Here is a 288,358-nt window from a genome sequence, read left to right as displayed (position 1 = left end):
TTTGAGCGGTTACCGTAACATTATATGGTGGAGAAATTAATATAAATGTGAAATGCAAGAATATGTAACGGTAGTTTTACACCAAAAATTACTCTAAAAAACACGCGGTTGAGCTATTTTAACTCTCCTTAAAATACAGTTTAAAAACTTAACCCGAAATCAAAAGTACTTTTTCGGCCCTCAGCGAACACTTCAATGCTTTTCGTAAGCAGACCCTGCTCGGATTTCTCGAACAGTTTTGAAATAGAGTTGTTTCTCTTGAAGCTCTGCACACCGTGTGTGTGCCCGGAAGAACTTATGTTTGTAGACAAAGGTTTTTTGATAAAAATCAAAACAGTAATTAATTACAATAAATAAATAAAATCAGACCACATGAAGCGTTTAGACATATTATTGTTTAAAAAAACATTGTTTAAATCCACTATAAAAATACTGAATTTTTTTGATAATAATCAATAAAATTGGTTGTCTGTAAAGTCTGTTTACGGACGATAGTTTAACGTGACAACTTCATAACAAAACATTGATGAAATTATTGATCCAGAAGAAAAAGAAATATATACGGCCTGAGACTGAGCCGTAATAGGTTTTTGCAACCAAACCATTTAGGCATTAAAAATATTATATTCTTTGAGGAAGAATTTTTTTTTAATTTTCCTATCTTTTGTATGATAAAATCTACCTCTGCATACTTTTATGAACAAAATTGAATCATTGTTATTGAATTATCACTATTTTGTATGGATACAAAGGAGTGAAATGAAAGGTACAATTTAATTAATAAATTTACTTTTATTTGCATTCATTAATTCAAATATATTTATTACTTTTGAAATGTTGCATGCGCCGTATTTATTTTTTCAAGTACAAAAAGAAACTTCGCAGCTACCGGTATTCGAACCGACAACCCTTAAAGTGGAAGTTAGCGATACTGACAGCACGGCCAAGAGGCCATACTTGAAAGGTAATAGTTTCAGATGTTATATACATATTTATAAAAATTTTGTTCACGGTATAGGAATAATATTATTTCGTTTTTATATTACGATTTTATATCAAATACGCATCCCAAATACACCAAACGTATTTATAATGTGTTACAATATTTTTTTTTAAAACATTGTGCAAAAGATCCCGGATGTAATTTGAATTATTATGTGTAACTGTAAAACACCATTGTTGGTTCAAAACGTAATTGAATATTCAACATTACTTTTAAATAACCGTACCGATTGTGCTGAAAATCGGTGGACGATCGTTAAATTACATAATATTAATAATTCAAACGACGAAAATATGATTGAAAAGTTAAATCTATGGTTGTTCCAATCGAGTGGAAGAGAGATGCCATGCATGCGTACAATGAGCATGAAGAGAGATGCCACGCATGCGTACAATGAGCAAACAGGACACATCCGTAGTGGGACACTTTTTCGTGCGTGCAGCCGGCGCTCATCGATTTATTAGACGTTGTCACGTCAAAATCATTGTTTATTGCGATGTTAGTTCAAATGTAGTTAAGAAGTTTGTGATTTATGTAGATCCTACGCAAGGTATTCGGGTTTGCGAACCAATTTTTACAAAATAATTGAATGTCAAATGTAGAAGTTTTTAAATGAATTATATATATATGTATATGTATATGTATATGTATATATATATATATATATATATATATATATATATATATATATATACACACACACACACTAGCTGCAGTATCCGGCGTTGCCCGGGCTGAAAACAGGGAGAATGGGACCTTTTACGAAATCAGATGTAGTTAGTAATTCTATTCTTAATTTGAATGTCAAGTCTGCAAAATAATTTATATCACTTTCAGATCCCGACAGACGTTGTTCTGCCAGTGTATAATGATTTACCTGTATATATATATATATATATATATATATATATATATATATATATATATATATATATAAATTGGTGGTCGGTATGTAATCTAGACTCTTAAAGCACTATAGAAAAAAGCCGAAAAATAAGAGATTACTAATATTGAAAACATTCTATTATCTAGCTAATGCTCGGCATGCATTGCAATGCCTCAATCAGTTTTGTTTTGTAATATTTTTGAAGTAGTTACACATATACAAATCATCTATCCCTCTCTCTAAACATATATTTATCTCCATCTACATCTTTATATATCTATGTATCTCTCTATCGCTATTTACATCTTTATATATACATATATACCTCACACTATTTCTATCTCTTCTATATATAAATATCTATATAGCTCTATACATCTATATAGGTATCTCTTTATCTAACCCATTTAATTCTCTATACCTCGCTCTATCTCATCTTATCTCTGTCTTTCTCTATATCACTCTATATATATATAAATATATCACTCTATCTCTGTATATATTTTATATTAAAAAAATTGTGTCATGCGTGCGCACCTTTACAACAAAAACAGACAAAGTGTTGAGCAGGAATTAGCCTGTATATGAAGTGGTGATTGAAAAATTATAAAAAATTCAAAATATTTTCAAGGAAAATTATACGATTTCGCACAGAACCGCTGCGAAGAGAGCCGACCGCGCGAGGGAGCCGCGCTGTGACATGGACTCCCCTCCCGCCCGCAGTGCTGCTGCCGGCTAGCCGAGCGGGGTGTGGGCGGGCCGCGGGAGCAGGGGCAGGCGGGGGTGGGACCGCGAGCGTCAAGAGAGACACCACGACGACGGACAGTTGCTAGTTACTGAATTACAAACATAGAAAAATTAAAATATGTTGCTTAAATAATGTGGTTAATAAATAACGCTGTAGAAAGTAGCCTATGTTCATCAGGGATAATGTCGGCTTCTAATGGAAGAATAATTTTTCAAATCGGTCCAGTAGTTTCAGAGACTATTCAATACAAACAAACAAACAAATCTTTCCTCTTTATAATATTAGTATATATTTATGTATATATATATAAATATATTTAATGTGTAACATTCTAGGTCTTGGAATACGTCACTTGCTATGAGTAATCCCGTGACTGTGACGGAAGTCTATGTACAACCACAATGCTGCCATCTGTGGCAGATGTGTCGAACCAAATATTACAATTACAAATGGAAAGTTTAAGTAATTAAATATTTAATGAAATTTAACACGATGTCAGCATTTTAATAACCGTTTTTGTCGATAATTAGGTCCAACACAGGCGTTTAGTATTTTTCAAGTCTTTTCCGTTTTTTTTATCGGAGCCGTTTCATAATAATTAAACATTTCCGTCTGCTAATCGAATTGTTCGAATGTCTACGTAGCCACGTTTGCGATTCCAGGAGCGCATTCTAGTAGTGGGTGCGAAAATACGTGTAATTCGAGTTGAGATATCTATTTAAAAAAATATATATAACATATATTCATAACGCTTGGCATTATTAAAAATAATTTTACATTAAATGTCATATCTGAGACCCAAGTTTCGTATAAGAAGTGTTTTTGCAAAAGTATAACCCATGAATCTGCTTGTTATCAAGGTTGCATGTTGCACATCACTGGCGAGTTCTTAAAGACTCGCTCACATGTTTGTTTCAACATCGCTTGATTTGGAGCGACAAACAATTACCTAGTAGGTCTACATACATCTACTCGCACTTATCACACACTGATCTACCGATAGGAAAATTATCTCATAAGATATTTTTTCCTCTAAAAAGAAGTATAAAATAACAACTTCCCAATTATTAAATTTGAAATACAATGATTAATTAATTTGAGACAAACTGATACAAAATAAAATAAAAACTTTTAGTAGACAATTAAACGTCCGAACAAATTCTTTTTAAGTATGATCAGCAATTCATGTTAAAAATTTTGTTATAAAACATAATGCATATCTGTCAAGATTCTATGTCAATTCTTAGTACTGTTGGTGTGCTTACTCGCACTTCAGATCCCGTTTTTTTAATTCCTGTGTCATAGCTCGATACTGCACAGTCTCATTTTACTGCCAGGGCAGCCAACCCACTTCACTTTGCGCTGTCTGAGGGACAATAGCCTTTTTCTAATAGGCTACAGCGACTCCTAACAGAGTTGCCTGTCAGGCCATTAGCCGCTTGTTTCTTGTCATTTAAACCTTGTCCTTTCTGTTACGTTGTCAGTGTAATTATTGGTTTCCCTGTTAGTGCCGTCACTTTGTGTTTTAACCTAGAACCTGGGACCTCACTTCGTGTAGGAGAGAAAATAGTCGTGTTTCTAAGCCACTTTATCCTTTTGGTGTTCGCTGATTATAAACTTGACTCGGGCGTTGCAGTAGTGACATGTACCCACAACAACACAACAACACACCCATGTTGTCCCCGAACAACACAGACAACACCCGATGAAATATTCTTCACGAGAAAATTATATTAAAACATATATACAAATTTCACCTTGAAAATATTAGTTAATGTTATTTATTCCCTTTTCAAATTGAAATTTCATAGAACGTTAAAAAAATTAGGAAATTTTTTGCAATAAATCAACAATTCTCCGAATAGTTCTTTTTTATGACAGTGTTTGCTAAACCTGCAAAAACATTGTTAAAAAAACAAAACTTCAAAAATAATGTCGGTGTGGTTACAAATTTTCTAATTAAAATAGGAACTACGTATTAAGTTATAATTTATTTATAGTGGCGTATAACTAACAATTTCAACAAAGTCTTCAAAGAGTTTTCTTGCCACAAGACAATTGTTGAAAGTGCAACTGCGAATGCAACATCCCAACTTTCTTCCGTGTTCTACGATGAAACGAAACATCCAACAGCAGTATCAACACAAGACTGAACGTGTGTGCGGAAGGATTCAGTTGAGCCAAACTGTCAGTTCGGGCTCAGCAGTCAGTTCTGGGAGCTGGAATGATCATGTGTGGGGGCCTGGAAACGTACTTTACCTGCGCCCGGCACAGCAGGCAACCCGCACATCAGAGCATATGCTCGGGTGGCGTGACACGCAGGCGACGCCATTACAAACCAGCAGAAATACAACCGGCACAAATTATACCTTTAAAGCAGTTTTCCTCATTGAAGGTATTAATAATGTTTGCTATGCACATGCTATTAACATTTTTGCTTAACTAGTATGATTTATCAGGAATTATGTTGAGCAGTGTGATTGCAAGATAGATTATTATGACCTCACTTCCTACTACTCAGACTGGAGTCATGTAACAACGAGACAACAACATGGCTATCCACCATGGCGCCTAGCTGCAGTCTGGTGCTGTAACGGCTCGCTTCGCTAGACACGTGTGCTGGTGCCCCTTGTGTACCTGGTGAAACTGGTACCACTGGTGCTCCGGGTAATCCTGGTAATCCTGGTGATCCTGGTGCTACTGGTGATCCTGATGCTACTGGTAATCCTGGTTCTCCAGGTGATACTGATAATCCTGGTGTTGCTGGTGATACTGTTAATCCTGGTGTTTCTGGTAATCCTGGTAATACCTCCTGGCGCTACTGGTATTCCTGGTGCTTCAGGTGATACTGATAATCCTGGTGTTGCTGGTGATACTGTTAATCCTGGTGCTTCTGGTAATCCTGGTAATATCTCCTGGCGCTACTGGTATTCCTGGTGCTCCAGGTGATACTGATAATCCTGGTGTTGCTGGTGATACTGTTAATCCTGGTGCTTCTGGTAATCCTGGTAATATCTCCTGGCGCTACTGGTTTTCCTGGTGCTACGGGTTATCCAAATACTAATAGTAATCCTGGTGCTTCTGGTGATACTGGTAATCCTGGTGCTACTAGTAATCCTGGTGATAATGGTGATCCTGATGCTACTGATGATATTGATGCTACTAGTGATCCTGTGTATGTAGGTCCTAAATGATAGGTTCTTAATACGATCCCCAAAACTCCATTTCGTAAATGCAATTTTTTTAAGGTAGATTCTAAGTATGATCAACATATAATATGGAAACAATTCTTTAAATGGTTTTATTGAAAAAAATTATAAAGTTTGGTAATCATATCGTTTATAGACAATCCAATTCAATAAAATAAGGAATTAAGATTATTTTCATATACATTGAAATAAAAAAATATTTTAATTACCTGAACGACCAGGCGCATAAATCATTTAAAAAAACGTTTTTGCATATTTCCTAAGCTTTAAATTCATACAATTATCGTGAGTCTGATACAATATTGTTCTGTCGCTTGGGTTGAAACGATTTTCTCTCATAGGAAACGAAGGATTTTGTTATATGGAAAATTATCCATTTATATCCAAATTAATAATTTTTAGCAACGATCAGCCAAGAGCATTTGGTAAATGCAATTTTTATAGTAGGTCCTCAGAATGGACAGTAAAATAATCGAAAAACATTGTACTACACGGCAATTGTGTCACTAGTTAGATAGTTTTAACATATTGTCATTACTAGACAATTTAAATCATTATAGAGTTAGGAAACAAATTTTACTCAATTTTATGGAAATATAAATACGAATTACGTAAAAAAAAGAGCCCGACATTAAAATCGCTCAAAGAAAGGTATTGCATGTTTCGTAAACTTTAAATTGGTGTATTTGTTGAGTTGTTGACCGCTCAAGCGTAGTGTACACGCACTGCGGCAACGCTAACAGTCGCTAGGTATTGGTTCACACCGCGCAGGTCAGAACATTTCTACCTGCTCTCAACAAACATACCTATTTAAAACTATAAAAATATGAAACAACGTTTATTTAGGCGATTTTTTCTTCGGGTACTTCATATTTATGCGTTATATAATTTCATTCCACGTGAATTTGTATAAAATCATTTTTCTTATTATTATTTAATAAAGTTCATATTTAGTAAAACATATTTATACTTTTCTTAATTTTCATAATGTTTGTACTTAATTATGGTTTGGTTTACTGAATGCAATATTGTGGAGCGTTCAAGGAGCTGTCATTTAGGACTTAATTGCAAGTTTTCGGTGATACGCACAAGATATATAGCGATAAACTTTCGGTAAGTTATTAAGCATTGAAGAATCTACCAACTGTGCTGAAATCCAGCTTGGGGAAATTTATTCTAGAGGTTTGTGCCTTTTTAAGTCTTCGTTTCCTGGGCCATCCTCTTCGCTGTGGCGTGGACACTGTTCAACCTCCACCTCCGTCGGTCGTGTGACCTCAACTACCTCCTGTATGCTGGTTCCAGGGCCACTGGTGCCTTACGCCGGCCTATCACGTGGCCAGCCAGGACCTGGGACTCCGCCATGCTCCTGGAGGGGACTCCCCTCCGTGTCATCCAAGGAGGATTGGCTACGATTTAGTATTTAGAGTTTCTTGAACTAAAATACCTACGTTAAATATTTTCATTTTCTATAAAGCTGAACTCAACAACGATCCGTCTCATCCGCCCGTCACCAGTCCGTCAACCACGAGTCACGCAGCCAATCAAATGCCCGGGAAAATCCCACCGGCCTGTCCGTAAAAACCTTGTCAAGCTTTACCTTTCGAAAGACGGGCGCTGGAAATATAACCACAACAATTTGCGAAGAGCATTGCCTTTATTTATTTTAGTTCGATAATTTGTTAAGACGCTTCTGTATTACGTTTTTGACTTGTCTACGAACACGTTTTATTTTTTCATATTTAAGGAAAAAAACTCTCTGATACACAAAATTGATTTATAATGCACTCTAACATTTAAATACATATTTTAGAGTTACATAAACATTAATAAGTGGTAAGCGTACTTTATCATTGTGTATCGCGCGGCTTATTAAGGGACGAGGAAATTCCAGCCCTACACTAATTGACAGGCGGACGGGAGTACAGCTGTACGCTAGTTGACGGAAGGACGGGAGTACAAGTGTACGCTAGTTGACGGACGGGAGTACAGCTGTACGCTAGTTGACGGACGGGAGTACAGCTGTAAGTTAGTTGACGGAAGGACGGGAGTACAGCTGTACGCTAGTTGACGGACGGGAGTTAAGCTGTACGCTAGTTGACGGACGGGAGTACAGCTGTACGCTAGTTGACGGACGGGAGTACAGCTGTACGCTAGTTGACGGAAGGACGGGAGTACAGCTGTACGCTAGTTGACGGACGGGAGTACAGCTGTACGCTAGTTGACGGACGGGAGTACAGCTGTACGCTAGTTGACGGACGGGAGTCCAGCTGTACGCTAGTTAACAGACGGGAGTCCAGCTGTACGCTAGTTGACGGACGGGAGTCCAGCTGTACGCTAGTTGACGGACGGGAGTCCAGCTGTACGCTAGTTGTCGGACGGGAGTCCAGCTGTACGCTAGTTGACGGATGGGAGTCCAGCTGTACGCTAGTTGACGGACGGGAGTCCAGCTGTACGCTAGTTGACGGACGGGAGTCCAGCTGTACGCTAGTTGACGGACGGGAGTCCAGCTGTACGCTAGTTGACGGACGGGAGTCCAGCTGTACGCTAATTGACGGACGGGAGTCCAGCTGTACGCTAGTTGACGGACGGGAGTCCAGCTGTACGCTAGTTGACGGATGGGAGTCCAGCTGTACGCTAGTGACGGACGGGAGTCCAGCTGAACGCTAGTTAACGAACGGGAGTCCAGCTGTACGCTAGTTGACAGACGGGAGTACAGCTGTACGCTAGTTGACGGATGGGAGTCCAGCTGTACGCTAGTTGACGGACGGGAGTCCAGCTGTACGCTAGTTAACAGACGGGAGTCCAGCTGTACGCTAGTTGACGGACGGGAGTCCAGCTGTACGCTAGTTGACGGACGGGAGTCCAGCTGTACGCTAGTTGACGGACGGGAGTCCAGCTGTACGCTAGTTGACGGACGGGAGTCCAGCTGTACGCTAGTTGACGGACGGGAGTCCAGCTGTACGCTAGTTGACGGACGGGAGTCCAGCTGTACGCTAGTTGACGGATGGGAGTCCAGCTGTACGCTAGTTGACGGATGGGAGTCCAGCTGTACGCTAGTTGACGGATGGGAGTCCAGCTGTACGCTAGTTGACGGACGGGAGTCCAACTGTACGCTAGTTGACGGACGGGAGTCCAGCTGTACGCTAGTTAACAGACGGGAGTCCAGCTGTACGCTAGTTGACGGACGGGAGTCCAGCTGTACGCTAGTTGACGGACGGGAGTCCAGCTGTACGCTAGTTGACGGACGGGAGTCCAGCTGTACGCTAGTTGACGGACGAGAGTCCAGCTGTACGCTAGTTGACGGACGGGAGTCCAGCTGTACGCTAGTTGACGGACGGGAGTCCTGTTGTACGCTAGTTGACGGACGGACGGGAGTCCAGCAGTGACCGTGAGAGCGGGCAGCGCCACGCCGGCTGGCTGCTGACCCAGTGGCGGTCCACAGGTCATCGACCCCGCGCAGGTAGCAGGCCCGGCCCTTTGTTCTCGGAGCTGTGGCAGCCTCCTGCGGCGAGTAGCGGTCAAGTGCTGATCCCCTCATTAGCACCTGCCAGGTGGTCTGGTGGTCTGTCGAGCTACTGAAGACACTGATCCCTCACACTTCTTGAGGATCACCCTAGTTTCCTCGCCAATATTCTTAGTGGCGCCAATGACCTTGGACGTGCTTCGAACAAGCACGGACAAGCTCTCTGCATTACAGCTTTCAAGGGTTCCTGCAATATCTCGTGCTTCAGGTTGTACTGTTTACACACGTGCCTGGTTGTAACTTTGTGTCTTAATATAACATGGTTCATTCAACTGAGAAGGGGCCTTTAAAATATAATAATAGGAAACAGCGAAAAGTTGTTCAATTCAAACTCAAACATAAAACTATAAGGGTTAATTGAATTAAATGCAATAATTTTTTTTTGTATAGCCTCCGTGCAGTCACCGCCCCAGTAGGTTTTACGTTTTCTTTTCATATATTAAAGACAAAATTTTATCTTTTAATTAAATATTTTAATATATCGATATTTCTCATCCAATACCAAAAATGTGTGGCTAAGATACGGCCAAACAGAAGAAAGGAATTGGCTCTCATCAAACAACAAATGTTTCCGTTAAATGGCATTTTTAATTTCCAAATTTAATACAGGTTTATGTGAAAATTAGTATGACAGCTCAGGGAAATAATTACTCAACATTTTGCTCCCGCGGAGTACCGAACACATAGTTGACAGTTTAAAAAGTTAAACAAATTTTGTACAAGCCAAATTATTTTTCACGGATTTATTTGCAATGAATCACTAAACAAACATGCATTAAATAAGTCGAAAATAATTGTTAGTATGTATGTAAAACAAATTAACGTTCTTATAGTGATCTTCTCTTTCAGGATGTTGGTGATATTTTAATGATCTTAAAGTATTGGTGAAATGAACTAATTATTTTTTTACAATAATAACAGTTGGGTTTATACACTTTTCTGACAACTTAATTAATTATTGTTTTTGTAGATTATTTATGTCATGATTAATTTGTAATGTTTTTTACTGAAATGAAATTTAAACTGAAACAATAATCTTTTAATTCTTCCATTTATATAGCAGTTTTACTAAAGAAATCATATTTAGAGTTACATTAAAATTTTGTTTTATAACTTATTGAATTTTGTGTTTTAACTTGTTTTAATTAATATTTCCATTTCAAAATTATAAATATTTATAATACTTAATTTTAAAGCGGAAACATTCTTTCACATTATTTATCATTTCCACGTCAAATAATATTGCTTAAACATTTAATAAATAAAAACAATTATTAATAACTTTTAGGATTATATTTGAACTTAAAATGATAGAGCAAGTGAAACAAATGTTTTTGCTACAAAATTCAACCTAGTATTATTTAAACATCCGTTAATAAAAATCTGGCTGAAAAGCTATCAAATGATAGGACACATAACCGAATTTCATTACCATAGCAAGTGATTTAGCTATTTAATTTATCAAATGATAAAGTCAGTTACTTAAAAATAATTGATACGTGTAGTATGAAATTTAATTGACAGTTTCGCCAATTAGGATACGGCCATATGACAAATCTACGTTCAGAAAAAATCGGGTTAGAATCCTGGTCCAACATAGCTCATGTTGGTGTCCCACGACATCCCACAGTTGTTGGTTGCACTGGTGTGCACTGGAGGCCACGCCCAATATTTGTCACCTGCGGTGCACTCCCAATGCATCCCCACTTGTCACACTGTCACCGAGCACAATGCTGCAAGGACAGCACCTGTTTTATGTCACAGCCACAGCTGTACATTAAAAAAAGGGGGTTGTCTGTAAAGTCTTTACGGACGATAATTTTACGTGATAACGTCGTAAGAAAACATTGAAGACATATGTCACACTTTTTAATTTTCAAATATTATTTACAATTTTTGCAAATTTAATTTAAATGATTTGTTCTAATATAATTACGAATATTTAGTTAAAAAGCCCGCCTTAACCTGTTTGATATTATATAAGATTTTCTCGCACAGTGGTTGGCCGGTTTTTGCACGACAATTTTTCGTGCGTGCAGCCGGCGTTTATTGATTTATAAGAATTATCACGTCAAAACGTGAAAATCCAATCCGTTTTTTTTATTCACACAAGTACACAAGAAGTCATTAGAATATTTGGCTTCGAAAATAAGAAGAAAATAAAAGAGTTAAGTGCTTTGTTTGGAAATTTTGAGATTAAACATTTCCTTTATTCATTGCTTAGTTATGACTTATTTAAAATTAAACGAGGAAGCGGGTATTTCTTTAGTATGTCCAAAATGATATAGCGCTGTCTGAACACTAATAAATTTGGCACCATGAAAATAAAATTCTTTGATTCATCAAATTTATTCTTTAACTTACTAATTATGCCAACTTCAAACCTATGTGACTTGTGTGCGAGGTGGTAATACGAGGCGTGACCTTACAGCGTGCAGGACAAGCTTACAACTGGGCAGGACACTCTTACAGTCGGGGAAGACATGCTCTTAGCCAGGAAGGGCAGAATTATAGCAGGAATTGACACATTTACACCTGGGTAGGTCAGCCTTACACGTGTGCATTACAGCCTTATACCTAGGCAAGATGTTCTTGCATCTGGGCTAGACAAACTTTCAGCAGGACAGTTCAGCGGGAGAGTACCACAAACTTACCGATGGGCATGACAGCCGTACAGCTTGGCAGGACAAACGTGCCTTAGAGCCGGGCAGTACAACTTGTGACCGTGTATGGTCACGAGAAGTTAAATTAAATTTCCACCACCAATCATTTAAGGACATGAAGAAGCTTACCTTTCATGTTGACGTGTAGGAATAAACTGACATCTTGTGACGTCACGACTCATAGATAAGCTACGACTGTGCGCGGCAGAAGACAGTGCACTTTCTAACAAAATACCATAGACAAAGTGGAGACTTCATTCCTACACAACATCGAATTCAGTGTTACCAACTCCGGATTTAGCAAGAAGAAGAATAAATCCCGGAAATTGGTTGTTTATCGATTATGTGAACTGGTATGAAGATCCTTCTAGAGCATTCGAAAATCATCTCTATTAATCCCAAGATTGGAGGGGCAATAGGAGTGAAGGGGGGGGGGTGAGAAATGGGTATAAAAGCCCGGAATTTTGATCAGTTAGGCATGGAGCAGCAGGACCATCACCAACATCATCATGAGGCATTAGAGAGAGAGAGAGAGATTGACAGAAGGCAAGGTGTTTTGGAGAGCTAAGTATGAGTGTTGTAATTATTTGTTATGAAATGGCCAGTAGAGTTTAAAGTTTTGATAATGATGAAAAATAACTTTGAGTAGTATCTGTTGGACTTGTGTTTTGTGCGAATATGATGCACCTGTTTAAACTTAGTGTCGCCTTAAGTGTTCATAATGTGGATTGGCACTTGGTAAAATTTGCTGCACCTCCTATGCATTTTGCTTGTTTTTGGCGGCCATATTGCTTTCAATAATCTATTTTAACTCTCCAAAGATATATTCCTTACGAGTTGTAATAGTTTGTTTATGTTTGGTCTAAAGACATGAAGCATTTAAATGTACCTTCTAATAAATGTTGGCTCTTCTAGCCTAGAGTTTGACACCAAAGAAAGCATTAAAGTCAGATATATTTTTGTGTGTGAATTATAAAATATTTTGTTATTTATGAGATATATCTAGTGATAACAGATCTAACTATTTTTGTACTATTTATGAGATGTTACTGTTTAACAATAAACTTTTGGAAAATATATTTGTGTTCGGTCAATGTTTTTGCCACCTTACATTTTTCAGCATAGGTTTTGATTTTGGTTTTGATTTTGAATTAAATATGCAGGTTAGGCCCCATCTGGGCAAGTGTTACCTTGTGGAAGGAAACAAGAGTATGTGCTAGCAGTGGGAGTTGGGACTCTGATGGGGCCCGGCCTCAAACTTTGCAGCTAGGCAGGCCATCCTTACAGCCTGTCAGGATAGCTTACTCAGCCAGGCATGACAGCCCCGTAGCCATACAGCTCAACCTTACAGCAGGGAAGGACATATTTACAGCCAGGCATGATAAAATCACCGCTGGCAAGAAAGCCTTACAGCCAGGAAAGACAAACATACAGCCGGTCAGGACAAATTTACAGCCGGGGAAGGACAGCCTAACAGCCAGGCAGCTGAAACTTACAGCCGGGGAAGGACAGCCCAGCAGACGGGGAAAGACAGCCTAACAGCCGGGGAAGGACAGCCTAACATCCAGGGCAGGACAGACTAACAGCAAGGGAAGGACAGCCCAGCAGCCGGGGAAGGACAGCCTAACAGCCGGGGAAGGACAGCCTAACAGCCGGGGAAGGACAGCCTAACAGCCGGGGAAGGACAGCCTAACAGCCGGGGAAGGACAGCCCAGCAGCCGGGGAAGGACAGCCTAACAGCCGGGGAAGGACAGCCTAACAGCCGGGGAAGGACAGCCCAGCAGCCGGGGAAGGACAGCCTAACAGCCGGGGAAGGACAGCCTAACAGCCGGGGAAGGACAGCCCAGCAGCAGGGGGAAGGACAGCCTAACAGCCGGTGAAGGACAGCCTAACAGCCGGGGAAGGACAGCCTAACAGCCGGGGAAGGACAGCCTAACAGCCGGGGAAGGACAGCCTAACAGCCGGGGAAGGACAGCCTAACAGCCGGGGAAGGACAGCCTAACAGCCGGGGAAGGACAGCCCAGCAGCCGGGGAAGGACAGCCTAACAGACGGGGAAGGACAGCCTAACAGCCGGGGAAGGACAGCCCAGCAGCCGGGGAAGGACAGCCTAACAGCCGGTGAAGGACAGCCTAACAGCCGGGGAAGGACAGCCCAGCAGCCGGGGAAGGACAGCACAGCAGCCGGGGAAGGACAGCCTAACATCCGGGGAAGGACAGCCTAACAGCCGGGGAAGTACAGCCTAACAGCCGGGGAAGGACAGCCTAACATCCGGGGAAGTACAGCCTAACAGCCGGTGAAGGACAGCCCAGCAGCCGAGGAAGGGCAGCCTAACAGCCGGGGAAGGACAGCCCAGCAGCCGGGGAAGGACAGCCTAACAGCCGGTGAAGGACAGCCAAGCAGCCGGGGAAGGACAGCCTAACATCCGGGGAAGGACAGCCTAACAGCCGGGGAAGTGCAGCCGAACAGCCGGGGAAGGAAAGCTTAACAGTCGGGGAAGGACAGCCCAGCAGCCGGGGAAGGACAGCACAGCAGCCGGGGAAGGACAGCCTAACATCCGGGGAAGGACAGCCTAACAGCCGGGGAAGTACAGCCTAACAGCCGGGGAAGGACAGCCTAACATCCGGGGAAGTACAGCCTAACAGCCGGTGAAGGACAGCCCAGCAGCCGAGGAAGGGCAGCCTAACAGCCGGGGAAGGACAGCCCAGCAGCCGGGGAAGGACAGCCTAACAGCCGGTGAAGGACAGCCAAGCAGCCGGGGAAGGACAGCCTAACATCCGGGGAAGGACAGCCTAACAGCCGGGGAAGTGCAGCCGAACAGCCGGGGAAGGAAAGCTTAACAGTCGGGGAAGGACAGCCCAGCAGCCGGGGAAGGACAGCCTAACAGCCGGTGAAGGACAGGCCAGCAGCCGGGGAAGGACAGTTTAACAGCCGGGGAAGGACAGCCTAACTGCCGGGGAAGTACAGCCCAGCAGCCGGGGAAGGACAGCCAAACAGCCGGGGATGGACAGCATAACAGCCGGGGAAGGACAGCCCATGCAGCCGGGGAAGGACAGCCTAACATCCGGGGAAGGACAGCCTAACAGCCGGGGAAGTACATCCTAACAGCCGGGGAAGGACAGCCTAACAGCCGGGGAAGTACAGCCTAACAGCCAGGGAAGTACAGCCTAACAGCCGGGGAAGGATAGCCTAACAGCCGGGGAAGTACAGCCTAACATCCGGGGAAGGACAGCCTAACAGCCGGGGAAGTACAGCGTAACAGCCGAAGAAGTACAGCGAAACAGCCGGGGAAGTACAGCCTAACAGCCGAGGAAGGACAGCCTAACAGCCGATGAAGGACAGCCCAGCAGCCGGGGAAGGACAGCCTAACAGCCTGTGAAGGACAGCCCAGAATCCGGGGAAGGACAAACTAACAGCCGAGGAAGGACAGCCTAAGAAGCCGGGGAAGTACAGCCTAACATCCGGGGAAGGACAGCCTAACAGACGGGGAAGTACAGCATAACAGCCGGGGAAGACAGCCTAACAGCCGGGGAAGGACAGCCTAACATCCGGGGAAGGACAGCCTAACTGCCGGGGAAAGACAGCCTAACAGCCGGTGAAGGACAGCCCAGCAGCCGGGGAAGGACAGCCTAACAGCCGGGGATTTACAGCCTAACAGCCGGTGAAGGACAGCCCAGCAGCCGGTGAAGGACAGCCCAGCAGCCGGTGAAGGACAGCCTAACAGCCGGTGAAGGACAGCCCAGCAGCCGGGGAAGGACAGCCTAACAGCCGGGGAAGGACAGCCTAACATCCGGGGAAGGACAGCCTAACATCCGGGAAGGACAGCCTAACAGCCGGGGAAGTACAGCCTTACAGCCGGTGAACGACAGTTTAGCAGGCGGGGAAGGACAGCCTAACAGCCGGTGAAGGACAGCCCAGCAGCCGGGAAAGGACAGCCTAACAGCCGGTGAAGGACAGCCCAGCAGCCGGGGAAGGACAGCCTAACAGCCGGGGAAGGACAGCCTAACATCCGGGGAAGGACAGCCTAACAGCCGGGGAAGGACAGCCTAACAGCCGGTGAAGGACAGCCTAACAGCCGGTGAAGGACAGCCCAGCAGCCGGGGAAGGACAGCCTAACAGCCTGTGAAGGACAGCCCAGAATCCGGGGAAGGACAAACTAACAGCCGAGGAAGGACAGCCTAAGAAGCCGGGGAAGTACAGCCTAACATCCGGGGAAGGACAGCCTAACATCCGGGGAAGGACAGCCTAACAGCCGGTGAACGACAGTTTAGCAGGCGGGGAAGGACAGCCTAACAGCCGGTGAAGGACAGCCCAGCAGCCGGGGAAGGACAGCCCAGCAGCCGGGGAAGGACAGCCCAGCAGCCGGGGAAGGACAGACCAGCAGCCGGGGAAGGACAGCCTAACAGCCGGTGAAGGACAGCCCAGCAGCCGGGGAAGGACAGCCCAGCAGCCGGGGAAGGACAGACTAACAGCCGGGGAAGGACAGCCCAGCAGCCGGGGAACTACAGCCTAACAGCCGGTGAAGGACAGCCCAGCAGCAGGGGGAAGGATAGCCTAACAGCCGGAGAAGGACAGCCTAACATCCGGGGAAGGACAGCCTAACAGCCGGTGAAGGACAGCATAACAGCAGGGCGACCTTCAGAGCAGAGCGGCGCCGCTCCAGATGAGCCTGAGGCCAGTGTCCTGCTCGGTCGGGCCGTGGGCGGAACTGCGTCCAGCTCCTGGTCAGGAGGGGAGTGGGGTGACTGGAGGCAAGGCGCGTTCACGGCTCACTCGTCCTCTGCCCGGTCTTACTTTCACAATCCAGTTATAGCCCAGTCGCCCACCCGGTCACAGACTAACAACACTATCTCACAGGAAACTGCAGTCAGCGTGCGTACAGTGCCTAACTAAAGTTTAAGTCCACTGTCTTCTTTAAAATATAATTACACTAGTTTAAAAAAAAATTAATTATAATTTCATGAAAATTTGTGAATAGAGCAAAACATTAGACATCTATCCACACTAAAAAAAAAAAAAAACATTCTGTTACGACATTTAGTTATCAAGTTAAAGTTTTTTTTTTTAAATTTTCGACACTTTTTATAATAACTTACATTTTTAAGTATCATAAATGTTGTAAATACTAAAACATTTGGTTTATTTCTGTATCAACATTTCCACCCTCCCCCCCCCCCCCCCCCCATTTAGGTTAAGATGTGTAAAATCATTTTTTTTAATTATAATCAACTTTCTAAAATTTGTTTTACACAAGAAATTATTATTTTTTTTTTACCTTTTGAAAACTATAGGGTTCAAAACAATGAAGTGTATTTGAAGGTTTAAATATAAATAAAAATGATGTAGAATAAGTAAGCTAGCGAGACTTTGTGGACACCATTCGTAGCTTGTTGTACAAGCTATTGATTGTGCCTATACTATCTCGCTAGCTCCAAATACAACATTTCTATTAATATTCAAATCTGTGAATACACTTAATTGTTTTTTTTTTGCCTTATGTTTTTCTTCTTCAAAATGTTAAAATATATATAATTTCTTATGTAAACAAATTCTTTTAGAACATTTTTATTTTTTAAAATGTTATTACACATCTAAAAATACTGAAATTAATTGATACTGAAATCAACTAAATGGTTTAGTACTGTGACACTATTTTCTTGGGTGCATGACGATTTATCTACACTGCAGGCTCCTGCAGCATCACGCGTTGCCTACGTACAGTCTCCCACAGCGCGATGAGTTGCCTACACCACAGGATTTCGGAGATCTTTGAGTTACCTACTGCACAGACCTCTCGAGCCAAGCACGTTGCCTATACCACAACTTTCGGGGCGTTGTGCGTTGCCTATTCCACAAGCTTTCGGAGCGTTGCGCATTGCCTATACCACAGGATTTCGGAGCGTAGCGCGTTGCCTATACCACAGGCTTTCGGAGCGTTGCGCATTGCCAATACCACTGTCAGCAATTGTAGTGCTTTTAGTGACGTAAATTTTATGAGTATTATTTGAATCACGAAATGTTAGAATTGCTGTAAAGCTAGTGACATTCAGTGGTACTCAAAATAAAATCATAAGGTGGGTGTTGTATTTCATTGAGTACCGTTCTTCTACTGATCAAGTTAAGGTTTCCAAATTCCAGTTAGTGTTTATCTATGGGTGCCGTAATTGTAATAACAGCTGTATTTTAAATGATGTTCTTTATAGTGTACATGTAATATCAGTCATAACTTTAATGGGTATAGTTCTGTGAGTGCCGTTTTGTCAGTGAGTGTTTTATTGTAGTAATTTAGGTTTAGTGTCATAACGGCAGTAGTGTCGTCCTGTGAGAAATGTAGTGTTAGTGTGAATACTGCACTGGTAGCCGTGCAAGGTCATGGGGTGTGTACTGATAGTGTTGTCAGTTCATGTAACGCGGTATTGCTAATTTATTTATGTCAGCGAGCGTCGTGTTGATTGTATTTGAATGTCAAAAAATGTCCGTGGTGTTTTTTTCTATATTTTTATATTAACTATGGTTTTAATCAATTTAGTAACTGTCGTATGTTACATTAAATTTGAATTAAAAATAAAAGAAAGTTCATTTATTTTATGTAAAGCTCCCAGTTTGATAGATAGGGGTCGTTAGAGATGCGACACTCAACAAAACAATGCTGGTTAACGGAGAGGAAATTATTTTGGGGCTTTAAGGAACCTTCCAAGTGTTTGCAAGTAACTTTTTTTTTGGGAAACTATTGTAAACTAGGGAACAATGTCCGGGCCAGGAAGTGAACCTGGATTTCTGAGATTCCAGTCCTGTGTGTTGACTTCACCTCAGTGAAATATGCGAATGAATTACGCTTTTACGTCATCTTGCCGAGGTTTCCGAGACTTCTTCTCGGGCGTGCTGCTTGAACGCATTTCCGTTCCATTCACGCAATCACGTAGACCGAAAGCTAATATGTTTAAACATTTAATATGTTGTGGAACTTAAAATAAAAGCTTTACATAGTTTCGGGAAAAATTCCGGTTCACGCGTGTATAATAATCGTACAGAGCAGTTTAATATTATCACCATTAAAAGTTTATTGAGGTCCAGAACACAGATTCTACTTTCAGCACGTGCTACATGATGCGGAGTTTTCCCGCTGAAGAGCGTCCAACACGTGGCGATATGCGGTCCACAGATCTGGAGCTCCACACGGAGATCATCCCTGGTACAGTTGCAAGTGAGAACGGCACAGATACAGATGTTTGACTCTACTTGTGTTAAGGCCCCCGCCCACCCGGGCACACACACGGCGCGCAGAGCTTCAGGAAAAACAACGCGATTTCAAAACTACTCAACATATCCCAACGGGGTCTGCTTACGAAAAGCATTTAAGAGTTCACTGAGGACCGAAAAGTACTTTTGATTTCGAATTAAGTTTTAAAATTTATTTTCAGAAGTGTTAAAATGGCTAAAACGCATGTTTTCAGAGGAATTTTTAGGCGTGAAACAAACCAGTACAGATTCTTGAAAGCACTTAAGGGACTTGCATCACACCTTTATCTTCATTTCTCTGCCATATAATGTTGTGGTCACCGCTCATGTGCACTGGGAGAAGACTGCGCCAGTCCGGAGGAGACACCAGCATCCCGCCTCACTGGAGCTGTTGCGGACCGACGAGAAGAGGGCGTGTCGCCGGAGGAAGCAGAGCCTGACCACGCCCTGCGGTGCAAATAAACAACATTGGACTAGCCAATGATTGACATGCCCAGGCTGGCAGCACAGTGTGTCGGACATAGATGGCCGCGGTGGCTGGGGCAACCTGGCTGCTGCGGTCATATAATGATAATTATTCTTTCATGTAACTTGGCTGGCTGGCAGCCTGGCAGGAAACGTCTAAAGTCGCCCCCGAAACAACCAGTGCCATCCAAAACCAATGCGCACAGCAATGTGCAAGCCCCCAAACCCCCGCACGGTAGACTCTTTTCTGCTCTGTCCAACTCTTCTTCCGGAATTATCCTTCTGTTTCCTGTAATCAACCTGCTAGCCAATAATGCATGAACTTTTGCATCCCGCATGTAAGTGCCCAGGGTTTTCCCTGTGTCCATGCAGGTTTTACCTGGGCCCAACTTATCTAGTTTTTAGTCTAGAATAGTCAGTGAGGGGAGTTAGTCATGGCACCAATTGCTGCCATGGCTGGCCAATCCCCTCCTAGCACACGATGCATGCTACCCCTCCTGAATGGCTTAAACCCTGCATGATAAGAGCGTATAGGCTTCGGCCTGAGACGCACTTAGAGTCTCTCCCTAACCCAGACCCCTCCCAAATACACTTAGATTTAATTTAGGTTAGGGAAAAGATAGAGCCCGGGTCGTGAACGCGCCCTAGCCGCGCCATGCCGCGCCGCGGTCAAACCGGTCTCCGGCGCACGCGACGCGCGCACACAAGTGCCAGTGTCGCACGCGGGACAAGTTCACGGATATCCTTCCACGAGAGGCGAAGAAAAAAAAATTGTTTTTCAACTCGTTCGAAGACCGTGACCTTGGAGGCCGGCTGAAGTGTTCGGCCGTTTTCTATTCGTCCCTCTTCTCCCGCGCCCCTTCCTCCTCTACCACTCTTGCACGTTCACCTTCTCCAATCCGTGGACCACATCTCGCAACGTGTAGCGCTGGCGGCGGGAAATTCCGCATCATGTAGCACGTGCTGGAAAGTGGACTTCAATTAACTTTTAAACTGCTCTGTACGATTATTATATACGCGTGACCGGAATATTTCCCGAAACTGAAAATTTTATTTTAAGTTCCACAACATTTTCGATGTTTAATCATCCAAGCTCTCGGTGTACAGCATTTGGTAGGAGTAACTTCGTGGCTGGAACGGAAGCGCGTGATAACAGCTACCCTGCCAAGATATCTCGGAAACCTCTGAAAGATGGCGGGGAAGCCTAACTCATTCGCATATTTCACAGAGACGGACGGGATCCCACAACTCAGGACAGAGACCAGCAGGGACCTGCGTACCAGCTGAACTGTTGCGTAGGCGTGTTTATATTGGGGAAAATTCAGCTATAAAAAGTGTGAATATTTCTGTGCTTGTTGCGTGAAAGGGGTTAAGTCCGAAATCACAGTTTTGAGAAAATCGCGATTGAAAATTATCAGGTTTCTTGAATTCAGTTTTTTTTTTTTAGCTTTATTAACTGTTTTGGAAACTCATTTATTGTTTTAAAATAATACACCCAGCAGAAGCTCCGAATTTTGCAAACTTGCCTGTGATAATAACTCATTTTTAACCATTTTTGGCTTGACCCCCTTTACGCAACAAGCACAGATTTATAAAAGTCATGAAATAACATACGAATGTGACAGAAATGTAAATTTTGTTATATTATTTATTACTGCAGATGGGATTCGCTGTGAATACGCTGACATATTGCGGTGTTACCATGTTAAGTTAAGTGAACACAGATGCAGAGTCAAAGACCAGGCTGTCGGGTCGCCTTGTTCTGCCACACGATGTATCCTCGCTGGCACGCACGCACGACTGGAAAGGGAGCAGTTCACGGCTTATCTGCAGCCAGCAGAAGAGAGAGCGAGGCGCCTGTGGCCACTACATCTCGCCTGACCGCGTGAGGCCGTTCATTAAGCCTAATGGCCACGCGCGGTGATACAGCCTACGCCGACTCCTCAAAACATACCACTGTGTTCGTCCGTCGTTCACGCCGCTCTTTCATCGCTCTTTGCGTCTGTGCTCGGCGTGTGTGTGTGTGTGTTTTTATACTGCTGCATCCTCAAACAACCTCTCTCTCTATCTCTCTCCACACGCCTCGCCCACAAGCACCGTGTTGCTGAAGTGAAGCACTCGGCGAACTTGCAGAATGTTCTTAATCCTGCTTCTTGGCTCACTGAGTGTTCTCAAAGGTCTTTCGACCATTGTTATTTCCACCCCTTAACAGTAATGGTTAGATGTTTAAAAAAATATGTTCCACATTAGTGTTTTAGATAAAAAAAAGTCTATATTTTGCAATAAATAAAAATTTGCTTGATAGAGTCTTAAAAATAAAACTATTTAAAAAAACGGGGTTGTCTTTAAAGTCGGTTTACGGACGATAATTCTACGCGATAACGTCATAAGAAAACATTGATGAAAAATTGCATACTTTTTAATTTTCAAAGATTATTTACAGTTTTTTTTAATTTAATTTAAAAAAATTGTTTAAATATAATCACGAACAATTAGTTAAAAAGCCCGCCTTTACCTGTTTGATATTATAGAAGATTTTCTCGCACGGTGGTTGGCCGGTTCTTGCACGCTCGGCTCAGGCGGAACGTGACAATTTTTCGTGCGTGCAGCCGGCGTTCATCGATTTATATTTACGAATTTAATATTTTACATCATACAAATTAATGAATTATTTTTTATTCAAACCCTGTTTTCTTTACCCATTGTAGTGATGTTTCGTCTTATAAAAAATTGTTTCAGAAAAGATTTTGGATAAAAATTATAATATTTGGATACAATATGAACCGATTCAATTATGTGCCTACAAAAGAAGTTATAAATCTTTTTTTTTTGCCTCCAGCCCTTGTTTTCTCCACCCCTTGCAGATGTAGATGGTCGTATGAAAATTATGCTTCGATAAACAGGTTTTTGACATTAATCCAACGAGTTATAATACGTACAAACGGATGCGATATTATTTAATTGATATACTTATTCTTAACCAAAACTTTGACCACAAACAAAAAGTCTTCAGAGAAAAGCCTCAAAGGTTTTAGATTCTTTATTTTTTGCAAAGTTGCTGTTCTAGAGGGGTCAACTGTGTATGCCAAGCCATACCTAAGTTGTAAAAGTGTCACACCAGACTTTGAAAATAGGTTGTTGTAATGAATGTGTTTTAGTACTACCACACGTCTGTTTAATATATACATGTAGACTTTACCAAAATGTTACATAAACAAGAAAGATTTATTTTACTTGTAAATGTGTTCGTCCGATTTGCATGTCAATATCTGGAAATCTCACTGGTACTACCAAGGAAAGCTATAGAAGATGTAGACTTTCCCCGAACACATTAACTTTGTTTTCTTTTTATTTGGCACAACAAGGTTAGCAACTACTATCATCTTTTATAGATAGGCTTGAATGCTTTTAAAAACGAATACACTCGTTTTTATCGACCACGATGTCAAATATAAAGCCCCATAATTTATCTAACAATAAGATCAACATATTTAATTATTCCAGGCATATCTTTTACAATAGCAAACATATTTAAAATGAAATAGGCACGTGTTTAAATTTTTATTTAAATTGTCTTCTTTATGAAATGAAAAGGAGATAAGTGTGATTCCATCATTGTAAAAAAAATCCTCGGAAAATCTAAAATAGAAAATCAGATAATTAATCAAGGAATCTAGAATTAAAAATTTTGAACATAACGATATGTGCATCGGTGTTTTTAAAATAATCTTTTATTTTAATTTAATTAAAAATGTTTTATAAATAAACATTTTTTACTGATGTTTTAGCATAAAAAATACGGATTTTCATGATAATAACCATAAATAAATGTTCAACGCTGTTTTTAAATAATTTTTGTTAAAATTTTACTAATTTAATTTTTTTATAAATAGTAATTTTTTCCCCGAATTTAAAGGTTTATTATTACGAGTTTTCTATAACGTAACGAAAACTGCAACGGTTACGTCATATTTCTAAATGGTGGTCATGGCATCCTTATTGACGGCGTCTTAGAGAGTGGCTTGTCGCAGGGGAATTTAAGCTACTTATGTAGTTCTAAAGCTGTTGACATTTTTGAGGATTATTGCGGGAAATTTTCCTTCAATACGGTAATTTTTCCCTCGAAATAGGGGATTTTCATTAGGAATTTTGGTAAATGTTTAGTCATTTTTGTGTAATTTTTATGAAATTTGACACCAAAAATGGCCGCTGTGACGCCAGAGAGGTCGGTCATTGACCTGCTCTCTGTTCCTCAACTCCAATCATCGTAATTAAATATGAACTGCCACCATATTTTTCATAATGATTTCTCATGAAATACTTCTCCCTGATGGTTCACAACACATGTGGTTGGGGGGACCCTAAAGTCAGTATTAGTATTCAGTGCCATGCATAACAAAGCATCTACAAATAACGAAATGTATATCTGCTGACTCCTCGAGACGCAATATTTAATACGCCATTCGAGGTAACGAAAAGGCATAGTTTCACCGTAGTCGTTAGCGTGACAATAATATTTAAATCCATACTAATAATGAAGTTGTTCCAGGTAAAATTCTGAACACTGAATAAAATGAAGAAGAAATAATGTACATAGCAATTTAGATTACAAAAACAAAAATTTAAATGGGAACTTACATTATTGCAAAAACCAAAAATGTAAACGGCAATAAATATTATTGCGAAACCAAAACTGTAAATGGTAATTTGCATTATTGGGAAACCAAAAATATAAAAGGTAATTTACATTGTTGCGAAACCCAAAATGTAATTTTTTTTACATTATTAAGAAACCAAATCTCTCTGTTATTCTGTCTGGCTGTACGAGCATCAACATAAAACTACTTAAAAAAGGTAATGAAATTTTTTTTTAATTAAAGTTCTTTGGCTGACTTGAAAACTAGGCGTATATACAAATACAGTATTTCACCCAATAGGGTGAATAAGATGTTACTATCATATAAATTAATTATTTATATCTCTAAAACTATTCAAGAAAATGAAAATTTTGTCCCAATAATTAACATACAATAAGACTGACAAAATATCTAAATTTTGCGAAAATCAATCTCTAAGGAGTGATAAAGTAGTAAGTTTATTTTTAAGAATAACATTTATATCTCCGAATTTAACTAAAAATAATAATTTATGTTGGTTACCAATAATAAACATACAAAAACTACCAACCTCAAATTTTTTATTTAGCTAAATTAAACCCCAAATGTATGGAAAAGAGTTAATGGTGCTTTTATATTTAACTACTATATCTCTTAATTTAATTAAGTGCAATCAAAGATATTAGGTACAAATAAAAAATGCGTAAAATACCAATAGCATTTTTCATATTTTACCAAAATTCTAACTCTTATGTATGATTTTAATATTAATAATTATGTATTAGATTTTGATAAAGTAAAAGATTATATTCGGTACCAATAATAAATATTCTAAATATACCAACCACTAATTTCATATTTAGAAAAATGCAGCCCATAAGGGTTGAAAAAGATAAATTTCGTTTTGGTATCAATAATAAACAGAAGAGAATTATTAACCACAATTTTAAAATTTGGTAAAATTCAACCCATAAGGGGTTAAAAAGAGGTAAATATGAATTAAACGATAATATCTAATAATCCAGATCTTGGTTATCCGGTATTCCCTAAGCCTCTCAAGGCCAGTTACGAAAAACCTTCTTTTTTTTTGTTATTTTATAAAAGTTCATTACCGCTTCCTTTCCCTCCTTCCCTGAATTGTGTTGCTGTCTCTTAGTGTCCGTACTGTCGAAATAAGTTAAAAGTAAAAAAAGTATAACCTTGTGGATCAAGAAAGAAATTTTAATCTTTTTCCAGAAATTTCGTATACAAAAAAAATAAGATCGTGATTTTTTGGAAGTCTCGTTAGTTTTCAAAAAATATAACTGTATACATTTATAAATATATTTTTCAATAAGAATATTACCTAAAAATAAATATAAATATACATTAGAGGCTGTACAAAGTTTATTAACTTCTTTTCGCCCTGTTGCTAAATTAAAAAAGGATAAAAATTATTGTAAAGAAAAGTAATTCAAAGCTAGGAAAGTTTTACATCATTAAAAAAGTTCTAAGAGCAAAAATGAAAGCTATAACAAGAAGTCTTAATTATTGTAAGTTTTACACACAGGCACTTACAGAAATGTAGGTGTACTTACTTAAAATAAGTAGGTATTGGAGTCATTAAACCCTTCAACTCTTGTTGCATTAAAATTATTAATACACTCGAAAGAAAAAGAGAACCTTTGAGTCTGGTAGGTGGGTGTATAAATAAGAGAAATGTAAATAATAAAAAACTATATTTTATTTAAATTAGTTAGAATAAAATACAAGGCCGTTCCAGGCACGCATTTCCAAAAAATAAAAATAATTATGGACAGCTAGCGGCGCCTGTAGCATGGCCGGCAAGAGCAAAAGTTTCTGACGAAAAAAAATTAGTTCGCTCGGCTTTTTAGTGGGATGAGTTAAAACAAAAAAAAAGTCAGGACCACTGAGTGTCCGTTGCTATCTTCGCAGATGTTTATAGGGCATGCAAGCATCAGCAGTACAGGATGTATCCTACCGTACTGGAGATACGAATATCCTGCCTCTTGGAGTAATTCTCCGTCACCGAATCTTCAGAAATACGTGGCCGCGATGTCTTAACAACGTTTTAAGACGTCAATCACGTGCCCGCAGTGAAATTATTTATCACTATTAACGTTTATCGGGAACCGCCAGATAAACGCATCCACTAGCCGCAATGGCCACCACCCGATGTTCCCATTTTTAAAGGAATAACGGCCAACCGGAAACTGACCGTTAACGAACTTTTTAATTTTTAACGTCAAAGTCAAAAAGTTGTAAATTTACCGTTAATATCCTCCGCAGGCCTGGAAAACGAAAAAAACACACGACCAAAGTTACTGTTTGTTTTTCCAAATCTTGCAAAAAAAATAACTGAGAAATAATCTGGCAAGGGCCTCGGCGGGCTGCATACGGCCAGAACACTGCGCCAGAAGCTCTGTAGCGCACTGTACCGGTACATTATATATAAAATCATCAGAATGGCTCGTTAATACATTTGATTTTTATGTACTTATTTTTTTAAGTATCAGTTTTACAAATAGGAACATGAGAACAGTAAATTGCACTTATCTCGTGCTACAATCCCGGTCAGGTAATACAACTGACACATAAGAGACCTATTGGACAGAAGATAAACTGGTACACTACAGAGCTACACTCTCAGTCTGGTGGTACAGATGGCCCACTAGACAGCTACACTCTCAGTCAGGTGGTACAGCCGGCCCACTAGACAGCTACACCCTCAGTCTGGTGGTACAGATGGCCCACTAGACAGCTACACTCTCAGTCAGGTGGTACAGCCGGCCCACTAGACAGCTACACTCTCAGTCTGGTGGTACAGCCGGCCCACTAGACAGCTACACTCTCAGTCAGGTGGTACAGATGGCCCACTAGACAGCTACACTCTCAGTCAGGTGGTACAGCCGGCCCACTAGACAGCTACACCCTCAGTCTGGTGGTACAGATGGCCCACTAGACAGCTACACTCTCAGTCAGGTGGTACAGCCGGCCCACTAGACAGCTACACTCTCAGTCTGGTGGTACAGCCGGCCCACTAGACAGCTACACTCTCAGTCAGGTGGTACAGATGGCCCACTAGACAGCTACACTCTCAGTCAGGTGATACAGCCGGCCCACTAGACAGCTACACTCTCAGTCAGGTGGTACAGCTGGCCCACTAGACAGCTACACTCTCAGTCTGGTGGTACAGATGGCCCACTAGACAGCTACACTCTCAGTCTGGTGGTACAGATGGCCCACTAGACAGCTACACTCTCAGTCAGGTGGTACAGATGGCCCACTAGACAGCTACACTCTCAGTCAGGTGGTACAGCCGGCCCACTAGACAGCTACACCCTCAGTCTGGTGGTACAGATGGCCCACTAGACAGCTACACTCTCAGTCAGGTGGTACAGCCGGCCCACTAGACAGCTACACTCTCAGTCTGGTGGTACAGCTGGCCCACTAGACAGCTACACTCTCAGTCAGGTGGTACAGATGGCCCACTAGACAGCTACACTCTCAGTCAGGTGATACAGCCGGCCCACTAGACAGCTACACTCTCAGTCAGGTGGTACAGCTGGCCCACTAGACAGCTACACTCTCAGTCTGGTGGTACAGATGGCCCACTAGACAGCTACACTCTCAGTCTGGTGGTACAGATGGCCCACTAGACAGCTACACTCTCAGTCAGGTGATACAGCCGGCCCACTAGACAGCTACACTCTCAGTCAGGTGGTACAGATGGCCCACTAGACAGCTACACTCTCAGTCAGGTGGTACAGCCGGCCCACTAGACAGCTACACTCTCAGTCTGGTGGTACAGCCGGCCCACTAGACAGCTACACTCTCAGTCAGGTGGTACAGATGGCCCACTAGACAGCTACACTCTCAGTCAGGTGATACAGCCGGCCCACTAGACAGCTACACTCTCAGTCTGGTGGTACAGATGGCCCACTAGACAGCTACACTCTCAGTCTGGTGGTACAGATGGCCCACTAGACAGCTACACTCTCAGTCAGGTGATACAGCCGGCCCACTAGACAGCTACACTCTCAGTCAGGTGGTACAGATGGCCCACTAGACAGCTACACTCTCAGTCTGGTGGTACAGATGGCCCACTAGACAGCTACACCCTCAGTCTGGTGGTACAGCCGGCCCACTAGACAGCTACACTCTCAGTCTGGTGGTACAGCCGGCCCACTAGACAGCTACACTCTCAGTCAGGTGGTACAGCTGGCCCACTAGACAGCTACACTCTCAGTCTGGTGGTACAGATGGCCCACTAGACAGCTACACTCTCAGTCTGGTGGTACAGATGGCCCACTAGACAGCTACACCCTCAGTCTGGTGGTACAGCCGGCCCACTAGACAGCTAGAGACAGGCGTGCCGGAGACAGCTGCAGGCGGAGCTGCTAGCGAGAGGCGGCTGTGTGGGAGTATCCTGGTGGTCTCGGCTATGAATAGCTGCGAGCCCCGACACGCTCCAGTGGTGAAGGTCACCACGTAGCGACCGCGCGCCTCAACACTCGCTACCCGCCGTCTCTACTGCTGCACTCTGAGCTTTCAGTGTTTGCCGAGGGCCGAAAAGAACTTGTGATTTTGGATTAAGTTTTTAAACTGTATTTTTAGAATGGCTAAAATGCATGTTTTAAAGTAATTTTTAGACTTAAAACGACCGATACAGATTCTTGAAAGCACTTAAGGGACTTGCATTACAGCTTATCTTCATTTCTCTGCCATATAATGTTACGGTCACCGCTCATATGCACTGGGAGAAGACTGCGCGCCAGTCCAGAGGAGACACCGCGCTAGAAGCACCATCACCCCGCCTCACTAACACACATACACACCTGACGAGGCGGGCGACTCAAGGCTCTGTCTCCCACACCTTCGAGATTTTTTGTCTGCTGTTTCGTAATTACGTTCATCTAAGTGCTACTTATAAAATTTCACTTGCATTTGTTTTTCTGCCACAAATGGTTTCAACAGGAATATTCACGTAGTGAAATATGTTTGTAAAAATCTGCGCAACTTACGCGCCCTCCTACATTCATGACACCCTGCGTGAATGTGTATATGTATGTATGTATATATATATATATATATATATATATATATATAATAAAGAATAGTTTTCCCCTGCCAGGTAAATGAGAGTGTGTCGAGGAACATGCCAGAGCTGATTGGGCCGGCGCCACTCTGCATGTCCGGTCACGCACAGAGTGGTGGTCAAGGGAATGGTGGTGTGGAGGGGGAAGGCCTTGCCAGTGGCTTCATGTTACGAGACCGCGGGCTGGTCTCCGCACACAGGTGTGTGTGTCACTCACTCCACAGGGGCTGGCAGGCTCCCAAGGTCCAGCACCCTTGTCTTCCCTGGCCGTTACCTACCATATCCTGGCCTCTCCCCGCTGCAGCGCGCCTTCTGCCCTTAGAGCAGACCCTGTCTCGCTGTGCTCTGTGGCCAACCACACGCCACTGTAGCGCAATTGTTTTCTTTCTCGAGGTTAATTTGGAATGAAAAAAATATTGTTACGAACGTGAGCAAGGCCGCGACACGTGCAGGTGCAGAGCTGGCTGGCGGCTGCCGCAACATGATATGCGCCGCGCGCGCCTGGAAGAGTACAAGGATTGTCGCTTTACCCCCTCCTTCCCTCCACTCCCCGCGCGCGGCGCCCTGCCTTTGACACGTAACTGACACCTGACAGCTGCGGAGTTACGCGAGCCGCCGACACGTGTTTTCGAGAGATTTCTGCCGTCGGGACGCCGCGGAATGACGCGACTGGCCCCGGCCGCGCTCGGGAGTTCTGGAAGGTGTCTGGGCCTTTATAAATGTTTGCCCGGGACGCCGGCTTTAGTGGCAGTGGGGAGTTCAGAGAGAGAGAGAGAGTCAGTAGAGTTGAGGCAGCGAGAGTTCAGGCGGGAGCTTTCCCGCGGCGGAGTTTCGGGGCGATAGTGTCGTGGGTGCGGCGGAGTTCCGAGAGAAGTTCCGAGCGAGGCGTCGAGCGGGATCCTCGGCGAAGGGAAGTGCGACGGCGGCGGCGGAGTGCGGCGACGGAGGACCACGAGGGATGCTGCGGCGAGAGTTGCGCCAGAGGTGCGGCCCAGCGAGGTGTGCGGTGTGTAAGAACCGAGTGACTGGGGAAGCAACATTTTTAAGTACAATTGATCAATTGGCATTTTTAGAGTATTTGCTAGTAATGTAAATAGCGTCAATAAATAAAACTGTGTGTGTAATAAAATCTTTAATTGGGCTATCCTTTGCGAACCCGCGGTAAATCGTAACATTATAAAAAAAAAGGTGGTTGTCTGTAAAGTCGGTTTACGGACGATAATTTTACGTGATAACGTCATAAGAAAATTTTGATGAAAAATTGCACACTTTTTAATTTTAAAATATTATTTACAGTTTTTGAAAATTTAATTTAAATAATTTGTTGAAATATAATCACGAACAATTAGTTATAGAAATAAACTGAAATCAAATAAATGTCAATAAATTGTTAATTTGAAATGACGAAATTGGACAAATGAATCAAATTTTTTAAATCGCTGCTTTTAAAAAGCCCGCCTTAACCTGTTTGATATTATAGAAGACTTTCTCGCACGTTGGTTGGCCGGTTCTTGCACGCTCGGCTCAGGCGGAACGTAACAATGAGTCATGCTTTTTCGTGCGTGTATCCACGGTCATCGATTTATAAGACGTTATCACGTCAAAAATACATTTTGATGCTGTCTTTTATTAAGAGCACCTCTTAATAATACAAAAACTACACTTCCAAAAGAGATGTGATTTTAAAGACGCTTCATTGGTCTGAACCGTTTTTACGAATCACTTTTTTATAAATAACGTTATATTAGAATATTTATCTACACTGAGCGAAGCAGATAATTCAATGGAATGTCTTGTTGAGTTTAGTTACCAACTTATACGAATAGTTTCTCCTGTAAAAAAATTTTGAATTTAAGATAGAATTTTTTTTCCCTTCAGGATTCTGTATTCGTGTGTTTTTGTATTAGAAAAATCAAAAATTAGTTAAGATTAATTAAAATATATAGTAAATTCAAGGTTGGTATACAAAATGAGGTTATTGTTGTAATCGAGCCAATATGGCCAGAGAGGGCGTCACTAGCTGTACTGAGCACCAATAAGGGACAGCAGTGGGACAGCAGTGGGACAGCGGGACTGCTGCTCGCTGCTACACGGGCCTCACCGAGTTGACAACAACTCTCCCTGGCTTCATGTTGCTGCTGAGAGCGGTTCCCGTCCTGTTCCTTGTGCTGCAGTAAACAATCATACAAGTAACACATTTCTCAACTTTTGTTTGACGTGAATACGTCTTTAAAATTGCTTCCTTAGTGGGAGGCGATTTAAAAAAATGAAAAATAACAAATTCGGAAGATACAGTTTGGTGTTGCAGCCACATATCTATCATCTCCATCCAAAAATTTAATGACACCAGTGGATAGCTGAAGAATCAAAGAATTCGTTACGCCAAGTGAGGACTGTGACGCATCGCGCGCGGTGGAGGGGGAAGCGCCGCCATTTTGAGGTCATTTTGCTGCGTTTCGAGATTTTTGAATCGGAGGATCTACGACGTTAGTTTGCGTTTTAATCGTCAGCTCTCGTCAAAATTTATCGGTTGCATATATAAAACATTAGTGTAAAATAGTTACAGTGTATAAATATAGTGTTAAAATAAAAAAAACGTATTATATATTTTGTATAGAAAGTATTACCTGTTACATACACATATTCACGTACAACACACGGCCGTGTCCATGACACAGCCACCCCCCCCCTTTTTTTTTTGCTTGTAACGGAATGAGATTTAATATTGTTAAAAATGGGTGTTAAATAAGTAAGCTCGCATTTTGGTCCCCCCCCCCCCCCCGGCCGCAAGTACTACTGGTATCCACTGGCGAAGCTTCTGTTGTTTTTCTCTGTGTGCTCCCGGTTATTCCTGGCGAGACTTCTGCTGATTTTTCCGAGTGATTCTGGTTATTCCTGAGAAAACATTCGCTGCATGTATTTTTTCTCTCTCGGAATAATACAAGCAATTTTATTCAGAGTTTCGTTTAATTAGTTGATTTCTGTTACTATAAAAGCACTTACAATATTTTTCATCAAGTTAAATTCAGACAAAGATTCATTACACAGACGATTACTTTGACCTAAAACAGCTGAGATGCTCTATCATGCGAACTGGACGTGTTAGCCTGACCAACCAACCGATATGCATGGACACCAACTGGTCATTTTAGCCTGAACACAAACTGTAAGTGCTTAACCACCTACAAGACGTTCCTGGTTAATTGACTGTCACGTGGAGATGCCCTGAAAACATGTCAAGCCATCCAAAGGGCTAGCTTCTCGTTTTAAGAAGACTGTATAAATATAGAAACACTTGTAATTTGCTTGTATTTTGTACTTGTATAATTTAAATAATAATTTTTTTTTATTTTTAAATTTTTTTCGCGAATCTGTCACTTCTTTTTAGTAAATTGATGTGATATTTAATTCATTTTTTTTTGATCAAGGATCGAATCGAGGATAGGAATCGACCGAATAAGTAAATTAATGAGTCATTTATTTTATGAAATTTGGAAGTTCGCCCTAATTCCAAGCTTATTAATTACAGAGATTCTAGATGGCGGATCCAAGATGGCTACCATATCGTTATATTGTCTTATTAAATATCTTTCTTGGCGTTAGAGGTGGGGTTCAGTCCGGCAGTGGCTTACTTAAAAGATGGATTAGTCACCATTTTTTTGCCCTCGCCGAGTTCGAACCGAGGTCTCCATGACATGAAGTACTTTTTTTTTCTCATAATATGTTTACACTTTTAATTAATATTTTACGAATTTTCTTCCCCAGTTTTCTAAGTTAAGATTTGCGAACTTTCAAGATGGCATCCTTGGCATTACTATTCAAAAGTCCGGATGTTATAGACTCCAAGATGGCAGCCTCCCTCAGATGACAACAAGATGGCTGACATGTCAGAATCGAAAAAAGTGACTGTAGACATGAAATTAACATTCAAAATGGCAACCGTAACGAAACGTTCACCTATCGTGGAATGGTGCGCTAAATTTCAAGATAATGATTAAGGTCAAGTTCAAGGTCAAGGTCATCCAAGATAACAGCCTCCAGCAGTCGACAAGATGGCGGACATGATGTCATAATCGAAAAAAAAATTATTGCGTTGTCAGATCCAAGATGGTGGACGTACGCCAAGATTTAAACTTGTGACCGTAACGAAAAGTGAAATTTCAGAGCTTGGGGCATTCGATTTCAAGAGATGGCCGAAACGATGATAGCGGCCTAGTTGAAAGATCAAGATAAAAGTTCAAAGTCAGTCAAGGTCAAAGGTCAACGTCAAGGTCAATGGAGAACATAAGCCGCTAGTAGTTATGGACCCACCCAACAGATAGCGTCACATGTCGCGCGAAACATGGCGTCAGTTTCCACTGCGAGAGTCGCAGTTGTTCTGTGATCGCACCCGCCGTTGCAAGCAGTTCGAATCAGAGATTAGAGAAAGTAACAGATGGAGCATAAACACAGTTTGTAGGTCTCTCTGCTGATACGCCCCTCGTGTCCTTGTTATTGCTATTTATTAAAATTGACAAATTGTCGAAAAACAGGCCTTGGAAGTGGCGGGCAGAAAAGAAATAATTAAGAACAAAGTTTAAACATCAGAGGCGGACACGGGGTGGGTCCAACGAAAATTTGTAAACTCCCTATCAAGACCTGGGAGCATAGTGTGGATCGTTATTGCCTTAAGTAATAAAAACAAACAGTTATGTTTATAGGCATCCTTTTATTTAAGATCAAAGTTTGTTTTCAAGATTTTCTGTTACAAGCTATAAAGAGAAAATACTTCTATCATTGAACCATTTTTAAAGAGAGCTTATTTTACCTAATCATTTGCCGACCCGGGCCGCGAATAGAAAATTATTTTTCCAACACATCATTCTTAAATAAACCTTAAAGTTTTAACATTTTACAATAATCTGTAATCACCATATTAGCTTATCATTTGTTAATTATAACCATTTCACATATACAATTTCGAGATGGATGAAGAGACCAAAACTGTTAAACTGGTTAGAATCTGATATCTGAAATTACATTTGGAAATTAAAAAAAAAAATTTCACTGGCACTCGCTCTCACGAACTGAATATTTTCTGGCGGTTCGTAGCTGATGGTGAAAAGGCCGGGAGTGAGGGCTTCCACTAGCGAAACCACCAATTCAAAATTGGAGGTCGCCGGGCTTCCTTAGTTCCCCATGATGGTTTCCTTCTCTTTGGGGGGGAGGGGGGCTAGGACCCTGTCTGTGGACAGACCAAACCAAAAAAAAATTAGATCTGCACCACAGACAGAACAAGGTCGGGTCAGAAAACGACCGCAACAGAGACAAACTTCTAAGGACCGAAGAGAGAACTTACCAAAACAGGGTAGTAGTTGTTAGGCGAGCCATGTTGCCTGGTAGGAAGATGGAGGGCGATTCGCGGCCGACGTCGCGGTTAAAAAAAAAAAAAAAAATGTGGCACCAGATAAGAAATTTGGTTCGCGGAGAAACTTGGATTACTACGTAGAGGCTATGCTGAGATGACTAAAATAAAAAACCAAAAGGTAAACAGGGAAACATCCCTTTTCTGATCAGACTACATGTTAGTACTGCTGCTCGGCGTCAGTTATGATTTAACTTGACGGAGCCCGACACGCGATCAGCGGACTACCGACGCGGTCGTTCCAGAGTGCGGAGCAAGAGTCCCCTCACATCCGCGCCGCGTCACTAATTCAAACAAGGTCTTCGTCCTAGAGGGTGGGGGGGCGTCGGAAACCTTCGGCAACTCTCGTCGTCCGGCCCGAAGTGAACTATCGTAAAAGACTTCCCTCTGTCGGAGTTTGCACGCACTAAGATCGACCAGGGGCGAGTCGCGGTTCAGTCGACTTAAAAAAAACTACACCCTTATGTAACCAGATAAATTAAAAAAAAATAAAATGTTCCAAATTAATTTAAAATTATAGTAAAAATTTAAAAAAATGTGTCTAAATGCCTAATTTCCGGCACACTGCTGAAGCCAGGGGACGTAAGGGGAAGCAGGTCGCCGCTATATTGTTCCATGAAGAAAATCGCATTTTCTCATAAGTTATGTATGTATGGTGGTGGAAAAGTGCATGAATATTAAACAAATAAAGACTGCTGACTCGAGAAAAGTGATTGTTTACAATAGTACGTAGTAAACTACATTTCTGTACACTATATAAACAAATGGCCGCCATCTTCTTACGTGAACAAACTGGCCACAGTGCTCAGAGCTTATGGTCCATCTGTAACTTCCTCTAATCTCTGGTTGGAATGCCTCGGAAGCGCGGTGTAGTTTGGGCAGGGAGGGAGGGGTTAGAGCAGCTGGCCGGACACTCCGCCAAGGCCGAGCCCTGTCGCACTCTCGCGCTAGTCGCCGCTTAGTTGCTCGGATATGACATTCTGATGGTCACCAGTGGCGTAGCTTAGGTGACTGGCGCCCCTGGCCAGAATTGAAAATGGCACTCCCTCATGGATTAAAAGAGGGGGGGAGACGGTTCAGTAACGCTAACACCCTCCCCCCTCTTCAGATGCCCCTGATGGGGGCCATCCCTGCCACCCGCTAGCTACGCCACTGATGGTCACATGACGATTATCGGAAGTTTTCACGTGTTTGGTGAACTAAGTTACGGTGGGGTCTCCGTTTTCGAAGACCGCTTATCGGCAGAGCCACAACTCTAGTAGGCTGTTGGAACCTGTGGCTGTGTCATGGACACGGCCGTATGTTGTACGTGAATACGTGTACGTAACAGGTAATTTTTTCTATACAAAATATAAAATACGCTTTTTTTTATTTTAACACCATATTTATACACTGTAACTTTTTTACACTAACGTTTTATATATGCAATCGATAGATTTCGATGAGAGCTGACGATTAAAACTCAAACTAACGTCGTAGCTTCTCCGAGTCAATCTCGAAACGCAGCAAAATGACCACACAATGCGTCACAGTCCTCATTAGCGTAACGAATTCTTTGATCCTTTAGCTATCCAGTGGCGTAATTTAATTTTGGATGGAGATGATAGATATGTAGCTGCAACACCAAACTGTATCCCCCGATTCTGTTATTATTCGTTTTTTTTTTATTTCCTCCCACTATGGAATAAATTTTAAAGACGTATTTACGTCATCAAAGATAGGTAACTCGCTTTCAAAATGGTGGACCGAAAGCTGGTGGCAACAGTAGGCTTTAAAATGGATCTTAACGCATTTACTGGTGATTCACCACGTAGCCTACATTACATTTAAAGTAAATTTTAAATACCTGTAAGAAATTGTGTTTACTTTCCTATTATTCAAGTATAGGTATACTTTTAGTATATAACATAAAATGCTAGTATATAATACTCAGTATATTACAATGAGTTTGCTCGCACGTATGGCAAGACACAGTACACTGATCTGATTCACCGCGACGATATACCCTTTTCTCCGGGAACACGAACATGTATCGCCTTGCGCGAGAGCTATCCACCTGACCGTTCTCTATTCGTGACCCACACACACACACACTTGGCAATCATAACGATTTGTAGGCATACGCCTGTCGTCTATTTATGTTTAATATCCGTTACATTTTTTTTTTGAAAGACATCATTCGGATTTTTGCGGAAAATAAATTTTCGTCACTTTAATTTACATAATGTTAATGGTGATATGAATGAAATTATTTTCAATAAAACTATTTTTAACCAATTTTACCCATTAATAAGCCTGGTAGCTTTAATCCAACAAATTATATTCCTTTCAATTCTATTTTTTTTATTATGTTAAAAAATTACAAAAACTATTTAGTGAGCACGATAAGTGAAACACAAATATATGCTGGCTAAAATATAAACACGGAGACACAAGGCCGCCTAGCCGTGCCCGCTGGGGTCCGCACCAGGCCAGACTCCCGCCGCTCGGCATACTGCCCTTGCAGCTGAAGGTATCCTCGCTGCAGGCAACCCCCGCCCCTCCCCTCCCACCCAAAGGCTCGCGGTACCATTGGGTGCGACAAATTACGTAACGTACCGGCGCTATGTTGGTCACGAGGAGCCTCCATTTGTTTATAAATACGCGTGACTGTGCGCGCTGCACTAACGGCGAGGGAAGACACCGTTCCCGACACCGCTCGTCGGCACTGGCGTGGTGCGTCAACGTGATCCAGCACACTACACCAGAGCCCACACCACTCCCAGAAATATTGGCCGCCAGAAACCAATATTTGTTTGTAAATACGCGTAACTGTGCACGCTGCACTAACGGCGAGCGAAGACACCGTTCCCGACACCGCTCGTCGGCACTGGCGTAGTGCGTCAACGTGATCCAGCACACTACACCATAGCCCACACCACTCCCAGAAATATTGGCCGCCAGGAACCAATATTTGTTTGTAAATACGCGTGACTGTGCACGCTGTACTAACGGCGAGGGAAGACACCGTTCCCGACACCGCTCGTCGGCACTGGCGTGGTGCGTCAACGTGATCCAGCACACTACACCATAGCCCACACCACTCCCAGAAATATTGGCCGCCAGAAACCAATATTTGTTTGTAAATACGCGTGACTGTGCACGCTGCACTAACGGCGAGGGAAGACACCGTTCCCGACACCGCTCGTCGGCACTGGCGTGGTGCGTCAACGTGATCCAGCACACTACACCATAGCCCACACCACTCCCAGAAATATTGGCCGCCAGAAACCAATATTTGTTTGTAAATACGCGTGACTGTGCACGCTGCACTAACGGCGAGGGAAGACACCGTTCCAGACACCGCTCGTCGGCACTGGCGTGGTGCGTCAACGTGATCCAGCACACTACACCATAGCCCACACCACTCCCAGAAATATTGGCCGCCAGAAACCAATATTTGTTTGTAAATACGCGTGACTGTGCACGCTGCACTAACGGCGAGGGAAGACACCGTTCCCTGAACCGCTCGTTGGCACTGGCGTGGTGCGTCAACGTGATCCAGCACACTACACCATAGCCCACACCACTCCCAGAAATATTGGCCGCCAGAAACCAATATTTGTTTGTAAATACGCGTGACTGTGCACGCTGCACTAACGGCGAGGGAAGACACCGTTTCTGACACCGCTCTTCGGCACTGGCGTGGTGCGTCAACGTGATCCAGCACACTACACCATAGCCCACACCACTCCCAGAAATATTGGCCGCCAGAAACCAATATTTGTTTGTAAATACGCGTGACTGTGCACGCTGCACTAACCGCGAGGGAAGACACCGTTCCCGACACCGCTCGTCGGCACTGGCGTGGTGCGTCAACGTGATCCAGCACACTACACCATAGCCCACACCACTCCCAGAAATATTGGCCGCCAGAAACCAATATTTGTTTGTAAATACGCGTGACTGTGCACGCTGCACTAACCGCGAGGGAAGACACCGTTCCCGACACCGCTCGTCGGCACTGGCGTGGTGCGTCAACGTTATCCAGCACACTACACCATAGCCCACACCACTCCCAGAAATATTGGCCGCCAGAAACCAATATTTGTTTGTAAATACGCGTGACTGTGCACGCTGCACTAACCGCGAGGGAAGACACCGTTCCCGACACCGCTCGTCGGCACTGGCGTGGTGCGTCAACGTGATCCAGCACACTACACCATAGCCCACACCACTCCCAGAAATATTGGCCGCCAGAAACCAATATTTGTTTGTAAATACGCGTGACTGTGCACGCTGCACTAACCGCGAGGGAAGACACCGTTCCCGACACCGCTCGTCGGCACTGGCGTGGTGCGTCAACGTTATCCAGCACACTACACCATAGCCCACACCACTCCCAGAAATATTGGCCGCCAGAAACCAATATTTGTTTGTAAATACGCGTGACTGTGCACGCTGCACTAACCGCGAGGGAAGACACCGTTCCCGACACCGCTCGTCGGCACTGGCGTGGTGCGTCAACGTGATCCAGCACACTACACCATAGCCCACACCACTCCCAGAAATATTGGCCGCCAGAAACCAATATTTGTTTGTAAATACGCGTGACTGTGCACGCTGCACTAACCGCGAGGGAAGACACCGTTCCCGACACCGCTCGTCGGCACTGGCGTGGTGCGTCAACGTTATCCAGCACACTACACCATAGCCCACACCACTCCCAGAAATATTGGCCGCCAGAAACCAATATTTGTTTGTAAATACGCGTGACTGTGCACGCTGCACTAACCGCGAGGGAAGACACCGTTCCCGACACCGCTCGTCGGCACTGGCGTGGTGCGTCAACGTGATCCAGCACACCTCTTCCAGCAGGGTTGTGCTTCTTCATTGTGATCCTGTTGCAGCGGCACGCGTGTTCCAGCAAGCCTGAATAATTTTCTGGGTGGAACGATGTTGGCATGGAACAGCCATCATCATTGTTGGGTAACATGGGTGTGGCCGTAGAGTGAGATAACCCACCACTTAATGGATAATTCTGCCCGCTGGGAGTATAACTCGGATCTCCTTTGGGGAACAAATATTGTCCTGACCACTTAACCATCGTCGCATCTGACAAATTTTTTATTACTCTCGTCTATTACTGGCACGGTGTCAACGAGGTCTAGACGTCAATTAACATTAATAATGATCGCAGGCTTTCACGGCCATTGTCTGCATTTTCCTGGCTTCTGGATGTAGGCCGTGTCAGGTAATTTTCTTGCGACGTTTCGGCAGTCATTTCAGCGGCCATCATCAGGTAGACTAAGTCTGACTGACTGGTGCAAAGGATGCAGGTCCTTTTATACCCTGGTGTTTGGGTGGCTGTTTTCTGGTTGACTTTGCTGGTCGGCCAATGTCAAGCTTCTGGCTCCTGATTGGCTGAGGTGGTTAGCCAATGGAAGGGTTTTAGGTTGGGTGAGCTGGCTGGCCTCTTCTGGTGGAACTGCCTTAATTTCCTCCAGGTATCTATTTTTCAAGTTATCCACAAACACATGTGCCCATATTTTGCCAAGCTGGTAGCCATCTTCCCTTTATAAAACCAGGATACATGTTTTATAAGCCATAGTAAAAAATATTAAATGATAAATCCAAAATAATATTTGCTAAAACGTACCATAAAAATAATACATTGAAATCTTACTTAAAAGTATAAGGCCGCCAGAAAAATTATTTTACATTTACGAAATAAATATAAGTATCCTATTTAAATAATTATTAACAAAGAATTAAAATAATGTCTCTTAAAGTTTTTTAATTAATAAATTTACTAAAAGGATCCTTAAAACATTTAATATTTCATAATCTTCATGATCTTACGATGAACGCACAGTGTTTAGTTTCAAGCTTAATACATATAATGTCCATTACTAAAGGGTGTAACTTCCACATGCCTGTTACAAACTGCAGAAATCGAATGCAGACGCAAAAGTCATTAATGTGACTCGGTTTTCATACTTCAACTCCAACATGGCTAATCACCCACCAGCACAACTAAAATTCAACTTGGTTAATTAGTAAAACGTATCAGCTATGTTCAGTGAAAATTACGTAAAATTGCTACCACACTTATAACATGCAGTTCAGTGCTCATAATATTGCTCATAACATTATATTCAAACAAATAAATTACCGTTCGTACTTCAAGGGCTGACTAGCAACAGAATTGTTAAAATTGGATTTTTTTAATTTTTCTCAAAACCACACTTCCCGTGCAATTGGACGTGGCTGTGCAAGGGAAACTACTCCTTCAGTGCACTAAGAGCGTGAACTACAACTACTAGAAGCAGCCGGTAGACCTACTTCGCGCTGCGATGCTGGAGGTCTCGACGTGACGTCACATCGGGCTGGCAGTACAGTCCGCTCCGCTCGCAACTGTCCACCCCAGCAGCGCGCTCGGATTGGCCGTCCACAGCCTCATGTGTGCTCACGTCACACGTTCTGTCGTTTCATCCTTCTCAGGCGTTAGCATATTTATAAAATGTATAATATTTTTTTTTTTTTTTTTCAATTTTTTGAACTCTAGCATGAGAGCAACGGAGTGGTTTGCTTTTGCGGGGCACTAGGTCGACCACAGGGCGTGTGACAATCTGTTACACAATAGTAGTAAATTCTGGGACAGTGTGTAGAGGTTAATTTTATTTTGTGCACCTTGCTGCCGGTATAGAGCACAATATTCATCAATTGATGGAAAGATTTGGGGTTACCTTTGTAAAAATTTCAACTTCTATAGCTGAGTAATCTGTTGTTTTCAACGTTTGCATTACATTATTAATATTTAATTAAGAAAAGCGGTCGGCCCATTATACTTCCTGCCTTTTTATTTTAATACATATAACTTTTTTTAACTTGATGGACCGGTTCGTTGAAAAATTATGAACAAACGATTAAAGCTGCCTTTTTCAATTTTTAATGACAACCTTAAAAAGTTGTACTAATGCTGGCTGGACTGCCTTAAATATTTAAAGAAATATATACATACATAATTAGTATTACTTAAAAAAGATACCTTTATCTCAAAAATGTGGCGTGGCTACTGGCCACAAGATAACCACACACGTAAAATGGAAAATTTCGTTACAGTAGCTCACTTGCAAACAATCAAATTAAATATTAATCACGGATGTTAAAGTTTAAATATTTCTTAACAGAGGATGGAAGACAATATAATAAATAACGATAGCTAGAATAGGCCTCATTTTCGTAAAAAAAAAATTATATTTTTCATATTTTTAAAACTTTTCAGCTTCTCAACTAATATTTGTTTTTACTATTCCTAGGGACTGGAAACATTCGCGGTTTCAATGACCACTAGGATAGACTCCACGATTCTCTATGTACTCGGGCAACTATCACCTGGTCATTGGCTACCGACTCGGGACACCTGTTTACTGCGATTCTTATGATTCGATACTTCTTTTGTTGAGTGTTTGCCATTGGCTCAGAGTCTTTCAGGTAAATTGCGGTCCAATCACTGACGCAGCATTAAGAGTGCGCGATACATGTGGTTCCGAGCAGCAAAATCGACGTTTGCGGTGGAGCAGATTCTGTAAATACCATGACATAAATTGGATTTTGGTAAAATATTATTTACAGAGTAAGGATGGATCTTAAAATGTTATTACTCGAAATTTCGATATGCGTCTTATTTTATTAACTAATTATTCCTAAAAACGGCGAAGTTTAGTAGACGAATGCTAGTATAATTTGATTGGAAATGGGAAACAAAATAATAATATTATACAACACATATGTGTGCATGAGTTAGAAACAGCAGGATACATTTAGAAGCAATACCAGCTGAAAAATCTGTTCCGCCGTAACCTTTGTAATCGGTAGACGAAGAACGAATTTTACACATCGTAGTTCATGCGTCCACACACAGATGTCGGGCACTCCTCACGCAGAGGTTCATTGCAGTAACACATAACAGATGTCGCACATGTCGGAGGTCGTCACTACTTGTTTTGTTGTATCGCGCTACCACAAAGCCACATTTTTAAATTGAAATAGGTGGGAAACGCTGCAATTGGTGGCAATAAGACGCGTTTTAAAAATAATAGTGACAAAGGAAACCTGCTTCTTTCTGCAAGGCGGAAAAATAAAAGTTAGGTAACTTATTTTTAAATTAATGATATTAGTTTGTTTTTGATTTCAAAATCTTTAAAACGATTGTACAACACTTTCCATGTATCTGAATATTTCAAATAACAGCAGCGCAGAGACTGTAGCATCCGAGACGGGCCGCAGCGTGGGAAGATAGCGCGGGAAAGGGCGGGCGGCGCGGCGCCGGGCTAGCGGGGCGGGCCAGTGCGCATTCCACGTTCACACTAGAGGTGTAAAAGTAACGAAAAAAAGCGTACCTGTATGTATTTGTTACAATAACAATCAGTACTCGTTACTATCGTATCGTTACTCGTTACTTCTGATACCGCATAACATGCAACGAATCAAGTCGTATTGCGTACGCGTACAGTATGACGTCGCGTAAATAATAATGAATAGAATATATACAATTAACAATATTTGATAAGTAACAGTTTTTGTTAACCAAGAAACAATTAAATCTCATTAGAGCGGCTTTATTATATTATCGCTTTTAAGATAATAAAAAAAATGTGAAAATTCGCGATCATAAAAAACAAAACATACATATTTCTAATTTGTAAAAAATACTTTCTTACGTTGTTTCTGTTCCAATCTCAAACTTTGTCTACACACACAATACCTTTAATAAACAGTAAAAAACTTGGACGACGAATTTCCAAATTATACTTTACTTAATAAACAAACATCGTTCCTTGTAACGTAAATCCATCGAATATGCGCGCGCAAGCGTGAAACATACGAAAAATTCAAGTAACGAAATGCAGCCGTGTGTAACGTTTCGTTACTCGTATATAGACGGCGCACCCGTTACTCAGTAACGAATACATACGGTTTGCTACAGCTCTAGTTCACACGCTACGGCCGGAGGTTTCCCCCCCCCCCCCCCTCGTTTCAGTAATAGTCGTTAATATTTAATTATATGTTGTTTATAACGACAAAATACACACAAGTAATACCAAATATATTTAGTTCGAAAAGTTAAAGAAATAAAATGGAGGGAAAAGGGGGGGGGGGGCAAATGGGCCAGCCCCGATTTTACAAAGGCAGCGATTTTACGAATGCCATCCTTGGAACCGTGAGCCAAGGGCGCCCATACCCATGAGCAGGGTAGGGCTGTGGCCGCCTCCCCCAGCTTTCAGGAAGAGGAAAAAATGTATGGGTTTTTGAGGATTTTTGGCAAATTGTAATTTTTGACACTTTTTGTCAATTTTTGAAGGTCTGCCCCCTCCCCTTACAAACTATTTTATAGTCTGGCCCCCCTTACAAACTGCCATATGGGCGCCCTTGCCGTGAGCATACATAAAATCTTGGTTCTAGTATTATTAAAATGTGGAAACTAACAAGTTCTAGTGTTTTCTTAAAAAACGAACTTGAACCCAAATTTGTTGACACGAACTTGAACCGAACTATTTTAAAGTTCGGTTCGAGTTCGAAATTTCGAACTTTCGTACAGCCTTATACAATACTACTCTTCAAATGCCACACGTGAATGGAAACTTATCAAATAAGCGTAGCATAGCAATTATATATCGCGTCTATTAAAAACATTAGTTTAAAGAATTTAAAACATTTATCCAGGACTCTTTTTGGTCATTACATATTTGGGATTGCTACATCTGGACACACATTAATGTTAATTGTTGCTGACATCACATAACACAGTATAAACAAATACTAAATGTCCAAAAAATATACGCCACAACTGCATTGCCAGTTCACTATCTAGCACTAGCTGCCGGCCGGCCGAGGTTGACGTGCGACCTGAAAGATAAGGTGTAGCGCTGTAAGCAAATACCGCGTCTACCATAAAAGGCAAGTGAATGGGTGTTATGGGTTTGACAGAGGGGAAATAGGAAAGGGAGTAGGGCATCGTGTTGTGAGGTTGTACGGGCCAGCAGATTTTTTCCTCATAACTGTAGTTCCGGATAACTGGATGCCGGATACACGGGGGAGGAGTACAGTTTAATATAATATTATAATTACATCCTAAAATGTTATTGGTCCCAAAATGTTTTTATCAGTACGCAGTGTAACATAGTTACACTTATTTGTAAGTGAGGAGTATTTCAAACTTTTGGGCACGGTAAACGAATCTTACGAGATGCTATAGCTTCAATTATTTAATGTGTACTACTTTTGGTGGTGAAGACTTTTTGTACCCTTGTTCTGTTTTGTGCGAGTACATTACAATAATCGTAATTTTCACCGCGACTGACACTGGAGAACATTGTAAAAAACCTCACGTGTCTAAAAATTTTATAAATACGCATGAACAGATGAATAGAAAACAAATTGCAATGACTACTAAAGTGCTATTCCAGCTTCTTTAACAATTAATCGTTAATTTGTGGTATCTGTGACATATTGTTTTGACTGAAAGGTATTCATCTGCTATAGCCTCCTACATAACCTCAATGTGTGGCATTGGAAGTTACCCAAGGACACTATAACACATGAAAGTTTCAGATATGTCGGATCGTTTACATTTGCTGTACTATGTTATTATGTATTAACCAAAGGATTAGTATAAATTACTATAGAGACATGAGAATATGTTGCCTTTATAACCAAACATAATATGTTAAAAGGAATTAAAACTTATTGGAATAAACCACTGGGAACAAATAACAGAAATATCAGATTGGTGCTGGTTGTAATTATAGGCCTTTGTAAAAACAACAATGTAAACAAACATCAATAAAACAATTAACATTTTAACAAATGTTATTGGGTATTATATATTAAGTAACGAGCTCGTGAACAACTAGGTACGTACCAAGTATTTATATTAGATTTAAGTAAAAACAGGTTAAGTTTATCAACAAATATTATTAAAAAAATAATTCATCAAACAAATATTAAATTATTGAAGTCTTCTTATAATTCTTTCTTCATAATGAAAATTAATTGCCGGAAATGTTCCAAAGTGTAGAAATCAATATTATTTCGTTGATTCAAGTTCAATAGTAGAAACTTGCATGATGATCACGTAGAAGTTTAAAACAGTTACATAACCTTAATATAATAATAATGATAATAATGAAATTTCTGGCCTTTGTTTTGAAGAGGTTAATTCCCAAAAATGAATTTAGATTCCTGGAACACCAAAGCCAGGATGAGGCCCATGACTCGAACCGCTATGGAATGAAACCACAAAAATATTAACCTCCAAACATAAAAAATAATTATCATGGGATACACTTTTCCCACAGACGAAACATTTACTCACCCAAAACGGCGGTAACAGATAAGTTATTACATTTTGTGGTGGTTTTTACATCCGCACCAAAAAATTACATGCCAAATGGCCGAAAAGAAATTGAAAAGGGCAAGGTAAGTCTTTTTCGTTAGACACGACAGAAATCATAGAGTTTACAATAAGTAGAATTATACAAACAAAACAAAATATTCATAGAACCAGTATTGTAGTAGTGTTTCCCTTACACATTTGATTATAATAGAAACAAACACATTTAAGACATTATTAATTAAATAGCTACACAAAACCTTAACATTAAGATAATGAAATATGTGAAGATAAATAAATATCAAATACAATCTTTGCATAAATATATTAAAATTTATTTAACATGAAAGATTAAAAAAAAGAAATGTGAATAAATTAATTACCTACTCATAAAATCACGAGTGCCATACCTAGAAACGGCACACACTCCTCCCCTCAAAACAGACGCTACCGTCTTAAAAAAAAATTTTTTTTTTTAAGTTGCCATCAAAAACAATTCAATTTACCCAAAATAAAGGGAGACATAAGAATTAATGATGTTAAAAAGAAAAGACTATATTAAATATAGAAATCAAAAATAAATCATTATACTGCTGAAGAAACAAACAGCACAGACACGAGCATAAAACCCCTATATATTTACTGAGAAACAACAAAATATTCTCCTTATAAACTCCATACTCAATGAGGAATATACACCTCTTCATACAATAATTAAAACAAAATGGGGACTACTCACCCCTTCATATTAAAAAAAATTATTTAAATGCTCGCTCAATAAAATACCATAGAAAACTTGGTCTCAGAATTGACATAAATTAGCTGAACGTAGGATGCTCACATACCTGCGAGAGAAAAATCTCAAAGCTAAAGTGTAAATTAATCGAAGATCAGACTACCAAAATACCGAAACTTTTTTATGTGTGATTGTAGAACAAACAGGACAGAATGGTGGTACAAGTACCCAGGACAACCAGTTACATACTATATATTTAAAAGAGGACCATACCTCATATAAAAAAATGCCCGTCGGCTTATTCAGAATAGTGGGGACTCTTTACCTCCTACTTATTCAGCTTAATGGGGGGTCTCCTACCTCCTCCATATTAATAAAATTGGGGATTCTCTACCCCTTGCTTATTACAAAAAAAATTGGGGATTCTCTACCCCTACTTAAATCCTGGTCACTAAAATCCTGATCTTATGATACCGCTCTGAAGACTGCAGCTCAAACAACACATGAAGATAAACATGAGCCCAAACGAAAGGAAACAAAAATCTTTAAAATGCTTATTTAGCGACAACACAAAATTGAAAATAAAACAAAGAAAACGGTCGTCCAAAGATGAATGACTAAGTCCCATACCTTAGGCACTCAAGAGATAATTTAGTACCTGCAAAAGCAAGCTTGACCACTAACACAAAATATAACATGAATAAAGTTACGATTCAGCCAAGGTTAAGTGACTAATAAAAAAAGAACTGCCTGCAATGTATTAAAAGAAAAAATTGTTGAGAAGAAATCAGTTGAAACCATACCTTAGAATGAAGAATGTGTCACTATACGACAATCCCACCAAGCAGAACTCCACTACACGAAATTCACCAGAGATGGCTGAAACGGTGAGTCGCAGCAACACCGAGCCGAAGCTGCAACCACCCTAGCAAACTTCATGCAGCAGACACCCCACAGGAGAGATGTCCTACAGCAACAACCTAGTACACAAAATCAAAACAAGAAGGAACATCTAAATTCAAAACCAAAAAAACTTGCAAAACAAAAAAATTGAAAAAATGATTAAGTTGATGACACTACACGGTGTAATGTGTGGAACACATGTGAAATAGCTGTATCGTGTGGACAGATGTACCAGACACACAACACCTACACAACACACCACATCCCCACATGAACTAACACACACATAACCTATAAAACAGAAATTTCAAAAAAATATATGTTTTGGATGACAAGACAAGAAACAAAACGGATATATTAAAATGTTATTTTAAAAGATGACACTAGCAAGATAAACAAAATAGAAAAGCACTGAATCAAAGTTAGCACTCAAAAAAAAATATTAATTATTATTTAAAAACAAATAAACTCACAAAATATATTAACCTAAATTTAAACTATTATTAAAAATGAGTGATTGTATCTTCCATGGCAGATATATGGTTTGATAAAAAAAAGACTGAGGCCTGCAAAAATGAAAAGTGCTGGTGAAGCCTAAACACTTCTCAACAGGACTTGGCACTGGCTCACTGGCTCTGGCTCAGAGGACCTGCCTAAAATAAAAATTGACCAAAGTCGACAACACAATTAAAACACCACCCAAATATCGTCTGGAAGTCACTTACTCCCAGAATAGAAAATTACATACATACAATACATTAAAACTATAAAACTCTTAATAGTGCTTAAAGAAAAGATTCAAAAGAGAAAACGACAAAATTCTAACAAGACAACCACTGACCTTTTACTGCATCTCACTGAAACAAAATAATTAAAACAAAATAAAACAAAATAATGAAAATAAAAATAAAAAAAATTAATAGGCTCAAGAAAAAAATTCAAATGAAGATCAAACACAACCTGAAAAAAATAACTACTCAAATACTTGATTCAAAGATAAGTTTACTGGAAATTAAATACTTATAAGACAACTTCATTACCTCAATTATTAACTTGTGCAATGAAAAGCACTAGAACACACATTAAATGAACATATTAGGAAAACGGCAAAATGTCTCTGAAAAGAAATTAGATAAAATACATACCCAAGATGACCTACAACAAAACATGGGCAAGGAAACAACATAAGAGATTATTAAAACAACCTACTATAAAAATAACTTATTAAATGATGGCAACAATACAAGAAAATATACCTATCATGGTTAGATTATGAAAAACGTGCCCCAAATGATGATACACAAAAGTAAACAAACATTACATCAATTAAATATTACTGAAGAAACCACAGACTTTTCAACATATGGCAATCTGCAAAAAAAAATCAGAAACATGGAAATATTATGAAAACGAGAAATAATATGCAAACAATTCTCTCACGAACAAAACCTGCAATCTTATAAAATTGAAATATCATTTAGAATTATATTAATAAAGAATATGCAAATTATGAAATTATAACAATTTATAGGTTAAAAGGAATAAAAAATTTTAAAACTCTAAAATAACTTGCGACAAATTAAACGACAATTACCAAACATAACCTCAATCTTACATGATTAACTAAAACAGAAAAAATCAGTGTTGATATTAATCTAGTTGATACACCAAACCCTAAATTATGTGAAATGGACACAAAAAAAACTCATGAAAACCAAACATGAAGATGATAACAAAATAACTTGTACGAAAATACATACCCCAAATACCAACTAATAACCACATGATTACTTGAACATAAAAATTCAAACTAAGAAAACCCTATAACCAAACTTGTTCCCCAGAAATAATATTTAAAAAAAATTAAATGTTGCAACAACTTAAAAACTAGTACCATGGTTTTTTATTTATTTATGACTCGAGTTCAAAAGTTACAAGGAATCAAAGACTAGGACACGTGGGTGATCAGTCCACGATCAACTGAGTCAAAGACCCAAATAACAAAACAACGCCAACAGTAGGACACAAAGTTAGGCGGCCGTTCCTAAACAATGCACACTTAACTGAAGACAACAAATTATACTTAAAAAGAATACTTAATAACTTACCCAAAATAACCTGTAAACTACATGATAAAGGCAACACACTGGTGTAAACAACAGGACCAACAACCACACTGATTCAAATATAGCCAGAAACTGTAAATAGAAAATTGGCTTATATTAAGAAAGATGCATACTTTAAAACAAAGTTTAGATCTCTTGCAGATTATATGTCACTGAAGACAAAACACCTTAGAAACTGAAAATTAAAACCGACGAGAGAAACATAAGAAATCAAAGAAATCTCTTGGACAATTCTAACTTCATAATGTACCTTATAAGGAAAACACTTAAAACTAAAAAAAAATAATAGATTGCCATAAAAAAAAGATTATTAAACAATAATTACCATTAATTAAATAGCTAAAACAGTACTTCAAGATGATAGCTTGGAACTTATTTTAATGTTAAAACTATGAAAACATAAAATTCGTTAATTTACTCAAAAAAAAAATTTTAAACTTAAACAAAAAAACACAACAAAACATTTAAGGTTATAAAATCTTAAAATTAAAATTATGATTTAGTTTCTTCACAATTATATATATAAAACAAAATAATAACATAGTAAACAGCAAACCATGCTTTGCTACCATTTTGTGACATATTGTTTTGACTGAAAGGTATTCATCTGCTATAGCCTCCTACATAACCTCAATGTGTGGCATTGGAAGTTACCCAAGGACACTATAACACATGAAAGTTTCAGATATGTCGGATCGTTTACATTTGCTGTACTATGTTATTATGTATTAACCAAAGGATTAGTATAAATTACTATAGAGACATGAGAATATGTTGCCTTTATAACCAAACATAATATGTTAAAAGGAATTAAAACTTATTGGAATAAACCACTGGGAACAAATAACACAAATATCAGATTGCTGCTGGTTGTAATTATAGGCCTTTGTAAAAACAACAATGTAAACAAACATCAATAAAACCATTAACATTTTAACAAATGTTATTGGGTATTATATATTAAGTAACGAGCTCGTGAACAACTAGGTACGTACCAAGTATTTATATTAGATTTAAGTAAAAACAGGTTAAGTTTATCAACAAATATTATTAAAAAAATAATTCATCAAACAAATATTAAATTATTGAAGTCTTCTTATAATTCTTTCTTCATAATGAAAATTAATTGCCGGAAATGTTCCAAAGTGTAGAAATCAATATTATTTCGTTGATTCAAGTTCAATAGTAGAAACTTGCATGATGATCACGTAGAAGTTTAAAACAGTTACATAACCTTAATATAATAATAATGATAATAATGAAATTTCTGGTCTTTGTTTTGAAGAGGTTAATTCCCAAAAATGAATTTAGATTCCTGGAACACCAAAGCCAGGATGAGGCCCATGACTCGAACCGCTATGGAATGAAACCACAAAAATATTAACCTCCAAACATAAAAAATAATTATCATGGGATACACTTTTCCCACAGACGAAACATTTACTCACCCAAAACGGCGGTAACAGATAAGTTATTACATTTTGTGGTGGTTTTTACATCCGCACCAAAAAATTACATGCCAAATGGCCGAAAAGAAATTGAAAAGGGCAAGGTAAGTCTTTTTCGTTAGACACGACAGAAATCATAGAGTTTACAATAAGTAGAATTATACAAACAAAACAAAATATTCATAGAACCAGTATTGTAGTAAAGTTTCCCTTACACATTTGATTATAATAGAAACAAACACATTTAAGACATTATTAATTAAATAGCTACACAAAACCTTAACATTAAGATAATGAAATATGTGAAGATAAATAAATATCAAATACAATCTTTGCATAAATATATTAAAATTTATTTAACATGAAAGATTAAAAAAAAGAAATGTGAATAAATTAATTACCTACTCATAAAATCACGAGTGCCATACCTAGAAACGGCACATATCATATGTGGTTTTCTACTAAGATTATGCTTCATTTCAAAATAAATTTTGACGTACTTTACATAGTAAATTAAAAATACTTATTGGTGGAAAATAACTTGAAAGTTTATGTATTTTATCGCTCAAAGACTTGTTGGAACCTACAGCTTCGAAGCAATTCGATACCCCGAAGATCTTAATGAAATTTAAGAACAACCGTTACTAATACTTATCTTTATAACACTATCTAACAATGTTTCAGAACATCAAATACAGCTCCGTAGGCGCCAATACTTTAGCTACTAGCGACTTTAACAATCGCGCACCGTTCGTTCACTATTTGTATTCAAAATGAAACTATTATCTATTATTATTCAAAGCATCTGTATAATTTCATTTAATTTATTTAAAATCCGACATTATAGGTTTGAATTTATCTACAACATTAATTTATTCCAAGTCAAATTCTCTAGTTACACAAGAAAGTAATCTTAGTAACATTTAGCATGTTTGAATGCAAGTGGAGCCAGGTGGATTAACTTCCCAGTTATAGTAGAATAATGTAATAAAACGGCTACTTCATTATGTATTTATGTACCTAGATGCGTACGATTTATGAAAAAAAATTTGGTTAGTTGAGCTTTGACAAGTGCCAGTTGTGTGCATATTAACTCAAACAACAGATGTTTTCTTTTATGTTGTTTGAAATATTCATTGTAGCAATCATAATTGTATCAGTGTAGCCTACATATTGTTAGTAATTAAGTATCTTATTGTTCTTGTAACTTTAACCCAAAATATATGTTATGTGCGGTATTGTAGGGTTCAATATAAAAATGTGTAAGTAGACCTATTATAAGAAAGCATGCTTTAAAACCCTCCAGTTTGTAAGGTATATTCATTATTAATTTACATATATAGAATAGTTACCTAAATTAAAATGATATGTGAATATGTTCCTTACTATTTTTAACTGTATAAATTGAAACAAAAATTTGTTTTAACTACGATGCATGTACACAAGATAGGCTAACTTTCAAAAGAAGATTTGAATGAATACAAGGTTTCGCCAAAGTTATTTTCTGATGCAAGAAGTACATAGTAAATGTGTTTTTGTGTGCTTTAATGTAAGACCTATCCTACTGTAAATTCATTTCATATCGTTAACTTAATGTATACTCCATAATATTTTATCTTTTCTGCACACATTACTTATTATTTTGTGGATGCGAATTGTAAAACTTCGATTCTTGCAAGGGCCGAACACGGAATGTCAACTTTCTAAAGTATTCTATATACATTTTTTAAGTTAGTAATGTATTCTATATATTATATGTGTAAAATTTTTCACCAGACCACGTCTAATAAATCAATGAACGCCGGCTGCACGCACGAAAAAGTGTCCCGTTACGCACATTGTCCCGTTTCTCTGTGTCCCGTTGCGCTCATTTTATATTGCTCTTTGCTAACCTGAACCTCCTAGCATTGCGACCGAGTCCGTGGCGTAATTCTGTTTTCATGCATTTCAATGTAACATTTTCATTGCTCTTTGCTAACCCGTTCCTCCTAGCATTGCTGCAGAGTCCGTGGCGCAAATATATTATTTTTTCCTTCACATCATCCTTGAAACACTCCCATTCGTTTCCTACTTTTCCTATCATCGTCATATCCTTAACAGAATAACACAGATTGGAAGAAGTTAAATAGCAAACATGTATAAAAGTTATAGTTAAAATAATCTCTTCGTTGAAGTAATAAACATATTTGAAACCATGAGTGCAAATAAAAGTAAATTTATCAATTAAATTGTAGATTTCATTTCACTCCTTTGTATCCATACAAAATAGTGATAATTCAATAAAAATGATCCAATTTTATTCATAAAAGTATGCAATCATTTCATCAATGTTTTGTATGACGTTATCACGTTAAACTATCGTCCGTAAACCGACTTTACAGACAACCAATTTTTTTCCTGTATTCCATTTATATATATCTGTGTGTGTGTGTGTTGGTGTGTGTGTGTGTGTGTAAACTTTCTAATGCATTCTATATACAATGTGTATCTAAAACATACAGACAAATTCTGGCAGAATATTCCTGGCGAAAATACAAGACGAAAACCTGTGTACCATACTTTTTTCTCGTAAATGGATTCGGAGTTTTGAAACCCCAAAAATAAAATTTTCCTATTCTTGAATAACTTTGCACTGCGTCTGATGATTTTGTAGAACGCAAATTGTTCACCACGAGATACGTGGATTGTAATGAACAGTGGCGTAGCCAGGATTTGTGTATGGGGGGTGTTATGAAGCATGCCCCCCCCCCCCCCCCGTATTAAAGCGGTGGTCTGGTGGTCCTCCCCCAGAAAAATTTGGATTTTAAGGTGTAAAATAGTGCTATTTTAGCAGTTTTCGGTACTTAAATTTAAATATTGTAATGGTAAAATTTTTATTAATTTTCAATATGAAATTTGTTTGAGTGATGAATAAGAAATTTGATTAAATATTTGGTGCTAAAGGGGGGGGGGGAGGGGTTTGAACCCCTAACCCCCCCCCCCCCTGGCTACGCCCCTGGTAATGAACATCCTTCAATGAATATAACGGCATTTCTGTTTTAGCAAATTTTATCACCTGAAAAGCTAATAAAAAATAAAAAATAAACCAGGGCAGGCATTACAAAGCACGTTTGCAAGGTGTAAAGTTTCCTTCCTAAAAAATCATATGCCACAGTTTACTTACTGATGATGTTAATTTCAAGATATGGAAAATTCCATTTTTGGAGGTTCGTAACTCGATTTATGAGTAAAGTGGTTATTAGGCTTTCGTCTTGTATTCATTCTAGAAACAGCCTGCCGATGTTTGTACGTATGTTTTAAATAGTCGTTGTGTATATATGTCAACTTTATATGTATTCTATATATATGTGTGTATTATATATATATATATATATATATATATATATATATTGTGCTCAATAACCAAGAGTAAACTTACTTTGGTTAAGTTGCTGAACCTATGACTAGCCAATTGAAAGAAAACGCTACGTAACATGAACGAAAAAGAAATCTAAAGTAATACATAATTTTTCACCCAAATTTATTACATGTTTCAATATTAATTTTCGATGGGCTCTTTCGTGGGCATCTTTATTGGAAGGCCGCGGTGTGCTCATTAGCTGTTACAGTCTCTGTATCATATTTAGATATACGGTAGCTTCAATTACAGAACAGCCACTGAGCGACAGGCAGCAAGCCCTCCCACACCTTAGGCCGCGGCCTTCCAACGCGAATGCGAGTTCAGTAATTGAACCTTCAGAGGTAGTATATACATAGGTGGGTAGTTACAACGACCATGTTCTACGTTTCTACGTTATAGGTATGTGAAAAGACAGAAGTGTTCTTTCTGTAGCGAGAAGTTGGCTCAATTTCAATATAACACAATAATTATATAGTGAACTGTCATTCAATTTCGAAAAACCGATATAACTTCCATTGAGATGAAGTCCATGTTGTACGAATTTTGACATTCACTTTTTTAGAAAGTTTCTGGCAGTCCAATAGTTTTCTGGTAAAATAAGATCTTTGCAATCCTGTTTACAGAGACCTTTCTCACAAGCTAAACGTCAAAATTCGGACAATGAAATAGATTATAGTAGTTCTGTTTAAATTATGATTACCAGTTGTGATTGCAATAATAATAATTTATGTGTAATATAATGTAATGCCAGTAACATTCACTTTTAAGTTCACTTAATTGGTTACGGAGCAAATATTATGTTCATCGATAAAAAAAAGGTATTCTTAATTATACACAACATACATTTATAAAAGTTAAATTAAAGTTAAAATTAAAGAATGGACATTTGGATTTAGAGAAAATATAGAAACTAGTATCTAGGTCCATTGCGGGGGGAAAAAAAGGACAAATTCTTGTTTGACTTTTCAATCAAAAACGTAGGCTACACGGACTTCATGTTTTTTTTAAAACTTCGAAACGAAATTTGGAGAAACAATTAGCAAATGTTCATGTAGAAAATAGTACACTAGCAAACTGATTAGAATAATATTTCCTGGAGTAGTTCAGCTTCAGTTGCCTGAGCCAGTGTCTAGTAATTCGGGTCAGCCAGACAACGCTGACCAGACAGAGCGGAAAACTGTTCCAGCCTATCAGGGCACGCCATTGGTATTAACGCAACCTCGCGCGATAAGAGCAGAAAAAGTTGAGGTCAAGCCGATATTTTGTAATGCGGAAAGTGCCGAGATCGGTGATTTTTCAAAGTTTAATATGCTGTTATCTTCTTAAACTATTAACAAATTATGTTGTGTTTTATTCTCTACAAATCAACGGTACATTTGTTACAAAACACGAGTTAGAAACGTCAAGTGTATTAAAAAAGGTATAAATAAGAAGTTTCGTTCTGAAGTTGTCAGGCATATGACAATACTAAACTATTAGGTATGTAGTGTAACCTTGTACCGAAAGTTCTATTTTTTTTTGTTTCGCTTGCAGTAAAATGTAAAATAAACATGAGTGATAAATTTACTTTGTAATATTTTATGTACCAGAACTGTTGTACGGTTTTTATTTAAACGAAGTGGTGTTGCATCACACAGTAACATCCACGGACGCCGAAACAGTTAAGCATAAAAACGGCGTTCCTTTAAACGAAAAAAAAAAAGTTCTATCCGCTCTGCCTGGTTATGTATGAAACGGGCGTTATAGTTGAGTGTCGTCTTGTGCTTCTCAGCAAATCACAAAGCCGTTGCGTTGGCTGCTTCAGCTGACTCATCCCACCCCTATCAGCCGTCCTTCTTCTTCTTTGTGTCTCACTTACCCCCCCCCCCCCCCCCCTTCCAACCGGTGACATTCCGTTTTCCTACTAGTTCGCGGTATCTCCACTTGGATTCGCTCCATACGCCCGTGGCAGAACGCAACGCTATCCTACGAGGAAAAAATGAACCACTTCAACTGACCGCGCGCGAGAAAATATTATCTCCCACGCACAAACGAGTTTGGATTCCAGCCTGTCTCGAAAGGAATCCGCGAATTTTTCCGGTCTCTAACTATTCCTGTTCTAGAAGGCGCTTTAAAATGTCTCAAAAAATGGCAATGAGATGATAAGACTAATAAGTTGCGGCTTTCAAGACAGCCACTTTGTACTGACACTTTTCCGTACAGTTATCATATTTTAATTTGTGACATTATTTTAGTAATTACTGTTGATATTTATCTATGTCTATTTTTCAATACTAATATACGGTCTACTATAGTCGAACGCTATGATATTTTGTCTTTGGTGAAAAGGGAACAATGTAATATGTGAAGTTTGATGGATATGAAATATATTTGTTCATTGGAAGAAAATGATTAAAAAAGAAATATGTCTGAGTAAGTAATGCTTACATGCATTTTATATTCATTGGATCCTTACAAAATCTACGAATATAAAATATAAATTATTGGTTATTCTGCTGGACAATGAATTACGGACAGTACATCGAATAGGTCCAAATCGGGTTATGATAATAATTAGTCCCATATGAAATTAAAAATATTTCAGTAGTAAAATAAATTTTATACCAGGATAACCTCAATTGTGAAAAAATACACCGTAAACTCAGGGGTATCAGTGTAGATTCTTTTTTTGAACTGATAACGCTAGCCACACACATATATATATATATATATATATATATATATATATATGCAGTTTCGTATTTATCTAACTTAGGAAATCTCTGTGAATTAATGTAAACATATAAATGTGCAATAATTAGAACTCAAGACTTTTAATGGAAAAGGACACTTGATAATTTTCTATAAGTCCCAGCCTAAATTCCTGATTATTAGCAAGAGATAAATGCTCACGAATTAGTATTTAACTTACCATTTTTCAACTAAATAGTCAGTAACAAAGTTTCAAGTAACATTACAGAGAAGAAAAATTTTTCTGGCGCCAAACGTGGTGGCCGTCGTTATAGCGGTGTATATAAATATAAGTAATTGTATTATCCAATCCAAGGGAATATTATATTGATCATTTAAAGATTTGTTGATCCGTATTAGTCATGTCTCGATCGGGACAATCTTCATATGCATTGAGGAGTCGCACAGAATTCATCAGTGAGGACAATCTTGTGGAAAACTCTGACAGTAATACCACTTCTGTTCCGTACGACGAACTGTCCACTGTCAGATCATTAGTAAATAGAGCGGAATGTGAACTGCAAAACCTACAGACGGGATTGGAGCGGAAGGTAGAAACCGCTGTTTTATCTACATCAGCGTGTCAGCAAATCCATGAAATAGCAATAGAACCTGTAGATGCAAGGTCTGCAGTAGCCGCTGAGACTACGATACCTGTAATTGCTAATGTTCTGGAGGCTGGTGGTATGTCCCAGATCATGGCCATGCTATCCAACCTACACACAGACGTGGCTAAGAAATTGGACCAGAATCAAGCTGAAATCAGACAATCTCAGGCGGAAGTGGTAGGCAGAGTGGAGTAAGCTCAAGCTTGTTTCGAACAAGTTAGCTCAGAAATAACTGCAAAATTCGAGCTATTGCAAATAGAGCTACACCGCAGACTGGAACAAGACAAGGTAGACACAGGAATAAAAATTACGCAGCTAAGAACTGATATGCAGTCAAGCTTGAATGTGCTTGAATCACGGTTAGAAAATCATTTGGCCCAGCACAATGAGCAAGTGGAACAGACAGAACAACGAGCATCAAGTCTTCTAGCTTCTGCTACACGAGAACGAGAGGAGATGCAGTTAGCAACCGATGTGTGAATACCCGAATGGAACAAGTGGAAGTGGTGACTGCAGTTCTACGATCCAAGATTGATGAGCTGGCATCAACACCAGCACTTGTTACTACGTCATCCAGTTTTGTGCAACCGCCCATGGCTGATCCACTGATACCTACTGATAGGCAGGTGCAAGAGTAGTCATCAGCTACAGTCTCATCAAACACATGTAACACACCCCAGTTCACGCACATGCAGGGGGCTACACGAGAAACCATGCCTGCACCTACACAGTTAGATACAACAGTGGAAAAGTCAGATAAAGACACAACGGCAGTCCAGCATACTACGATAACGCAGGTAAATCCTGTCACTATGTACCATCACCCCGCTAAACACTGGGCTGAAGCCATGCCTACATTTGCAGGCAGGGTGACCGAAAACCCCATGCGTTTCCTGAAAAGGTTCGAAGATTACGCCAAGACATTCGACTTACAAGAGAATGAGAAACTCAAATGCTTGAACAATGCTTTAAAAAATCAAGTGTACTACTGGTGGGAAATTACATCGCCCCAAATACAGACCTTTGGACAGTTCAGAGAAGCATTTAAAACACAATTCTGGAATGTCAAGGTGCAGAGTAGTATTAGAGCACAGGCTCACACTGATAAATACGACCACAAGAAGGGCGTGTCATTGGAGATACACATAGCCAATGTCTTCGACAAGACCAGATATTTGGATTCTCCAATGATCCGACGAATTTGTCACAGCCATTCTGGGACAAATGCCTGTGAAGTACCAACAACAGCTGATTGGAAGGCATTTCCAGAACCTTACTGAGTTTAGGGATGTGCTCATCAACTACGATAAGTTGGAGAGGCTCAACAAGTTTCAGAATGTCCGAGAAGAAACCAGCCGCCCGCCGGCATACAACAAGCCAATGCCAATGAATACTTATTGGAAAAACAAAGATCGTGGACCGCGACGGGAGGATCGCCAGCCAGCGGTTAATACTATGAGTTGGTGGAGAATCAACCAAGAATCCCAGGACTCCCAGACTCCGCCTGGCAAGTACAAGAAAGGCGGATCCCACAAGAAGAGGACTTGGTGGTCGAGAGGGAGGAAATGCAACAGTGACGACGAGAATGCATACCAGTCTGATGTCCAAAAGAGTAAACCGAATAGGCGTGAGTCGTGGGCACCCAATCCACAGTCACCCAGGGAATACTATGACAGGAGGCAGTATCAGTCGGATGACGAGAGAGAGTCATCATGTAAGCAGAGGAGGACTGACGACCGCCATTCACGTGGTCACAGTCATGAGGACACTCTGTCATGGAACAAATCCCCATCACGCACACATGCAACAGGATTTAACCCATCCGTCGGTGGTAAACCAATGAACACATTACAATTCACCACTTACCCACCTTCTTTCACGTAACATCCTCCATCCAACTACATATCCGAATTTCCAACCCAATGAAACATGAATCTTGTCGCTGCAGAATTCAAGACTGCAGTAAACAGCGCAGCACAGGAAAGAACCTGGACACCGAGGAAAGATGTCTATCCATCAACATCGGATGGACGTGCGGATCCCAGTATGTTAAACTAAAAAGGGTCCCGATGGTATCGCCCCGGATCGAGGTCCCTTATCCAGGCTCACAGCAGCCCGGTACACAGCTTTGTGACACATGAGAAACTAATATGTACAGTGTTGTTAAGAGAGAATGAAAGAGAATTCCTATATCATGAATCCGATGATGACTTGCTACCACAACTTGCCAGGATGTGCCCAGGGATAAATTTTCAAGTGTGTGGTAAGGATGTAAATGCACTCATCGACAGCGGAGCAGAGGTATCTTGCATCAGTGAAGAATTGGTAACCGTACTGGAGCAACAAGGTCAGAAGTTGCCCAAGATACCTGTTCCTGCAATGAAGATATTGGGGGTGACTTCTCGAGCAAGCCCTTTAGTCAACCGGCAAATATTTCTTAGAATATATGGACTAGGGTCACCCAAGAACTTGATGGCACTAATGGTGAAAGGATTGGCCAAACCACTTATTATAGGAGCTGATTTCCTGTATAAATTTGGCATAATCATAAATTTCCAACTGTGTACGATATCGGCCAGTGATTGTTACACTCCAGTAACTTTGAACCCTAATTGGCATGTTAGAAACAGCCAGATAGGTGTACTATGCAACCAGCCAATGCATAAGCAGGAATACACAGAACCACTTAGTACTGAGCTTGTGGCATCACTTGAAGACTTGCATAATGCCTTAAGGGAGGTGAAACTGGTAATGCCACGGCAAGTCAACCAGTTATTCTATATATTGGCTAAATTTCAAAATGTATTTTCGGACAAACCAGGCTTAAACAGGTTCTACCAAGCCAAGATTAAGGTATACGAGGACCAGATTTTCCACCGAAAATCATACCCAATCCCTCACAAGTTCCTGCAGGAAGCTACAGCTTACCTACAACTGATGTTGGATTGGAAGATAATCAAGAGAGAAGCCAGCCCATATGTAAATCCGATGGTATGCGTCAGCAAGAAGGATGGATCTGTACGCTTATGTTTGGACGCTAGATCACTGAATGACATAACTATAAAAGACCGAGAATCACCTGTGCAGACGTCTGATGTATTGAGATTATATCAAGGTGTGCATTTCCTGACAACCCTAGATCTCTCGTCAGGATACTGGCAAATACCCCTTGCACCTGAGTCCCAACAATATACAGCATTTCTGTTCAGAGGACAACAGCATATCTTCTTAGCACTACCATTTGGACTGTGTAATGCGGTAGCAGACTTTACTCGTTGTCTTAGCACTACACTAGGACATGAATGCCAGGAATTTGCCAGGGCATATGTTGATGATATATTGATCGCATCATAAACATATGAACAGCATCTGCAGCACATCCACACTGTTTTACATAAATTGCAGGATGCTGGTATGACGGTAAAACTGAAGAAATCAGTATTTTGCAGGGAGGAACTTCCTTTCCTAGGACATATACTGACCCCAGAAGGGATAAAAACATCTCCTGAAAAACTGCAAATCATTCAAGAGTTCCCTGTGCCTAGAAATGTGAAACAGTTGAGAGCATTTCTAGGTATAGTGGGATTTTACAGAAATTACTCTAACAAGGTGGCACATATGGCAGTGCCTTTGTTTGATCTCTTGAAGAAAAACAGAACTAGGAGTTGGGAGGCAGAGCAGCAAGCCACCTTCGAAAACTTGAAAACTTTATTCCTACAGGAACATGTCCTTTTACACCCAGTGCAAGGTAAACCTTTCCTCCTATACACATATGCTTCAGATACTGCATTAGGGTGTAAACTCGCCCAGTGTGACGCCAGTGGTGAAGAGAAAATGGTAGCCATGGCGAGGAGAACACTGAATGCAGCAGAGAAAAATTATACTGTAACTGAGCGTGAAGCACTTGCTATAGTATGGTCACTACAGAAGTTCCGGGACCTGCTGTTAGGAGAAACAATTAAATTGCTAACCGACCATCAAGCCCTAACGTGTCTGAGGTCAGGCAAGCTGTTTGGAAGCCGCATCACACGTTGGTTTCTCCTACTACAAGAGTATGATATTCAGATCGAACATATTAAAGGATCTGCAAACACAGCTGCAGACTACTTAAGCAGACTCCAAGAAAGTGATAATTCGGAAACTGGGTCGGCGAACAAACCTAGAGAATTTCTAATAGCATTGAATTCATCAGTCATAATACAGGAAAACATCAAGCTAAAGCAGCTATTAATAGAGTTGCCAACTAAACAAAAGGAAGATGAGTACTGTAGCAAGATAAAACAACAGTTGAATAGCAAACCACCTACACATCCAATACACAGACACTTCTGCGTATCAGTAGAAGGAGTGTTGTTTGCCCATCCAAAAAAAAGAACTTTGTACGAAAGCAACTGGAAGCCGATTATACCCGCTAGTCTGCGGAAGGAAATATCATGGGAAGTGCATACTGCACTTGACCATGTGGGCAGCAAAAAGCTGAGCGAAGCCCTAAAGAGACAGTTGTACGGGCCTAACCTAAAACGCCAGGTGTTGCAAGTCACCAGCACCTGTGATGAGTGTCAGAAGGTGAAACCCTCTGGGAAAAACTCCATGGTACTTTGCAAGCCATCATACCAAGTGCTCCAATGGAATTGGTAGCGTTAGATTTGTTTGGTCCATTGCCCAAATCGAAAGGAGGGGTACAGTATATTTTTGTGATAAAAGACATATATACCAAATATACTAAATTATTTACTATAGTAAATCCGACAGCCAAAGTTGTGTTGGCTAAACTGAAGTTATTTATCGACAACATTGGAAAACCTACTGCTATCTTATCCGATCATAGTACACAATTTACTAGCATAGTCTGGCAGAAGGGTGTAAGAAAATTGGGATGTATACCCACTATGATATCAGTGAGACATCCTCAATCCAATCCGGTCGAAAGACAAATGAGATCGCTAGGTTGTCTGTTGAGATCATTTTGTCACAATGCCCAGAAATCATGGCGTGACAAATTACCCTACATCGAGTGCATATTAAACCACACTGTACATTGTACAACCGGAGTAACTCCTGCGGAATCCTTAAGCTTGGATAGGTCGGTGGCGATACGACCTGATTACATACCCAGATGTGACAACGACACAGATCTAGAAGAACTACCTACAGGGGAAGAGGTAAAAAGCTTCATTAACAGGAAACTAACCTCTGAAGCAGCAGCGAGAGCCAAGCGCAAGCCTGTTTCGAGAAAACAAGGATTTGAAATTGGTGAACTTGTGTTACGAAAGAGCATGCCTGTCAGCCGCAAGTGGATTGGCGTGACTAAGAAGTTGTTTTTGCTATTCGAAGGTCCCTACCAAGTCACAGGGAAAGTACATGAGAACTGCTATGCTTTAGCTGATCCTACCACTGGTCAGTCAATAGGACGGCATAATATTACCCAGCTACGTCCATACAAACAACCTGAGATCAGGCTCTGATTTTGGCCTCAGTCAACAGTCAAGTAGTCAAAATGATATGGGGTGAAGCAGAAATACTGACAGCTGAATATTTATTTGTTGATTATAAATATGTGTGCATTAAAATTATGTGGTAATACGCCAAGTGTGTACTTATGTGATGTGTGTATTAAAATTATGTGGTAATACGCCAAGTGTGTACTTATGTGATGATGAATTGCCATCACACGCATAGGAAGTGTGTGAAGGCAGATACCTGTACCAATTTATGATGGAAGTGTAATACCTATCATTTCCCTGTGTCGAGGCGAAAGGTAGAAGCCCAGCCCGCACTGAAGGGAATATTGCAACAGTGTATACTGACAGAGTTCAGTAAGTGTCTATACCAATGTATATGTGTAACACTGTACATGTTGTTTGGTCACACCGAATGTGTGATTGTACATGGTATACTGCAGATCAACGACTCTACTGTGTGGCAACAGCATCACTATCATACACATCAAGCTGTATTTTACATGGTACTATGTTATTGTTTATGAATTGGAAAAGCTGGAAGAACATATGCAAACACTACCTATTATGAAGATTGCAAAAACTGACGAGTATGCCTATGGGTTGGAATGTACAGGACAAGCTTAAAAAAAAATCTCTTTTGTCATATGGCCAATGCAGCAAAGCCTATTGTAACTTGTATAATGAATGTAAACCGTAATGCAAACTATTTTAGCCTATTAACCGTTATTGCTATTGTTAATTTAATTAAGTATCTATAATAAACTAATGAGAACTAGTTTTAATGACAATTAGTAAAGAATTTTTTGTTGATGAAACAATTTTCGTATAATCTAATATTGATCTGAAGCTGATACTAATTCGTGAGCAAACGTTAAGAAAAGAAGATATGGACTAGTAACGCTACACACAATCGTGTAGTAAGGGCTGTATAAACACGAGTGAGATCAGGAGAATATAAGCAGTGACGAAGGATAAGGTGCGACCCACCTGTGGCGAGTGTTGTGGAGCTGGCCGACAAGAGGTGCTGGGTGCCACAAGCATGCCTACTGCCTCAGTCGCGCGCTCCCGACCAGCGGCGGCGATTGCCTGTATTGACGTCATGCCGCGGCAGGTGCCGAGGGACCGTGATGTCACGTAGCCGTGCGATGATGCCGCATGGAAACGCCCGGATGGTGAGCGACAGGTGTGTCGGGGTGCCGAGGTGACATCTTACCCAGTGGTACCCCAACTGCTGCACTCCGTCCTGGTCGGTGAATACATGCAGAATGTGTGCAACGAGGTATAATATTTTTTTGTCGTCATACTCAACTCATGTATCCTATCCACTTCGTGTTGTGCCATCTTTTTTTTGTTTTTTTTTTTACCGAGCAACGATTTACTTTTAACACTTCTCCGGCCGTGTGAATGGTAAAAGAAGGTTTTGTGTAAGACGATTTGATTGTGTTAGCAAGCCGCTGGACATGCATCCCACATCCAAATCGCCTGAAGCGGCTATTCTGTTCTGACACTTTTCCGTACAGATATGATATTTTAATTTGTGACATTATTTTAGTAATTACTGTTGATATTTATCTATGTTTATTTTTTAATACTAACATACGGTCTACTATAGTCGAACGCTATGATATTTTGTCTTTGGTGAAAAGGGAACAATGTAATATATGAAGTTTGATGGATATGAAATATATTTGTTCATTGGCAGAAAATGATTAAAAAAGAAATATGTCTGAGTAAGTAATGCTTACATGCATTTTATATTCATTGGATCCTTACAAAATCTACGAATATAAAATATAAATTATTGGTTATTCTGCTGGACAATGAATTACGGACAGTACATCGAATAGGTCCAAATCGGGTTATGATAATAATTAGTCCCATATGAAATTAAAAATATTTCAGTAGTAAAATAAATTTTATACCAGGATAACCTCAATTGTGAAAAAATACACCGTAAACTCAGGGGTATCAGTGTAGATTCTTTTTTTGAACTCCGACTGATAACGCTAGCCACTTATATATATATATATATATATATATATATATATATATATATATATATATATATATACTAGCTGCCCGACCCGGCTTCGCACGGTTGTATTAATGGGGGAAAAAATGAGACCAAATTTCTTATTTACAGTTATAATAAATGAAATAAAATGAAAATTAATTAATTTTGACAAAAACTTAATACAATGCTTTGTGAAAAAACGAATAGCACCGATGGTTTCCCGACTCGAGCATGCAACGTTGTCATGGAGACAAAAGTACCCACTGTTTCCCGGGCTTAAACACCAATCAACATTGATAATCAGTTTATTATGAATTATAAATTATTAAGACCATTAATCGAAATAAATACTATCCTATCTCTCAAGTTGTAAAAAATTACACATAAATGCCAATTTTCATCGAAATCGGTTAAGTGGTTTAGGAGTCCATTGAGGACAAACATTGTGACACAAGATTTATATATATTAAGATATGCAGTTTCGTATTTATCTAACTTAGGAAATCTCTGTGAATTAATGTATACATATAAATGTGCAATAATTAGAACTGAGGTTTTTTAATGGAAAAGGATACTTGACAATTTTCTATAAGCCCCAGCCTAAATTCCTGATTATTAGCAAGAGATAAATGCTCACGAATTAGTATTTAACTTACCATTTTTCAACTAAATAGTCAGTAACAAAGTTTCAAGTAACATTACAACTTGAAGATTTATTTACACCGAAATGCAGTGCAGTATCGACAAACATGTACTTATTAGATTACCTATCAATTTTGGTTAAATGTCTCTGGCGGAACAGGCTTGCATAACCTGTTCAGCAGAGACGCCAAGGTAAACTTCATGAATTGCTGGCGCGTTTTAAATCCGTATTGAAGTAGCAGATAAGAACTGTCTGTATAAATGGCGACAATAAATATAAGTGATCTGAATGTACTTTTATTATCGGGCTTGTCCCTTTGCCGGGATCTTCTTTATTTCATTGTATGTGTGGTTTCTTGTTCTGAGAAACAATCTCTTGTATTGTTCTTTAGTGTGTAAATTATAATATTTGATATCGGTATATTATATCCAATCGGTATAATAAATATATAATCGGTATAATATTTGATAATTGTGAAATGTAATCTCGTGAAACTGTTTTACAGAAAATAATGTGTTTGTATTCCAATATATTTATTTTCATATTTCCATATTTTCATTTAAACTAAAAACTCCCATTCTATTGTCTCGTTGTGGTTTACAATCAATAAGTATCAAACTTTGCTTTATGGTTCTCGTTATATTTAATGATAGTTTGTTTTTCTTGTATTATATTGTTTAAAAAATGGCTTCTAGGATAATTTCTGGTTTTTAAACCTGATAGAACCTAAAGTTTATATCAGAAAAATATGGTGACAAAATTGTGAACACTATAAATATTAAGAATTCCTATTGAAATTCACTAATCTTTGCTAATGTATTGTAGTTAGAAAATTATTTGTTTACTGTTCGATAACGATCTTTAATAAACTCTAAGCGGGCCTCATGCTTACACAAGCGATCATCAGATGCCAGTATAGTAGTATATAATAGCCGGAACTGGCACTGGCGCTGGCGCGTGGAGCCTGAGCCGGTGTCCGCCATATTGGATTGTGACGTCACGGCGGCCATCATGGATGAGTGTAACAGGACACAGCGTAACGGGACAAGTTTGACCTTGACCTTTGACCCTCAAAATTCGCCAAAATTGGGCAAAAATTGCCCAGAATTCCTCAAAATTCGTCAAAATTTACATTTCTGTGAAACAAATTCCGCCAAAAAAAATCTCAAAAAATTCCTCAATTCAAAAATTAGGATTTCGAAAATCCTCAAAAGTCATTTTGTCTTAGAAAAAACCCAAATTCCTAAAAGAGGCTTAAGCATCCTTGTTTACAGCCTCCGATAAGCCTCTTACGTCATCTAGGATTACGACCGCCATCTTGGATTATGTCGTCACCGTTGCAGTTTCCGTTACGTCCGCCATCTTGAAAATCTTTATTTATTATCCGATTTTAATGAAAAAAAATTTAAAATTTATAAAAAAATTCACTTAACAAAAATTTTATGAAAAATATTTAAAAAACCAAACATTAACGACACGGAGTACGGAGTCCTCGGTTCGAACCCGACGAGTGCAAAAAAAAATTAAAAATGGCGAAAGGCTCCTTCCCTCACAGTGGACGCAGGCAGACTGACTCCCACCAATGTTTCATAGCATATATATCGTCACCTAGTATGACGTCATGTACGCCATCTTGAAATTTGGACGCTATCTTGAAAATCTTTATTTATAATCCGATTTTAATGAAACAAATTCCAAAATTCATCAAAAAATTAACGTATTTGAATTCTGTTTGATTATATCGATGCACGTCCTTGGTTCGATTCCCGACGAGAGTAAACAGTCGATCCTTCCTCCATGAAAGCTACCTAGACTGATCTTCCACCACCAATACCAAGGTATATATCGTCAACTGGTATGACATCATGTCCGCCATCTTGTCTTCATCCGCTGGAGACCACCATCTTGTTTTCGTCTGCTAGAGTGTGCCGATACCATGTAGTATAATTATCTGGTCACCACACCTTTGACATTGACCTTGAACTTTGACCTTGACCTTGAAACTTGACCTTGACCTTGAACTTTGACCTTGACCTTGAAACTTGACCTTGACCTTGAAATTTGACCTTGACCTTGAAATTTGACCTTGACCTTGAAATTTGACCTTGACCTTGAAACTTGACCTTGACCTTGAAATTTGACCTTGACCTTGAAATTTGACCTTGAACTTGAAATTTGACCTTGACCTTGAAATTTGACTTTGTCCTTGTCGACCATCACGGACCCGACATTTTACGTTCAGTAGATGCTACCAGGAGCTACCACCTGCTGGAGTATGCCATCTTGTGTGTGTACTTGTATTATAGAGTACATTTCCATCTGGATAATTTTATTCTAACCCGCTACAGTGCAGTAATCATTTATTACTGTGACACTCGCCATCTTGAAAATCCGTAATTTTAATGCTAGAGATTCGGGAAAAAGTTCAAAATTCATTAAATAATTCACTCATTAAAGTAATGATTGATTGGATCGACTAAGGTCCTTGGTTCGATCCCTGGCCGATACAAAACAACTTCATTTTAAAAAAAATACTAAAAAAGCGACAGGTTTGAGAAAATAAAAACACCACAAGTTCTTTTAAAACAATTTTATTACATAAATTCAATACACTACTACAAGTACAATAGAACACTGACAAATTACCAAAGCCTTTTGGATTCCTCGATTCAAACAGTCTTCTTATTGTACGGACTAAGCCTTTTACATGACTTTAAAAGTCTATCCGATCCGTCCATCACCAGAGCCAGAGACGGACTGAAGTTCATAGCACTTATATATGGTCTCATTAGCCGGTACAACACATGAGTCAAATCAATAACCATGTTCATTATACGCCTCGGAGCATTTTTTATAATGACGATGTAAGCTATCGAGACGTGAAATTAGTTTATTGCACTTATTGCACTGAAATTGTATTCTTTGAACATTATTAGAACAACCGCTTCTTTCATGTCTGCGAGCATTTGAGGTGATAGTAAATGATGCACCACAGTATTTGCACTGATGCGAAGTACGCTTTTCATTAGCGGAAGAATCCATTGATGATGAAACTTCGGATGATGGTGGTATCACATCTGTTGAAATCTCCTCCAATGTTGACGTCGTCGTTGCCAACGGGATCTGCTCCAACATCGTCGGCGCCGACGTCATGGTTCCCGTAGTCGATGGTACATCCTCCATCGAGTACAACGTTAAAGACGGTAAAGATGCCATCGAGGTCTCAAGAACAGCTAATTGACACGACTTATGCACCAGAAGAAACAAACTAGGTGATCCTTACACCGCCGACGTCAGTAACAAACTGAGCGTCCTGCTGTCTAGGACTCGCTTATATACATGCACCGTATGGAATAATACGCTAGTCAAATCAAGAACCATTTACAATAATACTAGAGTCAAATCTACAAATTAAAAAAGAGGTTCATTTGATCGAAAAAAAAATTCGATCTCTCCAATATACGCCAGGCTCCAAGAGCTACAATTAACGACATCAGATCCATCTACATTTTGCTCCTATGCTTCAATTGACCATTAGCTGCAAGTGCTCCAACAGCTCCATCAGCTACAACACGTAATGTACGCAAAGTACGCACAATACATAAAATTTACATGCAATAAATGTAATGATCACACAATACACACAGGAAACGGAACGCACACAGAGTACACACAGGAAACGAAACGTACACACAGTACACACAGGAAACTGAACGTACACACAGTACACACACACAGGAAACTGAACGTACACACAGTACACACAGGAAACTAAACGTACTCACAGTACACACAGGAAACTAAACGTACACACAGTACACACAGGAAACGGAACGTACAAACAGTACACACAGTAAACGGAACGTACACACAGTGCACACAGGAAACTGAACGTACACACAGTACACACAGGAAACTAAACGTACACACAGTACACACAGGAAACTAAACGTACACACAGTACACACAGGAAACTAAACGTACACACAGTACACACAGGAAACGGAACGTACAAACAGTACACACAGTAAACGGAACGTACACACAGTGCACACAGGAAACTGAACGTACACACAGTACACACAGGAAACGTAACGTACACACAGTACACACAGGAAACGGAACGTACACACAGTACACACAGAAAACGGAACATACACACAGTACACACAGGAAACGGAACGTACACACAGTACACACAGGAAACGTAATGATCACACATACAGTAGCGGAAACACACACAGGCTTAGTTGGAAATCAGAATACAAGAAATAAAAACATTAAATTTTTACTTTCAATATTTTATTACTTCTCAACATTACACAAATACAAGTAAAAGAAGCCATTATTGTATGTAGCCAGCTTTCCTCAGTTCTTTGAGTATGAAGGTTATTTCTTTGATGCACGGATAGTTTCCTGCACAAAGCGAGCCATGTAGAAGTCTTAGCCGGTCAACCAATATGTTTGGATCTTTCCATGATGTGTAATCAATCTCTTCTACCACCATCTTACTTGCTTGTTTATTATAAATACTTTTAATATCACAATCATCCCAGTGATCATAATAAGCATTATCAGATTTATTTATTATAACACGACGTTTCCATCGTTTCGGTCTCAGGACATCGCCACATTCTTCGATCTTGTCAGCTCTAGGTGCTTTATCACAGTCTATGCCTTTGTCAACAGCCTCAGAGTCACTGTAACAATCACTGTAGAAGACATCCTCTTCACCCAGATTACCGTATGAATTCGCTATCGATGATGTCGAAGTGTCTTCATCGTCTTCATGCTTCCTTTTTATGAGTCCATCATTTTTACAAAGAATGGAGGATCTACTGAATATAGGCTTGAATGTATTCTCACTTTTCACGGTGTTGATACTTCCATTAGTTTCAGTCTTCCCGAAGCCATTAGCATCCTTCAATTTATGTTCTTCCTCACGATCGGGTGAGCTAATACCATCACGCTCAGGACAAGGAAAATTATTGTCATAATGCAGATCACTCTTTTTTAGTCTAGTGGATCCATCGGTGTCCTCTATGCCGTAAGTAGTCTTGACTTTACATGTTCTACCATGTCTTTTTAAGCTGTCAATTCGTGTTAACAACCTGCTACAACGATTACAGCTTAACATGTTGCGTAGTGGGTTTCTAGCACAATCATTCTTCTCATGACGTCTAGCATTCCTTCTCATGACAAAATCCTTGCCACAGTATCTACAGCGGCTTCCTTCCGATTCAGCTATAGATAACAAACCACGATCCATGGTAGCTTCTGTGACTAATGTTAGATACAAACTGTCAGTTTTCTCCAATTGGAACCATTTCTTAAATAGAGTTTTTGAAATATTTCATCAGCGAGAGTTAAGTTATCTAATGCAAAGCAAATTGATGCAAGTAGTTCCGGCTGTCGTCAACAGATGACGCCACGTGTTGCTTGCAGGTAAATAATATATATTTCATTAATGTGGGATGCGGAACGCTCACTATCGATCGCAAAGGGAGGTTGGCTTCGATAGTATCCAAGGAGAAAAAAGTTCGTCCTTCCTGCTAGTGCTTCTCAGATTTCTCACGGTCCGCAATCTAGGATTACGACGTCACGGCGACCATATTGGATGGGTGTGACCTTGACCTTTGACCGAAACCGCAGGAATGATCGCAAGCACACGGATTAACCATCAAAATATTGATAAGAATAATCAGGAGCACACAGAGAAAACCATCATAATATTGGCAAGAATAATCAGGAGCACACGGAGAAAACCGCCACAAGTTTTCTTTGATATCATTAAAATTTAAAAAAAAATTAATAAAAAACAAAAAATAAAAACGAAAAAAAATTTCAAACATTCTGCTAGCTTGTGAACTTCTCATTGTTGAGCAAAGATAGAGTTCTAGTACAAGCCAGAATGTTTGAATTTTTTTTTTGTTTTTATTTTTTATTTTTTATTAATTTTTTTTTTAATTTTAATGATATCAAAGAAAACTTGTGGCGGTTTTCTCCGTGTGCTCCTGATTATTCTTGCCAATATTATGATGGTTTTCTCTGTGTGCTCCTGATTATTCTTATCAATATTTTGATGGTTAATCCGTGTGCTTGCGATCATTCCTGCGGTTTCGGTCAAAGGTCAAGGTCACACCCATCCAATATGGTCGCCGTGACGTCGTTATCCAAGATTGCGGACCGTGAGAAATCTGAGAAGCACTAGCAGGAAGGACGAACTTTTTTCTCCTTGGATACTATCGAAGCCAACCTCCCTTTGCGATCGATAGTGAGCGTTCCGCATCCCACATTAATGAAATATATATTATTTACCTGCAAGCAACACGTGGCGTCATCTGTTGACGACAGCCGGAACTACTTGCATCAATTTGCTTTGCATTAGATAACTTAACTCTCGCTGATGAAATATTTCAAAAACTCTATTTAAGAAATGGTTCCAATTGGAGAAAACTGACAGTTTGTATCTAACATTAGTCACAGAAGCTACCATGGATCGTGGTTTGTTATCTATAGCTGAATCGGAAGGAAGCCGCTGTAGATACTGTGGCAAGGATTTTGTCATGAGAAGGAATGCTAGACGTCATGAGAAGAATGATTGTGCTAGAAACCCACTACGCAACATGTTAAGCTGTAATCGTTGTAGCAGGTTGTTAACACGAATTGACAGCTTAAAAAGACATGGTAGAACATGTAAAGTCAAGACTACTTACGGCATAGAGGACACCGATGGATCCACTAGACTAAAAAAGAGTGATCTGCATTATGACAATAATTTTCCTTGTCCTGAGCGTGATGGTATTAGCTCACCCGATCGTGAGGAAGAACATAAATTGAAGGATGCTAATGGCTTCGGGAAGACTGAAACTAATGGAAGTATCAACACCGTGAAAAGTGAGAATACATTCAAGCCTATATTCAGTAGATCCTCCATTCTTTGTAAAAATGATGGACTCATAAAAAGGAAGCATGAAGACGATGAAGACACTTCGACATCATCGATAGCGAATTCATACGGTAATCTGGGTGAAGAGGATGTCTTCTACAGTGATTGTTACAGTGACTCTGAGGCTGTTGACAAAGGCATAGACTGTGATGAAGCACCTAGAGCTGACAAGATCGAAGAATGTGGCGATGTCCTGAGACCGAAACGATGGAAACGTCGTGTTATAATAAATAAATCTGATAATGCTTATTATGATCACTGGGATGATTGTGATATTAAAAGTATTTATAATAAATAAGCAAGTAAGATGGTGGTAGAAGAGATTGATTACACATCATGGAAAGATCCAAACATATTGGTTGACCGGCTAAGACTTCTACATGGCTCGCTTTGTGCAGGAAACTATCCGTGCATCAAAGAAATAACCTTCATACTCAAAGAACTGAGGAAAGCTGGCTACATACAATAATGGCTTCTTTTACTTGTATTTGTGTAATGTTAAGAAGTAATAAAATATTGAAAGTAAAAATTTAATGTTTTTATTTCTTGTATTCTGATTTCCAACTAAGCCTGTGTGTGTTTCCGCTACTGTATGTGTGATCATTACGTTTCCTGTGTGTACTGTGTGTACGTTCCGTTTCCTGTGTGTACTGTGTGTATGTTCCGTTTTCTGTGTGTACTGTGTGTACGTTCCGTTTCCTGTGTGTACTGTGTGTACGTTCCGTTTCCTGTGTGTACTGTGTGTACGTTCAGTTTTCTGTGTGCACTGTGTGTACGTTCCGTTTACTGTGTGTACTGTTTGTACGTTCCGTTTCCTGTGTGTACTGTGTGTACGTTTAGTTTCCTGTGTGTACTGTGTGTACGTTTAGTTTCCTGTGTGTACTGTGTGTACGTTTAGTTTCCTGTGTGTACTGTGTGTACGTTCAGTTTCCTGTGTGCACTGTGTGTACGTTCCGTTTACTGTGTGTACTGTTTGTACGTTCCGTTTCCTGTGTGTACTGTGTGTACGTTTAGTTTCCTGTGTGTACTGTGAGTACGTTTAGTTTCCTGTGTGTACTGTGTGTACGTTCAGTTTCCTGTGTGTGTGTACTGTGTGTACGTTCAGTTTCCTGTGTGTGTGTACTGTGTGTACGTTTCGTTTCCTGTGTGTACTCTGTGTGCGTTCCGTTTCCTGTGTGTATTGTGTGATCATTACATTTATTGCATGTAAATTTTATGTATTGTGCGTACATTGCGTACATTACGTGTTGTAGCTGATGGAGCTGTTGGAGCACTTGCAGCTAATGGTCAATTGAAGCATAGGAGCAAAATGTAGATGGATCTGATGTCGTTAATTGTAGCTCTTGGAGCCTGGCGTATATTGGAGAGATCGAATTTTTTTTTCGATCAAATGAACCTTTTTTTTAATTTGTAGATTTGACTCTAGTATTATTGTAAATGGTTCTTGATTTGACTAGCGTATTATTCCATACGGTGCATGTATATAAGCGAGTCCTAGACAGCAGGACGCTCAGTTTGTTACTGACGTCGGCGGTGTAAGGATCACCTAGTTTGTTTCTTCTGGTGCATAAGTCGTGTCAATTAGCTGTTCTTGAGACCTCGATGGCATCTTTACCGTCTTTAACGTTGTACTCGATGGAGGATGTACCATCGACTACGGGAACCATGACGTCGGCGCCGACGATGTTGGAGCAGATCCCGTTGGCAACGACGACGTCAACATTGGAGGAGATTTCAACAGATGTGATACCACCATCATCCGAAGTTTCATCATCAATGGATTCTTCCGCTAATGAAAAGCGTACTTCGCATCAGTGCAAATACTGTGGTGCATCATTTACTATCACCTCAAATGCTCGCAGACATGAAAGAAGCGGTTGTTCTGATAATGTTCAAAGAATACAATTTCAGTGCAATAAGTGCAATAAACTAATTTCACGTCTCGATAGCTTACATCGTCATTATAAAAAATGCTCCGAGACGTATAATGAACATGGTTATTGATTTGACTCATGTGTTGTACCGGCTAATGAGACCATATATAAGTGCTATGAACTTCAGTCCGTCTCTGGCTCTGGTGATGGACGGATCGGATAGACTTTTAAAGTCATGTAAAAGGCTTAGTCCGTATAATAAGAAGACTGTTTGAATCGAGGAATCCAAAAGGCTTTGGTAATTTGTCAGTGTTCTATTGTACTTGTAGTAGTGTATTGAATTTATGTAATAAAATTGTTTTAAAAGAACTTGTGGTGTTTTTATTTTCTCAAACCTGTCGCTTTTTTAGTATTTTTTTTAAATTGAAGTTGTTTTGTATCGGCCAGGGATCGAACCAAGGACCTTAGTCGATCCAATCAATCATTACTTTAATGAGTGAATTATTTAATGAATTTTGAACTTTTTCCCGAATCTCTAGCATTAAAATTACGGATTTTCAAGATGGCGAGTGTCACAGTAATAAATGATTACTGCACTGTAGCGGGTTAGAATAAAATTATCCAGATGGAAATGTACTCTATAATACAAGTACACACACAAGATGGCATACTCCAGCAGGTGGTAGCTCCTGGTAGCATCTACTGAACGTAAAATGTCGGGTCCGTGATGGTCGACAAGGACAAAGTCAAATTTCAAGGTCAAGGTCATATTTCAAGGTCAAGGTCAAATTTCAAGTTCAAGGTCAAATTTCAAGGTCAAGGTCAAATTTCAAGGTCAAGGTCAAGTTTCAAGGTCAAGGTCAAGTTTCAAGGTCAAGGTCAAATTTCAAGGTCAAGGTCAAGTTTCAAGGTCAAGGTCAAAGTTCAAGGTCAAGGTCAAAGTTCAAGGTCAAGGTCAAAGTTCAAGGTCAATGTCAAAGGTGTGGTGACCAGATAATTATACTACATGGTATCGGCACACTCTAGCAGACGAAAACAAGATGGTGGTCTCCAGCGGATGAAGACAAGATGGCGGACATGATGTCATACCAATTGACGATATATACCTTGGTATTGGTGGTGGAAGATCAGTCTAGGTAGCTTTCATGGAGGAAGGATCGACTGTTTACTCTCGTCGGGAATCGAACCAAGGACGTGCATCGATATAATCAAACAGAATTCAAATACGTTAATTTTTTGATGAATTTTGGAATTTGTTTCATTAAAATCGGATTATAAATAAAGATTTTCAAGATAGCGTCCAAATTTCAAGATGGCGTACATGACGTCATACTAGGTGACGATATATATGCTATGAAACATTGGTGGGAGTCAGTCTGCCTGCGTCCACTGTGAGGGAAGGAGCCTTTCGCCATTTTTAATTTTTTTTTTGCACTCGTCGGGTTCGAACCGAGGACTCCGTACTCCGTGTCGTTAATGTTTGGTTTTTTTAAATATTTTTCGTAAAATTTTTGTTAAGTGAATTTTTTTATAAATTTTAAATTTTTTTTCATTAAAATCGGATAATAAATAAAGATTTTCAAGATGGCGGACGTAACGGAAACTGCAACGGTGACGACATAATCCAAGATGGCGGTCGTAATCCTAGATGACGTAAGAGGCTTATCGGAGGCTGTAAACAAGGATGCTTAAGCCTCTTTTAGGAATTTGGGTTTTTTCTAAGACAAAATGACTTTTGAGGATTTTCGAAATCCTAATTTTTGAATTGAGGAATTTTTTGAGATTTTTTTTGGCGGAATTTTTTTCACAGAAATGTAAATTTTGACGAATTTTGAGGAATTCTGGGCAATTTTTGCCCAATTTTGGCGAATTTTGAGGGTCAAAGGTCAAGGTCAAACTTGTCCCGTTACGCTGTGTCCCGTTACACTCATCCATGATGGCCGCCGTGACGTCACAATCCAATATGGCGGACACCGGCTCAGGCTCCACGCGCCAGCGCCAGTGCCAGTTCCGGCTATTATATACTACTCAGTATGTTTGAATCTGAGTCTATCCGGTTACCTAACCCTTCCCATTAAATTACAAATTTAGCTAACTTAGTTGCCTTTGCGCAGCAGCCTGTGGATATGCTAACATTCGGTCTTGAACACTATACTTATTGCTAACAGTCAAATGACAACACTTATTTTATTGCGAGCAGTCGAATTGTAACACTTCGTTCATTGCTAACAGTCGAATGGAAATTGTTCGTGCATTGCGAACAATCAAATGAGAAATCTTCGTTCATTTCAAATAGTATAATTGGAACACTTCGTTCATTCCGAAATGTCAAATGGGAACACTCTGTTCATTGCTAACAGTCGAATGGAAATACTTTGTGCATTACGAATAATCAAATGGGAACTCTTCTTTCATTGCAAACAGTATAATGGGAAAACTTCGTTCGTTCCGAAATGTCGAATGGGAACACTTAGTTCAATGCGAATAGTCGAATGGGAACACTTCATTCATTGCGAACAACCTAATAGGAACACTTCGATCATTGCGAACAGTCTAATGGGAACACTTCGATCATTGCGAACAGTTGAATGGGAACACTTCTATTATTGTGATTAATTAAAAACTAGCATGAACTATGAACAGTCTATAAACTGTCCAGGGGCCAGAAGCGCACCGGCCTCAGATTTGGAGACAAGAACTTGCGATGCCACACGTCCGCTTGCTTTACCAGCGAATAAAAACTTTCTGTCTGTATAAATAAAAGTTTAATTTAACTATTAATAATTTATATTTTTACATAATTTTCACTTTTTAAATTTGTGATTTGTTTTATTGTTGTACAATTTTCATAATTACTACACACACAGTTTCTGTATGTTTTATTTTAATAAAATTGTATAATTTTTTTGCAATTTTTTTTAAGCATACTTGACGTTCAAAAGAGGAAAATTAATGTCTACAACTAATTTAGCAAATACTAACCCTATTTCCCTGCACAAAGCCGCCTCACTCTGCGTCAGGTCGAAATAAAATAATAACAGAATGTAAGATTTAATTAGTGTTGAGATCCCTAATCTTGAGGACATGTATCCCCCCCAGCGAAAGAGATGCTCTCTGATTGGTGGCGAGGCGACTGCAGCGTGGCACGGCAGCAGGCCAGACGTGCGCCGATAGGCACGCGGCCCACAGCTGGTCGTCCTTCGCACAGTTACTGCAGCGCCGGCCATCACTTCCCCTCCGCCGCTTCTACTGCCGTCCTCACGCGGGATGCGCGGGCTGGTCCACGCAGCATCTCCCACCCCCTCGATGATAGTTCTACTATCACAATAGTGCCCATACATTTCCGAAACACTCTACGTTGGGTTTGCCCAAGAAAGTATTCATTATGGAAAAACCACTTAGTGGTTGAAAACATAAAAAAATACTTTTAATCTAAGATCAGCAAATGAAAAAAAAAGTATCTGACATTAAAGTGGTATACCATGCAAATTGGAAAAAACTGGAATTATTGTTTAAAGTAATTTCATAAAAGTTAAATAAAAATCTTGTGCTTATATTATTATAGCAGTAAATAGAACAAAGCTAGACAATGAATATTTTTATCAACACATGGAATCTGAGTGAAATTGTGACACGTTTATCAATGATAGCTACACATTAATTTTATAACTATAGCCTAAAATAAGATCTAAAATATAGTTAAAACAAATATAATATATTAGGAACCAAGAAAGAACAACCAAAAGACTTATTTGAAAATGCTTATGTAGAAAACCCCCACCCGGAAACCCAGGAAAATTTGTAGCACATAAATATAATTTTTTTAGCAGGTTGAATTGTCGTACATGAATACTTTTAACTTGGTATGTATTGGAAGTTATTTTTGTACAAGAGTCAAGAAGAAATACAGTGTTGAAGGGGTAGGCAACGATCTCGTGGTCCTTGCTTCATGCGTGGCTGGCACTTGGTGTGTATGTTGTTTCATTTTCAATATGATGTACTTCTAGAGAGGTGAAAGGTTTTAAATATGGTTTACATTAATAATTTATTATTTTGTATTATACGTCGTAATTTATTAGTTGGGGATGCAGTTTTTTGAAAATCAAAACTCATATACTTTTTACCTACTGAATGGACAAAATTTGAATAAATAAATATTAATAATTAATATTATATTATAATATAATATAGGTAATTATAAAATAATATTATAATATAATATATTAATAATATTTGAATAAATATTAATTATTATAATAAACTAAACCCCTGCTTATTATTTAACCACAGTAAATATTTACAGGACTGTCAAAGATTTTGTTTGGTTTTTAAGCAAGGAAAAAGCAACTCATACTTAGGTATCTTACTTATATCTAAGGGTGGGAAATAAAGAATGATCATCAAGCATAAAAATAAGTAACCAATCTAATCAGTATTTCGGATTTCACATCTGCGATAAATAAACGGAATAAGATTGGTTTCGTTTGGTTAAAGGATAAAGTCTCATCCTTATTATATAGTTTTGAATATGCACATAGACACCCCTGTGGGAAAAGAAAAAAGGGGTGAAAAGTAATAATAAGCATAACTGAGAATGACTTCATATTTTAGGTAAGATTTTTGATAAGTTACTTGTACTTCACAATAAAAATAAAAATGTGGTTGTTTCAAAAATCATAATGTAGCTATAAATAGTACGATGAAATTGTTAATTTATTCTAAGAATAGCTAGTGGCAAAATTAATTAAAGCGTAAGTGTTAAAATGATATAATTTAAATTAAAATTAAATAGGCGCGTGTTTCACAGTTTTGTAAATTGTCTACTTCATGAAATGCAAAGGAGGTAAGAGTGATTTCATTAATGTAAAACATATACAACAATTAAACGTGACTTATAAAATCAGTTATTTAAGCTGAATAAAATATATAAAGGCCTACGAATAACATCTTAAGGAAATTTATTTCTTAAACTGTTTATTGATTAATGAAGTAATTCAAATACCTTGTAATTCAGTGTGTCTATTTCTTTAGTTAAAATGGTTGGAATTAATCGCATACCTCTCTTAAAATGGTAACATGTAAGCAATATTCTGAAATTGTGCGAGCAAAGCAGCGGGCTACTGGGTAGTTCAAAATAAAATTACACCTGCTTCACTTTCAAGGAAACATTTTTTGTGTGAATTATGCGGTAACTATTTCTAATCGGGTAAACTTTGACTTTAACGCTGTAAAAAAATGGTTATCTTACTTAAAAAGTTATTTGCTTAAGTTATTCATCTTTAAAATAACTTACTAAGTAAGAAAAGTGTTTTTTTTTCAGTATGACATAAAATTAACCCGATTAGAATTTTTTTTTGATGTATGAGTTTCCCGAATAATTTTTTTCCCCAAACGTATAGCATGTTTGATCCTTTTTTCAATAGTTGTCAATATTAAGGTTGTTTATGATTGCGTTGCATAGCATTTTAGTCACTCTAATAATTTGTGGCCGGGTGGGTATTTAAAACGTTTTGAAAAGATGCCTACAACTCGAAGACGGTAGGTCGTGGAACAGCCTGTACGAACCCGTGGAAACATGTAGGTGTGTTTCCATCGAGATGTGCGACCGAATGGAGGGATAGTCGGGCGACATGCTCGCAGGGGCGGGCTCGTGCGGGCAATGCGAGAGAAGCGCATAGAGTGTTCCGAATTGTTCGAGCACGGCTCTACCAGCGGTTCTTCTGATGCGCTGTTTGTGGCTGTCTTCCTTCTTCCTCATATTCTCAATAGCATAGAACACACCGCCCTCTAGTACATCACCGGTTGAGTTCGAGTATGTATTAATTATGATTTGTGCTTGTCTAGTTGTGTTATGTCATCACCTTACATATTGTTACGATTTATGTAGGGAGAACTGGGTTCATAAGCGATGGCCCTATTGGTTTTTTGTACAGCGTTATTAATTACCAATACCTATTTACATCAATAATACATAATTCCACTTATAAATGTCCGATCACAAGTCAGTGGCACTTAAAAGTGTTTACTCGTCATTCACTCATGTCTGTCAAGTCCCGCAGTCCGCACTCCTCACTGGAGCTAGGCTCGACAGTGGTTCGCCACTTACCTCGCGCCTGTCCACACACTGTCTCTCGCCCTCTTCGCCGATGTCGCACTTCCCTTCACTCGCGGAACTCTCGGAACGGCCGCGAAACCGTCGCGGGACTCTATCGCCGAACTGCCGCGGAGGCCGGCGTCGCTGCTGAAGTACCCCAGGGGCACCCTCCTCGAACCGACGAGAGCGGCTGTGACGAGTCACGTCATCCCGGGCCGACCCGACGCCCGAACAGTCCAGAAGGGCGGCGTCAATTCACGCTACTCCACGCGGCGGCCCGCGGAATTTCCAAGGCCGCTCAGCGATAGATAACAGTGCCGCGGGAGGACGATGCGTGTTGGTGGGAAGGAGGGAGGTAGCGACGACCCTTGTAATCCGGCCAGGCACGCGCGGCTTGTTTTATGTCAGTGGACGGCGCGTGACGCCAGTGGTCGCCAGCCAGCTCCGAACCTGGCGTCGCGGTCTGGTCTCTCGCGTTCTCAACAATATGTATCATGACTTTTAAAACCACATGTATGAATTTTCGTTGGAACTCTAGATGTAATATTTTTTGGCTATGGATTTTTTTTTTTTTTTTTTTTTTTTAGCTTCCTTGTGCATTTAAAATTCGCTTACTGATTGAATCACGCCTTCTTTGTCAACATGTAAAACATATTTTAAAACTTTTTTTTTTTTAATTTTCCATGCGTGATTGACTTCACCACATTTTTCTTTTACATAAAAATGTCTGAAACAGCTTTTTTTTTTTCTGACTTTGACGTCTTTCAAATGGGGATTAAACCACGTGATATGAGGCGAACCTGATAACTTTCAGAACGGGAAAATGTTCTCGGTGAAATATGTGGTGATCGGGACGTGATGTATATTCCTCGCACACTATGCTAATTAAATTGAAACTCTTAAGACCAGTTAAACCCGCTACGCACTTGACTGTCGCTGTTTATTAGCGGGCTGTGCTGGCAAATGTATTGTTGACTTTGGACTTACGCCAGCCCGGCGTGACAGCTGAGTTTAAATATAAAGCTGTTCGTGAGCTCAATGTCATTTTTTATACAATGTCAAACACGCTTATTTTTTAAACCAATACTTTAGTTTCAAAAGCTGTCCTGATTTCCGTAAATGTTTTGTGTTGTAATATAATATATTAGTGATGAAACGGTTAGCTGTTTGGCCGGATACCGGAGACCGGATATCCGGCCGAACATTACCGACTGGCGCATCGTGACGAGCGAGCTTAAGAGATCGGGCGGACTCGGGTTAGTTCGGGTCTTTTCGTTCATGAGTCGAAGTTAGGAAGTGTTTCAATGACCCGTTGATTGACTGCAAACACGATCTTTTGAGGTTATTAAAAAACTTGCTATTGTAGTTTGAGATTATTGTAAGAGTATTTTTTAATATAATTGTAAACTGATTTAGCGACGAAAAATTAGAATCGCTTATTAAAATACTGCCTTTATGGGAATTTTTTGATGTAAACAGTGACGATCAATTGTTGCTGTTTAATTCTTATGCAACGTTAAAATTTCTCGAGGTGGTGAAAGAAAAAATAATGCAGATATGTACCAAACAAAACGAGTTTATATATATTTTTGCTTTTAATTCATTCATGGCGGGTACCTACAAAATATGAAAAAAACATGATTCAAGAATATTTTCTTAACGTTTTGGTGTACATTTTATATGCTTTTATATAAAACATAAGTTTGGAAAATATTCTGACTCACCCAGACAATACGGTAACAACAAAAACATTTGCACCGACTTTTAGATTTTTAATTACTTTTCGTAAGGCACGTTTGTAATAATAATTTATTTCCCCTTTTTTACACTTTGTTAACAATATTCACTTAATTAACCAAGAAATTTAGCATTCACGAAAGCAAGCTTGTATGTGAGTGCATCTAGTCACTTCCAATTACATGCGGTATTTTGATAAATGTAAACATTTATAAATTTATAATAACTGAGAAATAAATATATAAAATATAACCTATGAAACCTTAAATTTTTTATAACGATGAAAGTTAAGAAAAGCAATTTATTAAAAATCAATATAATGTATAAACAAAAAACGTATCTATAAATTATAACATTGGAAAACGAATAAATGAAAATATAATTAAATAAAAATTAGTATTTAAAGTAAAGTAGAAGTAAAAAGTTATAACAGTAAATAAAACTTACCTAAATAACTTCATCAGTTAAATTATCTAGCCAAATATTAACATATTTATTTATGTGAAAATCATTTTCAGTTTTTATTTTTCCAAGAAGTGTAACAACCACTTTTGGAAGCAAAAATTCTAAAGATCTCTCAGATATTGTTTTATGAGCAAGTTTTGTTGACGGTATCCTATTTTGTCTAGGTACTTCTACCATGAACAATCATATAAAAACAAGACATGCAGATGAATTCCGTGCGCTTAATGAAGATACAGCCGCTGTCTTGCCTACTACCATGCCTTCAGCCATTTCAGTGACAAGTTCGTCTTCAGTATCGGCTGAAGCGCCCGCCGCGCTTCTGTGACGTCATCTCCGTGCCGCAGCCTTCCTTTCCTTCTCCCCTCTTAACCCCTCTCCGCCTCAAGGTGCCAATTTCCCCTTCCCTTTCTTTCCCCCTAGCCTCTCCTCAATTGTAGCGACTGCAACGCCATCTAGCGAATAGTATAAATGAGCGCGTATAACTTTTAATTGTCTATTTCGTGGGTCTCTCTTGGTGGAAGCAGGTCGTCTCTGGCCCGGTCGAGGGGCAGCTCGTCTAGGTAAAATTCTTCAGGAGACGGAGTTAGTGTGTGCACACGATGGCCGTGCGAGTAACGTAAATATTAAATATGCTTGCCAGCCTTGATTTTCATGTAGCCATCCCTTTTGACTTTGACCTTCATTTAATTTATTTTTCTTTGTGCTGGAAGCATTTGCTTACTCCCTCCTGCATGTGGTTTTGATTTTAGTTGCTGCGCGACTTGCATTGTCGGCAGTGGACTCTTAACTTATTTCAACGGCATCCAGACCACGCTTTGATTGCTTTTGGTTTAGAAGTAAGCACGTTAAGTGCCCGATGCCGCCCTTGTATTTGTTTTTTCGTAAGAGCTTTCAGCTCCGTATGACGTAATTTTACGCATCGTTTTGCCTCGATTTTGCCCTCTTTCTTTTCCTCCCAGCTGTACCCCCGACCGGAGCCATTTGGTTAAGGCATACCCCCCGTGATCTAGCATATTTTTTGTTTGAGCACTTCTCTGTATTACGCTTACCTAGCCTTGGCAGTGAATGTCATCATGACGAGACCCACTGAAAATTGTAGCTGTAACAAACCATGTAACCGATCCCTCGCTTCACTCTTGGGCTTGCATTTCTGTCCGCGGGACTACGCTCTCTATGAGTAATAGATATTTAATATGTTTTTTTTGAGGAGTGCACAATTAACGTTATATTAGGTGTTGGTTTATTTTGTAGTACATAATTCCTTGCCCCTACACGTGTTTGGACCGCTCGTATAGTCTGTATGTATATTGAGTCAGTTCCTAAAGTTGTTAACAGCAACGTACGTCTTGTGAATCACGTGTGTAATGACATAATGTTCACTATGATTTTGGTCTTCGCTCGCCTCCGGGCCGTAACGTAATGCGTACGCACGTATACTTGAATATTGGTTTCTCTCCTCTCTTATAGTGTGTGGTAACTGAGTCATAATTTCGCACAGAACATGAGAAAATGTCTATCCCCATTGTCAGAGGCGACTGTTTTATACTGCATGATCCAGGGCATGCCTAGGAAATTCAACTTGTAACGGAGAGAGAGAAAGAATATTAACTTGTTGCTTGTTGCTTGTTGTTTCGTACGACTGTAAGAGATACGCAGTAGTAGTTTGTTTGTTGAATCAGAGTACATTGGGCACAAGGTTCAGCCTAGTTTTTTCCATAAGTAAGGACTCAGTAAAGACATAAGGAGTGAAAATCATTGTGAAGGGAATAAACTATGCTAATTGTATTTGCTACGCACATGCCTCTAGCTGGCATCGAATCCGTTGACAGTGTATGTATATGTGTTAAGTTTGCGAAATTATAACGTTGTTGAGTGCGACTCATGTTCTTTATTTGTATTTATGATTTATCACTTTCTGCTTAACTGTCTTTTCTAGCAAAGACCCCACACACGATTTTCTTGTGCCCCCATACACTTCGCTTGCATGAGTAGGATAATCAGTAGGAGTGTTTGGTGGCGCATGGATGCACCCTGGTGGTATGCTTAACTGGATACCCCCACGCTGCAAATCTGCGCTACTCTGCTCTTTAGGCAGATTATAGTGATAAATCCGTTTGTATTGTTTGTTTCGGTGCACCATGGCCGTCTCCGTGAGCTGGGTTTACCAGTTGCACAAGACCGATTTGGCGCTGCATCTCGAGGAAAATGGTCTGCCCTTGGCGGACACCGATACCGTCGCCGAGATGAGGGCGCGTTTGGTTGACTACCTGCGTAAATCCGCAGGAGCCGCATCTGAAGTCACGACCAGGCAGCCCCCAGCTGATGTGAGTCCTTCCTCGTCCTCATTTAACGTAAAACTTTTTTTGCCGCCCTTAAAACCATCCCGTTCCTGGGTGGAAGTGATCCCAGGCAGATCTTAGATTTTGTGATTAAGGCTGAGAGCCTGCATAAATTAAATTTAGTTCCACTTGAGGCTTTTCTGAAAGCACTCTTAAGTAAAGTTACGGACATCCATGTACCTCTGTTAAATGAGGCCATTGCTCAGGGTACGAGCTTTGATAAGTTTAAAAAATCACTGGTATGTTCAGTGTGTCCGCCTAGGGTTCTAGATGCCTGTAAGAGGGAGCTAGTGTGGCGCTTCCAAAACCCTGATGAAACCATTATGGAATATGTCACGTCGGTTACCGCGTACGCGGGAGCCTTAGAGCTGGGTACCCCGGAAGAGGAGTTTGTCCAACTTATTTTGGGTAATTTGGCCCCCGTGGTGTGGCAGAACTGCTCGATGCTCGCTCCTCCCACCTCGCTCGCAAGCCTACGGACTTGGGCGGGCGAAGTGGAAAGTCGCCTTGTTTCTCTTGCTAAGTATCAAGCTGAGTTCCCGGCAAAGCGCCCCAGCTCGGTGAAAAATGACTCTCGTTTTGACGGACGTATTTTTACGTCGCAGTCCGCCCCCCCCGTTCTCACTCCCCGTAGCCCGAAACTCCGTGACGTGGCAGACACCTCCACGCCTCGTGCGTTTGACAGCCTGCCTCGCGGCGAGCGTTCTGCCCATTTCACGCCTGGGCCCGAGGCGCGGGCCGCAGCTCGCGCGGCCATGAGTTTACCGCCTGAGGTAACCGCGCCCGTGGGCTCGCGGTCCGCGACCTTGACCCAGTCACGGCAGCTAGTGACCTTGGACACCCGCCGCGGAGCCGGCAGGTGTGCCAATTGTAGTGCCTTTGGACACGTCACGTATGAGTGTACTGTTCCGCGGGTGGAAATAAATCAACGTAGATGTTTTCGGTGTAAGGCAGTGGGACATTATAGGAGCGACTGCACGGGAACTGAGAGACAGCCTCGTGCGGAAAACTAATCTGGACGGGACGGAAAAGAGGTCGTATCCGTCGGCTACTCAAAAAATCCTCTGAACCCACTCATTTACATTTCCTCCCAATTAAAATTCAGAAACATTTATTTCCAGCCTTAGTCGATACCGGTGCTACCCGGTCTGTTATTAGTGAAAAATGTTTCATCACATTAGTGCAGTTGTACCCTCAACTTTCACAACGAGTTGTATCGGATGATTCCGTAAGGAATATCGTTGTCGCTAACGGGCAAGGCATACGCACATGTAAATCTATTATAATTCATTTCAAAATCCATGGATTTTCCTGGAGTTGGCCGTTTGTCGTTGTCCCCGGGATTTTGCCGAATCTAATCCTTGGCTTAGATTTTTTGGGCAAATCACGCTGTCGACTCAGTCCCGCCAACCATGAATTGCAATTTGATTTCGCTCCTGCTGTAAAAATTCGTTTGCGTCATGAGGTCCGCGAACCCATAGTTATGAGTTGCAATGATTCCGATAACGCGATGCGCGATCAAGCCATCGCCGCTCTCGTGCGGGAGTTTCCTGACGTGATAACACGTAAGATCGGCAGATGTGACATCTTGCCTTTTCGTTTTCATGTTACCGACGAAGTGCCCGTTTTTGCCAAATATTTGAAGGTTTCTCCCCCTAAGCTGCAGGCCATGCGCGCCATTATCGACAGATTACTCGCTGCCGGCGTCGTTACCACTTCGACATCCGAGTTTTGCACCCCTACTTTTTTGGTTGCTAAGAAGGGGGGCTCTGAGTGGCGCCTTGTGCATAACTTTAAACCTCTCAACAAGAAGGTAATTCATCCAGTTTGGCCAATACCGACGGTAGAGAGCGCCTTACAACACTTGGGTAAAGCAAAAATATTTTCCATCATCGACCTCAACGACAGTTACCATCAATGCTTGCTTGATCCCGCCTGTAGAAAATACACTGCCTTTTCAACCCCTTTTGGCCACTACGAATTCAACAGAATTCCGATGGGTGTAAGTTTCGGGAGCGAAGCCATGAGCCGTGTTCTGGACCATGTGCTAAGCGACCTTAAATACAAATTTGTTTTTAACTATATCGACGACATAATTGTATATAGTAATTCATTTTCAGAACATCTTGATCACCTTAAGCAAGTCTTGGCACGTCTGAGAAACGCGCATCTTACTGTTAATCCACATAAAATTTCCTTGGCACAAGACTCAGTAAAATTTTTAGGCTATGTAATTTCAGAAGGGAAACTTCACATGGATCCGGATAAGGTCGCCCCCGTGGCTACTTTTCCGCGTCCAAAGACTTTGAAGGGAATTCAAAAATTTCTCGGCATGCTGGGGTATTATGCGCGTTTTATCCCAGATTTTGCCACGATTTGCGCGCCGTTGAATCGGTTGCGAAAGAAAAACGCTGCTTTTGTTTGGGGTGAGGAACAGGAAACGGCCTTTCAATCTCTAAGAAAATGTTTGTGTTCCGCCCCCGTGTTAATTCTCCCCGACTTCAATAAACGTTTTGCCCTGCAGGTTGATGCTTCCTCAGTAGCCCTTGGAACCGTCCTCGGACACATGGAGAACGGAAAATTGAGACCAATTGCTTTCGCAAGTCGAACCCTCTCAGAGTCAGAGCGCCGCTTGGGCACCTATGAGAAGGAGGCCCTTGCGTGCCTTTTCGGACTCGAAAAATTCGAGTGTTACTTGGATTGTAGAGAGTTCGACCTGTATACAGACAACCAGGCCTTAAGTTGGCTGTGCAATCATCCCTCGCAGCTCGGGAAGCTTGGGCGTTGGATACTGCGGTTGTCAAAATTCCGATTTGTAATCCATCACCTAAGAGGTGCGGAGAACGTTGTGGCCGACAGTTTATCTAGAATGTTCAACCCGGATGATTTTGAAATTGATAACCCTTCCCCCCCGGATGCGGTTGAGTTTATTTCGGTGTGCAAAATCTTCCCCGAATCCTTCATAAACCTGAAAGCCTGCCAGCAGGATGATCCTGCATGTATTCGAATCCGGAACGATTTGCAATGTGGAATGGCCTTACCCTTTGCCGAGAAGGATGGGTTGTTAGTGTATGCTGGCCCGTCAGGACGAGCTCAGAAAGTTGTCGTCCCTGAAAAACTTAAGGGTATGATTATCACATATTTCCATGCCTCACTTGTGGGTGGGCACATGGGAATAGATAAAACATATCGTAAAATTGCCCAACATTTTTTCTGGCCAGAAATGCGTCAAGACGTGCGCGATTTTGTACGCGCCTGTATTGACTGTCAGCTATCAAAGCCCCCACACAATGCTAAAGTAGGGCTTTACTGTGCCGACGCTCCCGTCGCCCCTTGGCAGGTTCTGCATATTGATATTTTCGGACCGCTGACGCGATCAAAAAAGGGCAACGTATGCTTATTAGTAATTCTAGATATTTTTACTAAATTTGTTGTTTTAACCCCCCTTAAAAACATGAAGGCGTCGTCCATAGTAAAAGTTCTTAAGGAACAGGTGTTTAAAATCTTAGGCCCGCCGTGTATTGTAGTATCAGACAACGCTAAATACTTTCAGTCGAACTTATACAAAAATTTCTTGTTTGAATTTTCTGTAAAGCCGGTGTACAGTTCACCGTATTTTCCACAGGGAAATATGAGTGAGAGAACCAACAAGGTTCTCAAGGGAATTTTCACTTCGTTCTACCGCGCCGACCAGACACTCTGGGACGCCGATCTTGAACTTTTAAATATTGGTTTGAACGCAGCTCATCACAGTTCTACAGGGCATCCCCCCTCCGTGCCTTTCCTGGGGAGGGAACTTACCTTACCCTTGCTCAACCAGTGGGGGTTGCCACCTGTCGACTCTAGTTTGTCAAGTGTAGAGTTAGATCGTGTCTTGGAAGACGTTACTAAGAATTTAGCTAAGGCTAGGGAAAACGTGGCACGAAATTATGATGCAAAAAGGGCAGCCCATTCATTCACTGTTGGCGACGTGGTGCTCTGCCGCTCTTACGTTTTGCCCTCATTAGCGGCTAGCCTAAACGTCAAACTTTTGCCGCCCTATGATGGGCCGTTTTTGATTACTAAGTTTTTAGCAGCTAACACTGTTCAGTTACAGCTAATGAGCAATAAACGTAAGTGGCGTAAGGCACACGTAACACAGCTAAAGCGTTTCATTCAGTGATTTAATGCAACGTTTTGGCGGCTAGTGGAAGCCTTGAGATACTTAAGTTTTTTTTTTTTTTTTTTTTTGGTGTGTGTATTACTACTTTAGGTATGTTTTCTAATTAGATTGTAGAATTGTTAGTAACAGATATAGTGTTCAGTCGCAGTTCAGTTGATGATTACAGTTTCCTTCAAGCGCGCGCGCCTCCTTTCTACCCCTCCCTTGGGCTGTGCGCGGACAACTCTACGAGAAGCCTGCTACGTCTCTGCTTTGCCGCTGCCCCTCCGCCCCCTACGCCGCCAGCCCTTGACTGCTGCGGGGTGAGGAGACTGTTGGACGGCGTGGAGATCTGGTGACAGACTCTCCGCTGTTCGGACGCCACCGCCGCCGCGGTTCAGCTCTAGAGGTATTCTCGGCCCGCCAGAAGACGTCTGCGGGAAGGATGCTGCAGAGTTCCGATGTCCGCCACTTAGCGCTGAGTGGCTGAGACGAGGAAAAGCGCCGAGCGCTGCCTGAACCCCTTGCAACCTTGTACCGCCAGAATAGGTCACCTGATACGGCGCTTATCGTTTCTCTCTTTCACTTCAGAAAAAAATGGAGGGGGACCTGTCAGCGACACGTCGGACGCGAGTCGCCTGTATTCTACTTGTGCAGCACCAAGGAGATCGCGGTCCCCTGTTGGAGCTGCCACCCGTCGCACCGCTGAAACGAACACGTTGCTGCCCCCCTCCAGCGGCACGATCCGGCTAGTTTCAAGTCATTTCTACATCGTCTGAATCAAGGCGTTCGCAAGATACAAGAAGTTGACACATGTCACAAACACTGAACTTCAACACGACTTTAAGCTCGGGCTCACAGGGCAGAAGACTTCGTAAGGGGTGGGGGTTGAAGCGCCCGCCGCGCTTCTGTGACGTCATCTCCGTGCCGCAGCCTTCCTTTCCTTCTCCCCTCTTAACCCCTCTCCGCCTCAAGGTGCCAATTTCCCCTTCCCTTTCTTTCCCCCTAGCCTCTCCTCAATTGTAGCGACTGCAACGCCATCTAGCGAATAGTATAAATGAGCGCGTATAACTTTTAATTGTCTATTTCGTGGGTCTCTCTTGGTGGAAGCAGGTCGTCTCTGGCCCGGTCGAGGGGCAGCTCGTCTAGGTAAAATTCTTCAGGAGACGGAGTTAGTGTGTGCACACGATGGCCGTGCGAGTAACGTAAATATTAAATATGCTTGCCAGCCTTGATTTTCATGTAGCCATCCCTTTTGACTTTGACCTTCATTTAATTTATTTTTCTTTGTGCTGGAAGCATTTGCTTACTCCCTCCTGCATGTGGTTTTGATTTTAGTTGCTGCGCGACTTGCATTGTCGGCAGTGGACTCTTAACTTATTTCAACGGCATCCAGACCACGCTTTGATTGCTTTTGGTTTAGAAGTAAGCACGTTAAGTGCCCGATGCCGCCCTTGTATTTGTTTTTTCGTAAGAGCTTTCAGCTCCGTATGACGTAATTTTACGCATCGTTTTGCCTCGATTTTGCCCTCTTTCTTTTCCTCCCAGCTGTACCCCCGACCGGAGCCATTTGGTTAAGGCATACCCCCCGTGATCTAGCATATTTTTTGTTTGAGCACTTCTCTGTATTACGCTTACCTAGCCTTGGCAGTGAATGTCATCATGACGAGACCCACTGAAAATTGTAGCTGTAACAAACCATGTAACCGATCCCTCGCTTCACTCTTGGGCTTGCATTTCTGTCCGCGGGACTACGCTCTCTATGAGTAATAGATATTTAATATGTTTTTTTTGAGGAGTGCACAATTAACGTTATATTAGGTGTTGGTTTATTTTGTAGTACATAATTCCTTGCCCCTACACGTGTTTGGACCGCTCGTATAGTCTGTATGTATATTGAGTCAGTTCCTAAAGTTGTTAACAGCAACGTACGTCTTGTGAATCACGTGTGTAATGACATAATGTTCACTATGATTTTGGTCTTCGCTCGCCTCCGGGCCGTAACGTAATGCGTACGCACGTATACTTGAATATTGGTTTCTCTCCTCTCTTATAGTGTGTGGTAACTGAGTCATAATTTCGCACAGAACATGAGAAAATGTCTATCCCCATTGTCAGAGGCGACTGTTTTATACTGCATGATCCAGGGCATGCCTAGGAAATTCAACTTGTAACGGAGAGAGAGAAAGAATATTAACTTGTTGCTTGTTGCTTGTTGTTTCGTACGACTGTAAGAGATACGCAGTAGTAGTTTGTTTGTTGAATCAGAGTACATTGGGCACAAGGTTCAGCCTAGTTTTTTCCATAAGTAAGGACTCAGTAAAGACATAAGGAGTGAAAATCATTGTGAAGGGAATAAACTATGCTAATTGTATTTGCTACGCACATGCCTCTAGCTGGCATCGAATCCGTTGACAGTGTATGTATATGTGTTAAGTTTGCGAAATTATAACGTTGTTGAGTGCGACTCATGTTCTTTATTTGTATTTATGATTTATCACTTTCTGCTTAACTGTCTTTTCTAGCAAAGACCCCACACACGATTTTCTTGTGCCCCCATACACTTCGCTTGCATGAGTAGGATAATCAGTAGGAGTGTTTGGTGGCGCATGGATGCACCCTGGTGGTATGCTTAACTGGATACCCCCACGCTGCACGGCAATAAAAGCAATTCACTATGACAGAATCATTCGAAAGGAAATTGCTTTGGGACATAAAAGACGCAAAAACCAGGAAGTACCATTATTTAATACCATAAATAATTGCGCTAGACAACGAGCCATTATCCATAGTAGAAAGAACCGGATTCACTATACTCGTAGAACCAGCTTTGCCCGCTATTAATTGCCAAGCTACCTGCAGCAGCGTGTATAGCAAAATACAGTTTTCTGATGCTGGCTGTGTCTATGAAGACAAGCGAAACCGTTTGTTGCCTCTTAATGCAGAGAAATTTGTTTTCATGTGCCGTACTTTGCCCTTAGTGCAGTTTTAGTACTATTTTTTTGTTGTAAAATAAAAATATGGAGATTATACTTGTTATGTGGATTAAATAAAGTACCTATATTTTATATTTCCATTATTTTTTGATCCAGTTTCCAGCCGGATAGTAAATTTAGGTCGGATAGGCCGGATACCGGATATTTACCGGATATCCGTTTCATCGCTAATATATACATACATATATACACACATATTCCTGTCCTTTTTAGTATTTATCTCTGCTTTGTGCTATTTACAGACACTAATAGCTTTAAAAATTTTCTTTGGTGTATTTTTTTTTACCTTATAGTGGTTATATTTCCCTAAAAATATTTCATGCTTATAAAACGCACAAATGCGCAGTTTGAATAAAATTTGCATGTTTCATATTTTATTACTTTAACTAGTTTTTTTTTAAAATATATTTCATCAAATCTTTTCCACTATTTAAACAGTAAAAATTTTAGGTATTTATATTACCTTGCATTAAAGCTCTATCACATTTTTATCGCAAGACATCCGCAATTAGTCTTCACGGTCGTTCAGGTAACACAAAATCGTGACCCGAGTAAAAACCTTGCAGGCGGTGATCGTATCGAACAGAGCAGCTCACATAAACCATCCTGGTATTTCTCAGCAGTTGTTCCTGCGTCATCAAGCCCCGGCAAGTGGTGGTTAAACTGCCATTGTCTCATGTAACTGACGGTATGACTCTACGCTAGTGAATTAAGATTTAACAATACAAACTAAAGCCATAAAAAAGATTGTAGATGTTTACTTTCAAAAGATAGGTGTAACGTGGTTATTATGACAAAAATCTACCTAATTCAAAAATATTTCTGAAAAAAAATGTTCTTAGTATTCTATCGTAACAAAATGATTAGCTTTTTTTTTGCACATTATTTATCAGGTATATTAAGTCTAATAGAACAACGAATATACGAATAAAAGTAACACCATTAAAATTGAGTAATACCCTTGAATAAATAAACTTAATCAGCGAGACAGGTACCGCCAGGCAGCTGCGGTGCCACATCTCCGGAGATGTGACGTCACCGAGCTCAGGCGAGATGATCGGTAGTGACCGTTCACACACTACCTAAGGGACGAGAGTCCTTGGTAGTGTCCGTGCACTACCTGAGGGACGAGAGTCCTTGGTAGTGTCCGTGCACTACCTGAGGGACGAGAGTCCTTGGTAGTGTCCGTGCACTACCTGAGGGACGAGAGTCCTTGGTAGTGTCCGTGCACTACCTGAGGGACGAGAGTCCTTGGTAGTGTCCGTGCACTACCTGAGGGACGAGAGTCCTTGGTAGTGTCCGTGCACTACCTGAGGGACGAGAGTCCTTGGTAGTGTCCGTGCACTACCTGAGGGACGAGAGTCCTTGGTAGTGTCCGTGCACTACCTGAGGGACGAGAGTCCTTGGTAGTGTCCGTGCACTACCTGAGGGACGAGAGTCCTTGGTAGTGTCCGTGCACTACCTGAGGGACGAGAGTCCTTGGTAGTGTCCGTGCACTACCTGAGGGACGAGAGTCCTTGGTAGTGTCCGTGCACTACCTGAGGGACGAGAGTCCTTGGTAGTGTCCGTGCACTACCTGAGGGACGAGAGTCCTTGGTAGTGTCCGTGCACTACCTGAGGGACGAGAGTCCTTGGTAGTGTCCGTGCACTACCTGAGGGACGAGAGTCCTTGGTAGTGTCCGTGCACTACCTGAGGGACGAGAGTCCTTGGTAGTGTCCGTGCACTACCTGAGGGACGAGAGTCCTTGGTAGTGTCCGTGCACTACCTGAGGGACGAGAGTCCTTGGTAGTGTCCGTGCACTACCTGAGGGACGAGAGTCCTTGGTAGTGTCCGTGCACTACCTGAGGGACGAGAGTCCTTGGTAGTGTCCGTGCACTACCTGAGGGACGAGAGTCCTTGGTAGTGTCCGTGCACTACCTGAGGGACGAGAGTCCTTGGTAGTGTCCGTGCACTACCTGAGGGACGAGAGTCCTTGGTAGTGTCCGTGCACTACCTGAGGGACGAGAGTCCTTGGTAGTGTCCGTGCACTACCTGAGGGACGAGAGTCCTTGGTAGTGTCCGTGCACTACCTGAGGGACGAGAGTCCTTGGTAGTGTCCGTGCACTACCTGAGGGACGAGAGTCCTTGGTAGTGTCCGTGCACTACCTGAGGGACGAGAGTCCTTGGTAGTGTCCGTGCACTACCTGAGGGACGAGAGTCCTTGGTAGTGTCCGTGCACTACCTGAGGGACGAGAGTCCTTGGTAGTGTCCGTGCACTACCTGAGGGACGAGAGTCCTTGGTAGTGTCCGTGCACTACCTGAGGGACGAGAGTCCTTGGTAGTGTCCGTGCACTACCTGAGGGACGAGAGTCCTTGGTAGTGTCCGTGCACTACCTGAGGGACGAGAGTCCTTGGTAGTGTCCGTGCACTACCTGAGGGACGAGAGTCCTTGGTAGTGTCCGTGCACTACCTGAGGGACGAGAGTCCTTGGTAGTGTCCGTGCACTACCTGAGGGACGAGAGTCCTTGGTAGTGTCCGTGCACTACCTGAGGGACGAGAGTCCTTGGTAGTGTCCGTGCACTACCTGAGGGACGAGAGTCCTTGGTAGTGTCCGTGCACTACCTGAGGGACGAGAGTCCTTGGTAGTGTCCGTGCACTACCTGAGGGACGAGAGTCCTTGGTAGTGTCCGTGCACTACCTGAGGGACGAGAGTCCTTGGTAGTGTCCGTGCACTACCTGAGGGACGAGAGTCCTTGGTAGTGTCCGTGCACTACCTGAGGGACGAGAGTCCTTGGTAGTGTCCGTGCACTACCTGAGGGACGAGAGTCCTTGGTAGTGTCCGTGCACTACCTGAGGGACGAGAGTCCTTGGTAGTGTCCGTGCACTACCTGAGGGACGAGAGTCCTTGGTAGTGTCCGTGCACTACCTGAGGGACGAGAGTCCTTGGTAGTGTCCGTGCACTACCTGAGGGACGAGAGTCCTTGGTAGTGTCCGTGCACTACCTGAGGGACGAGAGTCCTTGGTAGTGTCCGTGCACTACCTGAGGGACGAGAGTCCTTGGTAGTGTCCGTGCACTACCTGAGGGACGAGAGTCCTTGGTAGTGTCCGTGCACTACCTGAGGGACGAGAGTCCTTGGTAGTGTCCGTGCACTACCTGAGGGACGAGAGTCCTTGGTAGTGTCCGTGCACTACCTGAGGGACGAGAGTCCTTGGTAGTGTCCGTGCACTACCTGAGGGACGAGAGTCCTTGGTAGTGTCCGTGCACTACCTGAGGGACGAGAGTCCTTGGTAGTGTCCGTGCACTACCTGAGGGACGAGAGTCCTTGGTAGTGTCCGTGCACTACCTGAGGGACGAGAGTCCTTGGTAGTGTCCGTGCACTACCTGAGGGACGAGAGTCCTTGGTAGTGTCCGTGCACTACCTGAGGGACGAGAGTCCTTGGTAGTGTCCGTGCACTACCTGAGGGACGAGAGTCCTTGGTAGTGTCCGTGCACTACCTGAGGGACGAGAGTCCTTGGTAGTGTCCGTGCACTACCTGAGGGACGAGAGTCCTTGGTAGTGTCCGTGCACTACCTGAGGGACGAGAGTCCTTGGTAGTGTCCGTGCACTACCTGAGGGACGAGAGTCCTTGGTAGTGTCCGTGCACTACCTGAGGGACGAGAGTCCTTGGTAGTGTCCGTGCACTACCTGAGGGACGAGAGTCCTTGGTAGTGTCCGTGCACTACCTGAGGGACGAGAGTCCTTGGTAGTGTCCGTGCACTACCTGAGGGACGAGAGTCCTTGGTAGTGTCCGTGCACTACCTGAGGGACGAGAGTCCTTGGTAGTGTCCGTGCACTACCTGAGGGACGAGAGTCCTTGGTAGTGTCCGTGCACTACCTGAGGGACGAGAGTCCTTGGTAGTGTCCGTGCACTACCTGAGGGACGAGAGTCCTTGGTAGTGTCCGTGCACTACCTGAGGGACGAGAGTCCTTGGTAGTGTCCGTGCACTACCTGAGGGACGAGAGTCCTTGGTAGTGTCCGTGCACTACCTGAGGGACGAGAGTCCTTGGTAGTGTCCGTGCACTACCTGAGGGACGAGAGTCCTTGGTAGTGTCCGTGCACTACCTGAGGGACGAGAGTCCTTGGTAGTGTCCGTGCACTACCTGAGGGACGAGAGTCCTTGGTAGTGTCCGTGCACTACCTGAGGGACGAGAGTCCTTGGTAGTGTCCGTGCACTACCTGAGGGACGAGAGTCCTTGGTAGTGTCCGTGCACTACCTGAGGGACGAGAGTCCTTGGTAGTGTCCGTGCACTACCTGAGGGACGAGAGTCCTTGGTAGTGTCCGTGCACTACCTGAGGGACGAGAGTCCTTGGTAGTGTCCGTGCACTACCTGAGGGACGAGAGTCCTTGGTAGTGTCCGTGCACTACCTGAGGGACGAGAGTCCTTGGTAGTGTCCGTGCACTACCTGAGGGACGAGAGTCCTTGGTAGTGTCCGTGCACTACCTGAGGGACGAGAGTCCTTGGTAGTGTCCGTGCACTACCTGAGGGACGAGAGTCCTTGGTAGTGTCCGTGCACTACCTGAGGGACGAGAGTCCTTGGTAGTGTCCGTGCACTACCTGAGGGACGAGAGTCCTTGGTAGTGTCCGTGCACTACCTGAGGGACGAGAGTCCTTGGTAGTGTCCGTGCACTACCTGAGGGACGAGAGTCCTTGGTAGTGTCCGTGCACTACCTGAGGGACGAGAGTCCTTGGTAGTGTCCGTGCACTACCTGAGGGACGAGAGTCCTTGGTAGTGTCCGTGCACTACCTGAGGGACGAGAGTCCTTGGTAGTGTCCGTGCACTACCTGAGGGACGAGAGTCCTTGGTAGTGTCCGTGCACTACCTGAGGGACGAGAGTCCTTGGTAGTGTCCGTGCACTACCTGAGGGACGAGAGTCCTTGGTAGTGTCCGTGCACTACCTGAGGGACGAGAGTCCTTGGTAGTGTCCGTGCACTACCTGAGGGACGAGAGTCCTTGGTAGTGTCCGTGCACTACCTGAGGGACGAGAGTCCTTGGTAGTGTCCGTGCACTACCTGAGGGACGAGAGTCCTTGGTAGTGTCCGTGCACTACCTAGGGACGCCGCGCCGTCCTAAATGGCGACCACACGCTGGAGGAGGCATTGTATCATATCGCATCTTGCGACCGATCATATCCCTGCGGCGAGAACTTATCCCCGCTGATTTGAATGTTCGTGTACATGTACATTTTTTTCGTTAAATGTGTGTCCTGTGTGTGCATTGCATGTTCGGTGTGCCTTGCATGTCCATTGCGTGTCCTTTTCTGTCGGTTGTGTGTACATTACGTGTCCATTGTGTGTCCAGTGTGTACAATGATTGTCAAGTGTGTACATTGCGTTTACATTCCGTGTTCGGTGTGTACATTGAGTGTCCATTGCGTGTTCGTTGCATGTTTGGTGAGTACATTATGTGTACATTGCATGTACAGTGTATACATTGCATGTTTGGTGTGTACAGTGTAAGTTAATTACGTGTTTGGTGTGTCCTTTGCGTGTTCATTGCGTGTTCAGTGTGCGCATTGGGTATTCATTGCGTATTGAGTGTGTGTATTTCGTATTCTTTAACATTCGATGTGTGCATTGAGTGTTTATTGCGGGTTAGGTGTGTGCATTTTGTGTTCATTGCGTGTTTGGTGTGAACATTGCGTGTTTATTTCGTCTCAAGTGTGTGTATTGGTTGTTAATTTTTTTGTAAGTAAAATATAAATGTTGAATGCCTACATAGTTTACAATAACACAACCAACGGACTTTTTCATGCATTAAAAGTTATTGTAACTATTTGCATAGCATAATAATTTTCTTTTATTTAATCACAATAACAAGTAATACAAGAAAAATACAGTGACAAGAATAAAAATTATGACATAATCCGAAACTACGGCCTTAACGTCTGATTAAAATATAATCAATAAATTGCGTGGAAAATATTTGGTTATCAGATTTGTATTCCCAGTATTAAAAAGGATTGTGTTTAATTTGCGGTTATTTATTTTTCTGACTATTAAAGATTATAAAATGTATTTCAGAATAGTTTTGCTATCACAAGGATATACTCTGCGCTCCGGTAAGCTTGGCACTTGCCGCGGTCTTCAGGGGATAAGTTACACTCACTACACGCTCAGGACAGACTTCACCTGCTAAACGTCAGCCCGCGGTATGTGCGCACTTGATTGTTTCCCGTCGCTCACTAAAATTCCACCTCAACGTGCCCAAAGAAAAATAATTTCGTTGGTAGATAATACCATAATGAAGTACGTAAAAACTAATAGAAGTAACTAGCATAACTCTTTTTGATTTCGGACTTAAAACACGCATTAATATACATGAAAAACAAGAATGAAATGAGTGAAAAAGAAAATTATATATTTCCACAAATGAATCACTACCCCCAAATACAAAAACGAGCATGCGTAATAAATAGACAATAGAATTAAGTTTAAGAGTGGAAAAATTAATATGGAAATATAATATGAACCAAATATAAAAAATAACGCAATATTTTATTTGTATAAACAAACGTTTATTAACAGCGCCACCAAAATAAAACGAATTAAATAATTTGCATGGTTTGCACCAGAAACGAAGATATTATTTTAATTGATTAATAGTTGTTTTTTTTTTTCGCATTTTCCAAGCGATTTGGCCTTCGAAGGATAATGTGCAATGATTAAAAGCGGGCTCGTGTGCGTTGAAAATGAATATTAAATTATATTTTACGACACTCTAATGACACGAACATGAATATTTTAAAACCTAATGGATGGTGTGGTTTGAAGAGAAGGTAGCGTCGTGCTATTGTTTTGGACGTTAAGTAGACAGCAAGTGTTCGGCGAGCCCTGGGTATAACCTGTCAACGTCGTGTCTAACACACCTTCAGTAACTGACCTTCTGGATAGTATTCTTGTGGCGATAATATTTATCGGGGTGCAGGTATGCGAAATTACATTAATCTGAGGCCAGTCCAAGGCCTCTCTGAGCCTCGCCGGGAGAGAGCCTCAACAGTAGGTGCCAACCTCGCGAGCTGCCACGAGGCTCGTGTGAGGCTGGCCTTCTGACAGCGCAGAGCGCAGTGGTGGCCGCGGCAGGTGTTGACGCCTCCTGCACTCAGCATTCCGTGCAAGTAGTGTACACACGGCAGTTCTGCACCAGTCTTACGTGCTCCTCCTATATTTATATTTCAGCATGTATTTTTTATCATTTTCAGCCGTGCCAAGAGATTATTGAACCTACTAGTTAGCGATCAAATACTCATAAAACATTAATCAAATTAGCCACATCTTTTAATGTAAACGTATTCTATTTAAGTCCTTTAACTGCGGCACACATAGAAAATGCGGATTTAAAATAAGTTCAAGATTGACTGAGCCGTCAGAAATTAACGTGTCACACAAAATTGCACGGTCTTTTCTTTTCCCACGACAGTTACTATCAGAAAAAAAATCCACTAAGTTGTGGTCACGAATGTTGAGGGTAGTCTCTCGCCCTCTTCGCCGATGCCGCACTTCCCTTCACTCGCGGAGTTCTCCGAACTTTCGGAACTCCCGCGAAGGCCGGCGTCGCTGATTAAGTACTAGTGTGCCGTCTTTCCAGAACCCACGAGAGCGGCTGTGAAGAGTCGCATCATACTGGGTCGACCCGACGCCCGAACTGTCCAGGAGGGCGGCGTCCATTCACGCCACTCCGCGCGGTGGCCCGTAGAATTCCCAAGGCCGCTCAGCGATATATAACTGCGCCGAGGAAGGAAGATGCATGGGGTGCGGATGGGAAAGGGGGTAGCGAGGACCCTTGTAATCCGGCCAGGCGCGCGTGGATTGCCTTATGTCAGTGGACGGCGCGTGACGTCAGTGGTCGTGCAGGGCCGCCAACCAGCTGCGAACCTGGCATCGCGATCTGGTCTCTCGCGGTCGTAACAATATATTATAAAAATAATGAAATCATTACTAGTTTTTAAACTACATATTCTTTATGTATTACTATTCTGGAGATATTTTGGGCGTATCCTTGATTTTTTTTCCTGTCTTTATCTGACTTGCATGAAGTCGAAAAGCAACAACTTGTCCTGGCATGCGAGTCACAGTTCTTCAGTAGGACAGCTGATAAACACAACAATTATTTGAGTGTTCATGTATTTATATAGTAATCAATTAAATCTTCAGAGCAATTGGTAATCTGGTTTACAAAAATTTAACGTTAAGTAAACAATATGATACAACGAATATTATATTTAACTTTCTATGTTTTAACATATATGAATATCAACTACAAGCAAATATTGTAATAGGAACACTATGATAAAATGGTAATAAATATGCGAGACAAGTTACGTTAGCGGACTTGGCGGTGTGGAGTGTACCTACATTTTTTTTTTACAATAAGTGTTTAACGTGCGAGAGACTAGTAACTGTTGTGACATCTAGCAGTGTTGTATGTAAAATAGCTAACATGCAATGCAATAAGTGTCTCGTGCTTCGCCAACGCTATTTGGCCAGCTCTTCCCATATTGTCCTTAAACGATATATGGCTTTATAAATAGGTAATTATAGCTCACTAATAAAATATTTAGCACCAATAATAAGCAAACAAACATTCCCAATAAAATTATACCATTTTGAACATAATTGTATTCTAAGTGATGTCTCCGAATTTATTCCAGAATATTAAAATATTGTGGGTACCAATAATAAACATACTAAAATTACAAACAAATATATTTTACCATTTTGCGAAATTTAAACATTTTAAGGGGGTAAGAAAGGAATGTAAGTTTTTAGAACCAAAAACGAACACTTGCAAATAAATGCGAACTAGAAAAGAAACAAAGAAAAAAAACCTGAATCTATTGTTACACATTTCATAATTTTTGACGTGACAACGTCTAATAAATCGATGAACGCTGGCTGCACGCACGAAATTGTCCCACTACGGATGTCCCACTACGGATGTCCCACTACGGATGTCCCACTACCGATGTCCCACTACATGCGTGGCATCTCTCTGGTATGTTGCGGACGGTACAGAGAACTCGGCCGGCACGTGGTGGCGTACTGGTTTGAGGTTATTGTTGTGCACCGCGCCACGGGAGTATATTCGCAAGGAAATGGCGTTCTTACAAGTACGTATTATTTTAATTAATAGTGTAAATCAGTATTTTTAAACAGTGTTGTATGAGTATTGTTTTAGCTGTGTAACTAAATATTTATTGCTGGAACAATACTTTTCACGCTTTAGTTTGAAATTGGTAATTATTTGTCATGAGTTATTATTTGATCAACTAAATCACACACCGTATTATAGTTATGAGCCCACGAGCGTGTAAATATTTCGAGTCCAACAGAGAATGTGCTAGTTAATAGAAAATCAAAAAAATATCGTGCGTGGAATATTTTTAATTTAGATCATCTGAAACAATTATTCTCAAAATGGACTCGTGGTCGTGTGGTTAGCGTGGATGACCAAAGATTATCGGTTCGAATCTCGGAAGCTGTGAATTTTTTTTGTACTTGTAAAAATAAATACGTCGCACGCAACATTTCAAAAGTAATAAATATATTTGAATTAATGAATTCAAATAAAAGTAAATTTATTAATTAAATTGTACATTTCATTTCATTCATTTGTATCCATACAAAATAGTGATAATTCAATAAAATTGATTTAATTTTATTCATAAAAGTATGCAGAGGTATATTTTATCATACAAAAGATAAAAAAATTAAAAAAAAAATTCTTCCTCAAAGAATATAATATTTTTAATGCCTAAATGGTTTGGTTGCAAAATCCTATTATGGCTCAGTCTCAGGACGAGTATGATATTTCCTTTTCTTCTGGATCAATAATTTCATCAATGTTTTGTTATGACGTTGTCACGTTAAACTATCATCCGTAAACCGACTTTACAGACAACCAATTTTTTTCCCCTTCATTGATCTACGTCTTTTAAGGAGGTGAAAAAGGGGTAAGTTTTCATTTATTTTAAAATAATCCTATCTCCTTAACTTAAGACTTAAGATAAAAAGTAAACAAGAAAATAAAAATTATATTTTTACAACTTTACAACCCCAGGGGTTGTAAAAGGTTTAAGTTTGATTTAAAGAGAAAAATTACATATTACTGAATCTACTATAATTAAGGGTAAGAAATTAAAAGTGATCAGAAAGCATATAGAGTTACGAAAAAGATTTATTTAATTTTTTCGAATTTCAACTTTTAACGTTGTGGAAAATATGTAAGTTTTAATTTATGATCAAAAAATCGCATAACTCTATAGAAAATAAAGTTGTAGGCAAGAAACTGGGAATAACAAACTTAAATAATTACGTTAAATGATTTTACTAGTTTTTGTTATTTGACTTCAAGGGCATTGATACGGTGGCACGTTAGTTTTTATAGTAATAAATCATATATTCAATCAAAATTAAGATGGAGTTAAGAGCCTGAGCAAAAATAATGTAGGTACCTTATAATGAATAAATAATATGTTTTTATATTTACTTTTTTTCTATTTTTGATCGCAAAATGCGTGAAAAGGCGGTCCATTTGGTTTTATTATAAAAGTTTTATCTATGAAGCTAATCGAGCGGGATGTACGTTATGGCATAAGACTTATAAACAAGCAAAATCTACATACGCTTTTTTTATTCCGTGCTCAAGTTCTACTTCCTAAGGGGAGAAACATTTTAAATTTAATTTTAAAATAAAAAAATATACTTTTCTTTTCTGACCAAATCAAAGTTAATTTAAGAAGTTGTAAATCATTAATAAACGTACCTTAACCTACTTTTTCGTATTTAACATTCTCCGAAATATCACACCTTAAGTTGTAACAGGGGTTAATATTATTAAAAAATAAGATGATAATTTATGAAAACCGTTAAATTTGTATTTGCAAGTTAAATGTCAAGGCAATATAAATGTAAATTTATTATAACTATTTTGGAATTTACATTTGCGGTAATAAACTAGTTTGTTTAACGAAAACGCCATATTTACTTGGTTCTAAATTTTTATATTGGCATCCTTGTAGGAAAAGAGGAAAGGGGTAACAATTTTGGGATTTATTTTTAAAATATACTTAGGATAATCAACAATTAATTAATACGTTATGATAAATTTTATACCTGTACTCTACATTTCCAATGATGATGTCATTGTATCATATATCTTAAAATTTTGGAAGCATTTGTAATAAGGTGAAATTATTTAATTATTCTAAGTATAGTTTTGAGCACGACAAATTAAATTTTTAGCGTGAACGATAGCATATAATTAATTGAAAAGAAAAAGTTGCATATTTCAGAATTTTTTACAATGTCTACCTCATGAAGTGGAAATGAGGAAAGTTAGAATTCACCAAAAGTAAAATATAACCTTGAACGCACTATAACGGAGGTTATAAAATATGATACTATATAGATACTAAAAAAAATTGAAAAGGCCTACACGTTAGCACTTAATCATTCTGAAACGGTTGGTTGTGAACTGAATCTTTTGTGCACCTGACAATGTATTGTGCCTGTATCTGTTGTAAAAAAAATTGTTTGGAATAAATCAGATACTTTTCTTTCAATGGTAATATGTCAGCAATCTCTGAAATCGCGTGAGCAAAGCCGCAGGTTTGAAAGAAAAAAACTGAAAAGTATAAAAAAAAACAAGGTAGTAAAAGCTACTTCTGAGCTACAGTATTCCTCTCTCGGGCTACTCATTCTGCAGCTAACCCGCCTGGAACCAGGAAATAACTGCTCGGAGCGCATTCCTCACAAGGCCTCCTTCCTTCCCCCCGAGGCGCGGCGACCTTGGGCGTGCGGCGGGCAACTCGCCGTCCACCAGCGACTGGGAGTGAAACAAGCCAGCGAGCCACGGAGGCCGCGGTAATGGCGACCAGGAGGCGACTGCTAGCGCGGGCGGGCGGGCGGAAGGAAAAGACCTTGCGATCACGTGTTGCGGAGCAGATTTTCGCGAGCCCGTGGGCACGAGGGGGGAGGGGGCAACCTTGGCATTTCGCTAGCGAGGCAGGCGTCGCAGTTCTCCACGCCCGCACCTGCCTCTGAGCATGCCCCCGGAGTGTGTGGGCATTGGTAGCATGAGTCCCGGAGACTGCCAGCGCGGGAGACGGCGGCATGGGTCTCTGAGACTGCTGGCATGGGTCTCTGAGACTGCTGGCATGGGTCTCTGAGACTGCTGGCATGGGTCTCTGAGACTGCTGGCATGGGTCTCAGAGTCTGCAGACACAGGTCTAGAAGTTGGCGGCGCGGGTGTAGACGTTGTGGCGTTTCAGCCATTCCTCCTTAGTTCCCCTTCAGTTTAAGGTTTATTTCTGTTTAATAATTGTTATGAATTTATTTTTGATGAACGGAAATTTAATGTCAAGTATTGACTTTATTTTAAGTTTCGTCAAATACTGTTATAAGTGTTTACGTGAAGATTTATGCCTTGTTTTTTTTTTTTTTGTAAAAACAATTTTTAAGTTAGAACTATGGTTCTATAAACTTTGAAAAAAGTTGCCAGGATGTGAATCAACATGTGGTATTTTAGCATTTATTTGTAAGTTATAATTTAGGTATGTTCGTTAGTTTTGTGGCTACCTATTTATTTTTTAATTTATGTTAATAGACATTTTTTAGTTCAGGGTGATGTCTTTCTTGTAATAATTATTTAGGTCTAGTCCTTCCTTGTATGCTACAATTTACTTTACGAAAAAAAAATTTTTTTTTTTGTTTAAACTTGGAAAGTTTAATTTTGTACATTTATGAACCAGGCTTTCAGCTGTCGACCTCAATTTGTGTAAGCCACGTCGATTCTATAAAAGCGGAGGAAATTTGGGCTCGTCACAGAAAAGCTAATATTTGAAAACAACTACGAATCCCAGAAAGGTTATTTAATATTACTTCCTGGTTTCTATGTCAGAAGCAATCAATATATTACATTGAGGAACTGGAAAGTGCATTTCAGTGTACCTAATGGTAATTCATAGTAATTTATTAACGTCCGTGTAATTGCGCGAAGGCCAGAATATAATGAGCTACGGGAAGGGGGGGGGCTTTTATCAAGGCCAGCAAGAAATGGCAAGTGACCATAAACCATCAAGACCTCCGGACGAAACTACCAGTTTTCGAGTCGTAATGATTGCCCATAATCATACAAATTAAAATATTTACAAGGATATGCCATACGCAACTCTCTCTATAGTGGTAGAATTACAAAAAATATCTCTCTATATCCTTCTTATTAATAGTAATGTAATTTCTAAAGTTTTTTTTTAAATTTACGACTTATATAATTTACTATGAAATCTGATCATGAATTTCATACACAAACATGCGATAAATAGCAATCTTTGAATACACCGCTGCACTTTAATCCAGTTAACACGTCACTGCGTACGATGAAGAACATCCAGACTTGTAAAATATCAAAATAATTATTGTGTCATTGTGAAAGTTGATCTCAAAATTCTTGTATGTGTAAATTCTAATATGTTATTGAGCTTAACATAATTAACGCATATAAGAAATACTGGCACTACAAATGAAAAACTGTTTGTCATGTAAATCTTTGTTTTAATATCAACAAATAAAGCAAAATTCGCACTGTTGGAAAATAAAAAAACTGCATTCACGTTCGAAGGTAGTAACATGCAAACATGTATACATATAAGATATATTTTGTGAATACTTAACTACTAAATTATATTTACGACTACCTGTGCAAAAGGGGCTTAATATTTGTAACTTGAACTTTATATCTTTCAGAAATGCAACCAATATGAGACATAGTTTTGCCAGTTACCATATGCGTTACAACAGCTAAGAAAATCTGAGTCAGTGTGTGGATCTGGCACATGAGAACTACCGCAGGTTTGTGGACATTAACATTCTTCCCTCAACTCTCTGAATACACAGAAGCGACCAAGGTAACTGTAAGGAAGCGATGTCATAGACATACATCTATACTAATATTATAAAGCTGAAGAGTTTGTTTGTTTGAACGCGCTAATCTCAGGAACCACTGGTCCGATTTGAAAACTTCTTTCAGTGTTGGATACTTAGTACATTTATCGAGGAAGGCTATAGGCTATATTATATTATCAATAACATTAGGGATCCTTACTAAAAGTCCAATTTAGAATCAAATGCGTTGAAGGGGGTTAGATACAACATGCTGTACACGTACGAAGTGTGTGTTGACGATGCCGCAGGCGCTAGAAGTTAACGACTATTACATTGTTAGTGCAGTCCTCATCACCGTTGAAATTTTGCGGGTACTTTATATATCAAAAATTGCCTTTTTTTCAAGTATATATATTTTACAGACTTGAAACTTCACAGTAATGTTCCTTATGTTACGCAGTGTGGCCATAGGTGGCATGGCCACTTGATTTTATATTTATTTTAATTAATGTTGAATTATGGCTGTGACGTAATTTTAGTTTTAGTATTTGCCCTTTTTCTTTTTTTATAAGTATTGGTCCTTTATAAGTTTTGTTAATCTTATTTTTAAATATGTTTTTATATTATGTTTTTTTAAATGGTTTAGTTTCTTGATATTTAATTATATCGTTTTGGACTTTGAATCATAATACGGTGTACGACGCTCCCCCCCGTGAAGATTGAAATGGACTGTTCCGAGGCAATAAGGTGGTGGGGGAAATACGTCAAGAGGGACGGAATGAGCTGTATGAGGGAGTCGTCAGCTGATCGCCGTGGTGGACGTGTATGCGCTTCGGGCGTGACGAGCGCGGGTGATGGCTCGTGGTATTGGGCCGGCGGGGACTCGTGAATTTTTTTTAACATAAATCAGCTGGCGTATATTGAACTTCGGGTAATACTTAGATTGTGGCGGGTGCTGCCAAGAGGATGAAGAGTCTACGCTACTTTTTTCGTTAATGAAGCATTTAGCATGTGTGCTAAAGTACAGCCGGCTAAACTCCGGGCCAGGAGGTCCGGGGTGGGATGCGACGTACAACGTTTAATCCAAGTAAGTGATTCCGGCTCCGAACTTTTGCCCCTGTAACCCCGGGGCGTTGATATAAACTTTGCCCACCATAACAGTGAACAATTTAAAAATGTTTTTTTGCCAAAAGACCCTAATTCCCACGTCGAGTGTATGTTGCGTCCTCGTACTCATTTTTACCGAACCTTCCATCAAGCATGCCATGAAGCGCCGTAAAATAAATTCACCCGGGTGTAATCAAGATGTTTTAGAGAGACATTAATTTTTACTAACTTTTACTTGAATAGTATTGTAATTTATTATTTATACATATATATATTTTTAGAACGGTTTTTGTATCAATGTCTGAATTTATTTATGCGTTTAGTGCAGTATTTATTATTTATTGGTATATATTAAAACGTGGCTATATTAAAAGCCTCTATAACTTTATAGTGCAAATGGTTTTAGATATAATTGTAATTTTTTTAATATTTGGTCGTAACTTAAATCCCTTACCATGCTCATGCGCAAATGGTCTCATTAAAGTTTTTCACATTTCGAGTAATTATGTTCTTTTCATTTTAAATACTATTAATCTGATCTCTTCCTTTTCTAAAAACCTTTTGAATAATTTATTTATGAATTTTGGGGCACTCGTTTTTTGGAGCAGCGTGCAAAATAATAACTTAAAAAAAAAAAACAAGATTGGAGTGTTGAAGGCTGTTCCCAGACGGGTGTCTAACTTGTGGTGGTGTGACACCGGGAGTGTCAACCGCGACAAAGTGCGCCACTCTGCTGGGAAGAGCAGATTTTTAATAGTATTTGCGACTATTTTGTGTTTGAGCATGGCGACCTCCTGGATTTACAAACTCCGTAAGGAGGAGGTGGCAGTAAATTTGAAGGCGGCTGGGGTAGCTTTTAGTGAAGACGAGGATATCGATATGTTAAGAAAGAAATTCAGCAATCACATTAAGGGCGGTAAAGTTGGTGAAGATAATGGGGAAAGCGTAGGGGAAAAGGACCTAGTTTTTCACGTAGAGAAAAAATGTTTTTTAGAAAGTATTTATCATATCCCGGGATTGACTTCTGGACGCGCGGAGGAATTAATTGAATTTTGCCTAGCGATTGAGCAATTAAAGGATTCTCAATTTGTAATTAAAGATCACAACTTGATTAAATGTGTGATGGGAAAATGTTCAGGCGTGGCACGTGAAATATTAGCTAAGGGATTATCTGATAATTGGAGTTGGGAGAAAATAAAGGAGATGTTGTGGGAGAATTTGTGTTCCCGGCGGGCAAAGCAGATGTGGCTTCATAAATACGTGTGGCGGTTTCAGAGTCCGCTTGAAAGCACGAGTAATTTTGTACAAGATATTTTACGGCATGTTAAGATTTTTGGGGTAAAGCTGTCAGAGAAGGAGCTTATTAGTTTAATAATGGAGAACATGTGTCCCCAAGTGAGAAGGGAGTGTTCATTTATTGAGATACCCAAAGATGTTAATGAATTAGCTGGTTGGGCTATAGAAGTAGATAATGTAAAGAGTGCGCAGGAAGAGTATGAAGGTCTTGGTAGTAGCAAGACGTCTAATGGACGAGAACACGCGCAAAGGCCCAGGGATGGAGGCGATAGGAATAGTTATAAAAACTATGTTAAATGCTTTAAGTGTGATAAGTTAGGACACTTAGCGAGAGAATGTCATGAGAAATTGAAAATTATCAAATGTGAATTTTGTGGGAAAAGAGGGCATTTAAAAAATAGGTGTTTTAAATGGTTGAATAATAAAGAGGCCGTAGAAAAAGTGGATGACCAAAGTAACAAATAAGGTTATCTGGTTGGATAGCTACTTAAACTAGATAATATCTAGTTTTTTGTAATGAGTATGTAAGTTTAGGAAAAGTTTATTAAATTTTGTTTAGTTTACTGATTTAAGTTTTCCATAGTTGTACCTGTTCCACGAGTGTGTTCTAATTACGTGTTGTTCTATCTTGTGAAGCATCTTAATTGTGCCTTGAGACTGTTGAGACTGTTTCTAATACTCTCCTTTTCTCTAATTTTCATACTTGCCTTATTATATGTTGCTTTAAGTGTTCTAGACTTACGTGGAACATAGGTAGTTGTAAGATTATGTATTTTAGTTACTATTTTTAGATTTTTTTTTTTGGCCGGGGAGATTTGTGGCCATAGGTGGCATGGCCACTTGATTTTATATTTATTTTAATTAATGTTGAATTATGGCTGTGACGTAATTTTAGTTTTAGTATTTGCCCTTTTTCTTTTTTAATAAGTATTGGTCCTTTATAAGTTTTGTTAATCTTATTTTTAAATATGTTTTTATATTATGTTTTTTTAAATGGTTTAGTTTCTTGATATTTAATTATATCGTTTTGGACTTTGAATCATAATACGGTGTACGACGCTCCCCCCCGTGAAGATTGAAATGGACTGTTCCGAGGCAATAAGGTGGTGGGGGAAATACGTCAAGAGGGACGGAATGAGCTGTATGAGGGAGTCGTCAGCTGATCGCCGTGGTGGACGTGTATGCGCTTCGGGCGTGACGAGCGCGGGTGATGGCTCGTGGTATTGGGCCGGCGGGGACTCGTGAATTTTTTTTAACATAAATCAGCTGGCGTATATTGAACTTCGGCAAATACTTAGATTGTGGCGGGTGCTGCCAAGAGGATGAAGAGTCTACGCTACTTTTTTCGTTAATGAAGCATTTAGCATGTGTGCTAAAGTACAGCCGGCTAAACTCCGGGCCAGGAGGTCCGGGGTGAGATGCGACGTACAACGTTCAATCCAAGTAAGTGATTCCGGCTCCGAACTTTTGCCCCTGTAACCCCGGGGCGTTGATATAAACTTTGGCCACCATAACAGTGAACAATTTAAAAATAACTTTTGCCAAAAGACCCTAATTCCCACGTCGAGTGTATGTTGCGTCCTCGTACTCATTTGTATCGAACCTTCCATCAAGCTTGCCATGAAGCGTCGTAAAATAAATTCACCCGGGTGTAATCAAGATGTTTTAGAGAGACATTAATTTTTACTAACTTTTACTTGAATAGTATTGTAATTTATTATTTATACATATATATATATTTAGAACGGTTTTTGTATCAATGTCTGAATTTATTTATGCGTTTAGTGCAGTATTTATTATTTATTGGTATATATTAAAACGTGGCTATATTAAAAGCCTCTATAACTTTATAGGGCAAATGGTTTTAGATATAATTGTAATTTTTTTGATATTTTGTCGTAACTTAAATCCCTTACCATGCTCATGCGCAAATGGTCTCATTAAAGTTTTTCACATTTCGAGTAATTATGTTCTTTTCATTTTAAATACTATTAATCTGATCTCTTCCTTTTCTAAAAACCTTTTGAATAATTTATTTATGAATTTTGGGGCACTCGTTTTTTGGAGCAGCGTGCAAAATAATAACTTAAAAAAGATAAACAAGATTGGAGTGTTGAAGGCTGTTCCCAGACGGGTGTCTAACTTGTGGTGGTGTGACACCGGGAGTGTCAACCGCGACAGCAGGATGACATTTTCTGAAAATTAGATCCCATGGGTGGTTAAAACCAGGCAACAGTGGCCGTAGCGAAGTACGGGTACATCAGTTGTACGTTGCGTGCACGAGTCGGGAAACCATCGGTGTTATTCATTTTCTCTCCGGTACATTATACAGCATTGTAATAAATGTTCACTGAATTTTTTTTTTTTACCATTACTGTAAATGGGAGATGTGGCTTAATGTTTTTCCATTAGTATAGCCGTGCGAAGCCGGGTCGGACAGCTAGTATATTTATAAAAGCGGTTGAGTTACAAATTTACAACATTATTTGAAATAATAAAAGTTTAAAAGCAATTACGCATGTACTTAATAAATGAAGAAGAATATTTCATATACAAATTTATTTTATTTATTACAAATGTTTTACTATAACGGCTACATTTACTGAGTTAAGTAAGTCAGGGTTTGTGAAAATATTTTAAAATACATTTTTCTCAGTACACAGAAAATCACCATATGTGTATATAAGAACTAAACGTGGTTGGTTAGTTAGCGCATCTGAATTTTTAACTCTGGGATCACGGGTTTGAGTAATAATTATGGCATGAGTTTTTCTAGAACCAGCTTACGATACAGAATTAGTAAGTTGAGAACCTTTCTCCTGATAAGTCACTTGTGATAAGGCATAAACGTTAATATTTTCCAAATTAATTCAACCAATCAAGTTTGATAAATAAATAATTACTTAAAATGGACAGATTTATATTTAAGACATCGTTTTATGCAGAAACAGGAACGACCAAGGGAGCTACAACAACTGCGGTAGTAGACACTGGAACGAGGTGCATGGATCAGGAAAAATTTGCAAACATGAACCATCTCACCAAGGATGAGACACCAAATTTCGGGATAGACGTCGTCGTAGATCTTGAAACACTATTGGTACGATAGCGGACCGACGCGGTGGTAAGTACTTCGGTGTGGTACGACCTATGATCTGACGCAGGACTGCTCAGAATCCCTTTCTCAGATCAAGTAGATATGGCATTCCAGATAAATATCGTGGGCGATGCGAATCTTCATGTCTCCAGCATGGGCCTCAAGGATTAGGTTCTCAATGGCGTCAGTTCAACTCTCGTCTCGTTCTGAAACGAACCCTTCTCTGTTTGGTTGTTGTAGCAACCCCAAGAGCTGTGTGCTTAGAGAAAATTTGCTCAGCCAGCGACACTATGGAATAGAGAAATAAACTGAAAAATGTTTGCCTAGTACGATGCTGGTATGAAACGGAATAAATACTCCAAATAAATAATAGTTTTAAAAAAACTAAAAAACACGCTTTATAATAGAAAACCAAACTAAAAAATAGAAAATAAATTTTAATAAATTTGAAATAAGAATAGTGTAAAAACATTTAATAAATATAAATTAATAATAGTGTATATAAGAAAAAAATGTATTTTATTAAAAAAAGAGTGGGGTGCTTTTTAAGATATTATCGAAATGATAATCCTTCTACTCATATATGTCAATAAAATATTTATAGCTATTGACACCATGCACCATGACAGCCAAAAAAATGAAATTAGTTTTTGTGATAGAAATGCAAACCATACCATGAAGTAGACAGTGACATTGCAGTTAAACCTAAAAAGTTTCAGTTCTGCAATAAATTAAATTCTCCTTATTTGTACAACCCAAAAACGTTAAAAATATAACTTTGTCTGCTAATTATGTAAAAAGGCTGTGCTTTATATTTTTTTTCATTTCGTGAAAGGTAAACAAATAAAGTCTAAAAGTTGTTCAGTGATTAATATAAATACAAAATCATGATCTGAAATGGGAGGCACCACCTTTAAGTCATTTTAACTTCGATATTTTTTTTTTTTCGAGTCTCAAGTCTTTACCAAGACTAGAAGGGTATGAGCCCAAGGCTGTCTTGGCCTTTTTGAGCGAAGCCACACGGGTCGCTAGCATTCATTTTGTAAGTGATGCCCAGTTTTTGAAGGCATTTCTGAGTAATGAGGTGGTGACTCATAATGACTCATATTCTCAGATTGCAAACAGATTTTCTGGAATTTGCATGCCCGCCCAGAGTCAAATAAGAACTGCGAGAGTGAGCTTGTATTGCGTTTTAAGCGTCCTTATGAACCCGTTCTGGAATTCATCTGTTCCGTTGTAACGTATGCTGGCGTCCTTGAACTTCAGTTATCGAAATCCACGCTTGTTCAGATTATCATGAACAATGTATCTCCTCTAGTGTTACAACACAGGTTACTCTTCCCTCTAACCTTCAAGTGTTACGTGGCTGGAGTCGCAGAAATAGAAAACCGGTTATTAGCCTTAGCCGTGCATAAATATCTCGAGGATTGTCCGTCAGGGTCTCACAGGGCTGTTGCTAAGGCCGGGAATGAGATCCTGGTCGTAAGGGACGCTTGCTGAGTCAAATCAATAAAATGTAATCAGAAACCGGCACGAGAATAAAAAACTAGTGTACCAGAGCCCGGCGCGACCAGGAGAGCTAGTTTAACTGAGCCCAGCGCAACTAGTAGAGCTAGTGACAGCTCCCGGCATGACCAGGAGAGATAGTGTAAGAGAGCCCTGTTTAACCAGGAGAGGTAGTGTAACATAACCCAGCGAAAATTGAAGAGTTAGTTGAAACAGAGCCTGGCGTAACTAGGAGAGTAAGTTTAACTGAGCTGGGCACGACTAGGAGAGCTAGTATAACTTAGCTCGGCGCGACCAGGAAGTTTAGTGTAACAGATCCCGGTGTGACCAGGAGAGCTAGTGTAAAAATTCCCGGCGCAACCAGAATTGTTAGTGTAACAGAGCCTAACATGAATAGGAATGCTAGTGTAACAGAGCCTGGCACGACAAGGTGAGCTAGTGAAACTGAGCCCAGCACGACCTGGAGAGCTAGTGTATCGGAGCCCGGCATGACTAGGAGAGTTAGTGTAACTGAGCCCGGCGTGACCAGGAGAGCTAGTGTAACTGAGACAATGAGAGCTAGTGTAACTGAGACCATGAGAGCTAGTGTAACTGAGACCATGAGAGCTAGTGTAACTGAGACAATGAGAGCTAGTGTAACTGAGACCATGAGAGCTAGTGTGACTGAGACAATGAGAGCTAGTGTAACTGAGACCATGAGAGCTAGTGTAACTGAGACCATGAGAGCTAGTGTAACAGTGCCCGGAGAGCTAGTGTAACTGAGACAATGAGAGCTAGTGTAACTGAGACCATGAGAGCTAGTGTAACAGAGACCATGAGAGCTAGTGTAACTGAGACAATGAGAGCTAGTGTAACTGAGACCATGAGAGCTAGTGTAACAGAGACCATGAGAGCTAGTGTAACTGAGACAATGAGAGCTAGTGTAACTGAGACCATGAGAGCTAGTGTGACTGAGACAATGAGAGCTAGTGTAACTGAGACCATGAGAGCTAGTGTAACTGAGACCATGAGAGCTAGTGTAACAGAGCCCGGAGAGCTAGTGTAACTGAGACCATGAGAGCTAGTGTAACTGAGACAATGAGAGCTAGTGTAACTGAGACAATGAGAGCTAGTGTAACTGAGACCATGAGAGCTAGTGTGACTGAGACAATGAGAGCTAGTGTAACTGAGACCATGAGAGCTAGTGTAACTGAGACCATGAGAGCTAGTGTAACAGAGCCCGGAGAGCTAGTGTAACTGAGACAATGAGAGCTAGTGTAACTGAGACCATGAGAGCTAGTGTAACAGAGCCCGGAGAGCTAGTGTAACAGAGCCCGGTGCTGCTGCAGTAGCAGGCGCGCTCGGGCGAGAAGTTGTACTGTCTGTTTGTACACTCGGTCAAGAACTGCCAAGAGCCCGTCGTTAACCTTGACCAACGCAATTGCTTTCGTTGCAAGCAAGTAGGACACTACCGACCTCACTCCCCGGGGGAACTAGTTGCGACCGCACAGTCCGTGGCCGGCGCGATCGCAAGTTTAGAAAACCCACTGACTACAATTTTCTAAATCGTGTGCCCCAGCACTTGCTTAGCATGACTTGCCCCGCCCTGGTGGATACTGTTACTTAACGAGAGAGGTGTTTCCGAAACAGCTCGTTCAGCGCTAAGTTTGCGTCGCTAACCAAGAGATTTTGAGTTCGTTCAAGTCTGTGTTGCTAAACATTGAAAATATTATTTTTTCCTGGAACTGATGGTTTTTTTTTTTGGTTGTCCCGAGTATTTCGTACAGAATTATACTTGGACTTGATTTCATGGGCTGAACTCGTGCTGTGTTAAAAATCTTTCCTCACGTGATTTGTTTTGGTTTTACTCCTACGATATAAAATTTATTTGACCTCGCTAGGTGTCTCGCCCTTTGCCTCGATTGTCGAAGTTGCTTATGACGATTCTCGTGGAAGCAAGGTTGTAGGGTAATTGGTTCAATTATACCCCAGCGTTTTAGTAAAAACGTATTGATAAATGTGTTGTATTGCCATTTAAATTATATTTAAAGTATCGTACAGATCATACACCTGTGATTTCTAAACATAAATATTTCTCCTTACATTTTGGGCATTATGAAAAATATCATAAGGCGGAAGTTATTTCCCCGAACGTTTCTGATTACAGTAGTCTCACTTTTCCGATACCAAAAAAAATTAGTGGAGAATTTCGCATGGCACTTAAAGTCATTCCTTTGAATCATAAATTTATAAGAAACGTTCTGTTTGCCTACTGTGGAAAGCACCCTTTCAATATCTGGGAAAGGGAAAATTTGCCACCTTCATCGATCTCAATGGTATGTTTCATCAATGTCTTCAGGATACGGCATGCCTTCTGGACATTCCGGGGACAATTTCAGTTTATCAGAATTCCCATGGGGTTGAGCTTCGGAAGCCAGGCTTTATGCCTAGTTTGGGATCACGTTTTACGTAATGTAAATTTAAAAAATAATTATTTAAATACATGAAAGATATTATCGTCTACAGCTCCATCTTCGACAATTATATGACACCTTCATGAGGTGTTTACTAGCCTGAGACAGGCTGGCTTATCCGTGAACCGTGATAAATTATATCTCGCCACTAGCTATGTCTAACTCCTTGGCTAAGTCGTTATGGAAGGCAGATTGTAATGGATCCAGATAAAAGCGCAGATGTTGTCATCTTCCCCCGTGTCTAGATCTCGAGGGATGGGCAGCGCTCTTCAGGCATGCTTGGCCGTTAAGCCCCATTTATTACAATTATGCCTTGGTTTGCGCCCCCCTTTACAGACTGCGTGAGAAAAATGCTGACTTTCTTTGGAAGTATGAACATGCGAAAGCCATCAATAATCTTAAAAACCTATTTACTTCACATCTTGTAATAAATATTCCTGACTTCGATAAAAGATTTGTTTCGCATGTCAACGCTTCGTCTCTTGCCTTAGAGCTGTGCTTGGACAGAATGAAATAGTGATCGGTGACAAATTGCTTACGCTAGTCGTACATTTAACAATACCCTTAGGCGGCTCAAACTGTAAGGAAAGGAAGAGCTTGCATGCCTGTTCGGGGTGGAAAACTTTCAATCATTCTTAGATTTTCAGGAATTCGATCTGTTTGATAATAATGTCTAATGTTAATCACTATGATTCTTGTAGACCATTGTTTAAGAATCTAAGGATACTTACTATGATGTGTCAGTATATATACTCATTAATTAATTTTGTAGTTAAAAATAATGATAGTTTTGATAATAACAGTGCAATACACACTTATGACACCAGAAATAAATCCGACTTGCATGTGCCAAGTAATAATACATCAAGGTATCAAAAAGGTGCAATGTACTCTGGCATAAAACTTTTCAATGCACTCCCTCATAAACTAAAAGCAATCTCCCATTGCAACCCAAGACTATTTAAAGTTCTACTCAAAAACTATTTATTAGAAAATTCATTTTATACATTAAATGAATATTATAATAATGTTAAGAATAACTACTGATGACTTGATGTAAGTTTTTGGACATACGCCATTGCTAAGAACTTTTTCTGTTGAAGAAAAACTAATAAATAAAATAAATAAATAAAAATAAAAATACTCAAAAAAAGAGACAAAAAACACACAAAATTAAGCAAACAATTGCTGTTGTCAACAAGGATATGAACACCACAAAATATTCCGAAACAGGAATATGGTCAGCAAACAAAGAAAAACAAAGAAAAATGTACTAAGAGAACGAAAAAATCCCCACAAATGATGACAACACAAAAAATATTGAAACCCAAAATAATTCAGCACAACAGTTGAAGCGAGACAAAAAACATGACAAAACGAAAAAACAAACAAATACAATAGTTTAACCTAAACAGAAACAAGCCGCACCTGTGTTTCCGTACCATGTGCGTCTCTGCCTGAGGACGGGAGCAGATAGCAGTTCCCGAAACGTCGCTTGTTTCTGTTTAGGTAAAACTATTGTATTTGTTTGTTTTTTCGTTTTGTCATGTTTTTTGTCTCGCTTCAACTGTTGTGCTGAATTATTTTGGGTTTCAATATTTTTTGTGTTGTCATCATTTGTGGGGATTTTTTCGTTCTCTTAGTACATTTTTCTTTGTTTTTCTTTGTTTGCTGACCATATTCCTGTTTCGGAATATTTTGTGGTGTTCATATCCTTGTTGACAACAGCAATTGTTTGCTTAATTTTGTGTGTTTTTTGTCTCTTTTTTTGAGTATTTTTATTTTTTATTTTTATTTATTTATTTTATTTATTAGTTTTTCTTCAACAGAAAAAGTTCTTAGCAATGGCGTATGTCCAAAAACTTACATCAAGTCATGCACTCCCATTGCACAAATCTTTTAAAGATAACATAACTACTGATGATTTTTTTGTATATTGATGTATTTATATTTTTGTTTTAATTAGTACTAATTTAATGTGATATTATGATTTAATTAATTTGATTGTTTGTATTGTTCATTTTTGTTGACTTTATTGACATGTTCTATATTCTTTTAAGAATCTGTTTAACGAATTTTGGAAATAAAAAAATAAAAAAAATAAAATAAAAATCAAGCCCTCGGTTGGCTGTCTACCCCGATAAGCTAGGGAAGTTAATACGTTGGGTAATACGACTATCCCGTTTCCGTTTATAAAATTCAAATCTCAAAGGACGTGAAATCATGGTTGCTGACTCGCTCTCACGAATGTATAATTCGTACGAATTCGTTGTATAGTCCATCCACGGTAACCTCCTACTTTTCTGAAGCCCTGCTTTTCACCGGATCTACTTTAATGTCACTATGTATCCTTCCGCCGTATGTAAACAAAAACATTGCCATGTGACAAATGTCAAATGGTTTGTTTACAATCACCAGCTGTCAAAACAATGTGTGTATGTATGTATATATATATATATATAAAAGTAATTTGAATATGATCTAAGTATACATGCATATGTTCATAACATTATTTATGATACCCAATGGTAAAAATATTAAAAAATAAGTTTGTTAGCTAAAGAAATAACATATAATTTAAAGTAAATTTTTAGGAGAATATATAAATTTACAACATTTATGTAAGCAATAAATATCATCATTTAGTACAGTTCAACACAGTTTTCTGCATCTGAAAAAAAAAGTATTGTAAATTATACATATGGCTGTCCATCTAAGCAATCTGGAAAAGACTAAGGATTGAAGGTTTAATAAAATTAACAAATTCAGATGAAAACATTTAAAAATGAATTTTCTTCTTTTATTTAATAAACCCCTACCATTTTGCCGGTTAAGGCCACAAATAAAAATATGGTTATATACATTTTCCTGAGTATACTTATTAGACAAAATCATAATTTTATGAACAGTAAAATTGTGGTGAAGAATTGACAGTAATTTCTATACCACTTATATGCATTATTTATTTGTGGCCCTGGATGGGGACTGGCTTTTTGTTTTCCAAGTAAGTTCACTGAAAAATGAAGACACACAACAAAATAAAATGTTTCACATACACCTATACGAATCCAGAAATGAAATTTAATATTCATTTCATAATACGTGTAATATAAAGTTAATACATAAAGTTCCAGTAATCAACATACTTCATGGGAATGCATAAAAGAAAAAAAAAATGTTTCAAACCCCAATACTTACAGTTGCCCAGGTGTTTATTACATACAGACCTCAATAAGAACACCCGGGTAAATCATCAAGAGGAACTGCCAGTACTTCACTGTCTCCATCTACTTGCTGTGTCGTAACCTCAAATTCTTCGCTGTCACTGTCTTCACTTGAACTATCCTCGCCGAGGTGGATGATGAGTGGAGGAATGGTGCCGCTGTCTAAGTGGACTTCTCTCTCCCAGTCTGCTTGAATTAGCTTCTCCACGTGATCCACACACCTCGCCCATCTAAAAAAATTAATGTATACAGTAAAACCTCTATATAAATGACCTGTTTATAGCAAAAACCACTCTATAACAAAATATGTTTGTTTCTGTCAAAACGGCATAGTAAACAATGCATGGCATGCTCTTTATTACATACAATTTTGAACTCACTCCACAAGAAAGTATTTTTAAACACAACAAAACTCGTTTAATGTGTTTTCCTCAACTATCAAAGCTATTATTTAATACTTGAAGTAACATGTTTTGTTTTATGTTATCTGAAAAAAAAAAATTATAGTGGTTTATTCAAGATATAATAAAGCTGTAAATATTATATATGTTATCAATAAAGGCTTAGAATGCATATGATAAAATATTTATTTCATAAGTTTTGTGTTTGTTTTTGGTTAAAATTTGTCCCAGACAAAAACAGTGAGATATAGCGAAAATTTAATTTTTTGAATAGTTTTGATGATTTACTGTATATGTATTTCACTATAATAACATAACTTTTGAAAATACTAATGTGCAAGAACTACATGTGTAAATACCTATTCAAGTTCGCTAGATGAAAATATTCAAAATTCTCTACGTTGAAATTTTATCTGAATATTTAAATCTGCCTACAGCACTGAACCCACCATAACTTTAAAGTCATTGACACAAGATTAAGCATAACAGAAAGTAATATCACAATTACTAATAAATACAAAACTATTTATGGAAATGAAACAATTGCAAATGGACTGCAATTACAAAAAAAAAAACCTTGCAAATAAGTCACCACTGTTAGATCTAGAAACTACACAGATATGTATGAATCACATGGGAATAAAATTACAAACACAAACACAAACACGAACACAAACACATATATGCAACACATTTTCAAAACGACAACTACACAAATTCAAACCACTTATTTTTACCAATTGTTTTAAAGCTGTATTACTGGTATATGAATATACACAAAATGATAATCACACTATACACACACTAGCACACAAAGTTATCAAAAGGAATGGTAGGACCAGGCTGCTAGGCAACAATACTTACGTATTATGTAAAAATGTATGGTAAGGGTTTTGCTGAAGCTTGAGGAATGTTCTACAGGAAAATAAAACAATTTCTACTTCAAAAGGAATACCCCATTGGTCATGCAACATGAAAATACCTCTCTGGTGTGGAAGCATCAAGAGCCTCTTTCCAGATGGCTGCAACTGCATCATTGTCAAATCTCTTGGCCCGCCCCACGTTACTATTGTAATGGTGTTTACATTGAGCCCAAACTAGTTCGATTGCATTATAGTGGCAGTGATAGGGTGGGAGTCGTAGAATTTCGTGGCCATAGTTACGAGCCAACTCGTCTACCTCATATCTGAAAAGTGTGTTAGAACAAGGTGTATACGTAATTTTTTGCAACTATCTCACTTTTAAAGAAATGCTGTAAAAAAAACGAAATAATATACCGTATTCGGGGCTTGTTTTGTTTAGCTATTCTCAGCAGCTCCACTTTCAACAAATTATTTTCATGTTTTATCCCATTCTTCTCCAGCCACGCGATCAGTGCAGCCTTGGTCCAGTTCGTTGTAGGTGTTTTCTCAACCTACGTTGTGCCAACATTTAACTAAATACTCAAGTAGCTGATAAGAATTCATGACAGTAGAACCCTGTTACAATTTTACTGCTTATAAAGTTTTCCTGCCTATAATGTATTATTTTTCAAGTCCAATATTTTCCCTATAAGGACAATGTATTTAATTCCTGGATATAATGTTTCACAAATTATGCGTTTCGTGCTTGTAATGTTCACTTCATAAAATTTTAGAAGACGAAAAAAATTAAAAGCCTTTGTCTATACTGTCTATGTATATGTGTATGTTAGCAGTTAACTGCCTGTTGACACCCTTGGAAAACAAATAAATTCATAAATTTTAAGCCATTCTGTGTGTTTTCAAATGTATTCACTTAAATCACATGTTCAAGTGGCAAAAGAACTGGACTTAAGCATTTCCACTGTAAACACTGTCGTGAATTATGACAATTATACAGAAATGAGACAATTTTACAGCAATGAGACAATGTGTAAGTAAAGACAAAGCAGATAGAAGCTGGAAGCACCATGATGTTAAAGAAAAATTGTTTTTGGCTTGCTACAAGCAAATTGGAGCATCAAATATATCTTTATGCAGCTTGTTGAGTCCATTGGCAATAAATCCACACTAAAAAGTACTAAATTGAATTTCCTGCTTATGTTTTTTTTTCTTGTAGCCCCTTAAAAACAAATTATAACAGGGTTCTACTGTACTTATGCAAAGCAAACATGTGTTTTGGCATATTGTCGTAATGAATTTCTAAATTTAACAAAGCATGTTAGTTTAGTGACTAGAAATTTTTTTGAAAATATTATTTTAATTTATTAAGTAGGGCAACAGAGCATTCATAAAGTGGGTCCTTTTACCAAACAAGTAATTATGTCATTTTCAAATGCTGTTTGCAATAAAAAAATTTTATTTGGTATTTCAAACCCTCTACTAAATTAGTTTGCACTACAATGTAATTCAATTACATTATATATATATATATATGTGTGTGTGTGTGTGTAATCAATTTCAGCTCAAACATTATAGTTTATAAAAATGTAGTGTAGGCATACTATTAAGATAACAATTATTGCTGGCAAAATGTATTAGTCTCGAATATTCGTACTTATACACAATAATAAACACATGTAAATTTTTCACATTACAATTTGAGCAATAAAAAGACACTGCTTTACCATTGCACATACCTGGGTGCTGTGATATGAAGCATTGTCCATTATGATGACACTGGGTTCCTCAAGATGCACCAACATGTCTTCAAACCACATCAAGAAAGTTTCCCCATTCATCTCGCCATGATAGTCTGCAGTCTTCTGACCTGAAACAAAAAGTAATCCTGCTCCTGGCACAAAGCCAGTGCGCCCTCCAGCATTAACAACAATAAACCTTTTACCATCTCCAACAGTACGTCTCTTCGCAGATTGTAGACTCTTGTCCTGCCATGACTTTGATACAGTTCCTGAAAAATATATGAAATGGAAATGAAATACTTTGTATTGGACCACAGAACAAATTTTCAAATAAATTAATGCCTTGCCTCTCTGGAAAATCCATGTTTCATCAACAAATATGAAATTGGCACCTCTTTCTTTTTCTTCTTTATACTTTCTCAAGAAATCTATTCGCTGCAATACTATGTTTTCATTCTCTATCAAAGCTTTTCGTCCATCAACAGTTTTCCATGAAAATCCCATCTTCTTTAACAATTTATGAAGACTTGATCTTCCACCATAATAATCTATTTGTCTTTCCCTGATTTCTTTCAAAATGGTGTCGACTGTAACATTCAAACCTGTAAATTTATTGCATACATTAACAATACATGAAATAACAGAGGTACACAAAACTAAGCGAAACCACAACCCCGTAGAAGATAATTTAAGTGCACAATTTACATTTATTAAATAGTTTTAATAAACTTACATTTCAAAAATACTTTTAAATTAATGGTAAATATTTACTTGGGCGGTATTTCCGAAAACAAAAGTTAAAAATCCGAAAATACCTTTATTTTATGCTCTTCAACTTCCTCTTTTCATTAAAATCGGCGGAGATTAGAAATTCCAAATACTTTAGGAGATATCGAATTTTTAAATTTCAGCACAAAACCAGCGCATTCCTGTGGCGTGCGTGCACCATTGTTTCTTGTTTACGTACGAGTATCTATTTTTTTTATTGGATAATGATGTCACGTTTTTGTTCGTGATAGGCCAGAATTCAAATGAACTAATACGTGATTATTTAGTTCAATTATTGTTTAAAACGGTGTTTAATTACCGCCTCCAACTTAGGTGAGTTTTTAACGTTTCTAATTTTAAAGTCTTATTTGTTATTTTGATATTGTTGCCCAAGTAATAAGTAACAAAAAAATTTACGTGAGTTGTTACTGTACATCCTTTGTTACGGGTTTGTTAGGTAAGGTCAGTTACATTATAAATAATTTAAAACTAAAGAATAATTAAAATTAATTCACATTATTTTTAATATCACCTTAGTTTGAAAGTATTTATAATGTAACTGACCTGACTTAATCGACCATTTTAGTTTTAAAATATTAAATTAAAAAATTTGATATCTCCTAAAGTATTTGGAATTTCTTATCTCCGCCGCTTTTAATGAAAAGAGGAAGTTGAAGAGCATATGATAAAGGTATTTTCGGATTTTTAACATTTATTTTCGCAAATACCGCTCAACTACATATGATGAAATTTAAAAATTCGATATCTTCTAAAGTATTTGGAATTTCTTATCTCCGCCACTTTTAATGAAAAGAGGAAGTTGAAGAGCATAAAATAAAGGTATTTTCGGATTTTTAACATTTTTTTTCGGAAATACCGCCCAAGTAAATATTTACCCATTAGTATTTCAGCATTCAATTTAGCAATCAATAAGTTACAAGCTCTACACTGTGTTGTAGGTAAATGTTTTGTATCGTGTATCCCATGTGATCCCTAGATCTTTATGCATGAACCTGTACATCCTATTGATCGTGTGGTGCATGTTTTTTTTCATTTATTCAGATCAAAGATCCTGAACATAATCAAATATTGTGGTATAGCAAAAATAATTATCATAAGTTTAATAAGACATATATATTTTCATTATTATTCAACTTTAAATCATAACTCATTACTACATCACAGGTTTTTATTTTTGGTTTTGTACAGGATTTTTAAACGTAATAAATTAGAAAAGCAAGCATCATCAATCACAGGATCAATATTTGCAGGATCATGCGATCAGGATCAATGTATCGAATCGGATACGCGATACTAAACTTTTACTGTTTTATAACCTTCTGTTACTTCATACACAAACACACAGTTTGTCTGGCTAAGTTGTGTTTTCATATGATACTTCATTACAATGAAGTAGGACTATTGTTTATAAAATAACAATACCCCTATATTTTCTAAAGGGTTAGGCGGGGCATGACACTATTTTGCAATAGAATATATATTGTACTGGACCCTGCCACACAGTACAATTTAGCCAATTAAGTATCCCAATTTTTTTTTAATAACCATGCTTGCTTAGACCACAACTCACTAATTTGTAACCAATTACTGCTAAAGCGCACAACTGGATATTATTGATACTGGAAATAGTCATTATTTAACCTTCTGATACATCATAAAAGTTGAGGTTATTTAATATGTATACTGTGTATAACGATATAAACATTACTTGTAGTTTTAGAATGTAACAATTTTCTTTCTATCTTTAACCTAACCTTAAAAGGACGTGTACGTATTTAATATGTTGCACAATATTCTATATATCAATACCATATCAATAAAGAAACCTAACAAACCACCCAAAAATGTTAAGTATTTTTAAAGGACAGATGATATCGGGAAAAAAACTGAACCGGTCAATCTGCATATGGATATATGAAATGAATACAATTAAGTAGGGCCTACCCCAGTGATATCGAAACTACTCTTCAGTATCAAATTTTTACCTTCAGCGTACATCCTGTAAATTGCATTCCTGATTGCATTTACTGTGAAATCGTCGACTGTGTCAAGTGACTTTCCTTCCTGTGGCCTTTTTTTCCTCTTTTTTCCTGGTGTTGAAACTTCTTCAATGTCTTTCTTGTAGTACCTAACCAAAAAAAAAAACATTTGTCATATAACACTTTTCCGGGGACCCGTTCACAATACGCAGTTAGGCAGTGTTCCAAATATGGCATTTTGTCACAAATATTTGCTTTGTGGTCACTAAATGGAAACATTACAGACTTTGTCCACGAAATTAATGAAGTGTTTTTTATTTATTTTGTGATCTCCCAAACAGATGAAAAACTAATTAAATGCAAATTATAAAATCACTCCCTTATGTTATAGTTAAACCTATCATAAAGTTTATAAACATCGTTATAAACAAACGTGTATCACACCCATAAAAATACTTGAAAGTGCCTATATTGTTATTGTTAGGACCTGAGTAGGCCTAATATGATTTTAGGTTAAGTTTTCAACAGAGACGCCACATGGCGGTGTTGTCGCACACCAAAAAATATAAATTGGAAATAAAACACAAAAAACCTCGTGAGTTAAAACACAGGCCGACAATACTTAGGACACAGTCGATATTTTTTTTACGTGCATGAAAACGAAAAAAGCCTACTTACTTGAGAACAGTTGACTTTGCGATGTTGAGAAGAAACGCGGTCGTCTGCGTAACGTCACATTTCTTCAAGTCGCCTTTCCTAATTAAAAGATATAAGTTCTGAGCGACGTTAATGATGTCCATCTGACGCTGCGACGAAGTAGCTTTCCCCATCCCGGAACCAATTACCATTACAGCAATCACAAGAACCACACAAAATATCAAAACGATAACAAATTCCATCATTACAATAGTAGATAATAAATAATATAACAAAGTTAAAATACACAATATTAACACAAAATCCTGAAACACAAACTGTACGTTATTTCACGGTCAGTAATATATTAAAACACACTGCAAAATGGCGTACAGACTGCAGACTGCTTAAAGAGCTGCTGAAAGCGGCTGAAAGAGAAAACAAACAAGTGACTATTAACATTATTAATGCGCGACCACGGTTTCGGCACGTAATATTTTTTTACCGTTAACATAACGTTTTTATTTCACCAGAGATTTAAAAAAATGTTCAAACTTAACAAATACCCAAACAAATTCTTAAATACACGCGGAAAGTCAAAAAATATATATTTTGGCTATGGAACTATTTCGTTCTAATCATTGCCAACACACCACTTCTCTCACTGTTTCATTTACACACATGCGAGATCATTAATATTAATAATATTGTACATAGATAGTTACTTTTTTTGTAAAATTTTATTTAACATCATTATACGGTAATTTAGTGTTAATGCATGTTTAATATGCATATGATGGAAAGTATTTTTGCAAACGAACCAAACATGCTGCATCCTGGTGTGTTTTTTCAAAGGTTCGTTTAAAAAAGTAGGAGGTTACCGTGGATGGACTATAGTTTGTGATTTGCCTGAAAACATGTATGCGGGTCTCAGTAGTATTTTTCCGGAGTCCTACATAAATTTGCGTGTATGTAAACGTGGTGATAACTTTTGATGTGATTTTCGTGTCGAGAAGAATTTTCCCTGTATTGAAGAAAATGGTTCTGATTTACTTTACAGGAAGAATGGTCGTGCTCGCAAAGCTGTTGAGCTGTCGCTTTTGCTTCCTGTTGTCCTTAAATACTGTAAGGAGTCATCCAGGCATTGATAAAACTCATAAGAAAAACAGCTGGCCATGTTTGTTGGCCTGAGATAGGTCAGGATGTCCGCCTGTCCACCCGGCCACCGCAGTGTACAGTACAGTGCCGAGCCACGCACAGTCCCTTCACACGCGCTACACACTGGCAGTTTCAGTCCCTGGCGGTGCCTTTTCTCTGTTAGGTCGAGGAGAACGAGTATTTCAACCAGCTGGTTCGTCATAAACCACTTTCAAAACATAAAGTATCACCCAAAAAACAACCTTAAATGGCACAAATCTGCAAAATCAGATGAACATAACTAGAAGCTCTGATTGGGCTCAAAGCAAATACAAAATTACTTAATACTTTTTTCGCACCAGTGTATCATAAAAACTTGGTCAAATTATCCCGACAACGGTAAGCTAGCTGCTTTACATCTGACAGTTTTCCCATTGAATCTATCACCAAACTTAGTAAAGTATATTAAAGAAATAATATATTAGTAACTAATTTGGTATAAAAGCATAAAATAATTATTTATCAACAAACTATTGCTTTTCAGACCTCGCAGGAATTTATAGGTACATATTAACTTTAAAATTAAATTTGTATGGAATACTGTAAAATACTTAAAAAAATAAATCATTTTAAAAAATTCAAGGTCATTTCGCAAAATCTAAAGATCCTGCCCAGGAAAGTCGCTAAATACGGCGATCGTGTTCACGACTCACAAAAACTTGCCACTTTCTCACGGTAACACAAAGTTTATGTTTATTTTGACAAGTTCCATAATTTTAATCGACGTGTTTTCAACAAAATGTGATCCAAGTCGTGGACAACGCGAAAAGCCTTTAGCCGCCTGCTAAAAACTGCTGTCGTAGGTCTCGCAAACGATTTTACGTGCTGCGTGAAACAATTTACATTTTGAAAATGTAAAATAGAACTTACAGACGATATTGGCAAACAGTCATGGCCTGAAACTGGACTGCGTGCATGGAGTCGCGAGGTCCAGGCGACAGTCTCCGTACGTCTGGCTGATCGAGAGCACAGCTGTCGGCCCATCCATTCCTGTGCGTGGCCGGGAGGGTCTGACTTCTGTCCAGACACACATCACCTCGACCCAGCGGGACTTCACCTGCTGGTCCGTGGGTTGAGAAGCTCCCTTGAAGCAGTCCGTTCCTGCGGGGGAAGCCTTATTTTCACAGACTAGAGAGCCAAACGCCCGATCGTACATCTTCGGTTGTTGTTTTTGTTCATTGTAAAAGGTTAGTTTATGTACATTATAAGTACTTTAAAACATTGTGGACGGTTGATTTGGTTAGGATAGATACATTAAAGATACTGTGAAATCATGTAAACGGTTTCCTAACCCTGGATAGCTACATATTAAAAAGTTATTTGATAAGCAACCATAAAATGATTTTACAGTATTTTTAATGTAGCTATACTTACCTAATATAACCAATCATCCACAATGTTTTAAAGTATTTATAATGTAGCTAACCTATTCTAATCGACCGCAAGATTTAATGCCACGCCGGTTTATACAATGGGATAGAATGGAAATAAAAACGTGAGCATGAACTTCTGGGAATATCGGGTGTGGCTCTCTCGTCTGTGAAAAGAAGGCTTCCCTCGCCTGAGCCACCTTCCGACCGTTCCTGCGGGCTCGATATTCGCTCGGCCCCTGGGAGGGCAACTACCCGCCGTGCGTGGCAGATGCACGGGTAGCCGCCACTGCTTCGCCTATCCGGGAGACCCTGTGGTCTGCTCTTCGCTTATCGTGTTTCCATTGTATTATTAAATACACAGTTATCCATTGGATCGATAATTTTATACTACGTAGGCATTTATCCTCTGTTTGTTAAATTACTTTTTAAATAAATGCATTTACACGAATTATCATGGTTAATAAAAATAAAACTTTTTTTTAAATGTACAACTATCCTTTAATAATTAATAATTTACAGTCAGCTAACTATGAAGTAATAATATTTTGATGAGTTTTGACAAGGGGGGGAGAACATTTTATTAAAACTGTTTGTCAATTTCAGTATTTTTCAAGTCTATATATATATTTTTTCATCAAAGACGTTTCATTGTATAATTATAGTTTCATAATATATATTTTAGTTATATAGTTATATATTTTTATAGTTATAGTTTCATTATATAGCTCTGCAAATCAAATACGTAATTCTATAGTTGACGTAGCTGCAGAATTTTCAAGGCCGCTCAGCGATAGATAACGGCGCCGAGACAGGACGATGCGCGGGAAGGAAAAAGAGAAAGGGGTAGGGTGGTGACGACCCTTGTAACCCGGCCAGGCGCGCGTGGCATGTCTTACGTCAGTGGACGGCGCGTGACGTCAGTGGCCTGGCGTGGCCGCCAGCCAGCTCCGAACCTGGCATCGCGGTCCGGTCTCTCGCGGTCGTAACAATATATTATAAATTAAGTGGTTTGAACAATTCTTTGACTACAAATAATTTGACACAACCAATTGAGTACTAAGTATCAAATGAATCCTGGGAAATATAAACACAGATAGGGAAAACGTTTAAACTTTTATACAAGTTACACGGTTTCATACTATTTAAAAACCGCACATTTATGATGATCGGAAAGGATAAATAATTTATAGTATAAAGTGATGTGTTCATATTTTTAAAAATGGAGAGAAATGTAAGGTGAAGTATATGTATTTGCGGCAGACTGACTAGCTGGACCTCGCGAGGAGAGCGCCGTGTCTGAAGAGAGCGCCGTGTCTGAAGAGAGCGCCGTGTCTGAAGAGAGCGCCGTGTCTGAAGAGAGCGCCGTGTCTGAAGAGAGCGCCGTGTCTGAAGAGAGCGCCGTGTCTGAAGAGAGCGCCGTGTCTGAAGAGAGCGCCGTGTCTGAAGAGAGCGCCGTGTCTGAAGAGAGCGCCGTGTCTGAAGAGAGCGCCGTGTCTGAAGAGAGCGCCGTGTCTGAAGAGAGCGCCGTGTCTGAAGAGAGCGCCGTGTCTGAAGAGAGCGCCGTGTCTGAAGAGAGCGCCGTGTCTGAAGAGAGCGCCGTGTCTGAAGAGAGCGCCGTGTCTGAAGAGAGCGCCGTGTCTGAAGAGAGCGCCGTGTCTGAAGAGAGCGCCGTGTCTGAAGAGAGCGCCGTGTCTGAAGAGAGCGCCGTGTCTGAAGAGAGCGCCGTGTCTGAAGAGAGCGCCGTGTCTGAAGAGAGCGCCGTGTCTGAAGAGAGCGCCGTGTCTGAAGAGAGCGCCGTGTCTGAAGAGAGCGCCGTGTCTGAAGAGAGCGCCGTGTCTGAAGAGAGCGCCGTGTCTGAAGAGAGCGCCGTGTCTGAAGAGAGCGCCGTGGTGCCGTGCTGGTGACTCACGGGGCGGAGACAATGCGGCGTCGTGCGGCGTCGTGCGGCGTCGTGCGGCGTCGTGCGGCGCGCACGTGCTCATTGGGCTGAGTCACTCGCCCCGCCCCCTCGCGCCGGCCACTCACGAGTCCTGGCGCGCCGCCATCAGCCGTGTCTCCTCCTCCGCTCGCCCTCGGCCAATGGCCCGGCTGCAGGCCTCTGGCGCTCTGCCGACACCTTGCCCGTCAGCCAGGCGGGTGTCTCACAGTCCATGCGCAGGGCCCGTGATGCTTCAGTCAACAACCCCAGCACTCGGCCCATTCCAAAATGCCATCGACTCACCAGTTGCAGTTATTTCTTTCATCGTTACTGTTTCTTACAGGGTCCTATGTCCTAATCTGTATGGCAAGAGTGCGAGAGTGTAAGATGCGAGGGTGCTATAGGTTGTCGAGGGTGCTGATGGTGCTAGGGGTGCTGAGGGTGCAGAGGGTGCAGAGAGTGCAGAGGTGGAGCGCGCGCGGGTCGCCAGGCAGCAAGTGGGTCAGCAGGTGTCCTTGAAGGCCGTGGCTAGAGAGGTGCAGGTGCAGAGGCCAAGCGGCGCTCTGCCGTCCTTGCAGAGCACACAGTGTGTTCCCTCGTCAGCTCAGTTCTCCACCGGCCACGAGGACTACATGTCTGCACTCTTGCGAGGTAGTTGTGTTATTAACTACCTACTAGCTTCGCTCGCGCCATTTTATAATACTGCTGAAATATTCATATTTAAATAAAAGTATGAGAATAATTCCAAAACATTTTTCTAAATAAATAGACACAAAGAACTTTACGTAATTAATTATTTACGTTATATATGCTAACATTCTTATATCCACCTTTTTTTGCTCTGGAAATTAGAATTTTTTATGATAAATCATAACTTTTTTTTCCTGTTAATTTTTTTGAAAGACGAAATCATGAAAACTTAAAAAAAATTGTAACTACATACACTTATTGTTCATTGTTAATTTCTAACCCTTAGGTCCAGTAGATTCGCAAAAATGCATTTTTTCTTTAAACCAAACTTAACCCCTTTACACCCCTTAGAAGCGGAATTTTGCTCATAAGATAAATTATAATTTTATAGTTTATTGTTTTTACTATTAAAATACCTCTTACATATTAGTTTCAAAAATACGATTTTATTTTTAATAACTGAACACTTAACTCCGTTTTCACTCCGATTATAAGACAAATTTTTAAAACTCAAAAAAAAAAAAAAAAAAACCAATGTGTTGCATGATGCATGTGTTTTAGTTTCAAACTTCTTAAGCTAATTGAATTTGAAGTGTTAGGTTTTTTTACTTCGAAAACACACTCACCCTTTTTACCATCCTTAGGGTTTAAATTTCGCAAAATGGTATATTGCGGTTGGTGAAATGCGTAGGTACGTTTTATACTGGAACCAAAAAAAAATATATTACGCTTAATTTAATCCAGAATAAGTTAATAATTTTAATATCATACTTACACATTTTCACCCCTTAGCAGTTTCATTTTGTAAAATGGTAAAATTGTGGTTGGTAAATATCGTATGTTTACGTATTATTGGTCCCTTGTATCTTTGGTTAAGCCTGATTAGTTTAGAACATATACTTAATTATCTTCAATTAATATTTACCGCTTTTTCACACCTAAGGGGTTGATTTTTACAAAATGATAAATAGAGGTTGGTAGTTTTCTTAAGATAATTATTGATACGAAAAATAATTTATTATGCTTAATTTTATTCGGAAATATTAACATTAATTTAAAAACATATTCATCTTGCTCACATCTTAGAGGTTGCATTACGCAAAATATAATAATTTTTTGTAATTTTCGTATGTTTATTACCTTTATTAAATTTGGAGATAAAATTATTTATCTTAAATACAAACTTACCTAATTTTCAATGTTTTAATAAGGGTTTGAATTTCGGAAAATATAAAAAATTGTGGTTGAAATTTCGCATATGTTTATTACTAGTATCCAATACAATTTATTACGATAAATAAAATTCGGATATTTAATTATCATAATTTAAAACATAACTTAACTCTTTTTTCTGTTAGAATTTCGGTAAATAAAAACATGGTTGTTGGTAGATTCCGTATGATTATTGTTGGTACCCAGTATCACCTTACGCTTTATCAAATTCAGAGATAACATTATTAATCATAATAACATATTCACCCCTTTTTCGACCCTTAGGGGCTCAATTTCGCAAAATAAATATTGTTGGTAGTTTTTTATGTTTATTAATGGTACCCAACATAATTTATTACACTAAATTAAATTCGGAGGTATAGTTATTATATTAAAACATTCTTACCCCTTTTTCACCCTTAGGAAAAGAATTTCTCAAAATATAAATTTTTATTGTTAGGTTTGGTATGTTTATTATTGGTACCCAATATCATTTATTACGCTTTATTAAAATCGCAGATATTATTAATCTCAAAAAGGAAACCTACATATTTTTCACCTATTAGGAGTTTAACTTATGTAAATTATTGGTACCGAAAATCTTTTCTTTCGATTTATTAGTTTTAGAGGTATACATAATTAATTTAATAAAAACCACGTTTACCTCTTTTTCACCCCATTTGGAATAGAATTATGTAATTATAAATAGCCTTGTTATTAAGTTAGCCTAACGTCTTTCTAACCACAGATTATCTTAAAATCGGTTTTTATTTTTTGCGTGATTCTAAAAAAAACACAGATACAGTTTTATACTAGTATATATAGAAAAGTAGAAACCTACAAGTAAACATTTACAATCACAGGTGCAGATTCACAAGTCACAAGTTGTTACTACAATTAATATAATTTTCATGTTTCATTAAGTTGCTTGAAACCTACATGAACTTGTAACATGTTACAAATTTAAACTAATATTAAATTAAAAGAAATATATTTATAATTATAATTTGTGTTTCATGTGGAAGTAAAATGGATAGGCTATACCTTTCACTGATATTAATGAAGATAATAATAGATTTGCTGAGTATAGGAGATCTGCTATTTCAGACCCAGGATTAATATGGTATTGGTGCAATTTTTGAGTTTAACGAGGGATTCCCAATAAAATCAATTGGATTTGAAAAACTTTGTGAATATATTGGACATTAACCGGGACACCACTAAAGAGTAATAATTATCTGTCCAGCGACTTTTAAGGTATCTTTATATCTAAAAATACGTAAATAATCTTTTTATTTATACACATATGTCCACCTCCATATATTTCATGAATCACGTTGTGGTACACAATAATTATAAAATTGTATACGCTGTTGTATTGAAGTGTATTAGTATTACCAAAATAAATACCTAAGACTAAACTCAGAGCAAAAATTATTGTACTTATTTATCATAACTTAACCAGCAATGTTATTTAATTTTCAGTTTTGCCACAGAATATCGCTTATTTACATACCATTAATTTTTCCTTTACTGAAACTGTGTCTGAGAATGTACCGAACAAAATTTCTGTGCTCTTTAATTTTCTAGAACACTCTCTAATTGGTAAGAATTTACGGGTTATTCCAGCCTACATTTAAGTGATTGTTACGCATAAGAAATTCAAGCGAATAAAAATCGGAAAATGGACGTAAGTACATTTTTGGTAACCATTCTTTGGAAGGACATGGCTATATTTCAAGCTGTTTAATCGGTAGTTTATCGTTCCGACGGACTTCGGGTTGATTCAGCTAGCAGCGAGAAGTGTTCAGCGGATATTTGAACAGTCTGGTGCTTCATGACGTCACTACCGGGTCGGGACAATTCATTTCCGCTTCCCCGAGGTCACGTGTTTGTTCCCGTTCTTCCCTTTCCCTCGAGTACTCCTCCCTTTGAGTCCCGTTCTTCCCTTTCCCTCGAGTACTCCTCCCTTTGAGTCCCGTTCTTCCCTTTCCCTCGAGTACTCCTCCCTTTGAGTCCCGTTCTTCCCTTTCCCTCGAGTACTCCTCCCTTTGAGTCCCGTTCTTCCCTTTCCCTCGAGTACTTCTCTTTTTGAGTCCCGTTCTTCCCTTTCCCTCGAGTACTTCTCCCTTTGAGTCCCGTTCTTCCCTTTCCCTCGAGTACTCCTCCCTTTGAGTCCCGTTCTTCCCTTTCCCTCGAGTACTCCTCCCTTTGAGTCCCGTTCTTCCCTTTCCCTCGAGTACTCCTCCCTTTGAGTCCCGTTCTTCCCTTTCCCTCGAGTACTTCTCTTTTTGAGTCCCGTTCTTCCCTTTCCCTCGAGTACTTCTCCCTTTGAGTCCCGTTCTTCCCTTTCCCTCGAGTACTCCTCCCTTTGAGTCCCGTTCTTCCCTTTCCCTCGAGTACTCCTCCCTTTGAGTCCCGTTCTTCCCTTTCCCTCGAGTACTCCTCCCTTTGAGTCCCGTTCTTCCCTTTCCCTCGAGTACTCCTCCCTTTGAGTACCGTTCTTCCCTTTCCCTCGAGTACTTCTCCCTTTGAGTCCCGTTCTTCCCTTTCCCTCGAGTACTCCTCCCTTTGAGTCCCGTTCTTCCCTTTCCCTCGAGTACTCCTCCCTTTGAGTCCCGTTCTTCCCTTTCCCTCGAGTACTCCTCCCTTTGAGTCCCGTTCTTCCCTTTCCCTCGAGTACTCCTCCCTTTGAGTCCCGTTCTTCCCTTTCCCTCGAGTACTCCTCCCTTTGAGTCCCGTTCTTCCCTTTCCCTCGAGTACTCCTCCCTTTGAGTCCCGTTCTTCCCTTTTCCTCGAGTACTCCTCCCTTTGAGTCCCGTTCTTCCCTTTCCCTCGAGTACTTCTCCCTTTGAGTCCCGTTCTTCCCTTTCCCTCGAGTACTCCTCCCTTTGGGTCCCGTTCTTCCCTTTCCCTCGAGTACTCCTCCCTTTGAGTTCCGTTCTTCCCTTTCCCTCGAGTACTTCTCCCTTTGAGTCCCGTTCTTCCCTTTCCCTCGAGTACTTCTCCCTTTGGGTCCCGTTCTTCCCTTTCCCTCGAGTACTCCTCCCTTTGAGTCCCGTTCTTCCCTTTCCCTCGAGTACTCCTCCCTTTGAGTCCCGTTCTTCCCTTTCCCTCGAGTACTTCTCCCTTTGAGTCCCGTTCTTCCCTTTCCCTCGAGTACTCCTCCCTTTGGGTCCCGTTCTTCCCTTTCCCTCGAGTACTCCTCCCTTTGAGTCCCGTTCTTCCCTTTCCCTCGAGTACTTCTCCCTTTGAGTTCCGTTCTTCCCTTTCCCTCGAGTACTCCTCCCTTTGAGTTCCGTTCTTCCCTTTCCCTCGAGTACTTCTCCCTTTGAGTCCCGTTCTTCCCTTTCCCTCGAGTACTCCTCCCTTTGAGTCCCGTTCTTCCCTTTCCCTCGAGTACTCCTCCCTTTGAGTCCCGTTCTTCCCTTTCCCTCGAGTACTTCTCCCTTTGAGTTCCGTTCTTCCCTTTCCCTCGAGTACTCCTCCCTTTGAGTTCCGTTCTTCCCTTTCCCTTGAGTACTCCTCCCTTTGAGTCCCGTTCTTCCCTTTCCCTCGAATACTTCTACCTTTGAGTCCCGTTCTTCCCTTTCCCTCGAGTACTCCTCCCTTTGAGTCCCGTTCTTCCCTTTCCCTCGAGTACTTCTCCCTTTGAGTCCCGTTCTTCCCTTTCCCTTGAGTACTTCTCCCTTTGAGTCCCGTTCTTCCCTTTCCCTCGAGTACTTCTCCCTTTGAGTCCCGTTCTTCCCTTTCCCTCGAGTACTTCTCCCTTTGAGTCCCGTTCTTCCCTTTCCCTCGAGTACTTCTCCCTTTGAGTCCCGTTCTTCCCTTTCCCTCGAGTAGTCCTCCCTTTGAGTCCCGTTCTTCCCTTTCCCTCAAGTACTTTTCCCTTTGAGTCCCGTTCTTCCCTTTCCCTCGAGTACTTCTCCCTTTGAGTCCCGTTCTTTCCTTTCCCTCGAGTACTCCTCCCTTTGAGTCCCGTTCTTCCCTTTCCCTCGAGTACTCCTCCCTTTGAGTCCCGTTCTTCCCTTTCCCTCGAATACTTCTCCCTTTGAGTCCCGTTCTTCCCTTTCCCTCGAGTACTTCTCCCTTTGAGTCCCGTTCTTCCCTTTCCCTCGAGTAGTCCTCCCTTTGAGTCCCGTTCTTCCCTTTCCCTCGAGTACTTCTCCCTTTGAGTCCCGTTCTTCCCTTTCCCTCGAGTACTTCTCCCTTTGAGTCCCGTTCTTCCCTTTCCCTCGAGTAGTCCTCCCTTTGAGTCCCGTTCTTCCCTTTCCCTCGAGTACTCCTCCCTTTGAGTCCCGTTCTTCCCTTTCCCTCGAGTACTTTTCCCTTTGAGTCCCGTTCTTCCCTTTCCCTCGAGTACTCCTCCCTTTGAGTCCAGTTCTTCCCTTTCCCTCAAGTACTTCTCCCTTTGAGTCCCGTTCTTCCCTTTCCCTCGAGTAGTCCTCCCTTTGAGTCCCGTTCTTCCCTTTCCCTCAAGTACTTTTCCCTTTGAGTCCCGTTCTTCCCTTTCCCTCGAGTACTCCTCCCTTTGAGTCCAGTTCTTCCCTTTCCCTCAAGTACTTCTCCCTTTGAGTCCCGTTCTTCCCTTTCCCTCGAATACTTCTCCCTTTGCGTCCGGCGAGGCAACCCTCAGCTTCAGACTGTGCTGTGCGCGGGGGCTACAACTAATGTAACTAATGGATGTTGTAAGTTATTATCTTCGACTTGTTCAAAGTTTTGTTTCAGACCGCCCTTCTAAATGACCACCTAGCTTATGAACAAGCCTTTTCACGTTTCCAGCTTAATTTGTTTTGCTTGGTTGTTGGCCAGTGAAAGATCTTGTGTGCTCATTTCGGCCACTATTTATTTATCATGATATTTTGAGCAGTTAAAACAGATCACGTAACATGCTGGAATTTAATTTAGTATTTTCAACCTGTGTGAATCGATTAAGTTGATTTTAAAATAAGCGTAATGTTATATGCAATGATGGATTATTTTATCATGCAATGAGCAACGGTAAAATATAATTAGCATGGATCATTCTCTTGTTTAGGCCACTTGAGTACTCCCTTTCAAAGTCCCTTAACTGCAGTCATAACTTTGGGAATTGTTCGTTCGCATGTAATAGTTTTCTGGTTCTTAATGAGTGGCTGGGGTGATGTGGTTTGGGAGATCGCTATTTTGAATTGATAGTTGGAGTTGGATAACACAGTTTAATTATGCAGTGTGTTGTAAAACTGGGCGAGTGTAAACTGGCCTTGAAATATATTGCGCTCCGATGGTTTTGCTTAACGAGGCGTAATTTCATTCGGCAGTTAGCTTACGTGAAGATCTATATTATTTAATGCTGTACAACCTTGGTCCAGTGGAAACTAACTGATAAAAGAATCAAACGCTTAGAATGCGTGATGTGACGTATGCTTGTTTCAACGTTCATTGATGAGTACTGATATTTGTTTTCGTGATTTAATGCAATAAAACTTCGTAAGATTTTTTTTTACATGTAAATCGTTATCAGTAAATAAAAACAATTAATTAATCATATATATCATTGGCTGCATTATGACGTCGATAAACTGCGACACCGATAGACCGATCGCGATTTAAGTTGGCAAATCAAAGTGTTTTTTTTTGTTGTAACTCTGTGCTAGAGGGCGCTGCAGCGCATCAGCTTCTAGACCGTTCCGCCGAGAGCTTCACGCCGGGCTCTGCGGCTGGTGAGGCCGGGTGCCGACAGGGACGCTAGGCGCCGAGCTGCAGCGGCAGGACGGACGCCAGGAGGCGCCAGGCGTGCACGGCGTCCAAGTCCAGCAGGTCTCCGGGGCGCAGGGGGCACGAGGGGTGGGCCTCGCCGCAGCTGCCGCCCCCGGCAGCCCCCAGCTCTGCCGCCCCCAGGTACAGCCCGTAGCGACACCCGCCCCCGGCGCCGTCTGGCCTGCGGACATCAGCAGTTGCGCTCCTGTATCCTCACTATTCATACCTAGGAACTGGAAAAAATCCGCGGTTTCAATGACCACTAGGATAGACTTCACGATTCTCTATGTACTCGAGCAACTATCACCTGGTCATTGGCTACCGACTCGGGACACCTGTGTACTGCGATTCTTATGATTCGATACTTCTTTTGTTGAGAGTTTGCCATTGGCTCAGAGTCCTTCAGGTGAATTGCTGTCCAATCACTGACGCAGCATTAAGCTAAACGAGTTTGGATTCCAGCCTGTCTCGAAAGGAATCCGCGAATTTTTCCGGTCTCTAATCATACCCCTTTTTTTTAGTAAATGAATCCCTGCTTCATTTATTCAGACATAACAGTTTTTTTGGTCATACAACTTCTAAATGTGGAGAAAAATAAAAATAATTCGCCTATGTGTCTTAATATTTAAAATTTCATGATTCGGCAAAATGATTTTTTTTCTCCATGATATTACAGAACTAGTATGTAAAAATATTTAATATAATTTTATATGTATACCAATATTATAATTTATAAAAAAACTCGACTAGGTGGATTTGAAATTATGGTATGTTTAATTTTATTTATACCTTCCAAGTGAAATTTTGAAAATTCTTCAAAATTAGTTTGTAATGAAAAATATGTTTCTTGTTTAAAACTAATTAATTAGCTCCCACCTGATGTAATACGGTGCTTTATATATATATATATATATATATATATATATATATATATATATATATAACCTCTTTAAATGTTGGTTTTTGTAATGCAATAGAGCCTGGTGTTAAAGTTAGTCAAACAACCAACGAATAAATAATAAATGCTACTTGAAATGCGTGAAGGAGTTTGGTTTGATGTCATTATAATCAGACAAACAAAAAAACTTTTTTTTATATACAAGTAAGACAAAGATTGTAAAATGACTTTCCCTATCAATTAATCTATTAGTATACTTTTTTTTTAAATTTGTTTTGTAAGATTTTTTTAAAAAAAACCAACCGCATAAGAATGTGTGGTTTAGGATGTTAGTCTGGAAAGGTTTTATATTCAATCATGTGATACTTAATTGTTTTGTGTTCATTGAGTTAGTCCGTGTTAAGATGTCATCCTTGAAATGTTGTTCTCGACATGTTAAATAACATTGTAAAATAATTTCGACGCAGCGATATGCCAAAAACTTCGATATTGACATAAAAATTGTGTAAATGTACAGCCCTAGACAACTATTTATAGGAATTTATTTAAAATTATTTATCAAACTCCGAATTTTATCGTTTATTATTCAAAGTTCTTTAATTTATTGAGTCATCGTGATTTACGGCATGGCCTCTTCGACGCATTTCGCTGAATTTCCTGAACTGCTTGCTGTATTCACTGTTTGTTCCCCGACAAGAACAAGTTTCAAACAAATATTTGTAAACCGTTACCGCGCGCTACTACAAGCAACCGGACTCACACGCTACATGGCATAAAAAAACTACCTCATGTACAAGGAAGTTATTCCCATGTGTTGGTGTTCCTCTATGAGTACGTTGTTTCACATGCGGTCACCGTAACAAACCAACAATCTATTATAAAATGTGATGTGATAATAATGTAAGACGTGGGTATAATAGTAGCCGTCATGACCTCTGACCAGCATCGTGTGATTTGTGAGTGAAAAGTCCGACTGTTTCAACTCACCGACTGTTCTGAACGCAAGAAAACCATGCATACAGTCATCGTAGAAAGTATCCAGTCACGATCTCATTTGCGGGAGGTAAAAAGGAAGAAAACACGGGCATTTAAACGTCTCGCCTTGAGCACTGATCTATACAGTCTCGACCCTGAGTCGCATGTTTGTTTATTTGTGTTGGAAACGGCGGGAGACGGGAAACTGTGGGAAGTGGAGGAGAGAGCAGAATAACTGCCCAAATGTTCACATCGTCACAGTTGGTGCACAGAGTTAAAGTAAACGAAAGAATTTTTAAACTCTTAAATCACGTGGTTACATATTATTTGTTATTAAATCAGCGTCAAAAACTAACTTTAATTTGCATGCAAATAACTAATAGAAATTATAAAATTAAAGGGCTTGAGTATTATTAAAAGGATTAATTAAATACTCAGTTTTCAATGTTATAGAAAAGCGTATATAAAATTATTTATTTAATTCAGTTAAATATTAATATATTTTGATAAATAATGAAAATCAGTAAATATGCTGAATGTTTATTTTTATTTGTAAATATTAATTATTTATTAAATATTAGTGTGAGTTTGAAAGATTTGTTCAATTGGATGCATGACTTGATGTAAGCTTTTGGACATACGCCATTGCTAAGTACTTTTTCTGTAGAAGAAAACTGTTATGGGATATTATGTGGTGTTTATATCCGGTTGACAACAGCAAATTTTTGCTTAATTTGTGTTTTGGTCTTTTGGGTATTTTTTAGTTTTCTTCTACAGAAAAAGTACTTAGCAATGGCGTATGTCTAAAAGCTTACATCAAGTCATTAGTGTAAGAATTGTTAATATATAGTGCAAATAAATTAAACATGAAAACGGCCATGAGACTAATTAAACCTTTCACAGACACTCCCTGCCAAAGACAATGGAAACTTACGAGCAACCTGACATCGCTATACATGCTTGAACATGACCTCATTTAAATCAATACGCTTGGAAACGCAGTTAAGAAAGTTTATGAACACAATTCCTATCACTTATATTCACAATAAATAAATAAATGTTTTTAATGATATGGACCAGTATTTAATATCAATCACTAAGGTCTAATGTTTAAAAGCACATGTATACTTTTTATTTGTATGTAGCCTTTCTTCATCCTGTCAATTTTTGTTGCATGCTGCGCGCGCTTTGTGAAAATGTACTGTCATCATTTTTTTTTTCCATAACGCGCCTAAACAAGTTTAACTTTAAAAATCATTCTTTCTGCAAAGGTGATTGTGATTAATTCTACCTATAATTTGGCCTTGAAACTAAAGACGCCATACTCACAGGGTTTGAATGAGTACATGAAAGAAAATATATCACGTTTGGCACATATAATAATTTCTTGTTTTAATTATTTTTTATGTTAAAAAATACTAACTTAAGATTTTTTTTAGGAAATACGTCATAGTTGCACAGGATATTTAAATAAGTCATGGCATGGATTTAAGTTATAACAAGGAATGAAAAGAAGTATAAATGTCGAGGTCAAAATCATGATTAGAATATCTGACTTCAGAAGTTTAAGGTTTCTTTACATACAATTTTTAAAAGGCTTAGATTGTTACTTTATTTATTATTATCGATTTATTCACTTGCCTTCTTAATGGTTTGTATTATTTATCAAATATTTTATTAAATATAACGCAGTTAAAAAGAGTCGTAGAACCAAACAAAATAAAACACTGCTTTTATTAAATGGCGGAAAATAGCAAATGTGATTATAGGCACGCTACAATTTTTGTTATCTGATTGTAAGTCATATCAATTTAGTTGGGGGGGGGGATTGTGAAAACGTTTTGGATAAATAATGTATTTTTTTCTTTTGATATATTTGGAATGAGTTGTCATCTGGTCATTAGAACCAGATACTTAAAAACCAACATTAATCAAGAACACATATTTAACACAATATTTTGAATGCAATGAATATTTCTAATGCAGTTACTCATTATAATGAAATATCGGATCCTTGCTCTATAGACAATGCAACAGATGTTAACGTAATAATTTTCAACAGTCAGTACCGCGTTAACATATAAAAGATTCCTAAATGCATAACGTACTCGAGGTGGACAGACTAACAATAAACAGTGTAGAAGCATGTGTAGGATGTAGGAGAGGCCGGAGTGTAGGAACAGGGAGTCACTCACACCAACTGCCTCAGGAAGATGTCTGCCACAGGGAACAGCTGCTGTCTCTCTGCCGACAGCTGGCACATCAGCTTCTGTCGACACTCTTCACTGTCCACCTGTGGAACACAGGCACACTCGCCCTAGGAACACTTCCTGTAGGCTTCATTGCTCTTCACTGCTACGTCTCTCCAGGCCTTTTTCAAACTGACCCCCACATTCACCCACAATTGTCTCTCCTTAACCCTTGAACCTTTTTACTTCTCTCGTCACGTTGTGCATATCCTGAACATGTTTCCCGTTCTCTATTTCTCAAATACAACGTTGTGGAACCTATGCATACAGGAATGAGATAAATTTGGCGTTGATTAGTAACTTTTTCACTTTTAATAAAATTATTAAAAAAAAATTTAATGACTTTTAACAAACAAAAGTGTGAACGATATTTTGTAACCCATATGCTCGTTCTAAACAATGCTATCATAAGTTAATTTATAGGCCTAGTAATTTTTTCTATTTGCCTTTCTTTTTCGCTTCATTTTGTTTAGGCGTAGTTGCTGGTAGTTTTGAACAAGTTTTGAACAAGTTTATAAAACCATAAATAAAATTTAAGTCAAATATGACAACTGATGTATTGTCAAACCCCATTTTATGTCCGTATTTTACTAGAATTATTTATTCTATAAGATTTCAAAGCAGCTTTTAAAACATTTAAGAGATTAGAATACTAATTATTATTTAATTATTATTATTTATTTCAACAACAACGATATTCAGTGGTCGATAATCTTAATATGTATCTTGCCAGGACTACGACTGTCAGAGCCAATGACAAATGCCAAGTCAATGTTGTAGGAACATTTCATTAAATTTTTTAAGATGATTTTTCAATAGGAGGTGAGGGCAAATATTCCCTCCTCGTCGCTGAGTTGTCACAGTGCCGCTTAACAACAGCTACTTACAGTTAAATGTACCAACCAGCAAGAATTCTGCATTCGATTGCAAAGAGGCATAAAAACTGCCGACTTCCAAGGCGAACTTGTTAGATAAGTAATTCCGTCCTTGTAATAATGAACCGTTTGTCCAGCGGAGAGCAGTGGTAGTCAAACGACTGTACTGAGAAGCAGGTTCAACTGAGCAACATTTTACAAACATCTAATACGGTAATTATCATTTTTGTTTGAACATATATATTAAATAAGTATTTAAATAACGCCTCCAGGCTCAAGAAACCGTGCGTCCAAAAACGTTTTTTTTTTTTTTTTTCAAAATGTTCAAACATTTTCGAATTATTTATAACACAAATGAATCAATTTTTTCTTTACTTGCATAAATGGTTTCCTGTACAAATATTTTCTGAATTTAAAACTTTTTGGGGTAACATTTATGTCCATGGAGTAACACACGGAGTTTTTACTTTTTTTTATAAATTCGACCGCTAAGGAGGTGCGAAGTAGATAGGTTGGGTTTTAAAATATTAAGTTATATATCCGAAAAAATTAAAGCCGGGGGTTAAAAAAAGAAGTAAAAACCAGGTACACACAAACTAAATTAGGTATTGTTTATTTTTTAATTTTTCAAAATTCTGCTGCAAAAAAGTGAAGAGTGACACGTTAGGTTTTATAAAATAAGACAATATCTTCTAAGCAATCAAGTGGGCGGTAAGAATTTGAGTAAAAACAAAGTAAATAATAAGTTGGGTGTTTATTGTGACCTCTATTTTCGTCATTTGACTGCAAAAGGGATGATAAGGGAGTCTCAGTTTGGTCTGATATAAAAAAATTATCTCTGACAATAATTCAGTAGTAAGTACCTTTAGCATTCTGGTTGATTTGTAAACATAAAACATCTTGGAAAACTTATTTTACCACTTTCCAAAATTCTACACCTTAGGATGTGGAAAAGGTGCAAATATTATTTCATTATAGAAAATACCTGGTGATGTAAATAAACTTAATTTAAAACATTGGTAAATATAACATTACGAACTAAAACTACCTTCAACTAACTACACGTTGATTTCAACAATTTTCACTCTATAGTAGTTATAACAAGGGTTGAAATTGCTTATGAAAGAAAAAAAATACAACATCCACTTACTATCTATAATAAAAATGAAACTGTTAGAGGCGAAAAGTCTGAACATTGAATGACATGATAAAAATAACTATTGGAAATGGCTATTTTTTGTCGAGAACTAAAAAATTATATTTTTTAAATTTTTGTCAGTTAGTCTGTTCGAGCATCACTCGAAAAATAATTGACGGATTTTGATAAACTTTTTTTTTATTGGGAAAGGCTTTAGCTAACTTGAAAACTATACTATATATTATTTCAGAATTCCACCTGTAAGAAGTTGAAAAAATTGTAAATATGGTTTTAAGATAATTAATTATATCTCTGAAACTAATAAAGCTAAATTAAAGATTTTCGGTAACATACGAAAACATCAAAAAAAAATTTAAATTTTGGAAAAAAATATCCTAAGGCATGAACAAAGGGTAAGTATGTTTTAAAGAATAATAAAGAAACCTCCAAATCTAATTAAGCATAATAAATGATATTAGATACCAAAATTAAATGATAATCAAAAAAACACAATTTTTATATTTTGTAATTTAAAATCCTAAGGGGAGAAAAAAGAATAATATTGTTTTAAAGATAAATAATTATATCTCAAAAATTAACTAAGCGTGGTAACTTATATTGTGTGACAATAATAAAAATACGAATATAAACAACCAAACTTTTTATATTTTACCAAATTGAACCCCCAAGCGGAGAAAAAGGGGTAGGTATGTTTTGAAGACTAATAATAACTCCGAATTTAATTTAGAGAAATAGATATTATTGGGTATCAATAACCAATACGATTAAAAACCTCCACCATATTTATATTTTGCAAAATTCAACCCCTAAAGGGGTGAAAAAGGTTGTTTTTTTAGTAGAAATTATATCTCAGAGTTCAATTAACTATTATAAATTATTTTGGGTAGCAATAGTAACAAAACGAAAACTACCGCACACATTTTTTTTTTTTAATTTGCGATATTCAACAGCTAAGAGTGTGAAAAACGGGAGTAATACGTAATGGCCGTCCGGGCATATGGTTCTGGTTCGTGGATTGTTGATGGGGTCAACGACCGTACGACCTCTGACGTCACGGCGGCCATATTGGACTCTAAATTCCTCAAAATTCTTTGAAAATACCCTATTTCAACGGAAAATTTTCCCGTTTTGAAGTAAAATTTTCAATAAAAATTCTAAAATTCCAAATGTCCTCATTGTGACTTAAATTCCCCTTGGGCAAGCCTACAATGAGCTCCTTTGGGGACGCTTTAACTTTGACCTTGACCTTGACATTGAACTTTGACCTTGAGCTTTGAGTTTGATCTTGACCTAAGATTTTGAACTTGAACTTTGACCTTACCTTGACCGTAAGACCATGAATGTAAACTAAAAATTCTTTAATTTATGACCAAAAATGTCCGAAAAAATTTTCAAAAAATTAAAATTTTACTTCAAACGTTGCACTTTTCGTTACGCCCGCCATCTTAGATTCTAGAACATTAAAGTTTTCGTTACACCTGCCAACTTTGATTTTATAATGTTGCAATTTTCGTTACAGTTACCATCTTGGAAGTGTATGACATCATCGTTGCACCTTCTGTTATGGTTGCCAGCTTAGATTCTTGAATGTTGCAATTTTCGTTACAGCCGTTATCTTGAAAATCCGTAATTATTATCCGATTTTAACAAGAAAAAATATAAAATGAATAACAAATGAATTAACAAAATTAAAAACCACCCCATTGAAATTACGTATTTTTAAAACAATATATTAGGGTAATATTTTTAATATTATAAAAATTAATTAATAATAAAAATTTAATTTAAAAACGCAGTTACGTCATGAAGTCCTCGGTTAGAATCCGGCGAGGTCATTCGATTAAGGTGCCGATGGATCCTTCTTCCACGGAAGCCACCGGCAGACTGACCGATCACTAATGCAAGTCTTGTAGTCCTGTAGCCCCGGCAGCCTTGAGACCTTGTAAAGACTCGTAGACTCATAGGCTCGTATTCCTAATGCCTCGTAGTTATGTGGCCATGTAGACTCGTAGTCTCATAGCCTCCAAGTCTTTTAGTCTTGTAGCTTCGCAGCCAAGTCACCTTGTAGCCAAAAGTTGCTCGAGCAGTATAACTGCAGTTATACCTAAGACTGGTGGAGTTGACATTTGGAGCCAATGCATTTTGGATGAAGACTGTTGGAGCCAATTACTTTTGTTATACCGCATCTTGCGACCGATCGTATCCCTGTGGTGAGAGTGTCTCCCGCTGATTTGAATGTTCGTTCATATGTACATCCTTTTCGTTAAATGTGCTTTATTATTGTTGAATTTTCGTAAAAATGAATGTCTTTAAGTTAAATGTGCTTTCCTTTTTGTATTGTTCTTCCAAATGTGCTTCCCAGAGTGCTTACTTTCTTAAATGTGCTTTAAAATGTGCATACAAATTTGCTTACTTTTTTTTTAAAATTTGCTTCCTTTTTGACGACTGTGCCTTCTTTATATTATGTGCTATCTTTTTGACGATGAGAGAATCGATGTCTGTCCTCAGGACATGATTGGCTTCGTGGCTCGGAGACGACTGGTATATAAAGCTAACATTGAAGACGACCTTATTAAAATGTTGGTCGCGAATCGAAGGATAACACCTCTTGGTTCGTAGATGCTTGGCTAAAGCGCGTGATTTTGTACAGTATCGACGGAAAATAACTTTTGGCTACTGACTGGATGTGTTTGACCACCTATTGGATGCGTCTAGCAACCAACTGGATATGGCTGGCCACCTACTGGCCACTGAATAGACATTCTGGCCACCAACTTGGCATACCTAGTTACTAACTGGACGTGATAGCATTTCCAACCTCCTGGTCATGTGTGCATGGCCACCGACTGTCATGTGGAGATGCCCTGCAATAACTCGCATCGCCATCTAAGAAGACTTTCAACATCGAGAAACGCTTGTAATTTGATTGTTTTTTTTTATTTGTCATTTTCTGTAATAAGTTTTTTATTTGCCATTTTGTAGTTTTATATCCACCCTGTATTTTTTTGGTAATTTTAATTCAATTATATTTTATTGCATATACAGCACGGATCGAATCAAGGACGTATATCGATCGAATCAATCATTATTGTAGCAAACGAATTTTGAATTTTTCCATTATTTTCACCAGGTTTCTGCCTTCCTTGCACGTCTGAAACCGAACAGACCCACTAAGACGACACAGGCCTGCGCAAGCATAACACTGTCACCCCTAAGCGCAATGATCCGGTTGGCGCATCTGTGCCTTGTCAAGCAAAAATACTTATCATTAAAACTTCATTAAGAAAATCTCTATCTCCACGTACTTACAGCGATGTCGAACTATAATTAATTCAGAAAAATTTGAAAATTAATTTACTAATTTTTTACTTCTGTGATCATAAGAATGGTTTCAAAGAGTCGGGTAGGTTTGTTCAATGTTATCTAAATATTACTGTTCTTAAGGGGTCACTATGGTTACATTTATAAAAATAAAATGTTTTTGTCTTACTGAACCTTGAAAGGCAGAATAGTTTGATAAATATGTAAAAGAAAACGATCGAGGCACTGGCACATGTTGTTTACCCACAAGGGTCAAGTTCCTCAGTAGCACACAGACTCGTAAAGCTGCGCGGCAATAGACGGGTCTGGACATGCCTGACGCAGCGTGCGGGGCGGGAGGGGACTGCACAGCCTCTACACAGAGACAGGTGTTTCAGCGCGGGATATTGTGCAGTCTTGCACACTGAGGCGCGTGTTCTGCATGGCGCCTCAGCTGCGCTAGAGCTGTGCAGCGGCTACCAGCGCCCCAAGTGGCGTCCTAGCAACCTTGCCCGGGGTTGCGGCCTTCACAGGCTCCGACCGTCCTACCACCCCTCTCCCCGCATCACTGCTTCACTTTTACATAACAAGGTTCATATCACCGGCGGCCAACAGCATACGCGCCTTAATAGCTCTTTCATCATCAGCACTTGCCCGTTTGAAATAAGTTGTTTACTTCCGGAGGTGCATCCTTTGGCATTTTTGTTAAAAAAAATCTCAAACAACGTCAATATTTCATGAATATTCCACTGATGCACCATCATGCCGTTATGACATAAAGTAGGTTTATTAACCAGAACTGTGCAATTATACGTTAGCGCGATGTGATTCTGATTAGGTTCTATACTCTCATATTTTCCGCATGACATTACTCTGTACATATGAGAGTTTAAGGTGTTTACAATCTTACTTATCTTACAAATACTTGTTAAATTTAAAAAAAAAATGGTGTGCGTACTTATGTACGTACGTTAGAAGTTTTACTTGGCGTATTAAACAAATAACTTCAAATTTGCATTTAATAATTAATAGAAATAAAATGACTGGAGTAATTTTATAAATATGTTTCCTAAAGTATAAATTCAATGACGTTAAATAATTTCAAAGCTAACATTCATTTTTAGAGAAATAAAATAATGTAAATTACTGGAGTGATTTTGTAAATATATAAGTTTTGTCGATTGAAGAGTTTTATTTAATTTAAAAAAAATTAAATACACAGTATTAAATATTAGTATAAACACGTGAAAAATTAATTACTTCATTGAATAAAATAAGCTAGACTATTTATTCAAGAATAAAATCAATCAACATGCTAAATATTAATTCTTATTTATTAGTTTTAATTATTTATTAAATAATAATATAATACATATTATTTATAAGGCAAATACATTATACATAAGGGCACATAACTTCACAAAATCTCCCATGGAAACAGCCATGAGACTACTAAACCTTCCCTAGACTATCCCTGCCAGCGACATTGAAAACTTCCAAGCAACCTAACAACGTTATTCGCATGAGAACATAACCTTACCTATGTGAGTACAATTTAAAATAAACATGAAAAAGTTTATATATACACTTTTATAACGTATATTTAAAATATCTAATTTTTTTAATGATGTAGACCAGTATTCAATGTAAATCACTAAATTATGTGATTTAAAGCACATATATAATTTTTATTTTTGTATAGAAATTTTTCTGTGCGTCCTTTATTTCATCCTGTGAATATTTCGTTTAAGGTGCACGCGCATCCTAGAAATTCACTCATTATTTTTCCGTAAAGCGCCGTTAGTAGTATAAAAATGATTTAATTATATTAAAGAATTTTAAAACTTATTTCATAGACAAAACAATTGAAAATCAATTCCGAATAATTGCTAAGAAGTCACATAGTGACTGGGCCTATCATGTATTTATAATTCATTGCTCTTAGATTTACAATTCATAATACAGCTGGTAATAATTTTTCAATGATCCTGTATTGCAGAGAGTTGTAGTTGGCTGTGTATGTGTTTCATACTTAATAGCACACAGATGTTCAATTCGTAATACAGCTGTAAACACTCTTGAAATGATGCTGTATTGAAGGTAGTTGTTGCTGAACTTGGGTAGTTTTTGGAACCATTTCTTGTGGTTGGTCATCACCGGCCGCAATGTAAACTTGGTTTCGACGATGTTTTGTAAGTTAGCCCCTGAACGTGACACCGCCGGCAGAACAGCGAGGTATCTCTGGTGGCCTACCACCCCAGCATGCATTATCTACAGCCACACCAAGGCTCGCCCAGCCGTGTGGGTGGAGGGGGAACCACGTGACCTCACCACCCCTCCTTCCCAGGAGGCGGGGAAGTAGCTCCATGCTTCTGGATGGTTCGACAAGGAAGTAGTAACAGCCCAAGGAGTATATATAGGCCGGGGTTGGCCTGCAGTGCTCAGAGTCTTCGGAGCGGCGCGGCGGAAGAGGAAGATATCACACCCGACTGTCACCCGACTGTCACCCGGCTGTAACTCTGCCCGTCACCACGTCAACCAGGAAGGTCACTCTGCAGGAGATAGCCGCAAGAAGAGGTAACTGGTCACTCGTTCAGAGACTCGCCGATGCGACTCACTGAGCGAGCTGCTACTCGCTGAGCGAGTAATTACTGAGAACCACTCAGTGGAATTACGACCTTTGGGTAAGGGCAAGTTGCCGAAAAGACACGAAAATACACGCCGATGACAGTTTTTTTCATAAATCAAGCGAGTGTGAGTGAGGGAATTTAAGTGTATATTTATGCTAGAAGGACACATATCGCCGGATGCTATGAAAAGGACTTAAATTGTGACTGTGGCAATGGCTGACAAAAAATGGCAGTGCAATGATAACCCGAATTTGACTTTCATAACAGACCTGAACTTGGTGTTGCCACAAAGTTAAATCTGGTGAAGTGTGACGAGTTTATAATGCTGGCAGAGTTTCGTAGTGAGAACAATGTGGAGGAATTTGCATTAGTGATGAAACGAATATCCGGTAACTATCCCGTATCCGGCCGGATGGTAAATTTAGGTGGGATAGGCCGGGTTCCGGGATAATAAAAAATCGAAATATGTACGTAAAAATTAAAATCACCATATTTTCATTTTACAACAAAAAAAAATGGCCAGTCAACAGAAGTGATAACTTAAAACTTTGTTTTTAAATGTGTAATATGACATTCCTACGTCAAATGTACGTAAGAAAATGATTTTGGTATTATATCAGTACGATTTCAGCATGATATAATTTATCCTTAAATCATTTTTAGTCACAACAGATGTCAGTGGTATGTAAAAATTACGTAAAAATTCATTACCTAGCTATGACTTACCAGTGATGTCAGACCTAGGTCATGTATTCACGTAGTAAAATCAACTTCACTTACTGCTACTACAGCATGACGGTGATGCGAACTCACAAGATTTTACCCATCCAAAAAAGAGTCCAACACGCACATGACACAGTCGAGTATATACAATGTATTAGTGTATATATGCGTATACATGTACACAGGCCGCTGCGATTCGCCAGTCTGGCGCAACACGTCACTAGCATGTCGGTGACGCAAACCCATAAGTTTTGCCCCTACCAAAAATCGCTCAACGTGGCTAAAGAAGTTTTCACTTCAAAAATAGTACTCGTACTGCACTAAGGGTAAATTACGGTACATGAATACCAATTTCTCTGCAACAAACGGTTTCGCTTGTCTTCATAGACACAGCCAGCTTCAGAAAACTGTATTTCGCTATTCACGCTGCTGCAAGGTTATTTGCAATGATAGCGGGGTAAAGCTGGTTCTAGGAGTCTGGTGAATCCGGTTCTTTCTACTATGGATAATTGCTCGTTGTCTAGCGCAATTATTTATGCTATTAAATAATGGTACTTCCTAGTTTTTGCGTCATTTACGTCCCAAAGCAATTTCCTTTCGAATGATTGTCATAGTGAATTGCTTTTTTTGCCGATACTGAAGACGAACTTGTCTCTGGGATGGCTGAAGGCATTGTAGTAGGCAAGACAGCGGCTGGATCTTCAGTCAGCGCACGGAATTCATCCGCATGTCTTGTTTTCATATGATTGTTCATGGTAGAACTACCTAGACCAAATACGATGCTACCAACAGAACTCTGCTACAAACGTGCCTTTCGAAAAGTAATTAAAAATCGAAAATTTGGTGTAAATGATTTTGTTGTTATCGTATTGTCTGGGTGAGTCAGAAGATTATTCAAAAACTAGGTTTTATATATAAACATATTAAATTTACACAAATAACATTAAGAATTTTTTTTCATTATATTTTTTTTTGTTTCTTATTATGTAGGTTCCTGCCATGAAGTTTTCAATAACAAAATAAACTTGATAAACTCGTTCTTTTTGGTACGTAGCTGATTTTTTTCCTTCGCTTCCATGATAAATTTTAACACTGCATAACAAACAGCAAACTTTTGATCGTCAAGGTTCATATCAAAATATTCCCTTAAAGGCAATCTTATGTTTACAATCTTTTCATTTCTCGTCGCTGAATCAGTTTAGCATTTTAATAAAAAATACTTTTATAATAACCTTAAACTAAAACAGTACGTTTTTCTATTAACCTCAAATGATCGTGTTTGCAATCAACTCAACAGGTCGATGGAACACTTCCTAACTTGGACTCATGAACGAAGAGACCCGAACTCACCCGAGTCCGCCCGATCGCGTGAGCTCGCTCGTCACGATGCGCCAGTCGGCAATGTTCGGCCGGACATCCGGCTATCCGCTTCAAGTTCGGCCGGATATCCTGTATCCGGTATCCGGCCAAACAGCTATCCGCGTGATAACTAGTTTGCCTGATGGTAACTCTCCATGACCAGCGCCGACGAGTAGTGAAGAGCGAGTTGCGGCAGCTGAGGAAGTCATCTCAGGAACCTGGTGTCCCGCACTTGGTCCGTGGCAGCGCAGTCCGTGTCGAGTGTGCTAGCAGGAGGGCGCCACACGGGACACCGCTGCAGTTAGGCCCTGGAGTGGTCCCTTTACTATCGACTGTCTCTAAGGCTAGTGTCCAACGAGTCATAACCTGAACAACCGAGGGGCTTGACTTCAGGGTCATTTTAGTTTTCACGTCAAGCAGTTATAATAACAGCTGGTTTCATAAAGGATGCCTCATAACAAGTGTTCGTTGTGATGAAAATGCAGAATTATAATATTTCAGTAATTATTAATTTAGGAGTTAGGTTAATTGTATTTGTCTTATGAATAATCTTGCACTGGAAATAACTTTTTTGTCTCGGAGCCTTGTTCAGCCAGTTGCTCTACGGCTCCTTTATGACCTTTTGGAGGTGATTTGTAATTGTTTACTGTTGTATTAATTTAAGTTATTCGCTTCTCTGTTGTACTAACAATTGTCTCACTTTTTACGACGAGGAGCTAATAAAAATTTTAATATTTGAATTGGTTTGATATTTTTTTTTATATTCAGGATAAAGTTAGACTCTCTGTTAACTTTGACATGTCTTTGTTTATATTTGGGCTTTGTGGAGTACTCTCAGTAATCGCACGCAGTTTTACTTAATTCAAGAATACATAAAAGATCTTTATTTGACTTCGTTAAAAGTTTCAATAATATTTCGTGTGCTTCTCACAACACTGTTTTAGTGTTCGCTCTATTCAACCCTTCCTCCTGTCAGTTCTCTGGGGGGAGCAACACATTGACAGTCTGGGGGGGGGGGGGGAGCAACACATTGACAGAAGTCGTTCCCCCAATGACAAGTCTATCTGAAAGTTTGTGAGCGGTGTTTGTTCATACGCACTGCAGCTCAAATGTAACATTACAAATATAGGCACTATCACTGTGCAGGTTGCTATAAGGAAAACATTACGATAGTCATTGTGTAACCCCTGACTGTGTGATGTGTGCCACTTCCACAGTTGGGGCTTATGTTGTGTCGGGTTTAACGACGCCATAAGGCGAAATTGAATGCCTGTCATTGGTACGTGTCACTCATTGCAGTGATTTCGTTTGTGAGAGAACATAAGTTTTCACTGATTACCCTTCTGGATAATATCGTGAAACTGAGGGAATATATAAACAAGTCTTTTCAGAAATGAAAAATTCGAATAGGAATTAAGAGTAAAGCTCGCAACAATCACTTTTTAGGTTATAGTGTTTCACTGTTTTATAATTAGTTCATTTACAAACTATATACGTACTATACTCTTTATCAGACATGCTGTGATGTTGGGATTAAAAAAAAAATGAAAGTAGTTTCACATATATTAAAATATTGGTTAAAATTGATTTGTATGAAAATTAAAATAATTTCCGTTAAAGTAATTTGTGCATGTGACCTTTTAATACTAATAGCATGAAAATATTTAAATATATTTTAACCTACGAGGCTTGCACTGCAGTATCTTGTGCTTGTGAGGTCTGTATCTTTTAATTTTATGTCCGTGTTTGCAGTTTGCAAGTGTAGTGAATTGTTGACACTATTTGCTGTCAGGAAGTTCTTTATTATTCAGTTGTAAAGGATGATAATGTTTTTCAAATCTTAAGCTCTAATTATAAAAATGTGTAAATTTATGGTAAGTGATTTATAGGAAGCTATATTTCGTACGACCACTCGCCGTCGCATAGAAACAGGTTCCCCCGAGGTGGGATCGCAGTTTGTTACTGCCGTGTGCTGAGCTGAGTGGGGTGAGCTCTGCCAGGGTCCAGCATGATGCTTCAAGGTCAGCATGCACGCATAGCGCACACGTCATGCATCCGGGCGGCTCGTTTCTCAACGCGGAAGCCGATTACAAAGTTCGCATGGCATGAAGTGATAAATATAACGCATTTGCATATTTCAAGAAAAATTTTATTTGTTATGTTTTTTCTTTATTTCCACGGACTTGAAATGTTGTTTTACACTTGATTGTCAAGTAAAGCCAGTTGTGTTATGTTGGGGATTCTTTAAGAATCTCAACACTTTCTTCAACCCAGCTACTTGCTCATCCAAAAAAATATCCAAAATTAAAAGTAGGTCTTCCATTAATATCATAGACAAAAATCTCATAAAAATAATTTATTACTTAACCAAACTGTATTCATACGGACCATACTCGTACAGTGAAATTTATCATGCTTTACATATAAAGTTTCGATTATGTTTATTTATCAATATAAAATTCACAATTTATAAAAAAAATTGGTTGTCTGTAAAGTCGGTTTACGGACGATAGTTTAACGTGACAACGTCATAACATAACATTGATGAAATAATTGCATACTTTTATGAATAAAATTGAATCATTTTTATTGAATTATCACTATTTTGTATGGATACAGAGAAGGAGTGAAATGAAATCTACAATTTAATTGATAAATTTATTTTTATTTGCACTCATGGTTTCAAATATGTTTATTACTTTAACGAAGAGATTATTTTAACTATAACTTTTATACATGTTTGCTATTTAACTTCTTCCAATCTGTGTTATTCTGTTAAGGATAGGACGATGATAGGAAAAGTAGGAAACGAATGGGAGTGTTTCAAGGATGATGTGAGGGAAAATGGCTTACCCAACACCAAGATGCAGTCAAAAATAATATATTTGCGCCACGGACTCTGCAGCAATGCTAGGAGGAACGGGTTAGCAAAGAGCAATGAAAATGTTACATTGAAATGCATGAAAACAGAATTACGCCACGTCAGTTCAGGTTAGCAAAGAGCAATATAATATAAGCGTAACGGGACACAGCGAAACGTGACAATGTGCGTAACGGGACACTTTTTCGTGAGTGCAGCCGGCGTTCATCGACGTTGTCACGTCAAAAAATGTAACACAGGTATATCATCTATGTACAAAAGGAAGAGTTTATATGTCTACCTTTCGTGTAGCTCAGAGGAAATAGATACACAATAACTCATAAAATTGCTATTTCTACTGACATTTTTTTCCTGCGTATAAAACAAACATATTTTAACGTTTGAAGAGTTTAATTACTACTTACTTTTGATCAATAATTATGTAATACAATTTTAAAATACCTAATGTTAAAATGCAACATTTTCTTATTGTTTCTATTGTAACTTTAAGTAAGGGGCCACGACTCAAAACTATTTTAAGCTATCATAAAATGTAACAAGTAACTGTAATACTCTATATTTTTTTTAAGTAATGGTTTAAATGGTTTTGTCAATGAATTTTAATAATGTTTTACGATCATGGCAGATCTTAAATTAGTGAGTTAAAATAATAATTTTAATTTAAACTTTAAGCTCAATCATTAAATTTTTTGATACACTCCTTTTGAATCTCTTTGATTCCGTTTTTTTTGTAATATGGCCTTTCTAGACGGCAGTTTTGGTCTCACATATTCACTCAACGCTGCAGTTTGAGACTCCATTGAGCCTCCCTCACACGCCTGTTGCGAGGGTGGCCTAACCCAGGCAGAGGAAAGTGGCTGATAACTACTATTATAACTCAGCATCGATTAAGCACTTAGAGAACGGAAACTGCGGTCTGAGTTTGAGAAATTTTGAGTGAGGTGAACTTTCGGTGACGTTGCGGAATGAAATAGATATTCCACTGAGAGACTTTAGTAGCTAACTGCATTTCCGCTATCAGTGGCGTAGCCAGGATTTGTGTATGGGGGGTGTCAAGAAGCATGCCCCCCCCCCCCCCCCGTATTAAAGCGGGGGGTCCGGGGGTTCTCCCCCGGGAAAATTTGGATTTAAAGGTGTAAAATAGTGCTATTTTAGCAGTTTTCGGTTCTTAAATTTAAATATTGTAATGGTAAAAATTTTATTAATTTTAATATGAAATTTGTTTGAGTGATGAATAATAAATTAATTAAAGATTTGGTGCTGAGGGGGGGGGGGGGTTTGAACCCCTAACCACCCCCCCCCCTGGCTACGCCCCTGCCCTCTATGCCTGCAGTACAACGTACTGTCGATTAGAACTTAGAGGTAGGCCTACACCCAATGGAATCAGAGGACTGAAAGTGTATTTTGAACTATTGATTGAATATTCTGAATGCTTAACTCTGGCTTCACAATTACTTTGTCAACATCAATCACCTACAGTTTTTAAAGTTTGTGTCTTAGTGTAAGAATGGATGGGCAAGGAACCTTTGCACCAGCACTTATTCGTGTTGTTTATCAGCCAGTGATATGACGTGTGTGGGAGACAGGCTCCAAGCCTCACGGGTGGTGTGGTTCTCGGGACCCGCTGGCGACGTCACCCACGCACCGAAATGCTTTCCAATTGAAACAGCTTGGCGGAGACGTCTTTCGACGGTGGGTGATGTGTGACTGCTGGGTGATGTGTGGCTGCTGGGTGATGTGTGACTGCTGGGTGATGTGTGACTGCTGGGTGATGTGTGACTGCTGGGTGATGTGTGACTGCTGGGTGATGTGTGACTGCTGGGTCAGTGAAGCCCGCCCCTTGTGAGTGACTGTGGTCTCAAGCTCATTTGAATGCCTTCTCGGTTGAAAGTCGACGAAACATTTGAAGTTTTTGATTCATAATATTTCACATTAACTGCTTTTGTATGTGTATATAAATTATATAAAAAATATTTCCGCATCGCATAACCTTATTTGAACGTTCTATAAAATATATTTATTTTTAATTTAACTTGTACGGGTTAAAAATCGTTTCTGCAGAAAAAAAATTGGCATACCTCGTGTTGTAAAGTGATGGCTTAGGATTTGGTGTGATCACAGAATTTTATTGACGATATTTTAAATTCTTCTAAGATCTGAAAAATAAAATTCTTTGTTCCGGAATGATATATGCTAAATGTGGCAGACCCGTTCATTTTGAATCGGGATCGAGCATTTGAAAAAAAAATAGTATGGTTTTTCAAAAGCTATTGTTTAAGTCATGCTTTATCCTTATGTACAACATTTGGAAATGTTCGTGAAAAGTGTGTTGTGTTTGGATTTAATTACTTTTCTATATTTAAAAAAAAACAGCTTTCTCATCACGAGTATCATATCGGGGCTAGCAGCGAAGCAAGTTTTTATATTTGTGGAGAGGACTGTGTTGAAGTCACGATCACTCAAGTTCAAATCAAGATCTTAAGGAACTCCAATGGAGTAACGTATCTTTCAACGTCATTGCAGGTAGCAAGATATTGGCCTTAATTTTTTTTTAACAGGAATGTTTCCAAAATAATTTTTTTTCCAAACACGTTAAAAAGAGTTGAGGCCATAAGTAGGTGATTTTTTTTGTCAAACCATGTCAGTTTCCACATAATAAATGTCCAAGTCGATTTATGATCGCACTGTTTCGTGGAAGAAAACACGCTGAAACCAAGACGTTCCGACGCATGGGTACACGAATGGTGTGCTGAAACATACACCTTCATTATTCGCCGCAGATTGTTTTTTCCCCGTCAGGTGGCTTATTGTCTAGCGAGCTGCTATCCTTTTCACAGACACCCACACATAACCTCTACTTCACAACAAGAGGCAGCGGCCTGGGACTCCTCGCAGGGCCTTGGTTCGATGCTCGGCTCTGGCACGGGGGCCTACCACTTGTCCGAGTGACCACTTGTCCGAGCGGCCAATTCTCCGAGCTCTGAGGGGCGGATGGTGTCTCCCACCCGCGCGACCTTGCTCCGCCCTGCCTCCTCCTCGACAGCCAATCCCAGCACGGCAGATCAGCTCTGACAGTTCTCACACTGGGAGGAGGCTACCGAAACTAAAACTGCTCGTACAATTACGTACATGAAGCGACTAAGTCGGACAGACACGGCCCTAGTCGCCCGCAGAGCAGACCCTCGCTCTAAGCAATCGACTGAAGCAGAGTCACATTTAATAATAATCAGTTCTCCGAACTCCTTTTGTTCGAAGGACCACTTAGCCGTGGTGACACTGTGTCGCGGTGTTGTCTAGTCTGAGCAGCTACGACCGCCCTGGCTGGAAGGGAGGGGGGAAGGGGAGAGCCCCCCCCCCCCGAGGGGCCAGTGCTGACTGACCTTGTGCCGCAGTTAGTTCAGGAGCCGGGCTGACCGGAGCTATAGTGCAGAGTGGACTAGTCACCCCCTCCCCGCCGGCCCTGGCACCTGGGGGGGAAGTAATAACAGGTGTCCACCCCTCTCCCCCACGCACTGTCACTCACCGCCCCTCAAGCCACACTAACCACATAAACTTTCAATCTGGAGCACTTTTCTTGAAGTATTTAAACATCCGCAAACCAATTTTTTTCTGACTTTTCTTACAGATAAAATGTATGTTCTACTTTAATTTTCGAAAATTTTCAAATGGCGTTGCCAGAGTGGGCACCACCTGTGTGACTGTGAGTCATCTGGGAGGGATGTGGTGGTTCGTTTGTTTGGTCCAGATGCCAAAAATCAAGAACCAAGAAAACAATCGAATCACAATTCGATTTGTTTCGATTATTCTTATATTTTCTGATGGTTTATTCGATGGTATCTGATAGTTTTAGGATCGAGTCGTGACTCACCTGTAACCCTTCCACGACCCACAGGTTGGGAACCGCTGCCCTATGCCATCTAGTGGCAAGGGCTAGGAACTAAGCCCCCCGCCTACTTGTGCCTTTCCGGGCAAGTTTGTTTACGCATTGTCCCCGTACGAGGCAGGCAGTTGTTCTTGGGCCTGTCTCCACTGAACTTCGTCTGAGCACGGCGAATTACTTCGGGATGTAGTTCTCAAACGAACTGGAGAATACTGCCAGACTTTGATACTTTCCAAATATGTACTGTAGTGCATCTCTTTGTCGATCCCTGGGTTATCATTCACCAAAATTTGGCATCTTCACCGTTCGTCATGGTGTGCCGAATAACCCACCCTCAGTACTGGTAAGTGGAAGATATTATTTGTCAATTTTATCCCTGAAAATATTTCTCTTCGCCTAACGAATTGCCTGCATATAGTTCTTTTCTATATTTAACTCTTCTTGGTTTATTGTGCAGTGGGTACCAACTTCCCCACATCGACTTTTGGACCCATCTGTACCACTTCTATCTTTCAGTTTCGGCATCCGCCTTCAGATCGTGTTTCGATGAGCGGCTCTCCCCACACTCCTGCTTGCAAGTCCAGCTCAAGTCAGCTACTGGTCTGTGGTACTTACAACCACAGATAAGGTGAGACACTTCTGGTGTCTCATGTTATTATGTTTAATGTTTAATTATGTTTAATTTTAATGTTAACGTAATTTTTTAGTTAATGCTTTCATATTTATTTTTATTTATGTCTTCAAAAGTCTCAGTTAAAATTAATCAAAGACTTTGGTTTTCCGTGCGGCCATTTACCTCTGTTGAATGGACTTGTCCAAGTATGAAAGAGGGGGAATTAGCGGAGGGAGGTGGATGACGTCACGGGAGTGTGACGTATGCAGGAGAGAGACTGTCTGGACTCTGGCGACGACAGAAGCTTGCTGGCATTGACCGACGACGGAACAGCTGATAGTTCCATGAATATGGGGTGTCGGTGTAGCTCCGTGCACGGGGGTATGGACGCGACCCACACGGCCGTTGTTAGCTGTTAGCCGTGGAGACTGCTACGCGGCGCCGTCACTGCAGCGGCCTGGATCAGCTGATTTTTTTATAATTTGGAAGGGACGGCAACGTATTTACCGTAAGCAATCTTAAACATCTCGTGAGTCGCGAGTGTTAATGCACCTCGCCCCGAAGTGCGGAGACCGCTGCCGTTTGACTGTGCTACATGTGTCACCTATGTCGAGTGTACAGCCCGGGTACTCGGAGGCGCTACAGTGTTGGTAAATTTCTACTACACGGCGAGAATTACTGTACGTAAAACTTTAATTTGTTATTGGTGGAAGAAGAAGGTGGTTTGGGACGGTAGGCAAGCTTTGGTGTGGACTCCCCCTCTCCTCCGCGTCCTTCAAGTACGGACTTAGACTTATGCGAAGGCAAGGCCTTGGTGTTGTAGGTACTATGCCCGGCAGATATCTTGGCGTCTGAGCTCCCTAGTCCTGTCTGGAGAGGAGGGGAGGGCGAAGAGGAAGCGATACCCTATTGTCAAGGTCAGCGGCCAGGTTTGTACTAGCAGAACAGAATATATTCGGCGCGTGACTTCCTACACTACGTAAGTCGGTATCCACGTCCGTGGGGGCCCCAGGGCGGTAAGGCCTTTTAGCTAAGAGCGCTGGGTTACCAAACCAAAAGTGAGAAATCCTATGAATTGTTCTTGTATTACATAAGTGTAACATTGTGTAAATTGCAGTGGTTTTGCTCGAATATTTGTACTCATCTGTCAGGAAAACTAACAAACTATTATCAAAAAACCTGCAACGTTTTACTTTGTCCCATTAAATATACTTACGGTGTCTGCTAATTATTATGCTAACCAAAATTAATTGAAATGTTAACTCAGTAACTAGCGAAAACCAGACAAGATTTATTTTGGAAAACTAGGTCACTTAGTATGTAAAATAAATTTAAGACTATGCTTCTCAATTCATTGTGTTCTCAAAGTTAATTAAAACAAAAGTCTTACAAGAAAAAGCGAACGACCAAAACATTGCGCAATTGTAGCTCTCCGCGCGAAAGCTATCTCACAGTTGATGACGCAGGAGCCAGTCTACCCCTTATCGTTCTCCGGTTTCCGTACCTAAAACGTTCAATTTAGCGCTGGGTGTACATTTAAGTAAACACGGAGCTTGTTATGTTATATTTGCTGCTTTAACTTCATGTCAGTCGTTTAGGAAAGACCTGACTACCAACGTTAATGGCATTTAAAAAATGCTTGTGTATGTGTGGCTTTATATTTTAATGCACCTATAATCGATTATTTATTATAAATGGAAATACAATTTGCATTGTACTTCCACTTCAGAACGCATATTATAACCTTCAAAACCTCATATATATTATATGATTTGTTTAATGTAAGTATGCAGTTCTCTTTCCATGATAATTGATTGTATTAGGTGACGAAAAACAAAATTAAGTTAAAATTAATTACTATTATTACTATTCTTATTACTTTCTCTAGGTACTCCCGTTTTCCCCGTTCTGTCATTTCGTCAACGCTTCATACTCATCATTTCTCCACAATAGGCTATCAAGACCTTACTTGTGAATAGCCGCCCAACTCACACACACACACACACACACACTAACTGCCCAAATATTTTACTCCACTATACACTACGTAACAGTAACATAGTAAAGATATATTTCCATTGTTTATTAAATACTTAAAATATCTGTTTTTCCCTGGCGTAGTCTGTGGGTCATGTGGTAGTTCTTTGCTGACTTTACGAATCCTGACTATGGAAGGTTCACTCACACCCATGTACTTCGCTGCTCTTGCCGTCTGTCTCTGTAAAGGCTCGAGCAGACATTTATTTTTCGCTTCTTCATCACAAAACTGCATCACGGTTTTTATTATTTCCCGCTCTCCGCTATGTATCACTTTACCGCGCCTCTGCGAGCTGCCACCTTCGCCTTCCATTCTCGGGTATACACTGAAGGGCGATATTTTCCTAACAGCCACTACACGGCTCTCGGCTACGTGTCGCCTGCTTACCCCCTCTTCTTTCTCCGGTCCCGCTGTCCCCGCACCCCCGCGCTGAGAGACGGTAAGATAACTGCCGGCCACAGTAACGTGATCGCTACGGCCGGGCATCACGTAAGGACTGTAAATGTTTATGTCTTTTTTATGTATTTTATGGCACTTGTTAATAGTCCGTGTATTATAATTTATCCTTTTTTGTGTGTCAGAATAAATTTAAATGTTTGCTTATAAAGTAATTAGTATTAACGCTGCAATAATCTACTCAACACATAATCAAGTGTTTAATTTTAGTTTTGCGTCTCTGCCGTGTGTACGCGACTAGCCATGGTGAAGTCAGTCAGCTGGGCTCAAACAGAATGATTGTAACTGGCTGTCCTGGCAGGGACGGGTGTGGGCTGCTCGCCCCGGCGCGGGGGAGCAGGCTGCAAAGGAGACATATTTTTACTATGGCATCATCCAAACGACAGGTAAATCTAAATGGCTTTATTAGAAGTAAGAGTTTACAAGTCTGAAATGTATTTCTTTTGAAAGTATAAAAATAATTGTTAAAGGGTCCCCTCTTCTTAAAATAATATATGTTAATTTAAATCTACGTAAAGAAATGCATTAGTTGTGATTGAAAGTAAATATTTGAAAATTAATCAGACAAATAATTATTATTTTGTTTTTTAATATTGAAATTATTATAACTATTTATAAAAAAGTAAACAAAACTATCTTAACTGAAGTTCCCTTCAAATCTAGTAATTCCCTGATAATAGCAAGCTGGTCCACCAAAGGTGTTTCACCCCTTGTAATAAGTAATGTTGAAAAAACAGATATTAAAATCTTTCGTAATGAATGAGACATAGTCCACTTTCTGTGGCCAATGAGTTATTAAGTTGCAAATATTTTTATTTCAGCTTGAAAACTAGACTATAAGACTACAACTGAAGTACAGGCGGTAGCCACAGCAGATATAACCAAGGCTGTTGTGTGTTCACGTGTCGGCGCGAGGGGGCGGCTCTGACTGTAGGAGGTCTCGGAGTGCATGTCTCCAAGTCCCCATGCTAATGCCACGTGGCTGTAGCAGTTACCTCGTGGGGCGAGCAGGAGCGAAGGACATCGCCGCTAAAGGTTCCCTCGCGTGGGCGCCGCGTCTAGAGCCCGACTCGTGCGGACCTGCCTGCTGCCAGCGAGAGTTGCGTGTTGCGTTCACCCGGCGGGACGACACAGTTGTATCCCCTCGGAAAAAGTACCTTTCATACTTTTGGTGGCGGTGGTGTAGCTGGATATAAACTGGAAAGGTACCCTTTCCCATTTCTTAAAATGCATATTATTTTCTTTTTTTAAAATACTGAAAGTTATCCCCTCTAACCTAACCTTACCTAACCTTACCTTACCTTACCTAACCTAACCTAACCTAACCTAACTTTTCCGATGGGATACCATTCCAGTCCATATTTGCATAAAACTAAAACATTTTAAGAAATCGGAAAGGAGATCTTTCCAGGTACTACCCAGCTACACTACCGCCACCAAAAGTATGAAAGGTTCCCTTTCCAAGAGGATACAATTCCGCCCCCCTACCCGGCTGTGACACCGCTCCCTTTTTGACGTGAATACGTCTTTAAAACTGCTTTCATAGTGCGAGGTAAATCAAAAAAACAAATGATAACAAAATTGGGGGAAGTTTGGTATTGCAGCTACACTTCTATCATCTCCATCCAAAAATTTAATTACACCACTGGACGGCTAAAGGATCAAAAAAATCGTTACGCTAAGTGAGGACTGTGACGCATCGCGCGCGGTGGAGGGGGAAGCGCCGCCATTTTGAGGTCATTTTGCTGTGTTTCGAGATTTCCATTTAGTATGACTCGGAGAAGCTACGACGTTCGTATGGGTTTCAATCGCCAGTTCTCGTCAAAATATATATCGATTGCATGTATAAAACATCAGTGTAAAATAGTTACATTGAATATATATGGTGTTAAAATAAAAATAGGCTATATATTACCTGTTACGTACACGTACTCACGTACAACAAACGGCCGTGTCCACGAGACAGCCACACTCCATTTTTTTTGCTATGCATTTTCCTCATGCATAGTTATTTGTGATTTATACAATTTTTTTTTGGTGTTAACTGACAAAACCAAACGTTGTACAGCTATTTTGAGGTTATATACTTGATTTCTGTTCTTCAGATAGTGCTTGATGTGGTTTCTGTTGTTTTCTTATTCGATTTTAATGTTTTGGAGTGATATTTAAGTGTACTAAACCAAAATGCCACGAAGTTGTGTGAATTCAGTGAATAACTGTTGTTATATTTGTGGTGAAGTAACATTTTCGTCACAGAAACGCAATCTTACTCTTGCTGTTAATACTGCTTATCAGCATTATTTTGGAGTTACGGTAGGTGACCAAGTTAAGTCGTGGGCTCCACATATATGTTGTAACTCTTGTTCAGTTACTTTGAGATAATGGCTGAAAAATAAAAATAAAATCTATGCCTTTTGCTGTGCCCATGGTTTGGCGGGAGCCTATAAACCATATAAATGACTGCTAATTCTGCTTGACTCCACCAATGAAGTCGGGATTGTCAACAAAGAAAAAAAGAACAGTTCAATACCCAAATATTCCTTCGGCTATTCGACAAATTCCACTTTCAGATGGTTTACCAATACCTACCCCACCCCACAGTTATGAACTTGAAGTGTAAAATGAAGATAGTGCAGAATAACTCAGCCAGCCTAGCACATCTCACGACCCTGATTTTAAGGAAACAGATGATAAACCGCACAGACTGAGTCAAGCGGAATTATGTGATCTCATTCGAGACCTTGATTTGTCAAAGGATAAGGCAGAACTTCTAGGCTCAAGACTACAGCAGTGGAATCTTCTCCAGCATGATGTCAGGGTATCACAGTATAGACAGCGTTCGAAGGATCTCCTTCCTTTTTTTTTGAAAAGAAAAACAACCTTTTAGTATGCTGCAACGTTAATTGCTTGGTGAAATGTTTGAACCATGATCCTACTGAATGGAGGCTATTCATAGATTCGTTGAAGCTTAGTTTGAAAGCTGTATTACTTCACAACGGTAACCGTCTTCCTTCTATTCCTGTTGGACATGCAGTTCACGTGAAAGAGACTTATGAAAACATGAAAGCCCTCCTCCACTCAATCAAATATGCTGAACACAAGTGGAAAATCTGTGGTGATCTAAAGGTCATCGCTATACTTTTAGGAATGCAACTGGGGTATACTAAATACTGCTGTTTTTTATGTATGTGGGACAGTAGGGATAGGAAATCACATTACATTCAAACAGACTGGCCTGCAATAAATCTTGGCCCTAGTGAAAAAAATGTTGTTGCCCTGCCTCTCGTCAACCCGAAAGATATATTTCTTCCACCACTACATATAAAACTCGGTTTGATGAAAAACTTTGTCAAAGGCATGAACAAAGAAGGAGAGGCCTTTAGATATTTGAGGGAAAAATTTGCTTTCTTAAGTGATGCAAAGGTTAAGGAAGGTGTTTTTGTTGGGCCACAAATTCGGGAGTTTGTGAAGGATCCTGCGTTTGACAGAGTTTTGGAGGGGAAAGAAAAGGAAGCTTGGAATGCGTTAAAGGGGGTTATTAAAGGTTTTTTGGGGAACAAAAGAGAAGATAACTATGTTGAGTTGGTGAGGATACTTCTACAAAAATATCATGAACTTGGATGCAACATGTCTCTCAAAATTCATTTTCTCCACTCTCATATAGACTTTTTCCCTCCTAGTTGTGGTGCGGTCAGTGATGAACATGGTGAGAGATTCCATCAGGATATTTCTGTAATGGAACAAAGATATCAGGGCCGTTGTAATGAATCAATGCTTGCAGATTACTGTTGGTGTGTGTAGGGATGCTCCAGAACTCACCTACAAGAGACAGGCCAAAAGAAAAATGAAATTCACATGATGGTAATAATATCCAACCTGCCATGTATTCTGCCATTAATTTTCAACTCTTAAAAAATTTAACTACTATTTAATAAATCCAAATTAATTTATAATGTTGATAAACTTATGGTTTAAAATTTACAGATTTGCCACAATTTGTTTACGTTACATATTTTGACCCATGGTGTATCACAGAAACTAGAGCTAATAAAAACATTTCATTGTCATTTTCGTTTTTTTCAACCCCAAATTAGTAAGATTTGACTCATGAAGTGAAGGAAACATAACAAAAATATTTTTTTGTTGGCCAGTGTAATAGGTTGGTGTGTGTTCGAAGAATGCGGGACTTACTTATTTTAACCCAAAACTTTGTATTAGAACCTCTATCCCGAGTTTTCTTGCAAGTAGTTATGGGCCCGCCCAACAGATAGCGTCACATGTCGCGTGAAACACGGTTCTAGGTTCCACTGTAAGAGTCGCACTTCTGTATCTCCCTCCTTGTTCTGAGGCTGGGAGTAGTTCCGCGCTGCAACGAGACGGTGTACTTCCCGCCCATAATTCACGGCGCCGCGGGATTTCATGTCCAAGCAAACATGGTTTTACAAGCGTTGAAAGTAACACTGGGTGTGTGTAATCTACGCGAGTGAGTGAGCAACGGGAAACGAGGAAGCAACTGTCCTGTCACGTGCTGTTCGTCGGTGCACCGTTGCGCGCGTGTGTTAAGGTGTGACGTTATAAGAAGAGACACCTTGGCATTATATGACCAAGCTAGTCATAAACAGGTTTGGATGCCCTACAGAAAACAAGTAAGTGGCCACTTAACAGCTGTATTTGGGTGACGGAGATTCTGCATGGAGCGAAGTAGTGTGATATTTAAAATACTTTTGCAGAGTATAACTTGTTTCCACCCAAGGATAGTGCAGAGAAGATATAACAAAAACTAGCGACGTATGATTACACCTTTTAAAGATCCAGTGTACAGTTGCTGACGTCACCCCCGCGTATGACTATCAACATGAGTACGCGGCGTAGACTGCAATGGATATCAACTTATCTTAACGACCAATTTAATGTTAATATTGTATTGAAATATTTTTTTATATTGCAGTATTTAATATTGTATCTCAGATTTAGTCATTATTTTTAAGTCTCTTTTAGTATAAAGCAAGCACGAATATGTATTGTGAAAGTTTTTTTTTTTTAATATAGTTTTAAGCGAGTGTATTTTGGCTCCCCATTTGGTAAAGGACAGAAAAGAAAAAGACATACGGCATTACCTCGTGCATAAAAAAAATGCATGCAGCTTTTTGGGATAAATTATTTGGATATAGTTTTTAATGTATTTTTATTTGAATTTATTTGTAGTTTATATTCGTGGCTACGCAAAAGTCAGTATGATTATAATTTGCCGTATTGCAGTTAGTGTTTTATTTGGAAATGCGTAAATAAAATTATAAGACATATTTTTATTTTATTTAGGTATTTTAATTAATTCATGCTGCTACTTCAGAACAGTACCCTGTTCTGTTTAATTTAATATTTTGCATTTACGTGTCCCCTTTAGCATGGGTAGCGTTTTACATGAAGTTACGGCTTTTGACGCAAAGTTCCCGTTATTATGCTAAGTAACACAATGGGTAAAATTTTAAACAGGGATGAAATGCTATTGGTAGATTTTGTACGTTTACGATTCGTACTCAACAAATACTTGTTCCCACTTGATTAACTTTGCATATATACCTAAGATATTATTAAATAAAATTAACCTTAGTATGCTTACTACTATTTCTCTTCTCTAATATCAGAAATGTAAAAATATAATAGTAGATGGATATAGCCGATTCTGGGACAGGCGCAGGATCCAGGATCCGGTGGCCATCTTGGATGACGTCATCGGCGGCCATCTTGGACTCAAAAATTCCCTAAAATTCCTTAAAAATGACTCAAAATGACTCAAAAATTCCCGTTTTGAGGAAAAATTTCCCGTTTTCGAGGGAAAAATTCCCGTTTCGAGGGAAAATTAGGATTTCGAAAAACCTCAAAACTCATTTGCCTTAGAAAAAACCCAAAATCCTAAAAGCGGCTTAATAAACCTTAGAGATAGCCACTCAATTAATAAAATTTTAATAAAAATATGAGTCCTCGGTTCGAACCCGACGAGTGCAAAAATAAAAATGGCGTCCGATCCTTCCCTCTTGGTGGCTGCTGGCAGACTGACTCCCACCACTTTGTTCATAGTATATTTATCGTCAGGTAGTATGATGTCATGTACGCCATCTTGAAAATCAATAATTTTTATGTTAGAAAAACGGGAAAAAAATTAAAAATCATTAAAAAAATTAACTAATAGAATTAAATAATAAAAATTAAATAAATTATTTATTAAAACCACTGTTGAACATATCGTTATGGTCGCCATCTTGTATTATATTTAATTGTTGCATGTTTCGTTATGCCCGCCATCTCGGTTGAGTACGATGTTATCGTTACACTTTACATTATGACCGCCATATTGGATCCTATTAATGTTGCATGTTTCGTTATGGCAGCCATCTTGGAATCGTGTAAATATTTAGCTAGAAATTCGGGAAAAAAATCCATAATTCATTAAAAAAATCACTCATTAATTTACATATTGATTCGATCAGTTCCTGTCCTTGGTTCGATACTCGATCGATGCAATAATGTTTAATTTTATGTAAAAAAATAATAATTCAATAAACCATGTTCAAAATTCTTAAAGAGGCTTAAAATCCTCTACTACCATCATCTTATAAGCCATCATGTCCGCCATCTTGGAAATTCGTAATTTCAATGCTATAAATTCAGGAAAAAGTTCAAAACTCATTAAATAAATTTTGCAACCAATAAAATGATTAATTAGATCGACATAGGTCCTTGGTACGATTCTGGATGCTGAAGAAAAAATAAATATAACAACAATTTAACATAATAGTGACAGGTTCGTAAATAAAACATCGCAAATTCTTTCACAAAATAAATTTATTACAAAATCTATATTTTACTACAGGATCACTTGCGTAAGCCCTGCATAGGCGTGAAATGACTAATTCTTAGCTCCAATCGGTTTATACTAGACAGAGACCAACCAGAACCTTTACAGACATAGTCCTCCTCTTCTTGACAGAGTTTCTGGATACCGTTTTTAACAGTTTGCTTCACATCGTCAGAACTGTAAATTACTGCAGCCGATGTCTTGAATGCACACTTCCTCACTTCGTCTTCGAATGGATATGGCTTTCCCTATATACAGTCCAACCACAAGTTATATTTTGATGGACCGTTTGTTGCTACATCATCAGTAAGCTGATTGATTATGTCCTCTCTGATATCATCAAGAAAATTACAAATGTCTTTTGACTCACCTAACGTATTTAGATAATAGTAATCTTTCAATTTTCCACGAAATGCAGACTGCGCCAAGAAGAACCCATTATCATTCACTTGTAATGCACCGAACACAGTATTAGGTTTATTTTCATGTCCAGACGTTATAGCAATCGGTTGCTGCACATTGGTTTTCTTGCTTGTACGCTTATGAGTCTCCAATCTAAAGCGAGGAGTAGAAATTTCTACAGGTAGCTCTTCAGTAGAAACACAGACTTTACCGTTGCATTTTTTCACATGCCGTCGCAAACTATCAATACGTGTAAACCATTCATGACACTCATCACAGCGGAACTTCATGCGAGATGGAATCTTCTTCCATTTACTCCTCTCATGCCTTCGTGCTACATGAGAAAAAGTGAACGACATATCGCAGTAGCTACAAGGATACCTTGCTGATGAAGACGAGCCTTTCAGATCCGATCCAGATACTGACGTTGCCGCAGTTGCGACATCTCCAGGCATACTCTTATGAACATCAATGCATCGTTGTTAAATAGAAACCTTTACTTTCTGCCGAACAGCAGGACCTTTGCATGTCTTCATGTGCGTTTTCATATTATCTTTTCTGGCAAACTGCTTATGGCATTTCTCACAAACAATCATTTTACGATAAAGGTTCTTCACACATTCTCTCTTTTCGTGTCGTCGAGCATTGCTGTTTGTGAAAATCTTGTCACAGTAACAACACCGATGTCCATTAGTTGTTAAATCACCAGCCATTGAAGTCTCCATTGAGGCTGAAACGAAGTTCGTCGTGTTTTCCTGTGTAGCCAGCACCACCGGCATTAAATTCTCTTCTGCTGGTGGTACCACGACTGTTGAAGTCTCCTCCAGTGTTGTCAGAGGCGTTGCCGTCCAGATCTGTTCCTTCCTCGTCGCCGTTGACGTTAGGGTTCCTGTAGACGATGGTACATCCTCCATCAAGTTCGACGTTAAAGTCGGTAAAGATGCCATCGAGTTCACAAGAAAAGGTAATTACGCGACTTATGCACCAGAAGAAACAAACCAGGCGATCCTTACACCGATTGCGTCAGTAACAAACTGAGCATCCTGCTGTCTAGGACTCGCTTATATACATGCACAGGATGGAATAATACGCTAGTCAAATCAAGAACCATCAACAATAATACTCTAGTCAAAACTACATTAAAATAGAAGCCCACTCAACGAAAAAGGCAGCACATTTGGAAGCATATTCGAAATATGAAATGGACACGCAATGCACGCACTTGCAGATTTCATCACAAAGTTAACATTTAAATTTCATTCAAGCGAAGTAGCAAGCCAATGTCACATCATCATATTAACATCCTTTTGGTCATACGATCCTCAAAATTTCACAGTATTATAAATCACACCAGTTATAGACGGACTTATGGTTTCTAACACACAACATTTCAGTCATTTTTCTTTAATAAATTCATATTTTAAAATGCAAAATATACATGGTAAACGAAGAACCAGGTACGTAAATATTTTATATACTTTATGTACACTGTAGACGCCAAGAGCTTGAAAGTACATATGTAAGAAAGATATTTAATAAAACTCATATTAAATTGTATATTTATTCCCATTAATACACATCAGATCAAAAAAAGTAGGTTTTATTATATAAACCTCGCATTTCTTAGTTCATGTTTCTTTGAGGACGTATAAATTTTCAGCATTTCGCGAACCAAGTAGAAGTTTTAGTCTATTCTTCAATCATTTGGATTGTCTCTCGATGAACAATTGGTCTCATGTGCTACGGCTTCCATCTTCTTTACATATTTGTTATTATTAGTCTTAAAATCCACGCATCCGTGTCACTATCACAGATGCAAAGTTATCATCATCATCATCGTAGCTGTCATCAATATTATCATGAGCTGCATCAATATCACTCATTTTATGATATCGTTTCCGCATTTCAGTTGTCAGAGATTTACCACAATCTATGATCTTGTGAGCTTCACATTATTCTCTATTGTTTTGTAGACATGCTTAGTTCCATTCTCGTTTTCTTTAAAAGCCCATGAGTCCAGTTTTATTATTTAATCCTTCAACCCATCATCCCAAACACAATTAAATCATCGTAGTATACAGAAAAAAAATCAACAAAGTTCCTTTCATTTAATCTTAGGAACCGCATCATCCTTTCCACCTATAGTATAGTTTCTTGAGCCCAAGAGTCTTTCATTATATACCATGCAGTGTTTTTCAAGAGATGTGGTATACTTCTAGTTCTACATACAAATCCATCCTATCATTGATTTGTTGACACATTAGAAAAAAAACCTTAAAGTTAATTTTTACGTGTTTTATTAAATTATCACTTCGGCTAAAAATAATTACCACACATAGTGTGTTATTACATTTCCTTCTTCATCTGCAATGCTAAGTTCTTTGATAATAAATCCATACTGACTAGAGAAGCCTTGGAGGTTTACACATTTCGTCATGGAGGTCGAGACGAGACAAAGCCGGTAATGTACTGCCAGGTCTTAGATAATGGACGACACAATCTACCTTGTTGCAGGATGTCTCGATTATGTCCGGAGCCTCCTCGTCACAATCACTGGTCCAGTGATGACCGAAGTTGCAGACCTCTAGTTGAAGTAACCATCCTCGGTGACGTAGTGCACACGGCGGAATCCTGGCGTTACTTCCGCGTACTTTGCAGTTGGATCGAACAGCATTTGCTTGAATTTGTAGCAGCAGCTCTATACCCACACGGCTATGTGTTGACTGCTGTGTCTAGGGTGTTGACCTCAATTTATTCCGCTAGGACCACCCTACAGTCCAGTCAGATGTACCGTTGCTTCCGTTGTTGTCCCCCGCCTTGCTGGCGACCTCCAACATTCCAACACGGTGATCAACCATCCAAGCAGTAAGCATGCTAGCATTGTGTCTTGAGATCGGACCTGGACATCCAAGTTACATAGAGTATAATATACTCTGAAATACATAATAAAGAGAAAATTGATGTAAATAACATCATACTTTGCTTAATAGTTCCAGAAGTAATGAACGCACTGCTTGACCAGTGACAGGTGTAACTAAATATTAAATATATTTAATATTTTATTTTCCATTACCTTTCGTGGTATTTATTAATCATTCACTCTACGAAAAAACAACTCAAGACAATAAACCTGACCAACGAATTAAATACAGTACCGCTATGCCTTACATGAAAGTATAATTTTTCGATAATCTGAATAACCTATAAATCGTTCATGTACAAAGCCACACATACAGGCCAATTGTCTATGGACCATGAGACCGAGTCATGACAATATCAGACGTATAGGCTAGTCATTTCAGGACCGCAGGACCTTCTTCGTCTTTAGATAATAACAGTCATTTAGACCATCATGAAATTTTTATACATACTAAAGGACCAAGTGACCTTGAAAAATATTTTAGTAACACCAAGAGGTTTTGAACTAGTAAATATTCAGTCACTACATATTTTACTACGCGCAATCAACAAAAAGGAAGCACCATCAACGAAAAGGCAGCACAATCAAAAAAAGGCAGCACATTTGGAAACACCATCAACAAAATGGAAGCACATTTTGGAAGCACCATCAATGTAAAGGCAGCACATTTTGGAAGCACAATCAATAAGGCAGCACATTTGGAAGCACCATCAACAAAAAGGAAGCACATTTGGAAACACCATAAACAAAAAGGAAGCACATTTTGGAAGCACCATCAACGTAAAGGCAGCACATTTTGGAAGCACAATCAATAAAGTCAGCACATTTGGAAGCACCATCAACAAAAAGGAAGCACATTTTGGAAGCACCATCAAACAGGCAGCACATTTGGAAACACAAGTTACGAGAACTAAGTCTTAGTTAGAAATCAGAATGCAAGAAATAAAAACATTAAATTTTTACTTTTAATATTTAATTTATTTCTTAACATTATACAAATAGAAGTAAAATTAGTCATTATTGTATGTAGCCAGCTTTCCTCAGTTCTTTGAGTATGAAGGATATTTCTTTTATGCACGAATAGTTTCCTGCACAAAGAGAGCCATGTAGAAGTCTTAGCCGGTCAACCAATAAGTTTGGATCTTTCCACGATGTGTAATCAATCTCTTCTACCACCATCTCACTTGCTTGTTTATTATAAACACTTTTAATATCACAATCGTCCAAGTGATCATAATAAGCGTTACCAGATTTATTTATTATAACACGTCGTTACCATCGTTTCGGTCTCAGGACACCGTAAAATTCTTCGATCTTGTCAGCTTTAGGTGCTTCATCACAGTCTATGCTTTTGTCAACAGCCTCAGAGTCACTGTAACAATCACTGTAGAAGACATCCTCTTCACCCAGATTACCATATGAATACGATATCGATGATGTCGAAGTGCCATTATCGTCTTCATGCTTCCTTTTTAGGAGTCCATCATTTTTACAAAGTAAGAAAGATCTACTTGAATTCGGCTGGAATGTATTCTCACTTTTCACGTTAAGGATTCTTCCATTGTCTTCATTCTCCCATAAATCATCATCGTCCTTCAATTTAAGTTCTTCGTCGAGATCAGAAGAGCCACGAACATAATCTCTCTCAAGACGAGGAAAATTATTGTCGTAATGCAGATCACTATTCCTTAGTCTAGTAGATCCATCGTTGTCCTCTGGCTTGTACGCAGGCTTAACGTTACAAGTTCTGGCATGTCATTTTAAGCTATCTCTCCACGTAAACGACTTGCTACATCGAACGCAACTTATTATATTGCGTAGTGGATTTTTAACACAGTCATTCTTCTGGCGTTGTCTTCCATTCTTTCTCAAGATAAATTCTTTGCTGCAAAACTCACACCTGTGTCCTTTCGATACAGCGACAGACACCGAATCAGGATTCATATTAGTTACTGTGACTAATGTTAGATACAAACAGACAGTTTTCCAATTGGAACCATTACTTAAATATAATTTTTTAAATATTTCTTAAGCGAGAGTTAAGTTATCTCATGCAAAGGTACTTGTAAGTATTTCTGCTTTTCAACAACAGATGACACCACGTATTGCTTGCAGGTAAATATTATTTCTTTCTTTCATGCGGGATGCAGGATTCTCACTAACGATCGCAATAGAGGGATGGCATTGCTAGACTCCAAGGATAAGGTAGTTTGTTCTTCCAGTTAGTGTTTCTCAGAAATCTCAGGGTATATTATTATTTGACTGAATAATGATTTTTTTTTAAATTCCACCTAATAAAAATAAAATAGAAGCACTCAGAGAAAACCATCAGGGAGGATGTCGTTTATAAACATCATAAATTACCAATTTTTTTTAAAAAAAGTCCAAATTTAACCTGCTTAAGCAAAGAGTTCACAAGCGGACTTGTGCTAGAACTCTCATGTTGCTTAAGCAAAGAGTTCACAAGCGGGCTTGTGCTAGAACTCTCATGTTGCTTAAGCAAAGAGTTCACAAGCTGACTTGTGCTAGAACTCTCATGTTGCTTAAGCAGGATTAAATTTGGACTTTTTAAAAAAAAATTACTAATTTATAATGTTTATAAATGACCTCCTCCCTGATGGTTTTCTCTGAGTGCTTCTATTTTATTTTTATTAGGTGGAATTTAAAAAAAATCATTATTCAGTCAAATAATAATATAACCTGAGATTTCTGAGAAACACTAACTGGAAGAACAAACTACCTTCTCCTTGGAGTCTAGCGATGCCATCCCTCTGTTGCGATCGTTAGTGAGAATCCTGCATCCCGCATGAAAGAAAGAAATAATATTTACCTGCAAGCAATACGTGGTGTCATCTGTTGTTGAAAAGCAGAACTACTTACAACAAGTACCTTTGCATGAGATAACTTAACTCTCGCTTAAGAAATATTTAAAAAATTATATTTAAGTAATGGTTCCAATTTGAAAACTGTCTGTTTGTATCTAACATTAGTCACAGTAACTAATATGAATCCTGATTCGGTGTCTGTCGCTCTATCGAAAGGACACAGGTGTGAGTTTTGCAGCAAAGAATTTATCTTGAGAAAGAATGGAAGACAACGCCAGAAGAATGACTGTGTTAAAAATCCACTACGCAATATAAGTTGCGTTCGATGTAGCAAGTCGTTTACGCGGAGAGATAGCTTAAAATGACATGCCAGAACTTGTAACGTTAAGCCTGCGTACAAGCCAGAGGACAACGATGGATCTACTAGACTAAGGAATAGTGATCTGCATTACGACAATAATTTTCCTTGTCTTGAGAGAGATTATGTTCGTGGCTCTTCTGATCTCGACGAAGAACTTAAATTGAAGGACGATGATGATTTATGGGAGAATGAAGACAATGGAAGAATCCTTAACGTGAAAAGTGAGAATACATTCCAGCCGAATTCAAGTAGATCTTTCTTACTTTGTAAAAATGATGGACCCCTAAAAAGGAAGCATGAAGACGATAATGGCACTTCGACATCATCGATATCGTATTCATATGGTAATCTGGGTGAAGAGGATGTCTTCTACAGTGATTGTTACAGTAACTCTGAAGCTGTTGACAAAAGCATAGACTGTGATGAAGCACCTAAAGCTGACAAGCTCGAAGAATTTTACGGTGTCCTGAGATCGAAACGATGGAAACGACGTGTTATAATAAATAAATCTGGTAACGCTTATTATGATCACTGGGACGATTGTGATATTAAAAGTATTTATAATAAACAAGCAAGTGAGATGGTGGTAGAAGAGATTGATTACACATCGTGGAAAGATCCAAACTTATTGGTTGACCGGCTAAGACTTCTACATGGCTCGCTTTGTGCAGGAAACTATTCGTGCATAAAAGAAATATCCTTCATACTCGAAGAACTGAGGAAAGCTGGCTACATACAATAATGACTTATTTTACTTCTATTTGTATAATGTTAAGAAATAAATTAAATATTAAAAGTAAAAATTTAATGTTTTTATTTCTTGCATTCTGATTTCTAAATAAGACTTGGTTATCGTAACTTGTGTTTCCAAATGTGCTGCCTGTTTGATGGTGCTTCCAAAATGTGCTTCCTTTTTGTGATGGTGCTTCCAAATGTGCTGCCTTTATTGATTGTGCTTCCAAAATGTGCTGCCTTTACGTTGATGGTGCTTCCAAAATGTGCTTCCTTTTTGTTTATGGTGTTTCCAAATGTGCTTCCTTTTTGTTGATGGTGCTTCCAAATGTGCTGCCTTTATTGATTGTGCTTCCAAAATGTGCTGCCTTAACGTTGATGGTGCTTCCAAAATGTGCTTCCATTTTGTTGATGGTGTTTCCAAATGTGCTGCCTTTTTTTGATTGTGCTGCCTTTTCGTTGATGGTGCTTGCTTTTTGTTGATTGCGCGTAGTAAAATATGTAGTGACTGAATATTTACTAGTTCAAAACCTCTTGGTGTTACTAAAATATTTTTCAAGGTCATTTGGTCCTTTAGTATGTATAAAAATTTCATGATGGTCTAAATGACTGTTATTATCTAAAGACGAAGAAGGTCCTGCGGTCCTGAAATGACTAGCCTATACGTCTGATATTGTCATGACTCGGTCTCATGGTCCATAGACAATTGGCCTGTATGTGTGGCTTTGTACATGAACGATTTATAGGTTATTCAGATTATCGAAAAATTATACTTTCATGTAAGGCATAGCGGTACTGTATTTAATTCGTTGGTCAGGTTTATTGTCTTGAGTTGTTTTTTCGTAGAGTGAATGATTAATAAATACCACGAAAGGTAATGGAAAATAAAATATTAAATATATTTAATATTTAGTTACACCTGTCACTGGTCAAGCAGTGCGTTCATTACTTCTGGAACTATTAAGCAAAGTATGATGTTATTTACATCAATTTTCTCTTTATTATGTATTTCAGAGTATATTATACTCTATGTAACTTGGATGTCCAGGTCCGATCTCAAGACACAATGCTAGCATGCTTACTGCTTGGATGGTTGATCACCGTGTTGGAATGTTGGAGGTCGCCAGCAAGGCGGGGGACAACAACGGAAGCAACGGTACATCTGACTGGACTGTAGGGTGGTCCTAGCGGAATAAATTGAGGTCAACACCTTAAACACAGCAGTCAACACATAGTCGTGTGGGTATAGAGCTGCTGCTACAAATTCAAGCAAATGCTGTTCGATCCAACTGCAAAGTACGCGGAAGTAACGCCAGGATTCCGCCGTGTGCACTACGTCACCGAGGATGGTTACTTCAACTAGAGGTCTGCAACTTCGGTCATCACTGGACCAGTGATTGTGACGAGGAGGCTCCGGACATAATCGAGACATCCTGCAACAAGGTAGATTGTGTCGTCCATTATCTAAGACCTGGCAGTACATTACCGGCTTTGTCTCGTCTCGACCTCCATGACGAAATTTGTAAACCTCCAAGGCTTCTCTAGTCAGTATGGATTTATTATCAAGGAACTTAGCATTGCAGATGAAGAAGGAAATGTAATAACACACTATGTGTGGTAATTATTTTTAGCCGAAGTGATAATTTAATAAAACACGTAAAAATTAACTTTAAGGTTTTTTTTCTAATGTGTCAACAAATCAATGATAGGATGGATTTGTATGTAGAACTAGAAGTATACCACATCTCTTGAAGAACACTGCATGGTATATAATGAAAGACTCTTGGGCTCAAGAAACTATACTATAGGTGGAAAGGATGATGCGGTTCCTAAGATTAAATGAAAGGAACTTTGTTGATTTTTTTTCTGTATACTACGATGATTTAATTGTGTTTGGGATGATGGGTTGAAGGATTAAATAATAAAACTGGACACATGGGCTTTTAAAGAAAACGAGAATGGAACTAACCATGTCTACAAAACAATAGAGAATAATGTGAAGCTCACAAGATCATAGATTGTGGTAAATCTCTGACAACTGAAATGCGGAAACGATATCATAAAATGAGTGATATTGATGCAGCTCATGATAATATTGATGACAGCTACGTTGATGATGATGATAACTTTGCGTCTGTGATAGTGACACGAATGCGTGGATTTTAAGACTAATAATAACAAATATGTAAAGAAGATGGAAGCCGTAGCACATGAGACCAATTGTTCATCGAGAGACAATCCAAATGATTGAAGAATAGACTAAAACTTCTACTTGGTTCGCGAAATGCTGAAAATTTATACGTCCTCAAAGAAAAATGAACTAAGAAATGCGAGGTTTATATAATAAAACCTACTTTTTTTGATCTGATGTGTATTAATGGGAATAAATATACAATTTAATATGAGTTTTATTAAATATCTTTCTTACATATGTACTTTCAAGCTCTTGGCGTCTACAGTGTACATAAAGTATATAAAATATTTACGTACCTGGTTCTTCGTTTACCATGTATATTTTGCATTTTAAAATATGAATTTATTAAAGAAAAATGACTGAAATGTTGTGTGTTAGAAACCACAAGTCCGTCTACAACTGGTGTGATTTATAATACTGTGAAATTTTGAGGATAGTATGACCAATAGGATGTTAATATGATGATGTGACATTGGCTTGCTACTTCGCTTGAATGAAATTTAAATGTTAATTTTGTGATGAAATCTGCAAGTGCGTGCATTGCGTGTCCATTTCACATGTCGAATTTGCTTCCAAATGTGCTGCCTTTTTCGTTGAGTGGTCTTCTATTTTAATGTAGTTTTGACTCGAGTATTATTTTTGATGGTTCTTGATTTGACTAGCGTATTATTCCATCCTTTGCATGTATATAAGCGAGTCCTAGACAGCAGGATGCTCAGTTTGTTACTGACGTTAACGTTGTAAGGATCGCCTAGTTTGTTTCTTCTGGTGCATAAGTTGCGTAATTACCTGTTCTTGTGAACTCGATGGCATCTTTACCGACTTTAACATCGAACTTGATGGAGGATGTACCATCGTCTACAGGAACCCTAACGTCAACGGCGACGAGGAAGGAACAGATCTCGACGGCAACGCCTCTGACAACACTGGAGGAGACTTCCACATTCGTGGTACCACCAGCAGAAAAGAATTTAATGCCGGTGGTGCTGGCTACACAGGAAAACACGACGAACTTCGTTTCAGCCTCAATGGAGACTTCAATGGCTGGTGATTTAACAACTAACGGACATCGGTGTTGTTACTGTGACAAGATTTTCACAAACAACAGCAATGCTCGACGACACGAAAAGAGAGAATGTGTGAAGAACCTTTATCGTAAAATGATTGTTTGTGAGAAATGCCATAAGCAGTTTGCCAGAAAAGATAATATGAAAACGCACATGAAGACATGCAAAGGTCCTGCTGTTCGGCAGAAAGTAAAGGTTTCTATTCAACAACGATGCATTGATGTTCATAAGAGTATGCCTGGAGATGTCGCAACTGCGGCAACGTCAGTATCTGGATCGGGTATGAAAGGCTTGTCTTCTTCAGCAAGGTATCCTTGCAGCTACTGCGATATGTCGTTCACTTTTTCTCATGTAGCACGAAGGCATGAGAGGAGTAAATGCAAGAAGAATCCATCTCGCATGAAGTTCCGCTGTGATGAGTGTCATGAATGGTTTACACGTATTGATAGTTTGCGACGGCATGTGAAAAAATGCAACGGTAAAGTCCGAGTTTCTACTGAAGAACTACCTGTAGAAATTTCTACTCCTCGCTTTAGATTGGAGACTCGTAAGCGTACAAGCAAGAAAACCAATGTGCAGCAACCGATTGCTATAACGTCTGGACATGAAAATAAACCTAATACTGTGTTCGGTGCATTACAAGTGAATGATAATGGGTTCTACTTGGCGCAGTCTGCATTTCGTGGAAAATTGAAAGATTACTATTATCTTAATACGTTAGGTGAGTCAAAAGACATTTGTAATTTTCTTGATGATATCAGAGAGGACATAATCAATCAGCTTACTGATGATGTAGCAACAAACGGTCCATCAAAATATAACTTGTGGTTGGACTGTATATAGGGAAAGCCATATCCATTCGAAGACGAAGTGAGGAAGTGTGCATTCAAGACATCGGCTGCAGTAATTTACAGTTCTGACGATGTGAAGCAAACTGTTAAAAACGGTATCCAGAAACTCTGTCAAGAAGAGGAGGACTATGTCTGTAAAGGTTCTGGTTGGTCTCTGTCTAGTATAAACCGATTGGAGCTAAGAATTAGTCATTTCACGCCTATGCAGGGCTTACGCAAGTGATCCTGTAGTAAAATATAGATTTTGTAATAAATTTATTTTGTGAAAGAATTTGCGATGTTTTATTTACGAACCTGTCACTATTATGTTAAATTGTTGTTATATTTATTTTTTCTTCAGCATCCAGAATCGTACCAAGGACCTATGTCGATCTAATTAATCATTTTATTGGTTGCAAAATTTATTTAATGAGTTTTGAACTTTTTCCTGAATTTCTAGCATTGAAATTACGAATTTCCAAGATGGCGGACATTATGGCTTATAAGATGATGGTAGTAGAGGATTTTAAGCCTCTTTAAGAATTTTGAACATGGTTTATTTAAATTATAATTTTTTTACATAAAATTAAACATTATTGCATCGATCGAGTATCGAACCAAGGACAGGCACTGATCGAATCAATATGTAAATTAATGAGTGATTTTTTTAATGAATTATGGATTTTTTTCCGAATTTCTAGCTAAATAATTACACGATTCCAAGATGGCTGCCATAACGAAACATGCAACATCAATAGGATACAATATGGCGGTCATAATGTAAAGTGTTACGATAACATCGTACTTAACCGAGATGGTGGGCATAACGAAACATGCAAAAATTAAATATAATCCAAGATGGCGACCATAACGATATGTTCAATAGTGGTTTTAAGTAATAATTTATTTAATTTTTATTATTTAATTCGATTAGTTATTTTTTTTAATGATTTTTAATTTTTTTCTTGTTTTTCTATCATAAAAATTATTGATTTTCAAGATGGTGGACATGACATCATACTACCTGACGATAAATATACTATGAACAAAGTGGTGGGATTCAGGTTGCCAGCAGCCACCAAGAGGGAAGGATCGAACGCCATTTTTATTTTTGCACTCGTCGGGTTCGAACCGAGGACTCATATTTTTATTAAAATTTTATTAATTGAGTGGCTATCTCTAAGGTTTATTAAGCCGCTTTTAGGATTTTGGTTTTTTTCTAAGGCAAATGAGTTTTGAGGTTTTTCGAAATCCTAATTTTCCCTCGAAATGGGAATTTTTCCCTCGAAAACTGGACATTTTTCCTCAAAACGGGAATTTTTGAGTCATTTTAAATCATTTTTAAGGAATTTTAGGGAATTTTTGAGTCCAAGATGGCCGCCGATGACGTCATCCAAGATGGCCGCCGGATCCTGGATCCTGCGCCTGTCCCAGAATCGGCTATATCCATCTACTTATAATACTTTAACCTATTTTTTTTATAATTAACATTTTATTTTTTTACATTTTAACACTATTAAACCAAGTTAATCAGGATATTTAACACTCTCAAAAGCAAGCTTGGGCGTAAGTAATAAAATAAAAAAATAAAAACTTTCCACAAGTAAACAAAAATTACGAAAACTTAACAAAAAGAAGTAACTATTTGAAATTTAAAGATGTTTGATAAAGAACATACTTTTCAGGTAATATTTCATTGATTCACCCACATATTTATGTGATAATAAAAATTATCCACCTAGTATTTACTATATTAGCTGTATTACAATAGTTTAAATGAACAAATATTTTCAATATTAGTTAAATTACAAAAGTTTATATGTCTGTCCAAAAATTATTCGCGCTTTTGTTAGTCCATTGTTTTCACTCCGCATCGGACTTGGACTCTCTACTGTTCGACTCTTACAGCGCACTTAAGTCGCAACGCAATGCTGGTTATAAAAGGTTTGATAAATGATTTTCCCATCTCTCCCTAAACAAAAATAAGGGGAGGCTGAATTGTATCCCCTTATAAAGAGTACATTTCATACTTTTGGTGGTGGTAGTGCAGCTGGGTATAAACTGGAAGGTACCCTTTCCGATTTCTTAAAATGTTTCGGTTTTAATGCAAATATGCACTGGAAAGGTATCCCCTCGGAAATGTTACCTTTCAGGATTTTCTGTACAATAACGCAGCAGAAAATAAACTGGAAAGGTACTCTTTCAGATTTCTTGAAATTCATATTATTTTCTGCTTTAAAATCCTGAAAGTTATCCCCTCTGGAAACACATCCCAAAATGGCTGCCATACAAGTGGTGTATCGATACAGGCCAGGTGAAAGAATGGCATTAAGTAAACACGTGAGTAAAAAGACCTTATCTACAATTTTACATTTGATAAATGTTAATTTATAAGCTCCCTATAACGTTCAATAGAGGTTAGGTTAGGTTTGGTAAGGTATTCTGTGGACACTCCCTACCAGCGCTACTTGGTATGAAACTGAGGAACTAGGTGTTTGTATCGATACGTTACTTGTTTGGCAGCCATTTTGGAATATGTTTCCAGAGGGGATCAATATGCATTTTAAGTAATCGGAAAGGGTATCTTCCCAGTTGCTACCCAGCTACACTACCGCCACCAAAAGTATGAAAGGTGCCCTTTCCGAGGGGATAGATACAATTCTATCGTCCCCAAAACTACATACTGCAGAACACACGGAACTGAAGAGGCCTGGCCACGGGCGTGCGGCTCGATGCAAGCGAGAGACAGTGTGCAGACTGACAGGCAGTAGCCCGGGGGCCGGCCTTCACCGGCGCCGGCCTGCCTCCGCCTGGGGGCGGCTACCTGCGCCTGGGGGCGGCTACCTGCTGGTCGCGTGTTCGAGGCCGGGCGCCACCTCGCCCCCCTCCTGCCCCCAGCCCCCTGCCACGCCCCCAGGACCTCCACTCCCGCTCTCTGCGAGCTTCACACGAGACACTCGACCTGCGCAATCCGTCATCTCACCGCTTTATCGGCGCATTTCTGTACAGCATTTCCCAGCGCTTTTGTTCAAATTCCTAACGTGACGTTGTTTTAAAGTAAGTACACTGTAAAAAAATGATACCACATACAAATGTATAGTAATTTTAATATATATTTTTTTCTTGAACTATTAAATTTGTCTAATTTTTTTTCTTACTTTTTTGTTTCTTTTAAACCAAATTGTTAAAATACTCGAATAATCCCTTTTTATTACACTAAAGTATCCTGTTTTTGTCTTTAGTACACTGATCTTCCGGGTACACACATACCAATCGTCATTTGAACGTGGAAATTTTTTTGGTTTTGAGAAAATTCGCTACCACTATGGGATTGCCAAAAAATTTGCAATTTGACTTTTATACAGACTAACCTCATTTAAAACATCTAATGTTTTGTCATGGCTCACTTCTTTTAGTTATCAATCCCTAAAATTATTTTAAGTAAATGTTTGTATTGAAAGATATTTGCTAGAGACTTATTTCAATGATTTGTGTAGGCATCTGAAGCGAGTAATTGAATTCAGGTTATAATGCTTGGATCGTGTGTCATTTTTTAATACTGAATTTTATTTGTGTTTTGAAAATTGTATATAAACCACTGGCTATAATCCTCACCTCGTTTTTATTTAAAACCATTACATTCCTTACCCGGGATGAAACAACAATGAAATATAAGTTAGAATTATTTAAGTTCTCATTTGGAATATAATGGGCGTAAAGATTTTACTTTTGTTTTCATAAATTATTCCAAAGTTCTTAAATTTTGGCTGCACTTTTAAAAATAAATAACCTGATTGAAATCTACTTTCAAATTAAAGGTATGTTTGTAGTACTTATACAACTTTTTGAATTAATAAATAAGGACAAGGTTTGATTTTATTAAAAGTGGCAAGTGTTAAAAGTCATAAATTAAAAAATACTATTATTTAATTTCTGTTTGTTTTCCTAATATAAAAAATTATTATTTTTTATTTTATATGGTTTAAATGTAATTGCAAACATATTGAAATTATATATAAAAATGGAATTATTTTTTAAAATTAAATGAAATAGGCATATATATTACATTCCTTCCTGTAATGATTTTGATTTAAAAAAATAATTACAACAAAAAATTAATTGCGTTTATTTTTATAATTAATTAAGGAAAAAATATTTATATTTTTCTTGTAATGTTTCAATAAAATTTAATGTCGTGTGATTTGCGCGATATAATCCACGTGTGGTAAGCTACTTAATATATTTTTGACTGAAAATAAATATTTCTATCGCATTTTCTTCCATAAACGTTTAAGTGCCTCACTAATGTCATTATTTGATACTACCCCGTGTCCCTTCCGTGGTACCGACCTAAGAGGACACGTGAATGATGTATTAACCCCCAAAAACAGGCTGCGTACCTGCACTTACAATTCACAATAGCCAAAAGTTCACGAACCATTGGAGTTTGAAACTGATCCACTTGAATATGTAAATCCCTTCAATTTAACTCTGCCAAATTACCTCACTGATTTAACAGCGTTTTTTTTTTTTTTTACTAGTTTTCCATTGAATAATTCTCTTTGGATACAGATTTATAACGGAACGCATTAAATATTTACAGCAGAATTTTTTTTTCCATTGTAATTACTCATGTTTATATAACTCACGCATGTTGAATGTGTAATGTTTAAAAAAGCTTAGTTTTGAGTCAACATAATGAAAGTCCAGCAAAATTTGGTTGTATCCAGAATACAGATGTGTCTTTAATTAGTAAAATAAATGAATTTAAATAAGTTAATTTCATTCAGCATTTGTGCTTAATTTATTCAAAAACACTAGCGGAAAGTCACATATCACTGCGCTGCGTGAATGTTGAACGAACTTGAACGTTTAAAAGCATGCAAAAATGTTCTGCTGAAACTAGACTAAATCAAACCAAGGTAACTACAAGTGAATGTTACAATTAGTTTCGGGACAACGTTTTACAAGGTGAGTCGTTCACGTAAACGACCTTGTCTGTGACTCACTGTCAAAACATTTTGGCATAAAAACTACACAAATGTCATGGTTATTCCTTAGTGGCAAAGTAAAAGGGAAACCAATGAAATTTGTATTTTTTAATATAGGCAATACTTAAAGGGTTTTTTTGACGTGATAACGTCTTATTAATCGATGAACGCCGGCTGCACGCACGAAAAAGCATGATTTATTGTCACGTTCAACCTGAGCCGAGCGTGCAAGAACCGGCCAACCACCGTGCGAGAAAATCTTCTATAACATCAAACAGGTTAAGGCGGGATTTTTAAAAGCAGCAATTTAAAAAAATTAATTACTTTGTCCAATTTCGTCATTTCAAATTAACAATTTATTGACATTAATTTGATTTCAGTTTATTTCTATAACTAATTGTTTGTGATTATATTTAAACAAATTATTTAAATTAAATTTGCAAATTCTGTAAATAATATTTGAAAATTAAAAAGTATGCAATTTTTTATCAATGTTTTCTTATGACGTTATTACGTAAAATTATCGTCCGTAATCCGACTTTACAGACTCAATAAAAACTTAATCAATTTTTTTTTAAATCTTTAAAAATACCCATTTTAAGATCAACACAAATATGGCTGCGGTATTTGCCTCGTGGCTGCGGACTGGCTCGCTGTGTTTGAAGGACTGGACAAGCCTGCATGTTGTTGACCTGGCGAGCATTCTTGTGATTCTCACATGTATAACACACTACTGAATATAACAGAAAATATTTATAACCTATTAGTCAAAGAATTTAAAATTTTAATTCAACTATTCACGGAGAAAGATTTACGTATTACCTAACATGAATTTCATTAGCGAAATGTAGAAAATGAGATGCAGCGTGACCAAGCTTATGTATGCTATTGCTGTAATATAGAAAATTTTTTTTTTCCTGGTGCTATTCCTTACTAAGTGCATGGAGGATAAAATTTTTGGTGTGGAACGGAAGTAAAAGATATCCACCTGCGCATCAAGGACGAAAGTTAAACTTGATTTAATCTATAATCACATGCGTTCACAAGTTAAAGTCGTCAGTAGGTATATATAGTTCATATGGGGACAGGGGAGGGGGGAGGGGGATTCGGGGATTCGAGGCGGCCATCTTGGATTACGTCAATCCGGCGGCCATCTTGGATTACATCACTTCCGGCGGCCATCTCGGATGACGTCACTTCCGGCGGCCATCTTGGATTACGTCACTTCCGACGGCCATCTTGGATGACGTCACTTACGGCGGCCATCTTGGATTACATCAAGTCCGGCGGCCATTTTGTTTTCTAGAACATTTCACCATTTTGAGTTTCGTCCGCCATCTTGAAAATCTTTATTTATTATCTGATTTTAATGGAAAAAAAATTTAAAAATTAAAAAAACTTAAATAATCAAAATTTTAAAATAAAATTAAAAAAATATTATTTAATAAAATTTCAATTAAAAAAACCTACGCATCGAACACCCCACTCCTCTACATTACGAATACACCATCTAACACCCCGCTCCTCTGTTACAATGACATCATCATCGAACACCCCACTCATCCCTGTTACAATTTTTCGTTACATCCACCATCTTAGAAAATCATAATTATTAACTTAGAAAATCAGGAAAAAATATATATATACCATCGTTGACTGCTGGAGGCAGCCATCTAATTTAATGGAGACCACCATCTTAATTTCATCTGAAGGATGTCATCATCGGGTGTAGGTTTCTAAAGTACGTAGTGTACGTAAGGTAGAGTTTCTATCCCGTACCAGCATTATTATGACCCTTATAGACAAAAATCCACAAAAATCCACAAAAATCCACAAAATCCAAAGTAATTTCTTTGTTGTAACCACCATTTTTTCTTAAAGTCTTATCATTTATAGGTTTTAACTAAAATATATGTTATTTATACTAACGTTGTGGATGTGATAGTTAAAGTAATGATAATATTAAAAAAACATTTATTACCCCATCTTAGCGGGGCCAGAAATTTTTCAGAGTCCTAACTCACAAGTAATATTCTCTTCTCATGTTTGCGTACTCGTATTTAAAAGGCTGCATGGAAGCAATTATTTTTAATGTCTGTGTATAATTACATTTCTAAACAATTTCATGTTTGCGTACCCATGTTTTAAAAGCTGCATGGAAGCAGATATTTTTAATGTCTGCGTTCTATTTCACTTTTATAAACAAGTTCATGTTTGCGTACATGTGTTTAAAAGCTGCATGGAAGCATATATTTTTAATGTTTGTGTATAATTACATTTCACCATTCTGTAAGACATTTATAAGTATCAGTACCTCGTGGGATATTGGTTCTATATTAAAAATAATAAACAATATGTAGGTAAAATTGTATTTATTAAATTAAGAACATATTTTACACAACAAAAGTGGAGCAAAAACAGACACTACACATCAAAAAACTGAAACTTTACAAAAACAATGGAAACTATACATCAAAAACATAAACTGTACAACAAAAATGGAAAACTGTACAGCAAAAACATAAACTGTACAACAAAATGAAAACTATAAAACAAAAAACAGAAAAACTATACAACAAATGGAAACAACTACCAAACTGCCAAACTATTTAGATCAAAAACTATTTACAGAAAAAAAATTATTCGTCGCCTCCAACATATCCGTGGGGGACTGTGTGGATACCATCTTCGCAGATCAGCCGTTTGTCGTCCTCCCACGTTATGGCCAGCTTATTGCTGTACTCAGTATAGAGTATGTGCTGACGGGAGCGAATTGCTCTAACGCCTGCCCTCATTGTGCGGTGGTCTTGCAGGGCATCCAGGTAGTCATCGAATGTTATGTGGTTTTTGACCACACATCGCTGGATGCCCTTGGCCTTTTTCTCGCTCTTACCGCCACACCTGTAGGCGTAGAGTTTGGCCCGTAGGCTTACAAACTCCTCCATTACTTCTCCCCCACATTCATCTTTGAATTTACCGACAACTTTCTCGTTGATGGGGGAGAAGCATGGGTGGTCGGAAGGGTAGCAGCTGGTGTCGAATTTAGCCATCAGTGTAGGGTCGGCTTTGAGGTCTGAGTAAAAGTCTGTTGTCTGGATCTCATACACAAAACTGTCTGTATCCATATACATCAGGTGAATATTGTCATGGTAACGGGGTTTCATGGTATTGTAGTGGAAGTCGTACATGAGAGTCTTTGAAAGATCTAGTACAGCCAGTCCGGCATAAATCGGCTTGTCGAAAATGATGGTCTCGTGATTAAGGTGGACTAGAGACAAATTCGGTTCGTACATTGTACGGTCCTTGAAGGACGGACGACACACCAACTTCTTGAACCTCTTCTCAGAGCACACCAACTCCATTTTGAGCCTCCGCCTTTTATTTTCCATCAGTTTACCAAATGTCGAGTTCACAGCGAGCTTAAAGAACTCCTTCTTGAACTCGTTAGCTGCTGCTTTCCGCTTGTTGGTATTCAGCCGAATATAGGGCTCCAACCATGCCGACTGCTCAAACTGCAGGATTCGGTGTATCTTAGTCACTCTCAGCCCATGAGATACCGCTTGCTGGAGGTTTTTGTAGTGGACAATGTAGTGCTCTTTATTTTCAAGTGTTGTCATCAGCTTTGATTGATTTGAGCCGGGCGGACACTGATTTACAGGAAGAAATGGCAGGTCTTTGTGACTTTCGTGGAGCTCGGGAGGGTACTCCACATCACACTCAATAATGTAGCCTGTAGGAGAATCATCTGGGACAGACACGACATCAATTGATGTGTCTGCCCATTGGAAATGCCGAATTGGAAGCGGCAGAGACATCGCCCACCCGTACAAATTATTCGCATCAATGTACTCCAGGAATGTGGATGGCTTGGAAGCATCATATGTCTCAGGTATGTAGGAGTTATTGGCTACGCAATGACGTTTAATGCTTTGCGCTACTCCCCCCCTAATACCAGCCTCCACAAACATGTACATATCATAATCGGTAAGAAGCTCTAGTTGTACACCTGTGGTTCGAAGCATCGCATCGAAAGCGAACCCTGGACAAGAAATATAGTGAGATAGATCTAGGCTGTATGTCTCCAAACATATGGAACGAAAATTCTCGAATACATCCGCCAAAATCAGAACATCCGTCTTTAGGTACAAGTCAGCGTACTCCCCCAAAGTAGCACACTGAAACTTGTCCCAGACTTTCACTGGATGAGCGTACTCCATCTCTGTAATCATGGAATCAGTCAGACTATTATAGAAATCATCGATGGATGGAAGACGAGTATCATCTAGTCGAGCAAAAGAATCTACAAAATCATACGGGAATATACCCTTGCGGGTAACCAACTCCAACTCATCAGGCGCGAAAAACTCAGTAGTACTTATAAACTTGTCTGCAGGCAAGAACTCAGCGAGCGAAGCAAGACCCCGACTCATAAAACGGAACGTATCGACAAACTGAATGCTGAACTTATCATGTAACTTCTTGGAAAAAGTTATCAGCTTCTCCTCTGAATTCGGAATGATGAAGATGTCTTTACTATCATACCCCAACTTCCTGATAATGAAGTTCTGATCGTATGCAAGGTTGTGGAAGAACACAATCAACTTTTTCGGTCTGCGCCTGAGAAGGTTGCAGTCATTACATGCAGGCCCAATAAATTCGCCGGTGAAGTGATTGTGGTCACGAACTTTCTTTACAGTTCTTCCGAACTTTCCTCCACAGTAGCAACAACACCTTGCTTGCAGAAAAGCAGTGTTTTGTGCATGTGTGAGCGGAGTCATAGGAACAGACGTAGAAAATATTTTCTGTACATCATGTCCAATCTCCACAATGCGGGATATGAAATTATCCTCTGCATCACAACCGCGATACAATTCAGGCTCTGATGGAAGTGCTGAAGTGAGGTGTGCAGGAATGATGGTATTATCAGCTTTCACGTAAATGCAGTAGCTGTATGCTTTATGCTTTTGGTACTGCAGCGTGTATGACTCATCAGGATTCGGGTGACATGTATGGATTTTCTCTAGAATAGCTTCAAAGTCGCAATATACCACGATGGGCATCTTATCACTGTGATGGAAGTTTTTGAACTGCAGAACAGGAGGCAAGCCATTTTGATCGGGCGATGGCATCTCCATCCTAACAGCAGCATGCTGTTTGCAGAGCTCACGGTGTTTTTCCAAACACTGAAGACCAGTGAGCCCGCTAACCCTTTCCTGATCATCATAATGCTTGAAGCATCTTTTACAAACATGAATAGCATCATGATGTGTAGTGATTTGGGCCCGAACCAGGGCAGAAAAATTAGTGATGTAGGCGAAATGGGATGAATTGTCATTGACCAAGAGCAGAAGATCGAAATGATGTTCTTTTTCTTCAGGAGTGACTCGAGCAGGAACAACATTCAGATTCTCGTCGATACTGTAGATGTTGATGGAGACTCCGGGGTTCTGTTTTTCAAACAGTGGTATTTGCTTGATTGGAGTAGGGAAGTCAATGTTGTTGAAGTTGAACTCCCCCTCCAAGTCATGGTAGCGCTGGTTGACACGTTCAGGATGCTCACCTTCCACGTACTTCACAAGAATCGACCACTTAAAGCACATGTGGTCTTCGAGGTTTTGCGGATTTATCACTGCGTATTTGTCTTTGATGCATGTAGGTAATTCGATGTAGGAGCTGGCACGGAGTGGATCGAGCTTGTTTATCCGTAGTTGAAGCCGCTTAACGGAAGACAAAGTCCATCCAGACCCCTTCCCCATGTAGTCTTCCTCCTCCTTGCAGATCTTAGAGATGGACTCGGTAACTGCCTCCTCCACCTCATGAACTGCGTAGAGGGGGACATTCATGGTTTTGAAGGCCCTCTTGTCTTCACAGGCATCTACGGGTTTTTCGTAGGCGCACTCGAGCACGATATTGAATTTGAGAGGTCCATTCTCTTCAATCTCCTCCACAAGTTGGTTGATTATTTTGTTCTTGATGGAGTCCAGGTACGTACAAATATCCTTGGCAGAACTTGACGTATTTTCTGCCACGTACGTCTTCAAGTTACCCTTGAAACCCACTTCGGCGGTGATGAAGCCGTGGGTATTGGCCAAACCAGTCCCGGTCACCACCTTTGTTCGGCTGGTCGAAGGCTTGGGCGTAACTGCAGGCTTAACTGCTACCATCCTCTGCTTCTTTGTTGGAGGCGGAGCAGGCCCCTTGCATACCTTGATGTGGGCTTTTAACTTATCAGCCCTGGCGAACTCCTTAGCACAGTTGTCGCAGGTATGTGCTATGCGGTTTGGGTTAAGACCGCAAGCCGACTTCTCATGCCGTCTAGCCAAATCAGCACGGGCGAAGGCCTTGTAGCACAAGCTACACCGCATGCCTGATGTCGTAGCGACAGCTCCAGCACATGATGCAAGGTGCTGCTGCATCTTATCGCTGCGTGCGACCATCTTTCCACATAGGTGGCACTGCTGGTAGTCACGATGCTGGTTCTCGGCACACTGTCGCTCGTGCGGGTAGCGGTTGTGGCCTGCCGTGAATGTAGCAGAGCAGAAATGGCATTTCTGAACGGTAGATGCCATCATCACGGCAATCGCTAGACTGGTCTCAACGTACGGAACACGTAACGGTAGCTCGACGCACGGAGAACTATAACAAAAGAATTAAGAATACAATGTAGCTAGATGTTAACACGAAAAAGTTGCAAACATAACCTCAAAACTCTATCCCTTAAGCCTACTAACCTAAACTGATAGCAATGTAACTAAATAAAAAAGTTACAAACATAACCTCAAAACTCTAGCACTCAAGCTTACTAACCTAAACTACTAGCATTGTTACTAAATAAAAAAAAGTTGCAAACATAACCTCAAAGCTATTCCTTCATGTACAATCCTAAAAATGGTAGAATATTTAAAGTACTGATAAAAGTTAAAGCTGAAAAATATTCAATGCTAACTCAAAATGATTGATTACATAACCTCAAAACTACACTAATGCACAACTCAAAAATGCTAGAATATTTAAAGTACTGTTAAAAGTTTAAGCTAAACAATTCCTGGTTACCCACACATAAGTGTACAGAGAAAAAACTAGCTAGCATATAACCTACGAAAAAGCTGAGAAACATAAAAATATTAACGAAACATGTAGCATACCTCAGAAAACGATGAAGTGGAGCTGTAGAACACGAAGTAGCGTTGGCGGTAGAAATCGTGGTAGCAGCGAAACTCACACATGAACTAGCTCACTCAAACTCCAAGAACACACTGAAGCTCCGACAGCTAATCCTGGCCTTTTATAGCCTCGGACCTGCCTGTTCTTGGAAAAACCATTAGGAACAGAGTATTTCTGTTGTATCCACCAATAGGAATGTAGTACATGGAAGTACCATTGTCTTCGGAAAAACCCAGCATGACTCATTTGCATGTCGTAGCAGGTCTGTGAGGGGTGGGGTTAGAAATGTAATCTGACAGCCAAACATGGGAAACCACTCTCGGGTAAAACCACTAATGACCTAGGTGATTAGAGATTAGGGCGCGAGGCACTGCCTGCATCGTGACTCATCACTCAGGAATGTCGTCTCGCAGTGTCGAGGGGACCCAAACAATAGACTTGACCGTGCATGTCACAACTGGTACATTAGTCCGCGACTTTGTGGCGCCATGAGGCGCTCATGAATGTCTGAGCCTGCCACAAACAGCTCGTCAAAGTGTCATCACCAAGCACTCGAGCTTCAGTCATGACGCGCATGCTGCAACAGGCCCGTTAGTCACCGACTTCGTGGCGCCAAGCTGACACTCGGGTAGACAGGTAGCTAAATGATAATACTAGTAATGCAAGGAAATAAAAAAATCGGGTATGTTTAATACATTTATTAAAAGTAAGAACACATTACAAAACTAAAACATTAAAAATTTATTTTACATTTATTATGACCAACATTCGTTTAAAATTTTTTAGCATTTCATTGCGAACAATCAGTTGAACATCCACAGTATGACACAATTTGCTTATGTTCCAGGAACAAACCCTTTTCACAAACATTTAAGGAGACTTTCCTTAAGCTTTCTTTTCATTGGTCAAATAAAACATCTCCCTCTCTTCCCCTTTTACAATGATGCTGCTTCACCATCATGCTAAAATTCTGTAAGACAATAAAAAAATTTACTTCCCTTAAACCTTACGGTAGAAATTTCATCCTAGGTTGCTGTTACTGCATCTAGAAATTAAAAATTATATTATCTCATACAGGTTTTATTTACATGTTATACTTAACCATCCTACCACACACACGCACACACATGCACACACTTACACACATGCGTGCGCATGCGTGCACTGAGATGAAATACATACTTGCCCACATAATGTACTTTTATTTACAAAGGCAACATATTAAAACACATAATATTTTAATTTTGTGTAGATTGGATGGTACCAGAAACCATACTACAAAACGAGCGGACAACACTTGAGTCTTTACTATGATTGGGCTGACGGATTGCCTCTGGAACGCCCTTGTTACCTTCAACGACTCAGAATTAATACTTTTTATCCATCAAAAAACAACAACAGTTTAACTAAGCAAACATACACCCCACACCCCTCAAAAATTGTTATTACACAAGGCATTATTTACATGGTAGGAGACCGCACATACGAAGTGCGCAACTTCAGATTAGAAATATTGATTAAAATAACTACTAAAGATGCTAATTTGTTTATGAAAAAATTGCACATGAAATACAGACACTTGGTTATTTACACACACATACATACATACATACATACATGCATACACACATACACCCTGCATGGCTTCAGAAGTAAGTACGATATTTTGAAAACCACTCAAGACTTACATCTGTTTATGAAAAGGAGCTAAATATTAAAAAAATTTCAAAGTTAATTTTAGAGATGAAATATCATGTGCAAGTCCTTGCATGCGAGAACATTTTATTACGCAATTATCTTCATTTTTCCCAAACCATAGGTCTGATGTTTGATTACCACACAAATCTCATACTTAACATATGCACTACGAGATGACTGCACGCCAGTCCAAGCCCCTGCGCTTAGAGACGAAACTGCACTAGAAGCGTTAGCAAGCATTGCAATTATCTCGCTTCACTAATGCAGATTCACCTCTGACTAGGTAGACCTCCTGAAACAGTAAACATAGTACAGTGAAAAACATTAAAATAATGCATTTCAAAATAATTGAATAATATAAAACACTGCATATTTCACGAAAATCACCACGCAACTGACAGCCCTTTCAGTCACAATTCTGCGAATGCTATCACAGAATGCTAGATTTAGAAAGAAAGGATCATTCATGCCTTCATTATGGAACAAAGTAATACATCACATGAAGAGAAACAAAAAAGGTACACACTTCGTTCTTAGACTCGTGCCGCCTCCTTGACAGAGAGAAAAGATTTTACACATAAAATAGTATATATTTCATTTCCAGCGATGAAGATGTACTAATATCACCTTGACAAGCTTAGATGATCTACGGAGAGACAAAGTAAATATATTAACAAAAAAAGTCGACTAAAAATCATTTACAAACAAAATACTTATCATTCCTTCGATTACATATTTTTCTGAATTTAATAAATGAGAGAACACAAACATTTGCTTAAATCACTATTTATCAATTTTAAACTCTCGTGTACATCAGGAAAAAATATATTGTATCATTCATTATTAGTTGTAATGTAAAAAATGCAAAACAGTTTCTTTGTGGGATGTGGAATGCTCACTCACGATCGAAAAAAAGAGGGGCTTCGCTGTAAATCAAGGGGAGGGGGAAACCATCTTGAAAGTTGAAGTTTCTCATATATTTAGATGTATAGTAATCAAGCAAGTAAAAATATTTGGTGGTATAATATCCGTCTGATTAAAGTTTATTTGCTAACATGAATTCACAAATTAAACGAATCTCTGAGTACATTTGCTTATCTTTTATAGGAAAAAAATGCACAGATTGATTGTTTTATCATGAATAACCAGGAGCACACTAAAAAAACAGACGAAATTCTCGCCAATAATAACCAACAGCACACAAACAATAAAAAAACGATGTGTCAGTAATAACATGCAGCATGCGGAGAAAATCACCAAAATATTGTCAAGAATAACCATCAGTACATGTAGAATACCAATAAAGTCTTGACATGAAAAAGGCTGAAGTGCACGGAGAAAATCAAATTCTCGTCAGGTAAAAAAAGCAGAAGCACATGAAAAAAAAACCAACAAAATTATAACACAGTAAAGTTGAAGCACACGTAGAAATCTATCGAAATTCTATGTGAAAAAATAGGAGCACTCAGAAAAAACTATCCGGGAGAAGATTAAAATCATCATAAATTATCAATTTTTTAAAAAAAAGTCAATTTAAATCCTGCCAGAAATCTCATGTTGCTTAAGCAAAGAGTTCACAAGCCAACTTGTGCCAGAACTCTCATGTTGCTTAAGCAAGGAGTTCACAAGTTGACTTGTGCCAGAACTCTCATGTTGCTTAAGCAAGGAGTTCACAAGTTGACTTGTGCCAGAACTCTCATGTTGCTTAAGCAAAGAGTTCACAAGTTGACTTGTGAACTCTTTGCTTAAGCAACATGAGATATCTGGCAGGATTTAAATTGACCTTTTTTTAAAAAATTGATAATTTATGATGATTTTAATCTTCTCCCGGATAGTTTTTTCTGAGTGCTCCTATTTTTTCACATGGAATTTCGATAGATTTCTACGTGTGCTTCAACTTTACTGTGTTATAATTTTGTTGGGTTTTTTTTCATGTGCTTCTGCTTTTTTTACCTGACGAGAATTTGATTTTCTCCGTGCACTTCAGCCTTTTTCATATAAAGACTTTATTGGTATTCTACATGTACTGATGGTTATTCTTGACAATATTTTGGTGATTTTTTCCGCATGCTGCATGTTATTACTGACACATCGTTTTTTTATTGTTTGTGTGCTGTTGGTTATTATTGGCGAGAATTTCGTCTGTTTTTTTAGTGTGCTCCTGATATTCATGATAAAACAATCAATCTGTGCATTTTTTTCCTATAAAAGATAAGCAAATGTACTCAGAGATTCGTTTAATTTGTGAATTCATGTTAGCAAATAAACTTTAATCAGACGGATATTATACCACCAAATATTATTACTTGCTTGATTACTATACATCTAAATATATGAGAAACTTCAACTTTCAAGATGGTTTCCCCCTCCCCTTGATTTACAGCGAAGCCCCTCTTTTTTTCGATCGTGAGTGAGCATTCCACATCCCACAAAGAAACTGTTTTGCATTTTTTACATTACAACTAATAATGAATGATACAATATATTTTTTCCTGATGTGCACGAGAGTTTAAAATTGATAAATAGTGATTTAAGCAAATGTTTGTGTTCTCTCATTTATTAAATTGAGAAAAATATGTAATCGAAGGAATGATAAGTATTTTGTTTGTAAATGATTTTTAGTCGACTTTTTTTGTTAATATATTTACTTTGTCTCTCCGTAGATCATCTAAGCTTGTCAAGGTGATATTAGTACATCTTCATCGCTGGAAATGAAATATATACTATTTTATGTGTAAAATCTTTTCTCTCTGTCAAGGAGGCGGCACGAGTCTAAGAACGAAGTGTGTACCTTTTTTGTTTCTCTTCATGTGATGTATTACTTTGTTCCATAATGAAGGCATGAATGATCCTTTCTTTCTAAATCTAGCATTCTGTGATAGCATTCGCAGAATTGTGACTGAAAGGGCTGTCAGTTGCGTGGTGATTTTCGTGAAATATGCAGTGTTTTATATTATTCAATTATTTTGAAATGCATTATTTTAATGTTTTTCACTGTCCTATGTTTACTGTTTCAGGAGGTCTACCTAGTCAGAGGTGAATCTGCATTAGTGAAGCGAGATAATTGCAATGCTTGCTAACGCTTCTAGTGCAGTTTCGTCTCTAAGCGCAGGGGCTTGGACTGGCGTGCAGTCATCTCGTAGTGCATATGTTAAGTATGAGATTTGTGTGGTAATCAAACATCAGACCTATGGTTTGGGAAAAATGAAGATAATTGCGTAATAAAATGTTCTCGCATGCAAGGACTTGCACATGATATTTCATCTCTAAAATTAACTTTGAAATTTTTTTAATATTTAGCTCCTTTTCATAAACAGATGTAAGTCTTGAGTGGTTTTCAAAATATCGTACTTACTTCTGAAGCCATGCAGGGTGTATGTGTGTATGCATGTATGTATGTATGTATGTATGTATGTATGTATGTATGTGTGTGTAAATAACCAAGTGTCTGTATTTCATGTGCAATTTTTTCATAAACAAATTAGCATCTTTAGTAGTTATTTTAATCAATATTTCTAATCTGAAGTTGCGCACTTCGTATGTGCGGTCTCCTACCATGTAAATAATGCCTTGTGTAATAACAATTTTTGAGGGGTGTGGGGTGTATGTTTGCTTAGTTAAACTGTTGTTGTTTTTTGATGGATAAAAAGTATTAATTCTGAGTCGTTGAAGGTAACAAGGGCGTTCCAGAGGCAATCCGTCAGCCCAATCATAGTAAAGACTCAAGTGTTGTCCGCTCGTTTTGTAGTATGGTTTCTGGTACCATCCAATCTACACAAAATTAAAATATTATGTGTTTTAATATGTTGCCTTTGTAAATAAAAGTACATTATGTGGGCAAGTATGTATTTCATCTCAGTGCACGCATGCGCACGCATGTGTGTAAGTGTGTGCATGTGTGTGCGTGTGTGTGGTAGGATGGTTAAGTATAACATGTAAATAAAACCTGTATGAGATAATATAATTTTTAATTTCTAGATGCAGTAACAGCAACCTAGGATGAAATTTCTACCGTAAGGTTTAAGGGAAGTAAATTTTTTTATTGTCTTACAGAATTTTAGCATGATGGTGAAGCAGCATCATTGTAAAAGGGGAAGAGAGGGAGATGTTTTATTTGACCAATGAAAAGAAAGCTTAAGGAAAGTCTCCTTAAATGTTTGTGAAAAGGGTTTGTTCCTGGAACATAAGCAAATTGTGTCATACTGTGGATGTTCAACTGATTGTTCGCAATGAAATGCTAAAAAATTTTAAACGAATGTTGGTCATAATAAATGTAAAATAAATTTTTAATGTTTTAGTTTTGTAATGTGTTCTTACTTTTAATAAATGTATTAAACATACCCGATTTTTTTATTTCCTTGCATTACTAGTATTATCATTTAGCTACCTGTCTACCCGAGTGTCAGCTTGGCGCCACGAAGTCGGTGACTAACGGGCCTGTTGCAGCATGCGCGTCATGACTGAAGCTCGAGTGCTTGGTGATGACACTTTGACGAGCTGTTTGTGGCAGGCTCAGACATTCATGAGCGCCTCATGGCGCCACAAAGTCGCGGACTAATGTACCAGTTGTGACATGCACGGTCAAGTCTATTGTTTGGGTCCCCTCGACACTGCGAGACGACATTCCTGAGTGATGAGTCACGATGCAGGCAGTGCCTCGCGCCCTAATCTCTAATCACCTAGGTCATTAGTGGTTTTACCCGAGAGTGGTTTCCCATGTTTGGCTGTCAGGTTACATTTCTAACCCCACCCCTCACAGACCTGCTACGACATGCAAATGAGTCATGCTGGGTTTTTCCGAAGACAATGGTACTTCCATGTACTACATTCCTATTGGTGGATACAACAGAAATACTCTGTTCCTAATGGTTTTTCCAAGAACAGGCAGGTCCGAGGCTATAAAAGGCCAGGATTAGCTGTCGGAGCTTCAGTGTGTTCTTGGAGTTTGAGTGAGCTAGTTCATGTGTGAGTTTCGCTGCTACCACGATTTCTACCGCCAACGCTACTTCGTGTTCTACTGCTCCACTTCATCGTTTTCTGAGGTATGCTACATGTTTCGTTAATATTTTTATGTTTCTCAGCTTTTTCGTAGGTTATATGCTAGCTAGTTTTTTCTCTGTACACTTATGTGTGGGTAACCAGGAATTGTTTAACTTAAACTTTTAACAGTACTTTAAATATTCTAGCATTTTTGAGTTGTGCATTAGTGTAGTTTTAAGGTTATGTAATCAATCATTTTGAGTTAGCATTGAATATTTTTCAGCTTTAACTTTTATCAGTACTTTAAATATTCTACCATTTTTAGGATTGTACATGAAGGAATAGCTTTGAGGTTATGTTTGCAACTTTTTTTTATTTAGTAACAATGCTAGTAGTTTAGGTTAGTAAGCTTGAGTGCTAGAGTTTTGAGGTTATGTTTGTAACTTTTTTATTTAGTTACATTGCTATCAGTTTAGGTTAGTAGGCTTAAGGGATAGAGTTTTGAGGTTATGTTTGCAACTTTTTCGTGTTAACATCTAGCTACATTGTATTCTTAATTCTTTTGTTATAGTTCTCCGTGTGTCGAGCTACCGTTACGTGTTCCGTACGTTGAGACCAGTCTAGCGATTGCCGTGATGATGGCATCTACCGTTCAGAAATGCCATTTCTGCTCTGCTACATTCACGGCAGGCCACAACCGCTACCGGCACGAGCGACAGTGTGCCGAGAACCAGCATCGTGACTACCAGCAGTGCCACCTATGTGGAAAGATGGTCGCACGCAGCGATAAGATGCAGCAGCACCTTGCATCATGTGCTGGAGCTGTCGCTACGACATCAGGCATGCGGTGTAGCTTGTGCTACAAGGCCTTCGCCCGTGCTGATTTGGCTAGACGCCATGAGAAGTCGGCTTGCGGTCTTAACCCAAACCGCATAGCACATACCTGCGACAACTGTGCTAAGGAGTTCGCCAGGGCTGATAAGTTAAAAGCCCACATCAAGGTATGCAAGGGGCCTGCTCCGCCTCCAACAAAGAAGCAGAGGATGGTAGCAGTTAAGCCTGCAGTTACGCCCAAGCCTTCGACCAGCCGAACAAAGGTGGTGACCGGGACTGGTTTGGCCAATACCCACGGCTTCATCACCGCCGAAGTGGGTTTCAAGGGTAACTTGAAGACGTACGTGGCAGAAAATACGTCAAGTTCTGCCAAGGATATTTGTATGTACCTGGACTCCATCAAGAACAAAATAATCAACCAACTTGTGGAGGAGATTGAAGAGAATGGACCTCTCAAATTCAATATCGTGCTCGAGTGCGCCTACGAAAAACCCGTAGATGCCTGTGAAGACAAGAGGGCCTTCAAAACCATGAATGTCCCCCTCTACGCAGTTCATGAGGTGGAGGAGGCAGTTACCGAGTCCATCTCTAAGATCTGCAAGGAGGAGGAAGACTACATGGGGAAGGGGTCTGGATGGACTTTGTCTTCCGTTAAGCGGCTTCAACTACGGATAAACAAGCTCGATCCACTCCGTGCCAGCTCCTACATCGAATTACCTACATGCATCAAAGACAAATACGCAGTGATAAATCCGCAAAACCTCGAAGACCACATGTGCTTTAAGTGGTCGATTCTTGTGAAGTACGTGGAAGGTGAGCATCCTGAACGTGTCAACCAGCGCTACCATGACTTGGAGGGGGAGTTCAACTTCAACAACATTGACTTCCCTACTCCAATCAAGCAAATACCACTGTTTGAAAAACAGAACCCCGGAGTCTCCATCAACATCTACAGTATCGACGAGAATCTGAATGTTGTTCCTGCTCGAGTCACTCCTGAAGAAAAAGAACATCATTTCGATCTTCTGCTCTTGGTCAATGACAATTCATCCCATTTCGCCTACATCACTAATTTTTCTGCCCTGGTTCGGGCCCAAATCACTACACATCATGATGCTATTCATGTTTGTAAAAGATGCTTCAAGCATTATGATGATCAGGAAAGGGTTAGCGGGCTCACTGGTCTTCAGTGTTTGGAAAAACACCGTGAGCTCTGCAAACAGCATGCTGCTGTTAGGATGGAGATGCCATCGCCCGATCAAAATGGCTTGCCTCCTGTTCTGCAGTTCAAAAACTTCCATCACAGTGATAAGATGCCCATCGTGGTATATTGCGACTTTGAAGCTATTCTAGAGAAAATCCATACATGTCACCCGAATCCTGATGAGTCATACACGCTGCAGTACCAAAAGCATAAAGCATACAGCTACTGCATTTACGTGAAAGCTGATAATACCATCATTCCTGCACACCTCACTTCAGCACTTCCATCAGAGCCTGAATTGTATCGCGGTTGTGATGCAGAGGATAATTTCATATCCCGCATTGTGGAGATTGGACATGATGTACAGAAAATATTTTCTACGTCTGTTCCTATGACTCCGCTCACACATGCACAAAACACTGCTTTTCTGCAAGCAAGGTGTTGTTGCTACTGTGGAGGAAAGTTCGGAGGAACTGTAAAGAAAGTTCGTGACCACAATCACTTCACCGGCGAATTTATTGGGCCTGCATGTAATGACTGCAACCTTCTCAGGCGCAGACCGAAAAAGTTGATTGTGTTCTTCCACAACCTTGCATACGATCAGAACTTCATTATCAGGAAGTTGGGGTATGATAGTAAAGACATCTTCATCATTCCGAATTCAGAGGAGAAGCTGATAACTTTTTCCAAGAAGTTACATGATAAGTTCGGCATTCAGTTTGTCGATACGTTCCGTTTTATGAGTCGGGGTCTTGCTTCGCTCGCTGAGTTCTTGCCTGCAGACAAGTTTATAAGTACTACTGAGTTTTTCGCGCCTGATGAGTTGGAGTTGGTTACCCGCAAGGGTATATTCCCGTATGATTTTGTAGATTCTTTTGCTCGACTAGATGATACTCGTCTTCCATCCATCGATGATTTCTATAATAGTCTGACTGATTCCATGATTACAGAGATGGAGTACGCTCATGCAGTGAAAGTCTGGGACAAGTTTCAGTGTGCTACTTTGGGGGAGTACGCTGACTTGTACCTAAAGACGGATGTTCTGATTTTGGCGGATGTATTCGAGAATTTTCGTTCCATATGTTTGGAGACATACAGCCTAGATCCATCTCACTATATTTCTTGTCCAGGGTTCGCTTTCGATGCGATGCTTCGAACCACAGGTGTACAACTAGAGCTTCTTACCGATTATGATATGTACATGTTTGTGGAGGCTGGTATTAGGGGGGGAGTAGCGCAAAGCATTAAACGTCATTGCGTAGCCAATAACTCCTACATACCTGAGACATATGATGCTTCCAAGCCATCCACATTCCTGGAGTACATTGATGCGAATAATTTGTATGGGTGGGCGATGTCTCTGCCGCTTCCAATTCGGCATTTCCAATGGGCAGACACATCAATTGATGTCGTGTCTGTCCCAGATGATTCTCCTACAGGCTACATTATTGAGTGTGATGTGGAGTACCCTCCCGAGCTCCACGAAAGTCACAAAGACCTGCCATTTCTTCCTGTAAATCAGTGTCCGCCCGGCTCAAATCAATCAAAGCTGATGACAACACTTGAAAATAAAGAGCACTACATTGTCCACTACAAAAACCTCCAGCAAGCGGTATCTCATGGGCTGAGAGTGACTAAGATACACCGAATCCTGCAGTTTGAGCAGTCGGCATGGTTGGAGCCCTATATTCGGCTGAATACCAACAAGCGGAAAGCAGCAGCTAACGAGTTCGAGAAGGAGTTCTTTAAGCTCGCTGTGAACTCGACATTTGGTAAACTGATGGAAAATAAAAGGCGGAGGCTCAAAATGGAGTTGGTGTGCTCTGAGAAGAGGTTCAAGAAGTTGGTGTGTCGTCCGTCCTTCAAGGACCGTACAATGTACGAACCGAATTTGTCTCTAGTCCACCTTAATCACGAGACCATCATTTTCGACAAGCCGATTTATGCCGGACTGGCTGTACTAGATCTTTCAAAGACTCTCATGTACGACTTCCACTACAATACCATGAAACCCCGTTACCATGACAATATTCACCTGATGTATATGGATACAGACAGTTTTGTGTATGAGATCCAGACAACAGACTTTTACTCAGACCTCAAAGCCGACCCTACACTGATGGCTAAATTCGACACCAGCTGCTACCCTTCCGACCACCCATGCTTCTCCCCCATCAACGAGAAAGTTGTCGGTAAATTCAAAGATGAATGTGGGGGAGAAGTAATGGAGGAGTTTGTAAGCCTACGGGCCAAACTCTACGCCTACAGGTGTGGCGGTAAGAGCGAGAAAAAGGCCAAGGGCATCCAGCGATGTGTGGTCAAAAACCACATAACATTCGATGACTACCTGGATGCCCTGCAAGACCACCGCACAATGAGGGCAGGCGTTAGAGCAATTCGCTCCCGTCAGCACATACTCTATACTGAGTACAGCAATAAGCTGGCCATAACGTGGGAGGACGACAAACGGCTGATCTGCGAAGATGGTATCCACACAGTCCCCCACGGATATGTTGGAGGCGACGAATAATTTTTTTTCTGTAAATAGTTTTTGATTTAAATAGTTTCGCAGTTTGGTAGTTGTTTCCATTTGTTGTATAGTTTTTCTGTTTTTTGTTTTATAGTTTTCATTTTGTTGTACAGTTTATGTTTTTGCTGTACAGTTTTCCATTTTTGTTGTACAGTTTATGTTTTTGATGTATAGTTTCCATTGTTTTTGTAAAGTTTCAGTTTTTTGATGTGTAGTGTCTGTTTTTGCTCCACTTTTGTTGTGTAAAATATGTTCTTAATTTAATAAATACAATTTTACCTACATATTGTTTATTATTTTTAATATAGAACCAATATCCCACGAGGTACTGATACTTATAAATGTCTTACAGAATGGTGAAATGTAATTATACACAAACATTAAAAATATATGCTTCCATGCAGCTTTTAAACACATGTACGCAAACATGAACTTGTTTATAAAAGTGAAATAGAACGCAGACATTAAAAATATCTGCTTCCATGCAGCTTTTAAAACATGGGTACGCAAACATGAAATTGTTTAGAAATGTAATTATACACAGACATTAAAAATAATTGCTTCCATGCAGCCTTTTAAATACGAGTACGCAAACATGAGAAGAGAATATTACTTGTGAGTTAGGACTCTGAAAAATTTCTGGCCCCGCTAAGATGGGGTAATAAATGTTTTTTTAATATTATCATTACTTTAACTATCACATCCACAACGTTAGTATAAATAACATATATTTTAGTTAAAACCTATAAATGAAAAGACTTTAAGAAAAAATGGTGGTTACAACAAAGAAATTACTTTGGATTTTGTGGATTTTTGTGGATTTTTGTGGATTTTTGTCTATAAGGGTCATAATAATGCTGGTACGGGATAGAAACTCTACCTTACGTACACTACGTACTTTAGAAACCTACACCCGATGATGACATCCTTCAGATGAAATTAAGATGGCGGTCTCCATTCAATTAGATGGCTGCCTCCAGCAGTCAACGATGGTATATATATATTTTTTCCTGATTTTCTAAGTTAATAATTATGATTTTCTAAGATGGTGGATGTAACGAAAAATTGTAACAGGGATGAGTGGGGTGTTCGATGATGATGTCATTGTAACAGAGGAGCGGGGTGTTAGATGGTGTATTCGTAATGTAGAGGAGTGGGGTGTTCGATGCGTAGGTTTTTTTAATTGAAATTTTATTAAATAATATTTTTTTAATTTTATTTTAAAATTTTGATTATTTAAGTTTTTTTAATTTTTAAATTTTTTTTCCATTAAAATCAGATAATAAATAAAGATTTTCAAGATGGCGGACGAAACTCAAAATGGTGAAATGTTCTAGAAAACAAAATGGCCGCCGGACTTGATGTAATCCAAGATGGCCGCCGTAAGTGACGTCATCCAAGATGGCCGTCGGAAGTGACGTAATCCAAGATGGCCGCCGGAAGTGACGTCATCCGAGATGGCCGCCGGAAGTGATGTAATCCAAGATGGCCGCCGGATTGACGTAATCCAAGATGGCCGCCTCGAATCCCCGAATCCCCCTCCCCCCTCCCCTGTCCCCATATGAACTATATATACCTACTGTCGTCCCTATAGCCTACCGCTTTGAAAACCATATTGACCTATATGGTTCTATATATATTTATATATTATCAGGAACATCTAAGAATGGGCCAAGCTGATCCGTGTGTTAGATAAAACTTTGCGGTAGAAAACCTATCCTGGAATATGTTTTTTATAAACGTTAATAGTAACGAAAAGAAATTAATACAGTTTCAAAAATACATTGTAATCCTAAGATTACATAATTGAAAATCCAATATTCTTCAGGATATCATATAAGTGACTCTGTGCGCCAATAGCTAAGATCGTTGGTTATAGTCTTCCTCTCTCTCCTTAGAATCCTATCATAGACAAATAAATTAGTTTAAAATGTTTAAAGAAACCACGAAGTGGCGTAACTCAAGGGTGGCGCTGCGGGCAAACAGCCAGCCCCTCCGATTGGAGCTGCGAGCACAGGAGGATCCGAACATTTATTATTACAAATAAAATTAAGTTAAAATTATTCGTTTCGTTTTCAATTAATTAAACTTGCCTACTCTAGTACACTCACCAATTAAAGAGAAAACGTGTCAAGATTTGAACGCATTTGTAAGTAGAAGATATCGCCCGGTTCTAGAACACATCCGGCACGCAGTATAAAAAATTCCTCGCCACTTGTAAGCACCATGCTGTCATCTATTGGAGACATGTTTTGTCTTTTTTTTTGTTAGTTCATATTTTCACCGCGGGACTTCATTCATGGCGCCGGCTCTAGTAATATTGACAATCGGCTTTCTGTTGTTTTTTGAAGTTAAAACTTCTATAGGAAGGTTTGGATAGGGAGTCAATTCATAGAAGTCGTCATCGACATGGTCACGTGACGTCAGCTGTGAATGTGTGTCTATACACTAAGTGGTGCGCGCGCAGCCAGTAGACTACACATAACACAGGTCGACAAGTAATGCACACGACATAGACCAATACATAACTTATTAATACGCGTCTTCAGTCCCTGTACATCAGTGCTGTGCATATGTGAATCGAATGTGTGTATGCAGTACAAAGTGAGTATAAAATATATTAATATTCTCATATAGATATATCATTTGAATAACGAAGAAAACCGAGTCTTTGTAGCAATATAACCTGAAAATTAAGAAATCATTATTTATTTTTAATACCTACAATTACTATGCAATGCGTATTTTATAGAAATTTAGGAGTTATTTTACCGACGTGAAAAAACAAATTTGTTGTGTGATAACATTATTTTCGTAAATATTGAGAAAAAGTCTCTAATTTTTATCAAAAATTAATTTGGATATCCAAATAATAACAACTGTTTGTTTATAGTTTAAAGTTTTCACTTCCGTCGGCAGTCCTCATGACTGCTTTGGATTTTTTTGTTTTAAGAAAGCCGCAGTACACGCATACGTACTTTGATTGCCGGGACAAGTAGTTGTTTTGTTTGCGGCATGGATTTTTGTTTTATATCACAGTTTTTGTTTTATCGGAACGGCGATCAGGTGCAAAGTTAATACTTAAGGTAATTGTGGAAATTAGATAAAAATATGTATAGTTCTAGAAAGTATGTAAGTGTAAGTGCAAAACGAAAGACAAAAGAGTCTGCAGAAGAAAATAAAACTTTGACTAAAATAAGTGATGACTTTTAGAATGAAGATTTTACTGATGAAGAATATAATTAACAGTGCGGTGGAAATGAAGAAATTGACGTGATTATAAGTGGCAGTATTGCAGAACCCAACAACAGTGAATATCTGCATCCAGAGCAACCGCAAAAAATTTCCAACTTCGCCATGTGTTTCTGATAATGGTAATTTTAAAGAACTGAATGATCAAGTGAAACAGTTTGTGATCGAAAACGGACACTGTAAACCTAAATTCACCATTTAAAAAGACACTGACAATAGTTATTTTTTGTAACAAATATTATATTGTTTCTAAGTCTGGCGAAAACTATATAGCTTCAAAATATATATTGTGAACAGTAGTATAGGATAGTATTTTCTGGGACAGGATTCAGGATGTGGAGCTGTGTGTCCTTTCCGCCATCTTGGATTTGTGACGTCACGGCGGCAAAAATTCCTCAAAATTCCTCAAAATTCCTCAAAAATGACTCAAAAATTCCCGTTTTAAGAAAAATTTCCCGTTTTCGAGGGAAAAATTCCCGTTTCGAGGGAAAATTAGGATTTCGAAAAACCACAAAAGTCGTTTTGCATTAAAAACCACGAAATTCCTGATAGAGGCTTAAGCATCCTTAACTCAAGCCTCAGTTAAGCCTCTTTTAGGATTATGACGTCATGTCCGCCATCTTGGATCCGCCATTTTGGATGACGTCATTTTGTTTTCTAGGAAATTCCGACATTGTGTTGTCCGCCATTTTGAATGATGACGTCTCCGTTGCAATTATCGTTATGGTCGCCATCTTGAAAATCCGCAATTTTTATGTTAGAAAATCGGGAAAATTTTTAAAAATCATTAAAAAAATTAAATAATAAAATTAAATAAAAATCTTAAAAACCACTGTTGCAGTTATCGTTACGGTCGCCATCTTGGATTATATAAATGTTGCATATTTCGTTACACCCACCATCTTGGTTGAGTACCATGTCATTCTTACACTTTACCTTACGACCACCATATTGGATCCTATTAATGTTGCAATTATCGTTATGGACGCCATCTTGAAATTTAGACGCCATCTTGTAATTTAGACGCCATCTTGTAATTTAGATGCCATCTTGGAAATCCGTAATTTTTATGTTAGAAAATCGGGAAAAATTCCAAAATTCATCAAAAAAAATTAACATTTTAGAATTCTGATTGATTATATCGATTCCCGTCCTTGGTTCGAAACCGATGAGGACAAAAAAAATATCACATCAGATCCTTCCTCTACAGAAGCCACCTACAGACTGACCTACCACCACCAATAACAAGGTATTTACCATCAGCTGGTATGACGTCATGTCCGCCATCTTGTCTTTGTCCGCTGGAGACCGCCATCTTGGTTTCGTCTGCTAGAGTGTGCTGACAACACTTTAGTATAATGTTCTGTTCACCATAACTTTGATCTCTTATATTGACATTAAACTTTGTCATTCACCTTGAACTTTGACCTTGACCTTGACTTTGACCTTGAACTTTGACCTTGACCATGAAATTTGACCTTGACCTTAAAATTTGACCTTAACCTTGAAATTTGACCTTGACCTTGAAATTTGACCTTGACCTTCAAATTTGACCTTGACCTTGAAATTCGACTTTGTCCTTGAAATTTGTCTTTGTCCTTGTCGACCATCATGGATCCGTCATTTTATGTTTAGTACATGCTAGCGGTCATTGCCATCATCATGTTTTCGTCTGCTGGTGGACACCATCTTGTGTGTACTTGTATTATAGAGTACATTTCCATCATGATAGTTTTATTCTAACCTGTTACAGTGCAGTAATCATTTATTATTACCGAGATTCCCGCCATCTTAAAATTTGGCCGCCATCTTGAAATCATGTAATTATTTAGCTAGAAATGCGGGGAAAGTACCAAAAGTCTCCGAGGAAATCAATTATTAATTTTCATATTGAATCGATGGATCCCTGTCCACGGTTCGATTCTTGACCAGTGACAGTTGTAACTAATTATGAAATAAATTTTAGATTCGGTTTTCCATTACCTTTCACGGAGTTTATTAATCATTCACTCTACGAAAAACAACTCAAGTCAATATACCTGACCAACGAATTAATACAGTGCCGATTAGCCTATTATGAAAGTCTAATTTTTCATTAATTTGAATAACATATAAGCTGTTCATGTTCAAAGCCATACATATAGATCAATTGTCTTCAGTCCATGAGACCGAATCACGTCATTATCAGACGTATAGGCTAGTCATTTCAGGTCCGCATGAACTTCGTCGTTAGCTAATTATATTCAATTAATCCCTCGTGAAATTTTTTATACTTACTAAAGGACCAAGTGACCTTGAAAAATATTTTAGTAACACCAAGAGGTTTTTAAACTAGTAAATATTCAATCACTACATTTTGTACTACGCACAATCAAAAAAAAAGGAAGCACCATCATCGAAAAGGCAGCACCATCAATGAAAAGCCAGCACATTTGGAAGCACCGACAACGAAAAGGAAGCACCATCAACGAAAAGGCAGCACCGCCAACGAAAAGGAAGCACATTTGGAAGCACCGACAACGAAAAGGCAGCACCGGCATCGAAAAGGAAGCACATTTGGAAGCACCGACAACGAAAAGGCAGCACCGGCATCGAAAAGGAAGCACATTTGGAAGCACCGACAACGAAAAGGCAGCACCGCCAACGAAAAGGCAGCACATTTGGAAGCACCGACAACGAAAAGGCAGCACCGGCATCGAAATAGGTACCACATTTGGAAGCACCGACAACGAACAGGCAGCACATTTGGAAGCACCGACAACGAAAAGGCAGCACTGTCATCGAAAAGGCAGCGCATTTGAAAGCAGCGTCAACGAAAAGGCAGCACATTTGAAAGCACCGTCAACGAAAAGGCAGCTCATTTGAAAGCATCGTCAACGAAAAGGTAGCACATTTTGGAAGCACCGTCATCGAAAAGGCAGCACCATCAATGAAAAGCCAGCACATTTGGTAGCACCGACAACGAAAAGTCAGCACCGCCAACGAACAGGCAGCACATTTGGAAGCACCGACAACGAAAAGGAAGCACCATCAACGAAAAGGCCGCACCATCAACGAAAAGGAAGCACATTTGGAAGCACAAGTTACGAGAACTTAATCTTAGTTAGAAATCTGAATACAAAAAAAAAACATTAAATTTTTATGATTGCAATTATTTATTTCTTTACATTATACAAATACAAGTAAAACAAGCCATTATTGTATGTAGCCAGCTTTCCTCAGTTCTTTGAGTATGAATGATATTTCTTTGATGCACGAATAGTTTCCTGCACAAAGCGAGTCATGTAGAAGTCTTAGCCGATCAACCAATATGTTTGGATCGTTCCATGAAGTGTAATCAGTCTCTTCTACCACCATCTTACTTGTTTGATTATTATAAATATTATTTTCTCTGCTGTCTTCCGTTTTAACACCATCCTCTGGGTAACTTTCATTATCGAGACAATGATCATCACAAGCTTGATCCGTTTTATTTAATATATCACGATGTTTCCATCGTTTCAGTCTCAGGTCACCACCACAGTCTTCGATCTTGCCTGCTTTAGTTGCTTCATCACAGTCTATACCTTTGTCAACAGCCTCAGAGTCGCTGTAGAAATCACCGTAGAAGGCATCATCTTCACCCAGATTACCGTAAGAATTCGATGCCGATGATGTCGAAGTGTCTTCATCGTCTTCATGCTTCCTTTTTAGGAGTCCATAATTTTTACAGAGTAGGAAAGATCTACTTGAATTCGGCTGGAATGTATTCTCACTTTTCACGTTAAGGATTCTTCCATTGTCTTCATTCTTCCATAAATCATCATCATCCTTCAATTTAAGTTTTTTGTCGAGATCGGAAGAGCCGCGAACATAATCTCTCCCAAGACAAGGAAAATTATTGTCGTAATGTAAATCACTCTTCCTTAGCCTAGTAGAGCCATCGTTGTCCTCTAGCTTGTACGCAGGCTTGGCGTTACAAGTTCTGTCATGTCTTTTTAAGCTCTCTCTCCGCGTAAACGACTTGCTACATCTAACACAACTTATCATATTGTCGCAAGCGCCCTCGGTCTCCGTCAAGATCAACACAAATGTCACTCAAAATAAACATTAGGGGGGGGGGGGGTGGTAGCAGTAGAGCTGGTACCGGGATGGTCTAACCTCCTTAGGACAGGGGGTGTAGGGTGTTGACTGAAAGAAAATAAAGTATTATTTATCCCACATCGTTTCAGGTTTTATTTCTGGTAAACTGTGACCAACACAAAAGTAAATAAATAACTAATTAAATAATTAAATAAAGTCAATCATGTCAAAATATCTCTGGTAACAAACAAATTAAATTATTAAAACATTAAATACTCTTTTGAAATAAGTAAAAGAGAACGCTTATTACTTTTTTTTTAAAATAACATGATTCTTAACACACACCTCGACCCATCCTTAAGCTAAAATTAACGAAAGAAATTTTACATTACTGGATACCACAAACTGCCTGCACTCCTGGAAAGAATCAAAACGTTAAGTAATCCTAACCCAATTTTAAAATACGCCCACAGATGTTACAAGAGGTGAAAGAAAATTACGAGTTCGCCATTACTTACAAACACCTTCGAAAGGCAGCACGCAGCTACCCGCCAGGCCGGGGCTCCGACAGACCTCCAGCACCTCACCGAGAAGAACCACCCCGGTGCACCCAGGGTGGCCCCCTTTATTACATTCACTTCACAACGTCATCACGTCGAGAACACTCCACGCGAAAACAATAATCCCGGCCGCGATTTCACAACACAACGCCATTCCGCCAACCGACGCTATCCCCCCCTCCACCGGTCATGCTAGACTCGCACTTCTGCCACCTGGTGGCGACACAAACACCAGCACGTCACGCGCACGAACAGCAACGCAGCAAAACCAACCAGGGCGGCCAACACTCCCGGAGATTCCAGGACAGGATGACGCAACCGCCCGCGCAGCTGGCCAGGCTCTCGGGCGGCGAATCACGTCACCGTCCCAGAAAAACAGAGAGCGTTAGCAATCTACCGCGCCAGGAAAACAAAAGTCAAAGCCCGAGTGTCGCAAACAAGTGTCAGGAACTCACGCGGGCTCACAAAGCACTACATGTGTAAAGCCAAATTAAAAAACTCTACACGTAAAATTTTACCGCGTGACATCACATCGGACGACGAGGGCTTGTGCCCCACAAGCCAAGAACCACAACTTTAAATTTACAAACAAAGGATTGAAAGAAACTTTTACAATGTTAACTATTAAGATTACAAAAGTAGCCTGAGAGGCACGAGCCAATTCCTAAAAGTCATAGCAAGACCGGCCAGAGGAGAATCGATAACATAACAAACAGAGCTAAACTTAAAGACGGGTTCGAGGTATCCAAAGATTGATCCGATTGCTTACATCATAAAATTACAATTTCATATCTCCAATTATGAGCGTACATAGTTGTATTGAGCTAAATAAAGTAATCTTGAGGTTTTCACTTAAACTGTGTACAAGCACATGTAAGCCTATCTTGACTGGCCTACAGCCGAGAGAGGCGGAGTATGGTGACAGAACAGCTCGAAGGGGCAGCGGGAGCCATGATCCCGGTGGACGATCTGCAGCTCGTCCCCAAGTCCAGGGCTCCACCATTTGGAGTAGCACCCCTCAGCTCCAGCCATCTCTGCTGTATGTTGCCAGCAGTGCCATCCAACAATACTGTGAAACTTTCATACCCAGCATCAGATTCATCAACAAAATAAACAATAACAACAAAAAAATAATCTTAGGTGATTCAAAAACATAAACTTACATAGGGGTAGCAACATACTTCAACAATAGAAAAGGACATACTCATAAATTTAACCTTTCATTAATGTCATTTAACAACAGTGTCTAACATAGGCAAATCTCAAACAAGGTAGGTATGGGAATCCAAAAACGCCTAACCATTGATGAACCCAGGTGCCTGTTTACCCCGCAGATTCAATAATTAGGATACAAAACTTATAACCTACAAATAAAGGTTAACCCGAGCAAAACAAGAAATTTGTAACAAAATATCCTTCCCCTTTTAAGAGGACCGAGGGCACAAGAGGATACGCTTCTAGGTAGGAACCAGAAGGTAGTTCAAAAGTTTCAAAAGTTAGTTGAAGTCCAAAATCTTCACAGAGTCGTAATGGCAGCAACCAGCTGCGGGATAGAACGTTCACCAAAATCATTAGTACAGAAATGTAGCACTGGCTTCTCAACGTAGCAATGCCATGATAGCGGCGAACCCCACTGCGACCAAGCAGTCTCGTCTCTTCTCTTCTAGAAACTGAGAGTCCACACATACATGTCGCAATCAACTGGGGTCATCCGACGAATGCACTTCCACAGGAGTTACACACACAGCCCACAACAATTCCTGGAAGGGATAACAGTTACTTTTTCCCACCACCAGGTACAGGCTGTATAGTCCCAGATCCTCGGTAATGAGGATGGACACGATGATTGATGCTATAACAGTTCATCTTCTACACTAGCACCACATGTCGGGTTTAAAGTTGGTCCTGGCTCTCCGAGTCCATGGAAATCTGGTTCAAACGCACAGTACATGACACTGGAAGGAGTATGGAAGGAAGGTAAAGGAGATAAGGAACTCTTTCTTGGCTTAACCTCCAATCCAGCATAACCTATCAAAATATCAGACACGTAGGGACATCTCTGGTTAACAAACAAAATCTAAATCTTTATAAACAATACACCAATGTGCCCAAATAATTAGTCGTAACTTACTTTGTTTTAAAAAACATAGCTAATTCTTCATTAAACAACAAATACCATTTTGAAATAATTACAAACCGCGATAACAGTAAACAATTAGGATGAGTCCATCAATCAAAGAAAATTTACCTCATGGTTCGATAAGTGTGATGTTTACAAGAAATTCATCACCAGTGTTACTAGACAATTTGGCCTTTATTACATTTTCAATACGTAATCGTTCTCGTAAGTCCATAGCCTCTCCACTCGTGGAGGCCTCAACAGGCGTGACTGGGGACGATATCTTCAAATTTTTCTGTGCACTTCGTTTAAGTTGAATACACTTCCAGATAAGAAAAGCCAACATACCAATTACAATTCCCAATATAAAAACCATAACAGTAAGTTCAGCATTTAACATAGTGGTCTCATCCAGTGCAGCTACACGTGGGAACGTTCCAATACCCACAAGGTATGGATTTCTAATAATAACCAAAAATAGGGTACCCCCTATCACAAATAATGCAATACTCTGAACATGTCTGACCATGAAACCGGTTTATTCAAAGAAATGGGGTCCAATCTAGTGAACCGAGAAACCGTGAAATTCAAATGAGGAATGGCAGAGGGCCAGTCCTCATCTAAACAATCCTCCAATGAGGGGAAAACTGTGTGGCTGGAAGCAGTCCGAGAAAAATCTTTAATTTCTTTAACCTAGTCCAGGCTGCTGGGATCACATGAAGTAGTTGAAACTTAGACTTAGCTCTATAGTCACAAGGGTACAATTCATTAATTTTCAATTCACTATTCAAATACAATCGACAGTCACATGGAACTTCTATGTCCACAGCACCTTGTCGTTCTTCATCATCTATAAACAAAGTTTGGTTAGGATTCTTGGCACACTGTAACTCCACCTTGCCCCTAAGGTGAGTCAAAAAATAGCGTTCCGGCCCAGCCTGCGTGATCATGAGGTGAGTTCCGGAACGGCATTGAAAAGTACAAAGTTCTGCAAGTCTTTCGATTGTAACCCCCTGAAACAAAGCTTTGGGGCACAATGCACTTCCCAAGGTGTCTCCTGAAAATCTAGGCACAAAACACAAATTCTCCTCCAAAGGCCGGCAGTCCAACAAATTACGTCCTTGGATCGTCACTAGGTGGTTACCATCCACTGCTAAAAAGTTTGGTTCATGTTCTAGGTGACATGTATTATTCTTCCAATGAAAAGGTATACCAACAAACTGAAACAACTTCCAATTAGAGCTATAGCGTACAATAGGGATTTTGACTGACCCATACAGACTCTCTTTAAACGCATTACATCTACAAATAGGCAAATGGAAATAAGCCTGAACTTGGGTACTACTAATTGCTAATTTATAACCATCTTTAACAAGGATAGTTTCCAAATCCTGCAATTTTTCCTGCAAAAGTGCCGGCGTAATCAAAACAGAAGGAATCTTATGTGAGCGGCATTGATCCAAAACTTCAATACGAGTTAGAGTGTGAGCTTGCTTAGCTAACTGAGCCGCTAATAATAATTGTAACTGAAAAGAGTGACCTATTTCTTTTACCATCCCGGAAAAACGAACTTTCATTGCTTCTCTAAAAGTTCTCAGGTAATCAGTAAGGTTAGTGAATTTCGTTTGAACTCTTTTCAAAACACTCGTCATGGCTTCATTAACAACACTAATAGAATTACTCAAATTGGCAAGCGCCACATGGTCATCTATGATTTGTGCTTCCATCTGATCAATATGCAGAGAAATCTGTTGCTGATTTAGAAATAAACTTTCTACTTGACTGGTCACTGCCACATCACAACACCATCTTACAAAATCGCCAATAAAAGATAAGCCTCGCTTTTCTCTATTAACCACACTGTCATACTCCAAATTCTCACCAGCTGCATCATTTAGTTTATTCAACAGCATATCAGAATAAAACATAACCTGTTTTAATTCCCGGAAAACTGAACACCAGTCAGAGGATGCATTAGAGGGGCAAGAACTCAAAAGTGTTATACCTTCATGAATTTCTGATAATTGTAATGGCCAGGGGACCTTAAAATTTAAAGGTACCGATGAGGTATACAACATCACCTTTGGTAGAGGTTCGAAATGGGCACCAGCGATGACCCCCACTGTCTTAGGTTGGAACGGCGAATGAGGCGCGTCATCCCCTCGAGACAGCACCAGCATACCCATCAGTAGCCACCAGCAAGTTGTCTTCATTATGAGGGCCCGAGTGGCTTTGAGGGTACCTGAAACACTCTTACGAGCGACTTAAAAAAAACAAATCTTAAATTGACAAGTCACTATTAAACAAAATTACCCAGGACCGAAATGAAATGTATCACAGGTTACAATACACAACAAACGAACACCAATAAACAAATACTTGATGGCCTTACAAAGAATCTAGACACAATACAAACAGGGCTCACAATTGACATCACCATAAAAAAAAATAAAAAATAAATAAATAAAACTCAGGCAGCAAAGAATGGTTTCATTCTTTCCACATTAGTTACCTCATAGCTAACTTTACCACGTTGACACTTTTTTAACCGATACAGATTATCAGATATTTTTTTCTCAACAACAAAAGGACCAAACCAGCGATGCAACAACTTCTCCGAAAGCCCCTTTTTCCGGATCGGAGTAAACACTAACACTTCCTGCCCCACCTTATAACTCACCGCTCGTCTTCGTTTGTCGTACCTGCGTTTGTCTACTCTATCTGGCTTGGGATTGTTATAGCAAAACACATCATTAAGCAAAGAAACATTTTTGGTCCGTCTACGTAATTTTGTCTTAGGTCCTGAAGGCATTAACCTGGGGTCAGACTGTTGCTTCTTAGTCAAATCAGCATCTTTCACAACAAAAACTGGTAATTTTAATGTTTTCTCTTTGCCCCTTAGGGTTCTACTACCGACTTCCTCTGCTAAATCATTACCTGCAAAACACACTGGAATTCGTTGATGCATCCTAGCCTCGTTGTGTGAATGCTCTTTTATCCTGACACAACCTAACCTCAAAGTAGGTTCTGATTCAATTTTGTTTACTTTAGGAGGATCATCTTGGGTTCCTGACTTCTGAACTTGGTTATCACAAGGGGGTGCGTTAATTTTATCATGTTTTATGTGTCTGTCCTTAGCCTCCCTCACCTCTGCTCCTTGTACTGGAATGCCTGCAGTGGGATGGTTTATTGTAAATAAAGTATTTCTGTTTCCCTTACATGAAATTACTGCCTCAAACTTAGTAAGAAAATCACATCCTAAAATAAGACCACGGATTGGTGTCTCTACCAGTCCTACTGGGTGATGATAAAAAAATTGGCCTAATTTAAAACCCAGCATAACCATGTGATTCAAGTGGTGGGTTTGTGCAGACACCCCTGCTACAACTCTGTGTTCTGCTGGTTTCCAAAAACGTTTAGGAATTAACTTACTATCCACTAAAGATACAGCAGCGCCGCTATCTATAAAAACGGGGATCTCTGTCCCAAAAATCTTAGTTTTTAAACTGAACACCCCATCGCACTTAAAAAGGGACATTGTGTTTTTACAGAATGCATTCCTAGTCTGTGCATAACTTTTCCTGCCTAGTTTCCCTGTTTTCTGCATATTTGGCTGTGAGCGACAGTTCCACTGAATGTGTCCCGGCTTGTTGCATTTAAAACAGATGGGTCTCCCATCAAAGGTCCTCTGGGGTCTAGCAAAGGTTCTAGAACCGGGATCTTGGGTTGTGTCTCTAGGTGTACTGTTGTGTTTCTGTTTGTTAAGATTATTTCTATTTTCTCCACTAGGTCTGAAATTTTGTAAGTGTATGGGCTGAACTCTTAAAACTTCCATTTCTTCACGCAGTTGCTTTAACTGTTTCCCCAACTCCATTAGTCTATTTTCTATTTTTGAATCCATTGTGTCTGCCTCCCTGATATTTCGAACAGGAACTTGTTCTGGTTTTACTGCCCCACTTCCCTTTAATCTATCATGACTCTTCGCATAGTATAGGCCTGCCTCAATTTTTCTTAAATTTCCTAGCAACTGGTCTACTGTGTTGTTAGGAAACAACATAACTTTCTCCACAATATCCGGTCGTAAGCCTCTTAATAAATATCTCACTTTATTGGCTTCTGGCATTTTGGGGTCAAGCCGATTACAAAGGTGAAGAACGTCGTAAATAAAAGATTCAAATGGTTCCTCCCCACCCTGTACTCTTGATTGAAGTCTTATTTCCAGGTCTTCTACCTGACCTACACGAACAAAAGCAGCCTTTAAAGCAGTGGCTAATTCATCAAACGTTTTCACATTTTCCAATGTTGACTCATAACTGTCATACCAGCGGCTAGCTGGTCCCCTGAGAAATGTGGGTAAATACGCAATACATTTTTGGTCATTCCAGCCATTGACCTTGGCTGCTCTCCTAAACTGTTTTATAAACTCATCGACATCTTCTATTTGTCTCCCCCAAAAATAGCTAGGTTCCACAAAAAATTTCCCTGCCTCCATTGTGTCGTGGTGGTCTCCTCTAGGTGCTGAGTTTAACAAATGCAATTTTTCTTGTATCTTTACCAGGGGCTCCTCATCTGAACTACTATTTCCACAAATATCAGGTATCCCTGTCTTGTCGTCAGTACATAGGCTAAGAGTGTATTGATAAGACATGCCCAAACATAAAAAAAAAATAAACAGAATACTCAGTGTGTGGACATACTTAAACTAAAAAAATAATCATGCTCCTGATAAACATTCAGCCTCCTACCTAACCTGGCTTAAAAAAAAATCTTAAATCAACTGCTTATAATTACACACACACAATACCAAATCAAATGAAATACTAAAGTGCAATTTGTAAAAAAAAAATTACTTAACTTAATTAAAATACTTAACTCTATAACAAGACCATTTCATTTCTACACTTATTCAGAGTACATGTGAGTAGGCTTTCTGTCTCCACTCCCCTAATTAAAACCTGAAAATGGAAGGTATGCAAATTAAAACACCTGAATATGTTGTTCCTTGCTGATAAACATAAACACTTATCTCAAACACTGGCTGAAAAAAAAGAAAATGATTACCATTACAGAATAGGCCAAATTTTAAAAAAAAATTAATAATACTTTCTCATGCTTAAAACATTTATAAATAACCTGGCTGTACCTCGTGACCCCTGAAACAGATATGGTTAAAACCAAACATCACCATTACACCAAACAAATTTAAAAAAAATAACACACACCCTACAATTAGACATACCCTAGCCTCACACCATTTTGTCGCAAGCGCCCTCGGTCTCCGTCAAGATCAACACAAATGTCACTCAAAATAAACATTAGGGGGGGGGGTGGTAGCAGTAGAGCTGGTACCGGGATGGTCTAACCTCCTTAGGACAGGGGGTGTAGGGTGTTGACTGAAAGAAAATAAAGTATTATTTATCCCACATCGTTTAAGGTTTTATTTCTGGTAAACTGTGACCAACACAAAAGTAAATAAATAACTAATTAAATAATTAAATAAAGTCAATCATGTCAAAATATCTCTGGTAACAAACAAATTAAATTATTAAAACATTAAATACTCTTTTGAAATAAGTAAAAGAGAACGCTTATTACTTTTTTTTAAAATAACATGATTCTTAACACACACCTCGACCCATCCTTAAGCTAAAATTAACGAAAGAAATTTTACATTACTGGATACCACAAACTGCCTGCACTCCTGGAAAGAATCAAAACGTTAAGTCATCCTAACCCAATTTTAAAATACGCCCACAGATGTTACAAGAGGTGAAGGAAAATTACGAGTTCGCCATTATTACAAACACCTTCGAAAGGCAGCACGCAGCTACCCGCCAGGCCGGGGCTCCGACAGACCTCCAGCACCTCACCGAGAAGAACCACCCCGGCGCACCCAGGGTGGCCCCCTTTATTACATTCACTTCACAACGTCATCACGTCGAGAACACTCCACGCGAAAACAATAATCCCGGCCGCGATTTCACAACACAACGCCATTCCGCCAACCGACGCTATCCCCCCCTCCACCGATCATGCTAGACTCGCACTTCTGCCACCTGGTGGCGACACAAACACCAGCACGTCACGCGCACGAACAGCAACGCAGCAAAACCAACCAGGGCGGCCAACACTCCCGGAGATTCCAGGACAGGATGACGCAACCGCCCGCGCAGCTGGCCAGGCTCTCGGGCGGCGAATCACGTCACCGTCCCAGAAAAACAGAGAGCGTTAGCAATCTACCGCGCCAGGAAAACAAAAGTCAAAGCCCGAGTGTCGCAAACAAGTGTCAGGAACTCACACGGGCTCACAAAGCACTACATGTGTAAAGCCAAATTAAAAAACTCTACACGTAAAATTTTACCGCGTGACAATATTACGTAGTGGATTTTTAACACAGTCATTCTTCTCGTGTTGTCTTCCATTCTTTCTCAAGATAAATTCTTTGCTGCAAAACTTACACCTGTGTCCTTTCAATACAGCAACAGTCACCGAATCAGGATTCATATTAGTTACTGAGACTATTGTCAGATGCAAACTGAGTGAATTAAATTAGATACATTACTTAAATAGAATTTTCTAAATATTTCAACAGCAAGAATTAAGTTACCTCATACAAAAGAAATTGTTTCATGTGGTTTCGATTATTAGCATGAGATGTTGCCACGTGTTGTGTTGAGTCATAATTTATCTAGTTCTTTTATGTGGTATGCGGGATGCTCACTAACGTTCGCAAAACAAGGATGGCTTCGCTAGACATCAAGGAGAAGGAAGTTTATCTTTCATGTTAATGCTTCTCAGCTGTCTCAAAGCTTATTATTTGTCTGAGTAAAGTTATTATTTTTTAAATCCACCTGATTAAAATATTGTATGTTCTAATTTATTGACAGAATTTCACTGATTAAATGTAACTCTGAATAAAAATGACATGACTCAGTAAGTAAAAAATTCTTCATGCAGAGATAGATCTCTCACAAATAATCAGGAGCACTCGATGAAAACCATCAGATGTCTAGCCAGGAATAATCAGAAACACTTGGAGAAAGCCATCAATATAATATCAAGATTAATCAGAAGCACTCGGAGAAATCCATCAGATGTCTAGTTAGGTATAATCAGAAGCACACGGAGTAAACCACCATAATATTGTCAAGAATAATCGAAAGCTCACGGAGAATACCACCATAATATTGTCAAGAATAATCAGCACACGGAGAAAACCACCATAATATTAACAATAATAATCAGAAGCACACGGAGAAAACCACCATAATATTGACAAGAATAATCGGAAGCACACGGAGAAAACCACCACAAGGTTTCTTTGATATCATAAAAATACAGAAAAAAATATTTAATAAATAACATAAAAAAATTAATAAAAAAATTTAAATGACAAAATAAAATACAAAAATACATAAACAGATTCTGGCTTGTACTAGAACTATATCTTTGCTCAACAATGAGAAGTTCACAAGCTAGCAGAATCTGTTTATGTATTTTTGTATTTTATTTTGTCATTTAAATTTTTTTATTAATTTTTTTATGTTATTTATTAAATATTTTTTTCTGTATTTTTATGATATCAAAGAAACCTTGTGGTGGTTTTCTCCGTGTGCTTCCGATTATTCTTGTCAATATTATGGTGGTTTTCTCCGTGTGCTTCTGATTATTATTGTTAATATTATGGTGGTTTTCTCCGTGTGCTGATTATTCTTGACAATATTATGGTGGTATTCTCCGTGAGCTTTCGATTATTCTTGACAATATTATGGTGGTTTTCTCCGTGTGCTTCTGATTATACCTAACTAGACATCTGATGGATTTCTCCGAGTGCTTCTGATTAATCTTGATATTATATTGATGGCTTTCTCCAAGTGTTTCTGATTATTCCTGGCTAGACATCTGATGGTTTTCACCGAGTGCTCCTGATTATTTGTGAGAGATCTATCTCTGCATGAAGAATTTTTTACTTACTGAGTCATGTCATTTTTATTCAGAGTTACATTTAATCAGTGAAATTCTGTCAATAAATTAGAACATACAATATTTTAATCAGGTGGATTTAAAAAATAATAACTTTACTCAGACAAATAATAAGCTTTGAGACAGCTGAGAAGCATTAACATGAAAGATAAACTTCCTTCTCCTTGATGTCTAGCGAAGCCATCCTTGTTTTGCGAACGTTAGTGAGCATCCCGCATACCACATAAAAGAACTAGATAAATTATGACTCAACACAACACGTGGCAACATCTCATGCTAATAATCGAAACCACATGAAACAATTTCTTTTGTATGAGGTAACTTAATTCTTGCTGTTGAAATATTTAGAAAATTCTATTTAAGTAATGTATCTAATTTAATTCACTCAGTTTGCATCTGACAATAGTCTCAGTAACTAATATGAATCCTGATTCGGTGACTGTTGCTGTATTGAAAGGACACAGGTGTAAGTTTTGCAGCAAAGAATTTATCTTGAGAAAGAATGGAAGACAACACGAGAAGAATGACTGTGTTAAAAATCCACTACGTAATATTGTCACGCGGTAAAATTTTACGTGTAGAGTTTTTTAATTTGGCTTTACACATGTAGTGCTTTGTGAGCCCGCGTGAGTTCCTGACACTTGTTTGCGACACTCGGGCTTTGACTTTTGTTTTCCTGGCGCGGTAGATTGCTAACGCTCTCTGTTTTTCTGGGACGGTGACGTGATTCGCCGCCCGAGAGCCTGGCCAGCTGCGCGGGCGGTTGCGTCATCCTGTCCTGGAATCTCCGGGAGTGTTGGCCGCCCTGGTTGGTTTTGCTGCGTTGCTGTTCGTGCGCGTGACGTGCTGGTGTTTGTGTCGCCACCAGGTGGCAGAAGTGCGAGTCTAGCATGACCGGTGGAGGGGGGGATAGCGTCGGTTGGCGGAATGGCGTTGTGTTGTGAAATCGCGGCCGGGATTATTGTTTTCGCGTGGAGTGTTCTCGACGTGATGACGTTGTGAAGTGAATGTAATAAAGGGGGCCACCCTGGGTGCACCGGGGTGGTTCTTCTCGGTGAGGTGCTGGAGGTCTGTCGGAGCCCCGGCCTGGCGGGTAGCTGCGTGCTGCCTTTCGAAGGTGTTTGTAATAATGGCGAACTCGTAATTTTCCTTCACCTCTTGTAACATCTGTGGGCGTATTTTAAAATTGGGTTAGGATGACTTAACGTTTTTATTCTTTCCAGGAGTGCAGGCAGTTTGTGGTATCCAGTAATGTAAAATTTCTTTCGTTAATTTTAGCTTAAGGATGGGTCGAGGTGTGTGTTAAGAATCATGTTATTTTAAAAAAAAGTAATAAGCGTTCTCTTTTACTTATTTCAAAAGAGTATTTAATGTTTTAATAATTTAATTTGTTTGTTACCAGAGATATTTTGACATGATTGACTTTATTTAATTATTTAATTAGTTATTTATTTACTTTTGTGTTGGTCACAGTTTACCAGAAATAAAACCTTAAACGATGTGGGATAAATAATACTTTATTTTCTTTCAGTCAACACCCTACACCCCCTGTCCTAAGGAGGTTAGACCATCCCGGTACCAGCTCTACTGCTACCACCCCCCCCCCCTAATGTTTATTTTGAGTGACATTTGTGTTGATCTTGACGGAGACCGAGGGCGCTTGCGACAAAATGGTGTGAGGCTAGGGTATGTCTAATTGTAGGGTGTGTGTTATTTTTTTTAAATTTGTTTGGTGTAATGGTGATGTTTGGTTTTAACCATATCTGTTTCAGGGGTCACGAGGTACAGCCAGGTTATTTATAAATGTTTTAAGCATGAGAAAGTATTATTAATTTTTTTTTTTAAATTTGGCCTATTCTGTAATGGTAATCATTTTCTTTTTTTTCAGCCAGTGTTTGAGATAAGTGTTTATGTTTATCAGCAAGGAACAACATATTCAGGTGTTTTAATTTGCATACCTTCCATTTTCAGGTTTTAATTAGGGGAGTGGAGACAGAAAGCCTACTCACATGTACTCTGAATAAGTGTAGAAATGAAATGGTCTTGTTATAGAGTTAAGTATTTTAATTAAGTTAAGTAATTTTTTTTTTACAAATTGCACTTTAGTATTTCATTTGATTTGGTATTGTGTGTGTGTAATTATAAGCAGTTGATTTAAGATTTTTTTTTAAGCCAGGTTAGGTAGGAGGCTGAATGTTTATCAGGAGCATGATTATTTTTTTTTAGTTTAAGTATGTCCACACACTGAGTATTCAATTTCTTTTGTATGAGGTAACTTAATTCATGCTGTTGAAATATTTAGAAAATTCTATTTAAGTAATGTATCTAATTTAATTCACTCAGTTTGCATCTGACAATAGTCTCAGTAACTAATATGAATCCTGATTCGGTGACTGTTGCTGTATTGAAAGGACACAGGTGTAAGTTTTGCAGCAAAGAATTTATCTTGAGAAAGAATGGAAGACAACACGAGAAGAATGACTGTGTTAAAAATCCACTACGTAATATGATAAGTTGTGTTAGATGTAGCAAGTCGTTTACGCGGAGAGAGAGCTTAAAAAGACATGACAGAACTTGTAACGCCAAGCCTGCGTACAAGCTAGAGGACAACGATGGCTCTACTAGGCTAAGGAAGAGTGATTTACATTACGACAATAATTTTCCTTGTCTTGGGAGAGATTATGTTCGCGGCTCTTCCGATCTCGACAAAAAACTTAAATTGAAGGATGATGATGATTTATGGAAGAATGAAGACAATGGAAGAATCCTTAACGTGAAATGTGAGAATACATTCCAGCCGAATTCAAGTAGATCTTTCCTACTCTGTAAAAATGATGGACTCCTAAAAAGGAAGCATGAAGACGATGAAGACACTTCGACATCATCGGCATCGAATTCTTACGGTAATCTGGGTGAAGATGATGCCTTCTACGGTGATTGCTACAGCGACTCTGAGGCTGTTGACAAAGGTATAGACTGTGATGAAGCAACTAAAGCAGGCAAGATCGAAGACTGTGGTGGTGACCTGAGACTGAAACGATGGAAACATCGTGATATATTAAATAAAACGGATCAAGCTTGTGATGATCATTGTCTCGATAATGAAAGTTACCCAGAGGATGGTGTTAAAACGGAAGACAGCAGAGAAAATAATATTTATAATAATCAAACAAGTAAGATGGTGGTAGAAGAGACTGATTACACTTCATGGAACGATCCAAACATATTGGTTGATCGGCTAAGACTTCTACATGACTCGCTTTGTGCAGGAAACTATTCGTGCATCAAAGAAATATCATTCATACTCAAAGAACTGAGGAAAGCTGGCTACATACAATAATGGCTTGTTTTACTTGTATTTGTATAATGTAAAGAAATAAATAATTGCAATCATAAAAATTTAATGTTTTTTTTTTGTATTCAGATTTCTAACTAAGATTAAGTTCTCGTAACTTGTGCTTCCAAATGTGCTTCCTTTTCGTTGATGGTGCGGCCTTTTCGTTGATGGTGCTTCCTTTTCGTTGTCGGTGCTTCCAAATGTGCTGCCTGTTCGTTGGCGGTGCTGACTTTTCGTTGTCGGTGCTACCAAATGTGCTGGCTTTTCATTGATGGTGCTGCCTTTTCGATGACGGTGCTTCCAAAATGTGCTACCTTTTCGTTGACGATGCTTTCAAATGAGCTGCCTTTTCGTTGACGGTGCTTTCAAATGTGCTGCCTTTTCGTTGACGCTGCTTTCAAATGCGCTGCCTTTTCGATGACAGTGCTGCCTTTTCGTTGTCGGTGCTTCCAAATGTGCTGCCTGTTCGTTGTCGGTGCTTCCAAATGTGGTACCTATTTCGATGCCGGTGCTGCCTTTTCGTTGTCGGTGCTTCCAAATGTGCTTCCTTTTCGATGCCGGTGCTGCCTTTTCGTTGTCGGTGCTTCCAAATGTGCTTCCTTTTCGATGCCGGTGCTGCCTTTTCGTTGTCGGTGCTTCCAAATGTGCTTCCTTTTCGTTGGCGGTGCTGCCTTTTCGTTGATGGTGCTTCCTTTTCGTTGTCGGTGCTTCCAAATGTGCTGGCTTTTCATTGATGGTGCTGCCTTTTCGATGATGGTGCTTCCTTTTTTTTTTTTGATTGTGCGTAGTACAAAATGTAGTGATTGAATATTTACTAGTTTAAAAACCTCTTGGTGTTACTAAAATATTTTTCAAGGTCACTTGGTCCTTTAGTAAGTATAAAAAATTTCACGAGGGATTAATTGAATATAATTAGCTAACGACGAAGTTCATGCGGACCTGAAATGACTAGCCTATACGTCTGATAATGACGTGACTCGGTCTCATGGACTGAAGACAATTGATCTATATGTATGGCTTTGAACATGAACAGCTTATATGTTATTCAGATTAATGAAAAATTAGACTTTCATAATAGGCTAATCGGCACTGTATTAATTCGTTGGTCAGGTATATTGACTTGAGTTGTTTTTCGTAGAGTGAATGATTAATAAACTCCGTGAAAGGTAATGGAAAACAGAATCTAAAATTTATTTCATAATTAGTTACAACTGTCACTGGTCAAGAATCGAACCGTGGACAGGGATCCATCGATTCAATATGAAAATTAATAATTGATTTCCTCGGAGACTTTTGGTACTTTCCCCGCATTTCTAGCTAAATAATTACATGATTTCAAGATGGCGGCCAAATTTTAAGATGGCGGGCATCTCGGTAATAATAAATGATTACTGCACTGTAACAGGTTAGAATAAAACTATCATGATGGAAATGTACTCTATAATACAAGTACACACAAGATGGTATCCACCAGCAGACGAAAACATGATGATGGCAATGACCGCTAGCATGTACTAAACATAAAATGACGGATCCATGATGGTCGACAAGGACAAAGACAAATTTCAAGGACAAAGTCGAATTTCAAGGTCAAGGTCAAATTTAAAGGTCAAGGTCAAATTTCAAGGTCAAGGTCAAATTTCAAGGTTAAGGTCAAATTTTAAGGTCAAGGTCAAATTTCAAGGTCAAGGTCAAAGTTCAAGGTCAAAGTTCAAGGTCAAGGTCAAAGTTCAAGGTGAATGACAAAGTTCAATGTCAATATAAGAGATCAAAGTTATGGTGAACAGAACATTATACTAACATGTCGTCAGCACACTCTAGCAGACGAAACCAAGATGGCGGTCTCCAGCGGACAAAGACAAGATGGCGGACATGACGTCATACCAGCTGATGGTAAATACCTTGTTATTGGTGGTGGTAGGTCAGTCTGTAGGTGGCTTCTGTAGAGGAAGGATCTGATGTGATATTTTTTTTGTCCTCATCGGTTTCGATCTAAGGACGGGAATCCATATAATCAATCAGAATTCTGAAAAGTTAATTTTTTTTGATGAATTTTGGAATTTTTCCCGATTTTCTAACATAAAAATTACGGATGTCCAAGATGGCGTCTAAATTACATGATGGCGTCTAAATTACAAGATGGCGTCTAAATTTCAAGATGGCGTCCATAACGATAATTGCAACATTAATAGGATCCAATATGGTGGTCGTAAGGTAAAGTGTAAGAATGACATGGTACTCAACCAAGATGGTGGGTGTAACGAAATATGCAACATTTATATAATCCAAGATGGCGACCGTAACGATTACTGCAACAGTGGTTTTTAAGATTTGTATTTAATTTTATTATTTAATTTTTTTAATGATTTTTAAAAATTTTCCCGTTTTTCTAACATAAAAATTGCGGATTTTCAAGATGGCGACCATAACGATAATTGCAACGGAGACGTCATCATTCAAAATGGCGGACAACACAATGTCGGAATTTTCTAGAAAACAAAATGACGTCATCCAAAATGGCGGATCCAAGATGGCGGACATGACTTCATAATCCTAAAAGAGGCTTAACTGAGGCTTGAGTTAAGGATGCTTAAGCCTCTATCAGGAATTTCGTGGTTTTTAATGCAAAACGACTTTTGTGGTTTTTCGAAATCCTAATTTTCCCTCGAAACGGGAATTTTTCCCTCGAAAACGGGAAATTTTTTCTTAAAACGGAAATTTTTGAGTCATTTTTGAGGAATTTTGAGGAATTTTGAGGAATTTTTGCCGCCGTGACGTCACAAATCCAAGATGGCGGAAAGGACACACAGCTCCACATCCTGAATCCTGTCCCAGAAAATACTATCCTATACTACTGTGAACCATGTTGGTTCTTCGAAAAGGGCAACTAAAAATATACAAATGTTTTGATAGAAGGCTATGACTATTATAATCATATTGTAGAAGCCATAGAAAGACACGACACTCAAAAAAATCATTTGGATTCCTGTCTTTTATATCGACAATGGTGATTACATGGAACACTAGTTGAAGAGCAAGAGTCCATAATTATGAAAGAATAATATTTTTGGCGCCAAATACTCGCTACGCTTCTGTAATTTATCTTTTCTTGGCCATGTAGAAAAGGCATACAGCAATGATTCATGCCCAAGAGAAATCCTTTAGATTATTGTTGAGTTATAAGCGAGATACGATCCTATTTACGAGAATTGTTTAGTAAACCAAAGGACCAGACAAAATACTTAAGACCAAAAATACAAAATTAGCTGTCCTGGTTCAAGAAGTTGAAAACGCGCTGGTTAATGAAATAACAACCGCACCATTTTTCTTCATTATATTTTATACGACTCGATATATTTCGAAAACAAATCAGTTGTGTGAACTTTACCGTTACCGTGTGATCGAGAAAGATGAACATTGAACTCCAAAGGCGCTCGTAGTTGGTCATTTTTAGTATTTCTTGAAGTTAAGGATCAAACTGCGTTAGCAATGTCCAACCAGAATATTAAATTTATAAATGATAAAAGTATTCCTCTAAATAAGTGTCGTGGGCAAGGATATGACGGTTCTAATAACATGAAAGGCACTTATGGTGGAGATCAAAAACTTATGATATATATCGAGCCAAATGCGGTGTATGTCCAGTGCGGTGGCTCATAATTTAAATCTGGTAGTTAATGTTGCAGTAAAAGAAGTTATAAAAATGCAAACATTTTTTAAAACTATTGAGCAAATTTATAATTTTTGGGGGGCAGAGTATCAAATAAGAACTTTAGGTATTATCAGGTTTTATATCAAATAAAGAAGGGAATACTTCAACTTCGGTACCACTAAAAACATTAAATTAAACTAGATGGGCAGAACGTTTCGATGCCATTTTTGCTTTAAAAGTTCGATTTGTTGAAGTTCAGAAATCGTAAAAATAAACTATTGTTTTGTTCCAAAAAAAGCTCTTTCACTGAAGAAGTTCGAACGAAAACTACAACTCTGGTCACTGGTTTTCCATTAAAACATGTTACGGACCATCGACGCGGACTCTAAAGAACTTCTAAAGCACTTCTAAAGCACTTCTAAAGCACTTCTACAGCCATCGATCTTTCAAAAACCCCAAAGCGTTTGCAAGTCTGTCTGGAAGAACTTGAACAATATCGACATGAATTTGAGGCTTTAAAAACGCAAGCAAATAGCGTAGCAGAAAAACGGTGTATGAAACACTGAATTTCATTAAACTGGTCAGAGGAAAGTGAAACGTTATTTTGACGTATTTTGGAAGAATTGAACCTCTCCAAGATCCCGAAAGCTTGTTTAAAGTGAACGTTTTCAATCGTGTATTGGACATCATCATTAATGAACTGAGATCGCGTTGCCTTGTGAATAATGAAAATGTTTCCGATTTCAGTGTCTTGCAACCTGCCACTTTGCAAAATATAAATTACGCCGATTTATTGGAAAATGCTTTAGAATTTGTTTGGTCATAAAAAGAGACATATGCCTCGTTTGCCCAGGAAATTCTCAGTTTTCTATCCACTTTAGGAAACGAAATATAATAATCATATTCCATAAGAGAACTTGCTGATTTATTAATCATAAAGAATCATTTTATGTCTTTAAGCTTCATGTTGTATGCACTGGTTATATGTTATTTGTAGTCATTGCCGTACAGAGCGATCATTTTCGAAATAAAAATTTATAAAATCTTATTTAAGAAATTCTATGGGACAAGAAAGTTTACGCAACTTATCTATTTTATGCATCGAACATTCCATGGCCCGAAATTTGAACATTTATGTTGTCAGTAACACTTTTGTAGAACTGACAGCCCAAAAAAAACTGTGTTACTGAAAGACAGTAAAAAGGAAGTGTAACATTTTTTTATGCATCTACAGTTAATTCTGGCAGAGGAGCATATCGCTATTTTGAAGTTAAAATTTTTGGAGTAAGGACAAGTTATCAGCCAAATATTTTTTGTTGATAAGTGATTGACTAAATCTTCAATTGTTTGGACAGGCGCCTATAGGAACTTTATGTTTTTTTCTGAATTGGCTGTGTGCGAAATAACTTTTGTTGAGATCTGGTGGAAGAATAATTTAGAGTTTCAATGTACCGACCTTTGCGGTTTGCGGTCTACAAGGTACAATAGTTAGGAGGGACACACAACTGACACAAAAAATTGTAAATCCGAACATTGTATAACATTTTGTAATTCACAATCCTTATAAATACACTGTAAACCTACCAGAACAAGTAACACATTATCTGAAGCTCCGGAAACATAATATATATAATTTTCATATTTTAATAACTTGCCTCATGTATGAACAACATATAGCATTGAAGTAGCTTGGCTTCTGGGCTGTAGCCGTGTTCTTGGCGAAAAATTCACCGACGTTTCAGTCGACATTGCAGTCGCCATCATCAGGGTAGCAGTTACATACTGAGGTTCTTACAAGTTATCCTGCTTCAGAACCTCCCTGATGATGGCGACTGCAAGGTCGACCGAAACGTCGGTGAATTATTCGCCAAGGACGCGGCTACAACCCAGAAGCCTAGCTACTTCAGACAATGGCTGTGAAAGTCTGCGAACATTATTAACATATAGCAGTTATTACCAAAGAAATGCGAAGTATGGCAGCACAGTAACTGAGCCTTGTCCAAGTGTGCATCTGTGACCTCGGATGTACCAGAACTGCCCTGAGGCGGCTCGGAGTAATAAGGCACGTCGCTATGACGCGAGCAACCACCTACCTGCAGGTAATCGAAGTAGGAGTCCAGTTTGTCCAGCTGGAGACGATGCTGGAAGTCTTCTCCGCAGTCGTCTTCGACGGCGGGCCCCGCCTTGGGGGCTCTGCGGCCCTTCTTCACCGTCGGAAGGGCGATTCCGAATGGGACCGTCACCTGCAAGGCTGCCAAAATGACCCCTAAGAGCCGACAGCATTCGGCGGCATCTCTGCTTCCTGCAGCGATGATCGTTTTTGAAAACGAGTCTCGCAATAATAAAGATTGGTTTAACATGTTATGTTAGGCATTCACCATTGTTGGTTTATGCTTATTACCATAGGAAAAAAATATCAGGATTTGTTATTAAAGATGTGCAGCAGACTGTGACCAATAAAATCAACAGAGAACAATCTCCTTCAGAGGATGCTGCAACCTGCCGAGGAGATATAAGTTATGATCATGAATGTGTTTTCAAAAAAAAAAAAGTGTGAAAGAACATTTCGCCCCTTAAAGTAGGAGGCACCTGCAATTGGTTAGTTCCTGTAGGAAAGGAGACAAGATAAACAAAAAATTTAAACATTTATTCAATTAGAAACAAATAATAAATAAATTCGTAATTTGCCTAAACATGCAACATGCAAGAAGATTCATTTATCGACGAGATATAAACAAGGCGATACTGATCCATTCATTAAACATTGAGGTAACACACGTGTACGTTAAGTATAACATAAGGTATTTAAGAAAGTGCCGCAGTGGAAACTATCATGGGTTCAGTAGCGACGTAGCAAAACAAAGAAACAAGTAAACTCAATTTTGAAGGTGACGGACCAAAATGTATTTAAACAAGTTACGTACTAAGCCACTTACGAAAGACAGACAAACGTACAACTCCAAGGAAATATACTTACACGTCCATGACCGATTCTGACACCGTCACTAAGTATCTGCTCAAGAGAACTAAACGAACAAGAATGATTTTAAAACGGATATGAACTAGAAAATGTACACCTCCGCGAAAGAAGATCTACGGGTGAAGGAGTGGGGGAAAGACACTACCAAAAGAAAGGAGTAGTGAAGGCTGCAAGGGGGGAAGTGGAAGGGGAGGAAAAAGAGCTAAATGACGGAGAAAATCCAAGATAGTCGAAGCACGGAAAATACGTAACAAATGCAGTTCATTGCAGATGTATATACAAACACTTGGATAACAGCTAATATTAGGTGTTGTTACATTTAAAATCCATACACAACATCCGTCAACTGTTTAGTTTCTCCACTGTGTTCATCTGTCTCTGTATTACATGGAGATTTTTGACGTGACAACGTCTAATAAATCGATGAACGCCGGCTGCACGCACGAAAAAGTGTCCCCTTACGCACATTGTTCCGTTACGCTGTGTCCCGTTACGCTCATTGTTCCGTTACGCTCATTGTTCCGTTACGCTGTGTTCCGTTCCGCTGTCGGCGAGTGCAGTAATAATAGGTTATGTTACAATTGACTAAAAAATTACGGTGATTCATATAATTGATGAAGGATATTTGATTACAGTTTATTTATATGAAAACTTGTTCAATATTATATTTAAACTTTATAGCTAAACGCCAGTTTTTAAAATTAATTACAAGTCATCTACACGTGAACTGTTTCGTCGACTGTTTATAAAGTGAAGTGAAAAGTTAATGTGGTTTTCATTGCTTATTACAACAATTTCGGCAATAAAGGTTAATTATTCTTGCATTTTAAAAATCTGATTACTAGTATAATTTCAAGTATTTATTCTTTTATTATTAAAATAAAAATGATTCAATTTAATTTACAAAAGTATACAATCATTTAATCAATGTTTTGTTATGACTTTGTCGCGTTAAACTATCGTCCGTAAACCGACTTTACAGACAACCAATTTTTTTTAAGTATTTAATGATCTGATTGCAAATGTCTCGTCATTTATTCAGCCGCCTGCATTTGTCTGTGCTTTCATTATTTTCTGACTAAATTCCTTGTATTCAATTCGCTGTGTTGTCTAAGCATGTAAAAATTTGACATTAGTTTAGGTTATTTTGTCGTTCATATGTTTATGTTCGTTATTCATTCCTTACGTTTATTCTTTGAATACCGGCATGAACCAACCATGCTATGTATCAAATGTAATATGCATCCGTGTTGTTGTTGGAACCAGAAGTGAGTAACAAGGACGCGGTCATGCCGGCCACTCGCTGTCCGGGACTGCCTCAACACAACCTAACTTAATCATTAATGCTAAATTCTGCAGGCGTTCATGTGAAATAGAAAACAAGCTGACAATACAATAAGGTAGTAGCATACAAATAAAAGCAAGGAAATATGCTAAGGTTAGATTCAGGTATTTGTTAATAAAATATTCTGTGTTGTATGTATGTGTATGTAGAACTCTCGACTCTTATAATCTAGTACTGTCACCACAGTTTTGCAAAAAATTAAGGCATGATTTTCTAAAGTATAAAATATTATTCAATTTAATATAGCGCTATACAATGGTTACTATACATATATAGAAAACAATTAACTATTAAATATAAACATAATACATAATACAAATTAATTAATATATATTGTTTAGTGAATATATTTTAGATGGTATATGAGGCTAATACGGTGGAAATTTACATTCCAGAAAGCAAATAAAATTCTAAATTATTATTTGCCTTTGAAATATGGGTGGGTTATTCTCTTAACACAACTTTTATCTTGAATTGCTGCCAACCCTGTTATTAAACTAGTTGATATCCGCAGCTACGGCAAGCATTTTCAGGGTATTGCCAATGTCTTACCATTAAAAATATGTATGTGGTTTATTCCAAACATTTTTACGAAATAAATAGACACAACAGATGTAATTCATAACAAAACCGTTTAAAATAATATTTTAAGTTGTTATGTGGAAGGCTTTTTCCATTTTTTTGTATAGATTATTTGAATATATACCTTCGATTTTTGTGTGTTAGAATATATATTTTATTATGATGGAATCAAACTTACCTACTACTAATTTCAATAGGAAGACGTTTAAAAATTGGTTAAAGACGCACATTTATCCATTTAAACTTAGTTTATGCCATCGTTTACACTTATACTTCCATTAACTAATGTTAAAGCTATGCTTAGAATAATTAAATAATTTCATCTTATTACAAATAACTCCCTTATTTAAAGATATTTGATACAATTGCATCTTCATTTGAAACAAAGAGTACAGATATCAAATTTACTATGTAAACGTATTAGATGATACTTAGTTTGCTTAGTATACTTGATCAAAATACGAAAATTTCTTAATATCTTTGTCCCCTTTACCCATACGGATGCCAATGTTAAATCGTAGAACTACGTAAATATATCAGTATCCGTTAGCCAAATAAAAAACAAAATCATCCCCTTTTTTAACGCAGATTTTATGCCCAAAATAAATATAACAAATATTGAGTTTGGATTTTTCATGCCAAAACTGATTTAATGGATTCTATACATTTTTTAAAAATAATATTTACACCCGTTACAACTTAAGAAGTGATATTTAAGAGATAGTTGTTTAAGATAAGGTAGTTTAAGGTATGCTTATTTATTTTATCCAATATCATCATTAAGTTTTATTTGATCAGAAGGTATGTTTTCAAAATTATAAAACCATATTTACAAAATTTCACCTTAAAAAAGAAGTTCAGAAAGTTTTAAAAAAATGTGGGTAGATTTACCATGTTTATAATTCATACCACATAATTTACATCCCTCTTGATTAGCTCCAGAGAAACTACTTTTATAATAAATAAAGACCACCTTTTCACTTCTTTTGCGGTCTAATATTGAAAAATGGTAAAAGTTTCTACGTAATTAATTGTTTAATTTATTCACGGTAAGCTTTTTACATCAAGCCTTATTAGCCAAGAAGATATAAATTTTTATGCTAAAATAAGTCTTCCTCCCTTCTCACGCCCTTAGAAAAATCCTGAAAACTGATAAAAATACCATTCGTAACTCTTTGTGCTCGTTGTTCATTTTTAATTTCTAACCCTTAGATCTAGTAGATTCGGAAATTAATTTATTTATCTTTCAAACAAACAAACATTTTACACCCCTTAGGGGCGGAATCTTGCAAAAAGTTAAAAAAAATACTTAGTTGATTATTTTAAACATTTAATTTACGTTTTACTTAATTAGTTTCGGAGATACGATTTTTTTAAATGAATAAAACTTACCCCTTTATACCCCCATTAAAAGACAAATTATGAGTGTACTCTAAAAATAAGCAATGCGTAACTCTAGGTGCATTTTATTTAGATACTATTTTCTAGTTTTGATTGAATTGGTAGTGTTATGTTTCTGTTTTTAATAATCTGCCTATTTAACCATTCGTAGGGTGTGAATTTGCAAAATTACGTAATTTTGGTTGGTAGATTTCGTATGATTATTATTGGTACTCGTAATCATATGTTACACTTAATTAAATTCAAAGATATAATTATTAACCTTAAAAACATACTTATCGCTTTTTCAACTCTTAGTAGTTGAATTTCGCAACATAAAAAAGTTATGTTTTTTTTTATTTTGAATATTCTTTTCTGCTACCCAATACCATTTATTAAGCTGAATTAAATTAAGAGATATTGTTATTCATTTTAAAAACATTTTACCTCTTTTTGACCCATTAGGGGTGAATTTTTGCCAAGTTAAAAAATTTGGTTGTAGGTTATCTTATGATACTTATTGGCACAAAATATATATTTTTTTACTTTGATAAGTTTCAGAGATATAATTCACTGTCTTAAAACCATGTCTCTATTTTTTTACCCCCTTAAGTGTGGAGTTCTGTAAATATATAGCCTAGTTTTTAAGTCAGCCAAAATCTTTCTAATAAAAAAATCATAAAAATTCGTCAAGTAGTTTTTGATTGATGGCTCGAACAAACAGACAGAATTTTTAATTACTTTTTTTTAGTTTTCATTAATGCAACTATCCATTTCCAGTAGCTTTTCCAACTTATCATCCAATGTACAGACTTTTTTTCTCAAACAGTTTTATTTTTAGTGTATATTTTGAATGGCTGTAATTTAGTTTCAGTTGTTAATTTACTAACTAACTTTCTATCTCAAGCACAATAAATTCTTGTGTTATTCACGGTATGCATCTAGAAAAACTGTTTGTGAACAAAGTTTGACCCACAGTGACATAGATATAGACTTGGTGAAGATTATTAATAGCATTGAGGAGGAACGACAATACTCAAAATAAATGACTACTTCAAAATTACTACTATTACATAACATTACATAAACAAAAAAACACCTTTTGTTAATATTCGTAGATCAGCCAACACCAATCAGGACGAGTAGCTCTATAGGCTATTATGTCATTCATACTCACAAACATCTATGCTGTTGCTTGTGTCCAAGAACAGTAACTTCTTTGTCCTTGCACATCCTCGACTGGTGAAGCACAGCAAACAGAATATACATAACATCACGGGCATTCCGAACCTGCAACAGCATATTGTAAATTAGTATACTTAGTGTAACTAACGCTCGTTGAAAGGGAGTAAAGGGTATTTAACTAAGGAGTATCCACATTATCCTGTATCCACATCAGTATTTTGCATTATGAAACTTATATTATTTTATCACAGTTAGTGAAAATTGTACTAATTATGAAAAACCTTAAAATAATATGTACATATTTGTTTACGTAAACGACAGATATAATAATCTCACTTACCAATATATTTACTCAAAGTTAGGAAAAAAATATTTTATATGAATATGAATAGACCCGTATCAAAACATAAATATGTTTATTAAAAAAGCGACCGGAAAACATTTGTAAATGAAGACCTTGTAAAAAAATTTGTCAAAGCAGTCATGAGGACTGCCGGAAGAAGTGAAAACTTAAAACTATAAACAAACAGTTGTTATTTTTGGATATCCAAATTAATTGTTTGATCTTAAATTAAAACTTGTAAATCAAAGTAATTGTAATTAATATTAACAACAGAATTAAGAAAATACAAATATAATTTGAAATAAGAAATACTAACTTTGTAAAATATAATTTTGTAACATAAGAAAATATTTTTATGAAAAAAATCAGAGACGTTTTCGCAATTTTTACGAGAAAAATATTATCACACAACAAATTTGTTTCAACCCGTTAGTAAAATAACTCCTAAATTACTATAAAATACGCATTGCATAGTAATTGTAGGTATTAAAAAAATAATGGCGTTCTTAATTTTTAGGTTATATTGCTACAAAAACTCCGTTTTCTTCGTTATTCAAACTATATATCTATATGAGAATATTAATATATTTTATACTCACTTTTTACTGCAGAGTAATCGTATACTTAAGAATTAAAAGCGCAATGAGTTATACTAATAGGAAAAGATATTATGTTGTCGTTAACACGTCACGAGACCATGTCGATGACGACTTACATGAATTTACTCCCTATCAAAACCTTCCCATGAAAACGTCCAGGCTTGCTGACACGAGCCACGCTAGGCGCGAGGGTTGACCGACAAGCAGTAGCCGCAAGAAGCACCTCGCTTTGTTGTTCACCGCAAACCGGCTCCATGCTGACATGATCCATGCCTGTCGCGAGCATTAGCAGCACAGGCCGCCTCGCTGTGTGGTCCAGGATCTGCACCCTTGCCTTCCATTATTCATGGCGCCTCTTCAGCGGCTGTGACTCACCGTCTGCCCCTGGCTCCACTGCTGTCTCCTAGCGAACAGCTGGGAGCTCCTTCCTCACTGAGCTCGTACTCTCTAGCATTGCGAGGAAGTGAAGCTTGTGTGCTGTTACGTGACCAACCAGACTGCAGGAAACACCTCCTTGAATATGTCCCATTCGATAATACGAAGCGATAAACCATCTCTTGTAGGTTGGGTTGCATAAAACCTTTAAGTGTGAGGTAAATAACACAAGTAGTATATAATAGTATTTCCGAGATAAGGCCTCAGGCGGTAGTGGTGGTGTCGGAGTCCGCCATCTTGGATTTGTGACGTCACGGCGGCAAAAATTCCTCAAAAGTCCTCAAAAATGACTCAAAATGACTCAAAATTTCCCGTTTTAAGAAAAAAAATTCCCGTTTTCGAGGGAAAAATTCCCGTTTCGAGGGAAAATTTCCCGTTTTATTCCTCAAAAATCCTAGCGGCTAGAAATGTCCTGATAGAGGCTTAAGCATCCTTAACTCAAGCCTCAGTTAAGCCTCTATCAGGATGTGACCTTGACCTTTGACCTTGACCCCGACGGCCATCTTGGATCCACCATCTCAGATCCGCCATTGTGTTCTCGAACATTCCGTCGATGTGTTATCCGCCATTTTGAATTATGACGTCACCGTTGCAATTTTCGTTACGCTCGCCATCTTTAACTTTTTTATTATCCGATTTTAATGAAAATTTTTTTAAAAATTATAATAAATTCACTTAATAAAATTTTAATCAAAAATATCGAAAAAACATATATTTACGACACGGAGCTCGGAGTCCTCGGTTCGAACCCGGTGAGGGCAAAAAAAAAATAAAAATGGTGACCGATCCTTCCCCTGTGGCGGGGTGCTGGCAGACTGACCCCCACCACTTATGTCAATGCACATATACCATCAGGTAGTATGACGTCATGTCCGCCATCTTGAAATTTGGACGCCATCTTGAAAATCTTTATTTATTATCCGATTTTAATGAAAAAAATTCCAAAATTCATCAAAAAATTAACGTATTTAAATTCTGTTTGATTATATCGATGTACGTCCTTGGTTCGATTCCCCACGAGAGTAAACAGTCGATCCTTCCTCCATGAAAGCTACCTAGACTGATCTATCACCACCAATACCAAGGTATATATCGTCAACTGGTATGACATCATGTCCGCCATCTTGTCTTCATCCACTGGAGACCACCATCTTTTTTCGTGTGCTAGAGTGTGCCGATATCATGTAGTATAATTATCTGGTCACCACACCTTTGACCTTGACCTTTAACTTTGACCTTGACCTTGAAATTTGACCTTGAACTTGAACTTTGACCTTGACCTTGAAATTAGACCTTGACCTTGAAATTTGACCTTGACAATGAACTTTGACCTTGAACTTGAAATTTGACCTTGACCTTGAACTTTGACCCTGACCTTGAACCTTGACCTTGACCTTGAAATTTGACCTTGACCTTGAAATTTGACCTTGACCTAGAAATTTGACCTTGACCTTGAAATTTGACTTTGACCTTGAAATTTTACTTTGTCCTTGAAATTTGACTTTGTCCTTGATGTCCATCACGGATCCGTCATTTTATGTTCAGTACATGCTACCAGGAGCGACCACCTGCTGGAGTACACCATCTTGTGCGTGTACTCGTATTACCATCATGCTAGTTTTATTCTAACATGCTACAGTGCAGTAATCATTTATTACTGAGGTACCCACCATCTTAAAATTTGACCGCCATCTTGAAATCATGTAATTATTTAGCTAAAAATGCGGGGAAAATTCCAATAGTCTCCGAAAAAATCATTTATTAATTTACAAATCGAATCGATGGATCCCTGTCCACGGTTAGATTCTTGACCAGAGACAGTTGTAACTAATTATTAAATAAATGTTAGGTTCTGTTTTCCATTACCTTTCGCGGAGTTTATTAATCATTCACTCTACGAAAATCAACTCAAGTCAATATACCGGACCAACGAATTAAATCAGTGCCGATTAGCCTATTATGAAAGTCTAATTTTTCAATAATCTGAATAACATATAAGCCGTTCATGTACAAAGCCACACATATAGATCAATTGCCTTCAGTCCATGAGACCGAGTCATGTCATTATCAGACGTATAGGCTAGTCATTTCAGGACCACATGACCTTCGTAATCCATCGTGACATTTTTATACATTCTAAAGGACCAAGTAACCTTGTAAAATATTTTAGTAACACCAAGAGGTGATAAACTAGTAAATATTCAATCACTACATTTTGTACTACGCGCAGTCAACAAAAAAGGAAGCACCAACAACGAAAAGACAGCACCACCAACGAAAAGACAGCACATTTGGAAGCACCGACTACGAAAAGGCAGCACATTTGGAAGCACCGACAACGAAAAGGCAGCACATTTGGAAGCACCGTCATCGAAAAGGCAGCACATTTGGAAGCACCGACAACGAAAAGGCAGCACATTTGGAAGCACCGACAACGAAAAGGCAGCACATTTGGAAGCACCGACAACGAAAAGACAGCACATTTGGAAGCACCGACAACGAAAAGGCAGCACATTTGGAAGCACCGACTACGAAAAGGCAGCACATTTGGAAGCACCGACTACGAAAAGGCAGCACATTTGGAAGCATTGGCAACGAAAAGGCAGCACATTTGGAAGCACCGACAACGAAAAGGCAGCACATTTGGAAGCACCGACAACGAAAAGGCAGCACATTTGGAAGCACCGTCATCGAAAAGACAGCACATTTGGAAGCACCGACAACGAAAAGGCAGCACATTTGGAAGCACCGTCATCGAAAAGACAGCACATTTGGAAGCACCGACAACGAAAAGGCAGCACAATTGGAAGCACCGACAACAAAAAGGCAGCACATTTGGAAGCACCGAAAACGAAAAGGCAGCACATTTGGAAGCACCGACAACGAAAAGGCAGCACATTTGGAAGCACCGACAACGAAAAGGCAGCACATTTGGAAGCACCGACAACGAAAAGGAAGCACATTTGGAAGCACCGACAACGAAAAGGCAGCACATTTGGAAGCACCGACTACGAAAAGGCAGCACATTTGGAAGCACCGTCATCGAAAAGGCAGCACATTTGGAAGCACCGACAACGTAAAGGCAGCACATTTGGAAGCACTGACAACGAAAAGGCAGCACATTTGGAAAAACCGACAACGAAAAGGCAGCACATTTGGAAACACCGACAACGTAAAGGCAGCACATTTGGAAGCACCGACAACGAAAAGGCAGCACATTTGGAAGCACCGACAACGAAAAGGCAGCACATTTGGAAGCACCGACAACGAAAAGGCAGCACATTTGGAAGCACCGACAACAAAAAGGCAGCACATTTGGAAGCACCGACAACGAAAAGGCAGCACATTTGGAAGCACCGACAACGTAAAGGCAGCACATCTGGAAGCACCGACAACGAAAAGGCAGCACATTTGGAAGCACCGACAACGTAAAGGCAGCACATTTGGAAGCACCGACAACGTAAAGGCAGCACATATGGAAGCACCGACAACGCCTACCAGAAACAGACTTTTAATACCACATGTATCATCACTGATGTTCATCAAACTGAACCCCCTTTCGCACTCAGCTGAACTACACGCAATCAGTTTTGTGCAGTTCATTAACACAAAGGATACCATGACCGCCATCTTGGATTATGTCGTCACCGTTGCAATTTTCGTTACGGTCGCCATCTTTAACTTTTTTATTATCCGATTTTAATAAAAAAAAATTAAAATTTATTAAAAAAATTCAAATAATATAAATTTAATAAAAATATTTAAAAAGCATACTTTTTCGACACGGAGCTCGGAGTCCTCGGTTCGACCCCGACAAATGCAAAAAAATAAAAATGACGACCGATCCTTCCCTCGTGGTGGGTGCTGGCAGACTGACTCCCACCACTTTTTATCATCATCTAGTATGACGTCATGACCGCCATCTTGTCTTCGATGCTGGAAGCCATCATCATTGTATCGTCGGCTAGAGTGCGCCGATGACATGTTAGTTTAATTCGTATCCACTAGAGTGCAGTTATAATTTATTACTGTGACACCCGCCATCTTGTCATTTGGCCGCCATCTTGAAAATCCGTAATTATTTAGCTAAAAATTCGGGAAAACTTTCAAAATTCATTAAATAAATCACTCATTAATTTACATATTGATTCGATCGATTCCCGTCCCACAAGTTTTCTTTGATATCATAAAATTGCAGGAAAAAATAAGAAAAAATACAAATAAATTAATAAAAAATTTTAAAAAATAAAATAAAAAAATACATAAACAGATTCTGCTAGCTTGTGAACTGCTCATTGTTGAGCAAAGATATAGTTCTAGTACAAGCCATAACTTTATGTATTTATTTATTTATTTTTTAAATTTTTTATTAATTTATTTGTATTTTTTGTTATTTTTTCCTGAAATTTTATGATATCAAAGAAAACTTGTGGGACGGGAATCGATCGAATCAATATGTAAATTAATGAGTGATTTATTTAATGAATTTTGAAAGTTTTCCCGAATTTTTAGCTAAATAATTACGGATTTTCAAGATGGCGGCCAAATGACAAGATGGCAGGTGTCACAGTAATAAATTATAACTGCACTCTAGTGGATACGAATTAAACTAACATGTCATCGGCGCACTCTAGCCGACGATACAATGATGATGGCTTCCAGCATCGAAGACAAGATGGCGGCCATGACGTCATACTAGATGATGATAAAAAGTGGTGGGAGTCAGTCTGCCAGCACCCACCACGAGGGAAGGATCGGTCGTCATTTTTATTTTTTTGCATTCGTCGGGTTCGAACCGAGGACTCCGAGCTCCGTGAAGAAAAAGTATGCTTTTTAAATATTTTTATTAAATTTATATTATTTGAATTTTTTAATAAATTTTAATAGTTTTTTATTAAAATCGGATAATAAAAAAGTTAAAGATGGCGACCGTAACGAAAATTGCAACGGTGACGACATAATCCAAGATGGCGGTCATGGTATCCTTTGTGTTAATGAACTGCACAAAACTGATTGCGTGTAGTTCAGCTGAGTGCGAAAGGGGTTTCAGTTTGATGAACATCAGTGATGATACATGTGGTATTAAAAGTCTGTTTCTGGTAGGCGTTGTCGGTGCTTCCATATGTGCTGCCTTTACGTTGTCGGTGCTTCCAAATGTGCTGCCTTTTCGTTGTCGGTGCTTCCAAATGTGCTGCCTTTTCGTTGTCGGTGCTTCCAAATGTGCTGCCTTTTCGTTGTCGGTGCTTCCAAATGTGCTGCCTTTTCGTTGTCGGTGCTTCCAAATGTGCTGCCTTTTCGTTGTCGGTGCTTCCAAATGTGCTGCCTTTACGTTGTCGGTGCTTCCAAATGTGCTGCCTTTTCGTTGTAGGTGCTTCCAAATGTGCTGCCTTTTCGTTGTCGGTGCTTCCAAATGTGCTGCCTTTTCGTTGTCGGTGCTTCCAAATGTGCTGCCTTTTCGTTGTCGGTGCTTCCAAATGTGCTGCCTTTTCGTAGTCGGTGCTTCCAAATGTGCTGCCTTTTCGTTGTCGGTGCTTCCAAATGTGCTTCCTTTTCGTTGTCGGTGCTTCCAAATGTGCTGTCTTTTCGCTGTCGGTGCTTCCAAATGTGCTGCCTTTTCGTTGTCGGTGCTTCCAAATGTGCTGCCTTTTCGTTGTCGGTGCTTCCAAATGTGCTGCCTTTTCGTTGTCGGTGCTTCCAAATGTGCTGCCTTTTTGTTGTCGGTGCTTCCAATTGTGCTGCCTTTTCGTTGTCGGTGCTTCCAAATGTGCTGTCTTTTCGATGACGGTGCTTCCAAATGTGCTGCCTTTTCGTTGTCGGTGCTTCCAAATGTGCTGTCTTTTCGATGACGGTGCTTCCAAATGTGCTGCCTTTTTGTTGTCGGTGCTTCCAAATGTGCTGCCTTTTCGTTGTCGGTGCTTCCAAATGTGCTGCCTTTTCGTTGTCGGTGCTTCCAATGTGCTGCATTTTCGTTGTCGGTGCTTCCAAATGTGCTGCCTTTTCGTTGTCGGTGCTTCCAATGTGCTTCCTTTTCGTTGTCGGTGCTTCCAAATGTGCTGCCTTTTCGTTGTCGGTGCTTCCAAATGTGCTGCCTTTTCGTTGTCGGTGCTTCCAAATGTGCTTCCTTTTCGTTGTCGGTGCTTCCAAATGTGCTGCCTTTTCGTTGTCGGTGCTTCCAAATGTGCTGCCTTTTCGTTGTCGGTGCTTCCAAATGTGCTGCCTTTTCGTTTTCGGTGCTTCCAAATGTGCTGCCTTTTTGTTGTCGGTGCTTCCAATTGTGCTGCCTTTTCGTTGTCGGTGCTTCCAAATGTGCTGTCTTTTCGATGACGGTGCTTCCAAATGTGCTGCCTTTTCGTTGTCGGTGCTTCCAAATGTGCTGTCTTTTCGATGACGGTGCTTCCAAATGTGCTGCCTTTTCGTTGTCGGTGCTTCCAAATGTGCTGCCTTTTCGTTGTCGGTGCTTCCAAATGTGCTGCCTTTTCGTTGTCGGTGCTTCCAAATGTGCTGCCTTTTCGTTGTCGGTGCTTCCAAATGTGCTGCCTTTACGTTGTCGGTGCTTCCAAATGTGCTGCCTTTTCGTTGTAGGTGCTTCCAAATGTGCTGCCTTTTCGTTGTCGGTGCTTCCAAATGTGCTGCCTTTTCGTTGTCGGTGCTTCCAAATGTGCTGCCTTTTCGTTGTCGGTGCTTCCAAATGTGCTGCCTTTTCGTAGTCGGTGCTTCCAAATGTGCTGCCTTTTCGTTGTCGGTGCTTCCAAATGTGCTTCCTTTTCGTTGTCGGTGCTTCCAAATGTGCTGCCTTTTCGCTGTCGGTGCTTCCAAATGTGCTGCCTTTTCGTTGTCGGTGCTTCCAAATGTGCTGCCTTTTCGTTGTCGGTGCTTCCAAATGTGCTGCCTTTTCGTTGTCGGTGCTTCCAAATGTGCTGCCTTTTTGTTGTCGGTGCTTCCAATTGTGCTGTCTTTTTGATGACGGTGCTTCCAAATGTGCTGCCTTTTCGTTGTCGGTGCTTCCAAATGTGCTGTCTTTTCGATGACGGTGCTTCCAAATGTGCTGCCTTTTTGTTGTCGGTGCTTCCAAATGTGCTGCCTTTTCGTTGTCGGTGCTTCCAAATGTGCTGCCTTTTCGTTGTCGGTGCTTCCAATGTGCTGCATTTTCGTTGTCGGTGCTTCCAAATGTGCTGCCTTTTCGTTGTCGGTGCTTCCAATGTGCTTCCTTTTCGTTGTCGGTGCTTCCAAATGTGCTGCCTTTTCGTTGTCGGTGCTTCCAAATGTGCTGCCTTTTCGTTGCCGGTGCTTCCAAATGTGCTGCCTTTTCGTAGTCGGTGCTTCCAAATGTGCTGCCTTTTCGTAGTCGGTGCTTCCAAATGTGCTGCCTTTTCGTTGTCGGTGCTTCCAAATGTGCTGTCTTTTCGTTGTCGGTGCTTCCAAATGTGCTGCCTTTTCGTTGTCGGTGCTTCCAAATGTGCTGCCTTTTCGTTGTCGGTGCTTCCAAATGTGCTGCCTTTTCGATGACGGTGCTTCCAAATGTGCTGCCTTTTCGTTGTCGGTGCTTCCAAATGTGCTGCCTTTTCGTAGTCGGTGCTTCCAAATGTGCTGTCTTTTCGTTGGTGGTGCTGTCTTTTCGTTGTTGGTGCTTCCTTTTTTGTTGACTGCGCGTAGTACAAAATGTAGTGATTGAATATTTACTAGTTTATCACCTCTTGGTGTTACTAAAATATTTTACAAGGTTACTTGGTCCTTTAGAATGTATAAAAATGTCACGATGGATTACGAAGGTCATGTGGTCCTGAAATGACTAGCCTATACGTCTGATAATGACATGACTCGGTCTCATGGACTGAAGGCAATTGATCTATATGTGTGGCTTTGTACATGAACGGCTTATATGTTATTCAGATTATTGAAAAATTAGACTTTCATAATAGGCTAATCGGCACTGATTTAATTCGTTGGTCCGGTATATTGACTTGAGTTGATTTTCGTAGAGTGAATGATTAATAAACTCCGCGAAAGGTAATGGAAAACAGAACCTAAAATTTATTTCATAATTAGTTACAACTGTCTCTGGTCAAGAATCTAACCGTGGACAGGGATCCATCGATTCGATTTGTAAATTAATAAATGATTTTTTCGGAGACTATTGGAATTTTTCCCGCATTTTTAGCTAAATAATTACATGATTTCAAGATGGCGGTCAAATTTTAAGATGGTGGGTACCTCAGTAATAAATGATTACTGCACTGTAGCATGTTAGAATAAAACTAGCATGATGGTAATACGAGTACACGCACAAGATGGTGTACTCCAGCAGGTGGTCGCTCCTGGTAGCATGTACTGAACATAAAATGACGGATCCGTGATAGACATCAAGGACAAGGTCAAATTTCAAGGACAAAGTAAAATTTCAAGGTCAAAGTCAAATTTCAAGGTCAAGGTCAAATTTCTAGGTCAAGGTCAAATTTCAAGGTCAAGGTCAAATTTCAAGGTCAAGGTCAAAGTTCAAGGTCAAGGTCAAAGTTCAAGGTCAGGGTCAAAGTTCAAGGTCAAGGTCAAGGTCTAATTTCAAGGTCAAGGTCAAAGTTCAAGTTCAAGGTCAAATTTCAAGGTCAAGGTCAAAGTTCAAGGTCAAGGTCAAAGGTTTGGTGACCAGATAATTATACTACATGATATCGGCACACTCTAGCACACGAAAACAAGATGGTGGTCTTCAGTGGATGAAGACAAGATGGCGGACATGATGTCATACCAGTTGACGATATATACCTTGGTATTGGTGGTGATAGATCAGTCTAGGTAGCTTTCATGGAGGAAGGATCGACTGTTTACTCTCGTGGGGAATCGAACCAAGGACGTACATCGATATAATCAAACAGAATTTAAATACGTTAATTTTTTGATGAATTTTGGAATTTTTTTCATTAAAATCGGATAATAAATAAAGATTTTCAAGATGGCGTCCAAATTTCAAGATGGCGGACATGACGTCATACTACCTGATGGTATATGTGCATTGACATAAGTGGTGGGGGTCAGTCTGCCAGCACCCCGCCACAGGGGAAGGATCGGTCACCATTTTTATTTTTTTTTTGCCCTCACCGGGTTCGAACCGAGGACTCCGAGCTCCGTGTCGTAAATATATGTTTTTTCGATATTTTTGATTACAATTTTATTAAGTGAATTTTTTTATAATTTTTAAAAAAATTTTCATTAAAATCGGATAATAAAAAAGTTAAAGATGGCGAGCGTAACGAAAATTGCAACGGTGACGTCATAATTCAAAATGGCGGATAACACATCGACGGAATGTTCGAGAACACAATGGCGGATCTAAGATGGTGGATCCAAGATGGCCGTCGGGGTCAAGGTCAAAGGTCAAGGTCACATCCTGATAGAGGCTTAACTGAGGCTTGAGTTAAGGATGCTTAAGCCTCTATCAGGACATTTCTAGCCGCTAGGATTTTTGAGGAATAAAACGGGAAATTTTCCCTCGAAACGGGAATTTTTCCCTCGAAAACGGGAAATTTTTTTCTTAAAACGGGAAATTTTGAGTCATTTTGAGTCATTTTTGAGGACTTTTGAGGAATTTTTGCCGCCGTGACGTCACAAATCCAAGATGGCGGACTCCGACACCACCACCACCGCCTGAGGCCTGATCTCGGAAATACTATTATATACTACTAACACATTATGTAGGATATTATAAAGACAAGTTTATTAACATTTCGTTCTTCTTTTCCAGTGACCATCATCCTGTTTAAGAAATGATAAGACGTTCTTTTACGACAGCCCTTTTTTCTCAGTAGTTTCACAATCAGAATATGTACTAGCTTATTAGATCTAATGTGAGCTTATTACAGTACATACTGGATCTTTTGTCAACTGAATACAAATGTCCTCCCTCGTTCTTGGTGATGTTTTTTTTTTTTTTTTTAATTTCCAATAACAATGCTCATTCTTTTATAAGCATCATCCAAAAATATCGTACTTTATTTAATTTAAATATGTATAATTGTATGGCTATCGGAAATTTACGATGATATCGATGTTAGTCGCGTGTTTATAATGCTGGTCATGGGCGCAAATCTGTAGGATTTCCAGGGGGGGCCCGTGAATTATGTGGTTTAAGAATTTTACGCTAGAAGTCAACCGAAACAAGTCTTCTCTGGATGATAAGCTCGTACGTTATACACTTTATTTTTACGTAAGTGATATTAACAATAAAGCAGAGCAACATATGTTTTAGTAATTATTAATTAATGACTATAAGCAGTGATCTCTCAAACATGTTTGAATAATTTGCTAACCTAAATACATAAAATATATATGAAAAATATATAAAAATAATATACGTGAATATAATGCAAATATATAACACCCCACCCATACATTACCATTTTCCAAAAGTGTTTATTCTAATTTCAATTTAAAAATAAATTATTAAATTAAAATAAAATAAATATTTAAGGGGGGCTCCCATACAACAAACGTGAAAACAGAATAAAATTTCACAAATGATGTATTTCTGTTGCCGCTATAACAAGAAATACTAAAACAGAATAAAATAAATATTTAAGTGGGGCTCCCATACAACAGACATGATTTTTTTTGCCGTTTTTATAGATAATGGTACGGAACCCTTCGTGCGCGAGTTAGACTCGCACTTTGTCGGGTTTTTTTTATGCCACATCACATAATTACTGCGATTCAAATGCTGTTCGTGAAATTCTTTGTTCACAGTTTTTGATGCGCCCTAAAAACCCAAAGCGCCAAAGCTAATAAACGGATAAACATCAAATGAACGATCGAATCCTATTAAAACCCTTAAAGACTATTTTATTTAGTAAAGGCATCAACCAGGTAAAAAAGAAAAAAAACTTAATGACACAAATGAAAAATCTCGGAGATAGAACTATGAAATTTATCCTTCAGCTAATTGAACTACATACATTTCTCGGCTTATATTCAGTATAATCAGTGTTTTGGCAGTGAATTATTTAGTTAAAATATGCCGCTTGATTAGTTATTAAAGAGACGCGTTTGCTTCCTTATTAACTTAAATACGGATGTGTAACGTTTAAATACTTCTTTCTCACTCTTACTTCTGTTTACTCGTGCAGTGTTGCAGTTATCAAATAACAAATGTTATAAAGTGATTATCGGCCATGAATTGTGAAAATTATCGATTGATAATAAAAGGGGAGTGATTTTAAATTCCATATTGACGAGGGAAAAAATTATTCCCTGTATATTCACATGTAACGTACAGAGCAGCTAGCCTTACAGAAAGAATATGAGCTAAAAAAATTCCAGAAAATGGTATATAAGTTTCAGTTCGTAAATAAACTAAATTCCGCTATAATTACTGTTAAAGTATTAAGTTGTTTATTTACTGGAAAAAATATTACATAGTCACTTAAATAAAATATATTACCTAAATAATAGTCACTACTTATAAAACAATCAAGCTTACCAGGTGAGAATCAGATTCTGTTTTCCGTGTCTTCCGCGTCACGAACTTATCCATGTTGATGTTTGCCAAGAAAGCAGAAGACTGGCGCACACGAGAGCAAAACCACTTTAAAAACAGACTACCTGAAACCTATAATACTGTCGTTTCAGAGGACAAGGTAGTGTGGGTAACAATGGGGAGGAAATGCTAACGGAACCTTACCCTAGCTTCGTCCTTTGGAATGAACGGTTTCTAGGAATTAAGGGTTTCAAAGTTCTCACTGGAAAACTCCATACCATGGCTTTCTCAGAAGGGGTAAGGGAAAATAACTACGGAACTCGAAGGTATGAATGTAAAGCATGTCAAAGTGTCTGTCGTCGTTGTAAATAATAATCTGATATATATATATGATGTGTACACCATTAACTTTAAAATCACGAAGTGGGCCCCCCCCCAAGGGGGGGCCCATTAATTCCAGGGGGGGCCGGGCCCCCCTGGCCCCCCCGGGATCTACGCCCATGATGCTGGTGTTTATTATGTAATATAATAGCTTCTTAATGATTGTTCAACTTGTAGTCTCAAAAATGTGTAGTAATTCAGGGGATGATTTTTCCCCCACCTGTCTTTAATTCAAACAAGCCAACAAGAGTACAAAACTTAAAAAAAAAAAAATAAAATAGTTTGTTCATCCAGATTCTAGAAGTACCACCTCCAAGTTATTATTTTTTTTAAATTTATTTTATTGAAGTTCTGTGAAAATGTGTTTGAAAAATTTGAATTGCATAGAGTTGGTACAGTATTGACCGAATTAAGTACACGGGAAATGGTGACAAGAAAGTATGTATTTGTATTTACGAAAGAGTTGAGTACGGACTGGGAAGGTTCCACGACGTGAGACTTGGTGGGTGACGTGTGTGCTCAGTCGACTGTGCCGAGCACAGACCCGGGACACAGACACAGGCACAGACACAGGCACAGGGGAGCGTGCACGAGGCTGGCCACGCGCTGCTCGCCATGCCCGGCACGAGAGCGCGTGCGGCACAATGCCCCTGAGAGTAGAGGGGAGGTTACTGTCTCGTCAGTGCGTGCGAGTCTCCGGCCGTCTCTCCACGCCGTTCGCGCGCGATGCATCATTCATTACGCGTTATGCTATCCTCAACTCAACGCGAGGAAAACTGAGTCTTTTACTGCTGAGAAATAGTCCTAAGGTAATTTCAGAACCTACAAATAAGCAATTTATTCAGCAAACATTTATTTATTAAGAAGTTACAGATAATAAATAAAAAAATTCAGTATTTTGAATTTGTTTAATATTTAATGTTCTATTTTATTTTCCTGTCATATAATTCAAAGTCATTTGTACAGTTCGAAAACCACAAAAAAAAATTGCTTTGCAATCATTTTTCAAAAACCCTTCTTTTAAGAAATATTTCATATGTTGAGTTTTTTTCTACATAAATGTAAACACAAATAATACTATATAGGCTTATATTAAAATAATTACTACTAAACCATACAAAAGAGTTTAATATTACGCTTAAAAAAAATGTTTATAAATCTTCAGAAGTACTCTAAAAGTTTACAAACATTAGTTAAATATTTGAAAATTTCAAAATTGGATTTTGTGTTAAAATTTGTACATTTAATTGATTTATAAAATAAACTCACTTTGACTCAACAAAAGAATCCCTAGTATAATGGATTTAACACTGGTATATCCAAAGTAAAAATAATGTTTTAGTGGAGTTTAAAAGTGATGGTCTTTTATAAGAAAACCTTGTCAAAATTACAAAATGTTTATCAAGGCGGAAGAATAAATAACAACTTGATTGTTAGTTACACAAATCTGAATGGTCTATATAAAGAAATAATATACTTATTCCAGTTGTTCTTTATTCAATAGGTCTTCTTAAAAGTTAAGGAAAAAAATTATATAGCTTGGATTATTTTTTAGGATCAGTTTTGTTAGTAAGGGAAGAACATTGGAAATTTCTCTGAAATCAGAAAAATATATTTTTCAAAAGGAAATTGAACATATTAAAACTGAAAAAGATACATTTTTTTTAATGTGATCTTTCTAGTTTTGTTTCGAAAATAAAAATATTCTTTTTTCAGTTATTTATTTTTTATGAAAACAGTTTATTTCAACGTGTGTACTGATTCAAAAACATACATTACGAAACATTTTATTTTTTAGTGTTAATCTTTTATATTTGGTTTATGTGAAATAAAGATTGCTTACATAGATTACTTACGAACTGTGTAGGCCCTATTATCATTTTTCTCCCTAAAATATTTAATATCTTAAAATAGTTTGTAGCATCTACTTAATAAAACTCTAATACAGACCGACAGACAACGAACAGCTTAAATCGGTGGGTCGAGAAGCTTTACGTCTTGCATAGATCTTTACATAACAAAGTAAGCACTAAGAAGGGATTTGTTTTTAATTCATCCCATAAGTTGTATAAATTTCGGATGAAAGTTTGTATGAAAGTTTATCATTTTTGAATTTAGAAATATAAAAATTGATGTTTAGGCCTCTGTTTATAAATCTAATTAATTATAATTAGTGTTTTTGGTAATTATAAAAAGGGTCAATATTTTCCCATCTGTCACATGGCTAGTACAATAATTTTTTTTTCTTATTACAACATTATTTCCCACCTGTACATACCATTGTTACGTCAATTAGATACTTGGTTTTAATATGAAGGGTTGTTGGCAATTTTTTTTAATCTCGTAAATATAAAAAGAGTTTTATGTTTAAATATTTGGAATTTCAAATATTTTAACTCATGATGTCAATTTGTAAAGTGACTAAAGATTGAAAACAAATATTCTGTCTGGACATTTTACTCACTTTCAAATGTTGTATTTGTATTTGCTGTAGTCTACGTTTATTTGAAAGTATAGGAATTTATAAACGACAATATATTGAAAAATTGCAAAAACGAAGGAATTTTTTAAAATATTGAAATATATTGCTTTTGTTCCTAGAGTTTGTACATGAGGAACTGATACAATCTGTATTAATTTTTTTTTATTATTATTATTATTATTGTCAAGTTTTTACTGAATATACTTACTTTGAGATCACTTAGAGCACTCCATCAAAATTGTTCAAACATACCTGCCAGAGATTTTAAAAGTGTTAAAGTCTACATTACTTTATATGAATACTCTACGTAGTTCAGTAGTTTTTATACTGACCTCTTGCTCTATCGCCTTACGAACCCAACGCATGCGTCATTATGTACAACATAGGGGCTCGGCCAGGCATTTTACTGTTAATTAAATATATTTTGAGAAATCTTTGTAAAAAATAAAATGTTTTCATTATTTTTTCTTGGAAATATTAGATCTGGAAAATTTTTCACTTGTAAGTAGAGAACTGTAAAATTCGGCGATTTAATCCAAAAAACAGACAGTTACCATTTATAAAAAAATATTGATATGATAAGCACCTAAAAAAATATGTTGTTTGAAAGGCTATTCTCTCGTATATAAAAAAAACTTAATTTGATTTTTCTCTCAGCTGAATTTCGTAACTTGTATTGCAACTGACCTTTTGACCTTTAGATATAAGTGGAGATGTGTGAGGCTGCTCTGTTGGCACGGAAAGAGTTCGGAACGACGAGACCCTCAGGTTTCAACGTGAGATCCCTCTGTGGTGTGCCAGTAGTCCCAGCACGGTCTACTAGCAAGTGGGAGACGTGACGGACGTCGTTTCCCCAACTGATCCAGTCCTTCACCTCATTACTAGAGACCTGACAAATTCGCGGTTTCGATGGCCTTCAGGATAGACTGCACATACCCCTGTAAACTCGGGAAAATAACGCAAGTTCATTGGCTGCCGACTTGTAAGTCGTCTCAGCAGGTTTGTCTGTGATTCGATCCTTCTTTGGTTGAGGGTATATAACTGGTTAAGATTCGTCCAGATGAACAGTAAGCCAATAGCAAAATTATTTAAGAGGTATATGTGTTTGAATTCTAGCCTGTGGCCGAATGAATCCGCGAATTTGGCAGGTCTCTACTCATCACTCGTCGGCTGACGTCTCGTCTGTCCGGAACGACCTTGGTCGCGCGTCTCTGGCGGAGGACTGGGGTCGCGGGGCTGGCTCACCTGCGGCTCGCCGCTGGGTCGTGCATGGCCGCTGCTGCGCTGCGCTCCGAGTGGTCGACTGAGCACCGCTCGTCCGCCCGCTTAGGGCCGGCCCGTTACCTTGTGTGTGCCGGCGCCGGCGCAAACAACAACCACGCAGCTCCGCGCGACCCGGGGACTGTGCCAGGCCGGGCACTCCAGCTCTGGGTCGTCGTCGACAACACTGAATCAGTGGCGGGCACCAGGGGCAAGTGCCCCCCCCCCCTCAAACCAGTTGTCTGCTACATTAATATTGCCGACAAAAATGATTGTTTCTGAAACCAATAAAATATTTTAGTATAATTAATGAATTTCTTGTAGAATCATAAAATCTGGTGGTTGGATGTTATGTGTAGTGTGAGTAGCTTAAATACAAATTTAGTAATTTTTAGACATTATTTTTCTCTGGCTATTCTGAAATCCTAGAGTGCCCCCTCCGAGGTGAACCTCTGGATCCGCCACTGCACCGAATTATAGAAAAAAAGACAGAGTAGGAAGCGAAGCCAGCACTCCTCGCTGGAGCTAGGCTCGACGGTACCTCGCACCTGTCCACACACGCAGTCTCGCGCCACTCAGTCGCACTCTCTCGATCCGTTTCCTCGATTTACAAATCTTCAATGTATTATACACACCACGACTTCAACAATACAACGTGATTATTTCAAGACTTTCTCGCACGAAGGCGACGCCTGAGCAGGGAGTTGCAGTCCTTACCAGGTTCCTGACGTGATCAAGCCTGTGCGAAATAAACACAGAGTTAACATATTTGTTAACTATAAAATTATGTTTGATATTGGAAAATTAGTTCACATGACCAAGGAATCTCAAGTTGAGTCTTGCGTCATTACATACACGCACGAGTCACGTGGACCAATAAGTAGTCGCTACGGCGGGTCATCGAAGCCTCTCCGGCCCAAACTGGAGCACCACGCAAGGACTCTAGACTATCCTTGTAATGTCCTGCAAGCGGACTGCATGTCACTCGCCTTCCCAGGACACCGCTGGAGTCGGGTCCTGAACCTGCGCCCGCCTACCGATCGCTATCTGTTGGCTGGATTAGGAACTACTTGCAGCAAGTTTCTTGCATGAGACAAATTAATTCTCGCTGACGTAATATTAAACAATTATGTTTAAGTAGTAGTTTCAATTTAAATCTCTCGGTAACTATCTGCTATTGGTATCAGTAACTAACGTGGAAAACCCTGTTCGATGTCAGCAGCTGTATCGAGGACACAAGTGTAAGTTATGCAGCAAGGAATTTATTTTTAGAATTAATGTGTTAAAAATCCGCTACGCCAAATTATAAGTTGTGTTTGTTGTAGCAAGTCGTTTACGCGACGAGAGCTTAAAAAGACACGACAGAACTTGTAACGCCAAGCCTGCTTACAAACTGGAGAACAACGATGGATCTACTATTCTGAAGAAGAGTGTCCTGCATTACGTCAATAATTTTCTTTGTCTGGAACGAGATGATGTTCATACCTCTTCTGATCTCGTCAAAGAACTTAAATATACGGAAGATGATGATTTTTGGAAGAATGAAGACAATGCAAGTATCCTTAACATGAAAAGCGAGACTACATTCAGTTAGATCCTCCGTACTTTGTAAAAATGATGAACACTTGAAAAGGAAGCTTGAAGACGAAGAAGAAGCTTCGACGTCAACGATTTCGAATTCTTACAGTAATCTGGGTTAAGACGCTGACTTCTATGATGATGGAAATAGTGATTATGAAGCTGGTGACAAAACCAAAGACTGTGATTAAGCACCTAAAACTGGCAATATCGAAAACTGTGATGAAGCCCTGAGACCGAAACTATGGAAACAGCATTTTAAAATCAATTATTTGATCAAGCTTCTGATGAACACTGGGACGATAGTGATCTTAAAAATAATAATCACAGACATTCCAGGAAGATGACGATAGCAGAAGAAATTGATTATCTGTCATGGGAAGATCATAACATATTGGTTGCTCGCCTGATACTGTTGGTGGCATCGGTTCGTAGAGGAAACTAGTCACACATCGACAGAAGTATCCTCCATACTTAACAAATTGAAGGAAGCTTGCTACATACAATAATCGCTTGTTTAACTTGCATGTCTATAATACTGAAAAATAAATAAATGATTTGGATTTGCAAAATTAATGTTTTATTTCTAGTAACATGATTTCTAACTATAGTCGAGTTCTCGTAATAAGTCTTTTTTTTAGTTGTGCTTCCAAATGTAATTTATTAATGTTGTTTCCTGTTCAGTCATTGTGCTTTCTTTTCGTTGACTGTACGTCCTTTTAGTTTATTATGCTTCCTCTTTGTCGAATGTGCTTCATTCTCGTTTATTATGCTTCTGAATGTGCTTCCTTTTTTGATTGTACTTCCAAAATTGCTTCATTTTCCTTGATTGTGCTTCCAATTGTGGTTCCTATTTTATAGATTGGCTTCCTTTTTTGATTGTGCTTCCAAATGTACTTCCTTCTCGTAGATTGTGCTTACAATTGTGCTTCCTTCTCGTAGATTGTGCTTCCGATTGTGCTTCTTTTTTTATTGTGCTTCCAAATGTGCTTCCTTTTCATTGATTATGGATCGTTTAGTCTATACGCAGAACATGATTGGACTCGTGGTTCGGTGATGTCTGGTCTAAACGCCTGACATTGGTCATTGCCTGTTTAAAAATGTTTTTCGTGTATCATCAAAAAATATCTCTTTGTTCGGAGATGCTTGTTCTTTACGCCTATAACTGTACAATACCTGGTTGGAAGGATTTCCAAGTTTCAAAAAATTAGAATTTCATGGTAGGCATAGCGACAACGTATTTATTTCATGGGACAAGTATCTTGTTTAGAGTCTTTTTCGTAGAGAGTAAGATTAATAAACTTCACAAAATGTAATTGAAAACATAATTTTTTTTTTAAGTTTTAGTTATTTTTATCACTGACTGTGAATCGAACCAAGGAAGGGAATCGATCGAGACAATCATTATTTTAATGATTAATTATTTGATGATTTTTGGAATTTTTCCTTAATTTCTATTGTAATTATTACGAATTTTCAAGATGGTGTTTATTATGTCGTCATCGGGTTAGTGGAAACTTGTAGTAGGGGAATTTAAGCCTCTTTGAGGACATTTTACTATATTTATTGAAATTAATATTTTTACCTTCTACAAACATTTTTTGAATCGAACAAGGATCGAACCAAGACTATAATCGATAAAATCAATAAATTAGTTCATTGCCGTTTTTGATGACTTTTGGAATTTTTCCTGATTTATGGCTAAATAATTAGGAATTTACAAGATGACGTGCAATATGGCGAACACCCTGGTAATAATTGATTACTGCACTCTAGCAGGTAAAAGATAAACTAACATGGGGGCAGCGTACTCTAGCAGACGAAAACAAGATGATGGACTCCAGCAAACGAAAACAAGATGGCGGCCTCCAGCAGATTAAACAAATTTGTGCTCTCCAACAGACGAAAACAATATTGTGAACGTGACGTCATACTATCTGGCGATATACATACCTCGGAATTGGTGGTGGGAGGTCAGTCTGCCGGCGGCTTCCGTAGAAGGATCCGTTGCCATGACCTCGCCGGGTTCGAACCGGGACTCCGTGATGTAAGTGCATTTTTTTATTAAAATTTTATTCATTAAGTTTTTTATAATTTTTTAATTTTTATCCTAATTTTTATGATAATAATAATAACGTATTTTCTATATGGTGGTCGTGACTTCATAACCCAAGATAGCATAAAGTTTTTTTTAATTAAATGTTTTCATTTTTTATAAATTTTAATATGTTTTGTTTATATAATAAAAAACTGATTTTCAATAATGCGACCGTAACGAAAAGGGCAACGGTTCTAGAATCCAAGATGGCGGGTATGACGCAAGCAATTTTTATTATTTTTAAATAGTAATTAAGATTTGTTAATTTGTTTATACATTAATTACCTGTTTACTCTCGCCAGGAATCGAATATAGGACCGAAATCGATAAAGTAACTTAAAATTAGAATTAGCAAAAATTTTTTTATTTTTTTTGGAAAACTTTAAGCAGTTTTACTGGCTTTTGGTTCTTTCTATGGCAAAAATCTTTTGAAATTTTTCGAATTTCGAATTTTTTTAGGAATTTAATGGGAAGTATTCCCTAAGGAAAGGAAATTTTTCCCTAAAAATAAGGAATTATTTTATCTTTCAAATTTTTTAAAAACATTTGGCGTAATTATTTCCTAAAAACGGGACATTTGGGCGGATTTTGGTTAAATTTTGGCTAATTTTGGGAAATTTTTAAGGTCAAGGTCATTCTATGATGGCCGCCGTGACTTCAGAATCCAAGATGGCCGATCCATACTCCATCCTCAGCCAGAAGCCCGTCCCAGGACCGGCTATGATATACTACTCATCGCTGTTTCAGCGAAGCCTTTAGTTTCTGCCGAACAGCAGGGCCTTTGCATGCCTTTAAGTACTTTTTAACTAATAATTTCTTGTAAATCGCTTGTGACACTTTTTATAGCAAAACATTTTGCGAGAAAGATTATTCGCGTATTCTCTCTTCTCCTGTCGACGATCATTACTGTTGTTCGAGTAAAACTTGTGACAGTTACAGCATCAGCCGGGAAGACGCGGATGCCACTTCAGATGACATCACTACAGGAATTAGTCTCTTCTGCTGGTGGAATCACGTCTGTTGAAGTCTCCTTTAGAGTTGTCGTGGACGACGGTACACATTTCATCGAGTTCTGCGTAGTTGTCGTCGACCATCCATCAGGGTCTGCACCGTCGATTGTGTATCGTCCATCGAGTTCCAAGTTAATGATGGTAATCATGCCGTAGAGTTGTGAAGACTTTCCACATACCGGAATAATAGGTGAGGAGAGTAAAACTAGCCGACTTGCTCTGCACGACTGTCAGAGGAGGTCTGTGCGTCCTCACGTCGCTTATATATGCGCGGCCGCTGGGATAATATGCGAGTCAAAACAAGAACCATTTACATTAATACACAAATCAAAACAATATTTAAAAAAAAGCAATCACTTTTGGAAGCACTTAAAAAATGGAAGTACAATTAACGAACAGAACGTACATTTGCAGGTTCATTCTACTCAGTAGGATACGATACCAACAGTAGGACACGATCGGTCGCAAGATGCGGTAAAATAGAATGCATCCAACTGTCTTTGGTTTAAACAATCTTAAGCTCCAATCGATCTTATGCTCCAACAGCTCCAGGTGCTCCAATCGCTCTAACAGTTCAAAATGTTCCTGCAGTTCCAAATGCTCCAGCAGATCCAACAGCTCCAAAAGCTACAATGATCCAAGTGCTACAATGCTCAAAGTGCTACAATGTTCCAAGTGCTACAATGCTCAAAGTGCTACAATGCTCAAAGTGCTACAATGCTCCAAGTGCTACAATGTTCCAGGTGCTACAATGCTCCAAGTGCTACAATGCTCCAACTGCTACAATGCTCCAACAGCTCAAATGCTCCAACAGCTTCAACACCTCCAACAGCTCCAAGTGCTACAATGCTCCAAGTGCTCCAAATATTTTTAGCTCCAATTGCTCCAATGCTCCAATTGCTCCAATGCTCCAATGCTCCAATTGCTCCAATGCTCCAATGCTCCAATTGCTCCAATGCTCCAATGCTCCAATGCTCCAATGCTCCAATGCTCCAATGCTCCAATGCTCCAATGCTCCAATGCTCCAATGCTCCAATGCTCCAATGCTCCTATGCTCCAAAGCTCCAAATGCTTCATTGCTCCAACATCTTCAACATCTCCATTGAGCGGCGAGAGTTAATATAGATCATACAAAAAACTTGTTGCAATTATTTCCTATTTTTACCAACAGATGCGACCAAATTTTGTTTTGAAGTTAAATATTATTTATGTTTTATATGGGATTCGGCATGCTCACTCACGATCGCAAGAAAAGGAGGGTTTCGCTATACCTAAAGGAGAAGGAAGTTCGTTTTGCATGATATGGTTTCTCAGCTTTCTAAAGACATAGTAATCGACTGACTAATGAATAGTTTTTTGTTGGAATTATACCTGAATAAAATATTGTAACTGATGATTTAATAACAGGAATTTAGCAATTTGTACGAAACTCCGAAACCAATTGCATGTCTTATTACGATAAAAGAAAATTACTTGCGGGGACTGTTTTCTCAGAAATAACCATAAATACTCGAAGAATATCAGTAGAAGTCTCACCAGGAGTAATCAGGAGCACAAAATATTGACAGGAATATTCAGGAACACACGGAGAACGCCAAAAGAAGTCTTGTCAAGAAAACATTAGGAGCACACGGAGAAAACCAACAAAATATGCCACGAATAATAAGGAGCACACGGAGAAACTAAAAAAAAATTGGCAAAAGTAACCAGGAGCACACGGAGAAAAACAAAAGAAGTCTTTAAAATCCAGTTGAGTGGATGTTACATTTAGACGATTAATTTATAGTACATATGCCTTGCATGATGATATGCTTAGCATATATCTGTTACATATGTTACACCTCAGCTTTGTTTGTTCCCTTTTCACGCTTATCCGGAGGCTAACCAGCCCTGAGGAACCGCCATCTTGTGAGATGTCTGCCTGCTTGCCAGCGGTTGTCCCTGTGACCAGGCCGCCCGCTCTACACGGGCGCTTCACTAGTAGCTGCCCCTACCAGGCGCCTCACTAACAGACAGGCGTGCTGCATGTCTGCTGGCAGTAAAATTGTACACTGCAACTGTCGCTGCTGATCGTTATGTTATCTCCTTATTCGCCTGTATGGAGCACGTCCAGTCTTCTTGTAAGCTTCTGCATCCGTGTTCGAAGATCCTCCTCCACTCTTCGGCGTTCTGGTACAGTGTTTTCGTCAATAAAATGTGTTATTGAATTTTTATTTTTTCTGTTCCCCTTTTAGAATAACTGGTTATAACTGGGTGATCGAAGTCTATGTTTTATTAAGAAAGGGGAAGATAATGACAGGGTAATTTCATGGGTACAATAAATTGTAGACAAATTTCTGCTGCTTAATTGGAGTGCGTCATTGTCCTCTTCGCATTTTCCCTCCTTCCCCTCCACCCTACAATTCAACCACTCGATTTCTCGCCCCCCCCCCCCCCCCTTCTGAGAGTTCTCTCCGTTTTTCGTAAACGATTTGCTAGTCAGTAGTATATAATAGCCGGTCCCGAGACACGCTTCAAGCTGCGGTGCCTAGTGCCAACAGCCATCTTGGAGTGTGACGTCACGGCGGACATTTTGGATGACCTTGACATTGACCTTGACCTTGACTAAAAATTTCCCAATAAATGATTCAAAATTGGAAAAAAAAAATTTGCCCAAAATTCACCTAAATCCACTCAAATTTCTAGTTGTTTTGAAAAAAATTATGCCAAAAATCTGAAAAAGTTTGAAAAATAAACAATTTCTCTATTTCGAGGGAATAATTCCCGTTTTGAGGGAAAATTTCCCGCTTTAGACCTAAAAAATTCAAACTGCTTGAAAATTCCTAATAGCGGCTTAATGTGCCGCCGAGGTCATGACCTCGACCATTAGGATGTCACGGCCGCCATTTTGAATTATGAAATATCCGTTGCAGTTATCGTTATGGCCACCATCTAGAAAATCCGTATTTGATGCTAAAAACCGGGAAAATAATTTAAATTTATTAAAAAAACTAATTATTAAAATTTAAACAAAAAACACTTTGCCATCTTGGATTATAACATCTCGACCACCATTCGTAAGTATTATCCCTAAAATTTAAAAAAAACATAATTTGATAAAACTTTCAAGAAATTTAATTTAAAAACGCACTTACATCGTGAAGTCTTCGGTTCGAACCCGATGAGGTCAAAGTAAATAAATACTTCAGATCCTTTCTCCACAGAAGCCACCGCCTGACTGACCTCCCACCATTAATGCCAAGGTATATATAAATAAAAATATATATCGCCAGCAAGTATGATATCACGCCCGTCATTTTGTTTTCGTCTGCTAGAGGCCGATATCTTGTTTTCGTCTGCTAGAGGCCGATATCTTGTTTTCGTCTGCTGGAGGGTTCTACCATTGTTTTATTTCAATTATTACCCACTAGAGTGCAGTAATTATTTATTCTCAGGACGCCCACCATCTTGTAAATCTGTATGTATTTATTTATCTAGAAATTCGGGGAAAATTCCAAAATTAATTTTTAAAAAATTGTAATCAATATACAGATTGATTCGATCAGTTCCTGTCCTTGCTTCGATAATTTATCGATACAAAAATTTATTCAATAATAACAGCTTAGTTTCCCAGTCTACCAGCCTCCAGTAACATATTGGCCGTCATCTTTGAAAAAAGTATCTATTAATCTAGCAATTCGGGAAAAGTTACAAAATTCATGAAAATAATCGGCTAGTAATTAATTGATTTATTCGATTGATTACAATTCTTGGTTCGATCCTTGCTACATAAAAAAAGTTAATTTTAGGTAAAAATACTTATTTAATAAAATATGGTGGAAAGTCCTAAAATATGCTTGAATTTCTCTTCTACCAGCCTCCAGTAAGCCGATGATGTCATATTGAACGCCATCTTAGAAATCCATCATAATTAACTAAGAAATCCGGTAAAAATTCCAAAACCCATAAAAAAATTGTCTATTAATGTAAGATTGACTCTATAGATTTTCGTCCTTGGCTTGATTCACAGTCAATGAAAAGAGTAAATAAAACTTTTATATTTTTTAAATTCTGTTTCCAATTACCTTTCGTGGGGTTTATTAATCATTCACAATATGAAAACCGACTCTATACAAGATACCTGTCCGACGAAATAAGTACGTTTTTGCTGTACCTACCATGGAAGTCTAATTTTTCGATACTCGGAATACGTTCCAACCAAATAATGTTCAATGTAAGGCGTATGAACAAAGCATTTCCGAGGCATGATGTATTTTTTATTATACATAGGTGATTATTGTGCCAAGCAGTTATTATTGGATAAATGTAAAAATACCAGGACATTTGCTAAACAAGATGGTTTTTATCGACACCTGGGAAAGAAAGTTTGTCGATTTAGTAAACTGAGCAAACAGCTGTAAAGCAGGAATCCAGGCTAGTATAGGGCACAACCCAAGAACACGCATTATCTATGACAAATAATAATTTCAAGTCCATTACTTCACAAGTCCAGGTGTAGTGCTTTCCCAGCCACGGTCATGACAGTCTACGTGTAGTGAGTAGCTAAAAGAATAGTTATTGTATGGACGGTTTCACAAAGAAACGTCTAACACATGGTTGCCAGTAATACATTGACCTTGACTCTAGAAATTTGCCAAAATTTCCCAAAAAAATTACTCAAAATTTGCCAATATTTGCCCAACATTCACCCAAATCTTCTCAAATTTCTAGTTTTTTATAAAAAAAATCTCCCAAAAAATTTGAAAACTAAACGATTTCTCTATTTCGATGGCCATAAATCTCGTTTTGTCGAAAAATTTCCCGTTTTAGACCTCAAAAATCCCAACGGCTTGAAAATGCCTCAAAGCGGCTCTTAAGCCGCGCGGGAGTTGCTGAACCGTGTCCCCGAGTCGGGCATTAGTTGAGTTTTTCCTTGGGCAGTTACTCCAGCCTATCAGTGGACCCACTCGTTATTCCTGGCGCCGGCCAGCAACTCTGCCTCAAACCGGCTCGCCTTGATCCTGTCCTCGCGTCTATAAACAACATTAGCCCAATATGTACTCGCCGCTGTCGCCCTGACATTCACCTTGACATTAAGGAAGCACAGGCGTGCAACGAGCCGAGAAACCCGTGCTCCTAGACGCGAAAGAAAACCTGCCTTCCGTTAAGTGGAACAGAACCAGTTGGTGACTAGAAAGACACTGGACTCGCCTGATGCCAAGTGTACAAGTTCCTGTCTCACTCTGGCCTCGATATCAAACAAATGCCTAGCCAATAAAACTAAAAAATGTTTAACCAAAGTCACTTGTATGAAAATTCTCTCACATTTCTTACACACTCTTTCAAACAATCAAAAAATAAAAATAAAGACGAAAATAATGTATAATGCTAAAAACCAAAAATATTGAACCTGACCAATGCAACCAAAAACTTTATTTCTATTTAATATTCTTGAATGTTTTATTTAACACTAATTAATAACTACAAGTTTCATTTTACTAAAACAATATTCCATAATAAAATAAAGTTATTGTTTCGATTACAGAAACATCGTCTCTGTAGCAGTTAAATGTATAAATATTTAATTTTTAAGGTGCTACAATAATTTTAGCCCAACTCTTATTTTTGGCACAATTTTAAAAACTAAACTCGTGCATTTAAGGTCTATTTCAGTTATGGTATAAAGTATATTTCAATTATTTAGGATCTCCCATTAACCTTTGCGTTTTAAACACAAATTAGCAGAAAATATATATTTCATACAAGCGTGCCACTTAAATGCTGAATAAAAATTCAGTACCAGCTGTTTGTGAATTTTTTTTTCTGTTGGTTTGATGTTTAATTGCTTTGACTCGTTCGTATAGTGTTTTATGTTTATGTACCGAAACAACCGTGAAGAAGTACTTGACATTGTATGCGGATTTCAGTTTAAATCTTGTACGTACGCCACAATGCCAGCAGTCTATACTGAGTTCGTGTGATATGTCAAGTTGATTTAATGCAGTTTTTGGACATACGACATTGCAGTTTTGCACTGTTTGTCATGGAAAAATTCCTAAAATAAAATATAATATAGAAAAATGAATATAAAAATATATATGAAATAGAAATATGTTTGCTGCGTTGTCCAGGTTTATTGTCTGCCTGCATTTAATCAGTCTCATTGTTAGCCCACCGTGTTGTTATTACCTATATTATTTTTTTCCATAACTAAGTTCCTTCAACATAACTCTTGTGCTGTCTGATATTTATATGTAGAACATTTGTTTTGTCCGTGGTATCACAGTTGTGTTGGCCATAATACTTGTTTAGTTTCATCGTTGGATAAGTTTATCCGACATCAGATTATTCAGTCTTGTTTTATGTAAATTTTTTATCTTCATATTTCTATTTATTTTTTTCGGAATTTTTCCATGACAAACAGTCCAAAACTACAATGGCGTATGTCCAAAAAAAAACTGTATTAAATCAAAATGTAAATAACGCATGAGTCAAGTTATTAAAGATGTTCGCTCCGTGTATCTGGTCAGGTCGGGTGCGCTCAACTTTAAACTGGCTGTAATTTGATATCAGTATTGATTAGGTATTAGTTGACAAGTGTTTTCGCCAAATATGGAGGGAACATTTTTTAAGATTCTAAAAATCATTCACAAATCTAGTTGTGGAGGTTATCAGTTTCAGCTGCCGCTGGCACGCCGCGCTAACTGAGCTTTGCACCGCAGAGTGCTCTACTCGAACAGCTGACCTTGATATTTGCAGGCATGCAACGCGATCAAGGTGAACTGCGCTGAGGTGACACCCAGCACCCCGCGTGCAGCAAGAAGTGGACAGCTTGTCTCGAGGCACACCTCCACACCTCGCCGACAGAAACCGGTCAATAGCCCGCTCTTGCACCTGTTACCCGGCGAATCAAAGTCCCACTTCGATGGCCCGTATCTGATCCCGTTACAGAGTGGATCAATCGTGAATTTTGTCTTGAAAACTTAGATGAAATTATTTTATCTGGTTATTCACAGTCCCTTGTCATTAAAAAGCACTCATGTTAATTTCTCACCCATTTTTGATCGACACAGCTGATGAATTCGTACATTAGGTAAAGGCAAAACATGATATAAATTTTTTAATAAATTAATCGTTAAGGGTAAAACTTCGTTCATTGAATGAAATATAATGGAAACTATTGATTACGGCTGTATACATTACCTACTTGTAACAAAGCAAGAGGTTTCACGCAAAAACTTTTAACCGGTAGTCAATATCACAGTTTTTGTTAGTTCAGTCTTTGGCAAACTAACAGGGCCGGCGCGTCCATATAGGCGAACTAGGCAACCGCCTAGGGCGCCAAGTAGCTGGGGGCGGCGCAGCACGACACATAACAGCTGATATAATATGTTTAACGATTATTTAAACTAGATTAAAATGGGTTTATGTAACAGTTTGGAATATTTATATTGATATAAGTAATAATTTAAAGTCCACTGTGACGGTAATAAGTAAAAAAGTAAAAAAAAAACACAAGCCAGCTTACATTTGATTGTTGACAAAATCTTAGGCTTACGTGATATATTTTGAGGCATGGAAAAAAATTAAATTTTGGGGGTGTCTGGCCGGGGGGGGGGGGGGGGGAATTAAGGTTTTTCGCCCAGGGCGTCAATTTACCTTGCACCGGCCCTGAAAACTAATTAAGAGGTTCCACTCATAAGAGATGAATAGGGGTCATTATTATTACAAGATAAAAAATGATATCACTTAGTAGTAGTATAGGATAGTATTTTCTGGGACAGGATGCAGGATGTGGATTGATGATTGTCGGTCCGCCATCTTGGATTTTGACGTCACAGCGGCCATCTTGAACACAAAATTCCTCAAAATTCCTCAAAATTGACTCAAAATGACTCAAAAAATCACTTTTTAAGAAAAAATTTCCCGTTTTCGAGGGAAAAATTCCCGTTTCGAGGGAAAATTATGATTTCGAAAAACCACAAAAGTCGTTTTGCATTAAAAACCACGAAATTCCTGATAGAGGCTTAAGCATCCTTAACTCAAGCCTCAGTTAAGCCTCTTTTAGGATTATGACGTCACCGTTGCTATTTTCGTTACGCCCGCCATCTTGAAAATCCGCAATTTTTATGTTAGAAAATCGGGAAAAAATTTAAAAATCATTAAAAAATTATTTGATCAAATTAAAAAAATATTAAAAACCACTGTTGCAGTAATCGTTACGGTCGCCATCTTGGATTATATAAATGTTGCATATTTCGTTACACCCGCCATCTTGGTTGAGTACCATGTCATTCTTACACTTTACGTTACGACCACCATATTGGATCCTATTAATGTTGCAATTATCGTTATGGTCGCCATCTTGAAATTTAGTCACCATCTTGAAATTTAGACGCCATCTTGGAAATCCGTAATTTTTATGTTAGAAAATCGGGAAAAATTCCAAAATTCATCAAAAAATTAACTTAATAGAATTCTGATTGATTATATCGATTCCCGTCCTTGGTTAAAAACCGGTGAGGACAAAAAATAAAAAAATCATATCCTGCCTCCACAGAAGCCACCTACAGACTGACCTACCACCACCAATAACTAGGTATTTACCATCAGCTGGTATGACGTCATGTCCGCCATCTTGTCTTTGTCCGCTGGAGGCAACCATCTTGTTTTCGTCTGTTAGAGTGTGCTGGAGACATGTTAGTATAATGTTCTGTTCACCATAACTTTGACCTTGACCTTGAACTTTGACCTTGACCTTGAACTTTGACCTTGACCATTGAAATTTGACCTTGACCTTAAACTTTGACCTTGACGTTAAACTTTGACCTTGACCTTGAACTTTGACCTTGACCTTGACAATTGACCTTGGCCTTTGACCTTGACCTTGAACTTTGACCTTGACCTTGAAATTTGACCTTGACCTTGATGTCCATCACGGATCCGTCATTTTATGTTCAGTTCATGCTAGTGGTCATTGCCACCATCATATTTTCGTCTGCTGGAGGACACCATATTGTGTGTACTCGTCTTACCATCATGCTAGTTTTATTCTAACATGCTTCAGTGCAGTAATCATTTATTATTACTGAGGTGCCCACCATCTTGAAATTTAACCGCCATCTTGAAATCATGTAATTATTTAGCTAGAAATGCGGGAAAAATTCCAATAGACTCCGAAAAAATCAATTATTAATTTAAAAATTGAATCGATGGATCCCTGTCCACGGTTCGATTCCTGACCAGAGACAGTTGTAACTAATTATTAAATAAATGTTAGGTTCTGTTTTCCATTACCTTTCGCGGAGTTTATTAATCATTCACTCTACGAAAATCAACCCAAGTCAATATACCGGACCAACGAATTAATACAGTGCCGATTAGCATATTATGAAAGTCTAATTTTTCAATAATCTGAATAACATATAAGCCGTTCATGTACAAAGCCACACATATAGATCAATTGTCTTCAGTCCATGAGACCGAGTCATGTCATTATCAGACGTATAGACTAGTCATTTCAGGACCACATGACCTTCGTAATCCATCGCGACATTTTTATACATTCTAAAGGACCAAGTAACCTTGTAAAATATTTTAGTAACACCAAGAGGTGATAAACTAGTAAATATTCAATCACTACATTTTGTGCTACGCGCAATCAACAAAAAAGGAAGCACCAACAACGAAAAGACAGCACCACCAACGAAAAGACAGCTCATTTGGAAGCACCGACAACGAAAAGGCAGCACCGCCAACGTAAATACAGCACATTTGGAAGCACCGACAACGAAAAGACAGCAGCGACAACGAAAAGACAGAAATTTGGAAGCACCGACAACGAAAAGGCACCACATTTGGAAGCACCGACATCTAAAAGACAGCACCGCCATCGAAAAGGCAGCACATTTTGGAAGCACCGACAACGAAAAGGCAGCACCGTCATCGTAAAGGCACGGACCGCAAGACCGGGTCATGTCAATATCAGACATATAGACCATGAACTCAGTACACACAGGAAAAACGAATGTACACGCAGTAAAACGGAACGTAAACGCAGGAAAAACGGAATGTACACGCAGGAAAACGGAAGGTATACGCAGGTAAACGGAACGTACACGCAGGAAAACGGATCGTACACGCAGGAAAACGTAATGTTCACGCAGGAAAACGGAATGTACACGCAGTAAAACGGAATTTACACGCAGGAAAACGGAACGTACACGCAGGAAAAACGGAACGTACACGTAGGAAAAACGGAACGTACACGCAGGAAAACGGAAGGTACACGCAGGAAAATGGAACGTACACGCAGGAAAACGGAATGTTCACGCAGGAAAAACGGAAGGTACACGCAGGAAAACGGAATGTTCACGCAGGAAAACGGAATGTACACGCAGGAAAACGGAATTTACACGCAGGAAAACGGAACGTACACGCAGGAAAAACGGAACGTACACGTAGGAAAAACGGAACGTACACGCAGGAAAACGGAACGTACACGCAGGAAAACGGAATGTTCACGCAGGAAAAACGGAAGGTACACGCAGGAAAACGGAACGTACACGCAGGAAAACGGAACGTACACGCAGGAAAACGGAATGTACACGCAGGAAAACGGAATTTACACGCAGGAAAACGGAACGTACACGCAGGAAAACGGAACGTACACACAGGAAACGGAACGTACACGCAGGAAACGGAATGATCACAGGCTCCAAAATTCATTGGCTCCAATATTCATTTACTCCAATATACATTGACTCCAATATTCATTGGCTTCAATATTTATTGGCTCCATCAGTCATTGTCACCAACAGTCTTTTGGTTCCAAAGGTCTTTTGGCTCTAAATATATTTGGCTAGAATTCTTCGAGTCTAAGAGACTATGAGGCCACATGGCTACGAGTCTAAAATGATCTAGATATTTACGAGTTATACACGGCTTGCGAGGCTAGAGCTACGAAGCTTCTAGTTCACAAGTTTAAGTGACTGCGAGGATACAGGACTACAAGTCTACATGAGTACTTGACTACGAAGCTACTCGTCTACAAGGCTCCAATTGCAGCATCTGTCTTCGTCAGAATTTTCTCTCTTGCTCCAACTGCACCACCACCATTATGTTATAAGATTACATGGATACTTGCTTACGTAGCTTCAAGTCTACGAGGCTCCAATGCATCATGACTACGCGACTTCATGCAATGAGGTTACGAGACTACGTGAATACGAATCTTCAAGTTTACGAGACTGCGAGGCTACAGAGCTACGAAGCCTCTAGAAAAAGAGTTTACGTGACTGCGAGGATAGAGGTCTACAAGTCTACATGAGTACTTGACTACGAAGCTACTCATCTACAAGGCTCCAGTTGCCGTATCTGTCTTCGACGGAATTTTCTCTTTTGCTACATCTGCTCCATCAGCATAATGTTATAAGATCACAAGGCTACTTGCTTACGTAGCTTCAAGTCTACGAGGCTCCAATGCATCATGACTACGAGACTACGTGCCATGAGGTTACGAGACTATGCGATTGCAAGTCTTCAAGGTTACGTGATCGCGAGGCTATAGGACTACCAAGCTTCCAGAACGTATGGTTACGAGACTGCATGACTAATTGGCGGCGCGGCTACGTAACTTCATGTCTCTAACTGACTACAATAGCACTATTCAGTGGTGAGAGTTAATTTATCTCATGCAAAGGTACTTGCTGCAAGTAGTTCCGCTTTTCAACATCAGATGACGTCACATGTTGCTTGCAGGTAAATAATATTTATTTCTTATATGCGGGATGCTCACTATCGATCGCATAAGAAGGATGGCTTCGTTAGTCTCCAAGGAGAAGGAAGTTCGTCCTTCCTGCTAGTGCTGCTCAGATTTCTCACGGTCCGCCATCTTGGATTGCGACGTTACGGCGACCATATTTGATGGGTGTGACCTTGACCTTTGACCGAAACCGCAGGAATGATCGCAAGCACTCGGATTAATCATCAAAATATTGATAAGAATAATCAGGAGCACACGGAGAAAACCATCACAATATTGATAAGAATAATCAGAAGCACACGGAGAAAAACCGACACATGTTTTCTTTGATATCATAAAATTACAGGGAAAAAAATTTAAAAATAAAAATAAATTAATAAAAAATTTAAAAAAATTAAAAAATACATAAAATTCTGGCTTGTACTAAAACTCTATCTTTGCTCAACAATGATAAGTTTACAAGCCAGAATTTTATGTATTTTTTAATTTTTTTAAATTTTTTATTAATTTATTTTTATTTTTAAATTTTTTTCCTGTAATTTTATGATATCAAAGAAAACATGTGTCGGTTTTTCTCCGTGTGCTTCTGATTATTCTTATCAATATTGTGATGGTTTTCTCCGTGTGCTCCTGATTATTCTTATCAATATTTTGATGATTAATCCGAGTGCTTGCGATCATTCCTGCGGTTTCGGTCAAAGGTCAAGGTCACACCCATCAAATATGGTCGCCGTAACGTCGCAATCCAAGATGGCGGACCGTGAGAAATCTGAGAAGCACTAGCAGGAAGGACGAACTTCCTTCTCCTTGGAGACTAACGAAGCCATCCTTCTTATGCGATCGATAGTGAGCATCCCGCATATAAGAAATAAATATTATTTACCTGCAAGCAACACGTGACGTCATCTGATGAAAAGCGGAACTACTTGCAGCAAGTACCTTTGCATGAGATAAATTAACTCTCACCACTGAATAGTGCTATTGTAGTCAGTTAGAGACATGAAGTTACGTAGCCGCGCCGCCAATTAGTCATGCAGTCTCGTAACCATACGTTCTGGAAGCTTGGTAGTCCTATAGCCTCGCGATCACGTAACCTTGAAGACTTGCAATCGCATAGTCTCGTAACCTCATGGCACGTAGTCTCGTAGTCATGATGCATTGGAGCCTCGTAGACTTGAAGCTACGTAAGCAAGTAGCCTTGTGATCTTATAACATTATGCTGATGGAGCAGATGTAGCAAAAGAGAAAATTCCGTCGAAGACAGATACGGCAACTGGAGCCTTGTAGATGAGTAGCTTCGTAGTCAAGTACTCATGTAGACTTGTAGACCTCTATCCTCGCAGTCACGTAAACTCTTTTTCTAGAGGCTTCGTAGCTCTGTAGCCTCGCAGTCTCGTAAACTTGAAGATTCGTATTCACGTAGTCTCGTAACCTCATTGCTTGAAGTCGCGTAGTCATGATGCATTGGAGCCTTGTAGACTTGAAGCTACATAAGCAAGTATCCATGTAATGTTATAACATAATGGTGGTGGTGCAGTTGGAGCAAGAGAGAAAATTCTGACGAAGACAGATGCTGCAATTGGAGCCTTGTAGACGAGTAGCTTCGTAGTCAAGTACTCATGTAGACTTGTAGTCCTGTATCCTCGCAGTCACTTAAACTTGGGAACTAGAAGCTTCGTAGCTCTAGCCTCGCAAGCCGTGTATAACTCGTAAATATCTAGATCATTTTAGACTCGTAGCCATGTGGCCTCATAGTCTCTTAGACTCGAAGAATTCTAGCCAAATATATTTAGAGCCAAAAGACCTTTGGAACCAAAAGACTGTTGGTGACAATGACTGATGGAGCCAATAAATATTGAAGCCAATGAATATTGGAGTCAATGTATATTGGAGTAAATGAATATTGGAGCCAATGAATTTTGGAGCCTGTGATCATTCCGTTTTCCTGCGTGAACATTCCGTTTTCCTGCGTGTACCTTCCGTTTTTCCTGCGTGAACATTCCGTTTTCCTGCGTGTACGTTCCATTTTCCTGCGTGTACCTTCCGTTTTCCTGCGTGTACGTTCCGTTTTTCCTACGTGTACGTTTTGTTTTTCCTGCGTGTACGTTCCGTTTTCCTGCGTGTAAATTCCGTTTTACTGCGTGTACATTCCGTTTTCCTGCGTGAACATTCCGTTTTCCTGCGTGTACGATCCGTTTTCCTGCGTGTACGTTGCGTTTTCCTGCGTAAACCTTCCGTTTTCCTGCGTGTACATTCCGTTTTTCCTGCGTTTACGTTCCGTTTTACTGCGTGTACTTTCGTTTTTCCTGTGTGTACTGAGTTCATGGCCTATATGTCTGATATTGACATGACCCGGTCTTGCGGTCCGTGCCTTTACGATGACGGTGCTGCCTTTTCGTTGTCGGTGCTTCCAAAATGTGCTGCCTTTTCGATGGCGGTGCTGTCTTTTAGATGTCGGTGCTTCCAAATGTGGTGCCTTTTCGTTGTCGGTGCTTCCAAATGTTCTGTCTTTTCGTTGTCGCTGCTGTCTTTTCGTTGTCGGTGCTTCCAAATGTGCTGTATTTACGTTGGCGGTGCTGCCTTTTCGTTGTCGGTGCTTCCATATGAGCTGTCTTTTCGTTGGTGGTGCTGTCTTTTCGTTGTTGGTGCTTCCTTTTTTGTTGATTGCGCGTAGCACAAAATGTAGTGATTGAATATTTACTAGTTTATCACCTCTTGGTGTTACTAAAATATTTTACAAGGTTACTTGGTCCTTTAGAATGTATAAAAATGTCGCGATGGATTACGAAGGTCATGTGGTCCTGAAATGACTAGTCTATACGTCTGATAATGACATGACTCGGTCTCATGGACTGAAGACAATTGATCTATATGTGTGGCTTTGTACATGAACGGCTTATATGTTATTCAGATTATTGAAAAATTAGACTTTCATAATATGCTAATCGGCACTGTATTAATTCGTTGGTCCGGTATATTGACTTGAGTTGATTTTCGTAGAGTGAATGATTAATAAACTCCGCGAAAGGTAGTGGAAAACAGAACCTAACATTTATTTAATAATTAGTTACAACTGTCTCTGGTCAAGAATCGAACCGTGGACAGGGATCCATCGATTCAATTTTTAAATTAATAATTGATTTTTTCGGAGTCTATTGGAATTTTTCCCGCATTTCTAGCTAAATAATTACATGATTTCAAGATGGCGGTTAAATTTCAAGATGGTGGGCACCTCAGTAATAATAAATGATTACTGCACTGTAGCATGTTAGAATAAAACTAGCATGATGGTAAGACGAGTACACACAATATGGTGTCCTCCAGCAGACGAAAATATGATGGTGGCAATGACCACTAGCATGAACTGAACATAAAATGACGGATCCGTGATGGACATCAAGGTCAAGGTCAAATTTCAAGGTCAAGGTCAAAGTTCAGAGTCAAGGTCAAAGGCCAAGGTCAATTGTCAAGGCCAAGGTCAAATTTCAAAGGTCAAGGTCAAAGTTCAAGGTCAAGGTCAAAGTTCAAGGTCAAGGTCAAAGTTATGGTGAACAGAACATTATACTAACATGTCTCCAGCTCACTCTAGCAGACGAAAACAAGATGGTTGCCTCCAGCGGACAAAGACAAGATGGCGGACATCACGTCATACCAGCTGATAGTAAATACCTAGTTATTGGTGGTGGTAGGTCAGTCTGTAGGTGGCTTCTGTGGAGGAAGGATCTGATTTTTTTTATTTTTTGCCCTCACCGGTTTCGAACCAAGGACGGGAATCGATATAATCTATCAGAATTCTATTAAGTTAATTTTTTGATGAATTTTGGAATTTTTCCCGATTTTCTAACATAAAAATTACGGTTTTCCAAGATGGCGTCAAAATTTCAAGATGGTGACTAAATTTCAAGATGGCGACCATAACGATAATTGCAACATTAATAGGATCCAATATGGTGGTCGTAACGTAAAGTGTAAGAATGACATGGTACTCAACCAAGATGGCGGGTGTAACGAAATATGCAGCATTTATATAATCCAAGATGGCGACCGTAACGATAACTGCAACAGTGGTTTTTAAAAATTTTTTTAATTCGATCAAATAATTTTTTAATGATTTTTAAATTTTTTCCCGATTTTCTAACATAAAAATTGCGGATTTTCAAGATGGCGGGCGTAACGAAAATAGCAACGGTGACGTCATAATCCTAAAAGAGGCTTAACTGAGGCTTGAGTTAAGGATGCTTAAGCCTCTATCAGGAATTTCGTGGTTTTTAATGCAAAACGACTTTTGTGGTTTTTCGAAATCATAATTTTCCCTCGAAACGGGAATTTTTCCCTCGAAAACGGGAAATTTTTTCTTAAAAAGTGATTTTTTTGAGTCATTTTGAGTCAATTTTGAGGAATTTTGAGGAATTTTGAGTCCAAGATGGCCGCTGTGACGTCAAAATCCAAGATGGCGGACCGACAATCATCAATCCACATCCTGCATCCTGTCCCAGAAAATACTATCCTATACTACTCTTAGTTAAGTTTGATGTGAATAAATAGCGAACAAATACTATAAAAAAAATTCCAAAAATTGTTTTTTCTTCTAATCTTAAGAAATGTGTCAGCTTTAAAGTAGTTTCATAAAGAGAAAAAAAATAATTGTTGTGATCTGTAAGGATAGTAGATAAAAAAAATTAATGTGCAAGAGTAACATTGTGACATTTTTCAATGCTTCAAATTTTACCACTTATGAGTGAAAAAAATTTTTAATTAGTTCAGAAATAAATTTTAAAAATTTCTTCGACATTAATCAAGCAAGATCTAATATATTAAAAATGAACGTTAAATTTACTGCAAATACAATTATTTTCATTTTTAACATTTTCCTATGCTAGGATTTTAAAAATATTTTTTTCTTATTTCATAATAAAAAATAATGTATGTGAAACTAATCATGCAAAAGATAAGTAATTGGGTATAGAATATAAATAAACTAGAAAGACCCACTCTTTTTTTATTATTTTCAGAAATTTACTTACTTATTGTGGTTTTAACCGTTACATTAAAAGAACTAATGTATAAGGAAAGAAAATTAGATAGGAAAATATTAAAAGAAAATAATCTACTCTGTTTGTGTTACTTTTCGAATTTCTGGCATGAACTGGCGAAAATATACATAGGTTTTGTTTTATTACTACACATGTCTCGGCAGCTAATCAAGTGAACATTAAGATATTATGTATAAATTATATTCTTACAAACCCCACAAGTTCGTGAAAATCCAACACTTAAGAAATAAAATAGGGTAAATAATGGATTTAGTAAAAAATAACTTCCTAATATACTAATTTTGAAATTTCAGAAAAATGACTAAATTGATAACACACATTTAAAATTCCATTAATCGTCTATTTATAAGGTAAAATACTGGTCAGAGATAGCACGTATAAATATTTACCTACTATAGGTTTTACGGTTTAAATTTTTTTAAGGCTGTGGCTTTGATTTAATTTTAGTTTTTCCTTAAAACAGAATTTAGTAAAGTAGTGGGAAATAAAACGGGTGTAATTAATCTTATTGCTTCATAAATTAATATACATAAAAATATTTTTAAATATTAAATTTTACTGTAGGAAAAAAAATTGTTTACGTCGACTCACACTTGCTCAATTTCAGATTATTGCTGCTGATACACATAATCATTAAAGAAATATGTGATTAATTTCAAATGTTTTAACTAAAGTAATATATAAAATAAACAGTCAGTTGTATGTTAGAATTAATTATATAACAAATTCATGTGAGATTGTATTTAATATAGTGAAATTGCGTAAGTTGATTTCATTTTCAGTACACTAATAGTACAACTTAGCCAGTCCAGAAAATGAAGTTGGAGTGAGGATGGAGGATGGAGGAGTGAGGATGGAGGATGGAGGATGAAGGATGGAGGATGGAGAATGGAGGATGGAGGATGGAGGATGGAGGATGGAGGATGTAGGATGGAGGATGGAGGATGGAGGATGGAGGATGGAGGAGTGAGGATGGAGGATGAAGTCAATAACCGAACGCCATAACGTCACGGCGGCCGTCTTGGTGTCAAAAATTTCCTCAGAATTTCCTCTAAAATGATTCATATTTCCTCAAAATTCCTATAAAATAAATCCTATTTTGATGGGAAAATTCCCCATTCGCGGGAAAATTTCACAATTTTTCCTCAAAAAAAAATCAAGAGGAACCAAACTTCCTTAGAGAGGAATAATTTTTCTCTAAAAAGGGGCCATTTTTTCTCCGAGATGGTCTCTTCTCGTCAAAAGCAGACAGCAGTGGTCATGGCATTGATCTTGACCCGTAAATTTTACATTCCTTAATTTTTTTACCATAAAATTCCGAATTTTTAAAAAAAATTGTTTGTTTTAAATATTTTATTACTTAATACATTTTGTTATTCGGTTCTCTTTACGGCGAGCTTAAAACAACTATTTTGAATTCCGTCATCTTTACATCGAGTGCCCCATCCAAGAACATTATACTTTTTAACATGGTAGAACCTTCTACCTTAATTTCCGACGTCATATCTGCAATATTGGAAATTGAAATCACGGACACTTTTTTTCTATTCTGAAGTCTAGTCCGCCATTTTGAATTTTGAAGTCGTAGTCACAATCTTGTATTCCGACGTTATAGCCACTTTTTCTATTCTGACTTCACGCACGCCATCTAGTTTTCGTCTGCTGGAGACCGCCATCTTGGATGATGTCACTGTCGCTTTTTTTTCTGCTGGAGGAGGCCATATTTGATGACGTGATGTCCACCGTTTTTGTTTCTGCTGCTTGTTCCTAGTTTGCGATACTATCGCTCTGTCTCATACACATAATTTATGTTATTTTATCCACCAATACTGTTATGACCCTAATATTTGCATTAATTAAAATTTTTAATACAAAATTCATTGGAAGAAAGTTGAAACAAACCAAGACAGTTTGGAACTTTGGGTTGGAAAATATACGCTTTTGACCACACAGCCATCAATTTATTCACCAGACTGAGATTTAATAAGGGTTATAAAAATAACGTACATTAATTATAAAGATATAAATTCGGGAAAAATTACAAAAAATCATCAAAAATAGCTGTTTGATTCGAACGACGTAAGTCCGCTGCGGGTGGTTTTCCGCCCGCAACATAATACCGATTGTACGATGTGTTGTGAGTTAGCTCCTGGATGTGACACCACCGGCAGGACAGCGAGGCACTTCTGGTTGCCTACCCCTCAAGGGGCCTTCATACTCAACGACTCCAATGCGGGTCTGAGGCGCAGAAGTGGAGGGGGAACCACGTGACTAGTCACCTGACCTCACAACCCCTCCTCCCTTCCCTAGATGCAGGGAAGTAACTCCGTGTTTCTGGAGGATTCTCCAATGTATTATATTGCAGCGGAGAGAGTATATGAAGTCTTCAGAGTCTTCGGAGAGCTGAGGAGGAAGCTCTCACCACCGACTACGTCACCCTGGCGTCACCACGTCATCATCACGGAACGTCACCCTGGCGTCACCACGTCATCATCACGGAACGTCACCCTGGCGTCACCACGTCATCATCACGGAACGTCACCCTGGCGTCACCACGTCATCATCACGGAACGTCACCCTGGCGTCACCACGTCATCATCACGGAACGTCACCCTGGCGTCACCACGTCATCATCACGGAACGTCACCCTGGCGTCACCACGTCATCATCACGGAACGTCACCCTGGCGTCACCACGTCATCATCACGGAACGTCACCCTGGCGTCACCACGTCATCATCACGGAACGTCACCCTGGCGTCACCACGTCATCATCACGGAACGTCACCCTGGCGTCACCACGTCATCATCACGGAACGTCACCCTGGCGTCACCACGTCATCATCACGGAACGTCACCCTGGCGTCACCACGTCATCATCACGGAACGTCACCCTGGCGTCACCACGTCATCATCACGGAACGTCACCCTGGCGTCACCACGTCATCATCACGGAACGTCACCCTGGCGTCACCACGTCATCATCACGGAACGTCACCCTGGCGTCACCACGTCATCATCACGGAACGTCACCCTGGCGTCACCACGTCATCATCACGGAACGTCACCCTGGCGTCACCACGTCATCATCACGGAACGTCACCCTGGCGTCACCACGTCATCATCACGGAACGTCACCCTGGCGTCACCACGTCATCATCACGGAACGTCACCCTGGCGTCACCACGTCATCATCACGGAACGTCACCCTGGCGTCACCACGTCATCATCACGGAACGTCACCCTGGCGTCACCACGTCATCATCACGGAACGTCACCCTGGCGTCACCACGTCATCATCACGGAACGTCACCCTGGCGTCACCACGTCATCATCACGGAACGTCACCCTGGCGTCACCACGTCATCATCACGGAACGTCACCCTGGCGTCACCACGTCATCATCACGGAACGTCACCCTGGCGTCACCACGTCATCATCACGGAACGTCACCCTGGCGTCACCACGTCATCATCACGGAACGTCACCCTGGCGTCACCACGTCATCATCACGGAACGTCACCCTGGCGTCACCACGTCATCATCACGGAACGTCACCCTGGCGTCACCACGTCATCATCACGGAACGTCACCCTGGCGTCACCACGTCATCATCACGGAACGTCACCCTGGCGTCACCACGTCATCATCACGGAACGTCAACCTGGCGTCACCACGTCATCATCACGGAACGTCACCCTGGCGTCACCACGTCATCATCACGGAACGTCACCCTGGCGTCACCACGTCATCATCACGGAACGTCACCCTGGCGTCACCACGTCATCATCACGGAACGTCACCCTGGCGTCACCACGTCATCATCACGGAACGTCACCCTGGCGTCACCACGTCATCATCACGGAACGTCACCCTGGCGTCACCACGTCATCATCACGGAACGTCACCCTGGCGTCACCACGTCATCATCACGGAACGTCACCCTGGCGTCACCACGTCATCATCACGGAACGTCACCCTGGCGTCACCACGTCATCATCACGGAACGTCACCCTGGCGTCACCACGTCATCATCACGGAACGTCACCCTGGCGTCACCACGTCATCATCACGGAACGTCACCCTGGCGTCACCACGTCATCATCACGGAACGTCACCCTGGCGTCACCACGTCATCATCACGGAACGTCACCCTGGCGTCACCACGTCATCATCACGGAACGTCACCCTGGCGTCACCACGTCATCATCACGGAACGTCACCCTGGCGTCACCACGTCATCATCACGGAACGTCACCCTGTCGTCACCACGTCATCATCACGGAACGTCACCCTGGCGTCACCACGTCATCATCACGGAACGTCACCCTGGCGTCACCACGTCATCATCACGGAACGTCACCCTGTCGTCACCACGTCATCATCACGGAACGTCACCCTGTCGTCACCACGTCATCATCACGGAACGTCACCCTGGCGTCACCACGTCATCATCACGGAACGTCACTCTGCCTGACATCACGACGACCTGCGCACTGGACTTGGCCTCAGGCAGGAGTTGGACTTGAACATTGTTAAGTGAGTTCGGACTTAGCGCAGTGAGCGCCAGGTGTCGACTGTATACAGCCGCAGAAGAGGTAACTCGTTCCGAGACTCGTCTGCGCCACTCACGGAGCGAGTGGGTACTCGCTGAGCGAGTAAATTGTGAAAAACCACTCAAGTTGATTGTACGACCTTTGGGCATGTGCAAGTTGCCCCCAATGTATAAAATAAATACTCGCCGACGACTTTTTTTTATACTCGCGAGTTCGATTGGGCGAGTGGCAGAGAGCATCGCTGCTAGAAGGGCACATGTCGTATCGTCGGAGGATGTACAGAGGTCTTATTGGGTGACGTATAAAGGCAGAGCACAACAATAGCCCGACTTTGACTCACAAACATTGCTGTGGACTTTGATGTTCGAGAATACTGAAGTAGGACGAGTTTATGTCACCGTCAAAGCTTGTCAACGGGAACATCGTGGAGGTGTTAGCCTGATGGTAACTCTCATCACGAGTGTGACAGGTAGTGAAGAGCGAGTTGCGGCAGCTGTGGAAGTCATCTCAGGAACCTGGTGTCCCGCACTTGGTCCGTGGCAGCGCAGTCCGTGTCGAGTGTGCTAGCAGGAGGGCGCCACACGGGACACCGCTGCAGTTAGGCCCTGGAGTGGACCCTTTACTATCGACTGTCTCTAAGGCTAGTGTCACTATCGTTTACCACCGAGCACACGTAACACGACAGTTTGATGAAAAGTTAGTTTTTGATAAAGAATAAAAACGAGATTTCAACGAGTTGCAGTATTTTGGATGATTTTCAAAGCTTATTGTTTTAGGGTTAGTATAGTTACAATTGTTTTGTAAATATTCTTATAGTAAAATAGTTTGTTCTTGAGCCACATTTAACAAATTGCAGTTAAGCTCAACTAAGACCATTTGCGATCAATGGGTGTTTTTGTTAACAGTATTGTAATTTAACATTTTTTCTTTACTGTAACCAAATAATTGTTTCATGAGGGGAACAGGTTTGATCATTTGTTCTTGTTAATGTTGCCGTTTGCTAACTTGGACATTTATTTGTTTTTCGTTTCGTTTTACCAAGTACTCCCGATAAATGCGCGCTGCTGTGAATGTCTTCAAGCTTGTATGAGTGAGCCTCTGTTTGAGTTTGTTAACTTCTCAATAAACATTTCGTGTGTTTCTCAGGATTTTGTTTAAGTGTTCGCTCTAATTAACCCTTACTCTTGTTTCCCCTCTCAGGAGAATGCTGGCAACATGCAAAAGGTAATTTGAGCCTACAAAATGTTATTATAATTAATTGTCCGCACTACGTTAAAGGACTGTGTACAAAAAAATCTGTCTGGCTGAATAAATATGTTCAACACTATTACTATGCCTACCATGGTGGTCCAAATTTCCGATACTTGGAATAAATTTTGAACATGTCATGTACAACCTCCGGCATGTAGACCGAATTTATAGCTAAATGATTACGAATTTACAAGATGGCATTTAAATTTCAAGATGGCGGGCGCCACAGTGATAAATGATTACTGCACTCCAATGGGTAAAAATTAAACTAACATGGCGGAAGTGCACTCTAGCAGACGAAAACAAGATGGTGGACTCTAGCAGACGAAAACAAGATGGTGGACTCAAGCAGACGAAAACAAGATAGCGGCCTCCAGCAGACCAAAATAAATGGCGGATGTGGCATCATACAAGCTGACGATACATATACCTTGGCATTATTGGTGGAAGGTTAGTCTGCCAGCCACTTCCTTGGAGTAACAATCGGTCACCATTTTTATTTTTGCTCTCACTGGTTTCTAACCGAAGAGTTCCATGACGTAAGACTTTTTAAAATAATTTTGTAATATTTGATTCATTAGTTTTTTTATAAATGTTAAAAATTTTCCCATTTTTCTGATAATAATTATTTTCAAGATGTCTGCGTTAGCGAAAATTGCAACAGTATCATCATAATTAAAAATGGCGAAATTTTATAGAAAACAAAATGGCAGAAAAAATCAAAATGGTGGAATCCAAGATTTTGGATCCACGGTTAACGAAATCCAAGATGGCGGATCCAAAAGGGCAATTCTAAAATCCAATATGGCCTCCGGGGTCAAGGTCAAGGTCACCCAAAATGGCCGCCGTGACGTCATAATCTAAGATAATGGTTGGCTCCTCGGTTCCTCAGCCTGAAGCTTGGGCCAGTACCGGCTATTGCATACTACTTTGATATTTTTACTTTTGGTCAATAAAACTTGTTTGATCATTCAGAACAAACTATTACTACTTCAATCACCGACTGATGCACAAGTAATTAAGAAAAGGGGGGTTGTCTCTAAAAATCGGTTTAAGGACGATAATTTCACGTGATAACGTCATAAGAAAACATTGATGAAAAATTGCATACTTTTTAATTTTCAAATATTATTTACAGTTTTTGCAAATTTAATTTAAATAATTTGTTTAAATATAATCACGAACAATTAGTTAAAAAGCCCGCCTTAACCTGTTTGATATTATAGAAGGTTTTCTCGCACGGTGGTTGGCCGGTTCTTGCACGCTCGGCTCAGGTGGAACGTGGCAATTTTTCGTGCGTGCAGCCGGCGTTCATCGATTTATAAGACGTTATCACGTCAAAACTAACTACCTTCTAGTAGCGAAAATACCGATAATTCTCGGTTCCGTTGAAGACCGGTGCCGACAGCTGGAGGCGCGGAGTGGCCAGCCACCGGCCGGCGACGTCACGCGCCTCGCTGTGTGCCGTGCGTCCGCCCGCCGCGACCAACCACAGCACGCGCCACGTGCCACGTGCCACGTGCCAGCGCCTGCGGCCGTGCCCTGCCCACCAATGGCAGAGCGGCTGCACGTGCCTGCTGCTGCCTGCAGTCCGGCGCGCAGCATACAGTGAGGTTACAGACAGCTCGGCAAACACTCCAGAGCTTATTGGGCGCCCGGACTGCGATTAACTGCGCGAACGGCAACTATCAATAACGTGAAATTACTTTATTCGTTTTTTGACGGGTTAATGCATGAAATTTGGCATCCCGCATATAAGTTCCCAGGGATTTTCCCTGTCTATGCAGGTTTTACCTCGGCCCAACTTATCTAGTTTTAGTCTACTATAATCAGTGAGGGGAGTTAGTCATGGCTGGGAAATTCCCTCCTAGCACATGATGCATGCTACCTCAACACCCTGCATGGTTAGAGCGTATGGGCTTCGGTCTGAGACGCACTTAGTCTCCTCCCTAATCTGGACCCCTCCCAAACACACGTAGCTTTTAGTTAGGTTAGGACAAAAACAACAAAATCCCTATTACGTTGAGTGGAGTTGGCTCTATGGCTCCAGTTTGCGCTGGTTGTGTTATCACATGTGCTCTGCTCTCAAATTAAAACACAAAGTGAACAAAATCTTATTGTTTCACAAAATTATTTTTAAGTTAGTAATTTTTAAATTCTTGTCGCAAATATAATATGAACCAATTTAAAAAATATTTACTAATACAGATTAAAAAAACATCAAATTTATAAACATTATAAAATTAATATGAGAAAATTTTATTAATACCCACTAACTATGTATTAACACAACATGTATTTAATACAGTGTGCATAACATTATTGAATATTTATATTATTAATGATTATTTTACAACGTATTTATAATGTATTTGAAAAAAATACATGGCAATGTGTCGCACTGTTCAAGACTACTGTTGGCGGAACTAACTGTAAAAAACGGTGGCTTCTGTCTCTTTCTCTCTCTCGCTCTCTCTTTCTCAAACTCCATGGATATGTTTGCTCTTGCTGACAAGATACAGCACAAGCGCCAACTGTAGTCCGAACCGAAAAATCGAATGGCGCGCGCTTCACGCTATTTCCTTATACTCATTTCCCTCGCAATTTTACGAAATTAATCCCACAAAAGTCCGTATACCGAGAGCTAAGATGTAACGCATTAAAAATTCTAACACAGCCAAAGGTAAAATATTTTTTTAAGTCCGGCACTAGGCGTTTGCTACATGTATTGTAGGCTGCCTAACTTTCGTGCCAGGTTGCCTACACCACAGGCTTCAGCATAGCTAAAGCTGGTACTTGCAACACAGTAGGAGACACATCCAAGAATGTTAGCGGGGGTCACTTCACATCATAACCTGATAATGCGGGGGGTTCAATTACCAGGCCAACGTCAAGAATTTTTGTTTTTTATAAATTACTAATGACGTTTATTATACGGGTACTAAAATAATTTTTATTTGAAAATATATGTTTTTTCTTAAAATTCTCTCTTAAGTTTTGGTTAACATAATTGTGATAAAATATTTTTAAATAGAATAAATTTACTATTTCTAGTAAATTTTATATGTCTAATAGCATACGAACTTGATTGTTATATTTTTTTAGATAATTAAAAAATATATTTTAAGTTTTTTCTATATTTAACACTCCAAATGAATGTTTTCACGTGAGTGCTACTGGTGTTTTGAGGTACATGTGTTGTTTTAACTATATAATAAATGTAATGGAAAAAAAATATTACAAGCGTTTCAAAATCCGACAAAAATACAGAAACAAAACAAACAACCTAACTGTATTTGATGCTAATTAAAAACTAATTGTAGGCAGATAAAATATTTCATCGATTCAAAAATATACTTATTTAATTTAAAGTTCCAATAATGTTTGAAATAATTCCACGTATAGGTATGATAGTCTACTTCAGAAAGATTGTCCTAGAGAAATTTCATTCATAGTTAAATCGTCCATCTTATATAGAATAATTTTATTTTTTTATTTTTTCAGTAATAATGTTTACAAGTTTTGAAAGCTAAAGATCTATGAGAAATGGTTTTATGAAGCAGAGGAACAGGGAAGGTTTTTTTTTATTTATGTTATGTAGAATAATTATAAGTCTAACAATGTAACATTTTTTTGTTTAAATACAATTTTAGCAGCTTTAATGTACAATAATTCCATTAAATATACTCTTTAGAATATTTAAAAGTTTTCTGGGTGGGATTTAAAAAAAACACAGGTGAAAAAAATAAACTATAAAATATTCCTTTGTTTTCAAAAAGTGTTTTAAAACATGTTGATATCGCAATAATGGAACAATTATTGCATGTCGTCTCTTCGGTATATATTTTATACGTTTAAGGAGCAAAAAAGGTTATTCTTAAAATAACTTTCAGGTAGTAAATTGTGGCACTGAATCTCTAAATACTTAGCAAACACAGATGACATCTTGACAATGTTAAATTGTTTGTTCGTAGCACTACAAGAAGACCTTCTGCGCAGATGTGAGCAGACGATGGGGTGATAGTTTAGTTTATTTTCATTGCTGCATCCAAAACATATTCTCCTTCAATGTTTGTTATTTCATGAAGGCACTGGATGGTTGTAATTCAGAGACAAGCCCTTGACGGCACCTCGCGCTACGTGCAGCTACTGCAGAGTCCCACCTGCCAGGCGCCTCTACACGAATGCGCTTGTGCATCGCCAAAGAAACGCTCTTAACAAGGAAATAGTCAGTGATTCACATTCACGCAGCGTCGATCTCTATTGTCTGGGCTCCTCTTACATGGCTTTTATTGGAAGACGATAGTCCTTTGTCCCTCCTCACGTCTCTGTTTAGCAGAATATTATAAAGCCACCCCGTGAATACTTTACGTAGCTTGCACGCCTCTCTATAGGTTATAGCTTGGAAATTTTTTTGTTTGTGTAAGAAAACGCATATGCCTTTGTCATAATATAGCTTATACATTATCATTGATGTCTGATAGTTATGATCAAACTAGCTTGTCTTTGTCTTTTGGCTACGTCATCAAAAGTAAACAAGAGTTATATGTATTTCAGTCACACTGCTATTAACGCCAAGGTTTAGTTGAACGGGACACACAAGGTTTTAACGACATACAATGGTACAACGAGGACATGCAAAGGGTACAACGAGGACATGCAAAGGGTACAACGAGGACATGCAAGGGTACAACTAGGAAAAGCAAGGGTACAACGAGGACATGCAAGGTTACAACAAGGACATGCAAGGGTACAACGAGGACATATAAGGGTACAACTAGGACATGCAAGGGTACAACGAGGACATGCAAAGTTACAACGAGGACATACAAAAATACAACTAGGACATACAAGGTTACAACGAGGACATGCAAGGGTACAACGAGGACATGCAAGCTTACAACGAGGACATATAAGGGTACAACTAGGACATGCAAGGGTACAACGAGGACATGCAAGGTTACAACTAGGACATGCAAGGTTACAACGAGGACATATAAGGGTACAACTAGGACATGCAAGGGTACAACGAGGACATGCAAGGTTACAACTAGGACATGCAAGGTAACAACGAGGACATATAAGGGTACATCGAGGACATGCAAGGTTACGAGGACATATAAGGGTACAACTAGGACATGCAAGGGTACAACTAGGACATGCAAGGGTACAACGAGGACATGCAAGGTTACAACTAGGACATATAAGAGTACAACTAGGACATGCAAGGGTAAAATTAGGAAATGCAAGGGTACAATGAGGACATGCAAGGGTACAATGAGGACATGCAAGGTTACAACGAGGACATATAAGAGTACAACGAGGACATGTAAGGGTACAACGAGGACATATAAAGATACAACTAGGACATGCAAGGGTACGAGGACATGCAAGGTTACAACGAGGACATATAAGGGTACAACGAGGACATGCAAGGTTACAACAAGGACATGCAAGGTTACAACTAGGACATGCAAGGGTACAACGAGGACATGCATGCTTACAACGAGGACATATAAGGGTACAACTAGGACATGCAAGGGTACAACGAGGACATGCAAGGTTACAACTAGGACATGCAAGGTTACAACGAGGACATATAAGGGTACAACTAGGACATGCAAGGGTACAACGAGGACATGCAAGGTTACAACTAGGACATGCAAGGTTACAACTAGGACATGCAAGGGTACCACGAGGACATCCAAGCTTAAAACGAGGACATATAAGGGTACAACTAGGACATGCAAGGGTACAACGAGGACATGCAAGGTTACAACTAGGACATGCAAGGGTACAATGAGGACATATAAGGTTACAACTAGGACATGCAAGGGTACAACGAGGACATGCAAGGTTACAACGAGGACATGCAAGGTGACAACGAGGACATGCAAGGTTACAACGAGGACATATAAGGGTACAACTAGGACATGCAAGGGGACAACGAGGAAATGCAAGGTTACAACGAGGCCATGCAAGGGTACAACGAGGAAATGCAAGGTTACAACGAGAACATATAAGGGTACATCGAGAACATGCAAGGTCACAACGAGGACATATAAGGGTACAACTAAGACATGCAAGGATACAACTAGGACATGCAAGGTAACAATGAGGACACACAAGGGTACAACGAGGACATGCAAGGTTACAACGAGGACATGCAAGCTTACAACGGGGACATAAAAGGGTACAACTAGGACATGCAAGGTTACAACTAGGACATGCAAGGGTACAACGAGGACATATAAGGGTACAACGAGGACATATAAGGGTACAACGAGGACATGAAATGTTACAACAAGGACATACAAGGTTACAACGAGGACATATAAGGGTACAACGAGTACATGCAAGGTTACAACTAGGACATGCAAGGGTACAACGAGGACATATAAGGGTACAACTAGGACATGCAAGGGTACAACGAGGACATGCAAGGTTACAACGAGGACATATAAGGGTACAACGAGGACATGCAAGGTTACAACGAGGAAATGCAAGGTTACAACGAGGACATGCAAGGGTACAACGAGGACATGCAAGGTTACAACGAGGCCATATAAGGGTACAACGAGGACATGCAATGTTACAACTAGGACATGCAAGGGTACAACAAGGACATATAAGGGTACAACTAGGATATGCAAGGTTACAACTAGGACATGCAGAGTTACAATGAGGACATACAAAGGTACAACGAGGACATGCAAGGTTACAACGAGGACATACAAGGTTACAACTAGGACATGCAAGGTTACAATGAGGACATGCAAGGTTACAACGAGGACATATAAGGGTACAACGAGGACATGCAAGGTTACAACTAGGACATGCAAGGGTACAACGAGGACATATAAGGGTACATCGAGGACATGCAAGGTTACGAGGACATATAAGGGTACAACTAGGACATGCAAGGGCACAACTAGGACATGCAAGGGTACAATTAGGAAATGCAAGGGTACAATGAGGACATGCAAGGGTACAATGAGGACATATAAGGATACAACTAGGACATGCAATGGTACAACGAGGACATGAAAGGTTACAACGAGAACATATAAGGGTACAACGAGGACATGCAAGGTTACAACTAGGACATGCAAGGTTACAACGAGGACATGCAAGGTTACAACGAGGACATATAAGGGTACAACGAGGACATACAAGGGTACGAGGACATGCAAGGTTACAACTAGGACATGCAAGGTTACAAAGGAGGACATGCAAGGTTACAACGAGGACATATAAGGGTACAACGAGGACATGCAAGGGTACGAGGACATGCAAGGTTACAACGAGGACATATAAGGGTACATCGAGGACATGCAAGGTTACGAGGACATATAAGGGTACAACTAGGACATGCAAGGGCACAACTAGGACATGCAAGGGTACAACGAGGACATGCAAGGTTACAACTAGGACATATAAGGGTACAACTATGACATGCAAGGGTACAATTAGGAAATGCAAGGGTACAATGAGGACATGCAAGGGTACAATGAGGACATGCAAGATTACAACATAGGACATATAAGAGTACAACGAGGACATGCAAGGGAACAACGAGGACATATAAGGATACAACTAGGACATGCAATGGTACAACGAGGACATGAAAGGTTACAACGAGAACATATAAGGGTACAACGAGGACATGCAAGGTTACAACTAGGACATGCAAGGTTACAACGAGGACATGTAAGGTTACAACGAGGACATATAAGGGTACAACGAGGACATACAAGGGTACGAGGACATGCAAGGGTACAACGAGGACATGCAAGGTTAGAACTAAGACATGCAAGGGTACAACGAGGACATGCAAGGTTACAACGAGAACATATAAGGGTACAACTAGGACATGCAAGGTTACAACTAGGACATGCAAGGTTACAGCGAGGACATGCAAGGTTACACGAGGACATATAAGGGTACAAATAGTACATGCAAGGGTACAACGAGGACATGCAAGTTAACAACGAGTCCATATAAGGGTACAAATAGGACATGCAAGGGT

At 39.2% G+C, this 288,358-nt stretch overlaps 3 protein-coding genes and 1 long non-coding RNA gene across 5 annotated transcripts; 1 reads left to right on the top strand and 3 right to left on the bottom strand.

Annotated features, from left to right (window-relative positions):
* Positions 1-34,136: 34,136 nt before the first annotated feature.
* Positions 34,137-35,680, bottom strand: LOC134539419 (uncharacterized). Its single transcript, XR_010076308.1, has 2 exons — positions 34,787-35,680; positions 34,137-34,672 (listed from the first exon to the last, which is right to left on the bottom strand). It is a non-coding gene; the product is annotated as an uncharacterized LOC134539419 (long non-coding RNA).
* An 82,828-nt stretch (positions 35,681-118,508) lies between these two features.
* LOC134539522 (uncharacterized) lies at positions 118,509-126,581 on the bottom strand. Of its 2 annotated transcripts, XM_063381612.1 has the most exons (5): positions 125,932-126,579; positions 125,260-125,402; positions 122,833-123,087; positions 122,483-122,754; positions 118,509-119,712 (listed from the first exon to the last, which is right to left on the bottom strand). In XM_063381612.1, the coding sequence occupies exons 1-5, from the start codon at positions 126,153-126,155 to the stop codon at positions 119,599-119,601; spliced, it is 1,008 nt and encodes a 335-aa protein (XP_063237682.1). In that variant the 5' UTR covers positions 126,156-126,579; the 3' UTR covers positions 118,509-119,598. The 2 variants fall into 2 exon arrangements, with proteins under 2 accessions (XP_063237682.1, XP_063237681.1); XM_063381611.1 differs by having other exon boundaries at positions 122,483-123,087; positions 125,932-126,581.
* Positions 126,582-128,587: 2,006 nt separating this feature from the next.
* LOC134539268 (protein MGARP-like) lies at positions 128,588-130,363 on the top strand. Its single transcript, XM_063381092.1, has 2 exons — positions 128,588-128,608; positions 129,746-130,363. Exons 1-2 carry the CDS (start codon positions 128,588-128,590, stop codon positions 130,361-130,363), a joined length of 639 nt encoding a protein of 212 aa, XP_063237162.1.
* Positions 130,364-137,799: 7,436 nt separating this feature from the next.
* On the bottom strand, positions 137,800-253,065 carry LOC134539536 (uncharacterized). The gene is made up of 5 exons (XM_063381639.1): positions 253,026-253,065; positions 236,072-236,184; positions 230,701-230,858; positions 142,087-142,184; positions 137,800-138,199 (listed from the first exon to the last, which is right to left on the bottom strand). Exons 1-5 carry the CDS (start codon positions 253,049-253,051, stop codon positions 138,007-138,009), a joined length of 588 nt encoding a protein of 195 aa, XP_063237709.1. The 5' UTR covers positions 253,052-253,065; the 3' UTR covers positions 137,800-138,006.
* Between the last annotated feature and the right edge of the window lie 35,293 nt (positions 253,066-288,358).

The sequence above is a fragment of the Bacillus rossius genome, chromosome 15, assembly GCF_032445375.1.
Source record: "Bacillus rossius redtenbacheri isolate Brsri chromosome 15, Brsri_v3, whole genome shotgun sequence".
NCBI classification, from domain to species: domain Eukaryota; kingdom Metazoa; phylum Arthropoda; class Insecta; order Phasmatodea; family Bacillidae; genus Bacillus; species Bacillus rossius.
The sequence above is the reverse complement of the archived record's forward strand: the minus strand, read 5'-3'. Positions and strand labels throughout refer to the sequence as shown.

Excerpts from the sequence above, each read along its gene's own strand:
- LOC134539522 (XM_063381611.1), bottom strand. The coding sequence starts at position 126,155 with ATGATGGAATTTGTTATCGTTTTGATATTTTGTGTGGTTCTTGTGATT. Across the intron at positions 125,403-125,931 it reads GCAAAGTCAACTGTTCTCAA|GTACTACAAGAAAGACATTG; the intron begins GTAAGTAGGCTT and ends TTTTTTGGTTAG. Across the intron at positions 123,088-125,259 it reads TTACAGGATGTACGCTGAAG|GTTTGAATGTTACAGTCGAC; the intron begins GTAAAAATTTGA and ends ATAAATTTACAG.
- LOC134539268 (XM_063381092.1), top strand. The coding sequence starts at position 128,588 with ATGAACTTCTGGGAATATCGG. Across the intron at positions 128,609-129,745 it reads TGAACTTCTGGGAATATCGG|AGCGCCGTGTCTGAAGAGAG; the intron begins GTGTGGCTCTCT and ends CCTCGCGAGGAG.
- LOC134539536 (XM_063381639.1), bottom strand. The coding sequence starts at position 253,051 with ATGCACGACCCAGCGGCGAGCCGCAG. Across the intron at positions 236,185-253,025 it reads GACCCAGCGGCGAGCCGCAG|GTTCGGAATGCCCGTGATGT; the intron begins GTGAGCCAGCCC and ends ATGCTGTTGCAG. Across the intron at positions 230,859-236,071 it reads AAGCAACAGCATAGATGTTT|CCTTGCAGGTGACGGTCCCA; the intron begins GTGAGTATGAAT and ends TCATTTTGGCAG.